Below are 288,358 nucleotides of genomic sequence, written 5' to 3' on the forward strand. Positions count from 1 at the left end.
ATGTGACCAGAACGGCTAGAATCAGGAAGACTGAAGCTTTGTTCGTTCTGTATGCGGCCAACAAGGTTGGCGCTCCTGCTTCAAAGCAGACTATTGCTCGCTGGATCTGTAACACGATTCAGCAGGCACATTCTACGGCAGGATTGCCGTTACCGAAATCGGTTAAGGCCCACTCCACTAGGAAAGTGGACTCTTCTTGGGCGGCTGCCCGAGGGGTCTCGGCATTACAGTTGTGCCGAGCAGCTACTTGGTCGGGGACAAACACCTTTGCAAAGTTCTATAAGTTTGATACCCTGGCTGAGGAGGACCTCCTGTTTGCTCAATCGGTGCTGCAGAGTCATCCGCACTCTCCCGCCCGTTTGGGAGCTTTGGTATAATCCCCATGGTCCTTACGGAGTCCCAGCATCCTCAAGGACGTTAGAGAAAATAAGATTTTACTTACCGGTAAATATATTTCTCGTAGTCCGTAGAGGATGCTAGGCGCCCGTCCCAAGTGTGGACTTTTTCTGCAAGACTTGTATATAGTTATTGCTTACATAAGGGTTATGTTATAGTTTTCGGTGGTACCGTGGCTATGTTGTTGTTCATACTGTTAACTGGGTAAGTTTATCACAAGTTATACGGTGTGATTGGTGTGGCTGGTATGAATCTCGCCCTTAGATTTACAAAAATCCTTCCTCGTACTGTCCATCTTCTCTGGGCACAGTTTCCCTAACTGAGGTCTGGAGAAGGGGCATAGAGGGAGGAGCCAGTGCACACCCAGAGTCCAAAGCTTTCTTAAAGTGCCCTATCTCCTGCAGAGCCAGTCTATCCCCATGGTCCTTACGGAGTCCCAGCATCCTCTACGGACTACGAGAAATAGATTTACCGGTAAGTAAAATCTTATTTTTGCGTAATCTCTCCCTGACGACTTCTTCACTTTAACAAGTATCTAACCACGCATCCTTACTGTCACTATCGCTATGCACTACTCCCACCGTCAGTTCTTCTCTGGTGAATACTGATGAAAAAAATTTGTTCAGCATTTCTGCTTTTGATTCATCATCATTTAACAATACTCCAAATTCATCTTTTATTGGACCTATGTTCTCCTTTTATAACCTTTTACGGTTTATGTATTTTAGAATTTTTTTTAGGATTGGTTTAACTCTCTATAGCAATTTGCTTTTTTGTTTTCAATTTTAGCTGCTCTTATTGCATTATTGCATCTTTTATTGCATTCTTTGTAGTACTGGAATGAATCCTCCTTTCTCCTACAGGGTCCACAGGTTATCCACAGGATAAAAATGGGATATGATGGAGCGACAGCGGATTGGCACCAAACGATCAAAAGCTTTCAGGCCTCCCAGGATGCAACGGGCCCATCCATATATCCCCGCCCACTGGCTCGGGCAAATCAGTTTTTTGTTTGGTGCAGCTGGAGCTGGACCATGGTCAGAGGGCTGCTGTTCCTTTTAGCAGCCCTAAGCTTTCTTATGTTATTTTTTAGTCTTACTAATTTTTTGAGTGATCTTTTCTAAACAGCGTCTTATACGCTTAGAAAGAGTCGCTCCAACAACTCTCCGCCGGGCCGTGACAATGCTTACCCACGAGTACAGTGCTGTTTCGGCGGGCATCTGTGTCGGATATACTAGCAGGTCCAGCAGACGTTACCAGGCTGTGGCTGGAGCATGGATAGAAGGTAAGGCATCGATTAGTAGATGGAATACGGACACAGCCGCACTGAATTGGGAGAATACCAAACAGTAGCTGACATGGCTGCCACCGCGGGTGCACCAGCGCTAGGCCTTAGGGATCTTAGGCACCAGGAATAGTATGAGGCCGCGATCCCTAGGGTTGATGTCAGCAGGGGGAGTTAGACGCTCTCCTGGTCACCCCTCCTCCCAGGTTCATGACCAGTTTCCGCTGAATCTCCCGCCATGAACGGTTTCCTCGCTTCCGTCCCAGATGCTACCATGAGGGAACTCGGTCACAGCATAGGCCACTGCGTCTGTGTTCACTAAACGCTCCCGTGAGGAGACCCGGTCGCAGCATTGGGCTGTGTGACCGGTGCGTCTGTGTTCAATGAGTGTCTGTGTTCACTATAAGTTCATGGAGCGGCAGTGTACACTAGTAGCATCTGGATCCACTCAGCGTTCGCTAACGTATTGATCGATCCTACTGAGTACGGGCTATACAGCACTAAATTTCTATCTACTTGTTCAGTATGAATAGTTAAGTGCCTATTGTATATGAGTCTGTGTACATTTACTGTGGAAATCTTCGCAATGCGTCTGAATACGTTAGATCTGTGTAAAACAGGATTCGGTAATATATACTCATACATACTTTAAAATGTGTTTGTAGTTGATAATGTGCTCATATGACTAAAATATAACGTGACTGACTGCTAGTGTGATTGCGGACTTTAATATAGGTTTGTCAATTGTTTCTTCTGATCCTCAATGCCTATGCATGGGTAAGGTCAGATTGATATCACTTTAGAAGGTTAAAGTGATTACAGTCACAAATTGTGTAGTACACTGTGGATTATTTATCATGCATAAGAGCGGCAAAAGTGACGAAGGTACACTTACACCAACACTCATATCACGTTTGTCTTGCAAAACTGTATTATCCTCTCAGGATCTGGTTCAGGATGGTTTATGTGCAAATTGTTTTGCTTTTCAGCAAAATACAAGGCAGATCCCTGTGCAACGTCAGGTACAGATGGATCCACCTTGGGCTATGTTTGCACAGACCTTGTCCAGTGTAGCTGAACGGGAAATTCCTACAGCTTACTTACCAGGAATGGGGTACATTATTAACCCATACATGCAGCTCCCTACGTACAGTATATCATTACCCCCAGCAGCTTCTCATATGAAACAAGGTAATAAACCGATGGTAAGTAAACCTTCACCTTCACAGGCTACACAAGATGATTCGTCGGAAGATGAGAATTCAATTTGCTCTTTGGCATACGAAGAGGAGGAAGAGGGTCTCAGCTCAGTGGATATAGCTGAATTAATTAGAGCTATGAAGGCCATTCTATCCTTAGAGCAGGCATTCCCAACCACGGTCCTCAAGGCACACCAACAGTGCAGGTTTTAGTGATATCCAGGCAGCAGCATATATGGTTAAATCAAAATAACTGAGCTACTAATTAAGTCACCTGTGCTGAAGCCTGGATATCACTAAAACATGCACTGTTAGTGTGCCTTGAGGACCGTGGTTGGGAATGCCTGCCTTAGAGGATTCAGCAGCGCCTGTGTTAAAAACCAAGGCACCTCTATTTAAACGTCCCAAAACAGTTAAGACTGAGTTTCCAGGGTCAGACCAGCTGACAGAAATCATGGAAGAGGCTTGGGCTACACCCAATAAAAAATATAGAATTCCCAAAAAAATGGGATTCCAATTATCCTTTTCCAGCAGGGGACTGTTTAAAAAGGGAGGTGGCTACTGAAGTAGATACGCATGTAATTCAATTAGTGCGAAAATCTATATTGCCTTTACCGTCAACATCATTAAATGATGTCACGGATAGGAGAGTGGATGGTTTTCTGAAAACCATATTTTTAATACCTACCGGTAAATCCTTTTCTCTTAGTCCGTAGGGGATGCTGGGGTCACCATTAGAACCATGAGGTATAGATAGGAGCCGCAGGAGACATGGGCACTTTAAGACTTTCAAAGGGTGTGAACTGGCTCCTCCCTCTATGCCCCTCATCCAGACTCCAGTTATAGGAACTGTGCCCAGGGAGACAGACATTTCGAGGAAAGGATTTATTGTTAAACTAAGGTGAGATTCATACCAGCTCACACCTCAAGCAAGCCGCACAACGTGGCATTCAACAGCACACAAGCCAACGGCATGAATGATTTCAGCAACAGGCTGACAATAAACGTAACACAACATGTGGGTAACCACAATTAATAACTGCAGATACAGTACGCACAGGGACGGGTGCCCAGCATCCTCTACGGACTAAGAGAAAAGGATTTACCGGTAGGTATTAAAATCCTATTTTCTCATACGTCCTAGAGGATGCTGGGGTCACCATTAGAACCATGGGGTTATACCAAAGCTATTGAACGGACAGGAGAGTGCGGATGACTCTGCAGCACCGATTGACCAAACTTGAGGTCATCATCAGCCAGGGTATCAAACTTGTAAAACTTTGCAAAAGTGTTTGAACCCGACCAAGTAGCTGCTCGGCAAAGTTGTAATGCCGAGACCCCCCGGGCAGCCGCCCAAGACGAGCCCACCTTTCTAGTAGAATGGGCCTTCACCGTTTTTGGTAACAGCAATCCAGCCGTGGAATGAGCATGCTGAATCGTATTACAGATCCAGCATGCAATGGTCTGCTTGGAAGCAGGACACCCAATCTTGTTGGGAGCATACAGGACAAACAGAGCCTCCGTTTTCCTAACCTGAGCCGTTCTGGCGACATAAATTTTCAAAGCTCTGACCACATCCAGAAACTTTGACTCAACTAACGCGTCAGTAGCCACTGGCACCACAATAGGTTGGTTCATGTGGAAAGATGAAACCACCTTCGGCAGAAATTGCTGACAAGTCCTCAACTCTGCTCTATCTTCATGGAAGATCAAATAAGGGCTCTTGTGAGACAAGGTCGCTAACTTAGACATCCTCCTTGCGGATGCCAAGGCCAACAGAATGATCACTTTGCAAGTGATGAATTTCAACTCCACCTTCTGTAAAGGTTCAAACCAATGTGATTGAAGGAACTGCAACACCACATTAAGATCCCATGGTGCCACTGGGGGCACAAATGGAGGTTGGATGTGCAACACACCTTTCACGAAAGTCTGAACTTCTGGAAGGGAGGCCAATTGTTTTTGAAAGAAAACCGATAAGGCCGAAATCTGTACCTTAATTGAGCCCAACTTTAGGCCTGCATCCACACCTGCTTGTAGAAAATGGAGAAAACGTCCTAGCTGAAATTCTTCCGTAGTAAGTCTTGATACAAGCACGGCCCCTGCTGTAACAGGTCCTCGCGTAGAGGAAGAGGCCAGGGATCTCCTATGAGTAATTCCTGAAGATCTGGATACCAAGCCCTCCTTGGCCAGTCTGGGACAATGAGGATCGCTTGAATCTTTGTTCATCCTATGATCTTTAGAACTTTTGGAATGAGAGGAAGTGGAGGAAATACATACACCGACTGAAACACCCATGGTGTCACCAGTGCATCCACTGCTATTGTTTGAGGGTCCCTCGACCTGGAACAATATCTCTGAAGCTTCTTGTTGAGACGAGATGCCATCATGTCTATTTGAGGAATTCCCCAATGACTTGTCACTTCTGTGAAGACCTCTTGATGGAGGCCCCTCTCTCCTGGATGGAGATCGTGTCTGCTGAGGAAGTCTGCTTCCCAGTTGTCCACTCCCGGAATGAAGATCGCTGACAGAGCGCTTGTATGCTTTTCCGCCCAGCGGAGATCCTTTGTGGCTTCTGCCATTGCCGCTCTGCTTTTTGTTCCGCCCTGGCGGTTTATGTACGCTACTGCTGTTACATTGTCCGACTGGATCAGTACGGGCAGATTGCGAAGATATTCCGCTTGTAGAAGGAAGTTGTAAATGGCCCTTAACTCCAGAACGTTTATGTGGAGACAAGTTTCCTGGCTTGACCATCTTCCTTGGAAGTTTTCCCCCTGTGTGATTGCTCCCCAGCCTCGGAGACTTGCATCCGTGGTTACTAGGATCCAGTCCTGGATCCCGAACCTGCGCCCCTCTAGGAGGTGAGAGCTGTGTAGCCACCACAGGAGTGAGATTCTGGTCTTGGAAGACAGGATTATCCTTCGGTGCAAGTGCAAGTGGGATCCGGACCACTTGTCCAACAGGTCCCACTGAAACACTCTGGCATGGAATCTGCCAAACTGAATGGCGTCGTAGGCCGCAACCATCTTCCCCAGCAATCGAGTGCATTGATGGATTGACACTCTCGGTGGTTTCAGAATTTGTTTGACCAGACTCTGAAGTTCCTGAGCCTTTTCCACCGGAAGAAAAACTCTCTGTAGTTCTGTGTCCAGTATCATTCCTAAAAATGACAACCTCGTTGTCGGAATCAACTGTGATTTTGGCAAGTTTAGGAGCCAACCATGTTGTTGAAGAACTGCCAGTGACAGTGCAACGTTCTTCACCAACTGGTCCCTGGATCTCGCCTTTATCAGGAGATCGTCCAAGTACGGGATAATTGTGACTCCTTGCTTGCGAAGAAGAACCATCATTTCCGCCATTACTTTGGTGAACACCCTCGGAGCCGTGGACAAACCAAACGGCAACGTCTGAAACTGGTAATGACAATCCTGAATTGCAAACCTCAGGTAAGCCTGATGCGGAGGATAAATGGGGACATGCAAGTAGGCATCCTTTATGTCCACCGACACCATAAAGTCCCCTTCCTCCAGACTGGAGATCACTGCTCGGAGAGACTCCATCTTGAATTTGAATTTTTTCAGGTAGAAATTGAGGGATTTCAGGTTTAGGATTGGCTTTACCGAGCCATCCAGCTTCGGGACCACAAACAGGCTTGAATAAAAGCCTTCTCCCTGTTGTGACTGGGGAACCCTGCCGATGACCTGATTTTGACACAACTTTTGTATTGCGTCGCAAACTTCCTCCCTGTCCGGAAGGGAAGCCGGAAAGGCCAATTTGAAAAACCGGCGAGGGGGAACGTCTTGAAACTCCAGTTTGTACCCTTGGGATACTATTTGTAAAGCCCATGGGTCCAGGTCCGATCGAACCCAGAACGGACTGAAGAGTTTGAGACGTGCATCCACCGATGCGGACTCCCGGACAGGAGCCCCAGCGTCATGCGCTGGATTTGGCAGAAGTCCGGGAGGACTTCTGCTTCTGGGAACCCGCCACGGCTGGTGATCTTGTACCCCTTCCCCTTCCTCTAGTAGCAAGGAAGGAAGAACCTTGCCCTTTCTTGTATTTATTGGGTCGAAAGGACTGCATTTGATAGTGGTGTTTTCTTTTGTTGCGAAGGCACATTAGGCAAAAATGAGGACTTACCCGCGGTAGCTGTAGATACCAATCAGCGAGGCCGTCACCAAACAAGACACCACCTTTATATGGCAGGGATTCCATATTCTTCTTAGAGTCAGCATCAGCATTCCATTGATGAATCCACAATGCTCGCCTAGCTGAGACTGCCATGGCATTGGCCTTTGATCCCAAAAGGCCAATATACCTCGCAGTTTCCCTTAGGTAAGCTGCAGCGTCCTTGATATAACCCAGCGTCAAGAGAATGCTATCCCTATCTAGGGTATTTATATCAAATGACAAGTTATCTGCCCATTTTTCAATAGCACTACTCACCCACGCAGAGGCAATGACCGGTCTGAGTAGTGTACCTGTGGTCGTATAAATGGATTTTAACGTAGTTTCCTGCTTACGATCTGCAGGGTCTTTAAGGGCTGCCGTGCCAGGTGACGGAAGAGCCACCTTTTTAGACAACCGCGATAGGGCCTTGTCTACAATTGGGGGTGACTCCCACTTATCCCTATCCCCAGAGGGAAACGGATCAGCCACCGGAATCCTTTAGGGAATCTGAAACTTTCTGTCAGGGCTTTCCCAGACTTTTTCAAATAGAGTGTTCAGTTCATGAGAGGGAGGAAACGTTATCTCAGGTTTCTTCTCCTTATATATACAGACCCTTTTATCTGGAACAGTAGGGTCCTCAGTGATATGTAGTACCTCTTTAACTGCCACAATCATGTACTGAATGCTCTTTGCCAATTTTGGATCTAATCTGGAATCTCTATAGTCGACACTGGAATCAGTGTCCGTGTCGGTATCAGTGTCTGCCAACTGGGCAAACGTACGTTTCTGTGACCCCGGGGGGACCTGGACTTGTAATAACATATCCTCCACAGATTCCTTCCATGCCTGGGTCTGAGACTCAGACTTGTCTAATCTCTTACTAATACGAGCCACGTTAGCATTCAAAGCATTCAACACATTTACCCAATCAGGAGTCGGCGGTGCCGACACGGTCACCCCCACCGCCTTTTGTGTCTCTAATACAGCCTCCTCCTGTGAAGAGCACTCAGCCTCAGACATGCCGACACACGTGTAATAAACACCCACAGACACACTGGGCTTATAGGGGACAGACCCACAGGAAAGCCTGTCAGAGAGACACAGAGGGAATTTGCCAGCTCACACCCCAGCGCTCAAGCAGCGGTTCTGAAGTGCCTAATGCCCCAGACCTGCAGCGCTTTTAATATAAAGTATATTGCACCAAATTAGCCAGTGCCCCCCCTCGTTTTGCACCGATACTTGTCAGTGTGAAGGAAGGACCAGCGTCTCTGCAGCCTGTGGAGGAAATGGCGCCGAGTGAGCTGTGAGGACGAAGCCCCGCCCCCTTAATGGCAAGCTTCTTTTCCTTTATGATTATACTGGCGGGGGTTAGGACAGTGCCTCGGCACTAATGTCCCCTCTTTGCCAGTGTCCACTGAGGATTTTTAGCTGCCCAGGGCCCCCGTTCACCCTGTAGTGCTGTGTGTATGTGGGAGCCTGGCGCGTAGCGTCCGTTTGCTGCGCGGTACCTCAGAAAATGCCGTCACTGGAGTCTTCTTTGCTTCTGCTACTCACCTGTCTTCTGGCTCTGTAAGGGGGTGACGGCCGGCTGCGGGAGTGAGCATCTAGGCGTACCCAGCGATCAGCACCCTCAGGAGCTAATGGTGTCCTGTAGCCAGAAGCAGAGCCATTTAATTCACTGGAAGTTGGTCATACTTCTCTCCCCTAAGTCCCACGACGCAGGGAGACTGTTGCCAGCAGCCTCCCTGAACATAAAAGACCTAACAATAAGTCTTTTTCAGAGAAACTCAGTAGAGCTCCCCTGTAGTGCGTTCAGTCTCACTGGGCACAATTCTACAACTGGAGTCTGGAGGAGGGGCATAGAGGGAGGAGCCAGATCACACCCTTTGAAAGTCTTAAAGTGCCCATGTCTCCTGCGGATCCAGTCTATACACCATGGTTCTAATGGTGACCCCAGCATCCTCTAGGACGTATGAGAAATCCTATATAGCTCATCTTAAACAGGCTGCAGTATTCTTGGAAGAAGCGGCAATTGATATGGGTACTATTGCTTCTAGGGCATCAGCCTCAACAATAGCTGCTCGCAGAGCACTTTAGTTACGTACGTGGAAAGCGGATTCAGAATCTAAAAAGGTTTTGGAATCTTTGCCTTTTGCTGGAAATATTCTTTTTGGTAAAGAATTGACAGATATTCTGGGGCAGAAGCAGACTCTAAGAAGGTCAAGTTTCCTTGCACATATAATCCTAAACCTAAAAGGTCCAGTTTTTTGTCCCTTTCGGTCGCAAGGAAAAGCGAAGGGAAAAGGTGATCGTAAGCAGCCCCAATACAGTAAGTTGGGTAAGTCAAAGAAGTATTGGGCTACCAGAGGGCCAGCTTCCAAACCAGAAGATAAGCCATCAGCCTGATGTTGCGGGCCTCCCCCTGGGGGGGACCGGCTTTTTCAGTTTGCACAGATCTGGCAGCAGTCTACAACAGAGGCCTGGGTGCAGGAAGCGGTATCTCTAGGTTATGTTTTCCCCTTCAAGAAGCATCCACCTCGAAGGTTCTTCTGCACCAGCCCGTCTCGGGTGGAGGCGAAGGCAAGGGCCTTGCAAGAAGCAGTTCAGAAATTGCTTCAGTCAGGAGTAGTCATTCCAGTACCCCCTGCACAACAGGGACAGGGTTTTTAGTCCAACCTGGTTTTGATTCAGAAGCTAAATGGGTCTTTTCGACCCATTCTCAATCTCAAAATGCTAAACAAATACATTTGGGTACCACGGTTTCACTTGGAGATGTTACGCTCCATAGTTTTGGCCTTGGAACCAGGGGATTATATGGTATCCCTGGATATTCAGGATGCATACCTACATGTTCCTATAGCACTGTCCCATCAGTGTTATCTCAGGTTCGCCATCCTCCAGCAGCATTTTCAGCTCCAGGCCCTACCCTTTGGGCTAGCCACAGCCCCCAGAGTTTTTACCAAGATCATGGTGGTGATGGCAGCTTATCTCCGCAAGCAGGGGATAAGAATTTTTCCATACTTCGACGACCTTTTAATCCTGGCGCAATCACAGGAATTGCTCCTGTGCCCTCTCCAACAGACAATAACATGTCTGCAGAGGCACAGGTGGCTCATAAATTGGGCAAAGTCGTCTCTGGTTCCGCCATAACGTATGACTCACTTGGGGGCTGTACTGGATTCAAGTCTGCAGAAAGTATTTTTACCTCGGAACAAGATATCTAAGGTACAGTCAAGGATTCAGGAGTTGTTACACAGTCAAACAGTATCAATTCACACAGCAATGAGAGTGATGGTTTTGATGTTGTCAACTTTCGTCTGATTCTGGCCAGATGGAATGGAGTATATCAGACAATAAAGAAACAGACGATGGTACTTCCAGTAAAGGTAAGGAAGTCATTAGCCTGGTGGCTACAGACATCCCATCTAGACAAAGGGAGACCGTTTTGGATATCAGATTGGGAGATCCTGACAACAGGTGCCAGTCTTCAGGGCTGCGGAGCAGTGTCCGGAAAATTATGGTTCCAGGGACAATGGACCACAGAAGAAAGTTGCCTGCCAATAACCCTGTTAGAACTTCGGGCCATATACATGGCACTGATTCAGGCAAAAGACACTCTTCAAGGAAAACCAGTCCAGATCCACTCGGACAATGCAACGGCAGTAGCGTACCTCAACCATCAGGGAGGAACCCGCAGCCAAACAGCAATGAAGGATGCAAGTCACATTCTCAAGTGGGCAGAACTCCATCTCCCAGCCTCGTCCGCAGTATTCATTCCGGGAGTCCTAAACTGGGAAGCGGACTTTCTCAGTCGACACGCCATTCAGGCAAGCGAATCGGCTCTAGAACCGGAGGTCTTTCAGACTCTAGTAGACAAGTGGGGATTGCCAGAGATAGATCTCATGACGTCCTGTCTGAACAACAAATTGCCCGCATACATGTCAAGAACAAAGGATCCCAAAGCGATCTTTGTGGGTGCCTTGTCAGTGAATTGGGACTTTCATCTGGTGTCTGTTTCCTACCCTGTTACCCCGGGTGGTGAGGAAAATAAAGCAAGCAAAGGGTGCCGTGATTCTAATAGCTCCGGCCTGGCCCAGAAGGCATTGGTACACAGATCTGCAAAGAATGTCGATGGATGCTCCACTTCTGCTCCCTCAACGTCCAGATCTACTAATGCAGGGTCTTTGTTATCACAGACATCTGGATCGACTGTCTTTGACGGCGTGGCTCTCGAAACCTCTATCCTGAAGTCAAGAGGATTCTCACAACAGGTAATTCAAACAATGCTCAGAGCAAGGAAACCCTCCTCAGCTCGCATTTATCACAGAATATGGCAGGCCTATATTCATTGGTGCAGTGAGAGAAGTATGGACCCGATATCTTTCAGAGTTTCCAGGGTCTTAGCTTTCCTTCAGGCGGGAATGGATAAAGGTTTGAAGGTGGCTTCCTTGAGAGTTCAAGTATCAGCATTAACTGTGTGGTTCCAAAAGAAAATTGCCAACTTACAGGATGTGCATACTTTTTTCCAGGGAATGCTGCGCATTCAACCTCCTTTTGTTCCTCCTACAGCATCTTGGGACTTAAGTCTAGTCCTCGAAGCTCTGCAAGATGCTCCGTTTGAACCACTTAATAAAGTGGATCTTAAATGGTTGACAGCTAAAGTTCTCTTTCTACTGACTATGGCATCAGCTAGAAGTGTGTCAGATTTAGGAGCGCTGTCATGTCGTTCCCCTTTTCTGATTTTTTATCCAGATAAAGCAGTTCTTAGAACTAGGTCTGGGTATCTTCCTAAGGTGGTGTCTAAATTCCACCTTAATGAAGAAATTGTAGTCCCGGCTTTTCAGGTATCGGGACTTTCTGCGGGAGATGCGTCGCTGGACGTGGTCCGGGCATTAAGGATCTACATGGATCGTACCAGTGCCATCAGAAAGACAGATTCTCTCTTCATTCTCTACGGATTTCACAAGAGAGGTTGGCCTGCTACTAAACAGACGCTGGCAAGATGGCTTCGAATGACTATTTCAGAAGCATACTGTTAAGCTGATCTCACTGTTCCGGCTAATGTCTCTGCTCACTGTACTCGTAAGGTAGGTCCTTCATGGGCAGCACAACATGGTGCTTCAGCAGAACAGATACGTAAGGCAGCCACATGGTCTTCCATTAACACATTCATTAGACATTATGCCTTGGATACTTTTGCCTCTCATGACGCTGAATTCGGGCGTAAGGTTCTCCTGTCCAATCAGGAGCGTCCCCACCACTAAATTGCTTTGGGAAATCCCATTGTTATCCTGTGGACCCTGCCGGAGTATACCTTATGGTAAGAACTTACCGTTGATAACGGTATTTCTCCTAAGTCCACAGGGATCCCACCCTGACGCACCTGATTTGAGGATCCTTCTACTCACTAACCTCTTCCTTCTTGTACGGAAGGGTGTACATGTGTGTTCTTCTTACCTGATTAGGGCTCTACATGATGCTCCTGCCTAGTGCTTTGGAATACAACTGATTTGCCTGAGCCAGTGGGCGGGGGATATATGGACGGGCCCGTTACATCCTGGGAGGCCTGAAAGCTTTTGATCGTTTGGTGCCAATCCGCTGTCGCTCCATCATATCCCATTGTTATCCTGTGGAACCTGTGGACTTAGGAGAAAATAAGAATTTACTCACCGGTAATTCTATTTCTCGTAGTCCGTAGTGGATGCTGGGAACTCCGTAAGGACCATGGGGAATAGCGGGCTCCGAAGGAGGCTGGGCACTCTAGAAAGATCTTAGACTACCTGGTGTGCACTGGCTCCTCCCACTATGACCCTCCTCCAAGCCTCAGTTAGGTACTGTGCCCGGACGAGCGTACACAATAAGGAAGGATTTTGAATCCCGGGTAAGACTCATACCAGCCACACCAATCACACCGTACAACTCGTGATATGAAACACAGTTAACAGTATGAAACAATAGAGCCTCTCAACAGATGGCTCAACAATAACCCGATTTAGTTAACCATAACTATGTACAAGTATTGCAGATAAACCGCACTTGGGATGGGCGCCCAGCATCCACTACGGACTACGAGAAATAGAATTACCGGTGAGTAAATTCTTATTTTCTCTAACGTCCTAGTGGATGCTGGGAACTCCGTAAGGACCATGGGGATTATACCAAAGCTCCCAAACGGGCGGGAGAGTGCGGATGACTCTGCAGCACTGAATGAGAGAACTCCAGGTCCTCCTCAGCCAGGGTATCAAATTTGTAGAATTTTTGCAAACGTGTTTGCCCCTGACCAAGTAGCTGCTCGGCAAAGTTGTAAAGCCGAGACCTCTCGGGCAGCCGCCCAAGATGAGCCCACCTTCCTTGTGGAATGGGCATTGACAGATTTTGGCTGTGGCAGGCCTGCCACAGTATGTGCAAGCTGAATTGTACTACAAATCCAACGAGCAATAGTCTGCTTAGAAGCAGGAGCACCCAGCTTGTTAGGTGCATATAGGATAAACAGCGAGTCAGATTTTCTGACTCTAGCCGTTCTGGAAACATATATTTTCAGTGCCCTGACAACGTCTAGCAACTTGGAGTCCTCCAAGTCCCTAGTAGCCTAGGCACCACAATAGGCTGGTTCAGGTGAAACGCTGACACCACCTTTGGGAGAAACTGGGGACGAGTCCTCAATTCTGCCCTATCCATATGGAAAATCAAATAAGGGCTTTTACAAGACAAAGCCGCCAACTTTGATACTCGCCTGGCAGAAGCCAAGGCCAATAACATAACCACCTTCCACGTGAGATATTTCAGACCCACGGTTTTTAGTGGTTCAAACCAATGTGATTTTAAGAAACTCAACACCACGTTGAGATCCCAAGGTGCCACAGGAGGCACAAACGGGGGCTGACTCTGCAGCACTCCTTTTATAAATGTCTGAACTTCAGGTACTGAAGCTAGTTCTTTTTGAAAGAAAATCGACAGAGCCGAGATCTGTACCTTAATGGAACCCAATTTAAGGCCCATAGTCACTCCTGCTTGCAGGAAATGCAGAAATCGACCTAGTTGAAATTCCTCTGTTGGGGCCCTTTCGGCCTCACACCATGCAACATATTTTCGCCATATGCGGTGATAATGAGTTGCTGTAACCTCTTTCCTGGCTTTAGTAAGCGTAGGAATGACTTCCTCCGGAATGCCCTTTTCCTTCAGGATCCGGCGTTCAACCGCCATGCCGACAAACGCAGCTGCGGTAAGTCTTGGAACAGACAGGGCCCCTGCTGCCGCAGGTCCTGTCTGAGTGGCAGAGGCCATGGGTCCTCTGATATAAATTCATGAAGTTCTGGGTACCAAGCTCTTCTTGGCCATCCACAAGTATCGTTCTTACTCCTCGCCTTCTTATTATTCTCAGTACCTTTGGTATGAGAGGCAGAGGGGAGAACACATAAACCGACTGGTACACCCACGGTGTTACCAGAGCGTCCATAGCTATCGCCTGAGGGTCCCTTGACCCGGTGCAATATCTTTTATAGCTTTTTGTTGAGGCGGGACGCCGTCATGTCCACCTGTGGCCTTTCCCAATGGTGTACAATCCTATTGGAAGACTTCTGGAGGAAGTCCCCTTTCTCCCGGGTGGAGGTCGTGTCTGTTGAGAAGATCTGCTTCCCAGTTGTCCACTCCGGGAATGAACACTGCTGACAGTGCTAACACATGATTTTCCGCCTATCGGAGAATCCTTGTGGCTTCTGCCATCGCCATCCTGCTTCTTGTGCCGCCCTGTTGGTTTACATGGGCGACTGCCGTGATGTTGTCTGATTGGATCAGTACCGGCTGGTTTTGAAGCAGAGGCCTTGCCGGCCTCAGGGCATTGTAAATGGCCCTCAGGTCCAGAATATTTATGTGTAGGGAAATAACCTGACTTGACCAAAGTCCCTGGAAATGTCTTCCCTGTGTGACTGCCTCCCAGCCTCAAAGGCTGGAATCCATGGTCACTAGGACCTAGTCCTGTATGCCGAACCTGCGGCCCTCTTGAAGATGGGCACTCTGCAGCCACCACAGTAGAGATACCCTGGTCCTTGGAGACAGGGTTATCAGCCTATGCATCGGAAGATGCGATCCGGACCACTTGTCCAACAGGTCCCTCTGAAAAGTTCTTGTATGGAACCTGCCTAATGGGATTGCTTCGTAGGAAGCTACCATTTTTTCCCAGGACTCGCGTGCAATGATGCACCGCTACCTATTTTGGCTTCAGGAGGTCTCTGACTAGAGATGACAACTCCTTGGCTTTCTCCTCCGGGAGAAACACTATTTCTGGTTTATGTCCAGAACTATCCCCAGGAACAGTAGACGTGTCATAGGAACCAGCTGTGACTTTGGACTGTTTAGAATCCAACCATGCTGTTGTAGCACTTTCCAAAATAGTGCTACCCCGACTACCAACTGCTCCTTGGACTTCGCCCTTATAACGAGATTGTCCAAGTACGGGATAATTACAACTCCCTTTTTTTGAAGGAGTATCAACATTTCGGCCATTACCTTGATAAAACACCCTCGGTGCCATGTACAGTCCAAACGGCAGTGTCTGGACTTGGTAATGGTAATCCTGTACCACAAATCTGAGGTACTCCTGGCGAGGATGGTAAATGGGGACATGCAGGTAAGCATCCTTGATGTCCCAGGATACCATGTAATCCCCCTCGTCCAGGCTTGGAATAACCGCCCTGAGCGATTCCCTCTTGAACTTGAATTTTTGTGTTCAAGGATTTTAAATATAAAATGGGTGACACCGAACCATGCGGTTTCGGTACCCCAACCCGTGTGGAATAGTAACCCCGTCCTTGTTGAAGTAGGGGCACCTTGAGTATTACCTGCTGGGAATACCGCTTATTAATTGCCTCTAGCACAGCCTCCCTGCCTGAGGGAGTTGTCAGCAAGGCATATTTTAGGAAACGGCTGGGGGGAGACATCTCGAATTCCAGCTTGTACCCCTGAAATACTACTTGAAAGAAACAGGGATCCACCTGTGAGCGAGCCCACTAATTGCTGAAATTTTTGAGACGGCCCCCCACCGTACCTGGCTACACCTGTGGAGCACCCGCGTCATGGTGTGGCCTCACAGGAGGCGGGGGAAGAATCTTGATTCTGGGAACAGGCTGACTGGTGCAGCTTTTTTCCCTCTACCCTTGTCTCTGTACAGAAAGGAAGCGCCATTTGACCCGATTGCTTTTCTGAAGCCGAAAGGACTGTACCTTTGTCTGTGAGGAAACCTGAGGTAAAATTATTTCTTCCCAGCAGTTGCTGTGGATACGAGGTCCCAGAGACCATCCCCAAATAATTCCTCACCCTTATAAGGCTCTCTATGCGCTTTTTAAGTCAGCATCACCTGTCCAGTGACAGGTCTCTAATACCCTCCTGACAGAATGGACATTACATTTATTTTGGATGCCAGCCGGCAAAATATCCCTCTGTGCATCCCCCATATATAAGACGACGTCTTTAATATGTTTTTATGTTTGCCAACTAGTATCCCTGTTTGACAGGGTCACCGACCACGCTGCAGCAGCACTATCTGCAGGTCTCAGTCTAGTACCTGAGTGTGTAAATACAGACTTCAGGATAGCCTCCTGTTTTTTATCAACAGGTACCTATTAAAGTGGCCGTATCCTAAGACGGCAGTGCCACCTTTTTTGACAAACGTGTGAGCGCCTTATCCACCCTAGGGGATATCTCCCAGCGTAACTTATCCACCTGGCGGGAAAGGGTACGCCATCAGTAACTTTTTATAAATTACCAGTTTCTTAACGGGGGAAACCACGCTTTCACACACTTCATTTATTCATCTGATGGGGGAACAAAACACTGCCTGTTTTTTCTCCCCAAACCTAAAACCCATTTTTAGAGGTGCTTGGGTTAAAGTCAGAAATGTATAACACATTTTTTATTGCCGGGATCACGTCACGGATGTTCCTAGTGGATTGTGTATATGTCTCCACCTTGTCGACACTGGAGTCAGACTCCGTGTCGACATCTGTGTCTGCCATCTGAGAGAGCGGGCGTTTTTGAGCCCCTGATGGCCTTTGAGACGCCTGGGCAGGCGCGGGCTGCGAAGCCGGCTGTCCCACAGCTGTTACGTCATCCACCCTTTTATGTAAGGAGTTGACACTGTCGGTTAATACCTTTCACCTATCCATCCACTCTGGTGTCGGCCCCACAGGGGGCGACATCACATATATCGGCCTCTGTTCTGTCACCATATAAGCCTCCTCATTCAACATGTCGACACAGCCGTACCGACACACCGCAGACACACAGGGAATGCTCTAAACGAGGACAGGACCCACAAAAGCCCTTTGGGGGGACAGAGTAAGAGTATGCCAGCACACACCAGAGCGCTATATATATACAGGGACTAACTGAGTTATGTCCCTAATAGCTTTTATATACAGTATACAGTGCCAATTTTAATGCCCCCCCTCTCTTTTCCCTCTTACTGTGCAGGGAAGAGCCAGGGAGCTTCCCTCCAGCCGAGCTGTGAGGGAAAAAATGGCGCCAGTGTGCTGAGGAGATAGGCTCCGCCCCTTTTTCGCGGCCTATTCTCCCGTTTTTTATGGAATTCTGGCAGGGGTATTTACCTCATATATAGCCCCTGGGGCCATATATTGAGGTATTTTAGCCAGCCAAGGTGTTTTTATTGCTGCCTCAGGGCGCCCCCCCCAGCGCCCTGCACCCTCAGTGACCGGAGTGTGAAGTGTGTGAGAGGAGCAATGGCGCACAGCTGCAGTGCTGTGCGCTACCTTGGTGAAGACAGAGTCTTCATGCCGCCGATTTTCCGGACCATCTTCTTGCTTCTGGCTCTGTAAGGGGGACGGCGGCGCGGCTCCGGGACCGAACATCAAGGCTGGGCCTGCGGTCGATCCCTCTGGAGCTAATGGTGTCCAGTAGCCTAAGAAGCCCAATCCGGCTGCAAGCAGGCGAGTTCGCTTCTTCTCCCCTTAGTCCCTCGCTGCAGTGAGCCTGTTGCCAGCAGGTCTCACTGAAAATAACAAATTCTAAGACTATAACTTTCTAAGAGCTCAGGAGAGCCCCTAGTGTGCATCCAACCTCGGCCGGGCACGAAATCTAACTGAGGCTTGGAGGAGGGTCATAGTGGGAGGAGCCAGTGCACACCAGGTAGTCTAAGATCTTTCTAGAGTGCCCAGCCTCCTTCGGAGCCCGCTATTCCCCATGGTCCTTACGGAGTTCCCAGCATCCACTAGGACGTTAGAGAAATACCGTTATCAACGGTAAGTTCTTACCATAACGTATATTTCCATTAAAGTTAAATGCTTTGAAAACACGCTTATTTTTATCGATTTCGGCCTTGACTTTCTTGTTAAGCCACATTGCTTTGAGTTTGGTACTCCTGCCCTTACTGCCCATGGGAATAAATTTGTGAATATTGCTATCTAGCAACCCTTTTAAAGCATCCCTCATTTCTGAAGTGTTCTTACCATGAAACAAAACTTCCCACTCAATGTCGTTTAATGCACATCTCAGCATACTGAAGTTACCATTCCTAAAGTTAAATGTTTTTGTTGAACCCTTATAGCTATGTTTCCTGTAACTGACGTCGAATGTGATCATATAGTGATCACTGTTACCCAAAGTATTCCTAACTTTAGTATTCGATAGGTCTACATTATTAGTAATTACTAGATCCAGAGTAGTTTTACCCGTAGTTGGGTCCTCTACTAATTGAGACAAGTAGTGATCTTTTAACATATTTAAGAACCTGGTGCACCTAGCTTTAACACATGACTTGTTACTCCAATTAATATCAGGATAGTTAAAATCCCCATTCACTAGGATGCCCCCCAATCCCGCAGCCCTTTCGATTTGCTACAAGAGTTGTTCTTCCTCATGTATGCTAATATCTGGCTGTTTGTAGCAGGTGCCTATAACTATTTTTTTTTTTTCATCAATACCCCACTTGAGATTTCAACCCATAGTGACTCCATATTACCGCCAGTCCCCTCATAAATAACCTCCTTTAAGTGTGGTTTAAGAGATGGTTTAACATAAATACACCTCCTCTTTTGCTTGCCCTGTCCCTCCTGAAAAGAGAATACCCCTCCAAGTGTGCAACCCAGTCGCGAGAGTCGTCCCACCATGTTTCCGTAATACCTATAATATCATACTGAGCCTTTGATGCTAACAATTCCAATTCCCCCATTTTACCTGCTAGACTTCTTGCGTTTGCAAGCATACATTTTAGTTTAGTGGTTCCCTTATCCGCTTGTTTTTTTAAAGGTATCCTATCATGGTTTACTAGAGCCTCCCTAGAGTTATTCTTACGAACTGTCCTTCTCGCTCCCTTTCCACCCCCACCATACTTAATACTGCCCACCTTACTCTTCGCTTTGATCAACCCAGTGTTTTGGCATAAATTCTCTGTCCTGACGTAAGTATTTTCCCATTATTTTCTATATGCTGTAATGATGACACATAAATGTTGTTAATGTTTTGGCAATACCTTTGTTAATCCCCTTTTTAGAACTCATGCAAATACCCTTGCCGGCTGCTCTTTCCCTCCCCCCTTCTCCACCCCCATTTAGCTCACTACCACCATTCTTTACTATTCTCGCTGCATGACCCATAGTTTCTAACTAAACCCTCCCCCCAGGCTCCTAGTTTAAAAGCTCCTCCAACCTACTAACCATCCTTCCCCCCCAGCACCACAGCTCCCTCCTCATTCAGGTGCAGTACATCGCATGAAGTCAAAGGAATTGTCTGTAGACATTGGAGACAGGAATGTCTCGAGGCACAATCTGGGAAACGGTACATAAAAATATCTGCTGCTTTGAAGGTCCCAATGAGCACAGTGGCCTCCATCATCCGTAAATGGAAGAAGTTCGGAACCACCAGGACTCTTCCTAGAGCTGGCCGGCCGTCTAAACTGAGCGATCGCGGTAGAAGGGCCCTAGTCAGGGAGGGGACCAAGAACCCGATGGTCACTCTGTCAGAGCTACAGCATTCCTCTGTGGAGAGAGGAGAACCTTCCAGAAGGACAACCATCTCTGCAGCAATCCACCAATCAGGCCTGTATGGTAGAGTGGACAGACGGAAGCCACTCCTTAGTAAAAAAGCACATGGCAACCCGCCTGGAGTTTGCCAAAATGCACCTGAAGGACTCTCAGACCATGAGAAACAAAATTCTCTGGTCTGATGAGAAAGATTGAACTCTTTGGCGTGAATGCCAGGCGTCACGTTTGGAGGAAACCAGGCACCGCTCATCACCAAGCCAATACCATCCCTTCAGTGAAGCATGGTGGTGGCAGCATCATGCTGTGGGGATGTTTTTCAGTGACAGGAACTGGGAGCCTAGTCAGGATAGAGGGAAAGAAGGATGCCGCAATGTACAGAGACATCCTGGATGAAAACCTGCTCCAGAGCGCTCTTGACCTCAGACTGGGGCCACGGTTCATCTTTCAGCAGGACATCGACCTTAAGCACACAGCCAAGATATCAAAGGAGTGGCTTTGGTACAACTCTGTGAATGTCCTTGAGTGGCCCAGCCAAAACCCAGACTTGAATCCGATTGAACATCTCTGGAGAGATCTGAAAATGGCTGTGCACCGAAGCTTACTATCCAACCTGATGGAGCTTGAGAGGTGCTGCAAAAGAGGAATGGGCGAAATTGCCCAAAGATAGGTGTGCCAAGCTTGTGGCATCATATTCAAAAAAACTTGAGACTGTAATTGCTGTCACAGGTGCATAAACAAAGTATTGAGCAAAGGCTGTGAACACTTATGTACATGTGATTTCTTCATTTTTTATTTGTAATAAATTTGCAAAAATCTAAAAACAAAACAAAAAACTTTTCACGTTGTCGTTATGGGGTATTGTGTGTAGAATGCTGAGGGAAAAAAATAAAATAACTGTATTCCATTTTGGAATAAGGCTGCAACATAACAAAATGTGGAAAAAGTGAAGCGCTGTGAATACTTTCCGGATGCACTTTAAGTAATGAAGTGGCCATTGAGTTAGTGTGTGTAAAATATAAATAAATATATAATTAAACATACACAAAAAACCCTGGGGGTAATTCCAAGTTGATCGCAGCAGGATATTTTTTAGCAGTTGGGCAAAACCATGTGCACTGCAGGGGGGGCAGATATAACATTTGCAGAGAGAGTTAGATTTGGGGGGGTTATTTGGTTTCTGTGCAGGGTAAATACTGGCTGCTTTATTTTTACACTGCAATTTAGATTGCAAATTGAACTCACCACACCCAAATCTATCTCTCTCTGAAAATGTTATATCTGCCCCCCCCCTGCAGTGCACATGGTTTTGCCCAACTGCTAAAAAATTTCCTGCTGCGATCAACTTGGAATTAACCCCCATGTGCACTGCAGGGGGGGCAGATATAACATTTGCAGAGAGAGTTAGATTTGGGTGGGTTATTTTGTTTCTGTGCAGGGTAAATACTGGCTGCTTTATTTTTACACTGCAATTTAGATTGCAGATTGAACTCACCACACCCAAATCTAACTCTCTCTGCACATGTTATATCTGCCTCCCCTGCAGTGCACATGGTTTTGCCCAACTGCTACAAAATTTCCTGCTGCGATCAACTTGGAATTACCCCCAAAATGCACAAGTATATGCAGAATCAAAATAAATGGATGAAGAAGATTATCTAAGCTAAGTCACACAGCGGACATGCTATACATGTGTTAATTTCGGTATTTTTGGGGTAATTTCTAATTCGTTTTTTGAGTTTTGAACAGAAAAAGGATAGTGCGGCTCGAGCAGCTCCTGGCCATCGCTGTTCCAAGCCCGAGACGCACGCCTCTCCGGCGGCGGTGTCTCTCTTCATACGGCGCCGGCCCGTGAGCCAATCAGCGCTCGCGGACCGCCAGCTAATGCTCCTGATTGGCTCACGGACCGGTGCCTAATTCAGGAGAGACGCCGCCGAAAAGTGAGCAGAGCACTGAGCAGCAGCAGCGCTGTGAGCGGGGCGGGGGCTGGTGAGCACTGTGGGGATGTGTATCTGCACTGGGGGCAAAGCAGGCAATGTGGGGACATGTGTATCTGGCACTGTGGGGACATGTGTATCTGGCACTGTGGGGGCATAACTGGCACTGTGGGGACATCTATATCTGCACTGGGGGCATATCTGGCACTAGGGGGGAAGTGTAGCTGGCACTGTGGGGACATATGTATCTGCACTGGGGGGACATGTGTAGCTGGCACTGGGGACATCGCTGGCACTGGGGGCATAGCTGGCACTGTGGGGACATATGTATCTGGAACTGGGGGCATAGCTGGCACTGTGGAGACGTTTATCTAGCACTGGGGGCATAGCAGGCACTGTGGGGACATATGTATCTATCTGGCACTGTGGAGGCACCCATTTTTTGGCGTTTTTATATGTACTGTACTGGGGCATTATATGTATGTGGCACTGTACAACATGACGAAAAAACGGGGTTATGATATGTGGTCATTCTCCTACAAACGTCATACCGATAGGTGTGCGCACAAAAATGGGGTGTGGCTTTGTGACAACTATGCCACGCCCCCATTTTTGCACAGTGGCTCTTGACTACAGATCTTTTCTGGCTCTTCGCTTCTGACTGGTTGGCCCCCCTTGGGATAGAGGGAAGGAACCTATGGCTGATAAGTGTAAAAACCATTGCAGATCTGTGTGCTCAAAATGTGGGCAGCGCGGATGTACAAGACATACTTCACCCACAGGCAGGAACAGCCTGGGCCAAAACCAAGTACTGGGACTTGCTATTATATATAGAGAAACATGTTACTGAAAAGCTCTCTACAGCTGCTCAACTTGTATCTTTCCCAGCCCTTTCCTATCTATACTGTTACAGTCACAATGTCCCTAAACCCTAACAGCAAACAGATGTTAACCGGCCTTCTAATTCCTGCCGGCCAGTTAGGTCCATAGATTACTTGCAGAGAAACCTGTTCTGTCTGTAATAGAGAAAGTAGTCATTAGGTCTACATTAACACGTCAACATTCATAATGTCGACACTATCGACAGTTCAGATGTCAAAATTGTTACTGTCGACATGAAATGTCCACATTAGAGTAATAGTAGGAGGTTAGGGGTATGGCTTAGGTTTAGGGCAATAATACTTACCGCAGCGCTGGAGCAGGTAAGTCACCGTTGGCCTACTCTAAAGTGTTTACATTTCATCACTGTCTACATGAATGTCAACATTGTGACTGTGTCAATATTACGACTGTCTATATATATATATCATACCCTGTAATAGACATGGGGGTTGTAACACACTTCCTGCATTGACACTATTCTAATACCTTTAAAAAAAAAAAAAAAAAACACCTGCCATGATCTATCATCCACCAGCCCAGGCTACCGCCTAAGGACATGCCTGTTCTGTATACTAGTATGCACTATGGATTGCGTACCATGATGTTCCTCAGGAAATGAACAGAGAGCTCTAGCTGTACTACACAAGATGGACAGTCCATTATTAAGCCAAGAGCATAGATCCCCAGAAAGATATTCCAAGTACCTCCAAACTTAGGATCCTAATTTTCCAATGAGATCTAAGGCACAAAATGGAACAGGACAAGCAATAGGACTTTTAAAAAAACACTTGTTACACCAATCCAAAGTAGATGTAATACAGTTACACAAACTGACTATATTTAACACAGAAATGATTTGGTAAAACACATTGTTTCCATATTACCCTATTATCAAGCATGTCAAAATAACTTCTGTGCATTGCTAATTTATATTTGTAGGAGGATTCCATTATAGCTATCCCATGGATACTTGCTTTGTGTTTTTGTGAGTCAAAAGGCTTTTGGAACAGATTTTATTACAAAAAGGGACAGAAGTATTACAAAACATCGTTTGCGATCTTCACGCTGTAAACAGATTTTCCATTCTCAACAAGTGTTATCATTACTTATGACATGTATTTAAAAGCTTAAAACAGCTAGCAGAGCTACTGTATGCCCATTGGCTCCTAACAGTAGTTGTGAGGGAGCCATCCTGTAGGCGGAAGCAATCATTCTCAGAACACAGTGTATCCCTCCACCAGGAACTAGTGACGGAAGATTCATAAAAGTGACTCATTCCCCATTGGTACTGGTTCTTAATAAATTCAGAATCTACCTTCTCATGAGTATTGGTTTAGTACACTTAAGAAAAAGGAAATGTGGGATTTCAGTATTCTAACTCCTGCAAGTGCATCATTCAGGTACTGTATACAATCATACCCCTTTTACACAGAGCTTTTGACTCAGGTTATTGCTGGGTCTACCCAGGTCACAGCTTGGTGTAAAAGGGTCCTTGAAAAATAACCCAGGTTGAGTGAACAGGGAATCTGACCCTGGTAGCTACCAGGGTTGGACCCAGGTAACGATGCAGTGTAAACAGCTCGACCTGGGTTATGCTTCAAAGCTGCTGACTGGCTGTGCATGCAGAGGTCAGCCTTAAGGGCGGGTCTGTGAGTGACATGCCGGGTAGCCCCGTGTTCAGTGTAAAACAGGGTCTGACCCAGGTTGAGACTGTGTCCGGAAACCTGGGATTTTGGTGTAAAAGTAATACAAGTGAAAGGTTTCATTTGGATGGGGCGTCATACCTTACATATGCCATCAGGTGTCACTGTTGCTGTCTGCATGCAGTTTGGTTGCACTTAACTTTTTTACCATTGGGACCAGGTATTTTTTGTTTACTATATTTTATACAAATATACTTTAAACATTAAAGGAAAAAGTTATGACAAGTCCTAATAGTACAAGTGGCAGGGTTGGCATGTGGTTATGAGCCACATCTTCCAATATTTCCAAAAGCAAAATCAGGAGAGAAACAAGCTCATGCCTCTTTCAGGACCTGTGTATTGGGACAGTTCCACCTTCATAACTAGGTAGAAGAAAAGGACTGTACTGAACTTCTGTTTCCTACCAAGCTGACCATATTAACATACTGAAGTACAGATGTGTCCTCCATCATCACTGCTGAAGTCACGTTAAATAGCCCTTCAAGTCTCGCCTTGTCATGAGCGAGTTCACTAACACAGGGTGTCTCTTTGTGCATTTTTTTTCACAGAAAATGCCTTATTTGTATCACTATGTGAATAAGACTCACAAGCAGAGTCTGCAGATTAAAATGATATGCAGCATGTGCATATTTTGTGTGCGGCAGTATCTGCATGGCGTATTGAGGCTAAATGTACGAGGCCACATCTGTACCTTCATTCTCACCTAGCGATGACAATGCAGGCCCAGCAGCGTACAGTGAGGGCGATTCAGAGTTGATCGCTCGCTGGCTAGTTTTAGCAGCCATGCAAACACTATGCCGCCGCCCTCTGGGGAGTGTATTTTAGCTTAGCAGAAGTGCGAACGCATGTGCAGCCGAGCTCTACAAAAACAGTTTGTGCAGTTTCTGAGTAGCTCTGAACCTACTCAGCGCTTGCGATCACTTCAGCCTATTCGTGTCCGGATTTGACGTCATACACCCGCCCAGCCAAGCCTGCGTTTTTTCAGACACGCCTGCATTTTTGCAAACACTCCCTGAAAACGGTCACTTGACACCCAGAAATGCCCCCTTCCTGTCAATCTTCTTGCGGCCGCCAGTGCGAAGGAAAACTTTGCTAGAACCTGAGCACAACCACAAAGAGCTTTGTACCCGTACGTTGTGCGTGCGCATTGCGGGGCATGCGCAGAAATGCAGTTTTTTTCACCTCATCGCTGCGAAAATCAGCAGCCAGCGATCAACTCGGAATGACCCCCAATGTCTGAGAAACAGCCAATAGCAGGGCCAGGTGTGGGCTGATGTTTTTTTTTTGTCCATGTAAGGTCTGAGCTGCAGTAGTGGACATTAGAAGTCATTTTATCAGAATAACCAACCCACTCCTACATGTATCCTAGGCAGAAGTAGCAGTGTAAACCATTGGGTGAATTCATAACATATCTAAGGGGCTTCTATAATGTGTATATGATACTGTTAAAGGTCCATACACACTGTTTTCACCCAGTGTGTATGCTGGGCGATGATGTGAACATCACTGGCAGGAAAATAGCTCAGTGCTTACACACCGAGCGATGTTCAGAGGGGGGAGAACCACTTTCCACAGTAGGAGAGCATGCATCAGCGCTTACTGCTCATCACCCGGCCATATACACTGGCAGAGTTTGAGCTCAAACGACAGAAGTGTGCTACTTTGAGCTCAGCTAGTGTGTATGGGCCTTTAGTCAGATTCAGAGACCAATCATTTCACTTTGCTGTAGACTCCCTTACTAAAAGAGACCTCCCTACAAGGAGAAAACTGGAGAGGCAGGTCTGGGGGCACCAGGCATTTTAGCCGTGAATGATCGCCCAGCTTTGACATACCACGGCATAGTAAATATACCCCTTGCTGCGCCAATTTACACACTGAAAAACTGAGAACCATTAGGCCGGTACAGATTACAACAGCATGGATTGTTGCGGATGGGATGACCGATGTAAAGATACAACAGTTGCCCGTACACACAGAACGATATAGCAGGCAACCATTCAATATATCGTTCAGTGCCGCATCCAGGTGTGTGCCGTCATCCATTGGGCTGTCACATCTGGTGTGCAGAACAACTACGTCGCTGATGACCCGCTGATAAATGTCTGGTGCCTTTATACTGGCAGCAAGGCTACATCTGCTATATGTTGTGTAGCTACAGACCTCACCATAGGTTTTATCCTCTCCCGCGGTAATGTCAATGGAAGATATGGCAGAAGATTCAGCCTCTCAGATCACCACAAGAGGATTTTAAAAAGTACATTAAGTAAATACATTCAATGTTTGTCATCCCAGCATCTAGAAGATTTACGATCACAAGGTCATAAATGGATATATATCCCAAGTGGCACAGTGGTAAGCAGTGCAGTTTTCTTCCCTTTTGGATGAGGGGGATGTCTGAGCTGCATACAGTCATAGAGCCTGTCCAATGGATCTTGTTAGGCGCATGTGCACGAACACTGGCTTCTGTGGACTGCATTGGCTGCCTAGAAGCCGGGAAGGGCTGACTGTAAGGCAGGCAATTGCTTTCTAGTGGTAGCGCTCTCTCCGTTAATAGCGGCCCAGACGAGCAGTCCTAGGAGGTGAAAACACCGCCCCCTGGGACTGCCAGTCCGGCGTTTGATTAGCAGGCAGTATTTCCAATGGGAGGCCACTATCAGTGAAGCCAGTGCACGGTGTCCATGTAATTACATGATCTAATGCAGGGACATCCATAGGGACTAAGGGTTGGGGGCACTGTAAAGTTTAATATTGCTTAAAAAAATAATAATTATAACCACTGTGTCTGTTTTTTTCCCATGGCTGTAACGGTCATAAAAGTATTATCCTTATGAGAAGAAAGGATTGAATATTCAGCAGAAAAGCACACAAAAATTGATGCTATTTGGACGGAACACGTGCTCGTTTCTCCCCCAATAAATTTATATATTGATCCCCTTAAAGTGGAGTGTCACCCCCTGACTCTGCTGAACAGTCCTAGAAGAGATTAGTCCACATGTGATTTGTAACAGCCCCATATCTTCCTGTATTCTCAGCATCTTACTCGTAGATCCAGCTCTCAGCATTACTCTGCCAGCAGATAAGCTCGTCAGGCTGGAACCAGAGAGAAATCTCACGCTCGGCGCTCTCTCTAGAGTCGCTGCCATGTATCACGTTCCTGGGGGAAGAAGAGAGAAACTGTGCAGTGGATGGAAGATGAAATGTTCTCCCATGCAGTACGTGGTGGAAAGCACTATAGAGAAACAGCTACTTACTCTGCGCTCTTACTAATGCCACAATCCCATTGGTTGTCTCTGATGCCTTAACTATCTTAATGTAGCATAATTTAGGGACAACCACACAAACCTTAGTTTAGATTTTAGGGAGAGTCACTCCCCTGAGATCTAGTGAAAGTATTTTTCAATAAGGGTAGAAAAGGGTAGGAGGGGAGATGTCTCAATACTTGGAGAGAGATAAAGTAGAGAAAAATCAAGATGGAGTTAGCAACTCTAATTCCATGATATATACAGTAAATTCATACTTACATAGAGTATTAATAATAAGATTTTACTCACCGGTAAATCTATTTCTCGTAGTCCGTAGTGGATGCTGGGAACTCCGTAAGGACCATGGGGAATAGCGGCTCCGCAGGAGACTGGGCACAACTAAAGAAAGCTTTAGGACTACCTGGTGTGCACTGGGTCCTCCCACTATGACCCTCCTCCAGACCTCAGTTAGGATACTGTGCCCGGAAGAGCTGACACAATAAGGAAAGGATTTTGAATCCCGGGTAAGACTCATACCAGCCACACCAATCACACCGTATAACTCGTGATACTATACCCAGTTAACAGTATGAAATATAACTGAGCCTCTCAACAGATAGCTCAACAATAACCCTTTAGTTAGGCAATAACTATAAACAAGTATTGCAGACAATCCGCACTTGGGACGGGCGCCCAGCATCCACTACGGACTACGAGAAATAGATTTACCGGTGAGTAAAATCTTATTTTCTCTGACGTCCTAGTGGATGCTGGGAACTCCGTAAGGACCATGGGGATTATACCAAAGCTCCCAAACGGGCGGGAGAGTGTGGATGACTCTGCAGCACCGAATGAGCGAACTCTAGGTCCTCCTCAGCCAGGGTATCAAATTTGTAGAATTTTGCAAACGTGTTTGACCCCGACCAAGTAGCTGCTCGGCAAAGTTGTAAAGCCGAGACCCCTCGGGCAGCCGCCCAAGAAGAGCCCACCTTCCTCGTGGAATGGGCTTTTACAGATTTAGGATGCGGCAGTCCAGCCGCCGAATGTGCAAGTTGAATCGTGCTACAGATCCAGCGAGCAATAGTCTGCTTTGAAGCAGGCGAACCCAACTTGTTAGGCGCATGCAGGATAAATAGCGAGTAAGTCTTTCTGACTCCAGCTGTCCTGGAAACATAGATTTTTAGGGCCCGGACTACGTCCAGCAACTTGGAGTCCTCCAAGTCACGAGTAGCCGCAGGCACCACAATAGGCTGGTTCAAATGAAACGCTGAAACCACCTTTGGGAGAAATTGGGAACGAGTCCTCAATTCCGCCCTATCCATATGGAAAATCAGATAAGGGCTTTTACATGACAAAGCCGCCAATTCTGACACACGCCTGGCCGAAGCCAAGGCCAACAGCATGACCACTTTCCACGTGAGATATTTTAGTTCCACGGTTTTAAGTGGTTCAAACCAATGCGACTTTAGGAAATCCAACACCACGTTGAGATCCCAAGGTGCCACTGGGGGCACAAAAGGGGGCTGAATATGCAGCACTCCCTTAACAAATGTCTGAACTTCAGGTAGTGAAGCCAGTTCTTTTTGGAAGAAAATCTATAGAGCCGAAATCTGGACCTTAATGGAACCCAATTTTAGGCCCATAGTCACCCCTGATTGTAGGAAGTGCAGAAATCGACCTAGCTGAAATTCCTCCGTTGGGGCCTTCCTGGCCTCACACCACGCAACATATTTCCGCCATATGCGGTGATAATGGTTTGCGGTCACTTCTTTCCTAGCTTTAATAAACGTAGGGATAACTTCCTCAGGAATGCCCTTTTCCTTCAGGATCCGGCGTTCAACCGCCATGCCGTCAAACGCAGCCGCGGTAAGTCTTGGAACAGACAGGGCCCCTGCTGCAGCAGGTCCTGTCTGAGCGGCAGAGGCCATGGGTCCTCTCAGATCATTTCTTGAAGTTCTGGGTACCAAGCTCTTCTTGGCCAATCCGGAACAATGAGTATAGTTCTTACTCCTCTCCTTCTTATTAGTCTCAGTACCTTGGGTATGAGAGGCAGAGAAGGGAACACATACACCGACCGGTACACCCACGGTGTTACCAGAGCGTCCACAGCTATCGCCTGAGGGTCCCTTGACCTGGCGCAATATCTTTTTAGCTTTTTGTTGAGGCGGGACGCCATCATGTCCACCTGTGGCCTTTCCCACCGGTGTACAATCATTTGGAAGACTTCTGGATGAAGTCCCCACTCTCCCGGGTGGAGGTCGTGTCTGCTGAGAAAGTCTGCTTCCCAGTTGTCCACTCCGGGAATGAACACTGCTGACAGTGCTAACACATGATTTTCCGCCCATCGGAGAATCCTTGTGGCTTCTGCCATTGCCATCCTGCTTCTTGTGCCGCCCTGTCGGTTTACATGGGCGACCGCCATGATGTTGTTTGACTGGATCAGCACCGGCTGGTGTTGAAGCAGGGGTCTTGCCTGACTTAGGGCATTGTAAATGGCCCTTAGCTCCAGAATATTTATGTGTAGGGAAGTCTCCTGACATGTCCATAGTCCCTGGAAGTTTCTTCCCTGTGTGACTGCCCCCCAACCTCGAAGGCTGGCATCCGTGGTCACCAGGACCCAGTCCTGTATGCCGAATCTGCGGCCCTCTAGAAGATGAGCACTCTGCAGCCACCACAACAGCGACACCCTGGTCCTTGGAGACAGGGTTATCAGCCGATGCATCTGAAGATGCGATCCGGACCACTTGTCCAACAGATCCCACTGAAAGATCCTTGCATGGAACCTTCCGAATGGAATTGCTTCGTAAGAAGCCACCATCTTTCCCAGGACTCGCGTGCAGTGGTGCACCGTCACCTGTTTTGGTTTTAGGAGGTCTCTGACTAGAGATGACAACTCCTTGGCCTTCTCCTCCGGGAGAAATACTTTTTTCTGTTCTGTGTCCAGAACCATCCCCAGGAACAGTAGACGCGTTGTAGGAACCAGCTGCGACTTTGGAATATTCAGGATCCAGCCGTGCTGTTGAAGCACTTCCCGAGCTAGTGCTACACCGATCAACAACTGTTCCCTGGACCTCGCCTTTATAAGGAGATCGTCCAAGTACGGGATAATTAGAACTCCCTTTCTCCGAAGGAGTATCATCATTTCGGCCATTACCTTGGTAAATACCCTCGGTGCCGTGGACAGACCAAACGGCAACGTCTGGAATTGGTAATGACAGTCCTGTATCACAAATCTGAGGTACTCCTGGTGAGGAGGGTAAATGGGGACATGCAGGTAAGCATCCTTGATGTCCAGTGATAACATGGAATCCCCCTCGTCCAGGCTTGCAATCACCGCCCTGAGCGATTCCATCTTGAACTTGAACCTTCTTATATAAGTGTTCAAGGATTTTAAATTTAAAATGGGTCTCACCGAACCGTCCGGTTTCGGTACCACAAACATTGTGGAATAGTAACCCCGTCCTTGTTGAAGGAGGGGTACCTTGATTATCACCTGCTGAGAATACAGCTTGTGAATCGCCTCCAGCACTGCCTCACTGTCCGGGGGAGCTGTCGGCAAGGCAGATTTGAGGAAACGGCGAGGGGGAGACGTCTCGAATTCCAGCTTGTACCCCTGAGATACTACTTGTAGAATCCAGGGATCCACCCGTGAGCGAGCCCACTGGTCGCTGAAGTTCTTGAGACGGGCCCCCACCGTACCTGGCTCCGCCTGTGGAGCCCCAGCGTCATGCGGTGGACTTAGAGGAAGCGGGGGAGGACTTTTGTTCCTGGGAACTGGCTGTATGTTGCAGCTTTTTCCCTCTACCTCTGCCTCTGGGCAGAAAGGACGCAACTCTAACCCGCTTGCCTTTCTGGGGCCGAAAGGACTGTACCTGATAATACGGTGCTTTCTTTGTGAGGGAACATGGGGTAAAAATGCTGACTTCCCAGCTGTCGCTGTGGAAACGAGGTCCGAGAGACCATCCCCAAACAACTCCTCACCCTTGTAAGGCAATACTTCCATGTGCCTTTTAGAATCTGCATCTCCTGTCCACTGCCGAGTCCACAATCCTCTCCTGGCAGTAATGGACATTGCGTTTATTTTAGATGCCAGCCGGCAAATATCCCTCTGTGCATCTCTCATGTACAAGACAGCGTCTTTAATATGCTCTACGGTTAGCAATATAGTGTCCCTGTCTAGGGTATCAATGTTTTCCGACAGGGAATCTGACCACGCAGCTGCAGCACTGCACATCCATGCTGAAGCAATAGCCGGTCTCAGTATAATACCTGAGTGTGTATATACAGACTTCAGGATAGCCTCCTGCTTTCTATCTGCAGGCTCCTTTAGGGCGGCCGTGTCCGGAGACGGTAGTGCCACCTTTTTTGACGTGTGAGCGCTTTATCCACCCTAGGGGATGTCTCCCAACGTGACCTGTACTCTGGCGGGAAAGGGTACGCCATTAGTAACCTTTTAGAAATGACCAGTTTCTTATCGGGGGAAGCCAACGTTTCTTCACACACTTCATTTAATTCATCAGATGGGGGAAAAACCACTGGTAGTTTTTTCTCCCCAAACATAATACCCTTTTTTGTGGTACCTGGGGTAATATCAGAAATATGCAACACATTTTTCATTGCCGTAATCATATAACGGGTGGCTCTATTGGAATGTACACTAGTCTCATCATCGTCGACACTGGAGTCAGTATCCGTGTCGACATCTGTGTCTGCCATCTGAGGTAGCGGGCGTTTTAGAGCCCCCGATGGCTTTAGAGACGTCTGGGCAGGCACAGGCTGAGAAGCCGGCTGTCCCACATCTGCTATGTCGTCAAACCTTTTATGTAAGGAGTCGACACTGTCGCGTAATTCCTTCCACATAACCATCCACTCAGGGGGTGACATCACATTTATCGGCACCTGCTCCGCCTCCACATAAGCCTCCTCATCAAACATGTCGACACAGCCGTACCGACACACCGCACACACACAGGGAATGCTCTGACTGAGGACAGGACCCCACAAAGCCCTTTGGGGAGACAGAGAGAGAGTATACCAGCACACACCAACAGAGCTATATAACACAGGGATTAACACTATAACTGAGGTATTTTCCCAATAGCTGCTTGTATACACAATATTTCGCCTAAATTTAGTCCCCCCCCCCTCTCTTTTTTACCCTATGTAGTCTGGAAACTGCAGGGGAGAGCCTGGAAGCGATCCTTCCAGCGGAGCTGTGAGGGAAAATGGCGCCAGTGTGCTGAGGGAGATAGCCCCGCCCCTTTTTCGGCGGACTTCTCCCGCTTTTTTCTATGTATATCTGGCAGGGGTATTTTACACATATATAGTCTCTATGACTATATTATGTGTTATTTGCCAGCCAAGGTACTCAATATTGCAGCCCAGGGCGCCCCCCCCCAGCGCCCTGCACCCATCAGTGACCGGAGTGTGAGGTGTGCATGGGAAGCAATGGCGCACAGCTGCAGTGCTGTGCGCTACCTTGATGAAGACCGAAGTCTTCTGCCGCCGATTTCCAGGACCCTCTTCTTGCTTCTGGCTCTGTAAGGGGGACGGCGGCGCGGCTCTGGGACCGGACGACCGAGGCTGGGCCTGTGTTCGATCCCTCTGGAGCTAATGGTGTCCAGAAGCCTAGAAGCCCAAGCTAGCTGCAAGCAGGTAGGTTCGCTTCTCTCCCCTTAGTCCCTCGTAGCAGTGAGTCTGTTGCCAGCAGATCTCACTGAAAATAAAAAACCTAGTGTGCATCCAGCTCAGCCGGGCACAAAAGTCTAACTGAGGTCTGGAGGAGGGTCTTAGTGGGAGGAGCCAGTGCACACCAGGTAGTCCTAAAGCTTTCTTTAGTTGTGCCCAGTCTCCTGCGGAGCCGCTACTCCCCATGGTCCTTACGGAGTTCCCAGCATCCACTAGGACGTCAGAGAAATATTGCTGATCTCTTTATTCTTTCTAGAACAAGGATTGTGGGGCATTTGAATCAAAGCTGAGAGATAAAGGGGTATATTTACTAAGTCTTGGGAGAGATAAAGTACCAGACAATCAGCTCCTAACTGCCATGCTACAGGCTGTGTTTGAAAAAAATGACATGAGCTGGTTGGCTGGTACTTTCTCTCTCTACAAGGCTTAGTACATAGATCCCAAAATACCAACCAATCAGCTCCTGACTGTCATAAAAAAAAACCAGACTAACATACTAGTACTTTATCTCTGTCCACTTTATCTCTCGCCAAAGCTTAGTACATCTCCCCCATCTCTCTCCAAGCTTTGATACATATGCCCCTGTGTCACAGAAATGCACCTGCCACCTAAACAGTGTAGCTTGCCTTTCTGTGGAGCCAACAGCAGGAGAACGCAGCCTATTCATTCGTTCGGAACAGGCAACGCTGAGAAAATACGATTTTAATACCTATCGGTAAATCCTTTTCTCTTAGTCCGTAGAGGATGCTGGGGACTCCGTAAGGACCATGGGGTATAGACGGGATCTGCAGGAGACATGGGCACACTAAGACTTTGAATGGGTGTGAACTGGTTCCCCCCTCTATGCTCCTCCTCCAGACTCCAGTTAGAGAACTGTGCCCAGGGAGACGGACATTTCGAGGAAAGAATTTATTGTTTAAACTCGGTGAGTGTCATACCAGCTCACACCACGAAAATACCGCAGAACGTGGCATTCAATAGAATACCAGCCAACAGCATGAACAAAACACAGCCACATGCTGAGAGAATATGTAACACAACCTGTGTGTCAATACAACCAATTATAAGACACCGCATGCCATGGCATGAACAACGTCAGCAACAGCCTGACAGAAAAGAAACACCACAGGAGTGTAACCATAACCAATAACTGCAGACACAGTATGCACTGGGACGGGCGCCCAGCATCCTCTACGGACTAAGAGAAAAGGATTTACCGGTAGGTATTAAAATCCTATTTTCTCATACGTCCTAGAGGATGCTGGGGACTCCGTAAGGACCATGGGGTTTATACCAAAGCTCCAGACCGGGCGGGAGAGTGCGGAAGACTCTGCAGCACCGATTGAGCAAACATGAGGTCCCCATCAGCCAGGGTATCAAACTTGTAGAGCTTAGCAAAAGTGTTTGAACCCGACCAAGTAGCCGCTCGGCAAAGCTGAACTGCCGAGACTCCTCGGGCATCCGCCCAAGAAGAGCCCATCTTCCTAGTAGAATGGGTCTCCACCGACTTCGGCAACGGCAATCCAGCCGTAGAACGAGCACGCCGAATAGTATCACATATCTAGCGTGTAACAGACTGCAGAGATGCAGGCGCCCCAATCACGCTGGGAGCAAACCGGACAAACAGAACCTCTGTTTCCCCAATCTGAGCCAAAATGGCGACATAAATATTCAAAGCCCTGACTACATCGAGAGACCTTGAATCAGCCAATGCTTAGGTAACCACAGGCATCAAATAGGCTGGTTTCTGCGAAACACCGAAACCACTTTTGGCAGAACTATTATCAGAGTTCTCAATTCCGCTCTATCCACCTGGAAGATCAAACAGGGGCTCTTGTGAGACCAAGCCGCTACTTCCGACATCCGCCTTGCGGACGCCAAAGCCAAAAGCATGACCACTCTCCAAGAGAGAAATTTTAACACAACCTTTCATAAATGTTCCAAGCAGTGTGACACAAGAAAACGCAACACCATGTCAAGGTCCCACGGTGCCAATGGGGGCACAAATGGAGGTTGGCTGTGCAGTACTCCTTTCACGAAGGTCCGAGCTTCCGGAAAGGTTGCCAATTCTTTCTTGAAAGAAAATTTACAAGGCCAAAACCGCACTTAAATGGAGCCTAACTTTAGGCCTGCACCCACACCTGCTTGCAAAGAATGGAGAAGAACGACCCAGCTGAAAGTCTTCCGTAGTAGCCTTCTTGGATTCACACCAAGACACACATTTTCTCCAAACACGGTGGTAAGGCTTTGCCGTTACTTCTTTTCTAGCCTGAAGAAGTGTGGAAATGACTTCACTGGGAATATCCTTTCTGGCTAGGATATGGCATTCAACTGCCACGCCGTCAAACGCAGCCGCGGTAAGTCTTGATACACGCCCGGATCTTGCTGTAACAATTCCTCACGTAGAGGAAGAAGCCAGGGATCTTCTATGAGTAAATCTTGAAGAACTGGATACCAAGCCCTCCTTGGTTAGACCGGAACAATGAGGATTGCCTGAACCTTTGTTCTTCTTACATTTATCACCATCAGAAAAGTGAAAACGGAGGGGACACATAGACCGACTGAAAACACCCAAGGTGTCCCGAGGACGACCACTGCTTTAGCTTGAGTGTCCCCTGACCTGGAACAATATCCCTGAGATCTTTCGTTGAGGCGAGACGCCAACATGTCCAATTGAGGCACTCCTCCAAGACTTGTCACTTCAGTGAAAACTTCTCGATGACGACTGTATTTCTCCCGTATGGAGATCGCGTCTGCAGAGGAATCTATTTCTCAATCGTTCACATCCGGAACGAAGACTGCTACTATAGCGTTTACCAGTCTTTCCACCCAGCGGAAAACGTTTTTGGCTACTGCCAGTACCGCTTTTCTCCTTGTACCGCCCTAGCGGCTTACTTACACCACTGCTGTCAAGTCGTCCGACAGAATTAACACGGGCAGATCACAAAGCATATGTTCTTTGAAAATAGCTCTTAATTCAAGAAAGCTTATTGCAGACAAGCTTCCCAGCTTGACCTTTTCCTCTGGAAATACTTCCCTTGCAAGGACTGCTCCCCAGTCTCGGAGATCTGCATGCATGGACACCAGGATCTCATCCTGGATTCCGAACCTTCGTCCTTCTAGGAGGTGAGAACTGAGCAGATACCACAGGAGCTATATCCTGGCCATTAGGATTATATTCCGGCGCATGTGCAGGCGAGACCCGGACCACATTTCCAACTGGCCCCGTGAAAACCACTCTGGCATTTGACCTGCTCACCGAAAAGGTCTCTTAGGCTGCATCCATCTTCTTCATCAACGGAACATATTGATGGATTGTCACTGCAAATCTGATCCGACTCCGGATCCTCAGACCTCTTTCCACAGGAACACACAGAACCTCAACCGTTCAGTATCTACTCTGATATCCACCTCCGACGTCTGCGTCGTTGGGAACAACAGCCTTCCCCTGTGTTGAAGAACAGTCAGAGAGAAACAATGATTTGCACCACTTGTGTCTTGACCTCGCCTTAATCAGGAGAGTGTCTCAGTACAGAATAACAATGGCTCTTACTATTGAAAGAATACCATCCTACTGCCAGCACTCCGGTGAAATGGTAAAAACAATCCTGGATATTAACCCAGGTAAGCTGAATGCGGAGATAACCGCATTTAAACCCCATTCTACCTTTACGTGCTGCAGCTCCCTGGCCTGAGAGATTCCATCCTGTAGTTCCACTTCGTAAGGCCAGTAGGACAATGCCCTGAACCTGACGCAACTCTGGTATGGCGTTGCGTACTACCTCCCCTACCAGAGGGGAAACGGCAAGATCTATTAAAAAAATCAGTGAGGGGAAACATCTGTAAACGCCAGTATGTCCCCCTTTGGATTCTATAATTAACTCACAGGTCCAAGTCCATTCCCGGACTGACTGAAGAGTAGTATACGGGTTCCCACCGGAATGGGCTCCAGCCAGATAGACCCAGAGACATGCGGTGGATGCGGTAGAAACAGAAAATGACATCCGCTTCTGCGAAACTAACAAGGCTGCAGAACTCTTACGTTTTCACCTTCCACTATCTGCACAGAAAAGGTAAAAATAAGATTTTACTTACCGATAAATCTATTTCTCGTAGTCCGTAGTGGATGCTGGGACTCCGTCAGGACCATGGGGATTAGCGGCTCCGCAGGAGACAGGGCACAAAAATAAAAGCTTTAGGACTAGGTGGTGTGCACTGGCTCCTCCCCCTATGACCCTCCTCCAAGCCTCAGTTAGGATACTGTGCCCGGACGAGCGTACACAATAAGGAAGGATTTTGAATCCCGGGTAAGACTCATACCAGCCACACCAATCACACCGTACAACTTGTGATCTGAACCCAGTTAACAGTATGACAAACGTAGGAGCCTCTGAATAGACGGCTCACAACAATAACAACCCGATTTTTTTGTAACAATAACTATGTACAAGTATTGCAGACAATCCGCACTTGGGATGGGCGCCCAGCATGCACTACGGACTACGAGAAATAGATTTATCGGTAAGTAAAATCTTATTTTCTCTGACGTCCTAGTGGATGCTGGGACTCCGTCAGGACCATGGGGATTATACCAAAGCTCCCAAACGGGCGGGAGAGTGCGGATGACTCTGCAGCACCGAATGAGAGAACTCCAGGTCCTCTTTAGCCAGGGTATCAAATTTGTAGAATTTTACAAACGTGTTCTCCCCCGACCACGTAGCTGCTCGGCAGAGTTGTAATGCCGAGACCCCTCGGGCAGCCGCCCAAGATGAGCCCACCTTCCTTGTGGAATGGGCCTTGATAGATTTAGGCTGTGGCAGGCCTGCCACAGAATGTGCAAGTTGAATTGTGCTACAAATCCAACGAGCAATCGTCTGCTTAGAAGCAGGAGCACCCAGCTTGTTGGGTGCATACAGTATAAACAGCGAGTCAGATTTTCTGACTCCAGCCGTACTTGAAATATATATTTTCAATGCCCTGACAACGTCCAGCAACTTGGAATCCTCCAAATCGCTAGTAGCCGCAGGCACCACAATAGGCTGGTTCAGGTGAAACGCTGAAACCACCTTAGGCAGAAACTGAGGACGCGTCCGCAGTTCTGCCCTGTCCGAATGGAAAATCAGATATGGGCTTTTATACGATAAAGCCGCCAATTCTGACACTCTCCTGGCTGAAGCCAGGGCCAGTAGCATGGTTACTTTCCATGTAAGATATTTCAAATCCACCGATTTGAGTGGCTCAAACCAATGGGATTTGAGAAAATCCAAAACTACATTAAGATCCCACGGAGCCACTGGGGGCACAACCGGGGGCTGTATATGTAGTACTCCTTTTACAAAAGTCTGGACTTCAGGAACTGAAGCCAATTCTTTCTGGAAGAAAATCGACAGGGCCGAAATTTGAACCTTAATGGACCCTAATTTGAGGCCCATAGACAATCCTGTTTGCAGGAAATGTAGGAATCGACCCAGTTGAAATTCCTCCGTCGGGGCCTTCCTGGCCTCACACCACGCAACATATTTTCTCCAAATGCGGTGATAATGTTGTGCAGTCACCTCCTTCCTGGCTTTTACCAGGGTAGGGATGACCTCTTCCGGAATGCCTTTTTCCCTTAGAATTCGGCGTTCAACCGCCATGCCGTCAAACGCAGCCGCGGTAAGTCTTGGAATAGACACGGTCCCTGCTGAAGCAGGTCCCGTCTTAGAGGTAGAGGCCACGGATCTTCCGTGAGCATCTCCTGAAGTTCCGGGTACCAAGTTCTTCTTGGCCAATCCGGAGCCACGAGTATCGTTCTTACTCCCCTTTGCCGTATAATTCTCAGTACTTTTGGTATGAGAGGCAGAGGAGGAAACACATACACTGACTGGAACACCCACGGTGTTACCAGAGCGTCCACAGCTATTGCCTGAGGGTCTCTTGACCTGGCGCAATACCTGTCCAGTTTTTTGTTGAGGCGGGACGCCATCATATCCACCTTTGGTTTTTCCCAACGGTTCACAATCATGTGGAAGACTTCTGGATGAAGTCCCCACTCTCCCGGGTGTAGATCGTGTCTGCTGAGGAAGTCCGCTTCCCAGTTGTCCACTCCCGGAATGAACACTGCTGACAGTGCTATCACATTATCTTCCGCCCAGCGAAGAATCCTTGCAGCTTCTGCCATTGCCCTCCTGCTTCTTGTGCCGCCCTGTCTGTTTACGTGGGCGACTGCCGTGATGTTGTCCGACTGGATCAACACCGGCTGACCCTGAAGCAGGGGTTTTGCCAGGCTTAGAGCATTGTAAATCGCTCTTAGCTCCAGTATATTTATGTGAAGAGACATCTCCAGGCTTGACCACACTCCCTGGAAGTTTCTTCCCTGTGTGACCGCTCCCCAGCCTCTCAGACTGGCATCCGTGGTCACCAGGACCCAGTCCTGTATGCCGAATCTGCGGCCCTCTAACAGATGAGCACTCTGCAACCACCACAGAAGAGACACCCTTGTCCGTGGAGACAAAGTTATCCGCTGATGCATCTGCAGATGCGATCCGGACCATTTGTCCAGCAGATCCCACTGAAAAGTTCGTGCGTGGAATCTGCCGAATGGAATCGCTTCGTAAGAAGCCACCATTTTTCCCAGGACTCTTGTGCATTGATGCACAGACACTTTTCCTGGTTTTAGGAGGTTCCTGACAAGTTCGGATAACTCCCTGGCTTTCTCCTCCGGAAGAAACACCTTTTTCTGAACCGTGTCCAGAATCATTCCCAGGAACAGCAGACGTGTCGTCGGGGTCAATTGAGATTTTGGAAAATTCAGAATCCACCCGTGCTGTTGCAGCACTACTTGGGTTAGTGCTACTACGTCCCCCAGCTGTTCTCTGGACCTTGCCCTTATCAGGAGATCGTCCAAGTAAGGGATAATTAATACGCCTTTTCTTCGCAGAAGAAACATCATTTCGGCCATTACCTTGGTAAAGACCCGAGGTGCCGTGGACAATCCAAACGGCAGCGTCTGAAACGGATAATGACAGTTTTGCACCACGAACCTGAGGTACCCTTGATGTGAAGGGCAAATTGGGACATGCAGGTAAGCATCCTTGATGTCCAGGGACACCATAAAGTCACCTTCTTCCAGATTCGCTATCACTGCTCTGAGTGACTCCATCTTGAACTTGAATTTTTGTATGTACAGGTTCAAAGATTTCAGATTTAGAATAGGTCTTACCGAGCCGTCCGGCTTCGGTACCACAAATAGTGTGGAATAATACCCCTTTCCCTGTTGTAGGAGGGGTACCTTGACTATCACCTGCTGAGAATACAGCTTATGAATGGCTTCCAATACCGTTGCCCTGTCTGAGGGAGACGTTGGCAGAGCAGACTTTAGGAACCGGCGAGCGGGAGACTTCTCGAATTCCAACCTGTAACCCTGAGATACTACCTGCAGGATCCAGGGGTCCACCTGTGAGTGAGCCCACTGTGCGCTGAAATTCTTGAGTCGACCCCCCACCGCCCCTGAGTCCGCTTGTAAAGCCCCAACGTCATGCTGAGGGCTTTGCAGAAGCCGGGGAGGGCTTCTGCTCCTGGGAGGGAGCTGCTTGGTGCACTCTCTTACCCTTTCCTTTGCCTCGGGGCAGATATGACTGTCCTTTTGCCCGCTTGTTCTTATAGGAACGAAAGGACTGCGGCTGAAAAGACGGTGTCTTTTCCTGTTGGGAGGGGACCTGAGGTAAAAAGGTGGATTTCCCGGCTGTTGCCGTGGCCACCAAATCCGATAGACCGACCCCAAATAATTCCTCCCCTTTATACGGCAATACTTCCATATGCCGTTTGGAATCCGCATCACCTGACCACTGTCGCGTCCATAAACTTCTTCTGGCAGATATGGACATCGCACTTACTCTCGATGCCAGAGTGCAAATATCCCTCTGAGCATCTCGCATATAAAGAAAAGCATCCTTTAATTGCTCTATAGTCAATAAAATACTGTCCCTATCCAGGGTATCAATATTTTCAGTCAGGGAATCCGACCAAACCACCCCAGCACTGCACATCCATGCAGAGGCGATGGCTGGTCGCAGTAGAACACCAGTATGAGTGTATATACTTTTCAGGGTAGTTTCCAGCCTCCTATCAGCTGGATCCTTGAGGGCGGCCGTTTCAGGAGACGGTAACGCCACTTGTTTTGATAAGCGTGTGAGTGCCTTATCCACCCTAGGGGGTGTTTCCCAGCGCGCCCTAACCTCTGGCGGGAAAGGATATAATGCCAATAACTTCTTTGAAATTAGCAGTTTTCTATCGGGTTAACCCACGCTTCATCACACACTTCATTCAATTCCTCTGATTCAGGAAAAACTACAGGTAGTTTTTTTCAGACCCCACATAATACCCCTTTTTGTGGTACTTGCAGTATCAGAGATATGCAAAGCCTCCTTCATTGCCGTGATCATATAACGTGTGGCCCTACTGGAAAATACGTTTGTTTCTTCACCGTCGACACTAGATTCGGTGTCCGTGTCTGGGTCTGTGTCGACCGACTGAGGTAAAGGGCGTTTTACAGCCCCTGACGGTGTCTGAGACGCCTGGACAGGTACTAACTGGTTTGCCGGCCGTCTCATGTCGTCAACTGATTTTTGTAACGTGCTGACATTATCACGTAATTCCATAAACAAAGCCATCCATTCCGGTGTCGACTCCCTAGGGGGTGACATCACCATTACCGGCAATTGCTCCGCCTCCACACCAGCATCGTCCTCTTACATGTCGACACACACGTACCGACACACAGCAGACACACAGGGAATGCTCTTATCGAAGACAGGACCCCACTAGCCCTTTGGGGAGACAGAGGGAGAGTTTGCCAGCACACACCCAAGCGCTATAAATATATAGGAACAACCCTACAGAAGTGTTGTTTCCTTTATAGCAGCTTAATATATCAATATCGCCAAAAAAGTGCCCCCCCTCTCTGTTTTTTTACCCTGTTTCTGTAGTGCAGTGCAGGGGAGAGTCCTGGGAGCCTTCCTCGCAGCGGAGCTGTGCAGGAAAATGGCGCTGTGTGCTGAGGAGATAGGCCCCGCCCCCTATTTCGGCGGGCTCTTCTCCCGGTGTTTGTGAGACCTGGCAGGGGTTAAATACATCCATATAGCCCCAGGGGCTATATGTGATGTATTTTTAGCCAGAACAAGGTATTATCATTGCTGCCCAGGGCGCCCCCCCCCAGCACCCTGCACCCTCAGTGACCGCTGGTGTGAAGTGTGCTGACAACAATGGCGCACAGCTGCAGTGCTGTGCGCTACCTCATGAAGACTGAAAAGTCTTCTGCCGCCGGTTTCTGGACCTCTTCACTTTTCCGCATCTGCAAGGGGGTCGGCGGCGCGGCTCCGGGACCGGACTCCATGGCTGGGCCTGTGTTCGATCCCTCTGGAGCTAATGGTGTCCAGTAGCCTAAGAAGCCAATCCATCCTGCACGCAGGTGAGTTCACTTCTTCTCCCCTAAGTCCCTCGTTGCAGTGAGCCTGTTGCCAGCAGGACTCACTGAAAATAAAAAACCTAATAACTTTTTCTAAGCAGCTCTTTAGGAGAGCCACCTAGATTGCACCCTGCTCGGACGGGCACAAAAACCTAACTGGGGCTTGGAGGAGGGTCATAGGGGGAGGAGCCAGTGCACACCACCTAGTCCTAAAGCTTTTATTTTTGTGCCCTGTCTCCTGCGGAGCCGCTAATCCCCATGGTCCTGACGGAGTCCCAGCATCCACTAGGACGTCAGAGAAAAAATAAGATTTTACTTACCGATAAATCTATTTCTCGTAGTCCGTAGTGGATGCTGGGACTCCATCAGGACCATGGGGATTAGCGGCTCCGCAGGAGACAGGGCACAAAAATAAAGCTTTAGGATCAGGTGGTGTGCACTGGCTCCTCCCCCTATGACCCTCCTCCAAGCCTCAGTTAGGATACTGTGCCCGGACGAGCGTACACAATAAGGAAGGATTTTGAATCCCGGGTAAGACTCATACCAGCCACACCAATCACACCGTACAACTTGTGATCTGAACCCAGTTAACAGTATGACAAACGTAGGAGCCTCTGAACAGACGGCTCACAACAATAACAACCCGATTTTTTTGTAACAATAACTATGTACAAGTATTGCAGACAATCCGCACTTGGGATGGGCGCCCAGCATCCACTACGGACTACGAGAAATAGATTTATCTGTAAGTAAAATCTTATTTTCTCTGACGTCCTAGTGGATGCTGGGACTCCGTCAGGACCATGGGGATTATACCAAAGCTCCCAAACGGGCGGGAGAGTGCGGATGACTCTGCAGCACCGAATGAGAGAACTCCAGGTCCTCTTTAGCCAGGGTATCAAATTTGTAGAATTTTACAAACGTGTTCTCCCCCGACCACGTAGCTGCTCGGCAGAGTTGTAATGCCGAGACCCCTCGGGCAGCCGCCCGGGATGAGCCCACCTTCCTTGTGGAATGGGCCTTGACAGATTTAGGCTGTGGCAGGCCTGCCACAGAATGTGCAAGTTGAATTGTGCTACAAATCCAACGAGCAATCGTCTGCTTAGAAGCAGAAGCACCCAGCTTGTTGGGTGCATACAGTATAAACAGCGAGTCAGATTTTCTGACTCCAGCCGTCCTTGAAATATATATTTTCAATGCCCGGACAACGTCCAGCAACCTGGAATCCTCCAAATCGCTAGTAGCCGCAGGCACCACAATAGGCTGGTTCAGGTGAAACGCTGACACCACCTTAGGCAGAAACTGAGGACGCGTCCGCAGTTCTGCCCTGTCCGAATGGAAAATCAGATATGGGCTTTTATACGATAAAGCCGCCAATTCTGATACTCTCCTGGCTGAAGCCAGGGCCAGTAGCATGGTTACTTTCCACGTAAGATATTTCAAATCCACCGATTTGAGTGGCTCAAACCAATGGGATTTGAGAAAATCCAAAACTACATTAAGGTCCCACGGAGCCACTGGGGGCACAACCGGGGGCTGTATATGTAGTACTCCTTTTACAAAAGTCTGGACTTCAGGAACTGAAGCCAATTCTTTCTGGAAGAAAATCGACAGGGCCGAAATTTGAACCTTAATGGACCCCAATTTGAGGCCCATAGACAATCCTGTTTGCAGGAAATGTAGGAATCGACCCAGTTGAAATTCCTCCGTGGGGGCCTTCCTGGCCTCACACCACGCAACATATTTTCTCCAAATGCGGTGATAATGTTGTGCAGTCACCTCCTTCCTGGCTTTTACCAGTGTAGGAATGACCTCTTCCGGAATGCCTTTTTCCCTTAGAATTCGGCGTTCAACCGCCATGCCGTCAAACGCAGCCGCGGTAAGTCTTGGAATAGACACGGTCCCTGCTGAAGCAGGTCCCGTCTTAGAGGTAGAGGCCACGGATCTTCCGTGAGCATCTCCTGAAGTTCCGGGTACCAAGTTCTTCTTGGCCAATCCGGAGCCACGAGTATCGTTCTTACTCCCCTTTGCCGTATAATTCTCAGTACTTTTGGTATGAGAGGCAGAGGAGGAAACACATACACTGACTGGAACACCCACGGTGTTACCAGAGCGTCCACAGCTATTGCCTGAGGGTCTCTTGACCTGGCGCAATACCTGTCCAGTTTTTTGTTGAGGCGAGACGCCATCATATCCACCTTTGGTTTTTCCCAACGGTTCACAATCATGTGGAAGACTTCTGGATGAAGTCCCCACTCTCCCGGGTGTAGATCGTGTCTGCTGAGGAAGTCTGCTTCCCAGTTGTCCACTCCCGGAATGAACACTGCTGACAGTGCTATCACATGATCTTCCGCCCAGCGAAGAATCCTTGCAGCTTCTGCCATTGCTCTCCTGCTTCTTGTGCCGCCCTGTCTGTTTACGTGGGCGACTGCCGTGATGTTGTCCGACTGGATCAACACCGGCTGACCCTGAAGCAGGGGTTTTGCCAGGCTTAGAGCATTGTAAATCGCTCTTAGCTCCAGTATATTTATGTGAAGAGACATCTCCAGGCTTGACCATACTCCCTGGAAGTTTCTTCCCTGTGTGACCGCTCCCCAGCCTCTCAGACTGGCATCCGTGGTCACCAGGACCCAGTCCTGTATGCCGAATCTGCGGCCCTCTAACAGATGAGCACTCTGCAACCACCACAGAAGAGACACCCTTGTCCGTGGCGATAAGGTTATCCGCTGATGCATCTGCAGATGCGATCCGGACCATTTGTCCAGCAGATCCCACTGAAAAGTTTGTGCGTGGAATCTGCCGAATGGAATCGCTTCGTAAGAAGCCACCATCTTTCCCAGGACTCTTGTGCATTGATGCACAGACACTTTTCCTGGTTTTAGGAGGTTCCTGACAAGTTCGGATAACTCCCTGGCTTTCTCCTCCGGAAGAAACACCTTTTTCTGAACCGTGTCCAGAATCATTCCCAGGAACAGCAGACGTGTCGTCGGGTTCAATTGAGATTTTGGAAAATTCAGAATCCACCCGTGCTGTTGCAGCACTACTTGGGTTAGTGCTACTACGTCTTCCAGCTGTTCTCTGGACCTTGCCCTTATCAGGAGATCGTCCAAGTAAGGGATAATTAATACGCCTTTTCTTCGCAGAAGAAACATCATCTCGGCCATTACCTTGGTAAAGACCCGAGGTGCCGTGGACAATCCAAACGGCAGCGTCTGAAACTGATAATGACAGTTTTGCACCACGAACCTGAGGTACCCTTGGTGTGAAGGGCAAATTGGGACATGCAGGTAAGCATCCTTGATGTCCAGGGACACCATAAAGTCCCCTTCTTCCAGATTCGCTATCACTGCTCTGAGTGACTCCATCTTGAACTTGAATTTTTGTATGTACAGGTTCAAAGATTTCAGATTTAGAATAGGTCTTACCGAGCCGTCCGGCTTCGGTACCACAAATAGCGTGGAGTAATACCCCTTTCCCTGTTGTAGGAGGGGTACCTTGACTATCACCTGCTGAGAAAACAGCTTGTGAATGGCTTCCAATACAGTCGCCCTGTCTGAGGGAGACGTTGGCAAAGCAGACTTTAGGAACCGGCGAGGGGGAGACTTCTCGAATTCCAACCTGTAACCCTGAGATACTACCTGCAGGATCCAGGGGTCCACCTGTGAGCAAGCCCACTGCGCGCTGAAATTCTTGAGTCGACCCCCCACCGCTCCTGAGTCCGCTTGTAAAGCCCCAGCGTCATGCTGAGGGCTTTGCAGAACCCGGGGAGGGCTTCTGTTCCTGGGAAGGAGCTGCTTGCTGCCCTCTCCTACCCTTTCCTCTGCCTCGGGGCAGATATGACTGTCCTTTTGCCCGCTTGTTCTTATAGGACCGAAAGGACTGCGGCTGAAAAGACGGTGTCTTTTTCTGTTGGGAGGGGGTCTGAGGTAAAAAGGTGGATTTCCCGGCAGTTGCCGTGGCCACCAGATCCGATAGACCCACGCCAAATAATTCCTCCCCTTTATACGGCAATACTTCCATATGCCGTTTGGAATCCGCATCACCTGACCACTGTCGCGTCCATAAACTTCTTCTGGCAGATATGGACATCGCACTTACTCTCGATGCCAGAGTGCAAATATCCCTCTGAGCATCTCGCATATAAAGAAAAGCATCCTTTAATTGCTCTAAAGTCAATAAAATACTGTCCCTATCCAGGGTATCAATATTTTCAGTCAGGGAATCCGACCAGACCACCCCAGCACTGCACATCCAGGCTGAGGCGATGGCTGGTCGCAGTATAACACCAGTATGTGTGTATATACTTTTTAGGGTAGTTTCCAGCCTCCTATCAGCTGGATCCTTGAGGGCGGCCGTATCAGGAGACGGTAACGCCACTTGTTTTGATAAGCGTGTGAGCGCCTTATCCACCCTAGGGGGTGTTTCCCAGCGCGCCCTAACCTCTGGCGGGAAAGGGTATAATGCCAATAACTTTTTTGAAATTAGCACTTTTCTATCTGGGTTAACCCACGCTTCATCACATACATCATTCAATTCCTCTGATTCAGGAAAAACTACAGGTAGTTTTTTCACACCCCACATAATACCCCTTTTTGTGGTACTTGCAGTATCAGAGATATGTAAAGCCTCCTTCATTGCCGTGATCATATAACGTGTGGCCCTACTGGAAAATACGTTCGTTTCTTCACCGTCGACACTAGATTCAGTGTCCGTGTCTGTGTCGACCGACTGAGGTAAAGGGCGTTTTACAGCCCCTGACGGTGTCTGAGACGCCTGGGCAGGTACTAACTGGTTTGCCGGCCGTCTCATGTCGTCAACTGATTTTTGTAATGTGCTGACATTATCACGTAATTCCATAAACAAAGCCATCCATTCCGGTGTCGACTCCCTGGGGGGTGACATCACCATTACCGGCAATTGCTCTGCCTCCACACCAACATCGTCCTCATACATGTCGACACACACGTACCGACACACAGCAGACACACAGGGAATGCTCTATTGAAGACAGGACCCCACTAGCCCTTTGGGGAGACAGAGGGAGAGTTTGCCAGCACACACCCAAGCGCTATAATATATATGGGAACAACCCTATATAAGTGTTGTATCCTTATAGCAGCTTAAATATAGTAATATCGCCAAAAAAAGTGCCCCCCCCTCTCTGTTTTACCCTGTTTCTGTAGTGCAGTGCAGGGGAGAGTCCTGGGAGCCTTCCTCACAGCGGAGCTGAGCAGGAAAATGGCGCTGTGTGCTGAGGAGAATAAGCCCCGCCCCCTATTTCGACGGGCTCTTCTCCCGGAGTTTGTGAGATCTGGCAGGGGTTAAATACATCCATATAGCCTCAAGGGCTATATGTGATGTATTTTTAGCCATAAGAAAGGTATTATACATTGCTGCCCAGGGCGCCCCCCCCAGCGCCCTGCACCCTCAGTGACCGCTGTGTGAAGTGTGCTGACAACAATGGCGCACAGCTGCAGTGCTGTGCGCTGCCTCATGAAGACTGAAAAGTCTTCTGCCGCCTGTTTCTGGACCTCTTCAATCTTCGGCATCTGCAAGGGGGGTCGGCGGCGCGGCTCCGGGACCGGACTCCATGGCTGGGCCTGTGTTCGATCCCTCTGGAGCTAATGGTGTCCAGTAGCCTAAGAAGCCAATCCATCCTGCACGCAGGTGAGTTCACTTCTCTCCCCTAAGTCCCTCGATGCAGTGAGCCTGTTGCCAGCAGGACTCACTGAAAATAAAAAACCTAAAAACTTTTTCTAAGCAGCTCTTTAGGAGAGCCACCTAGATTGCACCCTGCTCGGACGAGCACAAAAACCTAACTGAGGCTTGGAGGAGGGTCATAGGGGGAGGAGCCAGTGCACACCACCTGATCCTAAAGCTTTATTTTTGTGCCCTGTCTCCTGCGGAGCCGCTAATCCCCATGGTCCTGACGGAGTCCCAGCATCCACTAGGACGTCAGAGAAATAAAATAAGATTTTACTCACCGGTAAATCTATTTCTCGTAGTCCGTAGTGGATGCTGGGGACTCCGTAAGGACCATGGGGAATAGACGGGCTCCGCAGGAGACTGGGCACTCTAAGAAAGATTTAGTACTACTGGTGTGCACTGGCTCCTCCCTCTATGCCCCTCCTCCAGACCTCAGTTAAGGAAACTGTGCCCGGAAGAGCTGACATTACAAGGAAAGGATTTTGGAATCCAGGGTAAGACTCATACCAGCCACACCAATCACACCGTATAACTCGTAATAATATACCCAGTTAACAGTATGAACAACAAAGCATCAAACAATGGATGCCAACATAACATAACCCTTTATTAAGCAATAACTATATACACGTATTGCAGAAAGTCCGCACTTGGGACGGGCGCCCAGCATCCACTACGGACTACGAGAAATAGATTTACCGGTGAGTAAAATCTTATTTTCTCTAACGTCCTAGTGGATGCTGGGGACTCCGTAAGGACCATGGGGATTATACCAAAGCTCCCAAACGGGCGGGATAGTGCGGATGACTCTGCAGCACCGAATAGGCAAACACAAGGTCCTCCTCAGCCAGGGTATCAAACTTGTAGAATTTTGCAAAAGTGTTTGAACCCGACCAAGTAGCTGCTCGGCAAAGCTGTAATGCCGAGACCCCTCGGGCAGCCGCCCAAGAAGAGCCCACTTTCCTTGTGGAATGGGCTTTTATCGATTTTGGATGCGGCAATCCCGCCGCAGAATGAGCCTGCTGAATCGTGTTACAGATCCAGCGAGCAATAGTTTGCTTTGAAGCAGGAGCACCCAGCTTGTTGGATGCATACAGGATAAACAGCGAGTCAGTTTTCATGACTCCAGCCGTTCTGGCCACATAAATCTTCAAAGCTCTGACTACATCAAGCAACTTGGAATCCTCCAAGTCACGAGTAGCCGTAGGCACCACAATAGGTTGGTTCAAATGAAAAGATGACGCCACCTTCGGCAGAAATTGTGGACGAGTCCGTAATTCTGCCCTGTCCACATGGAAAACCAGATAGGGGCTTTTACATGACAAAGCCGCCAATTCTGACACACGCCTAGCCGAAGCTAAGGCCAATAGCATGACCACCTTCCACGTGAGATACTTTAGCTCCACGGTCTTAAGTGGCTCAAACCAGTGGGATTTCAGGAAACCCAACACCACGTTGAGATCCCAAGGTGCCACTGGTGGCACAAAAGGGGGCTGAATATGCAGCACTCCCTTAACAAACGTCTGAACCTCAGGAAGAGAAGCCAGTTCTTTTTGAAAGAAAATGGATAGGGCTGAAATCTGGACCTTTATGGACCCCAACTTCAAGCCCATAGTCACTCCAGACTGTAGGAAGTGCAGGAACCGGCCCAGCTGGAATTCCTCTGTAGGGGGCCTTCCTGGCCTCACACCAAGCAACATATTTTTGCCATATACGGTGATAGTGTTTTGCTGTCACGTCCTTCCTAGCCTTTATTAGCGTAGGAATAACTTCATCCGGAATGCCTTTTTCTGCTAGGATCCGGCGTTCAACCGCCATGCCGTCAAACGCAGCCGCGGTAAGTCTTGGAACAGACAGGGCCCCTGTTGCAACAGGTCCTGTCTGAGAGACAGAGGCCATGGGTCCTCTGTGAGCATTTCTTGCAGTTCCGGGTACCAAGTCCTTCTTGGCCAATCCGGAACAATGAGTATTGTTCTCACTCCTCTTTTTCTTACGATTCTCAGCACCTTGGGTATGAGAGGAAGAGGAGGAAATACATAGACAGACAGGAACACCCACGGTGTCACTAGTGCATCCACAGCTATCGCCTGAGGGTCCCTTGACCTGGCGCAATACCTTTTTAGCTTTTTGTTGAGGCGGGATGCCATCATGTCCACCTGTGGCAGTTCCCATCGATTTGAAATCTGCGTGAAGACTTCTTGATGAAGTCCCCACTCTCCCGGGTGGAGATCATGCCTGCTGAGGAAGTCTGCTTCCCAGTTGTCCACTCCCGGAATGAACACTGCTGACAGTGCTTCACGTGATTCTCCGCCCAACGAAGAATCCTGGTGGCTTCCGCCATCGCCACCCTGCTTCTTGTGCCGCCCTGGCTGTTTACATGAGCCACTGCGGTGATGTCTGACTGAATCAGCACCGGTTGGTTGCAAAGCAGAGGCTCCGCTTGACTCAGGGCGTTGTATATGGCCCTTAGTTCCAGGATATTTATGTGCAGACAAGCCTCCTGACTTGACCACAACCCTTGGAAGTTTCTTCCCTGAGTGACTGCCCCCCATCCTCGGAGGCTCGCATCCGTGGTCACCAGGACCCAGTCCTGTATGCCGAACCTGCGGGCCTCGAGAAGGTGAGCACTCTGCAGCCACCACAGAAGAGACACCCTGGCCCTGGGGGATAGGGTGATCAGCCGATGCATCTGAAGATGCGATCCGGACCACTTGTCCAACAGATCCCACTGAAAGATCCTCGCATGGAACCTGCCGAAGGGAATGGCTTTGTATGATGCCACCATCTTTCCCAGGACTCGCATGCAGTGATGCACCGACACCTGTTTCGGTTTTAAGAGGTCTCTGACTAGAGTCACGAGCTCCTGAGCCTTCTCCGCAGGAAGAAACACCTTCTTCTGGTCTGTGTCCAGAATCATGCCCAGAAAGGGCAGACGCGTCGTAGGAATCAGCTGCGACTTTGGGATATTCAGAATCCAGCAGTGCTGTTGCAACACTTCCTGAGAGTGTGCTACGCTGATCAGCAACTGCTCTCTGGACCTCGCCTTTATGAGGAGATCGTCCAAGTATGGGATAATTGTGACTCCTTGCTTTCGAAGGAGCACCATCATTTCCGCCATTACCTTGGTAAATATTCTCGGTGCCGTGGAGAGCCCAAACGGCAACGTCTGGAATTGGTAATGACAGTCCTGTACCACAAATCTGAGGTACTCCTGATGAGGTGGATAAATGGGGACATGCAAGTAAGCATCCTTGATGTCCAGGGACACCATAAAATCCCCCTCTTCCAGGCTTGCAATGACCGCTCTGAGCGATTCCATTTTGAACTTGAATCTTTTCAGATAAATGTTCAGGGACTTTAAATTCAATATGGGTCTGACCGAACCGTCCGGTTTCGGTACCACAAACATTGTGGAATAGTATCCCCTTCCCTGTTGAAGGAGGGGAACCTTTACCACCACCTGCTGGAGATATAACTTGTGAATTGCCGCTAACACTACCTCCCTTTCCATGGGGGAAGCTGGCAGGGCCGATTTGAGGTAACTGTGAGGGGGCATCACTTCGAATTCCAGCTTGTATCCCTGAGACACAATCTGTATAGCCCAGGGATCCACCTGTGAGCGAACCCACTGGTGGCTGAAATTTCGGAGACGCGCCCCCACCGCTCCTGGCTCCACCTGTGGAGCCCCAGCGTCATGCGGTGGATTTAGCGGAAGCCGGGGAGGACTTCTGTTCCTGGGAACTAGCTGTATGGTGCAGCTTCTTTCCTCTACCCCTGCCTCTGGCAAGAAAGGATGCACCTCTGACTTTCTTGCTTTTTTGTGATCGAAAGGACTGCATTTGGTAATACGGTGCTTTCTTAGGCTGTGAGGGAATACCGTATATACTCGAGTATAAGTCGACCCGAATATAAGCCGAGGCACCTAATTTTACCACAAAAAACTGGGAAAAATTACTGACTCTAGTATAAGCCTAGGGTGGGAAATGCACGGTGCCAGGGGTTTTCATGCTCAGGGTGTCATGCTCGTTGCCAGGGATTTTATGCGGTAGGTGTTATGCTTGTTGCCAGGGGGTAATGTTTGTTTCTAGGGTTGTGCCCCCAGTGCCACATATACCCCCAGTGACAGATAAAAACATGCCCCCGTTGCTTTGCCCCCAGTAGTTATGCCCCTTCTTTGCCCCCAGTATTTGTGCCCCCTCTTTCATTGCCCACAGTAGTTATGACCCCTCTTTCTTTGCCCCAGTAGTTGTGGTGCCCCCTTTCTTTGCCCCCAGTAGTTGTTGTGCCCCCTTTCTTTGCCCCCAGTAGTTGTTGTGCCCCCTTTCTTTGCCCCCAGTAGTTGTTGTGCCCCCTTTCTTTGCCCCCTTTCTTTGCCCCCAGTAGTTGTTGTGCCCCCTTTGTTTGCCCCCTGTTACTGTGCCCCCTTTGCAGCTTACAAACATAAACACACACTAAAACAATACTTACCACTGCCCCGCTCCTGCTTCCCGACCGCTTCTTCTGCTGCTGCGCTGCTCCGCTCCGTCTGGCCGCCGCTCCATCTGTTCATCCGCTCCGTCTGGCCGCCGCTCCATCTGGATCCCCGCTCCGTCTGGCCGCCGCTCCGTCTGGCCGCCCGCGCCGGCGCCCGCTTCCCGGCACCCGATCATCTCTATGGGAGAGACGTCATGACGTCTCTCCCATAGCAACGCCGCACAGACACTAGAGGTCAATAATGACCTCTAGTGTCTGTCCCTGGAGCCGGCTGCAGCGGACGCCCACACAGCCCACGGCGTCTGCTGCAGCCGTTGACTCGAGTATAAGCCGAGGGGGGCTTTTTCAGCATAGAAAACTGTGCTGAAAAAGTCGGCTTATACTCGAGTATATACGGTATATGGCAAAAAATTTGACTTCCCAGCCGTAGCTGTGGAAACTAGGTCCGAGAGACCGTCCCCAAACAATTCTTCACCCTTGTAAGGTAAAACCTCTATATGCTTTTTGGAGTCGGCATCACCTGTCCATTGCAGAGTCCACAGGACCCTTCTGGCAGAAATTGACATTGCATTTATTCTAGAGCCCAGTAGGCAAATGTCCCTCTGGGCATCCCTTATATAGGACAGCGTCTTTTATATGCCCCAGGGTCAGTAAAATAGTATCCTTGTCCAAGGTATCCAGTTCCTCAGACAGATTATCTGTCCATGCTGCTACAGCACTACGCATCCAGGCCGACGCAATTGCCGGCCTCAGTAGAGTACCTGAATGTGTATAAACAGACTTCAGGATACTTTCCTGCTTCCTATCCGCAGGATCCTTTAGGGAGGCCGTATCCTGTGACGGCAGGGCCACCTTCTTAGATAAGCGTGTCAGAGCTTTGTCTACCCTAGAGGAGGATTCCCAGAGCATCCTGTCCGTTGGCGGGAAAGGGTACGCCATAAGTAACCTTTTGGAAATCAGCACTTTCCTATCAGGGGAATCCCACGCTTTTTCACATAACTCATTTAACTCATGTGAAGGGGGAAAAGTCACCTCTTGCTTTTTCTCCCCAAACATATAAACCCTCTGGTCAGGGACAGGGTTTACCTCTGATATGTGCAATACATCCTTCATGGCTATAATCATGTAGCGGATGGCTTTAGCCATTTTAGGCTGCAATTTTGCATCATCGCCATCGACATTGGAGTCAGAATCCGTGTCGATATCTGTGTCAATAATTTGGGATAGTGGGCGCTTCTGAGACCCTGACGGCCTCTGCGCTGTAGGATCAGGCATGGGCTGAGACCCCGACTGTCCCAAGGTTTCAGCTTTAACCAACCTTTTATGCAAGGAGTTTACATTATCATTTAACACCTTCCACATATCCATCCAATCAGGTGTCGGCGCCGTCGGCGGAGACACGTCATTCGTCTGCACCTGCTCTGCCTCCACATAGCCCTCCTCGTCAAACATGTCGACACAAGCGTACCGACACACCACACACACAGGGGATGCTCTATATGAGGACAGGACCCCCACAAGGCCTTTTGGAGAGACAGAGAGAGAGTATGCCAGCACACACCCCAGCGCTATATAACCCAGGAATTACACAGTAACTTAGTGTTTACCCAGTAGCTGCTGTATATATGATTAATGCGCTAAATTTATGTGCCCCCCCTCTCTTTTTACCCTCTTTCTACCGTGAGTCTGCAGGGGAGAGCATGGGGAGCTTCCTCTCAGCGGAGCTGTGGAGAGAAAATGGCGCTGGTGAGTGCTGAGGAAGAAGCCCCGCCCCCTCAGCGGCGGGCTTCTGTCCCGCGATTTTGTATAAAAATAATGGCGGGGCTCATGCATATTACAGTGCCCAGCTGTATATATGCTGCTTTTTGCCAGGAGGTACTCAATTGCTGCCCAGGGCGCCCCCCCCCTGCGCCCTGCACCCTACAGTGACCGGAGTGTGTGGGTTAGTGTGGGAGCAACGGCGCACAGCTGCAGTGCTGTGCGCTACCTCATATGAAGACAGGAGTCTTCTGCCGCCGATTTTGACGTCTTCTTGCTTCAACCCGCCGGCTTCTGTCTTCTGGTTCTGCGAGGGGGACGGCGGCGCGGCTCCGGGAACGGACGACCAAGGTTAAGTTCCTGTGTTCGATCCCTCTGGAGCTAATGGTGTCCAGTAGCCTAAGAAGCGCAACCTAGCCGCAGTTAGTAGGTTTGCTTCTCTCCCCTCAGTCCCACGTAGCAGAGAGTCTGTTGCCAGCAGAAGCTCTATGAAAATAAAAACCTAACTAAAATACTTTAATAGCAAGCTCAGGAGAGCTCACTAAAATGCACACAGCTCCTTCCGGGCACAGATTCTAACTGAGGTCTGGAGGAGGGGCATAGAGGGAGGAGCCAGTGCACACCAGTAGTACTAAATCTTTCTTAGAGTGCCCAGTCTCCTGCGGAGCCCTTCTATTCCCCATGGTCCTTACGGAGTCCCCAGCATCCACTAGGACGTTAGAGAGAAAAAAAAACAAAACAAAAAAAAAAACGGTATCGAACCGGTTAAGATGACTGCATCCCACAACAGAATGCGTCACCAACCGTTGTGAGGGAATCTAACTCACAAAGTTATACTTACCAGTGGTATCCGCCGAGATTGACTGAACTGAGGCATCCCCTAACAGCGGTACACCGTCCCAGGGAAAAATAAGAATTTACTTACCGATAATTCTATTTCTCGGAGTCCGTAGTGGATGCTGGGGTTCCTGAAAGGACCATGGGGAATAGCGGCTCCGCAGGAGACAGGGCACAAAAAGTAAAGCTTTAGGATCAGGTGGTGTGCACTGGCTCCTCCCCCTATGACCCTCCTCCAAGCCTCAGTTAGGATACTGTGCCCGGACGAGCGTACACAATAAGGAAGGATTTATGAATCCCGGGTAAGACTCATACCAGCCACACCAATCACACTGTACAACCTGTGATCTGAACCCAGTTAACAGTATGATAACAGCGGAGCCTCTGAAAAGATGGCTCACAACAAATAATAACCCGATTTTTGTAACTATGTACAAGTAATGCAGATAATCCGCACTTGGGATGGGCGCCCAGCATCCACTACGGACTCCGAGAAATAGAATTATCGGTAAGTAAATTCTTATTTTCTCTATCGTCCTAGTGGATGCTGGGGTTCCTGAAAGGACCATGGGGATTATACCAAAGCTCCCAAACGGGCGGGAGAGTGCGGATGACTCTGCAGCACCGAATGAGAGAACTCCAGGTCCTCCTTAGCCAGGGTATCAAATTTGTAGGATTTTACAAACGTGTTTGCCCCTGACTAAATAGCCGCTCGGCAAAGTTGTAAAGCCGAGACCCCTCGGGCAGCCGCCCAAGATGAACCCACCTTCCTTGTGGAATGGGCATTTACATATTTTGGCTGTGGCAGGCCTGCCACAGAATGTGCAAGCTGAATTGTATTACACATCCAACTAGCAAAAGTCTGCTTAGAAGCAAGAGCACCCAGTTTGTTGGGTGCATACAGGATAACAGCAAGTCAGTTTTCCTGACTCCAGCCGTCCTGGAACCTATATTTTCAGGGCCCTGACCACATCTAGCAACTTGGAGTCCTCCAAGTCCCTAGTAGGCGCAAGACACCACAATAAGCTGGTTCAGGTGAAACACTGACACCACCTTAGGGAGAGAACTGGGGACGAGTCCGCAGCTCTGCCCTGTCCGAATGGACAAACAGATATGGGCTTTTTTGAGAAAAAAACCACCAATTTGACACTCGCCTGGTCCAGGCCAGGTCCAAGAGCATGTTCACTTTTCATGTGAGATGCTTCAAATCCACAGATTTGACTGGTTTTAAACCAATGTGTTTTGAGGAATCCCAGAACTACGTTGAGATCCCACAGTGCCACTGGAGGCACAAAAGGGGGTTGTATATGCAATACTCCCTTGACAAACTTCTGGACTTCAGGAACTGAAGCCAATTCTTTCTGGAAGAAAAATCGACAGGGCCGAAATTTGAACCTTAATGGACCCCAATTTGAGGCCCATAGACACTCCTGTTTGCAGGAAATGCAGGAATCGACCGAGTTGAAATTTCTTCGTGGGGCCTTCCTGGCCTCACACCACGCAACATATTTTCGCCACATGTGGTGATAATGTTGTGCGGTCACCTCCTTTCTGGCTTTGACCAGGGTAGGAATGACCTCTTCCTGAATGCCTTTTCCCTTAGGATCCGGCGTTCCACCGCCATGCCGTCAAACGCAGCTGCGGTAAGTCTTGGAACAGACATGGTACTTGCTGAAACAAGTCCCTTCTTAGCGGCAGAGGCCATAAGTCCTCTGTGAGCATCTCTTGAAGTTCCGGGTACCAAGTCCTTCTTGGCCAATCCGGAGCCATGAGTATAGTTCTTACTCCTCTACGTCTTATAATTCTCAGTACCTTAGGTATGAAAAGCAGAGGATGGAACACATACACCGACTGGTACACCCACGGTGTTACCAGAACGTCCACAGCTATTGCCTGAGGGTCTCTTAACCTGGCGCAATACCTGTCCCGTTTTTTGTTCAGACGGGACGCCATCATGTCCACCTTTGGTAATTCCCAACGGTTTACAATCATGTGGAAAACTTCCCCATGAAGTTCCCACTCTGCCGGGTGGAGGTCGTGCCTACTGAGGAAGTCTGCTTCCCAGTTTCCATTCCCGGAATGAAACACTGCTGACAGTGCTATCACATGATTTTCCGCCCAGCGAAAAGTCCTTGCAGTTTTTGCCACTGCCCTCCTGCTTCTTGTGCCGCCCTGTCTATTTACGTGGGCGACTGCCGTGATGTTTTATCCCACTGGATCAATACCGGCTGACCTTGAAGCAGAGGTCTTGCTAAGCTTAGAGCATTATAAATTTACCCTTAGCTATATTTATGTGGAGAAAAGTCTCCAGACTTGATCACACTCCCTGGAAATTTTTTCCTTGTGTGACTGCTCCCCAGCCTCTCGGGCTGGCCTCCGTGGTCACCAACATCCAAAACTGAATGCCGAATCTGCGGCCCTCTAGAAGATGAGCACTCTGTAACCACCACAGGAGAGACACCCTTGTCCTTGGATATAGGGTTATCCGCTGATGCATCTGAAGATGCGATCCGGACCATTTGTCCAGCAGATCCCACTGAAAAGTTCTTGCATGAAATCTGCCGACTGGAATTGCTTCGAAGGAAGTCACCATTTTTTTACCATGGCCCTTGTGCAATGATGCACTGATTTTAGGAGGTTCCTGACTAGCTCGGATAACTCCCTGGCTTTCTCTTCCGGGAGAAACACCTTTTTCTGGACTGTGTCCAGAATCATCCCTAAGCACAGGAGACTTGTTGTCGGGATCAGCTGCGATTTTGGAATATTTAAAATCCACCCCTGCTGTTGTAACAGTATCCGAGATAGTGCTACTCCGACCTCCAACTGTTCCCTGGACTTTGCCCTTATCAGGAGATCGTCCAAGTAAGGGATAATTAAGACGCCTTTTCTTCGAAGAAGAACCATCATTTCGGCCATTACCTTGGTAAAGACCCGGGGTGCCGTGGACAATCCAAACGGCAGCGTCTGAAACTGATAGTGACAGTTCTGTACCACGAACCTGAGGTACTCTTAGTGATAAGGGCAAATTTGGGACATGGAGGTAAGCATCCCTGATGTCTCGGGACACCATATAGTCCCCTTCTTCCCGGTTCGTTATCACTGCTCTGAGTGACTCCATCTTGATTTGAACCTTTGTAAGTGTTCAAATTTTTTTAGATTTAGAATAGGTCTCACCTAGCCTTCTGGCTTCAGTACCACAATATAGTGTTGAATAATACCCCTTTTCTTGTTGTAGGAGGGGTAATTTAATCACCTGCTGGAAATACAGCTCGTGAATTGTTTCCCATACTGCCTCCTTGTCGGAGGGAGACCTTGGTAAAGCAGACTTCAGGAGCCTGCGCAGGGGAAACGTCTCGACATTCCAATCTGTACCCCTGGGATACTACTTGTAGGATCCAGGGGTCCTGTACGGTCTCAGCGTCATGCTGAGAGCTTGTCAGAAGCGGTGGAACGCTTCTGTTCCTGGGAATGGGCTGCCTGCTGCAGTCTTCTTCCCTTTCCTCTATCCCTGGGCAGATATGACTCTTATAGGGACGAAAGGACTGAAGCTGAAAAGACGGTGTCTTTTTCTGCAGAGATGTGACTTAGGGTAAAAACGGTGGATTTTCCAGCAGTTGCCGTGGCCACCAGGTCCGATGGACCGACCCCAAATAACTCCTCTTCCTTTATACGGCAATACACCTTTGTGCCGTTTGGAATCTGCATCACCTGACCACTGTCGTGTCCATAAACATCTTCTGGCAGATATGGACATCGCACTTACTCTTGATGCCAGAGTGCAAATATCCCTCTGTGCATCTCGCATATATAGAAATGCATCCTTTAAATGCTCTATAGTCAATAAAATACTGTCCCTGTCAAGGGTATCAATATTTTTAGTCAGGGAATCCGACCAAGCCACCCCAGCTCTGCACATCCAGGCTGAGGCGATCGCTGGTCGCAGTATAACACCAGTATGTGTGTATATACTTTTTATGATATTTTCCAGCCTCCTGTCAGCTGGCTCCTTGAGGACGGCCCTATCTATAGACGGTACCGCCACTTGTTCTGATAAGCGTGTGAGCGCCTTATCCACCCTAAGGGGTGTTTCCCAACGCGCCCTAACTTCTGGCGGGAAAGGGTATACCGCCCATATTTTCTATCGGGGGGAACCCACGCATCATCACACACTTCATTTAATTTATCTGATTCAGGAAAAACTACGGTAGTTTTTTCACATCCCACATAATACCCTCTTTTGTGGTACTTGTAGTATCAGAAATATGTAACACCTCCTTCATTGCCCTTAACGTGTGGCCCTAATAAGGAATACGTTTGTTTATTCACCGTCGACACTGGATTCAGTGTCCCTGTCTGTGTCTGTGTCGACCGACTAAAGTAAACGGGCGTTTTAAAACCCCTGACGGTGTTTTTGAGACGTCTGGACCGGTACTAATTGTTTGTCGGCCGTCTCATGTCGTCAACCGACCTTGCCGCGTGTTGACATTATCACGTAATTCCCTAAATAAGCCATCCATTCCGGTGTCGACTCCCTAGAGAGTGACATCACCATTACAGGCAATTGCTCCGCCTCCTCACCAACATCGTCCTCATACATGTCGACACACACGTACCGACACACAGCACACACACAGGGAATGCTCTGATAGAGGACAGGACCTACTAGCCCTTTGGAGAGACAGAGGGAGAGTTTGCCAGCACACACCAAAAACGCTATAATTATATAGGGACAACCTTATATAAGTGTTTTCCCTTATAGCATCTTTTTTATATATTTTTAACGCCAAATTAGTGCCCCCCCTCTCTGTTTTAACCCTGTTTCTGTAGTGCAGTGCAGGGGAGAGCCTGGGAGCCTTCCCTCCAGCCTTTCTGTGAGGGAAAATGGCGCTGTGTGCTGAGGAGATAGGCCCCGCCCCTTTTTCGGCGGCCTCGTCTCCCGCTCTTAACGGATTCTGGCAGGGGTTAAATATCTCCATATAGCCCCCGGAGGCTATATGTGAGGTATTTTTAGCCAAAAATAGGTTTTCATTGCCTCCCAGGGCGCCCCCCTCCCAGCGCCCTGCACCCTCAGTGACTGCCGTGTGAAGTGTGCTGAGAGGAAATGGCGCACAGCTGCAGTGCTGTGCGCTACCTTAAGAAGACTGAGGAGTCTTCATGCCGCCGATTCTGGACCTTCTTCTTGTTTCAGCATCTGCAAGGGGGCCGGCGGCGAGGCTCCGGTGACCATCCAGGCTGTACCTGTGATCGTCCCTCTGGAGCTAATGTCCAGTAGCCAAAGAAGCCAATCCATCCTGCACGCAGGTGAGTTCACTTCTTCTCCCCTAAGTCCCTCGTTGCAGTGATCCTGTTGCCAGCAGGACTCACTGTAAAATAAAAAACCTAAGCTAAACTTTTCTAAGCAGCTCTTTAGGAGAGCCACCTAGATTGCACCCTTCTCGGCCGGGCACAAAAATCTAACTGAGGCTTGGAGGAGGGTCATAGGGGGAGGAGCCAGTGCACACCACCTGATCCTAAAGCTTTACTTTTTGTGCCCTGTCTCCTGCGGAGCCGCTATTCCCCATGGTCCTTTCAGGAACCCCAGCATCCACTAGGACGATAGAGAAAACTCCAGTATCTCTCGGAGTCAGCCTCAGCATTCCCCCGGCCACACCTCCTGCAGACGCACGGCAGCCTGCCGCAATGTTATAGAGAAGAATCAACATAAGAAACATCCCCTCTCTCTTTAGGGTAATTCTATTGGATGCCTTTCCGAATACAAACACTCTCCCATGTGCATGTAATGCAAATAACTCCAAAGCATAGAAATAAAATGTCACTTAGCTTCCTGTGTACGATCCTTTGTGACAGGGCCCCGTGTCGACCAGGAGTTGACTTTCATAGGATTCTATCCGCGGCGGGAAAAGAATAAACATTCGGACTCCTTGTGAGGATCTGAGACCAACTCGCCACGGCCGACCTAGAGCTTTATCAACAGAGCGACCAGCACATGAGAAGGTAAACTTTTACTTCAGCATTCATTAGAATTTGTAATATGAATATACATAATGTAATAATAAGAATTTACTTACCGATAATTCTATTTCTCGGAGTCCGTAGTGGATGCTGGGGTTCCTGAAAGGACCATGGGGAATAGCGGCTCCGCAGGAGACAGGGCACAAAAAGTAAAGCTTTAGGATCAGGTGGTGTGCACTGGCTCCTCCCCCTATGACCCTCCTCCAAGCCTCAGTTAGGTACTGTGCCCGGACGAGCGTACACAATAAGGAAGGATTTATGAATCCCGGGTAAGACTCATACCAGCCACACCAATCACACTGTACAACCTGTGATCTGAACCCAGTTAACAGTATGATAACAGCGGAGCCTCTGAAAAGATGGCTCACAACAATAATAACCCGATTTTTGTAACTATGTACAAGTAATGCAGATAATCCGCACTTGGGATGGGCGCCCAGCATCCACTACGGACTCCGAGAAATAGAATTATCGGTAAGTAAATTCTTATTTTCTCTATCGTCCTAGTGGATGCTGGGGTTCCTGAAAGGACCATGGGGATTATACCAAAGCTCCCAAACGGGCGGGAGAGTGCGGATGACTCTGCAGCACCGAATGAGAGAACTCCAGGTCCTCCTTAGCCAGGGTATCAAATTTGTAGGATTTTACAAACGTGTTTGCCCCTGACTAAATAGCCGCTCGGCAAAGTTGTAAAGCCGAGACCCCTCGGGCAGCCGCCCAAGATGAGCCCACCTTCCTTGTGGAATGGGCATTTACATATTTTGGCTGTGGCAGGCCTGCCACAGAATGTGCAAGCTGAATTGTATTACACATCCAACTAGCAAAAGTCTGCTTAAAAGCAAGAGCACCCAGTTTGTTGGGTGCATACAGGATAACAGCAAGTCAGTGTTCCTGACTCCAGCCGTCCTGGAACCTATATTTTCAGGGCCCTGACCACATCTAGCAACTTGGAGTCCTCCAAGTCCCTAGTAGGCGCAAGACACCACAATAAGCTGGTTCAGGTGAAACACTGACACCACCTTAGGGAGAGAACTGGGGACGAGTCCGCAGCTCTGCCCTGTCCGAATGGACAAACAGATATGGGCTTTTTTGAGAAAAAAACCACCAATTTGACACTCGCCTGGTCCAGGCCAGGTCAAAGAGCATGTTCACTTTTCATGTGAGATGCTTCAAATCCACAGATTTGACTGGTTTTAAACCAATGTGTTTTGAGGAATCCCAGAACTACGTTGAGATCCCACAGTGCCACTGGAGGCACAAAAGGGGGTTGTATATGCAATACTCCCTTGACAAACTTCTGGACTTCAGGAACTGAAGCCACTTCTTTCTGGAAGAAAAATCGACAGGGCCGAAATTTGAACCTTAATGGACCCCAATTTGAGGCCCATAGACACTCCTGTTTGCAAGAAATGCAGGAATCGACCGAGTTGAAATTTCTTCGTGGGGCCTTCCTGGCCTCACACCACGCAACATATTTTCGCCACATGTGGTGATAATGTTGTGCGGTCACCTCCTTTCTGGCTTTGACCAGGGTAGGAATGACCTCTTCCTGAATGCCTTTTCCCTTAGGATCCGGCGTTCCACCGCCATGCCGTCAAACGCAGCTGCGGTAAGTCTTGGAACAGACATGGTACTTGCTGAAACAAGTCCCTTCTTAGCGGCAGAAGCCATAAGTCCTCTGTGAGCATCTCTTGAAGTTCCGGGTACCAAGTCCTTCTTGGCCAATCCGGAGCCATGAGTATAGTTCTTACTCCTCTACGTCTTATAATTCTCAGTACCTTGGGTATGAAAAGCAGAGGATGGAACACATACACCGACTGGTACACCCACGGTGTTACCAGAACGTCCACAGCTATTGCCTGAGGGTCTCTTAACCTGGCGCAATACCTGTCCCGTTTTTTGTTCAGACGGGACGCCATCATGTCCACCTTTGGTAATTCCCAACAGTTTACAATTATGTGGAAAACTTCCCCATGAAGTTCCCACTCTGCCGGGTGGAGGTCGTGCCTACTGAGGAAGTCTGCTTCCCAGTTTCCATTCCCGGAATGAAACACTGCTGACAGTGCTATCACATGATTTTCCGCCCAGCGAAAAGTCCTTGCAGTTTTTGCCACTGCCCTCCTGCTTCTTGTGCCGCCCTGTCTATTTACGTGGGCGACTGCCGTGATGTTTTATCCCACTGGATCAATACCGGCTGACCTTGAAGCAGAGATCTTGCTAAGCTTAGAGCATTATAAATTTACCCTTAGCTATATTTATGTGGAGAAAAGTCTCCAGACTTGATCACACTCCCTGGAAATTTTTTCCTTGTGTGACTGCTCCCCAGCCTCTCGGGCTGGCCTCCGTGGTCACCAACATCCAAAACTGAATGCCGAATCTGCGGCCCTCTAGAAGATGAGCACTCTGTAACCACCACAGGAGAGACACCCTTGTCCTTGGATATAGGGTTATCCGCTGATGCATCTGAAGATGCGATCCGGACCATTTGTCCAGCAGATCCCACTGAAAAGTTCTTGCATGAAATCTGCCGACTGGAATTGCTTCGAAGGAAGTCACCATTTTTTTTACCATGGCCCTTGTGCAATGATGCACTGATTTTAGGAGGTTCCTGACTAGCTCGGATAACTCCCTGGCTTTCTCTTCCGGGAGAAACACCTTTTTCTGGACTGTGTCCAGAATCATCCCTAGGCACAGGAGACTTGTTGTCGGGATCAGCTGCGATTTTGGAATCTTTAGAATCCACCCCTGCTGTTGTAACAGTATCCGAGATAGTGCTACTCCGACCTCCAACTGTTCCCTGGACTTTGCCCTTATCAGGAGATCGTCCAAGTAAGGGATAATTAAGACGCCTTTTCTTCGAAGAAGAACCATAATTTCGGCCATTACCTTGGTAAAGACCCTGGGTGCCGTAGACAATCCAAACGGCAGCGTCTGAAACTGATCGTGACAGTTCTGTACCACGAACCTGAGGTACCCTTAGTGATAAGGGCAAATTTGGGACATGGAGGTAAGCATCCCTGATGTCTCGGGACACCAGATAGTCCCCTTCTTCCCGGTTCGTTATCACTGCTCTGAGTGACTCCATCTTGATTTGAACCTTTGTAAGTGTTCAAATTTTTTTAGATTTAGAATAGGTCTCACCTAGCCTTCTGGCTTCAGTACCACAATATAGTGTGGAATAATACCCCTTTTCTTGTTGTAGGAGGGGTAATTTAATTATCACCTGCTGGGAATACAGCTCGTGAATTTTTTCCCATACTGCCTCCTTGTCGGAGGGAGACCTTGGTAAAGCAGCCTTCAGGAGCCTGCGCAGGGGAAACGTCTCGACATTCCAAACTGTACCCCTGGGATTCTACTTGTAGGATCCAGGGGTCCTGTACGGTCTCAGCGTCATGCTGAGAGCTTGTCAGAAGGGTTGGAACGCTTCTGTTCCTGGGAATGGGCTGCCTGCTGCAGTCTTCTTCCCTTTCCTCTATCCCTGGGCAGATATGACTCTTATAGGGACGAAAGGACTGAAGCTGAAAAGACGGTGTCTTTTTCTGCAGAGATGTGACTTAGGGTAAAAACGGTGGATTTTCCAGCAGTTGCCGTGGCCACCAGGTCCGATGGACCGACCCCAAATAACTCCTCTTCCTTTATACGGCAATACACCTTTGTGCCGTTTGGAATCTGCATCACCTGACCACTGTCGTGTCCATAAACATCTTCTGGCAGATATGGACATCGCACTTACTCTTGATGCCAGAGTGCAAATATCCCTCTGTGCATCTCGCATATATAGAAATACATCCTTTAAATGCTCTATAGTCAATAAAATACTGTCCCTGTCAAGGGTATCAATATTTTTAGTCAGGGAATCCGACCAAGCCACCCCAGCTCTGCACATCCAGGCTGAGGCGATCGCTGGTCGCAGTATAACACCAGTATGTGTGTATATACTTTTTATGATATTTTTCCAGCCTCCTGTCAGCTGGCTCCTTGAGGACGGCCCTATCTATAGACGGTACCGCCACTTGTTCTGATAAGCGTGTGAGCGCCTTATCCACCCTAAGGGGTGTTTCCCAACGCGCCCTAACTTCTGGCGGGAAAGGGTATACCGCCCATATTTTCTATCGGGGGGAACCCACGCATCATCACACACTTCATTTAATTTATCTGATTCAGGAAAAACTACGGTAGTTTTTTCACATCCCACATAATACCCTCTTTTGTGGTACTTGTAGTATCAGAAATATGTAACACCTCCTTCATTGCCCTTAACGTGTGGCCCTAATAAGGAATACGTTTGTTTATTCACCGTCGACACTGGATTCAGTGTCCCTGTCTGTGTCGACCGACTAAAGTAAACGGGCGTTTTAAAACCCCTGACGGTGTTTTTGAGACGTCTGGACCGGTACTAATTGTTTGTCGGCCGTCTCATGTCGTCAACCGACCTTGGCGCGTGTTGACATTATCACGTAATTCCCTAAATAAGCCATCCATTCCGGTGTCGACTCCCTAGAGAGTGACATCACCATTACAGGCAATTGCTCCGCCTCCTCACCAACATCGTCCTCATACATGTCGACACACACGTACCGACACACAGCACACACACAGGGAATGCTCTGATAGAGGACAGGACCTACTAGCCCTTTGGAGAGACAGAGGGAGAGTTTGCCAGCACACACCAAAAACGCTATAATTATATAGGGACAACCTTATATAAGTGTTTTCCCTTATAGCATCTTTTTTATATATTTCTAACGCCAAATTAGTGCCCCCCCTCTCTGTTTTAACCCTGTTTCTGTAGTGCAGTGCAGGGGAGAGCCTGGGAGCCTTCCCTCCAGCCTTTCTGTGAGGGAAAATGGCGCTGTGTGCTGAGGAGATAGGCCCCGCCCCTTTTTCGGCGGCCTCGTCTCCCGCTCTTAACGGATTCTGGCAGGGGTTAAATATCTCCATATAGCCCCCGGAGGCTATATGTGAGGTATTTTTAGCCAAAAAAGGTTTTCATTTGCCTCCCAGGGCGCCCCCCTCCCAGCGCCCTGCACCCTCAGTGACTGCCGTGTGAAGTGTGCTGAGAGGAAAATGGCGCACAGCTGCAGTGCTGTGCGCTACCTTAAGAAGACTGAGGAGTCTTCTGCCGCCGATTCTGGACCTCTTCTCGTTTCAGCATCTGCAAGGGGGCCGGCGGCGAGGCTCCGGTGACCATCCAGGCTGTACCTGTGATCGTCCCTCTGGAGCTAATGTCCAGTAGCCAAGAAGCCAATCCATCCTGCACGCAGGTGAGTTCACTTCTTCTCCCCTAAGTCCCTCGTTGCAGTGATCCTGTTGCCAGCAGGACTCACTGTAAAATAAAAAAAACCTAAGCTAAACTTTTCTAAGCAGCTCTTTAGGAGAGCCACCTAGATTGCACCCTTCTCGGCCGGGCACAAAAATCTAACTGAGGCTTGGAGGAGGGTCATAGGGGGAGGAGCCAGTGCACACCACCTGATCCTAAAGCTTTACTTTTTGTGCCCTGTCTCCTGCGGAGCCGCTATTCCCCATGGTCCTTTCAGGAACCCCAGCATCCACTAGGACGATAGAGAAACACACATTATATATATTTATATAATACATATAAGCAGATTGTCCGAAACCGTCGGGTCCCTAGTGACATTAATGATGTGTTCTGAATGTGTATGAACATGTACTGAAATGCCCCCGTTGTGGATCTAACCAGGAAACCTTATGGTCGACAGAAAACCTAGTATTCGTCGACAGCGGGGAGTAGTAACCAGGCAAAATAACATTCTAGAGACCCCGAGGGGTCCGAGGGAAGTATACATATATAAATTAATATCACTCCCCCACAAATACTACCATGTCTGTGCTCGAGCTACAGGCCCATGGAACCGTATCATACATATACATATAAATATATATACAGGTATAAGGCAGTTACAGCATGTTAATTTACACCCAGTAATAACAGTGGGTGCCGACAGGGTCACCCACATACTACTGTGTCTCCCATACAATGTTTCCTTTTGAAAAGCATACAACTACCGACATGCTGACACTGCATCTACTGAATCAAGTACCAACAGGCGTCGGCGATGCCGACAGGGATTCCCATAGCTGTTTTCGACAGAGCACTCACACATGTCGACACATGTGGACTAAAAAGCTATAGTGGGTATCTGACAGGGAACACACAGACATATATGCACAACACAATGATTACATGCCCATTATCTAAGATAGTGCTATATTTCCTTCTATATTGCACTAAAACACTGTGACCCCCCTCGTTTGCACTGTACACATTGCTTTGTTGGGGACATGGAGATAATGGCGCTGAATCATGTTGTGAGGGCTAAGCCCCACCCCTTCTTGGCGCGCTTAAGCCCCGCTATTAATATAGTTTTTTTATGCTGGTAGGGGTCGGTATACAGTGCCTATGCACTATATACATGTTTAGCCAGACACTATAGAGGTATATATTGCTGCCCAGGGCGCCCCCCCTGCTCCCTGCACCCTTGTAAAGCCGTTGTTGTGTGGGAGCAATGGCGCGCAGCGCGACCGCTGCGCGGTACCTCTGAAACTCGGAAGTCTTCTGCCGTCACTGAAGTCTTCTGTTCTTCTCATACTCACCCGGCTTCTTTCTTCTGGCTTCTGTGAGGGGGGTGACGGCGCGGCTCCGGAAACAAGCAGCTAGGCGCACCAAGTGATCGAACCCTCTGGAGCTAATGGTGTCCAGTAGCCTAAGAAGCAGAGCCTAACTCACAGAAGTAGGTCTGACTTCTCTCCCCTCAGTCCCACGAAGCAGGGAGCCTGTAGCCAGCAGTGCTCCCTGAAAATAAAAAACCTAACAAAGTCTTTTAGAGAAACTCAGTAGAGCTCCCCTAGTGTGTGTCCAGTCTCTGCTGGGGACAGAATCTAACTAGAGCCTGGAGGAGGGGCATAGAGGGAGGAGCCAGTACACACCCATTCAAAGTCTTATAGTGTGCCCATGTCTCCTGCGGATCCAGTCTATACCCCATGGTCCTTACAGAGTCCCCAGCATCCTCTAGGACGTATGAGAAATATAATGTTTGAAGGAATTTTGTGGTCTTGCCAATAGTTAAATATAGCCTACATCATCACTAGAAACCAGTGACATCACTAGCCATGTCATGTCGGAGTGATGTCAATGCTTCCTACTGGATTGACAAGCTACATTCTCATCAAGAATGGTCCACTGTGTTTAGGGGCACTTTAAGTATGTAGTCTCTTTTCTGTCGGCCTAGGTGGACACTGGGACTGTGGGGTATGGTGTAGGAGCCTCTTATTTACCCAGTGTAATGTGGCTTATGTTCCCCCTAGAGTTCATGGTGAACGTTTCACCGAAGTAACAATGACCCCCTCCCGATAAATAATTACATAGGATAATATACCTATACTATGCTGAAGATTTTTTTTTTAAGAAAACAAGCAAAACACTACTCATAGGGGTAAATATATTACCCTCTAATATGGGGGAGAAGCAGTATCAGCCCACCTTACGTGCGCTGATACCGTGTCTCCCCCATGTAAGACACTGGCGGAGTGTGCACAATGTGCGCCCCTGTCCATATTGGCGCTGCTATCTAACAGATAGCACGCCGATATGAGGTGGCAATGTATGAACAGTAATCATCGCTGACTGTTCCAACACCTGCAGGTATCAATTTCGACTGCTGCAGGTGGCAATGTCCATAGACTACAGCAGGGACAGAGCTGTCCCTGGCTGGGCAGGGAGACAGCTTGTCAGTACTAAGCTTTAGTGCTGACCTGCTGTGTGCTCAGAGGAACATCGTAAGAGTGGGAGGGGCATCACTTCTCCCGCTTCGGCAGACAAGATGTTTATACATCTTGTCGATGTCCCTTCCTGCTTCACCTCGGTAGTGAGGCGAAGCAGAAAGTGTTAGAACGGCACGATGCGTGCGGCTATAATCCATTTACCCCATAGAAAGACAATATTTTACTTTATGAGGGACAGAGTGGTCGTGAGAGATAATGCTGAATTCACAGTTTACCTGCTGACATCCACACAGAAATCTCCTCGGATAGTTCCCGGTAGGGAGTCAGCTGGGTTGGTCTCTCCCAGCATAACCCGCGCCGTCTTCACCACATCCAAACCCTGCCAGACCTGCAGGAAACATGGTCCAGAGTTAGATAAACGCACATGACAGGAATGCACTTCCAGACTAGGCCCCTGGTAAAATTAGGCTCATTTATATTGTAATGCATTTGGGAAGTAACTGAGAAGCTTGAAAGTAAGGGGTGGCAATGAGGTCATATCCAGCAATAATTACGTTTTTGAATATCAGAGTATTAGAGTAGGTAAGTAATCTCATGTGATATTCCAAAAGTTAAGTGTGCTCCAATAACCACGGCACCTGAATCTAAGCACACTGTATACCTTTCCCATAGAGTGGTACATATACCACAATTAAGTTACAAACAATATACTAAATAAAACGTAGGAATTTTTGATGTCTGTTCTGGCATCGTATAAAAAACTACTGGATGAACATGGATTGCGTTTTCACTATTGTATAGCTAAGTGACCTAGAAAGAAACTAAGGTATGTATGCTCTCGCTGTGACATCAGGGAGGGGCGCAATATAGGAAAAAACAGACGCTTGACACTCGGCGGGTGCAGTGTGCAGGTTCAAGTGACTCCACAAAAGTTACGCATCAGAACCTGACTTAAAGTGACTGCTCTGCAGAGGAACCTGAGGCAGATATTCTAATGAGATCTGGCGTAGGCGAGATAGTGTTTATAGCATGTACACCCTTATCACAAGCAATTTTCCTTTTCAATTCAAGCGTCTGCAGTTTCCTTTAAGCATCTGCTTCGCCATGACAAATAACAAGTCACAGGGGCAAACGCCCAGGGCTGCAGGCATAGATCTCAGGACCAGCTGCTTCTCCCATGGGCAGCTTTACGTGGCTTGCTCACGAGTTAGTAGCACCAAGCATTTTTTTTTGTGTTAATCCCTCAAGGAAAAACTGCAAATATTGTTTACAAAGAAATGTTGTGATCAATTTGTACTATATAAACTATGCATCACAAAATTAGATGGCACTACTGTCTTTGTAAAATTAGTTCTGCTGAGCAGTAACAGACATCCATGTGAGCAAAGCCGCGGGCAAAGGACAATTATCCATGAATCCGCACTCCAAGCTCCATCAGTTCACAATCCGGCGGTGCCAATGTGACCCATAATATAATAAACCAGAGTAACAGGCACTCACCAAACATAGCAGGTTTTCAATTTTATTTTGTTACTCACAAATACATTCCCCAGATGGTCTGTCAACGTTTCGTTTGACCTATTGACATATACAATAGTACTTTTAAGACACTTCCGGTCTACTGTGCCCACTAATTGCTGGTGGGAACCAATTATAGCTAGCCACTATAAAGAGGGGGCCTGTGGGACATAGGTGATAGGTGCACACTTGCTGCTGATCCCAGTGCCATTTTGTGATGTCTTGACAAAGGTCATTGTTTGACTGAAACGTTGACAGACCATCTGGGGAATGTATTTGTGAGTAACAAAATAAAACTGAAAAGGGACCTAATCTGCATCAGCTTCATGGACTAATATATATATATATATATATATATATATATATATATATATATATATATATATATATATATACACACACACACACACATACACACACACACACACACACACACACACACACTATAGGTGTGATTTAATGGTTAATATTGTTTTGCACTGATGGTATATGGGCAGCGCTCATGGAAAGGTATACAGTCACTAACATATGCACATTTAATCAGGGTGTACAGTGACACTATTATTTCTGTAGCAGCAGTAGAGAGGAGCGCCGATTTAACCACAACAGTTCCGAAACACTGTGCAAATTGGGGGAATAAAGCAACAGTATACAAGGGTTCTCAAAGTAGTTACACACAAGGACACACATTTACAGAAATACTAAATTAAAAATCTACAGATGACAGAGCGACTGAGGGTCCTGCTCGCAAGAGCTTACACTCTAGCGTGGTTGTTGTTGGACACAAGGGGTAGTGGGGAGCAGAGTGGGGTATTAGAGGGGCCAGAGAGTTGGGAGAAGGGGTGGTAGGTTTTAAGGGTACATTTGAAGGCAGGGAGGCTGGGTGAATGTCTGATGGAGCATGGGATGGAGGTGCTTCCTATGGTACACTATCAGAATATATTTTTTTAATCTATGGTCCTTATATCGAGGAACACTCATGCTCCAGAGCGTTGACAACAAACACTTAGAAATGTTGTTTACCAATGAGGCTGATCAGTGTTTTTTTGGAGAAATCAGCTGTCCCGCTCTTTGCCCATTTGTAAAACTGTCTGATGGGGGATGCCCTGGTGTTTATGTAGCAGCATTAGCAGGAAGGGCAAAGTAAGCGCAGCAAGTTCTCACCATAGCAATCACAGGTCCAGAAGTCATGTACTTCACCAGCCGATCATAGAATGGCCGATCTCGTAAAGCGATGTAATGTTCCTTTAAGAGCCCCTCTGACGCCTGCTGAGAGACAGAGTTATACAGTGTCATTTATGCTGCAAATCCACACAGCAACTCCACAGTAAGGGGGAGACACTCTGCTAGTTACTGTGATAACATTCTTGCTAAATTCATCATTGTGAACTTAAGCTGGCCATAGACAGGCAGAGTGACAGGATGATCATCAGAAAGCCTTGTCAAAGTCGAAAAATATTGTAATACATGCCCCATGCACATGCCCGCTGCTCGTGCACCCAGTCCTCCGTTTGTGCACATATCCGCAATTTGCGTAAGATCGCTCCGGCGATCATGCACATGATATGGGTATTTACGGCGGAGTTTGTGAGCGTGTAGCGTGTTATTAGAACATAGCATATTTAACCCAAATAGTGCACATTGTACACATAGCCCCCTGCACCACGTCAGAAAGAAATAGCTGTTTAAAATGATAACAGAACAAAGGGATTCACCTTTACAGGATAGGAGGGGACAGAACAAGGTTACAAGGTGGTGTTTGGTATCCAGCTGTAGGGTATTTTGAGGGTAACATTCCGGTGGTAGTTAGAGAAAGATCGCTTGCTCCTGCGTATAGTTATGTACAAAAGTAGATTATGAACATTAACTGTATTTACTGTCAATTACATATGCGGCGGGAATCCGGAGGATACCACCCACAAGAGAAGTTGGAAGGGACATCGCCCACCTTTTCAAATCCACCTATGACCTTTGCTGTAATGTGGAGACATATCTCTGTGTCCAATAGACAAAGGGATTACAGTGACCATTGTATTGTTTTGGATGAAGTGAATAAAGGGAGCTTGCAGCAGGCTTGGGGACACAAGACTCTAAATGCTATCTGTATGACCAGCGGAGGACCGAATTCGGGTTGCGCTTGCGAATATTCTCACGTACGTACATTCTCTGTAGCCATTACTCTGTTTAGATTTACTTGTTAGTCTGCAGTGTATAAATTGTAATGTTTTACCTTTTTGGAATCAATCCACGGAGGCCTTAGAACCCTGTGGTTTCAACTACAAATGGTGTTGCGTTTTCACTTTCCTGCCTGGGCTTTAAAGTAGATTAACCTGTTTAAGGTGTATAAGCATTGATAAGGTGTATGCACTGCGGATACTTTGTATCGCCAGCGCTACTTAAGGTTTAAAGGTATTAACATCGTGCAGTACATTGCTGCCAAAGGTTTAAAGTATAAGCATATCATTACATTGTATCATTAACAAGGTTTTAAGGTGCATTAATTGTGTGTGCGCACGCTGTGTGCGCTTTGTACCCACAGTGCGGCATTCGTACGCTGAGTGCGTATACGGTACGGGACTCTGTGCGCAAATAGCGTACGAAGTACGTAGCGTGAGCTAGCGACCGCAGCAGCTCCATGGTAAAGGTGTGTTTAAAGGTATAGCTTTATGGTTTAAGATAATATCAACATTATCAGCCTCTATATACTGCAACATGTATGGAGATCTCCATTCACAGCTTGTAGATGGGAGGATTGGCAACCAAGCCAAATGATAGACCAATTTTCAGGCTGTGATCAATTATTATTCAGTACAATATGCTAAACGATAATCGTTCAAACCAATCGTTTGTTCGCATGGTTTGCGTGATTATTGTGCAGCGTAAGGCCAGCCTTCATGTGCCCATACACTAGTGCGATTTTGCCCGATTTCATCCAATTCCAACGTTTCCGGCTGATAAATCGGGTGAAAACTGGAAAACCACACGTGCTTTACCTCCGATCTGACCCGAGGTCCCGTTTGCATCGGATTGGAGCCCCTAGATCGGAAGTACCTCACTATAGATATATCGTATCGGCAGCCTTGGCTGGGGTCGCATACGATACATTGTATAAGGACTGCATACGATGTATCATATGCGATCCTGCCACCGGGAAGCTGCCGGGTGATCGTATGCGACTTCTCCCCTCCGAGAAGTCGTATAAGTGTATGGCCGGCTTTACCGACATGTAACACATCACAAAGCCATTCATCTTAATGGCACGTAGTGCTTTAAATGTCAAAGTAACGTTTTTTTCCATCTGTAATATAAAATACAAAGTTATACTCCAACATCCTATTCTCATTTTAAAGCTTGTTTACAGTTTTACTTCCCATCTGTAATGATGACAAATTGTATCAGACAAAAATAATGACAAAATCTAAGTACAAATGTCATGTAGCCTGCCTCCTGGTATCTCTGATGCTATTTAGGTCTATACGTGTTTATTTGGTGACGCTCAAACATTCTTTAAAAGAACAAAGCAAATCCCAAAACATGTCACCAATTCTACCATTAACCATTTTAGCTTGAAAAACGTAAAAATAAAAAAAAAGTGTTTTTTTAGTATATCATATATATAAAAAATTCTTAAACCGTAACCCACCTGCATCATCTTCATAGCAACCAGCCGGAAGCCCTTCCTCTCGAAACGCCTGATAATCTCCCCAAGCAGACGTCGCTGACACCCATCAGGCTTGATGGCTAAAAAGGTGCGCTCATTAATCCCTGTCCACGCTGCAGAGAAAACAAGGACGGTAAGATAAAGGAAAGCAAGTGATGATCTACAGACAGTGGAGGGATAGGAGATCTCAGGATAAGGTGGCACAGAAAATGAGACGGGGTTAGGGCAATATGAAACCTATACAAGAACACGCAGTTACACATCTAACTCGGGGCACTCTGATAAGTAAATAGAGAACGTTTGCCTTGACTTTTTCCTTAAATCAAATATACAGGCATAAGGGAGGGCACATAAAATATTAACTGAGTGTTCACAGTAGCCCCCTGCCCCTATACTACTGATATATGCCATGCATAGACAGGGTTAGTGGCCGTGCAAATATTCCGAGTCCTGAAGCATCCACGGAGCTGGCTCATATATGGTCTCAGAAACCCAACATAATTCCATTCACAGGACGGTGTTAATTTATACATCAGCTTCATTAAAGAAGTACAATAGTTTCAGTGGGGTGGGGGGTGGAATAGTCACAGACCAGGTCATTCTGCCTAAATCCACGGCTAGTGGAGAAACTTCTTATAGGGACAAAAGCGCGTGAAGGCAGAGGGCAGAATAAGCCTTACTGGGAACAAGCGTCCTGAGCTAGGTTGGTGGTAGAGTGAACAAGCCAAACATGGCACAGGGGAAATCTAGAACAGACCTGTCACGTAGGATGGACTGCGGTGGTGGGGCACATCTGCCGTTGCTGGGCATAGAGGAGCCACCAGCAGGGCACATGCCATCTCTCCAGGGCAAAGCTGGGCATAGCACGTGGGGAGAAAAGCCCTCAGGGAATCATTTCTAATATGCGCAGTCAGGTATTGTGACGCTGCCAGATGCCAAAAGACAAAGCCAGCGCTGGGTATCAGCATGGGAGAGTCCGGTTACTACCTGTGATACACAAAGCACAGCAGGTGGGCAGGTACAGGCAGGCTGGCTCTCATCGCTCCCTCCTAACAATGTGTTGCCGTGTGAAGAACACAGCAGGGTATTCTAATATATAGCACAGCTGTGTATGCATCCTTTAGAGATAGATATATATATATATATATATATATATATATATATATATATATATATATAACCTCCTCCCTCAGGGATGCTGGGAGCAGTCACCCAATGCTACTCACTCCCGGGAACCACAATGCAGCCCCCATGATGACCCGAGACTAGGCTCCCCAGGCCTCCCCCCTCGCTGATCTGCCCCAGGGGCTCTCACCAGTAGGGAAAATGTGCGCAAAGATGGTCAGCACCAGACAAATCATGGCGAGAGCAGCGGCAAGAGAGGACGCACGGGATCGCGCACGTCACCAATGCCGGCACAGGCGGGGACGCGCACGCAGCAGCACGCCGCCTTCAGTATGGAGCCGCCCACTCCACGCAGTGACTGACGGGGAACCTTTACCGAGAGCCGGTGTACTTGGGGGAGAGTCCGGTGTAGCCCTGCGCTGGCAGTAGGTACCCTGATGGCGGCGCTGTCCTAGACGGTGCTTATGTCTAGCCTGGTCTACAGGAGATGGGATCAGTGTGCAGGCACTGCCAGGCTCAGGCGCCCTCTGTATACACAGTTGGTATAGAACCAAAAGTCCCAGCAGAGACTGACAACATACTTTGTGCTTTTATTAGACCCACATCTTTAATGGTCACCATAAGGCCCTATATGTTTAGCAATGATCTGATGCTACTATGTCTAGACAATGGTGTCATTGGTTTTGGATGTAAATATATATATATATATACATATATCTATATATATTTATGCTATAAAACAATAGTAATTGGACCTGATCTTTATTTATTGGGCTAAGCTCCCCAAAGCCATCCCTGAGTCTTAAAGGTGAAGGTTTGAACATGTACACAGTGATGCTTTTTAAGTAAGGCCATGTCTGTATTGATTTGGAAACCTGGCTTAATTGGATATTGCTTGGCATAGTGATTTGCATATGCTTACTTTGCACATTTATGTATGCTATATGCAAGTAGCAGTCCTTCTTGCTTATACTTGCTTGCTGTCACCACAGGCCGTTCCCCTACAATGGACTTCTCAAGGTTCCTAGCCGATGACTTTGAGGTGAAGGAGTGGGTGAATACTGCGTTTAAGTCCGTGCAGAAAGACACACCGGGGAAAGTAGATGCACATGCTGCCACCTTGGTTATGAAACTGCAGTTATTCATCCAGGAGGTGAACAACTCGGTGGAAGGTATGGCAGATTAGAGTCCTCCCTAAAGGAACTTCTTTCTTGTTTGGAAATGTGTCAGTGACCGCCATGTTTCCCCACAGAGACTAGTCACCAGGCCCTGCAGAACATGCCCCGTGTGCTGCGGGATGTGGAGGCTCTGAGGCAGGAAGCAACATTCTTGAAAGAGCAAATGATTCTGGTCAAGGAGGACATCAAGAAGTTTGAGCAGGACACAGCGCAGTCTATGCAGGTGAGCAGCCATATCCTAGATGCAGGCCCGGACATGAAATCTTTTGTGTTCCTCGTGACATGACTTTTCTCTGTCCAGGTTCTGGTGGAGATGGATAAAGTAAAGTCCCGCATGCAGCTGGCTTCAGAGTCCCTTCAGGAAGCTGATAAGTGGAGTACACTTAGTGCAGACATAGAGGAAACCCTCAAATCACAGGTAGGTTCATTGTCGAGGCAAGTCACAGCTTTGGAGCTTGCCTTATTGCTCCCACTTAAGATATACACACAAAACCCCTATGTGTCACATTGTTCATTTAGAACAGTGGTTCCGCAATTCTGTCCTCAAGGACCCCCAACAGTTCACGTTTTCCAGATCTCCACCTGTGGATTTTTTTAAATGTGTCGGTGCGTAATGAATACACCTGTTAGGTGACCTGGAAAATGCAAGTTCTTGAGGACCAAGTTTGGGAACCAATGACTTAGAATATGTTCTATGGTGGATCACCTATACACAAATCTAAATATTTAGTAAAGGGACCAACATATGAGGAGTCATTGTCTGCCTGCTACTCCGCCCCCTTGTTTGCCAGCAGCTCACACCCCTTTCACACCGCACAAATAACCCGGTAACGACCCGGCATATTGCCAGGTCGGCGTGCGGTGTGAAAGGGGCATAGCCGAAATCGCGGGTCGCCTGACCCGGCAATTCAACCCGGGAATAAAGCAGTGTTATACCCGGTTTGAATACCGGGTCAGTGGCTGCGTAAACGGGCTCCCGGGTCGATGCGTCCCGGGACCCGTTTACTACAGCAGGGAGAGGCGGCACGGAGATGATCTCATCTCCCAGCGCCGCCGCCAGCTCCGCCCCCCGCTGCTATGGCAACCCGCCCGGCATATTATCGGGTCGGGGAAGCCTGCAGCAGCTGCCAATGCCGGATCCCACCCGGGAAGGACCCGTTTTCAATTCCCGGGTGGGATCCGGCATTGGCAGTGTGAAAGGGGTATCAGTCTCACCCCACTCCCTCTGTCTGTTGCTGTCCCACCTCCTCTTTGCCTTCTGCTATGTCTCCCCGCCTCTATACTTACAGTGTTCCTGGCGGTGGCCCTGGTCCTACTCTTCCTCCTCTTCTGCTAGGAGGAGTAGGACCAGGGAACTGTGAAACATGGAGTGTAGTAGGCGGAGGCTTATTATATCTGCATAGGTTTGAAGAGAGTTGCTCTCTGTTACAGAACATCACTGTCATCTCTGAGAAGCTGACCAGTATGCAGGTGAGCCTTGCAATGCTGGTGGATACTCCGGATTACTCCGAGAAATGTGTCTACCTAGAGGCTCTGAAAAATCGCTTGGAAGCTATGTGCAGTCCCCAGATAGTTGCAGCTTTCAACAGCCAGTCTACAGGTAAGAAAATACATAGCTTACATAGTGTACAAACCATGTTGTGCCTAGGCGCAGCATAGAAGCCAAGATAATCGTGGCTCCATCTGTAGCTTGGCTTACATGTCTTTCTGCTAAAATAGCATATGTTACTGGATAAAGTGTATGGACCAGAAACGCATGTTTTTTTTTTCTTTTATATTAATTTAGATCAATGAAATGTTTTTGTGATTGTTTTTTATTGTTAGAATAGGCTATCTAGATCTCTGTATTAGCATTTATTCATAAGGAGCCACAGAGTAACCCAGTGCCGTAAAGAGCAATTCTAGAAAACAGTGTAAACAAAGTAACATATGTTACGTAATGACATGAGTAGGCGTAGTTACGTGCATATAGCTTAGTATTGGTTTAGATAGTGAGATTGAAGGGAAGGGATGACACTAGAAGACGGAGGGCTCTGATTGTGAGAGCTTACATTCTAAAAAGGAGGGGGAAGAGTGGGGAGACACAAGGGGGGTAATGAGGTAGGAGGGAAATATCAGGATAAGGTGTTACTTTAACGGCAACTTCTAGGAGCAGTCCATACGAGCGGTTCTAGGCAGTATGCAATTTTTGAAATCCACCAGATGAATATCACAAGAGAGAGATTAACTTGATCTCTGTGCCTCTTAGTAGTTATACACGGGTTCGGTATGGAATACTGGTGGTCGGGATGCCAGGGGTCACATGACTGACCCGTAGCATCCCAACACTGAAGATCGCAACATTGGAGGGGGTAAGTATTTTTACTTTACCCTACCCCTGTGGGGGTGGCGGCTACAGCTAACCACCTCCCCAGTGCCTAATCCTAACCCTCCCTCTCCTCTCCGGGCCCTTACCCGAACCCTGATACTTACCTTCGGCTGTCGGTCACATGACCGTCGGGATAACGAATGCATCCTGCTTAGAGGTTGCTGCATAAAATGAAATCTGCATCACTATGAGCAGTGTATCTCTATGTGATGCTATTTCTCCAGTTGTGCTCTTTTGTGGATGATTTCTAAAGTAGTGATCTCTGTTTAGTGGGTGGTCCTGCATTGCCTTATTGGATGATTTGTAGCATAAATGAGTAGGAGGAGGTTATGTATAGGTTAGAAAAGTGATCATTGGATGGTCGCTATTCTGACTGCCGGCATATCGATCCCAACCCCTGCATTCATCTTGCTATTTATAATTATAGTGCATATTAAAATGTTAATTAGCAATAAATCACAGTTGTTCTGTTAGTACTCAGAAAAGAATCAGATGCAGTCTACCATAAACACTTGTGTTATTTCAATAAAGGTTAATCCATCCGTTCATATCCAGAGTCATTTAAGGTTTGTGGTACAGTATATCAGCGGTTAGTACTTAAGTTAATAATCTGCAGATTCATTTCTTAGTTGGTTCTTAAAAGAGAAATGGGGAATTATTTCATGGCATTCCAATAAGAAATGTAACTGTACACATCAGCCAATACCACATGTATCTCCTTTATCAGAACAAATTGTATTATATAATCTCCCCTTGTTTAAAAAGGGCTTCAGTTTAACAGCGGGGATAGGTGCTTCCTGCAGCTTGAATTTATGGAAATATTTAGATCCCCGGAATCCTCTAAGAAGTGGTACTAGACACAAGGACAAGCTAGATACTTGGTCCGACTGGCAGGCGCCCTCTGGTGGTGAATGTGAAGTGGCTGTGTGCCGCCCGCCGCTGGCTCACTCTGCTGCTGAGCAGTGTCCACTAACACTCTGCTGCTGAGCAGTGTCCACTAACAAGGCTGTGTGCAAGCACTGGAGAGGCGCAGTGGAGTTCCTTGCTTCAATACGCTGCTGATGCCAGTTAGTCAGCGCACTATGGGCTGGTTCGCGTTGACTGGTGCTGTGTGGAGGCTCTTGCAGACCTCATCAAGAAAAGCGGACGGATCTTGGCGCCTTTCTCAGCCTGGTAAACTGGGCTGTTTCATCAGAATTAGCTCCCCTTGTTCACTGGGTCCTTTTTATTCCACAGTTGACCAATCAAAAGTTTTTAGGTAGTCTTCCTGGTTTGTTGACCGGTCATTGTCCTTCCAATTGTTAACTTTAGATGTGTTAAAACATCAACTTATAATCAAATAATAATGGTTAATAAATATTAAATGTCATTCTAAGTATAAATATGAATTTTCACAGAAGGGTAAGTATATTCACCAGGTCAGGTGTAGGAAAACAAGAATTATAAAACCAAATACTAACCATGTATAAAATTTATCTATGACTGATGAGAACAAAACTTTGCTTATCAAAATTCATCAGGCTAGATAAAAAGTTACACAAAAGTTACATAAAAAGTATAAAAATAAATATGAAAAATGTATAAGGATATATAAAAAAAACCTGAAAAAAGATATACCTATATAGATCTAAGCTAATACAGATGAAGCCACTATTACAATACTGACAAGGACTAAAATCTATTTAATATAACTACATATCGGAACATACTCTGTGTTACTAGCTATAACCAAGTTATAAAACCCAAATCCCACTGTCCAAGTATATTCAATATTGGACAGTGGAAATATAGAGGGTGGAGGGGGAGAAAACAACAACACAGCAGAGGGAAACATAAATATAATCTCTCAATGTGGGGTCCAGTAAAAGGATGGACAGTTACTCGTATGATCAACTGGGGAGGGGGGCTGGCACATTTAGGTGATACAAAAGGGAACTAGAGTGTTTGTTACACCCACAAATAATCACACTTAACCTCCATTATTATTCAGTTTTGGATGCGTTACACATGAAGTTCAATGGTGTTATTAAGCCCATTAGGAACCAACGTTCCTAACTTATAGATCCAAAACGCTTCTTTTTTGCATAACATTTTAAATCTGTTGCCTCCTCTGCTGGTTGCTCTCACATGTTCAATTGCTTTCACCCTCTTATCTTTCAATTTCCTTTTGGGGCAAGTGGAAACATGTCAAGGTAGGCTGTGTGTTCAGAAATCGGATATTTAATGTACATGGTGGCGGTCCGGTCCACATATTGAATCTCATAACCACATGTAATATTGAAGATGCCATAAGGTAATTGTCAGTTAAGAAAAGAGTCAATATTGTGTAAATTTTTATCAAATAATTATACTACACTATTGCTCTTGTTGTCAGTAGGTTCACATATAATGGCATTTTCCATGCCATTCTAAAAAAAAACCTTACACTCCTATTTCCCTTATTGAATTTATTTGTAGTTAAACTGGGTGATAATTTTTGCATAAGACTATTCGACTTTCTAGAGACCAGTCTACTACTTCCATCTAATTCTCTGGCCAAAATCCTATCTAGTTTCAACAAAGAGGAATTATTTTCAATGATTTTTCTTATTTTAAAGGCAGATGAGTTATATTGTGTTATAAAAGCTAGAAAGCTGTTGTTCTTGTTATGTTTTTATAGTAGCTTTTTTAGTTGGACCTAGTACATTCTCTGTTTTGGGAGTCAATAGAGTATCGACCTGGCTCACCTCCAATAATGCTTTATCCAACAAATTACTTGGATAACCCTTTTCTAAAAAGCCCCATACATGGCCCTTGATTGCTCCAAAAAGATATCATACAGTAACTAGAGCAATCCCTTCCTAACTGCAAGAATTGACCCTTCAGGATGTTTTTCCAGCTTATAGGGTGATAACGTTTTATAATTAAGATATTTGTTACAATCAACACTTTTAGTGTATGTGGAGGTACAAGGTTCTAGTGTGATATCCAAATAATTCATTTCTGTATCACTATGATTACTGAAGTATTTTAAACCAAACTCATTACAGATGGCTTAATGGTTAGAATTACTGCCTTACTGTACTGAGGTCATGAGTTTGATTCCCACCATGGCCCTAACTGGGTGGAGTTTGTATATTTTCCCCATGCTTGCTTGGGTTTCCTCCAGGTACACCAGTTTCCTCCCACAATCCAAAAATATGCAGGTAGGTTAATTGGTTCTCAACAAAAACAAATTAACCCTATTTTGTGTGTTTGTGTGTGTGTGTGTGTGTGTGTGTGTGTGTGTGTGTGTGTGTGTGTGTGTGTGTGTGTGTACATGGTTAGACTAGAAGGGCCAGGTGGTTATTACCTGCCATCAAATCCTATGTTTCTAATATAATCTACAAATTGGATAAATTGAGTGATCATCCCATTCCCAAATATAAAACAGATGATCTATAAATCTCCCAAACAGATCAAGGTTTGCCTCTAATCTGCCACCCTAAATGTAGCGTTCCTCAAAACTCCCCATATAAAGGTTGGCAAAACTCAGGGCGAACCTGGTTCCCATGGCTGTCCTGGGCATTTGTAAATAAAATTGTGACTCAAAAGAAAATTAATTGTTATGCAAAATCAACCCAATGGAAGATAATATAAAATTTCTTGATGTCTCTAACATAGATTGATTTTACTGTAAATAATAATCTGCGGATATCCCCATTTAATGTGTGACTCTTGGTATACTAAGCCTCTACATCACAGGTAAATCATTTATATGAATCATTCCATTCTATAGTACCAATTTTCTTAAAAACTGTTCATATCTTTGGTATATTACTCTAAAGACAAAATCATTTTGTAAGTGAGAGTCTACAGAATATGATAAATTTGTGGTCAGGGATGAAACACCTGAAAATATGTGATTGGAAAATTGTACCCTTAAGCGGGAACCTTTGTTTGTTCCGGCCTTAGCCTTGCCAAATTACATAAACCTGTTACACTGTTCTATCATAAAAGGTATAATTTTACTGTATGACCTAAGCCTGAGGAAAACCAAACCGTACCTATGTAATAGCTACTGCTATGCCAATAGAAGCATCGGCTAATGCCAGTGAGTCTGCACTCGCCAAAACACAACATCTTTGAGTCCTGAGGCTTAATATGAAAGCAGGGCACTCTCCCAACTCAGAGCCGTACAGTAGTTCACTGTCTGCTACTGAGAAGTGATAAAGGCATAAATGAGAGATTACAGCCTTTCACTGGTGATCTGCCTCAGCTCAGAACCTGTATCCGTTGACAGGCCTGGCTATTCTTCATGCACTCAGGCCCTTGAAATAGGGTCATTAGCTATTATTGTTATTAACCTTTATTTATAAGGCGCCCAACTATACTGTGACAACAGATTACAGAAATATTGCAAAACCATAAAGGCTATCTGTAACATAAATAAACCAAAGAAAGGGTTTGGAAAACAGAAAAGTAGGCAAGATGGGTCTCACACAGCAATCATTGAGTCTGTACTCTCTTAATGGATGGACTGATAAGATATGAGTCATCAGTGAGAATCCTGGTAATGGAGGAGTAACCAGGTGGGTGAACTGTGAGATAGGGTAAGTGGGCAGTCAGAGGTGATGAGTAGAAACGTATGATGGCTGATAGGCTTGTAATAGAATTATGATGACTGATTGGCTTGTACAAAGACATGAGGGCTCATTTGAAGGGATAAGAGCGAGGGAGTAAATTCCAGAGTAGATGGGCAACAGAAGAGAAACATGGACGTGAGAGAGGGTGATCAGAGTGAGGTGAGGCAGCGGTGAGTGGAGGAGCGGGGAGGGTAGAACTGGGAGGGAGTATTGTCAGATGTGTGGGGAGTGAGGGTTTTATATGTGAGGGTGCGGAGGTTACACTGTATTCTCTGATGAATGGGGAGCCTGTGAAGTAATTTTTAAAGGGGTTAGGAGACCGACACAAAATCGGCGAGAGAAGTCATGAGTTGGTTGGCAGCATTTCTAATAGGTTGAAGTGGGAGAGTCAAGTGAGTGGGAGCCAAGAGAGGAGGAGATTGTCGTAATCTAGAATGGGAAATTACAAGTGCATGGAGGAGAGTTTTGGTGGCGTCTATGGAGAGGAAGGGTTTGTTTCTAGAAATCTTGTGACGGTGGAAGCAGCAGAATTGTGAGATAGACTGTGGGGAGTGAAGGCGAGAGAGGAGTTGAGGGTGATGCCCAGGCAGCCAGTTGAGGGACAGAGGTGAGTATGGTGCTGTCAGCAGGTATTGTGAGAGGGTCCTAGATGGGAGAGAACATCAATAAGTTTGGTTTTAGTTATAAAGTAGTTATAAATATGAGCTGGTTCATACAGATAGACATAATAATGAATGTATGCTTATATATCAGGTAGGGATACTGCTCCAAAGAGACCAAAAGAGAAAGTTAGAGATGGTGGAGGGTACAAGGAGAATTAGTATAATTAATTGAAATGTTGAAATCCGTGATGGTGGTGATGTCTAAGGGTAAGAAACAAGGCAGGAAGGGGGGAAATTTACTAAAGGTCGATTTGCATTTTTTTTATTGCGAAAGACGCGATTTTGCGAATTTACTAAGGATTAATTCACGTGGACATGCGACTTCGCAGTCCAATTTGTGACAAATCACCATCGGTATAAACATCATCAAAATAACATTGATATCAGTGGAAATCACACATTTACTAAGAATTGGCTTTGCTAATGTATACAAAGTTGCACAAAAATTGCATAAGATTCGAAACTGCAATTGTTTTTTTTTGTTTTGTTTTTTTGAGGGGGGGGGGGGGGGGGGGCGTTGTGCAAATCATGACATGTGAAAACCATTTTTCCCTAAGTTCCATCAAAAGCCCCATCAAATTCACATAATAATCACACCTCAGTGCACCACTTCCAAAAAGCAACAGGTGAAAACCATTTTAATTATGGCTAAACCAATCAGAATGTTAATAAAAGCCACCGACTCACTGCAGCACTCACTTTCTCCTCTCTCAGCCACAGCAGAGGTAGGTTTTGGGGTAGCCTGGATGCAGGCAGTGATTTCGTGTGGGCTGCACCGGCTGACTGACAGGACCCAGGAGCAAGAATCAAAACAGAGGAACCAATCAGAATGTGTTTAGGGATTTCTTTTTCATCCACTAGGGGTTACTGGAGTACTCTTGGAATATGGACGGTGCGATAGCAGAGATAGGCACATTTAAATATTTAAATGTGTAAACCTCCTTCCCCTCCATACTCCCAAGATGCCTCAGTGTTTTTTGTTCCTTCACCAGGGAAGGGCACACGTTCAGGATCTCCAGACTTTATTTTTAATTTTTCTAAAGATTTTTTCTCTTTTCAATCACACTCCCTTCCCAGCTTATTAAGAAGCATGGGTCCGGGAGTGTGTGCTGCTGTTGTGCAGCGAAGGCTTGTCTGCGCTTAGGCAGAGAAGCCCCGCCATAGACCTTCATCAGCGTTAGCTGCAGGAGCTGGACGGAGCTTAGAGAGAAGCCCCGTCGGAACCTCCTCATTACACAAAGGTAAAGAGCGGGCTTCGTTGGGCCGGTGTGGTTGCTGTGGTTAGTGGGGTGGTCAGCTACTGCTGCCACCCCTCCATGTGTGGGGAACGTTTTTTTTTGGTAACTACAGGAAGGCTTTTCACTGAGAAATCTGCAGGGCATGATTGTCTCTGCACAGCATATAACCTGTACCCGGCTCCCAGCTGCGGTCAGGTTACTCTGCCGCCACTGGGCGCCATCACGCTGCACAGCTCTCCCGCTTCCTGGACCCCAATTGCGGCTCCCAGCTGCGCGACTCCCAGCTGACGTCGCTGGGCGCCATTATTATTATTATTAGCAGTTTCTTATATAGCGCAGCATATTCCGTTGCGCTTTACAATTAGAACAACAATTATAGAACAAAACTGGGCAAAGATAGACAGACAGAGGTAGGAAGGCCCTGCTCGCAAGCTTACAATCTATAGGGAAATAGGCATTGATACACAAGGATAGATGCTACCTGTTACATAATGGTTCCCCAGGTTGCTAGGTTCTTAATGGGTTGTATAGGATATGATCACTCAGCAATGTTGGAAGACAAAATGTGAGTTTATGTGGACGGTACAGAGGGGATGTAACTTGAGAGGGAAGCTGTGAAGGTTATGTGTGTGGGTCTGAAATTTGGTAGGCTTGTCTGAAGAGATGAGTTTTCAGAGAATGTTTAAAGGTTTGGAGACCAGAGGAGAGTCTTATTGTGCGTGGGAGTGCATTCCACAGAGTGGGTGAAGCCCGGGTAAAGTCCTGTAATTTTAAGTGGGAACAGGTAATACATGTGGATGAGAGACGCAGATCTTGTGCAGAGCGGAGAGGTCTGGTAGGGAGATATTTTGAGATGAGTGAGGAGATATATGATGGTGCAGTTTGGTTTATAGCCTTGTATGTAAGTAAAAGTATTTTTTATTTGGCACGGTAGAATACCGGTAACCAATGAAGGGACTGACAGAGCGGGTCAGCAGATGAAGAACGTCTGGCGAGGAAGATTAGCTTTGCAGCTGCATTTAAAATGGATTAAAGTGGTGATAGCCTATGTTTGGGAAGACCAGTAAGGAGACTATTACAATAATCAATGCGGGAGATGATGAGTGCATGGATTAGAGTTTTTGCAGTGTCTTGTGTAAGATAAGGGCGTATTTTGGATGTTTTTAAGGTGCATGTAACATGATTTAGAGACAGATTGAATGTGTGGAACAAAGGACAGTTCAGAGTCAAAGGTGACACCTAGGCAACGAGCTTGTGGGGTGGGGTGGATAGTTGCATTGTCAACAGTTTTTTATAGAGATATCAGGTTGGTAACTACTCTTAGCTGGTGGGAAAATAATTAATTCGGTTTTGGAAATGTTGAGTTTGAGGTGGCGAGATGACATCCAAGATGAAATGGCAGACAGGCATCCAGTGACACGAGCCAATACTGGTGGTGACAAATCTGGGGAGGATAGGTAGATTTGAGTATCATCAGCGTACAAATGATACTGAAATCCAAAGGAGCTGATTAGTTTACCAAGAGAGGAGGTATAGATTGAGAAAAGCAGAGGACCTAAGACTGAGCCTTGCGGTACTCCAACTGATAGAGGTAGAGAAGAGGAGGTAGAATCAGAGAAGTGAACACTGAAAGAGCGATTAGATAGGTAGGATGAGAACCAAGAAAGGGCTGTGTCCTGAAGACCTAGGGATTGTAGTGTTTGTATGAGAAGAGAGTGGTCAACAGTGTCAAAAGCAGCAGAGAGATCTAGAAGAATAAGTAGTGTGTAATGGCCTTTTGATCTAGCAGTGACTAGATCATTCACTACTTTGGTCAGTGCCGTCTCTGTGGAGTGTTGGGCACGAAAGCCTGACAGAAGTGGGTCCAATAAGTTGTGCGAGTTAAGAAAGTGTGTAAGGCGAGTGTAGGCAAGCCTCTCAAGTAGCTTGGAGGGACTGGGTAGCTGAGAAATGGGACGGTAATTAGAGAGTGTGTTTGGGTCAGAGTTGTGTTTTTTTAGAATGGGAGTAATGACTGCATGTTTAAACAGAGAGGGAAAGATACCAGTAGAGAGAGAGAGAGAGAGATTACAGATTTTAGTTAAGGTTGGGATAAGCACAGGAGACAAAGTTTTACTGACCTGTGAGGGTATAGGATCAAGAGGAGAGGTAGTGGAGTAGGAGGATGAAAAGAGTGTTGATACTTCATCTTCACTTGTGGGATCAAATGAAGAGAAAGTGCCAGAGGGTTCAGGTAGGGAATTGAGCAGGTCACTGGCTGAGTTAGAGCATACCATTTCATCTCGGATTTTATCAATCTTATCCTTGAAGTAGGAAGCAAGTTCTTGTGCACGGATAGTAGCTAGTGGGGGAGATGAGGGAGGGTAAAGAAGTGATTTAAATGTATTAAAAAGTCGCTTGGGGTTGTAGGCATGATAAAAGATGAGAGATTGGAAATATGTTTTTGTTTGGCAGTGTCCAATGCCTGACGATAGGAGTGGTAGGTAGTCTTATATGTGAGAAAGTCACTTGGATTCTGAGATTTCCGCCACTGACGTTCTACTTTACGTGACAGTTTTTGTAGGTTTCTTGTTGATTTAGAGTGCCATGGTTGGCATCTAAGCCTACGTGGAGTGTGATGGGTAGCTTTAGCCACTTCATCAAGGGCACTCTCTAGGGTCTGGTGCAGGTGTGATACAGCAGTGTCAGGTGTAGTAAATGTAGAGATTGGTGAGAGCAGTTGTTGCAGAGAGGTGGAAAGTTGTTGAAAATGTATATTGTTACTATTTCTGCGGGTTAGAGGAGGCTTGCTTGGTTTTAGTGTCCTAGAATTTAAAGTAATAGAAGAGATTGTGAAGGTGATCAGGTTGTGATCAGAGAGAGGGAAAGGAGTGTTAGTGAATTCGGAAACTGAGCAGAGCCTGGTGAACACAAGATCAAGGCAGTGGCCCTCCTTGTGAGTAGAGGAGTGGGGCCATTGGGTTAGGCCAAGAGAGGAGGTTAGAGAGAGGAGTTTGGATGCATGAACAGATTGTGGACTGTCAAGAGCTATATTTAAATCGCCCATAATGATGGTGGAGATGTCAGAGGATAAGAAGTGTGGGAGCCAGGCAGAAAAATCTTCTAGAAATTGTTGTTTAGGTTGCCCAGGAGGGCGATAGATAGTTGCAACACGCAGAGAGAAGGGGGTGAAAATCCTGATAGAGTGAACTTCAAATGAGGTGAATGCGAGTGATGGAACCTGAGGTAGAACAGTGTATGTGAAAAACTGTGACAGTAAGATTCCGACCCCACCACCTTTACTATTATTAGGCCTAGATGTGTGTGAGAAGTGGAAACCACCATGTGACAGTGCTGCAGGGGAGGCAGTGTCTGATTGTGTGAGCCAGGTTTCTGTTATAGCCAGCAGATTAAAGTTGTGAGATATGAAGAGGTCATGGATGGATGTTAATTTGTTACAAACAGAGCGTGCATTCAATAAGGCACATTTTAGTGATTTGGAGGGGGATGGGAGACACGTGATATTTATGAGGTTAGATGGATTTCTATGTTTTGAGACAGCAGAGTGTGAGAGGGAAAGGTGGTTGGGGCCTGGATTTGGTGATATGTCACCAGCTAATAAAAGCAGAAGAGTGAGATAAATATTGGTGGATGTTTGCGAGTGTTTGTACTGGTGGCCAATTGCGGTTGTCAAAGTACTTTCAGAGAGGAAAGTATAAATCTCATGAGTGTTTAGAAGAGGGGAGTAGAGAATAGAAGCTGTAATGTGTCCAGAGGGGTGAGTTTCAGGGTGAGTGTAGAATGTGTTTAATTTGGTGAGAATTCCATGATTTGATATTAAAAACAGTAGTTTGATGAACATGCTGAGGTTTTGTGTTTTATGGGTTAAGTGGAGTTAGAGTAAGTTGTTAAAGTAAGTTTCCTTTTCTTGATGTTGTTCAATGTTTGTTCAACTGTTTTTTTTAACTGTTCGGATAACACACTTAATAATTTCACACTTAATAAATTCCAGCAAGCTGACCCCTTAACCGACTCTAAAGAAATACTGTCTCTGATTAGGAACAGGCCTACCTCTGAACATTTGGTCACCTGATTGAAATGCTAATTGATCATAGAACAAATTGCACAGGGTGGGTCAACAGACTAAAACTACTCTAGCTATTCACAATAAATTCAATCACATACATAGGAAATTACAAGAAAAACATCACATACATTCAAATATAAGATGTGGTTTGCACGCAGCATGTGTGTCAGTCTGAGCCTGGTAGCATAGTAGCAATGATTTCTCTAACGTCCTACTGGATGCTGGGGACTCCGTAAGGACCATGGGGAATAGACGGGCTCCGCAGGAGACATGGGCACTTTAAGAAAGAATTTAGATTCTGGTGTGCTCTGGCTCCTCCCTCTATGTCCCTCCTCCAGACCTCAGTTTGAATCTGTGCCCGGACGAGCTGGGTGCTGTTCAGTGAGCTCTCCTGAGCTTGCTGTGAGAAAGTATTTTGCTAGGTTTTTTATTTTCAGGGAGCTCTGCTGGCAACAGACTCTCTGCATCTTAGGACAGAGGGGAGAGAAGCAGCCCTACTCTCTGAAGCTAGGTCCTGCTTCTTAGGCTACTGGACACCATTAGCTCCAGAGGGATCGTACACAGGATCTCACCCTCGTCGTCCGATCCCAGAGCAGCGCCGCCGCCCCCCTCGCAGAGCCGGAAGACAGAAGCCGGGTGAGTATGAGAAGCAAGAAGACTTCGAAATCGGCGGCAGAAGACTCCGGTCTTCACTGAGGTAACGCACAGCACTGCAGCTGTGCGCCATTGCTCCCACACACCTCACATACTCCAGTCACTGTAAGGGTGCAGGGCGCAGGGGGGGGGGGGGGCGCCCTGGGCAGCATATGGACCTCTTTTGGCAAAAGTACACATATATACAGTTGGGCACTGTATATATGTATGAGCCCCCGCCAAGAAAATGTATATTTAAGCGGGACAGAAGCCCGCCGTCGAGGGGGCGGGACTTCTTCCTCAGCACTCACCAGCGCCATGTTTTTTCTCCACAGCACCGCTGAGAGGAAGCTCCCCAGCCTCTCCCCTGCAGATACACGGTAGAAGAGGGTAAAAAGAGAGAGGGGGCACATAATTAGGCGCAAAAATCAATATAAACAGCAGCTACTGGGTTAACATTAAGTTACTGTGTTATTCCTGGGTTAATAGCGCTGGGGTGTATGCTGGCATACTCTCTCTGTCTCTCCAAAGGGCCTTGTGGGGGAATTGTCTTCAGATGAGCATTCCCTGAGTGTGTGGTGTGTCGGTACGTGTGTGTCGACATGTCTGAGGTAAAAGGCTCCCCTAAGGAGGAGATGGAGCAAATGTGTGTGTGAGTGGTGTCTCCGTCGACAACGCCGACACCTGTTTGGATATGTGTAATTAAGTGCTAAGGTGAATTTATTGCACAAAAGATTAGAGAACAGACAGGGAATCTACCCATGTCTGTCCCTATGTCGCAGGGATCTTCAGAGTCTCTCAATGCTCACTATCCAAAATAATAGACACTGATATCGACACGGAGTCTGACTCCAGTGTCGACTACAATAATGCAAAGTTACAGCCAAAATGGCAGGAAAGTATTCAATATATGATTATTGTAATAAAAAATGTTTTGCATATCACTGATGACTCATCTGTCCCTAACACAAGGGTACACATGTTTAAGGGGAAGAAAGCTGAGGTAAATTTCCCTCCTCTCATGATGAAAAAGAGTGGGAATCTCCAGACAAGAGACTGCAGTTTCCCACAAAGAATTCTCAGGGAGTATCCTTTCCCTACTAGGGCCAGGATACGATGGGAATCTTCCCCCAGGGTGTCACGTTTGCCCAAAAGGTAGCGCTGACTTAACAGCTATCCTGCAGATAGCGTGCACATTCTGGTACACTACTCAGACCGGCGATTGTGTCGGCATGGGTTTATAGCGCTGTAGCAGCGTGGACAGGTACCTTATCAGCAGAGATTGAGACCCTAGTATGTATATATATATATATATAGATATATATATTAAAGATGCTGTCTTAGATATATATATATATATATATATATATATATATATATATACAGGTTGAGTCTCCCTTATCCAAAATGCTTGGGACCAGAGGTATTTTGGATATGGGATTTTTCCGTATTTTGGAATAATTGCATACCATAATGACATATCATGGTAATGGGACCTAAATCTAAGCACAGAATGCATTTATGTTACATATATACCTTATACACACAGCCTGAAGGTAATTTTAGCCAATATTTTTTATAACTTTGTGCATTAAACAAAGTGTATCTACATTCACACAAATCATTTATGTTTCATATACACCTTATACACATAGCCTGAAGGTTATTTAATACAATATTTTTAATAACTGTGTGTATTAAACAAAGTTTGTGTACATTGAGCCATCAAAAAACAAAGGTTTCACTATCTCACTCAAAAAAGTCCGTATTTCGGAATATTCTGTATTTCGGAATATTTGGATATGGGATACTCAACCTGTATATATATACACACTACCTCACATCTTGACAAAGGGGTTTAACTCCCCGAAACGTTGATGTTCTTTTCATTGATGTCTTAATACAAATTGAGTACTTTACAAGACCCTGAGTGCCGCTGGTTTGTTTTCCTGTATATATATATATATATATATATATATATATATATATATATATATATTGTAACACTGTAGGGGTGCAAGGCGCCTCTTCCTGGGGAATATGGCAGCACGCAGCAGCTGAGGAACAACACAAGTCCAGTGTCTGGTACAACTGGCCCCGGCCAGTTTTATTGAAACAGAAAATAAAACAAACACCAAAAGAAAATACCTTGCCTGTCCGGCACTAACTAAACACAAGATGTTCCTAACTATCACTAAACAAAAACACAGAGTTCTCCAGTACCCTGTATAGCTCACTTGTATCAGGAAGCGTGTCTCTCTCACAGAGATCCTGCAGTTTTCCCAGGCAGTCTGCCCACCCTAATCAGGCCAGCAGCTCTATAACACTCTTACACAGCTGAAAGCCTGATTAGCCTTCTGTGAGGCCAAAGACCCGAACTGGGCCCAATGTCTAGAACTCGCCTTATCTCTCTCTCAGAGCCTTTACCCAGCTTTTACAGCAAACTGAAAAGGTTCTGACAAAACAAAAGCATTTTTCCTAGAAGTTTCCATTTTCTAAAACATGTAAGACAAGAACCTGGGACAAACATACCTGCCCTCAAATACTATCCCAGTGTTCTTGTCACATATCCCCCTCCCCTGTTTCGACCTAGGGGCCGGAACACTTGTAGCCCCCAAACAGAAGATGCGAGACAATGCATCTGCGTTGGCCAATTGTGTTCCCGGTCTATGTTCGACAGTAAACTTAAAATCCTGCAATGCTAGAAACCATCTAGTTACCCGAGCATTCTTGCCTCTATTTACATACATCCATTTTAAAGGGGCATGATCCGTCACTAGTCTGAATTGTCTACCCAAGAGGTAATATCTCAAGGTATCTAGTGCCCACTTAATGGCCAAAGCCTCCTTTTCCACAATGGCATACCTTTTTTCATGCTCATTGAGTTTCCTACTCAAATAAATGATAGGGTGTTCGTCCCCATCTCTGGTTTGGGACAGCACAGCACCTATCCCTACCTCTGAGGCATCTGTCTGTACCAGAAATTCTTTTGAAAAATCTGGTGTTATCAACACCGGTTGTGAACACAAAGCCACTTTTAACGCTTGGAACGCTTTTTCTGCATCAGGGTTCCATTTCACCATATTTGACTGCTTCCCTTTGGTAAGGTCTGACAACGGCACCGCTGTGGTCGCAAAATTGGGAATAAACGGTCTATAGTACCCAGTAATTCCCAAAAAAGCCCTTACCTGTTTTTATTCACTGGACGAGGCCAGTTTTGAATAGCATCAATTTTATTCAGCTGGGGCCTAATCAGACCTCTGCCTATGGTGAAGCCCAAGTATTTGACCTCCTCCATTGCGAGGCAGCACTTCTTTGGGTTAGCAGTTAACCCTGCCTCTCTGATTGAGTCCAGTACTGCTTGTACTTTAACCAAATGGGACCCCCAGTCTGTACTGTGAATTACCACATCATCCAAATAGGCAGCTGCATATTTTCTATGGGGCCTCAAAATTTTATCCATCGCCCGTTGGAAGGTTGCTGGAGCCCCATGCAACCCAAAGGGTAACATCTTATACTGGTACAGCCCCTCCGGAACCGAAAAGGCTGTTTTTTCTTTGGCGCTATCAGATAAAGGTATTTGCCAGTAACCTTTGGTCAGGTCCAACGTGGTGAGAAACCTGGCTGTTCCCAGCCTTTCTACAAGCTCATCAACACGGGGCATGGGGTATGCGTCAAACTTGGACACCTCATTTAACTTACGAAAGTCATTACAGAAGCGTATGCTACCGTCGGGCTTCGGGATGAGCACTATGGGACTGGACCACTCACTGTTAGACTCCTCTATGACTCCAAGTTCTAACATGGTTTTAACTTCTTTAGAAATAGCTTCTCGCTGAGCTTCAGGAATCCTATATGGCTTTAAATGAACCCTGACCCCTGGTTCTGTGACAATGTCATGTTTTATTATGGTCGTTCGGCCAGGCAGCTCTGAAAATATCTCCCTATTTTGGATGAGAAATTCTTTAACCTGATTGTTCTGATCAGCTGATAATGTCTCTGACACCTTCACTGCGGGAAGCAACCGGGGTGAAGACACCGAAGGGCAAGGCTCCGCTGACAGAGACAACCTATCTTTCCAGGGTTTGATTAAGTTCACATGGTAGATCTGCTCTGGTTTTCTTTTTCCCGGCTGGTATACTTTGTAATTTACCTCATTCACTTTTTCCCTAACCTCAAATGGACCCTGCCATTTAGCTAGGAATTTGCTTTCCACAGTGGGTACCAAAACAAGAACTCTATCTCCAGGAACAAATTCCCGTATCTTGGCACTCCGGTTATAGACCCTCTGTTGAGCACTTTGGGCCTGTTCCATGTGCTCTCTGACAACAGGTACCACGGCTGCAATCCTATCCTGCATTTGTGTTATATGTTCAATAACGCTCCTATAAGGAGTGGGCTGTCCTTCCCACGTCTCTTTGGCAATGTCCAACAGCCCTCTGGGGTGTCTACTATACAACAAATCAAATGGAGAAAACCCCGTAGAGGACTGAGGAACTTCTCTGATGGCCATTAACAAGTAGGGCAACAAACAATCCCAGTTTTTCCCATCTCTCTCAACAACCTTTTTTAACATACTTTTTAATGTTTTATTAAACCTTTCCACCAACCCGTCAGTTTGGGGATGGTAGATGGACGTCCTGAGGTGAGTGACCTTGAATAATTTGCACAACTCTTTCATGATCCTTTGGTCAGTCAAAATTCTTTCATGATCCTTTGGTCAGTCAAAATTTCTTTTGGTATTCCCACTCTACTAAATACCTGCACCAGCTCCCTAGCTATCGCCTTGGTTGTGATAGTGCGTAAAGGGACAGCCTCAGGATATCGAGTGGCATAGTCCATAATTACCAGGATATACTGATGGCCCCGAGCAGACTTTAACAAGGGCCCCACGAGATCCATGGCTATTCTGTCAAACGGGACCTCTATAAGAGGCATGGGAACTAGTGGGCTCCTAAAATGGGGTCTAGGGGCATGATACTGGCATTCAGGACAGGAAGAACAATATTCAGACACTTCTTTATAAACCCCTGGCCAAAAGAACCTTTGTAAAACTCTTTCAGTGGTTTTTTCTATCCCTAAATGTCCTGCGGTAACGTGACTATGAGCTAAATCTAGTACCGTTCTCCGATAAGGCTGGGGAACTACCAGCTGTTCCACCACATCCTCACCCCTTTTGACAATGTGGTACAAGAGCTCATTACAGATGGCCATGTGGGGATATGTAACCCTGTCACCTGGTACCACAGGTTCCCCATTAACAATCTTAACATTCTCTCTAGCCTTTATTAAGGTAGGATCCTTTAACTGTTCAGACGCAAACAGATCCTTCTTTACCTCCAGGTCAGGCACGCTTTCAGTTCTAACTACTATGATCCTGTTCCCAGCAAGAGGGTCCTCACTGGACTCCCCATCTGTCACTTCCCCAGCCAAACTAGCAAAAGGTAAAGGGTCAGAAAGTTCCGAAGACACACGTACATCCCTACAATCACCGGTATTATCAACTGGCTCTTTACTTCTCACATCTGTTGATAACCGTGCTTCCCACAGTTTCCAAAAATGAGGAAAATCCCTCCCTATTATGGCCTCATGCACCAAGGTGGGGACCAGTCCCACTTTAACCATTGCTGACCCACAACAAGTTTCTATATTCACTTCAGCAGTGACATAATGTTGGGTATCCCCATGTATGCAAGTTACCCCAATAGGTATTTGCTGGACCTTTAAGGGGTTCACTAACCCAGCTTTCACGAGGGTAACTAAACTTCCTGAATCCAGCAAGGCCTCTACCCGGTTACCCTCTAAGAACACATCACACATTTGTTTTTCCAGCTCAGGTGAAGGTACCACAGTACAGGCTAACCTAGCAAAGAAAGACATTCTGCGACATTCAAAGGCAGCATCACATTGCATGGGTTCTTGCATGACTGGGCAATTGGCAATAACATGACCTGGCATACCACATCTAAAACATTTAACCACACGATTATCAACCCGTTTGGGCAACATAGACCGTTCTAGCCCCATTGGCCTGTCTCCAGGGCCAGTGTTTACAGTCTCTCCAGCCTTGCGTTCTCTTAACCGCCCAGCAACATTTTCCCACGGAACAGTCTTACCAGTCTTTACTGAAGGGCGCTGTCGAGGATCTATGGGTTGCTGGGTGGTCATCAGTAGTTCCTCTGCTGCCAAATACCTCTCTACCATGTCCACTAATTGGTCAGCAGTACCCGGGTTTCCATGGCTCACCCACTTGCGCAGGACCATGGGCAAAGATCTCAAGTAGCGGTCCATGACGACTCTTTCAACCATCTGAGGACCAGTTAATGTCTCTGGCTGTAGCCATTTTTTTGTTAGCTGAATAAGGTTGTGCATCTGGGAGCGCGGAGGCTTCTCCATGGCGTACACCCAACGGTGCACCCGTTGTGCTCGTACTGACAGCGTGACTCCCAGGCGGGTCAGGACCTCAGTCTTTAGTTTATCATAGTCCCGAGCCTCAGCAGGGCTTAAATCAAAGTAAGCTTTTTGGGGCTCACCTGACAAGAAAGGTGCCAGCAGACTGGCCCACTGTGCTTTCGGCCAGTTCTCACGCTCGGCAGTCCTTTCAAACGTGGTCAGATAGGCCTCCACATCATCAGCCTCTGTCATTTTCTGCAGGAAGTGACTGGCCCGTATAGAACTAGAGCTGGTCGGAGCACTGACGGCCACATCTCCAACCCGAGCTGCAAGTCTCTGCACCACTTCTGCTAAGGCCTCTCTATCCTGACGTTGTTGCCTGTAAAGTTCGTCAACAGCTGTCTGCTGTTGTCTCCTATTTTCCTCCATTGCCACCTGCTGCTGTCTGTTGGCCTCCTGCTGTAGTCTCCAATTTTCCTCCATTGCCACCTGCTGCTGTCTCCTATTTTCCTCCATTGCCACCTGCTGCTGTCTGTTGGCCTCCTGCTGAGCCGCTGTAGCTTGCAGCAAGGCTTTAAGCAGATCCTCCATGTCGACAGATTTTCCAGGCGGCTTTGTAGCTGCTTTCACCCAGGACATATATCAAACCCTCAGGGGTGAGTCTCAGTAACTTCCCACTGGGCTGTATCTGCATAAACCACCGTTTTCTGCAGGCCTCACAAAGCTGCTGCTTTCACTTATGCGCAGAACGGCATGCTCGCATTCTCCACCAAGTTGTAACACTGTAGGTGTGCAAGGCGCCTCTTCCTGGGGAATATGGCAGCACGCAGCAGCTGAGGAACAACACAAGTCCAGTGTCTGGTACAACTGGCCCCGGCCAGTTTTATTGAAACAGAAAATAAAACAAACACCAAAAGAAAATACCTTGCCTGTCCGGCACTAACTAAACACAAGATGTTCCTAACTATCACTAAACAAAAACACAGAGTTCTCCAGTACCCTGTATAGCTCACTTGTATCAGGAAGCGTGTCTCTCACACAGAGATCCTGCAGTTTTCCCAGGCAGTCTGCCCACCCTAATCAGGCCAGCAGCTCTATAACACTCTTACACAGCTGAAAGCCTGATTAGCCTTCTGTGAGGCCAAAGACCCGAACTGGGCCCAATGTCTAGAACTCGCCTTATCTCTCTCTCAGAGCCTTTACCCAGCTTTTACAGCAAACTGAAAAGGTTCTGACAAAACAAAAGCATTTTTCCTAGAAGTTTACATTTTCTAAAACATGTAAGACAAGAACCTGGGACAAACATACCTGCCCTCAAATACTATCCCAGTGTTCTTGTCACAATATATATATATATATATATATATATATATATATATAAAATATGCCCAAAGAGACATTAGTCTACTGGGTTCTAGAGTCAACGCTATGTCGATTTCTGCTTGACGTGTCCTGTAGAATATGCAATGGACAGGTGATGCCGACTTAAGAGGCATATGGAAGGCTGAGGATTGTGTGGAGAAGGGATCTCGGACCTGGTCTCCACAGCTATAGCTGGTAATTCTGATCTTTTGCCTTATTTTCCCGCACAGCCTAGGAAAGCACGACATTATCAAATGCAGCCTTTCGATCACAAAGAAACAAAGTCCGAGGTGCGTCCTTTCTTGCCAGAGGCAGGGGCAGAGGAAAGAAGCTGCACAACACAGCTGGTTCCCAGGAACAGAAGTCCTCCCCGGCCTCTACAAAATCCACTGCATGTCGCTGGGGCTCCACAGGCGGAGCTAGGCCCGGTGGGGGCACGTCTTCGAAATTTCAGCCACAAGTGGGTTCATTCCCTGGGGGTAATTCCAAGTCGATCGCAGCACGATTTTTGATAGCAACTGGGCAAAACCATGTGCACTGCAGGGGAGGCAGATATAACATGTGCAGAGAGAGTTAGATTTGTGTGTGGTGTGTCCAATCTGCAATCTAATTTGCAGTGTAAAAATAAAGCAGCCAGTATTTACCCTGCACAGAAACAATATAACCCACCCAAATCTAACTCTTTCTGCACATGTTATATCTGCCTCCCCTGCAGTGCACATGGTTTTGCCCATTTGCTATCAAAAATCCTGCTGCGATCAACTTGGAATTACCCCCCCTGTTGGATCCCTGGGCAATAGATATTGTGTCTCAGGGATACAAGCTGGACTTCGAGGAGATGCCCCCTCACCGACGGCCCTGCCGGCTTCCCCCCACGAGAGGGAAATAGTGTTAACTGCAATTCACAAATTGTATCTTCAACAGGTGGTGGTCAAGGTTCTCCTCCTTCAACAATGAGGGAGTTATTATTCGACCATGTTGTAGTCCCGAAACCGGACGGTTCGGTCAGACCCATATTGAATTTAAAATCCCTGAACAGATACCTGAAAAGGTTCAAGTTCAAGATGGAATCGCTGAGAGCGGTCGTCGCAAACCTGGAAGGGGGGGATTTTATGGTGTCTCTGGACATAAAGGAGGCATACCTTCATGTCCCCATTTATCCACCTCATTAGGCGTACCTCAGATTTGTGGTACAGGATTGTCATTGCCAATTTCAGACGTTGCCGTTTGGTCTCTCCACGGCACCGAGACTATTTACCAAGGTAATTGCGGAAATGATGGTACTCCTGCGGAAGCAAGGGGTCGCAATTATCCCATACTTGGACGATCTCCTCATAAAAGCGGGATCAAGAGAGCAGTTGCTGATCAGCGTAGCACTTTCTCTGGAAGTGTAACGGCAACACGGCTGGATTCTAAATATTCCAAAGTCGCAGTTGGTTCCTAGGGCTCGTCTGCCTTTCCTAAGCATGATTCTAGACACAGACCAGAAAAGGGTTTATCTCCCGATAGAGAGAGCTCAGGAGCTCATGACACTAGTCAGGAACCTATTAAAACCAAAACAGGTGTCAGTGCATCACTGCACTCGAGTCCTGGGAAGGATGGTGACATCATACGAGGCCATTCCCTTCGGCAGGTTCCATGCGAGGACCTTTCAATGGGACTTACTGGACAAGTGGTCCGAATCACATCTTCAGATGCATCGGTTAATCACCCTATCCCCCAGGGCAAGGGTGTCTCTCCTGTGGTGGCTGCAGAGTGCTCACCTTCTCGAGGGCCGCAGATTCGGCATTCAGGACTGGGTCCTGGTGACCACGGATGCGATCCGAGGGTGGGGAGCAGTCACACAGGGAAGAAATTTCCAAGGTCTGTGGTCAAGTCAGGAGACTTGCCTTCACATCAACATCCTGGAACTAAGGGCCGTATACAACGCCCTACGTCAAGCGGAGACCCGGCTTCGCGACCAACCAGTTCTGATTCAGTCAGAAAGCACCAGAATTCTTCGCTGGGCGGAGAATCACGTAAGCGCACTGTCAGCAGTGTTCATCCCGGGAGTGGACAACTGGGAAGCAGACTTCCTCAGCAGGCACGACCTCCACCCGGGAGAGTGGGGACTTCATCAAGAAGTCTTCACGCAGATTGCAAGTCTGTGGGAACTGCCACAGGTGGACATGATGGCATCCCGCCTCAACAAAAAGCTACAGGGGTATTGCGCCAAGTCAAGAGACCCTCAGGCGATAGCTGTGGACGCACTGGTGACACCGTGGGTGTTCCAGTCGGTCTATGTATTTCCTCCTCTTCCTCTCATACCCAAGGTGCTGAGAATCATAAGAAAAAGAGGAGTGAGAACAATACTCATTGTTCCGGATTGGCCAAGAAGGACTTGGTATCCAGATCTGCAAGATATGCTCACAGAGGACCCGTGGCCTCTTCCTCAAAGACAGGACTTGTTGCAACAGGGGCCCTGTCTGTTCCAAGACTTACCGCGGCTGCGTTTGACGGCATGGCGGTTGAACGCCGGATCCTAGCAGAGAAAGGCATTCCGGATGAGGTTATTCCTACGCTGATAATGGCTAGGAAGGACGTGACAGCTCAACATTTTCACCGTATATGGCGAAAATATGTTGCTTGGTGGGAGGCCACGAATGCCCCTACGGAGGAATTCCAGCTGGGTCGTTTCCTTCACTTCCTACAGTCAGGAGTGACTTTGGGCCTAAAATTGGGTTCCATTAAGGCCCAGATTTCGGCCCTATCCATTTTCTTTCAAAAAGAGCTGGCTTCTCTACCTGAAGTTCAGACGTTTGTAAAGGGAGTGCTGCATATTCAGCCCCCTTTTGTGCCTCCAGTGGCACCTTGGGATCTTAACGTGGTGTTGAGTTTCCTGAAATCACACTGGTTTGAACCACTCAAAACGGTGGAATTGAAATATCTCACGTGGAAGGTGGCCATGCTACTAGCCTTGGCTTCGGCTAGGCGTGTGTCAGAATTGGCGGCTTTGTCACATAAAAGCCCCTATCTGGTTTTCCATGCGGATAGAGCAGAATTGAGGACCCGTCCACAATTTCTGCCGAAAGTGGTATCATCTTTTCATATAAACCAACCTATTGTGGTGCCTGTGGCTACTACTGACTTGGAGGATTCCGAGTTGCTTGATGTGGTCAGGGCTTTGAAGGTTTATGTAGCCAGAACGGCTAGGGGTCAGGAAAACAGAGTCTTTGTTATCCTGTATGCTTCCAACAGGCTTGGTGCTCCTGCTTCAAAGCAAACTATTGCTCGCTGGATCTGTAACACGATTCAGCAGGCTCATTCTGCGGCTGGATTGCCGCTGCCAAAATCAGTTAAGGCCCATTCCACTAGGAAGGTGGGCTCTTCTTGGGCGGCTGCCCGAGGGGTCTCGGCATTACAGCTGTGCCGAGCGGCTACTTGGTCAGGTTCAAACACTTTTGCAAAGTTCTATAAGTCTGATACCCTGGCTGAGGAGGACCTTGTGTTTGCTCAATCGGTGCTGCAGTCATCCGCACTCTCCCGCCCGTTTGGGAGCTTTGGTATAATCCCCATGGTCCTTACGGAGTCCCCAGCATCCACTAGGACGTTAGAGAAAATAAGATTTTACTTACCGGTAAATCTATTTCTCGTAGTCTGTAGTGGATGCTGGGCGCCCGTCCCAAGTGCGGACTTCTTCTGCAATACTTGTATATAGTTATTGCTGCAATAAGGGTTATGTTATAGTTGCATCAGGGTTGAACTGATGTTCTGTTGTTGTTCATACTGTTGACTGGGTAAGTTTATCACAAGTTATACGGTGTGATTGGTGTGGCTGGTATGAGTCTTGCCCTGGATTTCCAAAATCCTTTCCTTGTACTGTCAGCTCTTCCGGGCACAGTTTCTCTAACGGAGGTCTGGAGGAGGGACATAGAGGGAGGAGCCAGAGCACACCAGAATCTAAATTCTTTCTTAAAGTGCCCATGTCTCCTGCGGAGCCCGTCTATTCCCCATGGTCCTTACGGAGTCCCCAGCATCCACTACGGACTACGAGAAATAGATTTACCGGTAAGAAAAATCTTATTTTCACATACCTGAGAGATGAGAAGAAAAAAATCACGCTGCACATCTCCCCCGCTTCCTGGACGTGGCTCCCAGCAGCGGTCAATCTCTGCCTCTCAGCATCAGTCAGGTCCCGGCTCCCAGCAGCAGTCAGATCACACTGCTGCCGCTGGGCGCCGTCATGATGCACATCTTCCCCGCTCAGTGGCTTCCAGCAGCGGTAAGATCACAAGAAGCTGCCGCCGCTGGGCGCCTGTCACAGACGCTGGCTGTACAGCGGGGAGGGGGGGAACAAGAGCTAGCTGGGGCTTCCTGCAGGATGGGGCCATAGCTCAAATGCACTGTTTTCATAGATGGGGGAGAGGTCATGGCAGTCCCTAGTCCAGCGATTCCCTAGATATAAGGGGTGGGGGACATGGCTATAAGGGGCATTCCAGGTTATTAAGCCTAGGTTATGAGTGCTTTCTGGGGTACATATAGTCTAATATGTAAAAAACAAAAAAAACACATGCTGGGACGCCATTTCAACTCTATTTGCTGCTTCTTTCTACAGAAATAGAGTGTCGGTCCTACAACACAGGGCCACTGGAGGGGGCAGGGGTGTTAGTAGGAATTTCAGTGCAACACATATAGGGGGTAATTCAGACCTGATCGTAGCAGCAAATTTGTTAGCAGTTGGGCAATGCCATGTGCACTGCAGGTGTGGCAGATATAACATGTGCAGAGAGAGTTAGATTTGGGTGGGTTATTTTGTTTCTGGGCAGGGTAAATACTGGCTGCTTTATTTTTACACTGCAATTTAGATTTCATTTTGAACACACCCCACCCAAATCTAACTCTCTCTGCACATGTTATATCTGCCCTCCCTGCAGTGCACATGGTTTTACATGGTTTTGCCCAACTGCTAACAAATTTGCTGCTACGATCAGGTCTGAATTAGGCCCATAGTGTGTACCAAGGTGCATTTCTAGCTTATTCACAAGGACTTGTGTTTCACTGTATTGCTGTCTGTGGTATGATGACTGGAAAAGCTACTGCATATAGCAGCTTGTCTCCGATAACTGTGATAATGTGTTACGTGACAGTGTGTTTTACAAATATGTGTCCAATAAGTACCCCTGGCCTGCTCCTCATTGACTGATGATGGCATATGTAAGGTCTACTTTGCTGTCAGAGTTGTCTGCTCAATGGTCAGAACCAGGGCCGTTTCTAGCCAATTTGGCGTCCAGTGCGAGATTTAAAAATGCGCCCCCCCCCCCCCCCCATTCACATAAGAAAAAAATGCGCGCCCCCCCCCCCCCCCATCCTAGATATAAAGAGGAAAAGCAGGCGCGCGCGCTCCCGGCAAGGGGGCGTGTCCTCGTTAAAATGAGCGTGGCTTTGTTAAGATGGGCATGGCCTCATCTGATCTCATCATCACGGCCACCACAGGATAAAAAAAAAAAAAAAGTCCTCATTTTACACATTGCGGCAGGCAAGTGTCCCCATTTTACACAGCACGGTAGGCAAGTGTCCCCATTTTACACATTGCGGCAGGCACGTGCCCCCATTTTACACATTGCGGCAGGAAAGTGTCCCTATTTTACACATTGCGGCAGGCACGTGCCCCCATTTTACACATTGCGGCAGGAAAGTGTCCCTATTTTACACATTCCGGCAGGCACGTGCCCCCCATTTTACACATTGCGGCAGGAAAGTGTCCCTATTTTACACATTCCGGCAGGCAAGTGTCCCCATTTTACACAGTACGGCAGGTGGGGGGGGGGGGGGGGAGAGAGGGAGAGGGGCTGACTTACATTTGAAGCGGTTCTTCCCGCTCCTCAGCCGCCTCGCCCTCGTCTGCGCAGCGCTGGCCGGCTTGGCTCCCCCTTCTCCCTCCTCCCGAGTGCCCAGCTCGGGGCGCGGGGTTTCGCGGAATGACGCGATTGCGTCGTGGCGTCACGACGCAAACGCGTCATTCCGCGAAACCCCGCCCCCCGAGCTGGGCACTCGGGAGGAGAGGGAAGGGGGATTTGAAAGTGCTCAGGAAGTGCCGCTGCGTGCGCCCCGTGCGGTTGCACGGCTCGCTCGCAGCAAGAAACGGCACTGGTCAGAACATGAAGCGGCTAGGTCTGATTTCAGGTTAATGCCGTCTGGGCAGCCATATCTGCCGTTTCAGTGCCAGACCTAATATTTCACAAAGTGAAGTTTAATTTGATAAGGGCAAAAGGGTGTTTTTTTCTTCCTCACGACACAGATAAATGCTTTTACTGTGCCTAGGCCATTTCTGTCTACCTACCCTTTCCCACAGTTTATGACAAAAATGGAAAATACCACAGGGATTCTTCAGCTGCAACGATGCTTAGAGCTGTCGGAGCGTAAGCTGGAGGACTTGATAAAATCCATTTATACGGCAGCAGAATGTTGTTTAGTCCTGCTTTAGTTGGAGGTTGGGTTAACATAGCGGTAGTTGCATAGTCCATACAGTTCAGGTTAGACCCACATCAGGGTCTTTCCTCAGACCAGCTTATACTGCTAACCAATCACATTTGTGAATCGCCAGAGTATTTGCGTATGGCATCTCTGAATGTCGAATGAGTGAGTTCTCTCATTTTCTGCTTCTGTAGTTGTGGCCAGCCATGCGCTTTGGTTGTGGTCTTGGCAATGAATACAGGCATTGCCTTACACTGGCGTTATGTTAACTGGTCCTTAATTGGACACATCGATTTCTCAGGCCACTGGGCGACAATCTGAATTCCTACTATTGCCACACCAGTTCCTAAAAGGAAGTACCCTGGACCAGCGTTCAGATCTTTTTAGACCTCGGTCCTTTTCGAGGCTGTGCTCCAGACACAACCGTACAGAGTAGACGTGGTTGATGATGTGGTTTTCAACTACCCTCTAACCGTTGTCATAAAACTAAGTCAGCTGACATCAGTGGCATGACGGGCTGCAAGCCCATCTAGGATCTTGCGTTGTGGGAACACGCCTTCAATCTTGTCACTTGGCGTGGACATCCACAGATAGGTGGATCTGCATTTTAGTGTTCAAAAGGTTACAAAATAGAGTTCGGTGTCTCACACTGATGCGGTTTTTCAAGACTAGTCTGCCTGTGTCAGCAGACAAGAAGGCAATTCTACAGACCGTTTTTCAGTCTCTCGTAGATTCAGCAGGTACCAGTATACCAACAAGGTCCAGGTTTTTTTCTTCACATCTTTTTATAAGTACCAAAGCCAGATGGCTTGGTTATACCGATATTGAACCTGAAGAGGCTCAATCAGCACGTCACTTACTACAGATTTGAGATGGAATCCCTGCGAGTCAATGTGGTCAGTGATTGCAGGGAATTCATCATTTCACTGGATCTCACAAATGCATACTTACACATTCCAATTTGGACACCGAATCATGCGGACTTGTTGCAGTACAACAAACCCGTTGTTGGTTTCAGACACTACCGTTTGGCCTCTCATCAGTGTCTCGGCTATTCACAAAGGTGATGTCTGTGATGATTGCTCAGATCAGGTCTCTGGCAGTGGTAAAGTTCAGTATTTAGATGGCCTTCTCTTCAAGGCTTCGGCTCAACAAATACTCCTTCAAAATGCTTTTCTACATACAGGGTGCTAGTTCAGCACGGTTGGATTGTCGACTTCAGTAAATCAAGCCTGGTTCCATCTCAACAGATTCAATTTCTAGAAATGCTTCTGCATACGATAGATTAACAAATTTACCTGCCAGAGGAGAAAGCACTAAGTATTCGTCATCTGGCACAGTAAGTGCTCAGACCATGGACAGTCTCGATGTACTTGTGCATTCAACTGTTTGGAAGAATGTGGACGTCTTTCCAAGCACTCCAGTTAGGAAGATTTCACTCACGTCCTTTTCAGCTTGATCTTCTCACATGGTGGTCAGGCTCTGTTCTACTACTTCATCATGGTAAGGTTGTATTCAAGGGCCAGAGTATCGCTACTCTGGTGGCCCAACATACATATTCTCACCAAGGGAATAAGGTTCGGAATCTGAAATTGGATTATTCTAACGACGGATGCAAGTCTCAGAGGTTAATGAGCTGTAGGCCTACATTATCAGCTTCAGGGTCTGTCATCAAACCGAGAAAGATTACTGTCAATAAGTGTCCTGGAACTCATGGCAATTTACAACGCGCTGCGACAGGCACTTCACAACTCCAGTGTCAGACTGTTCTTGTTCAGTCACACAACTCGACGACAGTCGCATACATCAACAAACAAGTAGGGACTCGTAGTTGCGTGGCCATGCTTGAATCCTGAATTGGGCTGAGCATCACCATGTGATATTATCGGCAGTGTTCATTCCAGGTGTGGACGACTGGGAAGCAATGCTCTGGTTTCTCTTCAGAACTAACAAATCTTTCGCCTTTTACTAGAGGTTTCTGTGAAGAGGAGAAAAACGAAGTTTTGTCTCAATTATTCATTCCCCAGCTTAATGGGGTTACGTTATCTCAGTCGTCAGAATTTTAATCCAGGAGAGTTGGTCTTAGAGCCAGAAGTGTTCCAGATGTTAGTCCAGCGGTGGGGTTACCCACAGGTGGATCTAATGGCATCTCGCCAAATCATCAGACACCCAGATATGTGTCCAAAACGAGATCCAAAGGCAGTGGATGCTCTTACAATAGCGTAGCCGTACAGACTCTTGTATCTGTTTCCACCATTTTCGCTGCTTTCTCGGCTGCTAAAGCGGATCAAAAGAGAGTCCACAACCAACATACTAGTGGCGCCTCATTGGCCTTGGACAGCGTGGTTCTCGGATTTCCACGGTCTACTCGCAGATGATCCATGGCCGCTTCCGCTACGTCCAGACCTTCTGCAACAGATGGAGGACTACGTTTAGCGACCCTAAAGGTCCAAGTCTCTGCCTTGGCTCTTTTGACAATAGTTCACACTTTCCTGCAAGGTGTCTTTAGAGTTCAACCTCCGTTTATACCACCTACAGCTCCATGGGACTTGAATCTAGTTTTAGATTTTCTCTAACGTCCTAGTGGATACTGGGGAATAGTAGATTACCATGGGGTATAGATTGGGTCCACTGGAGCCTGGCACTTTAAGAAATGAATAGTGTGTGCTGGCTCCTCCCCTCTTTGCCCCTCCTAGCAGACTCAGTGTAGAAAATGTGCCCAAGGAGCTGGGTGCATTCTTTTGCTCTCCAGAGAGTTTTTTCTTCAGAAATTTATTTTAGTTTATTATTTTCAGGCAGACTGGTTGCCTGTGTCGTGGGACTTAAGGGGGATACCTAACCAACTTCCTAAGAGTTAATGGTTCGTAATCCCAGATGACAGGACACTGAGCTCCTGAGGTGATGTTTCTCACACTCCCAGAGTGTGAGCCCACGCTGGCAGCATGCCACCACCCCATAACAGATGCCGAAGACAGACGCGGTGCGGTGAGTGTTACACCAGGGACCCGGTTAGCGGGTCCCCGGTGCAAGATGGCGGCATGAAGGGACGGTGACCACCCGGCTACGGGCTGCGGTGCCCACCGGAAACCCAGACTGGCAACATGGTAAACGGGGGCTGTGGGCTCTTGTTTTACATTTTTAATGGAGAAAGCCAGCATAAACAAAGTACAGGGACTGCGCACCATTAAGGGGGTGGGGCTTCCCGGAGAGCGGGACTAGAGGCTAAACAGCGCCATTTCCTGCTGCTGCTGGCTGCACGCAGAGTTCTGCTCCTCCACAGGACCCACTGAATCACCACTGTAACTGGTACCATAGGGTTATAGAGAAGGGGGGCGATTATACTGCTGTGGGAAAAATTACACATATATAAGACACCCACGCTGCTAGGTCTGTGGTGTAGTGTGATGGTTCCAATTTTCTCTGTGTCACTCCATTCAGGGTAGTCTGGGATAACTGTGCATAGCTCACTAATACTACACTGTGTTATCATACTGTGTGTTTTTTCTGCTCAGCATGTCTGCAAATAAGTCTGTGTGTACTTTATGCAAGGCTAGGTTTACACCTTCCTCACAGAGGTCCCTCATGTGTACCCAATGCTCAATTCCTTTACAAGGTAGTAATGTGCAGGAACCTGAGTGGATGGAATCATTTAAAACTATGGTTTCCAGTATTAATTCAGAGTTAGCTACGGCTAAGCAAGAAAGGCAAGCCCTGAAACAAACAATGAACATGTTTATGGTTGCTGCTGCAGACCACAGATAGGCTCTTCAGCCTGTTGGTCTCTCACAAACGCACGCTCTCTCAGTTGTTACAATCTGACCCTAATACTGAACTACCAGAGTTTGATGAAGGAGAGGCTGAGGTGGACGAGGATAATTCCCTATCCCCAAGTGTTGAAGCCCTCATTTATGCCATTAGGGAGGTGCTCAATATCCCTGATAAGGAGGAAGAACAGGCAGAGGAATTGTGTTTTAATGTGAAACCAAAGTCCTCTGCAACCTTCCTGGTTTCTAAAGAATTAGATTCCCTGGCTAAGGCAACATGGATAAACCCTGACAAAAAATTCATTACACCTAAACGGGTGTTAAATTCTTTCCCTTTCTCTGCAGAGGATAGGAAAGTCGGGGAAACCCCACCGGCAGTCGATACGTCTGTATACAGGCTGTCACATAAAATTGTTTTACCTGTTCCTGGGGCAGTTTCCGTTAAAGACCCAGCTGATCGCAAAATTTAAACCACTCTTAAATCAATTTATACTGCGGCATGTGTAGCCCAACGCCCTACCATAGTATGTGGCTGGATTTCTAGAGCCATGGTAAAATGGTCTGATGATTTTTTGAAAGGGTTGCTCACACTACCTCAAGAAGAGATAGTTACGTTACTGCTACAACACATCCAAGATGCTGCAAACTTTGAGTGAGGCTGTTAAAGAACTTAGAATCATTAATGGCCGTACCACTGCTATGGCAGTATCGGTTAGTATAGCCCTGTGCTGCGTCAATGGTCTGCAGATGCTGATTCCAAAAAAGGAGTTGAAAACCTTCCTTTTGCAGGTGATGCCTTGTTTGGGCAAGAACTGAACAAGTGGATATCTCGGGCAACTGCAGGTAAATCTACATATCTGCCGTCTGCTCCGCCACCTACGAGGCATCCCTATCCTGGACCCTCCCTGCAGTCCTTTCGGGTGGCCAGATTCAGGGGCAGGACCAGAGGTTCCTCCAATGCTGCTAGAGGATCTCTCGCGGTAAGTCCCGTAAACCAGCAGCTGCTGGACCTGCTGACCAGGCCACAAGATCCTCTTCCACGACGCACTCCGCGTGACGGTTGACCCCAGCAGCAAGGCGACTTTCAGGAAGATGCTCACCTTCAACACTTTGCCCACATATAGGCAGAGTCCTGCCGGGATCCTTGTGTGAGGGACCTCATATCCCAAGGATACCGGCTGGAATTCCAGGAACTCCCTCCTCTCAGATTCTTCAGGTCAGGCTTACCAGCTTCACAGAAGGCAAGGGTTTCCTTACAGCAGGCAGTGCAAAAACTGCTTTCTACAGGAGTTACTGTTCCAGTGCCTCCTCAGCTGCACACAAAGGGGTTTTACTCAAGTCTCTTTGTGGTTCCGAAGCCGGGCGGATCGGTACGGCCGATCTTGAACCTCCAGTCCCTGAACCCGTATTTTTGGGTGTTCAGATTCAAGATGGAATCCCTAAGAGCAGTGATAGCGAATCTGGAGGAGGGGGAGTTTCTGATGTCCGTGGTTATAAAAGACGAATACCTACATATCCCAATTTGGCCCCCTCACCAAGGTTCGCGATTCTGGACCAACATTTCCAGTTTCAGGCCTTACCCTTCGGTCTCTCCACAGCCCCAAGGGTATTCACAAAGGTAATGGCGGAAATGATTCTACAACTGCGAATGAGGAGTGTCCAAATAATTTCGTACCCGGACGATCTCCTAATAAAGGTGGTGTCCAGGGAACAGCTACTGCACAGTATCGACTTGACTACTCGTTTGCTTACAGATCACGGATGGATACTCAATTTCCAGAAATCTCACTTGGAACCGTCTTAGAGAATTCAGTTCCTGGGGATGATCCTGGATATGGTGTCTAAGAAGGTTTACTTTCCCATGGACAAGGCCTTGACTTCAGTCTATGGTCCGGTCAGTACTGAAACCTCGTGTGGTCTCGATTTATCTTTGTATCCGCTTGCTAGGCAAGATGGTGGCCTCCTACGAGGCGATACAGTACGGCAGGTTCCATGCGCAACCATTTCAACTGGATATGTTGGACAAATGGTCGGGATCTCACCTGCACATGCATCATCATATAACCCTGTCACCGAAAGCACAGATATCCCTACTATGGTGGCTACAAGTTTCCCATCTGATGGAGGGTCAGAGTTTCAACACCCTGTCCTGGACGCTGTTGACAACAGATGCCAGCCTCCGGGGTTGGTGGTGCTGTGACTTAAGGAGCGCTGTTCCAGGGGACGTAGTCCTTTCAGGAATCTGCTGTTCCAATCAACATCCTGGAACTCAGGGCAACTTACAACGCTCTCATACAGTCCTCATTCCTCCTTCGGAATCAGGTCATCCAGGTGCAGTCGGACAACGCCATGGCAGTAGTGTACATCAACTGTCAGGGAGGAACCAGAAGCCGGGCGCAATGCGAGAGGTGTCAAGAATACTCCTCTGGGCCGAAGCCAACGCTAGGGCCATCTCAACCGTTTACATTCCAGGAGTTGACAATTGGGAAGCAGACTTCCTAAGCAGGCACAACCTTAATCCGGGGGACTGGGGCCTCCACCCACAGTTGTTTCAACAACTCGTTCACAGGTGGGGTTGTCCACAGATAGACCTGATGGCTTCTCGTCTCAACAAGAAGCTCTGTTGTTACTGCTCCAGAACGAGGGACCCGCAGGGGTTGCTCTAGACGCTTTGACGACGCCATGGAATCACCAGTTAATTTACCTGTTTCCTCCGATTCCTTTAATCCCAAGAGTTCTAAAAAGACTCAAAAAGGAAAGGGTTCAGGCAGTTCTCATTGCCCCGGATTGGCCTTGACGGGCCTGGTATGCGGACCTCCTGACCCTGTCGTTGGAGGAACCCTGGCCTCTGCCACTTCTCAAGGACCTTCATCAACAAGGATCCTTCGTCTATCCAGACTTACAGCGGCTACGTTTCACGGCCTGGAGGTTGAGAGGGAAATTTTAACAAGGAAGGGTCTTCCATCCAAGGTGGTTTCCACTATGGTTCAGGCCCGTAAGGTGGTTACCTCCAAACATTACCACCGTATTTGGAAGAAGTAAGTTTCTTGGTGTGAGGGTCGAAAATGTTCTCCTGTGGAATTTCGTCTGGGCCGGTTTCTACTATTCCTGCAAGCAGGAGTGGATAAGGGCCTACGATTAGGCGCCATCAAGGATCAGATCTCGGCTCTCTCTATCTTCTTCCAGAAACAACTGGCGGTACTTCCTAAAGTACAGACCTTAAGGGGGTGTTGCACATTCAGCCACCCTTTGTTCCTCCCGCTGCTCCATGGAACCTCAATATGGTGTTGGCCTTTCTCAAGTCAGATTGGTTTGAACCCTTGCATAAGGTTGACTAAAAAATACCTGACGTGGAAGACTGTTCTGTTACTGGCCTTGGCTTTGGCTCGGCGTGTGTTGGAATTGTGGGCCTTGTCCTGCAAGAGCCCACACTTGGTGTTTCATGAGGATAGGGCGGAGCTCAGAACTCGCCCACAGTTTTTGCCGAAAGTGGGCTTTTCATGTAAATCAACCAATCGTGGTTCCCGCCTTATCCGACACTTCAGTTGCTTCAAAGTCCCTGGATGTTGTGAGGGCTTTGAGGATTTACATCAAAAGGACTGCTCGTCACAGAAAGTCTGACTCTCTTTTCGTCCTTTATGATGCAACGAAAATTGGTCGCAGTTCATTGCTCGTTGGCTCAAATTGATTATCCAACAAGCCTATGTGTCGGCTGCTCTGCGAGTTTGGTTCAGGCCCACTCCACACGGTGGGTGGGTTCTTCCTGGGCGGCTGCCCGGGGTGTCTCGGCCTTACAGTTGTGCCGTGCAGTAATTTGGTCTGGTGTGAACACCTTTGTTAAGTTCTACAGGTTTTGCTAGGACGTTAGAGAAAATAGAAATTTAATTCCTACCGGTAATTCCTTTTCTCGTAGTCGTAGTGGATACTGGGCGCCCGCCTCTGTGCTTCGTTTTCATGCTTACCTGGTTGTGTTATTGGATGGGTTTGCTGTTGCTTCCTTGTTCCATGTTTGGTTTGCGTTGCTATCCTTATATTGTTTGCGTTGCTTTCCGCTGTTCTGGTTAGCTCTGCTTTCTTATTGTTTGTGTGTTGGTTCGTTACCTCACCGCTTTATGTGTTATATCCTCAAAGTATGTCTGTCTCCTCGGGCACAGTTCCTAGACTGATTCTGCTAGGAGGGGCATAGAGAGGAGGAGCCAGCACACACTATTTATTTCTTAAAGTGCCAAGCTCCAGTGGACCCGATCTATACCCCATGGTAATCTACTATTCCCCAGTATCCACTATGGACTACGAGAAAAGATATTACTGGTAGGTGTTAAATTCCTATTTTTTGCTGTCTTCAATTTTTGAACCCTTACAACAAGGTAATGTTAAGCTTCTAACTTGGAAAACAGTGTTTCTCCTAGCCTTAGCTTCGGCAAGGCGTGGTTCAGAGTTAGGTGCGTTGTCATGCAAACCACCGTACCTGTTTTTTTTCATGATGACAGAGCGGAACTTTGGACGAATCCCGCTCTTCTACCAAAGGTAGTATCTTCTTTTCACATCAATCAACCAATCATAGTTCCTGTTTTTTTTTTCAGATGGTTCAGGAACTCCAGCTACTTTGGATGTGGTGCGCGCACTTTGCGTTTATGTAGCCCGAACATCAGCAGTACGTAAAACGGATACATTGTTTGTTCTCTGTGATGCAGTCAAGACAGTTTGGCCAGCTTCCAAAAGTCCTTGGCTAACTGAATTAAGCTGACCATTCGTTAGGCTTACTTTCATGCTAGTCTACAACTGCCTGCATCCATTTCAGCACATTCCACGCGTTCTGTTGGAACGTCATGGGCAGCAGGTCATGGAGCTTCTACGACGCAACTTTGCCGTGCAGCCACTTCCTCATCAGTGCACACGTTTGTGCGCTTTTACAAGTTTGATACTTTTGCGGCATCAGCATCTGGCAGTGGCCGTCTAGTGTTACAGGTGCCAACCAGCTCTCCCACCCAAGGGGGAAACTTTGGTACGTCCTAAGAGTACTCCAGTGACCCCTAGTGGACGAAAAAGAAAAAAGTATTTTGGTACTTACCAGGTAAATCCTTTTCTTTGAATCCATAGGGGTCACTGGACGCCCACCCAGAGCATTTTCACCTGGCTTGTGGTAAGTTCAGTAGATCTTATGGTAACACATTCTCGCCGACTTGTTCAAATGTTGAGGTGATTGTTATCACTTGTTGTGTCAACTTTCTAGTTGTCCATTATGGGTCAACTTTATAGTTGTCTGTTATGTTATAATGGCCCTCATTCCGAGTTGTTCGCTCGCAAGCTGCTTTTAGCATCATTGCACACGCTAAGCCGCCGCCTACTGGGAGTGAATCTTAGCTTAGCAAAATTGCGAACGAAAGATTCTCAAAATTGCGAATAGACAGTTCTTAGCAGTTTCTGAGTAGCTCGAGACTTACTCTGCCACTGCGATCAGTTCAGTCAGTTTCGTTCCTGGTTTGACGTCACAAACACACCCAGCGTTCGCCCAGACACTCCCCCGTTTCTTCAGACACACCCGCGTTTTTCCCAGAAACGGCAGCGTTTTTTCGCACACACCCATAAAACGGCCAGTTTCCGCCCAGAAACACCCACTTCCTGTCAATCACATTACGATCACCAGAACGAAGAAAAAAACTCGTAATGCCGTGAGTAAAATACCTAAGTTAATAGCAAATTTACTTGGCGCAGTCGCACTGCGGACATTGCGCATGCGCATTAGCGACTAATCGCTCCATTGCGAAAAAAATAAAATAACGAGCGAACAACTCGGAATGACCACCAATGTTATATGTAATTCTCCATTGTTCATCCTCTCTTTTGCTCCTGTTCGGCTCAACAAAAATACACTGAGGCATCTTGGGAGTATGGAGGGGAAGGAGGGTAATACATTTAAATATTTAAATGTGCCTGTCCCTGCTATCGCACCGTCCATATTCCACGAGTATGGGGAAGGAGGGTTACACATTTAAATATTTAAATGTGCCCATCCATATCCCAAGAGTTCTCCAGTGACCCTTCTGGATTCAAATAAAAGTATTTACCTGGTAAATTTAAAAATCCTCTTTTTGCTGCTTTACGCAACTTGTGGTGCAAATTGACGCGAGATTAGTTCCGTGTTGTCATGCATCTTCTGAGGTATTCTACTACAAATTATAGTGCATTCAAATGCAACTTTTGCAGAGACTTCCCAGGCGAAAGCATAAATCGCACATGCCACAAAGCGACAGCATACACCATTGAAAGACAAAGACGCAAATGAAAATGCCTGTTCAGAAATTTGCTATTTTTGTTCCGGCAGTTAATGGCAATTTGTAATCTTACCCAAAATCAGTTCTTAGTAATTTTCCCCTATTAGTCTACTTGGCTTATAGATCACAGCAACACACAGAGAGAAGGGGTTGAAAATCCAGATATACCAAAACAGCATCTGCAGGGTAATACTACAGATAACTTATAGCTATAATTAAAATTAAATTACAAACTAACAAACACTAAAAAAACTACCTAACCTAACTTGAAAAGTTTCCATTGTCCATATTTATATCAATTTAACTTGTCTTTTATACACTTAGTGGCCTGCACCGTGGCTCCATAAACGTCTTTCCCAAATGGTCTATTGCATATAGGCCCTCATTCCGAGTTGTTCGCTCGCAAGCTGCTTTTAGCAGCATTGCACACGCTAAGCCGCCGCCTACTGGGAGTGAATCTTAGCATAGTAGATTTGCGAACGAAAGATTAGCAGATTTGCGAATAGACAGTTCTTAGCAGTTTCTGAGTAGCTCGACACTTACTCTGCCACTGCGATCAGTTCAGTCAGTTTCGTTCCTGGTTTGACGTCACAAACACACCCAGCGTTCACCCAGACACTCCCCCGTTTCTTCAGACACTCCCGCGTTTTTCCCAGAAACGGCAGCGTTTTTTCGCACACACCCATAAAACGGACAGTTTCCGCCCAGAAACACCCACTTCCTGTCAATCACACTACGATCACCAGAATGAAGAAAAAACCTTGTAATGCCGTGAGTAAAATACCTAAGTTAATAGCAAATTTACTTGGCGCAGTCGCACTGCGGACATTGCGCATGCGCATTAGCGACTAATCGCTCCATTGCGAAAAAAAAATAACGAGCGATCAACTCGGAATGACCACCATAATTATAGTAGCTGGACAATACTAGCTGATGCCATGGTCTGTGCAGAAGAGGGCGCTGTTGTACTTTATAAATTTGCTGAACACTTTTCATCATGTATAGAAGTGAGTTTGTCCAAAGAGCTTTTGTTTTCTACTCTAAACACATGAATTTCTTTTTATTTTATACACTAGGTGCTTCTTCGCGACCTACGGGCGCTCTTCACACCTTCATAATGGGCTATGCCCCCTTAACCCCTGTACGCCGTTCAATATATGTATTATATGCAGTATTACCTGCATTCCTAGTTTTGTGAGTGGTTAAATATTGCGGAGGCTCTGCAGGTGGGGAAGGGGGGAGTGCGCCGCGGGTGGGGTAGGGGGTCCGGAAGCAAAGCGCGTGAGGGAGGGGTAGGTGTGGGGGTGCGGCAGATGGGGGAGGGGGTGGGGAGGCGCAGCGGGTGGTGGAGAGGCGGGTGCAGTGGGGCCACACGGGTGGGGTAGGGGGTCAGGAGGTGCTGCAGGTGGGGAAAGGGCGAGTGCACTGCGGGTGGGGTAGGGGGTCCGGAAGCGATGCGCGTGGGGTAAGGGCAGGTGCGGGGGTGCGGCAGATGGGGGAGGGGGTCCGGTGGCGGTGCGGGTGGTTGAGGGGCGGGTGAAGTAGGTGGGATAGGGGGTCAGGATGTGCTGCGGGTGAGGGAGGGGCGGTTTCGGGGGTTGACCGCTGATGGGGGAGGGTGAGGTAGAGGCTGTGGGTGGAACGGGGCGGATGCGGGGGGGGGGCAGTGGTTGGGAGGGTCTGTGGTTGAGGGAGGGCAGGGGGAATGGCCGTGGCTGGTGTAGGGGGTCTGGAGGGGCCGCATGTGAGGGAGGGGGGTGGTGGTGCTGGCAGATGGTGGAAGGGTCGAAAGCGCGCTGCAGGTGGTGGATGGGCGGGTGCAGGGGTGCCGCGGGTAGGGAAGGGGCAGGTACGGGAATCTGGTGGATGGGGAGGGGTTCCAGAGGCGCTGCAGGTGGAGAAGGGGGCGAGTGTGCCGCGGGGTGGGGTAAGGGGTTTGGAAGCGACGTGCATGGGGGTGGGGCAGGTGCAGGGGTGCGGCAGATGGAGGAGGGGGTTGGGAGGCGGTGCAGGTGGTGGAGGGGCGGGTGTAGTGGGCAGGGTGTCAGGAGGTGCTGAAGGTGGGAAGGCGCGAGTGCGCTGCGGGTGAGGTAGGGGGTCGCGACGCGTGTGGGGGAGGGGTGAGTGTGCTGCGGGTGGGGGTAGGGGGTCTGGAAGCGATGCGTGTTGGGGAGGGGGCAGGTGCGACAAATGGAGGAGGGGGTTCGGAGGTGCTGCGGGTGGTTGAGGGGTGGGTGCAGTAGGGCCGCGGGTGGGGTAGGGGGTCAGGAGGTGCTGTGGGTTGGGGGAGGGGCGGTTGCGGGGGATGACTGTGGGGTGGGGGAGGGTGTCTGTAGATGCTGTGGGTGGAGCGGGGTCTGCGGTTGGGAGGTTCTGTGGATGAGGGAGGGGCAGCGGACGTGGGTGGTGTAGAGGGCCTGGAGGTGCCGCATGTGGGGGGAGGGTTGGCGTGTGGTGGGGCGGTTGGTGGAAGGGTCCGAAGGCACTGCAGGTGGTAGATGGGCGGGTGCATGGGTACTGCAGGTGGGGTATGGGGTGAGGAGCCGCTGTGGGTGGGGGAGGGGCGGCTGCGGGGGTTGACGGCGGATGGGGGAGGTTGTCTGTAGAGGCTGTGGGTGGAGGGGGGGCGGATGCGGGGTGGGGGGCTGTGGTTGGGAGGGTCTGGGGTTGAGGGAGGGGCAGAGGAGTGGGGGCCGTGGGTGGTGTAGGGGGTCTGGAGGCGCCGCATGTGGGGGAGGGGTGGTGGTGTGTGGGGATGGTGGAAGGGTCGGAAGGCACTGCAGGTGGTGGATGGGGGGTTGCGGGGGTGGGGTAGGGGGTCGGGAGGCGCTGGGGGTGGTTGTGGGGGATGTCAGCGGATGGGGAGAGGTGTCTGTGGATGCTGTGGGTGGAGGGGTGGTGGATACGGGGGGGCTGTGGTAGGGGGTTGGGAGGTGCTGCGGTGGTGGGAGGAGCAGGGGAGTGGGGGCTGCGGGTGGGGTAGGAGTTCCGGAGGTACCGCGTATGGGGGATGGTCAGGGCAGGTACGGCGGACGGTGGATGCGCTGCGGGTACTGTACCTGGCAGCACGGTAGTTGGAGGGTAATCATTAGCAGCTATCAGTGACACTGCTAATCTCTCTGCCCCAAGGATCCCATCTCTCATTAGCTGCAGCAGGGCCGCAGGCCACCCAGGCTCAGTGTCAGGGTAACTGTGTGGCGGGCAGCCAGGGAGCACAGCACAGCCGCTCTGCCTCCTCACATCTCCCCCCCCCCCCCCCCCCCCCCCCAGGCACATCCCCCCCCCCCCCGCCAGGCACATCTCCTCGACCCCCCCACCCCCCCCCCCCCCCCCCTCATCTCCCCACGCACATATCCCCCCCCCCCCCTGCCGGGCACATCCCCCCCCCGCACATCTCCCCCCCCACCAGGCTGCCGGGGAGCACAGCAGTGTGTGGTGTCCCCGCTGCCGCGTGAGCCGCTCTGCCTCCTCACATCCCCCCACCCCCCCGCACATTCCCCACCCCGCACATCTCCCCCGCACATTCCCCCCCCGCCAGGCACATCTCCTCCCGCCCATCTCCCCCCCCCCGCACATCTCCCCACGCACATATCCACCCCCTGCCAGGCACATCTCCCCCCTGCCAGGCAGCCGGGGAGCACAGCAGTGTGCGGTATCCCCGCTACCACGTGAGCCGCTCTGCCTGACCTCTCTCCCCACCAGCGGCCCGACATGCAGCGGGCCGTACTGGGCACATCAGGCAGTCATCATGTCCAGAGCGGGGACCCGCTGTACCGTGAGGACCGAACGGAGGGCTGTGTCGGCGGTGCAGAGCACTGTGACAGGCGGCAGGGGACAGGCGCCAGGACTCAGGCGGGGAGCGGGAGTGAGAGCCGCTCGGATTCAGGTGAGGAGTCGCCTCCCGCCACGATGCTGAAGTTAGCTTCTTATTCACTTCTAATTCACTTCTTATTCGAGCTCCAGCTTCTTATTCAAAAAAATTAGTTTTGCAAGGGTTAACTAGTCTTGGGCCACAAATTTGACACCTGAAATCAACAGAGGGTGGTCACTTACATATCACCCACTTGTATTTTGTTTGGCCCAACGCTGTTTTGGGCATGAAATACACTGGCAAAGTGGACACACACCATATTTTACCATTTTGAATAAGTAGCTGTAGTTTTGCAAGGGTTAACTAGTCTTGGGCCACAAATTTGACACCTGAAATCAACAGAGGGTGGTGACTTACATATCACCCACTTGTATTTTGTTTGGCCCAACGCTGTTTTGGGCATGAAATACACTGGCAAAGTGGGCACAAACACCATTTTATAAATTGCCATTTTGAATAAGTAGCTGTAGTTTTGCAAGGGTTAACTAGTCTTGGGCCACAAATTTGACACCTGAAATCAACAGAGGCTGGTCACTTACATATCACCCACTTGTATTTTGTTTGGCCCAACTCTGTTTTGGGCATGAAATACACTGGCAAAGTGGGCACACACACCATATTTTGCCATTTTGAATAAGTAGCTGTAGTTTTGCAAGGGTTAACTAGTCTTGGGCCACAAATTTGACACCTGAAATCAACAGAGAGTGGTCACTTGCATGTGACCCACTTGTATTTTGCCTGGCCCAACACTGTTTTGGGCATGAAATACACTGGCAAAGTGGGCACAAACACCATATTTTGCCATTTTGAATAAGTAGCTGTAGTTTTGCAAGGGTTAACTAGTCTTGGGCCACAAATTTGACACCTGAAATCAACAGAGGGTGGTCACTTACATATCACCCACTTGTATTTTGTTTGGCCCAACGCTGTTTTGAGCATGAAATACACTGGCAAAGTGTGCACACACACCATATTTTGCCATTTTGAATAAGTAGCTGTAGTTTTGCAAGGGTTAACTAGTCTTGAGCCACAAATTTGACACCTGAAATCAACAGAGGGTGGTCACTTACATATCACCCACTTGTATTTTGTTTGGCCCAACGCTGTTTTGGGCATGAAATACACTGGCAAAGTGGGCACACACACCATATTTTACCATTTTGAATAAGTAGCTGTAGTTTTGCAAGGGTTAACTAGTCTTGGGCCTCAAATTTGACCCCTGAAATCAACAGATGGTGTTCACTTACATATCACCCACTTGTATTTTGTTTGGCCCAACGCTGTTTTGGGCATGAAATACACTGGCAAAGTGGGCACACACACCATATTTTGCATTTCTGTAGTTTTGCAAGGGTTAACTAGTCTTGGGCCACAAATTTGACCCCTGAAATCAACAGAGGGTGGTCACTTGCATGTGACCCACTTGTATTTTGACTGGCCCAACACTGTTTTGGGCATGAAATACACTGGCAAAGTGGGCACAAACACAATATTTTACCATTTTGAATAAGTAGCTGTAGTTTTGCAAGGGTTAACTAGTCTTGGGCCACAAATTTGACACCTGAAATCAACAGAGGGTGGTCACTTACATATCACCCACTTGTATTTTGTTTGGCCCAACGCTGTTTTGGGCATGAAATACACTGGCAAAGTGGGCACACACACCATATTTTACCATTTTGAATAAGTAGCTGTAGTTTTGCAAGGGTTAACTAGTCTTGGGCCACAAATTTGACCCCTGAAATCAACAGAGAGTGGTCACTTGCATGTGACCCACTTGTATTTTGCCTTGCCCAACGCTGTTTTGGGCATGAAATACACTGGCAAAGTGGGCACACACCATATTTTGCCATTTTGAATAAGTAGCTGTAGTTTTGCAAGGGTTAACTAGTCTTGGGCCACAAATTTGACACCTGAAATCAACTGAGGGTGGTCACTTACATATCACCCACTTGTATTTTGTTTGGCCCAACGCTGTTTTGGGCATGAAATACACTGGTAACGTGGGCACACACACCATATTTTACCATTTTGAATAAGTAGCTGTAGTTTTGCAAGGGTTAACTAGTCTTGGGCCACAAATTTAACACCTGAAATCAACAGAGAGTGGTCACTTGCATGTGACCCACTTGTATTTTGCCTGGCCCAACACTGTTTTGGGCATGAAATACACTGGCAAAGTGGGCACACACCATATTTTGCCATTTTGAATAAGTAGCTGTAGTTTTGCAAGGGTTAACTAGTCTTGGGCCACAAATTTGACACCTGAAATCAACAGAGAGTGGTCACTTGCATGTGACCCACTTGTATTTTGCCTGGCCCAACACTGTTTTGGGCATGAAATACACTGGCAAAGTGGGCACACACCATATTTTGCCATTTTGAATAAGTAGCTGTAGTTTTGCAAGGGTTAACTAGTCTTGGGCCACAAATTTGACACCTGAAATCAACAGAGGGTGGTCACTTGCATGTGAACCACTTGTATTTTGCCTGGCCCAACGCTGGTTTGGGCATGAAATACACTGGCAAAGTGGGCACACACTCCATATTTTGCCATTTTGAATAAGTAGCTGTAGTTTTGCAAGGGTTAACCAGTGTTGGGCCACAAATTTGACACCTGAAATCAGGATCCTGCAATACAGGCTCTGCGCATAAAGCTTTTCTTAAATTCTGCAAAGTAGTCTCTGCGGCCTAGGGGGTAATTCTGAGATTGCATCACTGCAGCGGCAGCGATCGCAGTCTGAATTACTTTGTGGAGTGCGTCCTGTGCTTGCACACTCCGGGACCCCATTGAGATTCTATCAGCATCTCAGGGCTTCGATCGCCTCTGCCTGATTGACAGGCAGAGGCGGTCACGTGGTGGGAAGGGGCATGCCACCGGCTTTAGAACCATGGTCTGGACAACAGAGGCCTGTCCGGACCGTTGGGGGGTGGCCCGAGGCAGCTGCGTGGTGTTACACACAGCCTCTGCGACCCGGGATGTGGCGAGTAGCGGACTGCCAGCGTGCAGGAGCTTCGTTTGCAGGGAGTTACTCATCAGGTACAAAATCATCGACACCGTGCAATGGTTTTGTACCTGTGCCAGGGGGGGGCTAGGGCCAGTCATGCGGGGCGGACTAGCCCTGTGCTGGGCATCCACCCGCATGTCAGAGTACATGATTGTAGATGTGCTACATTTAGCACATCTGTGATTAGATCTTGTCTGGGGACTGTTTCCTCAGACATTCAGTGAATGATGCTGCCCTGTGGCAAATTCGCGCATGAACCTATGCAGTGGCGGAACAAGACCATGGTGGGCCCAGGTGCAACAAAATGCGTTGCCCCAGCCCCCCCAAGATCCAAAACATGTGTGTCAAAAATAGGGCATGGTCTCATTGAAAAGGGGTGTGGGCACACAATAGTACCACCAATTATAATTATGCCACACAGTAGTGCAACCTTATTACATTACACTGATTTACATTATTTTACACTGAACAGTAGTACTCCTTATATACGTTACGCTACACAGTAGTGCTCCTGAAACACTTTATGCCACACAGTACTGCTTCTTATACGCATTACGCCACATAGTAGAGCTCCTTCTACACGTTACGCCACACAGTAGTTCTCCTTATACACATTACAACACACAGTAGTACCTCTTATACATGTTACGCCACACAGTAGTATTCTTAGTATACGTTATACCACACAGTAGTGCTCCTGATACACGTTACTCCACCCAGTACTGCTCCTTATACATGTTACGCAACACAGTAGAGCTCCTTATGCACGTTACAACACACAGTAATGGTCCTTATACACTTTACGCCACACAATAGTGCTCCTTATACACATTACGCCACACAGTGGTGCTTCTTATAGACGTTACACCACACAGTAATACCCCTTATACAGGTTACGCCACACAGTAGAGCTCCTTATACACATTACGCCACACAGTAGAGCTCCTTTTACACGTAACGCCAATATAGTAGGCACTACGGTAAAGTTTTAGGGTTAGGCTGCTGGGGGGGGGGCACTGGGGTGGTGGCTAGGGTTAGGCTGTGGGGAGGGGAAAAGGTTAAGGTTAGCTACTAGGGAAAGGTTTAGGGATTAGGGATAATGTGGAAAATACTCACCAGAACACTGCTGAGACATCGCCACTGCAATGTGATCCAGAAAAAGGCACTGCTGTCACCGGTATAAAGTACGAAACTGCTATATCACAAGGGACTGTTTGTTCACAGTTCTTCATGTCGACATAATGAATATCAATATGATAACTGTCGGCCAATTGTATCCAACTCCCACAAAAACTCAGGAGACTTCTCACTGTATAAAGATGGGACAATTCCTTTGTACAAGGATACACAAGGCCCATGGAGACAGATGCCCACACTATGCATCATGCAGCAGCACACGCACCCTGGGTGACAACACATGACCCTGTGCCTGGTAGCCTTAGTGGGGTCACTCTATGCTGTGCTGTATGTTATATGTCACTGCACAGTCACCATTACTATTTGCAGAGAGACCAGCTTACTGTAACAACCCCGCCCACCACCTCCCAATCTCCGCCCCCTCAATGTAGGTTCCACCTCTTCGAGGTCCGCGATTCTGAGTTTGCAGGATGAAATGTACAATTAGAAAAATGTATAATAAAATAAAAATAAATAAACACACAGCTGCCTGACCGCCTTACAAGGAATGCTGCTGCACTACCTCAGATACTCTACAGTTTAGCCGCATGGTCACGTGATGCTACGGCTCCGGTAGCAAAAAGAAACAGCTGGGCTGCCCGTGAATGAGAGGGGAAGATGGCCCCTTCTCCTTCTACAGACTCCTCCACTGCATCCTCCTCCCCCTCTGGCCAGACTGCAGCTCTGCACACCAGCTCAGCCTCATTCTGTTAAGGGGAACCGGCGGCTTGCAGCGCGCCGGCAGGTGGCATGTAATGAGTCAGTCTGACTCATTGTAGTGCCTCCGGCTGTGGGCCCCTTCATCGTGGAGGGGCCCTGGTGCATTGCACCGGTTGCACCGCTGCAAGTTCCACCCGTGAACCTACGATAATAGCCCACCAGACCAAAGAATATCCTGAGTTGCGACATACATTTTAGCTTAGGCCATGTGAAGATTGCTTCCACCTTGCTGGGTTGAGGTTTAACTTACCCTTGGCATACAATATACCCCAGATACTTTGCCTCCACAGTTATGATGGCACACTTCTCCAGGTTAGCTATGAACCCTTGTGCCTGTAGAGACTGTAACACTGCATCCACCTTTGGAAGGTGCGACTGGAACAAACCCACTGTGGTAGAGAAGGCTGTTGTTGCTTTGGCAGCTACCATCAGAGGAATTTGCCAGTACCCCTTCAGTAAATCTAGCGTAGTTAGATACTGGCTTATTGCTAAGTTTTGTACTAGTTCATCAACCCAGGGCATAGGATAGGAATCAAACCGAGGAACTTTAATTAACTTTCTGAAGTCATTACAGAATCTCAAAGCTCCAAAAGGCTTGGGCTCTAAAAAAAAAAAATGGGATTATTCCATTCACTGTTTGACTACTCTATGACCCCCAAACGCTGCATCACTTCCAGTTCACATTTTACTGCTGCCTGTTGGGCCTCAGATATACAATATGGCCTTTGTTTTATCACCAACCCCCCCCCCCCCCCCCCCCCCCGGGTGGAGTAACATTGTCATGCTGTATGATTTGAGTTTTCCCCAGGAGGGCAGAGAACACAACCTAGTACTGTGCTACTAAGTTTACCACTTCTTGTTTCTGGCCAGGACTCAAAGTTACTTCAGTAGGCACCTGACATTCTGGGGTTTTCATGGCCACTAAAGAGGGAAGACTGGCACTTTCCAAGGCTTCAACAAATTCACATGGTAGACTTTTACCTCTTTCCTTCTACCTTCCTGCCGTACCTAGACACAAGTATCAGTACCTTGTTGCCCCTATTGAGAGTCCGGTTGACAGCAGTAACGCCTCGACTGCGTTTTTGATCCTGTTGAGCTCTTACCATATGCTTGGTCAGAAGTGGCGCAATTTGCCTTAGACAGCCATACAATTGGGACACAAACTGAACGATGTTACGCTCTTGGGGCGGGATCAGTACTAAATCCCGCTGGACGGGATCCCGGCGGTCGAAATACCGACGCCGGAATTTCGACCACACAATCCCGACAGGGGTGGCGAGCAGAACGCAGCCACTTGCGGGCTCGCTTCGCTCGCCACGCTGTAGGCACGGTGCCTTGCTATGCTCGGCACACTTTTATATTCTCCCTCTATGGGTACGACACCCACGGAGGCAGAATATGTCGGGATTGTGCCAGTCGGGGTTCCGGCGTCGGTATTTAGACCGCCGGGATTCCGTCCGGCGGGATCTTGACCGCATCCCCTTGGGACAATTGCTGCTCCCACCCATCTTTTAATAGATCTAGTATCCCTCTGCATTGTCTACCATAGAGGAGTTTGAAGGGTCTAAACCCCATACAGTCTCTATATAAAGTCTCTATATAAATAAAGGATAATAATAATAATCAAAGAGGCTTGGGGTACCTCTCAAACTGCCAACATTAGCTAAGGTAAGAGTAGGTCCTAATCTCGCTTCTCCTGTGACACTGCCCTTTTCATCATCTGCATAAGGGTTCTGTTAAAGCATTCAACCAAGCCGTTTGTCTGCGGGTGGTAAACCGAAATGGTAATTCTATCCACCTTTAACAGGCGACACAGGTACTTCATTAATTTAGACAAAAAAGAGGTACCTTAGTCGGTCAGGACCTCTATTGGTATTCCTAGACGGGTATACAGCATCAAGAACTCCCGGACAATAGTGCTAGATTTCATGTTACACAGTGGTATGGCCTCCGGGTACCCGGTGGAGTAGTCCACCGTCACCAATATATACTGATGCCCATGATCCGATTTTTCTACTGGCCTTATCAGATCTATAAAAATTGGCTCAATAGGCATGGAAATTATAGTCAGGAAAACCAAGGTCGCCCTAAATTCTGTCTGGGGTGCATTCTTTTGGTACACTGGGCATTCCTGACAATATTTTTTTACTGCAGCATGAATGCCTGGCCAGGAGAACCATAGCTGGATACGCTGGAGAGTTTTCCTCTCTCCTAAATGGCCACCCCATAAATGCATGTGAGCATCAGCAACTGGTCTACCCTTTTACCTTGCAAATAAGTTACAAGGTAAAACAAATTGTTTTTCACATAAAGTAAGGTACACCTTCAGGTGGTAAAGCAGAGTTTACCTTACCATTTACCACTACCACATTTTAAAAAGTATTGGACAAGTTGCCATCGTTATGTTGATCTCGCCTAAAGTCCTGCAAAGACACTCTTTCGCAAATGGGGGACTAATGTGTCTCAATCTCACTGGCAAGAGAGGGCTTTACAGTCATACAACCTTGGCTTCCAGTAGATCTTGGCCCCTGCGACAGCTTAACCTTTGTCTGTCTGCCAATGTCATGCCAGGTAACAAACTCCTGCAACAGTGGGAAGTCCTGGCCCAGGATTAGTGGATAAGGAGGTTTGGAAGCTACTGCGACTACCATTTTTACTGGTCTTACTTTAATCACCACCGGCAGGTGCACTCATGGGCATTCTTCTATGTCACCAAGTATACATAGCATCTTTACCAGAAGCACAACCTGGCCAGACCCGGGAAGAACCAGGTTAGCAGAGATGATAGACAATTCATTGCCAGTATCAGCCAAGGCCCAGATATCCCAGCCTTCAATCTGTACCATCAGGTGAAACGGTAGTTTCAGCTGGGGAAATAATTCCAAGCGCCATACTGAATACAGGTTGTGCTGTTTTCCCTGAGCTGCAATCCACTAGCTCACCCTGCTTTAGGAAGTACCGCTGTGCATGACTGGGCTCTCTGCACTCAAAACATATGACTGGAGACGGGCTGTTTGGTTTAACAATGGGGATCTGGGTATTGGGCTTAGGTACTGGCTGTAACCCTTGCTTGGCTTTATTAAAATTTCCCAGGGTTAGGTACCTCTCAATCACCACTGCTAGCTCCTCAATTGTCTGGGGGTCAGCCTGCAAAGGCCCAGTGTTTTACACCACGGTCTAATACCCGTATAGCCTGGTCTAGAGCCATCACTTCCACTACCCACTGAGAAGAATTTTTATCTCTCTGTAACCAGGTTTTACTCAGTTTGGCCAATTATGCCAGTTTGACCACTGGAGGCTCAGATGGGTTCAGCTGCAACTCATAATATTCTTGGGCTTTGCTGGGACCCGTCACCCCAATCCTGCTGAGTATAGCTTCCTTCAAGCAAGGATAGGAGCTGACTTCAGACAACTTTAACTCAACATAGGCTCTCTATGACTCCCCTGTGCGATAAGGAGCTAATCTAGCCCTTGATTTCTGGTATCAAATTTGTCGCCCAAGACTAGTTAACCCTTGCAAAACTACAGCTACATATTCAAAATGGTAAATTATAATATGGTGGTTGTGCCCACTTTCCCAGCGTATTTCATTCACAAATCAATGTTGGGCCAGGCAGAATACAAGTGGGTGATATGTAAGTGACCACATTCGGTTGATTGCAGGTCTCACAATTGTGTCCCGAGACTAGTTAACTCTTGCAAAACTACAGCTACTTATTCAAAATGGTAAAATATGGTGTGTGCCCACTTTGCCAGTGTATTTCATGCCCAAAACAGCGTTGGTCCAAACAAAATACAAGTGGGTGATATGTAAGTGACCACCCTCTGTTGATTTCAGGTGTCAAATTTGTGGCCCAAGACTAGTTAACCCTTGCAAAACTACAGCTACTTATTCAAAATGGCAGTTTATAAAATGGTGTTTGTTCCCACTTTGCCAGTGTATTTCATGCCCAAAACAGCGTTGGGCCAAGCAAAATACAAGTGGGTCATATGTAAGTGACCACCCTCTGTTGATTTCAGGTGTCAAATTTGTGGCCCAAGACTAGTTAACCTTTGCAAAACTACAGCTACTTATTCAAAATGGCAATTTATAAAATGATGTTTGTGCCCACTTTGCCAGTGTATTTCATGCCGAAACCAGCATTGGGCCAGGCAAAATACAAGTGGGTCATATGTAAGTGACCACCCTCAGTTGATTTCAGGTGTCAAATTTGTGGCCCAAGACTGGTTAACCCTTGCAAAACTACAGCTACTTATTCAAAATGGTAAAATATGGTGTATGTGCCCACTTTGCCAGTGTATTTCATGCCCAAAACAGCGTTGGGCCAGGCAAAATACAAGTGGGTCATTTGTAAGTGAACACCCTCTGTTGCTTTCAGGTGTCAAATTTGTTGCCCAAGACTGGTTAACCCTTGCAAAACTACAGCTACTTATTCAAAATGGTAAAATATGGTGTGTGCCCACTTTGCCAGTGTATGTCATGCCCAAAACAGCGTTGGGTCAAACAAAATACAAGTGGGTGATATGTAAGTGACCACCCTCTGTTGATTTCAGGTGTCAAATTTGTGGCCCAAGACTAGTTAACCCTTGCAAAACTACAGCTACTTATTCAAAATGGCAATTTATAAAATGGTGTTTGTTCCCACTTTGCCAGTGTATTTCATGCCCAAAACAGCGTTGGGCCAAGCAAAATACAAGGGGGTCATATGTAAGTGACCACGCTTTGTTGATTTCAGGTGTCAAATTTGTGGCCCAAGACTAGTTAACCCTTGCAAAACTACAGCTACTTATTCAAAATGGCAATTTATAAAATGGTGTTTGTGCCCACTTTGCCAGTGTATTTCATGCCCAAAACAGCATTAGGCCAGTCAAAATACAAGTGGGTCATATGTAAGTGACCACCCTCTGTTGATTTCAGGTGTCAAATTTGTGGCCCAAGGCTAGTTAACCTTTGCAAAACTACAGCTACTTATTCAAAATGGCAATTTATAAAATGATGTTTGTGCCCACTTTGCCAGTGTATTTCATGCTCAAACCAGCGTTGGGCCAGGCAAAATACAAGTGGGTCATATGTAAGTGACCACCCTCAGTTGATTTCAGGTGTCAAATTTGTGGCCCAAGACTGGTTAACCCTTGCAAAACTACAGCTACTTATTCAAAATGGTAAAATATGGTGTATGTGCCCACTTTGCCAGTGTATTTCATGCCCAAAACAGCGTTGGGCCAGGCAAAATACAAGTGGGTCATATGTAAGTGACCACCCTCAGTTGATTTCAGGTGTCAAATTTATGGCCCAAGACTGGTTAACCCTTGCAAAACTACAGCTACTTATTCAAAATGGTAAAATATGGTGTGTGCCCACTTTGCCAGTGTATTTCATGCCCAAAACAGTGTTGGGCCAGGCAAAATACAAGTGGGTCATATGCAAGGGACCCTACTCTGTTGATTTCAGGTGTAAAATTTGTGACCCAAGACTCATTAACTCTTGCAAAACTGAATGATCTGAATAAGAAGCTGGAGTTCGAATAAGAAGTGAATAAGAAGCTAGAGCTTGAATTAGAAGTGAATAAGAAGCTGGCCGAATAAGAAGCTAACTTCAGCCTCGTCCTCCCGCCCTCACATCTTCGGCGCGGGACCAGGGGACGATGGATGCCTCTACACTGGACTTTGGTCGGAAGACTGGGGACATGTGCGCCGAGAAGGTGTGTGGCAGAGCTTCTCCTCATTGGCAGCCGTCACTGATTAGCCCACATCTGTGAGTCCGCCCAGTGTTAGAACGCCAGGCACAGAGTCACAGGGCTATTATATAGGAGATGTTAAGCTTTTTACCAGGTACACAGTAAGGTGGCCAATCCCGGGGCATCTTTTTAATCCCGGGTATCGGGATTGAAAAATGGTCAACCCCGGTATACCAGTGATTGGTTTTTCCCTATGTGTCCTCCCCGCCCCGCACACCTAACTCGCCATGCGACAGGAGCGGAAGGGTGGGTCACATCCTTCGGGGTCGGCGGTGGGTGACCGCGGACGGCTGACTGCGCAGCGTGACCCGTGACTGCACGTCACGCTGCACAGGGGGAGGAAACTGGGCAGCGTCTGAGCGTCCTGGACCTTCCAATCCCGGGATTGAATCCCGGAGGTTTTTTCGCATAAATCCCGGGATCCCGCCGATCCCAGGATTGGCCACCCTAGTACACAGTTACTGTTAAGTCAAATAGCAAGTTCTGGGACCCTTGAGTTGTCAGTCTTAGCCAGGTACACATTAGAGTGTTATCGACACAATTTGCTGTATTGAAAGGACAAATTGTGCATCTAATGTGTATGCTGGATTGCGCACTCCCATGGGACGCATTTGACATCTTCTGGTTGGACGTTCTACAGGCCAATCAGAAGATTCTGTGTGTGACCCAGTACAGTGTAATAAAGGACGGAACAAGATGTATTTCATTACATTGTGTAATGTGTACCGGCAATCTGCTATGGTCTGGGGCAAAGTGACCATAAGCGTGTGCAGGTGTGTGTACCTGGTCTTAGTTTGTAGCCTATGCGCTATGTGTAGACCACTGGAATTTTAAGGATTTGAAGATTTAGCTAGTTAGAATGACAGATTAACCCACTTTCTGCCTGGATAATTTAAATGTACTGGTCTTGTAAATTGGGAACCGTAAGATCAGAGGTAGAAGTACCTTGCTGTTCTGCCTGTCAGTGAGCTACGAAGAGGTTTCCTCTAACCTAATTCCTGGGAGTTATAGTTTGAATAGTGTAGACCAGGCATGTCCAAACTGCGGCCCTCCAGCTGTTGAGAAACTACACATCCCAGCATGCCCTGACACAGCTTTAGCATTCTCTGACAGCAAAACTGTGTCAGGGCATGCTGGGATATGTAGTTTCACAACAGCTAGAGGGCCGCAGTTTGGACATACCTGGTGTAGACGGACAGTCTTTCTGCATCAGAGAGCCATGTTGTTCAGTAACGTGAGCCTGATCAACAATCCTCACAAGATGTTCCATCAAGAGGCTGTTAACTGTATTTTTCATATATTAAAAATAATTAAATGTTTTGTTTACCCCATATTTTCAAATGTTCTGTTAAAAAAAAATATATATATTAAGTTTATTTGCTGTAATTCCATAAAATATAACAACAGTTTGTAAGTATGTTTGATATTATGACAATAAAAAATAGCACTTTAAAAAAAAAAAAAATTAAATCTCTTAATTTAGAAGTCGTAGACAAATAAATGACCTTTACAAAGAAAGGGCTAAACAGTGCGGAAAAGGAGGCGGTAAAAGAAAAATGTTAAATGACCGAAGCATGGTACAGTATAATTAGCAAAAAATGACATTACCCAAGGTGACATAATATAACATAAATATTAGCAGAACAAAAAGTTCTGTCAGTCATAATATAATTTGTCTATTTGAATGTAATTATATATTATATAAGTAAGAACTAAAAAAAAGATAGTGAAAAGAGGATGAGGTGGGCATACGTTAAGAGGGAGGGAGGGTAGCGGCAACAGCTAAACATGCACGTTATGAGTATAAAAATAAGAATTTACTTACCGATAATTCTATTTCTCGGAGTCCGTAGTGGATGCTGGGGTTCCTGAAAGGACCATGGGGAATAGCGGCTCCGCAGGAGACAGGGCACAAAAAGTAAAGCTTTAGGATCAGGTGGTGTGCACTGGCTCCTCCCCCTATGACCCTCCTCCAAGCCTCAGTTAGGATACTGTGCCCGGACGAGCGTACACAATAAGGAAGGATTTATGAATTCCGGGTAAGACTCATACCAGCCACACCAATCACACTGTACAACCTGTGATCTGAACCCAGTTAACAGTATGATAACAGCGGAGCCTCTGAAAGATGGCTCACAACAATAATAACCCGATTTTTGTAACTATGTACAAGTATTGCAGATAATCCGCACTTGGGATGGGCGCCCAGCATCCACTACGGACTCCGAGAAATAGAATTATCGGTAAGTAAATTCTTATTTTCTCTATCGTCCTAGTGGATGCTGGGGTTCCTGAAAGGACCATGGGGATTATACCAAAGCTCCCAAACGGGCGGGAGAGTGCGGATGACTCTGCAGCACCGAATGAGAGAACTCCAGGTCCTCCTTAGCCAGGTTATCAAATTTGTAGGATTTTACAAACGTGTTTGCCCCTGACTAAATAGCCGCTCGGCAAAGTTGTAAAGCCGAGACCCCTCGGGCAGCCGCCCAAGATGAGCCCACCTTCCTTGTGGAATGGGCATTTACATATTTTGGCTGTGGCAGGCCTGCCACAGAATGTGCAAGCTGAATTGTATTACACATCCAACTAGCAAAAGTCTGCTTAGAAGCAAGAGCACCCAGTTTGTTGGGTGCATACAGGATAACAGCAAGTCAGTTTTCCTGACTCCAGCCGTCCTGGAACCTATATTTTCAGGGCCCTGACCACATCTAGCAACTTGGAGTCCTCCAAGTCCCTAGTAGGCGCAAGACACCACAATAAGCTGGTTCAGGTGAAACACTGACACCACCTTAGGGAGAGAACTGGGGACGAGTCCGCAGCTCTGCCCTGTCCGAATGGACAAACAGATATGGGCTTTTTTGAGAAAAAAACCACCAATTTGACACTCGCCTGGTCCAGGCCAGGTCCAAGAGCATGTTCACTTTTCATGTGAGATGCTTCAAATCCACAGATTTGACTGGTTTTAAACCAATGTGTTTTGAGGAATCCCAGAACTACGTTGAGATCCCACAGTGCCACTGGAGGCACAAAAGGGGGTTGTATATGCAATACTCCCTTGACAAACTTCTGGACTTCAGGAACTGAAGCCAATTCTTTCTGGAAGAAAAATCGACAGGGCCGAAATTTGAACCTTAATGGACCCCAATTTGAGGCCCATAGACACTCCTGTTTGCAGGAAATGCAGGAATCGACCGAGTTGAAATTTCTTCGTGGGGCCTTCCTGGCCTCACACCACGCAACATATTTTCGCCACATGTGGTGATAATGTTGTGCGGTCACCTCCTTTCTGGCTTTGACCAGGGTAGGAATGACCTCTTCCTGAATGCCTTTTCCCTTAGGATCCGGCGTTCCACCGCCATGCCGTCAAACGCAGCTGCGGTAAGTCTTGGAACAGACATGGTACTTGCTGAAACAAGTCCCTTCTTAGCGGCAGAGGCCATAAGTCCTCTGTGAGCATCTCTTGAAGTTCCGGGTACCAAGTCCTTCTTGGCCAATCCGGAGCCATGAGTATAGTTCTTACTCCTCTACGTCTTATAATTCTCAGTACCTTAGGTATGAAAAGCAGAGGATGGAACACATACACCGACTGGTACACCCACGGTATTACCAGAACGTCCACAGCTATTGCCTGAGGGTCTCTTAACCTGGCGCAATACCTGTCCGTTTTTTGTTCAGACGGGACGCCATCATGTCCACCTTTGGTAATTCCCAACGGTTTACAATCATGTGGAAAACTTCCCCATGAAGTTCCCACTCTGCCGGGTGGAGGTCGTGCCTACTGAGGAAGTCTGCTTCCCAGTTTCCATTCCCGGAATGAAACACTGCTGACAGCGCTATCACATGATTTTCCGCCCAGCGAAAAGTCCTTGCAGTTTTTGCCACTGCCCTCCTGCTTCTTGTGCCGCCCTGTCTATTTACGTGGGCGACTGCCGTGATGTTTTATCCCACTGGATCAATACCGGCTGACCTTGAAGCAGAGGTCTTGCTAAGCTTAGAGCATTATAAATTTACCCTTAGCTATATTTATGTGGAGAAAAGTCTCCAGACTTGATCACACTCCCTGGAAATTTTTTCCTTGTGTGACTGCTCCCCAGCCTCTCGGGCTGGCCTCCGTGGTCACCAACATCCAAAACTGAATGCCGAATCTGCGGCCCTCTAGAAGATGAGCACTCTGTAACCACCACAGGAGAGACACCCTTGTCCTTGGATATAGGGTTATCCGCTGATGCATCTGAAGATGCGATCCGGACCATTTGTCCAGCAGATCCCACTGAAAAGTTCTTGCATGAAATCTGCCGACTGGAATTGCTTCGAAGGAAGTCACCATTTTTTTACCATGGCCCTTGTGCAATGATGCACTGATTTTAGGAGGTTCCTGACTAGCTCGGATAACTCCCTGGCTTTCTCTTCCGGGAGAAACACCTTTTTTTGGACTGTGTCCAGAATCATCCCTAAGCACAGGAGACTTGTTGTCGGGATCAGCTGCGATTTTGGAATATTTAGAATCCACCCCTGCTGTTGTAACAGTATCCGAGATAGTGCTACTCCGACCTCCAACTGTTCCCTGGACTTTGCCCTTATCAGGAGATCGTCCAAGTAAGGGATAATTAAGACGCCTTTTCTTCGAAGAAGAACCATCATTTCGGCCATTACCTTGGTAAAGACCCGGGGTGCCGTGGACAATCCAAACGGCAGCGTCTGAAACTGATAGTGACAGTTCTGTACCACGAACCTGAGGTACCCTTAGTGATAAGGGCAAATTTGGGACATGGAGGTAAGCATCCCTGATGTCTCGGGACACCATATAGTCCCCTTCTTCCCGGTTCGTTATCACTGCTCTGAGTGACTCCATCTTGATTTGAACCTTTGTAAGTGTTCAAATTTTTTTAGATTTAGAATAGGTCTCACCTAGCCTTCTGGCTTCAGTACCACAATATAGTGTGGAATAATACCCCTTTTCTTGTTGTAGGAGGGGTAATTTAATTATCACCTGCTGGGAATACAGCTCGTGAATTTTGTTTCCCATACTGCCTCCTTGTCGGAGGGAGACCTTGGTAAAGCAGACTTCAGGAGCCTGCGCAGGGGAAACGTCTCGACATTCCAATCTGTACCCCTGGGATACTACTTGTAGGATCCAGGGGTCCTGTACGGTCTCAGCGTCATGCTGAGAGCTTGTCAGAAGCGGTGGAACGCTTCTGTTCCTGGGAATGGGCTGCCTGCTGCAGTCTTCTTCCCTTTCCTCTATCCCTGGGCAGATATGACTCTTATAGGGACGAAAGGACTGAAGCTGAAAAGACGGTGTCTTTTTCTGCAGAGATGTGACTTAGGGTAAAAACTGTGGATTTTCCAGCAGTTGCCGTGGCCACCAGGTCCGATGGACCGACCCCAAATAACTCCTCTTCCTTTATACGGCAATACACCTTTGTGCCGTTTGGAATCTGCATCACCTGACCACTGTCGTGTCCATAAACATCTTCTGGCAGATATGGACATCGCACTTACTCTTGATGCCAGAGTGCAAATATCCCTCTGTGCATCTCGCATATATAGAAATGCATCCTTTAAATGCTCTATAGTCAATAAAATACTGTCCCTGTCAAGGGTATCAATATTTTTAGTCAGGGAATCCGACCAAGCCACCCCAGCTCTGCACATCCAGGCTGAGGCGATCGCTGGTCGCAGTATAACACCAGTATGTGTGTATATACTTTTTATGATATTTTCCAGCCTCCTGTCAGCTGGCTCCTTGAGGACGGCCCTATCTATAGACGGTACCGCCACTTGTTCTGATAAGCGTGTGAGCGCCTTATCCACCCTAAGGGGTGTTTCCCAACGCGCCCTAACTTCTGGCGGGAAAGGGTATACCGCCCATATTTTCTATCGGGGGGAACCCACGCATCATCACACACTTCATTTAATTTATCTGATTCAGGAAAAACTACGGTAGTTTTTTCACATCCCACATAATACCCTCTTTTGTGGTACTTGTAGTATCAGAAATATGTAACACCTCCTTCATTGCCCTTAACGTGTGGCCCTAATAAGGAATACGTTTGTTTATTCACCGTCGACACTGGATTCAGTGTCCCTGTCTGTGTCTGTGTCGACCGACTAAAGTAAACGGGCGTTTTAAAACCCCTGACGGTGTTTTTGAGACGTCTGGACCGGTACTAATTGTTTGTCGGCCGTCTCATGTCGTCAACCGACCTTGCCGCGTGTTGACATTATCACGTAATTCCCTAAATAAGCCATCCATTCCGGTGTCGACTCCCTAGAGAGTGACATCACCATTACAGGCAATTGCTCCGCCTCCTCACCAACATCGTCCTCATACATGTCGACACACACGTACCGACACACAGCACACACACAGGGAATGCTCTGATAGAGGACAGGACCTACTAGCCCTTTGGAGAGACAGAGGGAGAGTTTGCCAGCACACACCAAAAACGCTATAATTATATAGGGACAACCTTATATAAGTGTTTTCCCTTATAGCATCTTTTTTATATATTTCTAACGCCAAATTAGTGCCCCCCCTCTCTGTTTTAACCCTGTTTCTGTAGTGCAGTGCAGGGGAGAGCCTGGGAGCCTTCCCTCCAGCCTTTCTGTGAGGGAAAATGGCGCTGTGTGCTGAGGAGATAGGCCCCGCCCCTTTTTCGGCGGCCTCGTCTCCCGCTCTTAACGGATTCTGGCAGGGGTTAAATATATCCATATAGCCCCCGGAGGCTATATGTGAGGTATTTTTAGCCAAAAATAGGTTTTCATTGCCTCCCAGGGCGCCCCCCTCCCAGCGCCCTGCACCCTCAGTGACTGCCGTGTGAAGTGTGCTGAGAGGAAATGGCGCACAGCTGCAGTGCTGTGCGCTACCTTAAGAAGACTGAGGAGTCTTCATGCCGCCGATTCTGGACCTTCTTCTTGTTTCAGCATCTGCAAGGGGGCCGGCGGCGAGGCTCCGGTGACCATCCAGGCTGTACCTGTGATCGTCCCTCTGGAGCTAATGTCCAGTAGCCAAAGAAGCCAATCCATCCTGCACGCAGGTGAGTTCACTTCTTCTCCCCTAAGTCCCTCGTTGCAGTGATCCTGTTGCCAGCAGGACTCACTGTAAAATAAAAAACCTAAGCTAAACTTTTCTAAGCAGCTCTTTAGGAGAGCCACCTAGATTGCACCCTTCTCGGCCGGGCACAAAAATCTAACTGAGGCTTGGAGGAGGGTCATAGGGGGAGGAGCCAGTGCACACCACCTGATCCTAAAGCTTTACTTTTTGTGCCCTGTCTCCTGCGGAGCCGCTATTCCCCATGGTCCTTTCAGGAACCCCAGCATCCACTAGGACGATAGAGAAAGGAGAAAAACGTTCCAGGAACTTACTTTTCCAGTTTAATGACCCTCTTACTGATACTTAAGGGATAATTTTAGAATTACATGCGTGATGGGTAATAGCGACAGAAAATGCGTACAGATCGTAATCACAATGTAGCCGCTGTTTAACTGACAGGAAGTCAGCATTTCTGGGCGGAAACCTGCCGTTTTCTGGGTGTGTCAGAAAAAACGCAGGCGTGCCCACGTGTTTTGGGGGAGGTTCTCTGATGTTGGCGCAGACCACTTCCAGGCCATCTCGGTCGCAGATTAGTGGCAGCCTCAGACCTACTTACATTTGCTCAGATGGCAAATAATCTTTGATGTTTTCTAAATTGCATATGCATCTGCGTATGAATAGCGATCTGTGATGCATTCGTAAACTTGTATGGGGCGTTTTTTCTTCCTGTCGGGGCGGCGCCTTTCTTGCAGACAACTGCAATTTCTCAGATTAACGATCCATGCTGAATTAGGCCCAAGGTACGTAGGATTACTGTTTTTGTAGCAAAGGAATTGGTGTAATGTTGTAGATTAAGCATAACTATGCGTCTCACTCTTTTCTGCCCTGTCTTTTGCCTTTTTACCCTAAATTGTGTATTTTTTGCTCCATTGTGCTATTTTTTCCCTCAGTTTTTTGTTCTTATCTGTTTATAGGTATTTAGGATTAGTGTTTTGGCTAGACCGGGTACACACTAGAGGGTATATCGTCCAATATATCGGTCATATCATCGAGTGTTTACGGCTGATTGCTGCATCTCGTGGGTCGGCCGCCCGACAGGACGATCCTGACAAAGACGGCATACATTCTAAATGTGGCCATGAACGATGTATCACGCAGTAGTGTACATTATGGACGTTATGTCGGTATTGCAGTCAGCTAGGGTACACATAGTCTAATGTGTTCCCAGCTTTAAGTTGCTGGCGCCCTAAGTGGAGCTATTTGGGGTGATTTGTGGATAGGTGGATGTGAACACATCTGTAGCTCCAGAAAGAAAGACCAATGGTCGGCCAACAAGAAGGTCGCCTGCCATCACAGACCATGTCCAGGTGGCTCATTAAGGTAAAAAGGAATAGAGTCGGGCAGTATGTGAGGTGAGAATGGCTCCATACATTGTTATTTCGGTGTTCCACCCACCTACTGTCGATGTTACTCACTTCCTATTCACAATGACTTGCTCTGCAAGCGACAGCCTTCCTATATGTGGATATTGACTGTACCCTTGTTTCTCCTCTTTTGTTTTCGCAGACCAGGGTAAAATGTTTGTGAAGGTCTTCAGCGAGATTGACAGGATGCCCCAGTTGCTGGCGTACTATTACAAATGTCACAAGGTATAAACCTGGTCAGGTGATTTACTTTCTGCTTCCGTCTACGGCTGGATTTCTCCTTCGCCATGTGTCGGTGTTACGTACTGTACATGTGTAATCATACAGAATCATTGAGTCACCCACTACAATAATACACATTATGGCAGGTAACCAACCTCCTCACTGTTGGTGCCTTCCATGTGTCACTCTTATATTTCTTCACATAAATCATTTGCAGCAAAAATCTAAAATGATTTCCTAGCCTTTACTGACCCCCTTGGTCATTGTGCCTGCCCCTTCACGCCATGTTAGATGTTTTCTTTTTACCAATGTTCACCTTACTGTTTAATGGTCGATCATTGTTTCGTAGGAATACATACTAAATCCCGGTGGATGGGCTGTCATATGACAGACACCGGCATCCCATTGCACAGAATCTAGACACGGGTCGGGTAAATATTTTAACCAACCCCCCCAACCTCCCTAACCTTCCCTTCCCGCAGCCTAACCCCCCCCCGCAGCCTAACCCTAACCCCTCACCCTCCCCGCGCAGCCTAACCCTAACCCCCCCACCCTCCCCGCGCAGCCTTACCCTAACCCTCATCAGTGGTGCCTAATGCTAACCCCCCCCTCCCTGCAGCCTAAAAGTAACCATCCCTTCCCCGCAGCCTAACATTAACTCTTCCCTGGGGTGCCTAACTCCCACTCCCAGCAGCCTAACCCTCTTCACGCGTACTAAAACTATCCTCACCCGCGGATGAAAGCTAGAATTTCCTGGTATACTTATGATCAGGATGTCGGCGGTTGGGATCTGGCGTTGCATTTCGTTCCTTGTCGGAGCTCCGGCGTCGGATTTTTGCCAGTTTGTCAGGATTCTGGCGTCGGGATTTTGAACGCCGGCATCCTGACCACTTCCCACTTTATATAGGCTTTGCTATACCTTTTTTAAGGCACCAACACTACAGTACGCAGACTATCTGATTTGTGGCTCAGCTCCACAAGTTACACACATTGCGCCTGTTCCTGGGCCAGCCCGCTTTGTTTTTTGCTATGTTTTACATAGTAGTATTTATATATTTTCATTTTTGGGTGTGGTATAATAGATCTACATAAAATAGATAGTCAATGGGTCGAAAAGGTCGACTGTGTCAAAGGTCGACAGAGTGTAAAGGTCGACATGAAAATGGTCGACACAAGAAAAGGCTGACACAAGGTTTTTTCATTGTCCAAATTTTGTTAATTTGACAGTGTGGGGCCACGATTAGTGAAAACATAGATACTCTCCACCCTCTGGGCAAGGTTACTATTCCAAATCATAGGGGTAAATTTATTAAAGCTTTTAAAACAGAGAATTGGTGATCTTGCCCATAGCAACCAATTGGATGCTGTCTATCATTTTTCTATTGTCGATTAGAAAATATTAAGACCGTATGTTTTGTGTTTTAGAAGCTTTAGTAAATTTACGTCATAGTCCTCATGGATGGTAAATGAAGCAAAAGTTGAAAAAAAAAATTGTCAACCATTGTATGTTGACCTTTTGTACAGTTGACCTTTCACCTGCCAATCTTTAGACCATTTCGACCTTTTGACCACGTTGACCTATTGCATGTCGACCGTATGGGGTTGACCTATAGGCTGTCTATCTAGATACTGTGTATCCATTGACAGGAACTCTTCATTTTCATCATATAGTACAGTATTAGCATGTTGGATGTCTGGCAGATCACAGTATATGGAGTAAATGTAATCTAGTCTGTGAGTTGCAGGCAGCTGTGAAATTTCGGCAGTTTAACCATTAGATTTAAAGCAACGATAGTTTAAAAGGCAAAACCAACCTGTTTTGCCATTTAAAATATTGCAGCTTTAAATCTAGCAGCTGTATTTCTGGAGACACTCCAACCCTATACAATATGTCTGACTAACCCTACACAGTATGTCTGACTACTGTTTCATATAGTAGCAATACAGCAGTCTTCATTAGTAAAGCGGTTACAATACCGCTAGTCGTGACCCCGGAGGTCACAGTGCTGACGCCGGATTCCTGAGTAGCAGTGAAATGCCGGCACCGGAATACTGGCGCCACAGGCTTTTCTCCCTCTGTGGGTGTCCACGACACCCATAGAGGGAGAATATAACCTGCAGCATGGCGAGCACAGCAAGTCCGCACTCACCCTGCTGCCGGCATACTGGTGACCGGGATCCGGCTGTAGGTATACTGACGCCCGGGTTCTCGGCTGCCGTTATTTCATACTGAAACCGTTCGTTATGGTTAGGCTTAATTGTTGGTCTTAGGGTGTGTACACATGGTGAGATACTTTCTTTCGATTTTGGCTATATAGTCAAAATCGCAAGAAAAGTTAGTGCAGATCGCAAGGTGAAAGTCACCTTGCGATCCCGTTTCGATCATGATGTGCGGTCCCGCCAGGTCGGCATCGCAAGAAAAGATAGACTTTGCAGGCAAGTCAATCCTTGCTAGATCTGTGTACTATCTAGTTCATCTCACATGTCAATGACATCTCACATAAGCCAAAGTCTCACATAAGCCAAAATCTCACATAAGCCAAAATGGTAAGCACACATAGTCCATATCTCAAGAAAAGTTAGTCAAAATCGGTGGTGCTGGGCTCCGGGGAGTTCAGGGGAAATCGCAAGTGAAAATCGGCCATAGCAAGGATCTCACCGTGTGTACACAGCCTTACCCCTATTGAGGAACACTGCAGAATATTTGGGTCTGAAACAGATGACAGCAGAGGACTATGGTTTGCTTCAGCTACATAACAAATATAAATATACTGTCATACATGTCATCCAGCAATATGGCTGTGCATGGGGAGTGTACACGGCAGGGGCACGTTATATAGAACTGAGGCCACTGTTGCTTTGTGTTCCTGACCAAAACTTTTATAATCATCTCTTAAACATAGATGTGCCCTAGTTTTATACTAAAGTCATTAAAGCCACTTGTTAGTACTGTGCCCATTCTTTAATCATGGCTGCATTGCTTTGTAGCAACAAAAGTTAGACAGCATTGTGTCACCTATTACTAACCATTGCATCATAATCTAGCACCACCCAGCAAAGCATGATCGTCAGCTCCTTTACAGCGCGGGGTAACTGGCTGGTGCGAGTGACCCTTATCAGCGATGACTTGCAATGTTCTGTTGTCTGACTAGTCCCAGTTTTAGTAGGTGTGTTGTGTCCTTGCTCAGTACAGTACCTGCAGTCCCATAGAGGAGTGAGCTGAGTGACGCATCGCTCCTCAGTGCCAGCTGTAGAGGTGCGTGCTGTAACTGTGACCTCTTCACTGCTAAGGTGAACATGAGAGGCTCCCTACATTCCCTGTAACACTGACATCTCTTATCTATGCTTCACAAGCCAAGATTCCATATAAATCACTGGGCACATTTCCTTCCCTGTGTGGTAAGGACATGACCAATCCTACTTGAATATTGTCCAATACAGTACAAAATGCTGCTGCAGCCAAGACCTCAGGGCGTTCCAATATAAATCACTATAGGTAATAGTATAGCCTCGCAGACACCTGCTGAGAGGTAACAGTCTGCATTATGGGAGCTGGTCAGGTTCTGCTGTGTTTTAAAATGTAACTACAAAGTCTCAAATCTCCTGGTTTTCAGAATTGTGTTCCCTTGCCTGTGAAGCTCTGGTTTACAGCCAACACATGTGATGAACTGGAGGAATATGTTCCGCTTTTTTATGCCACTTAAACTGAATTAATTATAATTTGATTTATTGCTTTTAAAAGAAATCATGTTTTATTATAAAACTAGAATAATGTACATTGATTCAAATTGCCATTCAAAAGCATCCAAAAACATTGATTGGTTGTGGTTTTGGTTGTGGCATCTGCCTTTTATATATGATTCTTGAATAGTGGCCAGTCTGCATACTGGGGGTCATTCCGAGTTGATCGCTCGCTAGCTACTTTTAGCAGCCGTGCAAACGCATTGTCGCCGCCCACCGGGGAGTGTATTTTCGCTTTGCAGAAGTGCGAACGCTTGTGCAGCAGAGCACCTGCAAAAACTTTTTGTGCAAAACAAGACCAGCCCTGAACTTACTCTTCGTGTGCGTTGATTCTAACGACGGAGGGACGGCTTTTGACATCACACACCCGCTCAGCCACGCCTGCGTTTTACCAAACACTCCCTGAAAACGGTCAGTTGTCACCCAGAAACGCCCACTTCATGTCAATCTGCTTGCGATCGGCTGTGCATTTGAAATCGTCGCTAGAACCAGTGCAAAACCACAATGGACTTTGTACCCGTATGACGCACGCTCACATTGCGGTATCTACGCATGCGCAGATTAGCCGTTTTTTACACTGATTTCTGCGCAGCGAACAACGGCAGCTAGCGATCAACTCGGAATGACTCCCATAGTGTGTATCCACCTAACATGCATAGGCCATTATAGGGAAATACTTCTTTCTGAAATTTCCCCGTCCCGCCCCCACCCAAAAAAATAATAATAGTGTGTGTTAAGTTGAATATTCACCTGCTGTAATAAAACGTGTTGCCAGACACAGCCAAATGTGTGCTGTATATGTTTCATGAGGAATCCTGTCACAAGTGATAATGTAAATGAATTGAGTTGAGCAATTTGTATTATGGGCCTAACTCAGGTTGGATCGTAGTGTGCGATCCAACCGCAATTTTTGAGAAAAGATGCGGGCGGGAAGGGGGGTGCAGAAAATGCAATCGCCACTCCCTGTCAATCAGGGGGGGACGGCAACGCTCCGTTTCCAGGGAGGAGACGGAGCATTGCGGGGGCGGAGCCGGATGAACGGGGCGCTAAAAGGGGTGTGTCGGGGGGGTGATCACAGCGGCTGCGTGACGTCACACGCGGCCGCCGTGATCGTGAAGATGGCCGCGGGTCTCCTGTTGGCGTAGCTAACCTGCGCCTGCAGGAGGCTTCCTCTATTTCTGCTAACAAGCAAAAATTGCGATGCGATCGCAATTTCTGTTTGTTGAAGGGGGGGAGGCCGCCTTGCCCTGCGATGGGCGGCCCCCATCATGCGATCCAAAGGATATCAAATTCTGCTAATTAGCAGAATTTGCTATCCTAACTGAATTAGGCCCTATTTCTGCTTTGTTTGTTACTATGATTGATATCACAATCATCCTATCATCATGACACTGCCTCTGTCACATGTATTCCTGTCTCCCTGCCCTTACTGACACATTGCTCATCTCCTGTGCTGCTGGGGGACCCTAAGCCTTCAACTATATAACTCTCTGTCTGCTGTCTCCATTCCCCTCCTCAAATCATGCCACTGCCTCTGTCACATGCAGCCCTGTCCTCATTGACACATGAATCATCTCCTGATATACTCTGTGCTACTGGGTGACCCTACTCTTCCACTACTTTATATATAACTCATTCTGTGGCTTCCTGCTGCCTCAATTTCCCCCCTCAAGTCATGTCACTGCCCCTGTCATCTGCAACCCTGCCCTCAGTAATTCATCACCGTTTTCCTGAAATACTCTGTGATGTTGAGTAGCCCTTCTCCAAAACTCAAAATCGCTCATTTTTGGGTCCCCTCTGAGGTAGATAGATAGATAGACAGATATTATTTTTTTAATAAATAAAAATAAGATTTTACTTACCGGTAAATCTATTTCTCGTAGTCCGTAGAGGATGCTGGGACTCCGTAAGGACCATGGGGATAGACGGGCTCCGCAGGAGATAGGGCACTTTAAGAAAGCTTTGGACTCTGGGTGTGCACTGGCTCCTCCCTCTATGCCCCTCCTCCAGACCTCAGTTAGGGAAACTGTGCCCAGAGGAGATGGACATCTAAGGGCGAGATCCATACCAGCCACACCAATCACACCGTATAACTTGTGATACACTACCCAGTCAACAGTATGAACAACAACATAGCCTCGGTTAAACCGATAAACTATAACGTAACCCTTATGTAAGCAACAACTATATACAAGTCTTGCAGAAGAAGTCCGCACTTGGGACGGGCGCCCAGCATCCTCTACGGACTACGAGAAGTAGATTTACCGGTAAGTAAAATCTTATTTTCTCTAACGTCCTTGAGGATGCTGGGACTCCGTAAGGACCATGGGGATTATACCAAAGCTCCCAAACGGGCGGGAGAGTGCGGATGACTCTGCAGTACCGATTGAGCAAACATGAGGTCCTCCTCAGCCAGGGTATCAAACTTGTAGAACTTTTCAAAGGTGTTTGAACCCGACCAAGTAGCAGCTCGGCACAATTGCAATGCCGAGACCCATCGGGCAGCCACCCAAGAGGAGCCCACTTTCCTAGTGGAATGGGCCTTAACCGATTTAGGCAATGGCAAACCTGCCGTAGAATGCGCCTGCTGAATCGTATTACAGATCCAGCGAGCAATAGTCTGCTTTGAAGCAGGAGCGCCAACCTTGTTGGCCGCAGACAGAACAAACAGAGCTTCAGTCTTCCTGATTCTAGCCGTTCTGGTCAGATAAATCTTCAAAGCCCTGACCACATCCAGGGACTCGGAATCCTCCAAGTCCCGTGTAGCCACAGGCACGACAATAGGTTGGTTCACATGAAAAGATGAGACCACTTTTGGCAGAAAGTGAGGACGAGTCCTCAACTCTGCCCTGTCCACGTGAAAAACCAAGTATGGGCTTTTATGTGATAAAGCCACCAATTCTGAAACACGTCTTGCCGAAGCCAATGCCAACAACATGTCCACTTTCCACGTGAGGTATTTCAACTCCACAGTTTTGAGTGGTTCAAACCAAGGTGACTTGAGGAAACGTAACACCACGTTAAGATCCCAAGGCGCCACCGGAGGCACAAAGGGAGGCTGAATATGCAGCACACCCTTCACAAAAGTCTGTACTTCAGGAAGAGAGGCTAATTCTCTTTGAAAGAAATGGATAAGGCCAAAATTTGGACCTTTATGGATCCTAATTTTAGGCCCAAAGTCACTCCTGTTTGTAGGAAGTGAAGTAGACCGCCCAAATGGAACTCCTCCGTAGGAGCAGCTCTGGCCTCACACCAAGAAACATATTTTGGCCATATACGGTGGTAATGTTTTAACGTTGCGTCTTTCCTAGCCTTGATCAGGGTAGGAATGACCTCCGGAGGAATCCCTTTTTCCGCTAGGATCCGGCGTTCAACCGCCATGCCGTCAAACGCAGCCGCGGTAAGTCTTGGAACAGACAGGGCCCCTGCCGCAGCAGGTCCTGCCTTAGAGGAAGAGGCCACGGATCTTCTGTGAGCAACTCTTGCAGCTCCAGATACCAAGTCCTCCGTGGCCAATCTGGAACAATGAGGATTGTTTTGACCCTGCTTATTCTTATTATTCTCAACACTTTGGGTATGAGAGGAAGAGGAGGAAACACATAGACCGATCTGAACACCCAAGGTGTCACCAGAGCGTCTACCGCTACCGCCTGAGGGTCCCTTGACCTGGCGCAATACCGCTTTAGCTTTTTGTTGAGACGGGATGCCATCATGTCTATTTGAGGCAGTCCCCACCGACCCGTGATCTGTGCGAAGACTTCTTGATGAAGTCCCCAGTCTCCCGGATGCAGGTCGTGCCTGCTGAAGAAGTCCGCCTCCCAGTTGTCCACCCCCGGGATGAATACTGCTGATAGCGCGCTTACATGGCCTTCCGCCCAGCGTAGAATCCTGGTCGCTTCTGCCATGGCCACTCTGCTCCTCGTTCCGCCTTGGCGGTTTATATGAGCCACTGCCGTGACATTGTCTGACTGAATCAGAACCGGTTTTTCCCGAAGCAATTCCTCCGCTTGACGCAGGGCGTTGTATATGGCCCTCAACTCCAGGACGTTGATGTGGAGACTAGTCTCTACATTTGATCAGAGACCTTGGAAATTTCTTCCCAGTGTGACTGCTCCCCAGCCTCGGAGGCTTGCGTCCGTGGTCACCAGGACCCAGTCCTGAATGCCGAACCTGCGACCCTCTAGTACAGGCATTCCCAACCACGGTCCTCAAGGCACACTAACAGTGCAGGTTTTAGTGATATCCAGGCTTCAGCACAGGTGACTTAATTAGTAGCTCAGTTATTTTTATTTAACCATCTGTGCTGCAGCCTGGATATCACTAAAACCTGCACTGTTGGTGTGCCTTGAGGACCGTGGTTGGGAATGCCTGCTCTAGTAGGTGAGCAATGTGCAGCCACCACAGGAGAGATACCCTGGTCCTGGGAGACAGGGTGATCCTTCGATGCATTTGTAAATGGGACCCGGACCACTTGTCCAAGAGGTCCCATTGAAAAGTCCTTGCATGGAACCTGCCGAAAGGGATGGCCTCATATGAAGCCACCATCTTCCCCAGGACCCGCGTGCAATGATGCACTGAAACCTGTTTTGGTTTTAATAGGTTCCTGACCAGGGCTATGAGCTCCTGAACCTTTTGGACCGGAAGAAAAACCTTTTTCTGGTCTGTGTCTAGAATCAGGCCCAAAAAAGTTAGACGCGTTGTAGGGACTAGCTGGGACTTCGGTATATTGAGAATCCAGCCGTGTAACTGCAACGTCTTCATGGACAGAGACACGCTGTCCAGCAACTTCTCCCGAGATCTCGCTTTTATGAGGAGATCGTCCAAGTATGGGATAATTGTGACCCCCTGCCTGCGCAGGAGCACCATCATTTCCCCCATTACCTTGGTGAAAATTCTCGGGGCCGTGGAAAGCCCAAACGGCAACGTCTGAAATTGGTAGTGACAGTCCTGCACTGTAAATCTCAGGAACGCCTGATGAGGGGGGAATACCGGAACATGAAGGTAAGCATTTTTTATGTCCAGGGACACCATCCAATCCCTCCCCTCCAGGCTGGCGATGACCGCCCTGAGTGATTCCATTTTGAACTTGAACCTCTTCAAGTACAGGTTCAGGGATTTTAGGTTAAATATGGGTCTGACCGAACCGTCCGGTTTCGGGACCACAAACAGGGTTGAGTAATATCCCTCTCCTTGCTGGAGATGAGGAACTGTGACAATCACCTGTTGAATATACAATTTTTGGATTGCTGCCAACACTAGCTCCCTCTCTGACGGGGAAGCCGGCAGAGCCGACTTGAAAAACCGGCGAGGAGGCAAGTCTTCGAATTCCAGCCTGTATCCTTGAGAAACAATCTCCAATGCCCAGGGATCCACCTGCGAGTGAACCCAGACGTGGCTGAAAAACCGAAGACGAGCCCCCACTAGATCTGCCTCCCCCCGGGAAGCCCCAGCGTCATGCGGTGTACTTCGCAGGGGAGGACTTCTGCTCTTGGGAGCTAGCTGTGTGCAGCTTCTTTCCCCTGCCTTTCCCTCTGGCAACAAAGGACGATCCCCGTACCTTTTTGTTTTTATTGGAACGAAAGGACTGCATTTGATAATGAGGTGCTTTTTTTGTATGCTGCGGGGGGACATAAGGTAAGAAATTCGACTTACCAGCCGTAGCAGTAGAGACAAGGTCCGAGAGGCCGTCTCCAAACAACTCCTCCTTTTTGTAAGGCAAGGACTCCATATGCCGCTTTGAATCGGCGTCTCCCGTCCACTGTCGGGTCCACAAGAGCCGCCTAGCAGAAATAGACATAGCATTTATTCTGGAGCTTAATAAACAAATGTCTCTCTGAGCATCTCTCATATACAAGGCAGCATCTCTGATATGCTCTATGGTCATTTGAATGGCATCCCTATCTAAGGTGTCAATCTCCGTAGATAAGGAATCTGCCCATGCCACAACCGCACTACAAACCCAGGCCGACGCCATAGCCGGTCTTACAATAGTACCTGAATGAGTGTAAATGTGCTTCATGGTAATTTCCTGCCTGCGATCAGTAGGATCCGTGAGGGAAGCCGTATCCTGAGAAGGCAGTGCCACCTTTTTGGACAAGCGTGTCAGCGCCTTGTCTACTTTAGGCGAAGATTCCCATCGTATCCTATCCGTTTGTGGAAAAGGATACGCCATAAGAATCCTTTTGGGAACTTGTGGTCTCCTATCCGGAGATTCCCAAGCCTTTTCGCACAATTCACTCAGTTCAAATGAGGACAGAAAGGTGACTTCAGGCTTTTTCCCTATATACATGTGTACCCTCGTGTCAGGGACAGGGGGTTCCTCAGTAATATGCAAAACCTCTTTGATGGCAATAATCATGTACCGAATACCTTTTGCCACCCTCTGCTGTAATTTTGCATCTTCATAGTCGATACTAGAGTCAGTATCTGTGTCGGTATCTGTGTCATCGATCTGGGATATGGTGCGCTTCTGAGACCCCGAAGGCCCTGGCGCCACAGGGACAGGCATGGACTGGCTACCTGACTGATCCCTAACTTCAGCCTTGTCTAACCTTTTATGCAATAGATTGCCATTTGCATTCAAGACATTCACCATATCCACCCATTCTGGTGTCGGTGTTGCCGACGGCGACATGGCATTCAAGCACTCCCCCTCCACATTAAGCGAGCCTTCCTCGTCAAACATGTCGACACACGCTTACCGACACACTTCACACACACAGGGAACCTCTTTTCTGAAGACAGTATCCCCTTCAAGGCCCTTTGGAGAGACAGAGAGAGAGTATGCCAGCACACACCCCAGCGCAATGACCCTGGAGACCAACACAAAATGTTTTCCCCCCAGCCGCGCTGTATAATATGTGATCCGCCAACTATGTGCCCCCCCCCCCTCTCTTTTAAACACCCCTTTACCGTGTGTAAGCAGGGGAGAGTCCGGGGAGCTTCCTCTCAGCGGTGCTGTGGAGAGAAAATGGCGCTGGTGAGTGCTGAGGGAGAAGCCCCGCCCCCTCGGCGGCGGGCTTCTGTCCCGCTCAAACTTACTAAAATATGGCGGGGGCTCTTTTATATACATGTACAGTGCCCACCTGTACATGTATATTGTCTTTTGCCATAATAGAGGTGTTATATTGCTGCCCAGGGCGCTGCGCCCTGCACCTTTACAGTGACCGGAGTATGTGAGGTGTTGGGAGCAATGACGCACAGCTGCAGTGCTGTGCGTTACCTCAGTGAAGCTGAAGGCTCCTGACGTCTTCTGACTTCTGTTCTTCTGGCTCTGTGAGGAGAACGGCGGCGCGGCTCTGGGGGTGGACGCCCAGTAAGAATCTGTGTTCACCCCCTCTGGAGCTAATGGTGTCCAGTAGCCGAGGAAACAGAGCCTATCTTCGACAAGAAGGTCTGCCCCTCTCTCCTCAGTCCCTCGATGCAGGGAGCCTGTTGCCAGCAGTGCTCCCTGTAAAAAAGTAGAAAAAAATCCAAACAAAAATGCTTCTAGGCAGAGAACTCAAGAGAGCTCTCTGCAGTGCACCCATCCTGCTCTGGGCACAGTGTAAAACTGAGGTCTGGAGGAGGGGCATAGAGGGAGAAGCCAGTGCACACCCAGAGTCCAAAGCTTTCTTAAAGTGCCCTATCTCCTGCGGAGCCAGTCTATCCCCATGGTCCTTACGGAGTCCCAGCATCCTCAAGGACGTTAGAGAAATGTGTTATTATACAGTAGGGGACCCAAAAATGTGAGATTTTGGATAAGGGGTACTCAGCGTATATTTGTCACTGTATAACTCTCAGTGTGTGACTTCCTGCTGCCTCCATTCCCCTCATCACATCCTATCATTAACCCCCTGTCATATGCAGCCTGATTCTCACTAACGTATCACTCCTCTCCTGATTTACTCTGTACTGCTGGGAGCCCTGCTCTTTCCACTATATAACTCTCAATCTGTGACATCCTGCTTGGCCTTGGGACCTCAGTATTTCTACATTTGGGTGAAGTGAGGGGGTTGTTGTTGGGGGAACATGTCCCTAGGGTGTAATAGCTCCATTATAAATCTTTCTTCATAACTTTGTAATTTCTGCCGTTACCATTAGGTGCAGCTGGTGTCCGTGTGGCAGGAGCTTTGCCAGAGCGAGATGTCCCTTGACCGGCAGCTGACGGAGTTCTATGACACCTTACTGAGCGCGTGGCACACACAGCTGCAGTGGGTCTCCCAGGTACAGTGTTAGACCTTATTGCAAGCATCCACACGCCCGTGCGCTAGCATTTATGCCATAGAACCAGGATGATAGCAGCACCAGTAGCGGATCCAGCAGGGGGCTGCTGAAAGTTCAGCTCATAGAGCTGCAGTTCGCATAGTTGAACATGTAATGGCAGCAGCAGGACTGATCCTGTTCCCTCTCAGTCTCTCCCTGGTCAAACTACATCCTCTTTAGCCTGTACACCAGTCATAATGTTCTCCCTGCCCTGCCTTACCCAGGTAAGTGGCTGCAGATCTGAGCACAGGCAGTGGCCATGGGTGACTTCCAGTGCTTACTTTAAGTAGGGTCTGGTGCTGTGTGCCCCAGGAATTGTGCAGGGGGAACTGTCTGCATGTTTCTGGAGGGGAAATGTCAAGGACTGGGTTCCCTGCAGCGTGCCAGGCAGCTCTGGTCTCATCATATCTCTGCGTGTAGCCTGTGAGTTTGCATAAATGCATTTAGCACACTTTGCATGGTACATTGAACACACACATATAGGACGGGATGTAATAATGCTAAAATGCAGTTTTTGGAGTTTTGACAGCACTTCCCATATGCACATAGCGTTGCCTACAGAAGCCTTCTTTCCACAGAAATCTCAAATAGGAATCCTCCTTTTCTTGGAATACACTAGACGACATTAACCTGCTAATAATAACTTGGCATGGGACTACTCTTATCGTCAGAGCTGTCACGTGCATAACTAATCACGCATAAGGCATTAAAAAATGCTCGGATGCATCCGAGAAGGGGTGGAATGCACATAATACATCCGTGATGCAATACTTTCCACCACTTATCGGGGGTACCTAGAAATGCAATCAGAATCGCATCCTATCCTAAGAGCGATCACAGGACTTCTGGGTTCATGACCCAAGAGTCCTATTGCGCTTGCTCAGACTGACACGGGCATCGCAGGGAACACTGGGAAAGATCCATCCCTCTCAGATGCAAATGCAATAAGAAGCCCATAGGCTTATATTAGGCAATGCCGTCTAAAGATGACATTACCCTACGGGTCCAAGCTCCGGAATGTATTGCATTCTGATGCATGGTGCATATGGAAATGCAGCCTATACACGCATTTTTGCCCTTAGTACATCCCACCGTAAGGCATAGAAATATTGGAATAGTCAATGTGATTAACAAATTACATAACAAACACCTGTAGAGGGAAGGAGTCGGGACCAGAAATAGGAGGAGTCCGTGTAAATCTTTAAAGCCCCCCCCCCCCCCCCCCCCCCCCCCAATTAAAATCTAAATCTGCCCCTGAGCAGCACCATCACCGATCCAGCTAGAAAGGAGCCTACTGCAAACCAGACACATTGTATTTGTAAATAGGGCTTAAGTTTAAGTAAAATACAAAGAACCTAGTTTCTCTGCGTAGCCACCTTCATTATGCACTTGCTGGCTAATATTTTTTCCAAAAAACACTCAGAAATGTACAGATTTTTTTATGATTGAATTGGGTCCAGAACATCTATTTCTCTATCGTCCTAAGTGGATGCTGGGGTTCCTGAAAGGACCATGGGGAATAGCGGCTCCGCAGGAGACAGGGCACAAAAAAGTAAAGCTTTTACCAGATCAGGTGGTGTGCACTGGCTCCTCCCCCTATGACCCTCCTCCAGACTCCAGTTAGATTTTGTGCCCGAACGAGAAGGGTGCAATCTAGGTGGCTCTCCTAAAGAGCTGCTTAGAGAAAGTTTAGCTTAGGTTTTTTACTTTACAGTGAGTCCTGCTGGCAACAGGATCACTGCAACGAGGGACTTAGGGGAGAAGTAGTGAACTCACCTGCGTGCAGAATGGATTTGCTGCTTGGCTACTGGACACTAGCTCCAGAGGGACGATCACAGGTACAGCCTGGATGGTCACCGGAGCCGCGCCGCCGGCCCCCTTGCAGACGCTGAAGAGAGAAGAGGTCCAAAATCGGCGGCTGAAGACTCCTGAGTCTTCATAAAGGTAGCGCACAGCACTGCAGCTGTGCGCCATTTTCCTCTCAGCACACTTCACACAACAGTCACTGAGGGTGCAGAGCGCTGGGGGGGGCGCTCTGAGAGGCAAATAAAAACCTTATTAGAGGCAAAAAATACCTCACATATAGCCCACAGAGGCTATATGGAGATATTTAACCCCTGCCTAACTTCAAAAATAGCGGGAGACGAGCCCGCCGAAAAAGGGGCGGGGCCTATCTCCTCAGCACACAGCGCCATTTTCTCTCACAGAAAAGCTGGAGAGAAGGCTCCCAGGCTCTCCCCTGCACTGCACTACAGAAACAGGGTTAAAACAGAGAGGGGGGGCACTGATTTTGGCGATATTGTATATATATAAAAGATGCTATAAGGGAGAAACACTTATATAAGGTTGTCCCTATATAATTATAGCGTTTTTGGTGTGTGCTGGCAGACTCTCCCTCTGTCTCCCCAAAGGGCTAGTGGGTCCTGTCCTCTGTCAGAGCATTCCCGGTGTGTGTGCTGTGTGTCGGTACGTGTGTGTCGACATGTATGAGGACGATGTTGGTGAGGAGGCGGAGAAATTGCCTGTAATGGTGATGTCACTCTCTAGGGAGTCGACACCGGAATGGATGGCTTATTTAGAGAATTACGTGAGAATGTCAACACGCTGCAAGGTCGGTTGACGACATGAGACGGCCGACAATCTATTAGGACCGGTCCAGGCGTCTCAGAAACACCGTCAGGGGTTTTAAAAACGCCCATTTACCTCAGTCGGTCGACACAGACACAGACACGGACACTGAATACAGTGTCGACGGTGAATAAACAAACGTATTTCTCATTAGGGCCACACGTTAAGGGCAATGAAGGAGGTGTTACGTGTTTCTGATACTACAAGTACCACAAGAAAGGGTATTATGTGGGAGTGAAAAAACTACCTGTAGTTTTTCCTGAATCAGATAAAATAAAATGAAGTGTGTGATGATACGTAGGGTTACCCCGATAGCAAATATTGGCGTTATACCCTTTCCCGCCAGAAATTAGGGTACGTTGGGAAACACCCCTTAGGGTGATAAGGCGCTCACACGCTTATCAAGTGGCGTTACCGTCTCCAGATACGGCCGCCCTCAAGGAGCCAGCTGATAGGAAGCTGGAAAAATATCCTAAAAAGTATATACACACATACGGTGGTTATACTGCGACCAGCGATCGCCATCAGCCTGGAGATGCAGTGCTGGGTTGGCTTGGTCGGATTCCCTGACTGAAAATATTTTATTCATGTAGAGCATTTAATAGGATGCATTCTATATATATGTATGTGAGATGCACAGAGGGATATTTGCTCTCTGGCATCAAGATAAGTGCGTTGTCCATATCTCCCAGAAGATGTCAGGGACACGACAGTGGTCAGGTGATACAGATCCCATACGGCAGATGGAAGTATTGCTGTATAAAGGGAAGGAGTTATTTGGGGGTCGGTCCATCGGACCTGGGGACCACAGCAACAGCTGGGAAATCCAACCTTTTTTACCCCAAGTTACATCTCAGCTAAAAAAGACACCGTCTTTTCAGCCTCAATCTTTCCTTTCCCATGAGGGCATGCAGGCAAAAGGCCAGTCATATCTGCCCAGACATAGAGGTAAGGGAAGTAGACTGCAGCAGGCAGCCCTTTCCCAGGAAAAGAAGCCCTCCACCGCGTCTGCCAAGTCCTCAGCATGACGCTGGGGCCGTGCAAGCGGACTCAAGGTGGGGGGGTAGTCTCAAGAGTCTCAGGGCGCAGTGGGATCACTCGCAAGTTGACCCCTAGATCGTACGAGTATTATCCCAGGGGTAAAGATTGGAGAGTCGAGACATCTTCTCCTCGCAGGTTCCTGAAGTCTGCTTTACCAACGGCTCCCTCCGACAGGGAGGCAGCATTGGAAACAATTCACAAGCTGTATATCCAGCAGGTGATAATCAAAGTACCCCTCCTACGACAAGGAAAAGGGTATTATTTTTCCACACTATATTGTGGTACTGAAGCCAGACGGCTTGGTGACACATAGTCTAAATCTAAAATGTTTTGAACACTTACATAAAAGGTTCAAATCGAGATAAAGTCACTCAGAGCAGTGATAGCGAACCGGAAAAAAGGGGACTATATGGTGTCCCTGGACATCAAGGATTACCTCCATGTCCAAATTTTGTCCTTCTCATCAAGGGTACCTCTGGTTCGTGGTACAGAACTGTCAATATCAGTTTCAGACGATGCCGTTTGAATTATCCACGGCACCCCGGGCCTTTTTACCAAGGTAATGGCCGAAAAGATGTTTCTTCAAAGAAAAAAGGCATCTAAATTATCCCTTACTTGCACGACCTAAAAAGGGCAAGTTCCAGAGAACAGTTGGAGGTCGGAAGAGCACTATCTAAAGTAGTTCTTCGACGGCACGACTGGATTCTAAATATTCCAAGAATCGCAGCTGTTTTCCGACGATACGTCTGCTGTTCCTAGGGATGATTCTGGACACGGTTCAGAAAAAGGTTTTTCTTCCCGAGGAAAAAGCCAAGGAGTTATCCGACCTGTCAGGAACCTCCTAAAACCAGGAAAGGTGTCTGTACATCAATGCACAAGAGTCCTGGGAAAAATGGTGGCTTTTTACGAAGCAATTCCATTCGGCAGATTCCATGCAAGAATTTTCCAAAGGGATCTGTTGGACAAATGGTCAGGGTCGCATCCTCAGATGCACCTGCGAATAACCCTGTCGCCAAGGACAAGGGTATATCTTCTGTGGTGGTTGCAAAAGGCTCATCTATTGGAGGGCCGCAGATTCGGCATACAGGATTTGATCCTGGTGACCACGGACGCCAGCCTGAGAGGTTGGGGAGCAGTCACACAAGGAAGAAACTTCCAGGGGGTATGGACGAACCTGGAAAAGTCTCTTCACATAAACATTCTGGTACTAAGAGCAATCTAAAATGCTCTAAGCCAGGCGGAACCACTCCTGCAAGGAAAACCGGTGTTGATTCAGTCGGACAACATCACGGCGGTCGCCCATGTAAACAGACAGGGCGGCACAAGAAGCAGGAGTGCAATGGCAGAAGCTGCCAAGATTCTTCGCTGGGCGGAGAATCACGTAATAGCACTGTCAGCAGTGTTCTTCCCGGGCGTGGACAACTGGGAAGCAGACTTCCTCAGCAGACACGATATTCACCCGGGAGAGGGGGGTCTTCATCCAGAAGTCTTCCACATGCTAATAAACTGTTGGGAAAGACCAATGGTAGACATGATGGCGTCTCGCCTCAACAAGAAACTGGACAAGTATTGCGCCAGGTCAAGAGATCCACAGGCAATAGCTGTGGACGCACTGGTAACACCTTGGGTGTACAAATCAGTATATGTGTTTCCTCCTCTGCCTCTCATACCAAAGGTATTGAAGATTATACGGTGAGGAGGAGTAAGAACAATACTAGTGGCTCCGGATTGGCCAAGAAGGACTTGGTACCCGGAACTTCAAGAGTTGGTCACGGACGACCCGTGCCCTCTACTTCTGAGAAGGGACCTGCTACAACAGGGTCCCTGTCTCTTTCAAGACTTACCGCGGCTGCGTTTGACGGCATGGCGGTTGAACGCCAGATCCTAAAAGGGAAAGGCATTCCAGAAGAAGTCATTCCTACCTTGATTAAGGCAAGGAAGGAAGTCACCGCGAAACATTATCACCGCATTTGGCGAAAATATGTCGCGTGGTGCGAGGATCGGAGTGTTCCGACGGAGGAATTTCAACTGGGTCGTTTCCTACTTTTCCTACAATCAGGATTGTCTATGGGTCTCAAATTGAGATCTATTAAGGTTCAAATTTCGGCCCTGTCAATATTCTTCCAAAAAGAATTGGCCTCAGTTCCTGAGGTACAGACTTTTGTTAAAGGAGTACTGCATATACAGCCTCCTGTGGTGCCTCCGGTGGCACCGTGGGATCTAAATGTAGTTTTAGATTTCCTCAAATCCCATTGGTTTGAACCATTGAAAAAGGTGGATTTTAAATATCTCACATGGAAAGTGACTATGTTACTGGCCCTGGCTTCCGCCAGGAGAGTATCTGAATTGGCGGCTTTATCTTATAAAAGCCCTTATCTAATCTTCCATTCGGATAGGGCAGAACTGAGGACTCGTCCGCATTTTCTCCCTAAGGTGGTATCAGCGTTTCACCTGAACCAACCTATTGTGGTGCCTGCGGCCACTGGCGACTTGGAGGACTCCAAGTTGTTGGACGTTGTCAGAGCCTTAAAAATATACATTTCAAGGACGGCTGAAGTCAGAAAATCTGACTCGCTGTTGATACTATATGCACCCAACAAGTTGGGTGCCCCTGCTTCTAAGCAGACGATTGCTCGTTGGATTTGTAACACAATTCAACTTGCTCATTCTGTGGCAGGCCTGCCACAGCCTAAATCTGTTAAGGCCCATTCCACAAGGAAGGTGGGCTCATCTTGGGCGGCTGCCCGAGGGGTCTCGGCATTACAATTCTGCCGAGCAGCTACGTGGTCGGGGGAAAACACGTTTGTAAAATTCTACAAATTTGATACCCTGGCAAAAGAGGACTTGGAATTCTCTCATTCGGTGCTGCAGAGTCATCCGCACTCTCCCGCCCGTTTGGGAGCTTTGGTATAATCCCCATGGTCCTTTCAGGAACCCCAGCATCCACTTAGGACGATAGAGAAAATAAGAATTTACTTACCGATAATTCTATTTCTCGGAGTCCGTAGTGGATGCTGGGCGCCCATCCCAAGTGCGGATTATCTGCAATACTGTACATAGTTATTGTTAACAAATTCGGGTTATATTGTTAAGGAGCCATCTTTAAGAGGCTCTTTCTGTTATCATACTGTTAACTGGGTTTAGATCACAAGTTGTACGGTGTGATTGGTGTGGCTGGTATGAGTCTTACCCGGGATTCAAATTGCCTCCCTTATTGTGTACGCTCGTCCGGGCACAGTACCTAACTGGAGTCTGGAGGAGGGTCATAGGGGGAGGAGCCAGTGCACACCACCTGATCTGGTAAAAGCTTTACTTTTTTGTGCCCTGTCTCCTGCGGAGCCGCTATTCCCCATGGTCCTTTCAGGAACCCCAGCATCCACTACGGACTCCGAGAAATAGAATTATCGGTAAGTAAATTCTTATTTTAAAACGTATCTAACATAATTTTATTGAAATTTTTTTAATTTTTTTTATTTTTAAACTATACCATAAAATGGTAATTTTTATAGTATACTGTAGTGATGACCATTGACCTCTGTACCATCAATGGTTATAAACGATCGTTAGAAAACATTGAGGGTTTAGCCAACAATGGTTTGGTACTGCGCAGACACAACCGCAGTGGTCAGGCCGGCACCACTAATGTTTCTCTGATATTGGGACTGCCATCGATGGCAAAAGCAAACAAACTTGTTATCAGCCATAGACCAAAGATGGTCTCAAACTATCAACGGCCATCCACGGTATACTGTGCATAATTGGACATCCCATATCAATAGTCTTCATCGGTATGTGATTGCTATAATCAAAATAATCTTCCACAATAATACTGAAACAAACAAAAAGATTCTCCATTACTTTGGACAATCGATAGACTATTGACAATCGATACTGTATTAGCTGGTGGAAAGAGGAGCTGCTGTGCTTATATTTCCTAATTCCCTGTTGGCTGCTTCCTCTACAGTCGCTGGGTATCAACAGAGGGGCAGCACCGGATTGCCCTGGCGGATGCTCCTCTCTGCAGCCCCCAGGTATGCACACCAGGGCAACGCTGGATTTAGTGGTGGCTGCAGTCGCTGGGTGGAGGGTGCCACTGGCTGCTCAATCACTTCTGGTCACAGTGATCGGGACACACTGGTTGGAGGATCCAAGGGTGCAGAGGGGCCTGGAGATACCTCTGAGGTAATCTTCCACCAGCCGTCGGTGGGCGTTTCTGACTGGTTGCATCCGATAAGCCAGAGTTGGCATATTATCTGATTGGGCGAGCAACAAATGTGTCCTCAGTCACGCCAAACAGACCCTATTGGCGCTTCAAGTCTCGACCACCAGGCGGAGGAAGTAGCCCGCTTAGATGACCCAGAGGCACGGGAGTGACCGGGGGTGGATTTCTGTCTAACCAAGGGCTGATTTAATTTTTGCAGATGGTTAGATAAATTTTCCGCCCAAGGCAGATTAACCATAGGGACATGTGGCTGTTGTGGCACAGGTGGTCCCAGTAGGTTAGTGAACACAGCCCAGGGTGGCTCCTGATTGCATTGGCTGCTAGCGCAGGACGGGACCTGCGCGTGCGCACTAGTGATCGATTAGCGATGCGATCTGAATAACCCCCTTTCTCTAACGTCCTAGAGGATGCTGGGACTCCGTAAGGACCATGGGGATAGACGGGCTCCGCAGGAGACATGGGCACTTTAAGAAAGACTTTGGATCTGGGTGTGCACTGGCTCCTCCCTCTATGCCCCTCCTCCAGACCTCAGTTTGATACTGTGCCCAGAGGAGATGGGTGCACTTCAGGGAGCTCTCCTGAGCTTCCTGACAGAAAGTATATTTGTTAGGTTTTTTATTTTCAGGAAGCCTGCTGGCAACAGACTCCCTGCATCGAGGGACTGAGGGGAGAGAAGCAGACCTACTTCCGTGAGTTTCAAGGCTCTGCTTCTTAGGCTACTGGACACCATTAGCTCCAGAGGGAGTCAGAACACAGGTCTCACCCTGGAGTTCGTCCCGGAGCCGCGCCGCCGTCCTCCTCACAGAGCCGGAAGATAGAAGCCGGGTGAGTATGAGAAGAAAAAGAAGACTTCAGAGGCGGCAGAAGACTTCATGATCTTCACTGAGGTAACGCACAGCAGTGCAGCTGTGCGCCATTGCTCCCACACACCTCACACACGGCAGTCACTGTAAGGGTGCAGGGGGCGGGGGCGCCCTGGGCAGCAATATAAACCTCATTTCTGTCAAAAGAGATATATATACAGCTAGGCACTGTATATATAATGAGCCCCCGCCAGTTTTTATTATATTTAAGCGGGACAGAAGCCCGCCGCCGAGGGGGCGGGGCTTCTCCCTCAGCACTCACCAGCGCCATTTTCTCCACAGCACAGCTGAGAGGAAGCTCCCTGGACTCTCCCCTGCTTATCCACGGTGAAAGGGGGTTTCAGAGAAGAGGGGGGGGGGGCACATAATTGGCAGCAAATAATAGTATTACAGCGCTACTGGGTAAACACATTGTGTGTTTTTCCTGGGGTATTAGCGCTGGGTGTGTGCTGGCATACTCTCTCTCTGTCTCTCCAAAGGGCCTTGTGGGGGAACTGTCTTCAGATAAGAGGATTCCCTGAGTGTGTGGTGTGTCGACATGTCTGAGGTAAAAGGCTCTTCTAATGAGGAGATGGAGCAAATGTGTGTGTGTGGTGTCTCCGTCGACAACACCGACACCTGACTGGATATGTGGAATTAAGTGCTGAGGTAAATTTATTGCACAAAAGATTAGAGAACAGACAGGGAATCTACCCATGTCTGTCCCTATGTCGCAGGGACCTTCAGAGTCTCAAAACGCCCACTATCCAAAATAATAGACACTGATACCGACACGGAGTCTAACTCCAGTGTCGACTACGATGATGCAAAATTACAGCCAAAACTGTCAGAAAAGTATCCAATATATGATTATTGTAATAAAAGATGTTTTGCATATTACTGATGACCCATCTGTCCCTGACACGAGGGTACACATGTTTAAGGGGAAGAAAGCTGAGATAACATTTCCCCCCTCTCATGAACCAAATGAATTGTGTGAAAAAGAGCGGGAATCTCCAGACAAGAAACTGCAGTTTCCCAAAGGAATTCTCATGGCGTATCCTTTCCCTGCTAGGGCCAGGATACGATGGAAATCCTCCCCTAAAGTGGACAAGGCGTTGACACGTTTACCCAAAAGGTAGCGCTGACATACCAAGATACAGCTACCCTCAGGGATCCTGCAGATAGCATGCAGAAAAGTACTTTGAAGTCCATTTACACACATTCTGGTACACTACTCAGACCGGCAATTGTGTCGGCAGGGGTTTATAGCGCTGTAGCAGCGTGGACAGATACCTTATCAGCGGAGATTGAAACCCTAGATAAGGATACCATGTTATTGACCCTAGGATATATAAAAGAATCTGTCTTATATATGAGACATGCTCAAAGAGACATTGGTCTACTGGGTTCTAGAGTCAACGCTATGTCGATTTCTGCTAGACGTGTCCTGTGGAACATGCAATGGACAGGTGATGCCGACTAAAAGAGGCATATGGCGGTTTTACCTTACAAGGGTGAGGAATTGGGTGGAGAAGGGCTCTCGGACCTGGTCTCCACAGCTATAGCTGGTAAATCTGATCTTTTGCCTTATATTCCCTCACAGCCTAAGAAAGCACGACATTATCAAATGCTGTCCTTTCGGTCGCAGAAAAACAAGAAAGTACGAGGAGCGTCCTTTCTTACCAGAGGTAAGGGCGCAGAGCACAGCTAGTTCCCAGGAACAGAAGTCCTCCCCGGCCTCTACTAAATCCACCACATGACGCTGGGGCTCCGCTAAGGGAGTCCGCCCCAGTGGGAGCACGTCTTTGACTCTTCAGCCACATCTGAGTTCACTCACAGGTGGATCCCTGGGCAATAGAAATTGTTTCTCAGGGTTACAAGCTGGAATTCGAAGAGGTGCCTCCTCGCCGGTTTTCCTTATCGGCCCTACCGGCTTCTCCCACAGAAAGGGAGATAATATTAAATACAATTCACACATTGTATCTCCAACAGCTGGTGCTCAAGGTTCCCCTCCTTCAACAAGGAAGGGGATATTACTCAACCTTGGCTGTAGTCCCGAAACCGGAACCTATCTCTGAACCTATACTTGAAAAGGTTCAAATTCAAGGTGGAATCGCTCAGAGCGATCATCGCCAGCCTGGAAGGGGGGGATTTTATGGTGTATCTAGACATAAAGGCTGCATACCTTCATGTTCCCATTTATCCACCCCATCAGGCGTACCTGAGAATTACGGTACGGTATTGTCATTACCAATTTCGGGGTAATTGGCGGAAATGATGGTGCTCCTACGCAAGCAAGGAGTCACAATTATCCCATACTTGGACGATCTCCTAATAAGGGCGAGATCAAAAGAGCAGTTGTTGAACAGCGTGTCACTTTCACTGAAGGTGTTACAGAAACACGGCTGGATTCTCAATATCCCGAAGTCACAGTTGGTTCCTACGACTCGTCTGACCTTCTTGGGCATGATTCTGGATACAGACCCGAAAAGGGTTTTTCTTCCGATAGAAAAATCTCAGGAACTCATGACTCTAGTCAAGAACCTGTTGAAGCCAAAACAGGTGGCAGTGCATCATTGCACTCAAGTCCTGGGAAAAATGGTGGCGACGTACGAAGCCATTCCCTTCGGCAGGTTCCATGCAAGGACTTTCCAATGGGACCTATTGGACAAATGGTCCGGGTCACATCTGCAAATGCATCAGCGGATCACCCTGTCCCCCAGGGCCAGGGTATCTCTCCTGTGGTGGCTGCAGAGTGCTCACCTTCTAGAGGGCCGCAGGTTCGGCATTCAGGATCGGATCATGGTGACCACGGACGCGAGCCTCCGAGGTTGGGGAGCAGTCACACAGGGAAGAAATTTCCAAGGCCTTTGGTCAAGTCAGGAGACTTGTCTTCACATCATCATCCTGGAACTAAGGGCCATATACAACGCCCTACGTCAAGCGGAGACCTTACTTCGCGACCGACCAGTTCTGATCCAGTCAGACGTCACCGCAGTAGCTCATGTAAACCGCCAGGGCGGCACAAGGAGCTGAGTGGCGATGGCGGAAGCCACCAGAATTCTTCGCTGGGCAGAGAATCATGTAAGCGCACTGTCAGCAGTGTTCATTCCGGGAGTGGACAACTGGGAAGCAGACTTCCTCAGCAGACACGACCTGCATCCGGGAGAGTGGGGACTTCATCAGGAAGTCTTCGCACAGATTGCAAGTCGGTGGGGACTGCCCCAAATAAACATGATGGCGTCCCGTCTCAACAAAAAGCTACAAAGGTATTGCGCCAGGTCAAGAGATCCTCAGGCGGTAGCTGTGGACGCCCTAGTGACACCGTGGGTGTTCCAGTCGGTCTGTGTATTCCCTCCTCTTCCTCTCATACCCAAGGTGTTGAGAATAATAAGAAAAAGAGGAGTGAGAACAATAATCATTGTTCCGGATTGGCCACGAAGGGCCTGGTATCTGGATCTGCAGGAAATGCTCACAGAAGATCCGTGGCCTCTTCCTCTAAGACAGAACCTGTTGCAACAGGGTCCCTGTCTGTTCCAAGACTTACCGCGGCTGCGTTTGACGGCATGGCGGTTGAACGTTGGATCCTAGCCGAAAAAGGTATTCCGGATGAGGTCATTCCTACGCTAATAATGGCTAGGAAGGACGTGACATCTAAACATTATCACCGAATATGGCGAAAATATGTTTCTTGGTGTGAGGCCAGGAATGCTCCTACGGAAGAATTCCATCTAGGCCGTTTTCTTCACTTCCTACAAACTGGAGTGCATTTGGGCCTAAAATTAGGCTCCATCAAAGTTCAGATTTCGGCCTTATCCATTTTCTTTCAAAAGGAATTGGCCTCTCTACCTGAAGTACAGACTTTTGTGAAGGGAGTACTGCATATTCAGCCTCCTTTTGTACCTCCTGTGGCGCCTTGGGACCTTAACGTGGTGTGAAGTTTCCTTAAGTCACATTGGTTTGAACCACTTAGAACAGTGGAGTTGAAATATCTCACTTGGAAGGTGGTCATGTTGTTAGCCTTGGCTTCGGCTAGGCGAGTTTCGGAATTAGCGGCTTTATCACATAAAAGCCCCTATCTGGTTTTCCATATGGATAGAGCGGAATTGCGGACCCGTCCTCAATTCCTACCTAAGGTGGTCTCATCCTTTCATATGAACCAACCTATTGTCGTGCCTGTGGCTACACGTGACTTGGAGGATTCCGAGTCCCTTGATGTGGGCTTTGAAAATTGACGTGGCCAGAACGGCTAGGATCGGAAAAACAGAAGCACTGTTTGTCCTGTATGCAGCCAACAAAGTCGGCGGCCCTGCTTCAAAGCAGAGTATTGCTCGCTGGATCTGTAACACGATTCAGCAGGCGCATTCTACGGCAGGATTGCCGTTACCAAAATCGGTTAAGGCCCATTCTACTAGGAAGGTGGGCTCATCTTGGGCGGCTGCCCGAGGGGTCTCGGCACTACAGCTGTGCCGAGCTGCTACTTGGTCGGGGTCAAACACCTTTGCAAAGTTCTATAAGTTTGATACCCTGGCTGAGGAGGACCTCGTGTTTGCTCAATCGGTGCTGCAGAGTCATCCGCACTCTCCCGCCCGTTTGGGAGCTTTGGTATAATCCCCATGGTCCTTACGGAGTCCCAGCATACTCTAGGACGTTAGAGAAAATAAGATTTTAAACCTACCGGTAAATCTTTTTCTCGTAGTCCGTAGAGGATGCTGGGCGCACATCCCAAGTGCGGACTTCTTCTGCAAGACTTGTATATAGTTTTGCTTACATAAGGGTTATGTTATAGTTTTCATCGGTCTTGGACTGATGCTATGTTGTTTTCATACTGTTAACTGGTTAGTATATCACAAGTTATACGGTGTGATTGGTGTGGCTGGTATGAATCTTGCCCTTGGATTAACAAAAATCCTTTCCCCGTACTGTCCGTCTCCTCTGGGCACAGTTTCTCTAACTGAGGTCTGGAGGAGGGGCATAGAGGGAGGAGCCAGTGCACACCCAGATCCAAAGTCTTTCTTAAAGTGCCCATGTCTCCTGCGGAGCCCGTCTCTCTCCATGGTCCGTACGGAGTCCCAGCATCCTCTACGGACTACGAGAAAAAGATTTACCGGTAGGTTTAAAATCTTATTATGACACTGCTGTATTTAGTAAAGAATAGACCCATTTAGCATAGGATTAATGAGAAAACAAAGATAAAGGAAGTGCTAATTGTTTTTTTTTTTTTAAATTATACACAGTTGTGCTGGTTTATTTAAAATGGTGGTTCAGTACAACTCAGGGTCAGATTGATTTATGAATGGAAATTATGGAGCTCGGTATCCAGTATTTTGTCAACATTCAAAATGTCTGCATGGGAATATGAACATACATTCGGTTGTTCTGGCGGCTCCATCAGTGACTTCCGGCTGATCATGCAGCAGTTCTGGCAGTGAGTCTCACACACCCCTAACACACCCCTAGTGCCTTACCCTAATCCACCTTTCCCACCAGTGCTGTAGAGAGAGAGCAATATTGGTGCCTGAGTGATCGGGGAGGCGAGGCCAAATCCTGGAGATCTGGCCATGTTGCCAGGAAAAAATAAAATAAAATTAAACTATGTGTGACAACACCCAGCAATGGGTCATGCCGAAAAGGGGGGTATTTTTCCCTCTGCACAGTTGGACTGTGCCCCATAAATAAACATAGGCCAAGGTAAATAGTACCCCCCCTTCCCCCACCCAGCCTCCCGCAGCATAACCCTCTTCTTAGTGCCTAACCCTAACCTCCTCTCTCGCATCCATCCTTTACAAAGATTGCATTTAGGTGCATCATTGACCCTAATGTATAGCGGTTAATAAGATGTGTGCTGTCCCTGGACGTCATTTCGTGTGCTGAAAGCAAACTGACAAATACATCTCCCCCTGAATTGGATCACAGGGTCAACATTTCTAAAGGTGTGTACACACTAATAGATATATCTGCAGATCAATTGATCTGCAGATATATCTATGGACGGATCGGGCAGTGTGCTGTGCATACACACTGCCCGATCCGTCGGGGACTGACGTCATGAACTGGGCGGGCGTGTACACACGCCCGTCCACTTCAGCTGTCAATCACCGCCGGCCGCCGCAGCATGTGTACGGGCGGTCGGCCGACCGCCCCGTACACACACAGCGACGCGCCAATATATCAGTAGATATATTGGCCGTCGGCTGTGCTGCGCGGCCGACGCGATACGTCTGTGAACGACAGAGTTCACAGAAGTATCGGCCGTACACACTGGTCGACGGACCCGCGATATATCGGCCGTTCAAGAGAACGGCCGATATATCGACCAGTGTGTACGGGCCTTAAGTGTTCCTACTTTTACTTTCTCTCTACATGAAAATACACCGAAGGTGGTGGTGGTGGGTAACATGTTTGCCAGCCAAAAAGCCACAGAATGCTGTTACAGCAACTAAACTGTAAATTAAATAAAATGTCACTAATCCGAGAGGTTAAGATTAGTCCTGGGAGACGTTCATTGTGATGTAAATGTTCCTGCTCCCGTCATCAGTCTCCCTTCACTGCGCAACATATTCAACTCCATATCGATGTCACCAGATGATAAGCTTTATGACCCGTCCTCTAGGCATCTACTGTTTTGAGCCAACTTTTTTAATGGAGTCTTATGTTAACTTCATGTTCCTGTGACCTACTTACTCTGCATCTCAATACTTTGTCCAGGCACTTAAAGGATAAAAGTCTATGTAAACCTCATACCCTATGTTTTAGAACCACTACAAAGTGTTTAATGTTTTGTTTTTTTATGATACATCTCTGTCAGACAGGACCTTCAGGTTTATGGCCGTAGTCTTTTGTATGAAAAAGTGCTTTCTCCTCTGTTTTATTTTTATGGGGCCTAACGTAAAAGATTGCTATCAGTATTACAGCAATGTAAAGCAGATATACATCTCCTTAGTCCTTCAGCCACCTTGTAAGAAACAGTTGGCCTCCATCTTAAGAGACTAGGGGGGTCATTCCGAGTTGATTACACGTAGCAACTTTTTGCTGCCGGTGAGATCAACTAGACGCCATCTATGGGGGACTGTATTTCTGCATAGCAGGGCTGCGATCGCTTGTGCAGCCCTGCTATACAAAAAAAGTTTCCTGTAAAAGAAGACCAGGGTAAGAGTTAGGGTGTGTACACACTGTGAGATATTTTCTTTCGATTTCGACTATATAGTCAAAATCGCAAGAAAAGTTAGTGCAGATCGCAAGGTGAAAGTCACCTTGTGATCCCGATTCGATCCCGATGCGCGGTCCCGCCAGGTCGGCATTTCAAGAAAAGATAGACTGTGCAGGCAAGTCAATCCTTGCTAGATCTGTGTACTATCTAGTTCATCTCACATGTCAATGACATCTCACATAAGCCAAAATCGTAAGCACACATAGTCCATATCTCAAGAAAACTTAGTCAAAATCGGTGATGCGGGGCTCCGGGGAGTTCAGGGGAAATCGCAAAGTGAAAATCAGGCATAGCGAGGATCTCACCGTGTGTACACACCCTTACTTACCCTGTGCGATCGTTCCAGCGATGCAGGTCCCGGGATTGACGTCAGACATCCGCCCTCCAAACGCCTGGACACGCCTGCGTTGGACTCACCACTCCCCAAAAACGGTGAGTTGCCGCCCGGATCCGCCTTCCTCCTGTCAATCTTCTTGCGGTCACCACTGCGACCGCTTCCTTCGTGTCGCCGGGCAACAACGCGCCTGCGCAATGCAGGCGCCGCGCATGCGCAGTTCCGACCTGATCGCATGGCTGCGAAGAAGCGTTCAGTATGGGGTTCAGTATTCATGACCGCCTGGCGGGATTCCGGCGGTCACAATAACGACGCCAAAATCCTGACAGGGGCGAGGTAAGTACTGTATGCTTCCCCCTCTCTCCTAACCTCCCTCCCAACACCCTAACTTCCCCCTTTAGTGCCTAAACCTAAACTACCCACACAGGCTAAATCTTACCCACCCAGGTGGCACCTAAACCTAACCACCCCAGCCCTAACCTGCCTGCTATACTTACAGTCAGATGCTGGCTGTTGGGATTGCAGCGTCGGTCTCCTGACCCCATTGGGATCCTGTTGTCGGTATTTTGACGGATGTCGGGTTTCCAACTGCCGGGATCCTGACAGCTGGCTCCTTAAACGCATCCCCTGATAAGTTCTGATTCACACACAAGAAATGTCAATCAGGACACAGCACTGAGATTTGTCCATTTAACCTAATTAGAAGAGGATTCCGCTTTCTCTTACGTCCTAGAGGATGCTGGGGACTCCGTAAGGACCATGGGGTATAGACGGGCTCCGCAGGAGACATGGGCACTTTAAGACTTTAAATGGGCGTGAACTGGCTCCTCCCTCTATGCCCCTCCTCCAGACTCCAGTTAGATCCTGTGCCCAGAGGAGACTGGTCACACACTAGGGGAGCTCTACTGAGTTTCTCTAGAAAATAGACTTTGTTAGGTTTTTTATTTTCGGGGAGCACTGCTGGTAACAGGCTCCCTGCTTCGTGGGACTGAGGGGAGAGAAGCAGCCCCACTTTCCTAGACTGATGGGCTCTGCTTCTTAGGCTACTGGACGCCATTAGCTCTAGAGGGTCTGAACACTGGTGTCGTATAGCTGTTCGTTCCCAGAGCCGCGCCGCCGTCCTCCTCACAGAGCCGGAAGATAGAAGCCGGGTGAGTATAGGAAGCAAGAAGACTTCAGAGGCGGCAGAAGACGTCAGATCTTCGAGAGGTACCGCGCAGCGGTCGCGCTGCGCGCCATTGCTCCCACACACACACGGCACTACAAGGGTGCAAGGCGCAGGGGGGGGGGCGCCCTGGGCAGCAAAATTTACCTCAGATACTAGACTGGCATAGTATATACACTGCATAGGCAGGGTATACAAATTCCCGCCAGTATAAATAATAGCGGGACCGAAGCCCACCATCAAGGGGGCGGGGCTTCTTCCCTCAGCTCTAACCAGCACCATTTTCTCCACAGCTTGCTGCAGAGACGCTGCTCCCGGACCCTGCCCTGCTATACACAAGTAACAGGGTGCAAAACGAGGGGGGGGCACAATAATTTGGTGCTGATCTGATATATATTTATATATAAAAGCGCTTACAGGTCTGAGGTATTGTTAATATTTCAGACTGTGGCGGCGCTGGGTGTGAGCTGGCAAATTCCCTCTCTGTCTCTCCAAAGGACCTCATTGTGGGTCTGTCCCCTATAATTCAGTGTGTTTGGGGGTGTCAGTACTTGTGTGTCGACATGTCTGAGGCGGAAGGCTCGTCGAGGGAGGAAGCGGAGCAGAATGTGGTAATGACTCCGTCGGCACCACCGACTGCTGATTGGGTAGACATGTGGAATGTTTTGAATGCAAGTGTGGCTTTATTACATAAAAGGTTGGACAAATCTGAGTCTCAGTACCAAGCATGGAGTCAATCCATGGATATTACTGTGTCACAGAACCCATCAGGGTCCCAGAAACGTCCCTTTACCCAGATAACAGACACTGATACCGACACGGATTCCGACTCCAGTGTCGACTATGATGATGCGAAGTTACACCCAAGGGTGGCCAAGAGTATTCAGTACATGATTATAGCTATAAAAGATGTATTACATATCACAGAGGACCCCTCTGTCCCTGACACAAGGGTCTGTATGTTTAAGGAGAAGAACAGGAGGTACCGTTTTCTCCATCTCATGAACTGAACGCTCTATTTGAAAAGGCTTTGGAAACTCCAGACAAGAGGCTGCAGATTCCCAAGAGAATTATTATGGCGTATCCTTTCCCCTCACAGGACAGGTTACGGTGGGAATCATCACCCACGGTGGATTAAGCTTTCACGCGGTTATCCAAAAAAGTGGCCCTACCGTCCCCGGACACAGCGACCCTAAAGGATCCTGCGGACCGCAAGCAGGAAACCACTTTAAAATAAATTTATGCGACTACGGGAGCCCTGCTTAGACCGGCGGTTGCGTCGGCATGGGTGAGTAGCGCAATTGCAGTTTGGGCAGATAACTTGTCATCTGACATGGACACACTCGACAGGGATACTGTTCTGTTAACTTTGGGTCACATCAAGGACGCAACGTTATACCTAAGGGAGGCTGCGAGAGATATTGGCCTCTTGGGATCAAGGGCCAATCCCATGGCAATTTCAGCTAGGAGGTCCCTGTGGACTGGTGATGCTAACTCCAAGAGACTTATGGAGGCTTTGCCTTACAAGGGTGAAGTTTTGTTTGGGGATGGCCTCGCGGACCTGGTTTCCACAGCTACCGCGGGTAAGTCTTCTTTTTTGCCTTTTGTTCCCCCATAGCAAAAGAAAATGCCTCAATACCAGATGCAGTCCTTTCGGTCTCATAAATTCAGAAAGGGGCATGGATCATCTTTCCTCGCCAGAGGAAGAGGGAAAAGAACACCAGCTACGGCTAGTTCCCAGGAGCAGAAGTCCTCTCCGGCTTCTGCCAAATCCACTGCATGAAGCTGGGGCTCCCCTGCGGGAGTCAGCACCGGTAGGGGCATGTCTGCAGCTCTTCAGCCAGGTCTGGGTTCAGTCGGACCTGGATCCTTGGGTGCTAGAAATTGTGACCCAAGGGTACAAACTGGAGTTCGAAGACGTGCCTCCACACCGATTTTTCAAATCGGCCTTACCAGCTTCTCTCCCAGAGAGAACAATAGTTTCAGCAGCTATACAAAAGCTGTATTAACAGCAAGTGATTATCATGATTCCCCGGTTACAACAGGGAAAGGGTTTTTATTCAACTCTATTCGTGGTCCCGAAGCCAGACGGCTCGGTCAGACCGATTCTGAACCTAAAATCCCTAAATCTGTATTTGAAGAGATTCAAATTCAAGATGGAATCTCTCCGAGCAGTGATCTCCAGTCTGGACGGGGGGGATTTTATGGTGTCACTAGACATAAAGGATGTATACCTTCATGTCCCCATATACCCTCCTCATTAGGCGTTCCTGAGATTCTCTGTGCAGGATTGTCATTACCAATTTCAGACGTTGCCGTTTGGGCTTTCCACGGCCCGAGGATTTTCACCAAGGTAATGGCAGAAATGATGGTGCTCCTGCGCAAGCAGGGTATCACAATTATCCCGTACTTGGACGATCTCCTGATAAAAGCGAGATCAAGAGAACAATTACTGAAAAACGTGGATCTCTCTCTGAAGGTGCTACAACAACACGGCTGGCTTCTAAATTTGCCAAAGTCGCAGTTGGTTCCGACAACTCGGCTGTCGTTTTTGGGCATGATTCTGGATACGGAAAGACAGAGGGTTTTTCTTCCAGTGGAAAAAGCTCAGGAAATCCAGAACATGGTCAAAGATCTGCTGAAAGCAAAACGAGTGTCGATTCATCAATGCACTCGAGTGTTGGGAAAGATGGTGGCGGCCTACGAGGCCATTCCGTTTGGCAGGTTCCATGCAAGAACTTTTCAGTGGGACCTATTGAACAAGTGGTCAGGGTCCCATCTCCAAATGCATCGGATGATAAGCCTGTCCCCCAGGGCCAGGATCTCTCTCCTGTGGTGGCTCCAGAGTGCTCACCTTCTAGAGGGTCGCAGGTTCGGAATTCAGGATTGGGTTCTCGTGACCACGGACGCGAGCCTCCGAGGATGGGGAGCGGTCACACAGGGAAAAAACTTTCAGGGAATATGGTCAAGCCAGGAGGCTTGTCTGCACATAAATGTGCTGGAATTAAGGGCCATATACAACGGCCTCAGACAGGCGGAGCATCTTCTTCGCAACCTACCCGTTCTGATCCAGTCAGACAACATCACAGCCGTGGCGCATGTAAACCGACAGGGCAGAACAAGGAGCAGAGCAGCAATGGCGGAAGCCACCAGGATTCTTCGCTGGGCGGAAAATCATGTGAGCGCTCTGTCAGCAGTCTTCATTCCAGGAGTGGACAACTGGAAAGCAGACTTCCTCAGCAGGCACGATCTCCATCCAGGAGAGTGGGGACTTCATCAAGAGGTCTTTGCAGAAGTGACAAGTTGCTGGGGGCTCCCTCAAATAGACATGATGGCGTCACGTCTCAACAAGAAGCTTCGGAATTATTGTTCCAGGTCGAGGGACCCTCAGGCGATAGCAGTGGACGCGCTAGTAATGCCATGGGTGTATCAGGCGGTCTATGTGTTCCCTCCGCTTCCACTCATCTCAAAAATATTGAGAATCATAAGAAGAACAAAGGTTCAAACAATACTCATTGTTCCAGATTGACCTCGAAGGGCCTGGTATCCAGATCTTCAGGAAATGCTCACGGAAGATCCTTGGCCTCTTCCTCTCAGAGAGGACCTGTTACAACAGGGGCCGTGTGTGTTCCAGGACTAACCGCGATTACGTTTGATGGCATGGCGGTTGAACACCAGATCCTAGCTAGGAAAGGTATTCCAGGGGAAGTCATCCCTACTCTACTTAAAGCTAGGAAGGAGGTAACGGCGAAGCACTATCACCATATCTGGAGGAAGTATGTGTCTTGGTGTGACTCCAAGAATGCTCCTACGGAGGATTTCCAGCTGAGTCGTTTTCTCCATTTTCTACAGACGGGAGTGGATATGGGCCTAAAGTTAGGCTCCATTAAGGTGCAGATTTCGGCCTTATCAATATTCTTTCAGAAGGAATTGGCCTCTCTTCCAGAAGTGCAGACTTTTGTGAAGGGAGTACTGCACATCCAACCTCCTTTTGTGCCCCCAGTGGCACCGTGGAACCTTAACGTGGTGTTACAGTTCCTTAAATCACATTGGTTTGAACCTCTTCAAACTGTTGACTTGAAATTTCTCACTTGGAAAGTGGTCATGTTATTGGCCTTGGCATCTGCAAGGCGGGTGTCCGAATTGGCGGCCTTGTCTCACAAGAGCCCCTATCTGATTTTCCATGAAGATAGAGCGGAATTGAGAACTCGTCCTCAATTTCTACCCAAGGTGGTTTCGTCGTTTCACATGAACCAACCTATTGTGGTGCCTGTGGCTACGGATGTCTTGGTGGATTCCAAGTCCCTTGATGTGGTCAGGGCTTTGAAGATCTATGTAGCCAGAACGGCTCGCATTAGGAAAACAGAGGCACTGTTTGTCCTATATGCGGCCAACAAGATTGGCGCGCCTGCTTCCAAGCAGACTATTGCACACTGGATCTGTAACACGATTCAGCAGGCTCATTCTACGGCTGGATTGCCGTTACCAAAGTCGGTAAAGGCCCATTCCAATAGGAAGGTGGGTTCTTCTTGGGCGGCTGCCCGAGGTGTCTCGGCGTTACTGCTTTGCCGAGCAGCTACTTGGTCAGGTTCAAACACTTTTACAAAATTCTATAAGTTTGATACCCTGGCTGATGAGGACCTCATGTTTGCTCAATCGGTGCTGCAGAGTCATCTGCACTCTCCCGCCCGGTCTGGAGCTTTGGTATAAACCCCATGGTCCTTACGGAGTCCCCAGCATCCTCTAGGACGTAAGAGAAAATAAGATTTTAAACCTACCGGTAAATCTTTTTCTCCTAGTCCGTAGAGGATGCTGGGCGCCCGTCCCAGTGCGGACTGAAATCTGCAATGATTGTACATAGTTATTGATAAGGTTACACAAGGGTTGTGTTACGGTTGAGATCAGGCTGTTGCTGATTTTTGTTGTTCATACTGTTAACTGGTTTACTTATATACCATGTTATATGGTGTGTTTGTGGTGTGAGCTGGTATGTGTCTCACCCTTAATTAACAAAATCCTTTTCCTCGTAATGTCCGTCTCCTCTGGGCACAGTTCCTATAACTGGAGTCTGGAGGAGGGGCATAGAGGGAGGAGCCAGGTCACGGCCATTTAAAGTCTTAAAGTGCCCATGTCTCCTGCGGAGCCCGTCTATACCCCATGGTCCTTACGGAGTCCCCAGCATCCTCTACGGACTAGGAGAAAAGGATTTACCGGTAGGTTTAAAATCTTATTTTTTCACTCCTCAACACAGTATGTATCCAAATTTAAATGGACACAGGGGGTTATTCCGACCCGATCGCACGCTGCAGTTGTTCGCAGCGGTGCGTTCGGGTCAGAACTGCGCCGCGACCGCAATGTGAGGGGCGCGGCACTGCCCGGCGACGGGAAACACCGGGCAGCGTAGGACCTAACGAAGAAAGTGATTGCAGCGGCGATCACAAGGTGATTGACAGCAGGAAGGCGTTTCTGGGTGGCAACTGACCGGTTCCTGGGAGTGTCGTGGAAAACGCAGGCGTGTCCAGGCGTTTGCAGGGCGGGTGTCTGACGTCAATTCCGGGACCTGACAGGCTGAAGTGATCGCAGTGGCTGAGTAAGTTCAGAGCTACTCAGAAACTGCACAAAAACTTTTTGTACAGCTCCCCTGCCCAATACAGATTAGATTTGAGTATTACACACCTCACATATTATACTCACACAAAGTGGTGGGAATAGAGAACATACGTTCAATATTCCAAACGGGCTTAGTAATATCCTGATTCACAGACAGCCGCTTCCATCCTTTCCACCATCTATCCAGAAGCATGCAGTAGTATGTGTTCTATCCCCCACACAGACTTCCTCCACCAGTAATTCCTCATGTATACAATGTGGGGGAAAAGGAGACACTTAGCACTTCTAGTGCATTACCACAAAACTTTTTTTGTGTGTCACATTAATGCAATCCCAGCATATAAAAACACATAAAAAATTAAAAAAGAGGACTCCCCAGTGCAAGTTCGCCTACAGGAACGGAACACTCATAACAGGATGAGCATACAGTTCATACGATGTTCAAGCCCGGGCATGCAGCTACACCTCTCCATACGGCGGCTCCCTTTAGTGGTGGACGTGCAGCACGAGGTCCGATCTCCTCTCATTCAGCCCACAAAATAATAAAGACTGCTACTTGTTAATCAATGAAAATGTAGTTGAGCTTACAATTGGATGGAAGAATGCTGTCCTACAAGTAGTCGCTTTCATTACTGTATTTTCATGGACTATTGGTAATATTCCAACATATATACTGTATATTGTATAAGTTTTTAGAAGTGATCAGATCTAAATATGATTGAAAGAGAGAGATTTTGTTCAGAGATTACGCTTTACATTTCCCTAAAGGTTATAGGGGGAGGGGCTCTAGACTGCACACCCTAGGTGCTTATAATAAGAGGTACTACCTTGCTGAGGTTTATAGTACTACATATAGAAAAAAAAGGGGTGCATGTGCACAATGCAATCTTTATTACTCAAAGTTTAAATAAATATTACAATTAAATATCATAAGAGGTTGTTAGCATAAATGTGGCCAAAGATATAGTCCTGTCTACCAACGACCAGGTCACCTCTTTTTCGGGAAAGTCCCTAAAGGCCCGTACACACTGGTCGATATATCGGCCGTTCTCTTGAACGGCCGATATATCGCGGGTCCGTCGGCCAGTGTGTACGGCCGATACGTCTGTGAACTCCGTCGTTCACAGACGTATCGCGTCGGCCGCGCAGCACAGCCGACGGTCAATATATCTACCGATATATTGGCGCGTCGCTGTGTGTGTACGGGGCGGTCGGCCGACGGTGATTGACAGCTGAACTGGGTGGGCGTGTGTACGCACCCGCCCAGTTCATGACGTCAGTCCCCGACGGATCGGGCAGTGTGTTCAGCATACACACTGTCCGATCCGTCGGGGACTGACGTCATGAACTGGGCGGGCGCGTACACACCGTCCATAGATATATCTGCAGGTCAGTTGATCTGCAGATATATCAACTAGTGCGTACCCACCTTAAGATTCTAGGAGTTCACATCTGAGGTGAACAACAAACAAAAACGGCACCACATGACTGAAAGATAGCAGTGAAGTGTTATAAAGTATCAGATATGTAAAAGCAGCTACTCAGTGTTAAAAGTGTTATAAGGTGACCTTGGTGCCCCCACATTATATACACTGTACATGGATTTATTGGTTTTACAGGTATTTAAGAAGCCGCATGAGGTGGTTACTGTCCTGCTGATCCAAACTCTGGCTGCCATGGTCCCTTCTATTCCGGTGTGTCTGAGCATTGCCATGGAGCGGGCCAACCCTGAGCACAAGCTGAGCACGTTGCTGGAGCTCTACCAGACCACCAGTCACTTTGCTAAGGCTCTAGAAGCTGCTATCACGCCCAATATTGGTAAGACAGGCCACTGGCTTCACCTTTAAATATCGTCTACAACTTTTGTGTTTTATTTTTTTTATTTCACTTATCGGACACTTGAAATATCGAACACCTAAAATCATAGTTTGCCATAGACTATCGTAGACTAGGGATTCCGAACTACGGTCCTCAAGGCACATTAACAGTCCATGTTTTAAGGATAGCCATGCTTAACCACAGGTGATTTAATTAGTACTTTAGCTATTTTGATATAAAGATATGTGCACAAGCATGGATATCCTTAAAACCTGGACTGTTAGTGTGACCTGAGGACCAAGATTGGGAAATACTGTCATTGACCATATGCATTGATCCATCGTAGAAAGATGATCGATTGGTCCAGTATAGACCATATTCCTTCCTAGGCTAGTGCTGTGATCTGTGATAGGCAGCAGACTAATTCCTACACTGAGAATAGTCATGCAAAGGCTGGCACTGTCGCATTGGGGATCCGTTCAATTTGCCGGCTGACGGGATCCCGGCGGTCAGGATGCCGACACCGGAATCCCACCAGCCGGCAATGCCGCCAGCCGGAATACCAGCGCACAGGGACTATTTTCACTCATGGGTGTCCACGACACCTATAAAGTGGGAATAGAACCTGTGGCAAGTGCAGCGCGGCGAGCCCGCAAGGGAACTTACACCACTCGCCTCACTGCCGGCATTCTGCTGGGCAAGATGCCGCTGTCGGGATACTAACAGTCAGGAATTACGGATGTAATCCGTCGCATTGTCCTGGTTAATATGGCTAATTGGTAAACCTTTCATGAGTAAATGTCTATAGAATGTATATGTAATGATTTGTAGGATCATTCCACTAGGGCAGAACTTTCCATATGTGGTCCTCAAGGCAACCTAACGGTCTAGGTTTTAAGAATATCCATGCTTGGGCACAGGCGACTAAATCAAATTGACTGAAGTACTTATTAAGTCACCTGTATTCAAGCATGGTTATCCTTTAAAACCCGGACCGTTAGTGAGTATTGCAGAAAACAGGGTATGTTGGCCCCGTATTTTGGGTGTGGTGAAGCTGGTGGCGGCTTCACCACCTGGCAGCATGATTTCAATGGACATCCTGAGTAATGGCACGGCCTGCCCGGGGGGAGGGACACGTCCCAAATTCATCACACTTTGGGGCATCCCCAGCACTAATGGGGGTGCTGGGCCTCCCCCAAGCTCTCTCCATAATGTGAATTGATGCTGTGTGCAGCAATCTGGCACTGCAGATTTTTACAACCGTGGAACGCTGCAGCCGGTGGGCATGGCAACGGGCAGGCTATCTTAGCAGGGCTCATTTTGCAACTTTCAAATTGGGCAGGGCGTGGCGCCCTGCTAAAACAGCCTTACGTGAGCATTACAATTGATCCGATGGCTGTGTATTCGGAAGCATCATCGGATCAGAGAAGCCGGCAGTGGGCATCTTTTCACATAAGATGCCTCCTGCAGCTTTTGCATATTTTAGCACAGCAGCTGCATACAAAGATACAGCCACTGTGCTATAGCCTACATATCTGAATCAGGCCCACTCTCACATAGTTTGGACTATAAAGACAAAGTACACATAAAATATACACTGTATATAATAACCCCATACATTGCTGGTGGCAAGTAGTGATTATGTACATATATTCAATTAATGTCTGATCCATTCCGACAGGAAGGATCTGACATGAGTGTATTCAATGGCCGGCCAAACCCGACAGGTTTGGCCCGATCCCGACAATGGCAAAAAAAAATTAAAGTTGGATTGACATTGTCGGAAACGGGGCTAAAACCTATCTGGTTTGGCCGCGCTTCCGACAATACACGTGGATCCGCGTGCATTCCAACAGGCTTCTGACAAGTCAGATTTCCCGACTTGTCTGAAAAAAAGGGGTCACATTGAGTAGGTTGGAACCCAAAGATGGCAGTTTCAGACAATAATTGAATACACCCCATAATGTACATAGCCTGGGAAGCAGCTGATACAGTATGTACATAATGGAAAACCCTTTCCGGGTTTCTTTTCATGTTCCCAGACAGATTTCCTTTATTGTAGCAGTGCCGTTGGGTCTTGTACAGTTGGCTTCATGCTCTGTTTCTCCTTAATGTTTCTTGTTCTTGTCTATCAGACATTAGCATAGGAAGCAGTTCTGTAGAACTGGCTGTAATTACTCTACTGCACTCCGCTCCAGTCCCTTGTGTGTCAGGAGTTAACTCCGCAGCTGCTGCACTCTCCCAAGCAATACATTACTGATTTGTGCAAAGGCAAAGGCAGAGACTGATGGCAGGAAAGGTGCTCTTGGCCTGTTCACAGTTCAGCTACAAAAAGGCACTGGGAACTTAAAGTGATCCAAGAACTAATAATTTCTTATTTAACCCTTTCATGCATAGAGGCCACTACAGAGGACAGCTGTTTTAAGTCATTAGCTTTTATAGAAACTCGTGCATGGTGTCCTCTTCTTTGGACCTCTACAAAACTGAAGGCATAATTCAGCATGGATTGCAATTGTAAAGTTGCTTGCAGCAGCTTTGCAAATGCAGTCCTTAGCAGTGCAAATTGCGGAGGAGGTGCATAGCACCTCCTTCCTGCACTTGCAGTAGCAATACTGTGATTACATCACAGTGCGGTATGATCATTGTGACCATCGGTTGTGATGTTGATCTGCGATGACAGGCTGAGTTTGCCTTACTCAGGCTGGCTGCCGCATGGCGGCTTGTGAGGCCAAGGAAACTGTGCCTAGCAATGCAGTCCTTGGCCTTGCCACTACCGGAAAACGAGGACTGACCCAACCCTCCTCCCGAATGCGGCAGAGGTGTTCGCAATACAGCGATGCGATTGCAGGACCCCTTCTGCACATACATAGAATGGGTCCCGCGCATGCGCAGTTTCCCGGCTATAGGGAAACTGCACTTAGGATCATTGAAGGCATTTTTGCTTTTTTGAGGACTAGGGGGTAATTCCAAGTTGATCGCAGCAGGATTTTTGATAGCAACTGGGCAAAACCATGTGCACTGCAGGGGAGGCAGATATAACATGTGCAGAAAGAGTTAGATTTGGGTGGGTTATATTGTTTCTGTGCAGGGTAAATACTGGCTGCTTTATTTCTCTGACGTCCTAGTGGATGCTGGGAACTCCGTAAGGACCATGGGGAATAGACGGGCTCCGCAGGAGACTGGGCACTCTATAAGAAAGATTTGGTACTATCTGGTGTGCACTGGCTCCTCCCTCTATGCCCCTCCTCCAGACCTCAGTTACATTTCTGTGCCCGACCCGAGCTGGTTGCACACTAGGAGCTCTCCTGAGCTTCTAGAAAGAAAGTTTAAATTAGGTTTTTTATTTTACAGTGAGACCTGCTGGCAACAGGCTCACTGCATCGAGGGACTAAGGGGAGAAGAAGCGAACCTACCTGCTTGCAGCTAGCTTGGGCTTCTTAGGCTACTGGACACCATTAGCTCCAGAGGGATCGACCGCAGGACCCGTCCTTGGTGTTCGTTCCCGGAGCCGCGCCGCCGTCCCCCTTACAGAGCCAGAAGCATGAAGATGGTCCGGAAAATCGCGGCAGAAGACTTCAGTCTTCACCAAGGTAACGCACAGCACTGCAGCTGTGCGCCATTGCTCCTCATACACACTTCACACTCCGGTCACTGAGGGTGCAGGGCGCTGGGGGGGGGGCGCCCTGAGAAGCAATAATATCACCTTGGCTGGCAAAATAACCACAATATATAGCCCCAGAGGCTATATATGTGGTAATTACCCCTGCCAGAATACAGAAAAATGCGGGAGAAAAGTCCGCCGAAAAAGGGGCGGAGCCATCTCCCTCAGCACACCGGCGCCATTTTCTCTTCACAGTGTAGCTGGAAGACAGCTCCCCAGGCTCTCCCCTGTAGTTTTCAGGCTCAAAGGGTTAAAAAGAGAGGGGGGGGGCACAAAATTTAGGCGCAATATTGTTTATTCAAGCAGCTATTGGGGATAATTCACTCAGTGATAGTGTTTATCCCTACATTATATAGCGCTCCGGTGTGTGCTGGCATACTCTCTCTCTGTCTCCCCAAAGGGCTGTGTGGGGTCCTGTCCTCAGTCAGAGCATTCCCTGTGTGTGTGCGGTGTGTCGGTACGGCTGTGTCGACATGTTTGATGAGGAGGCTTATGTGGAGGTGGAGCAGATGCCGATAAATGAGATGTCGCCCCCTGTGGGCCGACACCAGAGTGGATGGATAGGTGGAAGGTATTAACCGACAGTGTCAACTCCTTACATAAAAGGCTGGATGACGTAACAGCTATGGGACAGCCGGCTTCTCAGCCCGCGCCTGCCCAGGCGTCTCAAAGGCCATCAACGCTCCCTCAGATGGCAGACACAGATGTCGACACGGAGTCTGACTCCAGTGTCGACGAGGTTGAGACATATACACAATCCACTAGGAACATCCGTTACATGATCCCGGCAATAAAAAATGTGTTATACATTTCTGACATTAACCCAAGTACCACTAAAAACAAAAAAGGGTTTTATGTGTGGGGAGAAAAAGCAGGCAGTGTTTTGTTCCCCCATCAAATGAGTGAATGAAGTGTGAAAAAGCGTGGGTTCCCCCGATAAAGAACTGGTAATTTCTAACAAGTTACTGATGGCGTACCCTTTCCCGCCAGAGGATAAGTTACGCTGGGAGATATCCCCTAGGGTGGATAAGGCGCTCACACGTTTGTCAAAAAAGGTGGCACTGCCGTCTTAGGATACGGCCACTTTGAAGGTACCTGCTGATAAATAGCAGGAGGCTATCCTGAAGTCTGTATTTACACACTCAGGTACTAGACTGAGACCTGCAGACTGCTGCAGCGTGGTCTGTACCTCTTTCAAACAGGGATACTATTTTGCGAACATAAGACGTCGTCTTATATATGAGGGATGCACAGAGGGATATTTTGCCGGCTGGCATCCAGAATTATTGCAATGTCCATTCTGTCAGGAGGGTATTAGAGACCCGACACTGGACAGGTGATGCTGACTTTAAAAGGCACATAGAGCCTTATAAGGGTGAGGAATTGTTTGGGGATGGTCTCTGGGACCTCGTATCCACAGCAACAGCTGGGATGAAAATTTTTTACCTCAGGTTTCCTCACAGCCTAAGAAAAGCACTGTATTATCAGGTACAGTCCTTTCGGCTTCAGAAAAGCAGGCGGGTCAAAGGCGCTTCCTTTCTGCACAGAGACGAGGGAAGAGGGAAAAAGCTGCACCAGCAGCCAGTTCCCAGAATCAAAATTCTTCCCCTGCTTCCTCTGAGTCCACCGCATGACGCGGGGGCTCCACAGGCGTAGCCAGGTACGGTGGGGGGCCGCCTCAAAAATTTCAGCGATCAGTGGGCTCGCTCACAGGTGGATCCCTGGATCCTTCAAGTAGTACCTCAGGGGTACAAGCTGGAAGTCGAGGCGTCTCCCCCCCGCCGTTTCCTCAAATCTGCCTTGCCGACAACTCCCTCAGGCAGGGAGGCTGTGCTAGAGGCAATTCACAAGCTGTATTCCCAGCAGGTGATAGTCAAGGTGCCCCTACTTCAACAAGGACGGGGTTACTATTCCACACTGTTTGTGGTACCGAAACCAGACGGTTCGGTGAGACCCATTTTAAATTTGAAATCCTTGAACACTTACATAACAAAATTCAAGTTCAAGATGGAATCGCTCAGGGCGGTTATTGCAAGCCTGGACGAGGGGGATTACATGGTATCCCTGGACATCAAGGATGCTTACCTGCATGTCCCCATTTACCTTCCTCACCAGGAGTACCTCAGATTTGTGGTACAGGATTGCCATTACCAATTCCAGACACTACCGTTTGGACTGTCCACGGCACCGAGGGTGTTTACCAAAGTAATGGCAGAAATGATGATACTCCTTCGAAAAAAGGGAGTTTTAATTATCCCGTACTTGGACGATCTCCTTATAAAGGCGAGGTCCAGGGAGCAGTTTCTGGTCGGAGTAGCACTATCTCGGGAAGTGCTACAACAGCATGGCTGGATTCTAAACATTCCAAAGTCATCATCTCTAGTCAGAGACCTCCTAAAACCAAAACGGGTATCGGTGCATCACTGCACACGAGTCCTAGGAAAAATGGTGGCTTCATACGAAGCAATTCCATTCGGCAGGTTCCATGCAAGGACCTTCCAGTGGGACCTCTTGGACAAGTGGTCGGGATCGCATCTTCAGATGCATCAACTGATAACCCTGTCTCCAAGGACCAGGGTGTCTCTACTGTGGTGGCTGCAGAGTGCTCATCATCTAGAGGGCCGCAGTTTCGGCATACAGGACTGGGTCCTGGTGACCACGGATGCCAGCCTTCGAGGCTGGGGAGCAGTCACACAGGGAAGAAACTTCCAAGGACTATGGTTAAGTCAGGAGACTTCCCTGCACATAAATATTCTGGAACTGAGGGCCATTTACAATGCCCTAAGTCAGGCAAAACCCCTGCTTCGAAACCAGCCGGTACTGATCCAGTCAGACAACATCACGGCAGTCGCCCATGTGAACCGACAGGGCGGCACAAGAAGCAGGATGGCGATGGCAGAAGCCACAAGGATTCTCCGATGGGCGGAAAATCACGTCTTAGCACTGTCAGCAGTGTTCATTCCGGGAGTGGACAACTGGGAAGCAGACTTCCTCAGCAGACACGACCTACACCCGGGAGAGTGGGGACTTCATCCAGAAGTCTTCCTACTGTTGGTAAACCGTTGGGAAAGGCCACAGGTGGACATGATGGCGTCCCGCCTCAACAAAAGAGATATTGCGCCAGGTCAAGGGACCCTCAGGCGATAGCTGTGGACGCTCTAGTGACACCGTGGGTGTACCAGTCGGTTTATGTGTTCCCTCCTCTGCCTCTCATACCAAAGGTACTGAGAATAATAAGAAAACGAGGAGGAAGAACGATACTCGTGGTTCCGGATGGGCCAAGAAGAGCTTGGTACCCAGAACTTACGGAAATAATATCAGAGGACCCATGGCCTCTACCGCTCAGACAGGATCTACTACAGCGGGGGCCCTGTCTGTTCCAAGACTTACCGCGGCTGCGTTGGACGGCATGGCGGTTGAATTCCGGATCCTAAAGCATAAGGGCATTCCGGAGGAAGTCATTCCTACGCTGATAAAAGCCAGGAAAGTAGTAACCGCAAACCATTATCACCGTATTTGGCGAAAATTGGTTGCGTGGTGTGAGGCCAGGAAGGCCCCAACAGAGGAATTTCAGCTGGGTCGTTTTCTGCACTTCCTACAGTCGGGAGTGACTATGGGCCTAAAATTGGGTTCCATTAAAGTCCAGATTTCGGCTCTGTCGATTTTCTTCCAGAAAGAACTGGCTTCACTGCCTGAAGTTCAGACTTTTGTAAAGGGAGTGCTACATATTCAGCCTCCCTTTGTGCCTCCTGTGGCACCGTGGGATCTCAACGTGGTGTTGAGTTTCCTGAAATCACATTGGTTTGAGCCACTTAAAACTGTGGATCTGAAATATCTCACGTGGAAAGTGGTCATGTTATTGGCCTTGGCTTCGGCCAGGCGTGTGTCAGAATTGGCAGCTTTGTCATGTAAAAGCCCTTATCTGATTTTCCATATGGATAGGGCAGAATTGAGGACTCGTCCCCAGTTTCTCCCTAAGGTGGTATCAGCTTTTCACTTGAACCAACCTATTGTAGTGCCTGCGGCTACTAGGGACTTGGAAGATTCCAAGTTACTGGACGTAGTCAGGGCCTTAAAATTATATTTCCAGGACGGCTGGAGTCAGGAAAACTGACTCGCTTCTTATCCTGTAGGCACCCAACAAAATAGGTGCTCCTGCTTCTAAGCAGACTATTGCTCGCTGAATTTGTAGCACAATTCAGCTGGAGCATTCTGCGGCTGGATTGCCGCATCCTAAATCAGTAAAAGCCCATTCCACGAGGAAGGTGGGCTCATCTTGGGCAGCTGCCCGAGGGGTCTCGGCTTTACAACTTTGCCGAGCTACAACTTGGTCAGGGGCAAACACGTTTGCTAAATTCTACAAATTTGATACCCTGGCTGAGGAGGACCTTGAGTTCTCTCATTCGGTGCTGCAGAGTCATCCGCACTCTCCCGCCCGTTTGGGAGCTTTGGTATAATCCCCATGGTCCTTACGGAGTTCCCAGCATCCACTAGGACGTCAGAGAAAATAAGATTTTACTCACCGGTAAATCTATTTCTCGTAGTCCGTAGTGGATGCTGGGCGCCCATCCCAAGTGCGGATTGTCTGCAATACTTGTTTATAGTTATTGCCTAACTAAAGGGTTATTGTTGAGCCATCTGTTGAGAGGCTCAGTTATATTTCATACTGTTAACTGGGTATAGTATCACGAGTTATACGGTGTGATTGGTGTGGCTGGTATGAGTCTTACCCGGGATTCAAAATCCTTCCTTATTGTGTCAGCTCTTCTGGGCACAGTATCCTAACTGAGGTCTGGAGGAGGGGCATAGAGGGAGGAGCCAGTGCACACCAGATAGTACCAAATCTTTCTTATAGAGTGCCCAGTCTCCTGCGGAGCCCGTCTATTCCCCATGGTCCTTACGGAGTTCCCAACATCCACTACGGACTACGAGAAATAGATTTACCGGTGAGTAAAATCTTATTTTTTACACTGCAAATTAGATTGCAGATTGAACACACCACACCCAAATCTAACTCTCTCTGCACATGTTATATCTGCCTCCCCTGCAGTGCACATGGTTTTGCCCAGTTGCTATCAAAAATCCTGCTGCGATCAACTTGGAATTACCCCCTATATCCATAAATAGGCGTAAAAAAGTATTGTTTTCAACTTAAAGGAATTTTATTTTTCTGGATAATAAAAATACAGTAAGCAAAATCAGAACACATTGGAACCAAACCAGACATTTGTTTTTACATTTTACCTTACTTTTGTGCAAGAAAAAAATAAAGAAAAGTGTTAAACTACTGATCCATGATAACAGGGCTATTTTTTATGTTGCAGATGCATGATGTCCACTCAAGTGCACAACTGTGTATAACTTCTTTAGTTTTATAGTTTAAAAAACAACAACTTTGTGTTCTATAAGCCCTAAATACTAATAAAAGTAATTTAAATACAATCTTCCATTAGGTTATCATAATTCATGGATGAAAGGGTTAAAGCAGTGGTTCTCAAACTGTGTGTCGTGGCACCCTAGGGTGCATCAGGACACTTGCAGGGGTGCCTTGGATTGGTGGTCCAGGACCAATTCGTATTATTTATGGTCAGTGTAATAGGCAAAACCAGTGTTTGTGGCTTCCAATCATAAAATATGTGGGCAAACAGAAGCAAATCCTGTTCCTCACCACAAAATTGAACCTAAGGATGACCTACAGTATAAACACAATTTAAATTTTTTAATATTTCTTTCTAAATTTCTTGATAAGAATCTTTTGGCCTAGTGGTGGCGTGAAAAAAATACTGATACTCTATGGCGCCGTTGATTTAAAAAAGTGCAAGAACCGTTGGGTTAAAGCTCAGCTGGATTGATTTCTCATGGGATGCAATCCATTAGAGCTGAATAGTAATTTCTGGTGGAGATAGCACCTGACCATAAAGTACAGCCTTCTTTAGATGGTCATAACCTGAAGAATATTTCTGACATCTAATAGTGGAGTGTGATCGGTCAGAAAGTGAGTCACTTCCTACTGCCATATTTGTGTAAAACTCTTCCACATTCCACATAACTGACTTTTTACATGTTTGCATATCACACCTATTAAGTGGGGGAAAAAAGCAAAGTATTTTTACTGCACGAAATGTCATTTGCCGCAGCACAGTAACGGGAAGAACACAAGGGAATAAACAGAAAAAGACACCAGTCCTTATCTGATATTCTTCCGGCGCTGATACCAATTAGTAATTAATTACACAAAGTGCATCAATAGCTGCTGAGTAGGACAACTAGCTAGGTTGCCAAATAATTGAAAAACAAGAAAAGGATAATAAACTCTGCGCTATATAACCACTATATCAAATTAAACTATGGTGTGCAGTCTGTCATACAGAATAATTGACTCAGTAGAACTTTGTACGTATAATAATAAATTCTTTATCTAATATTAAAAGGCAATATACATTTTGTACAGAATAAGCAGCATGTGTTAAACAACAATTAATCTATAAGCACAATTAATATAACATATAATGAAATAAAATATTACTAAAAAGTAATGAATGAAAGTACACTGGCGTCCCAGTGACTAGTATAATGTCTCGTAAAGGAATATATATTTATAGCTTTGACTGATGTTAAACTTTTGTATATATTGAGGTATATTTACCCATGTGCAAATTTCTGAGTATGGATAAACCGGATCCGTTATTATAAATGTGCACATCAATGGGTATACAGTTTAATGTAACTGGTTAAAGCTGATTTTGAACAGGCCGTAAATTTTTCTCTCGGCTTTATTCCGGATAGATATAGTTCTTAATAAACTGTATAAAGATCTCCAATAAACCCACCTCCTCAAACCGGGTGTTTAGACCTCACTGCGGAGGTCAGTGGCAGTCACTCGGTACGGGAGAGCGGAAAGCTGCACGTCTGTAGTGATGGTAATCTCCTCAAGCCGGGTGTTAGACCTTAGTGCAGCGGCCAATATCACTCACTCGGTGCAGGTAAGAAGAGAACCTGACGTCTGCAGCACAGCACTTGGACGGATGTCAGCGCACTCGCCGAGAGCCGCTGGCCGGAGCGCCCGGCGTGTATCCAAGCCGTGATGGGATGTAGCTGTGGAGATCGTTGGCTGTGGGACAGTTTGGCAAGATAAGTCAGCAGGTAGTGCCGAACAGCTGAACTTCGGAAAGTGGGCGCCCACTTTCCGAAGTTCAGCTGTTCGGCACTACCTGCTGACTTATCTTGCCAAACTGTCCCACAGCCAACGATCTCCACAGCTACATCCCATCACGGCTTGGATACACGCCGGGCGCTCCGGCCAGCGGCTCTCGGCGAGTGCGCTGACATCCGTCCAAGTGCTGTGCTGCAGACGTCAGGTTCTCTTCTTACCTGCACCGAGTGAGTGATATTGGCCGCTGCACTAAGGTCTAACACCCGGCTTGAGGAGATTACCATCACTACAGACGTGCAGCTTTCCGCTCTCCCGTACCGAGTGACTGCCACTGACCTCCGCAGTGAGGTCTAAACACCCGGTTTGAGGAGGTGGGTTTATTGGAGATCTTTATACAGTTTATTAAGAACTATATCTATCCGGAATAAAGCCGAGAGAAAAATTTACGGCCTGTTCAAAATCAGCTTTAACCAGTTACATTAAACTGTATACCCATTGATGTGCACATTTATAATAACGGATCCGGTTTATCCATACTCAGAAATTTGCACATGGGTAAATATACCTCAATATATACAAAAGTTTAACATCAGTCAAAGCTATAAATATATATTCCTTTACGAGACATTATACTAGTCACTGGGACGCCAGTGTACTTTCATTCATTACTTTTTAGTAATATTTTATTTCATTATATGTTATATTAATTGTGCTTATAGATTAATTGTTGTTTAACACATGCTGCTTATTCTGTACAAAATGTATATTGCCTTTTAATATTAGATAAAGAATTTATTATTATACGTACAAAGTTCTACTGAGTCAATTATTCTGTATGACAGACTGCACACCATAGTTTAATTTGATATAGTGGTTATATAGCGCAGAGTTTATTATCCTTTTCTTGCAGCACAGTAACACCCACTCGGCCAAAGCTGAGGCTCATCACTTGATGTTTTACTATATATAACCTGTTGCTTACTGTAACATGTATCAATAGATGACTGACTGAGCATGTGTTCATTTCCACTGTAAGCAAATAGACCATGAAACTATAAATTCTTTTGTGATACAGTTTAAAGGGACACTGTACAGGCAACTGACTGACCTTCAGATGCACACTGTCTCCCGCTTTCTGTCCCTCTCTGTGTCTGCTGGTCTGTCTATCCATCGCTCATAAATTGTCTACTTATTAAACAAACAATAGGCTTGAAACTATAGACTCTGCTTTAATTCCTGCATTATGGCCGTTGTGTATCCCCTATCCTGCTCCATTCATCAGAATTTGCACAAACATATTTCTGTATTCATGGTCGGTGATGAAAATATAGGTTACAGATACATAATTGTCTAAAGTCACATTTGAGAACAATTGTCATGTTCTTTTCTGTTTAATTTTAAACATTTGTTTTATATATTTATTCAGGAAGTTTTCTTGCCGGTGGTGAATCGTATATGTATTCTCATGTACACGACTGTACACACACTGAAACATTTGCAGTGTTGGTTCTTCCCTTATTGTTGTATGTGTATTAACATCCCAGGGAGTGCAAATACTGACATCAGAATCCTCTGTATTGCAGAGGAACCTATGGGACCCCAATTCCAAATCCCTTGTGTGCACTAACTCTAATAAGGTATCCGTTTGGATGGTCAACCATGTTATGGTCGACAGTCATTAGGTCGACCACTATTGGTCGACATTGACACATGGTCGACACATGGAAATGGTCGACACATGAAATGTCGACACATGAAAAGGTTGACATGATTTAAAAAAAAAAAAAAATCTTTTGTGGAACTTTTCCATACTTTACGATCCACGTGGACTACGATTGTGAACGGTAATCTGGGCCGAGCGCAGCGGTAGCGGAGCGAGGCACCTTGCCCGAAGCATGGCGAGCGAACGCGGTGCACTAATTGGGGTACCCATCACTTTACGCAAAAAACAACACCAAAAAAGTAAAAAAAACTTATGTTGACCTTTTCATGGGTCGACCTTTCATGTGTCGACATTTTGTCCATGTCGACCATGCCAATGTCGACCAATAGTGGTTGACCTACTGATTGTCGACCATAACATGGTCGACCATTCATACCGGAACCCTCTAATGATACCCCTTTCACATCGCTATAGTGGGTCACACCCAGGACTTGGTGCACAGCTCCTTCCCGTGGCGACGCGCTTGAGACCCCTTTCAGACTGGCGACACCAACCCGGCATATTTCCGGGTTGGTGACCTCATCGGTTATGTGTGCGGAGACGGCGCCTGGAGATCAGATCATCTCAAAGCTCCGCCTCTCGCCATACTGTGCGCTGGTCCCCAGTCGCATTGACCTGGCAATCTGTTCACACTGCACTTAAACCTGGGAATAACCCTGCTTTATGCCCAGATTGAAATACCAGGTTAGTCAAGCTGGGAAATTATAACACACCCCTTTCACACCGCACCTCGACCCGGGTCGACCCGACAATATACCGGGTTATTTTGGAGATGTGAAAGGGTATAACTTTTACGTCATGTAGCTGAATTGTTTAATAATGAAAACTTGGGCCATGTTCCTTATCCAAGCTATAATGTATGATGGTTTCCATGTCAGGGGAGCACAATTTGGTGAAGGTGACGGAGCTGGTGGAAGCAGTATACGGTGCATATAAACCTTTCCAGCTGCAGTATGGGGACTTGGAGGAATCTCACCTTCTAATACAGATCAGTACTATACCTCTGGTAAGATCTTGGTACATTGTGTTGCTTGACAGGGGGGACACACGGACGGGGGGACTGGTATGTCTGTCTGGTGAGTGGTAGCTGCAGGCATGGAAGGCCTCAGTGGTGTCACTGGTTCCTAGACAATTATGAATTCTGGAGAATATTGGTTCAGTCTGCAGAATGGCTGTTTCCAAACTGTACAGGTGACAGGCGATCAGTTGTATTTTCTATACTGTGACAGAAGGCACTAGGACAGCAGCTGGGTGGGCCTGGCTCTGAGCCATGTATTTTTTCCTGTTTGTATTTGTTTTTTTAATCTTTCTTGAATGGGAACTGCTCTTATGCTGGGAAGTAGCTGTGGGTGCAAAATCAAAGCCATAGCTAAAGCTGGGTACACACCTATACAATCAGTGGTCCGATTACCCAGTGTCATTAGTATAGGTGTGTATGCAGGAGTGTTAGCCGATAAACAGGTTTAAAACGCTCCTGTAAAGCTGCTGCAGCTGTCGGATAGGGACGTGGCATCTTATGTGCTAGTTAATATTTTAGATGTCGACCTCCTGATCCCATTGAAGCCCGTACACACTGAGCAGTTTCCAGCGCAGTGTATACCGGGGTCACAGGGGGTAAATCTGGGTATACAGTACTTGGCTGATCAAGAACGATTAACCTGATCAGCCGAGTGATCACAAAAGTGTGTACCCAGCTTAAGAGAAGAAGGCAGCAAGCAAATGCGGTGTCCATGCTTATATCGCTATGCGGAAAGAGAACACTTTAGCCCTTAGACCTTATTTCTGCAATCAGTCTCTGTCTAGGTCCAGTCTTGGAGATGACATCTAAGGGGCTGATGGATCTCACAAATAGCAAGTTGTATCATAATGCACATACGCCAAAGACAATTTCCGCATTTTTGTGTATCTCCATCCGATTCTTAGTCGGGTGGATCTTTGCTGGGTTTGTCTTTGCATGACATGGGCTTTTTGGGGCAGGACCTGGTCAGGGACTGTGTAATTGCACAGAACTGGTCTGAGGTGAGTCACACATATAAGTAAGGCAAGCCTGTTTCAGGCAGAGCTCTGGAACCTAGCATGGGGCTGGTCAAGTGCCGATACTAATTATTGATGGTTGCGGCTGTAAATGGAAAGACAGTGGGTGGAGCGGCTTACCACTTGGAGCCACGCTGATCCTCCCATTTGCCCTACAGAAACTCAACGTTAGGATAAGTTATTAAATCAGGCTATCTGGGTATCACGAAACTACAACTTTGTGTCCAACCCAAAATCAGACTGTAGGGGGGAAATTTACTAAAGTTTCTAAAATTGAAAAGTGGTGATGTTGCCCATAACAATCAATCAGATTCAGAGTCTCAGGTCCCTTTATCTGTAATACCCCTTTCAGACATACGACCCAGGTATTTCCCTGCTCAGACTCAGGTTTTGCTGGCTACACCACTTTCACACTCCACAGACATGTCATACACAAACACACACACACGCACACGTCACATTCATACACACTCAAGCACTCACACACCCCCTTCTTCAGCCACTAGACCTCACAACAGACCTAACTGACTTTTCAAATATCTGCTCCATCTGCAAATCCCTGATGGCTGTCTACAATTCTTTATTCACTTCGTTGCCCCCGTGCGCATGCTCCTTCCCAGTCCATTATTTTTCCATGCAACTCGCCCACATTCTCCTCAGTAACCCTCACTACATTCGGTGCACCTGTTGCTACTACACACTGCAGCATGGACCGCAGAAGGACGCCCTGCCCCCTCCAAGCAGCCCCAATTGGCCTATCAGAGGCTTCTAAGTGTGACCTGGGAGTAAAATCCTGGGAGGCACCATTCAGACTTAACCCCGGTTGTCTACGTCCCGGGAAAAATCCTGGTCAACAGCACGGGGGGCTGACCTGGTAAAGTGTTCCCAGGTTGATGTCATTCAGACATAAGTGAGACCTGGGTAGTTTGGGCTGAGCCCCAGCAAAAACCTCTATTCTTGCTATGTCTGAAAGGGGCTTTATTTAGCTGGTTAATTAGTTTTTGACCAGAATTTCATTGTAAAAGTGAGTTACATCTCACCAGGTCAAATTTCTCTTACGTCCTAGAGGATGCTGGGGACTCCAAAAGGACCATGGGGTATAGACGTGCTCCGCAGGAGACATGGGCACACTAAAAGACTTTTACTGGGTGTGAACTGCCCCTCCTCCAGACCTCAGTTAGTTTCTGTGCCCAGGAGAGACTGGACACACACTAGGGGAGCTCTACTGAGTTTCTCTGGAAAGACTTTGTTAGGCTTTTTTATTTTCAGGGAGACCTGCTGGCTACAGGCTCCCTGCTTCGTGGGACTGAGGGGAGAAAAGTCAGACCTACTTCTTCTGAGTTAAGGGCACTGCTTCTTAGGCTACTGGACACCATTAGCTCCAGAGGGTTCGATCACTTGGTTCGCCTAGCTGCTTGTTCCCGGAGCCGCGCCGTCACCCCCCTCACAGAAGCCAGAAGAAAGAAGCCGGGTGAGTATTAGAAGAACAGAAGACTTCAGTAACGGAGGTACAACGCAGCGCTCCATGCTCCCACACACCAATGGCACTCACAGGGTGCAGGGCGCTGGGGGGGAGCGCCCTGGGCAGCAAGTTACTGAGGGTCTTTTGACTGGCAAGAGAGGCATATTCGGTGCCCGGGCACCGTGTACGATACCCCCGCCAGTATAAAAAATTTCAAATTTAAGCGGGACTACAGCACGCCGGGAAGGGGAGGGGCTTAGCCGCACAGCTTACCAGCGCCATTTTATCTCTTCACATCCGCTGCAGAGACGCTGGCCCGGACCTCCACTCTCCTTACAAGTAAAAGGGAGCAAAACGGGGGGGGGGCACAGGCAATTTGGTGCTATATATGTATTTACAGCGCAGCCATCATATATTTTCTCTAACGTCCTAGTGGATGCTGGGGACTCCGAAAGGACCATGGGGAATAGCGGCTCCGCAGGAGACTGGGCACAAAAGTAAAAAGCTTTAGGACTACCTGGTGTGCACTGGCTCCTCCCCCTATGACCCTCCTCCAAGCCCCAGTTAGATTTTTGTGCCCGAACGAGACGGGTGCAGGCTAAGGGGCTCTCCTGAGCTGCTTAGTGTAAAAGTTTAAATTAGGTTTTTTATTTTCAGTGAGACCTGCTGGCAACAGGCTCACTGCACCGAGGGACTAAGGGGAGAAGAAGCGAACTCACCTGCGTGCAGAGTGGATTGGGCTTCTTAGGCTACTGGACATTAGCTCCAGAGGGACGATCACAGGCCCAGCCATGGATGGGTCCCAGAGCCGCGCCGCCGGCCCCCTTACAGAGCCAGAAGAATGAAGAGGTCCGGAAAATCGGCGGCAGAAGACGTCCTGTCTTCAATAAGGTAGCGCACAGCACTGCAGCTGTGCGCCATTGCTCTCAGCACACTTCACACTCCGGTCACTGAGGGTGCAGGGCGCTGGGGGGGGCGCCCTGAGACGCAATAAAAACACCTTTTTTGGCAAAAAAATACATCACATATAGCTCCTGGGCTATATGGATGCATTTAACCCCTGCCAATTTTTACATAAAAAAGCGGGAGAAAGGCCGCCGATAAGGGGGCGGAGCCTATCTCCTCAGCACACTGGCGCCATTTTTCCTCACAGCTCCGTTGGAGGAAGGCTCCCTGACTCTCCCCTGCAGTCCTGCACTACAGAAACAGGGTAAAACAAGAGAGGGGGGGCACTAAATTGGCATATAAATATATACAGCAGCTATATTAGGGAAAAACACTTATATAAGGTTATCCCTGTATATATATAGCGCTCTGGTGTGTGCTGGCAAACTCTCCCTCTGTCTCCCCAAAGGGCTAGTGGGGTCCTGTCCTCTATCAGAGCATTCCCTGTGTGTGTGCTGTGTGTCGGTACGTTGTGTCGACATGTATGAGGAGGAAAATGGTGTGGAGGCGGAGCAATTGCCTGTGTTAGTGATGTCACCCCCTAGGGAGTCGACACCTGACTGGATGGTCTTATGGAAAGAATTACGTGATAGTGTCAGCACTTTACAAAAGAATGTTGACGACATGAGACAGCCGGCAAATCAGTTAATACCTGTACAGGCGTCTCAAACACCGTCAGGGGCTCTAAAGCGCCCGTTACCTCATAGTAACATAGTAACATAGTATCTGAGGTTGAAAAAAGACAATTGTCCATCGAGTTCAACCTATTTGTGGTGTCCTATGCATGATGATTTGACTAAAATTTCTGACTGATGCTGCTGTCAGCCATTGCATTTAATCCCTATTTATAGTAACTATAATGCATGACTATGCACCATACCCCTGGATATCCTTTTCCAATAGGAATTTATCTAACCCATTCTTAAAGGTGTTGACAGATTCCGCCATTACAACTCCCTCGGGCAGGGAATTCCAAACACGTATTGTCCTTACCGTGAAAAAGCCTTTACGCCGTATTGTGCGGAATCTCCTCTCCTCTAACCTGAGCGAGTGTCCACGAGTCCTCTGTGTTGATCTAACCAAAAACAGGTCCCGCGCAAGTTCTGTGTATTGTCCCTTTATATATTTGTAGATGTTGATCATATCCCCTCTTAGTCTCCGCTTTTCCAATGTAAACATGCCTAGTCTTTCAAGCCTTTCCTTGTATTCCATCGTCTCCATGCCCTTAATTAGTTTGGTCGCCCTCCTCTGTACCTTTTCAAGCTCCAGGATATCCTTTTTGTAGTACGGTGCCCAGAACTGTACACAGTATTCAAGGTGTGGCCTCACTAGTGATTTATATAACGGGAGTATAATACTCTCGTCCCTAGCATCAATACCCCGTTTTCTCTAACGTCCTAGTGGATGCTGGGAACTCCGTAAGGACCATGGGGAATAGCGGGCTCCGAAGGAGGCTGGGCACTCTAGAAAGATCTTAGACTACCTGGTGTGCACTGGCTCCTCCCACTATGACCCTCCTCCAAGCCTCAGTTAGATTTCGTGCCCGGCCGAGGTTGGATGCACACTAGGGGCTCTCCTGAGCTCTTAGAAAGTAATAGTCTTAGATTTTTTTTATTTTCAGTGAGACCTGCTGGCAACAGGCTCACTGCAGCGAGGGACTAAGGGGAGAAGAAGCGAACTCGCCTGCTTGCAGCCGGATTGGGCTTCTTAGGCTACTGGACACCATTAGCTCCAGAGGGATCGACCGCAGGCCCAGCCTTGATGTTCGGTCCCGGAGCCGCGCCGCCGTCCCCCTTACAGAGCCAGAAGCAAGAAGATGGTCCGGAAAATCGGCGGCATGAAGACTCTGTCTTCACCAAGGTAGCGCACAGCACTGCAGCTGTGCGCCATTGCTCCTCTCACACACTTCACACTTCGGTCACTGAGGGTGCAGGGCGCTGGGGGGGGCGCCCTGAGGCAGCAATAAAAACACCTTGGCTGGCTAAAATACCTCAATATATGGCCCCAGGGGCTATATATGAGGTAAATACCCCTGCCAGAATTCCATAAAAAACGGGAGAATAGGCCGCGAAAAAGGGGCGGAGCCTATCTCCTCAGCACACTGGCGCCATTTTCCCTCACAGCTCCGCTGGAAGGAAGCTCCCTAGCTCTCCCCTGCAGTCTACAAAGGGTTAATAAAGAGAGGGGGGGGCACTAAATTTAGGCGCAGTATACATTATATATAAAAACAGCAGCTATAGGGGACATAACTCAGTTAGTCCCTGCATTATATAGCGCTCTGGTGTGTGCTGGCATACTCTCACTCTGTCCCCCCAAAGGGCTTTTGTGGGTCCTGTCCTCATTTAGAGCATTCCCTGTGTGTCTGCGGTGTGTCGGTACGGCTGTGTCGACATGTTGAATGAGGAGGCTTATATGGTGACGGAACAGAGGCCGATATATGTGATGTCGCCCCCTGTGGGGCCGACACCAGAGTGGATAGATAGGTAAAAGGTATTAACCGACAGTGTCAACTCCTTACATAAAAGGGTGGATGACGTAACAGCTGTGGGACAGCCGGCTTCGCAGCCCGCGCCTGCCCAGGCGTCTCAAAGGCCATCAGGGGCTCAAAAACGCCCGCTCTCTCAGATGGCAGACACAGATGTCGACACGGAGTCTGACTCCAGTGTCGACAAGGTGGAGACATATACACAATCCACTAGGAACATCCGTGACTTGATCCCGGCAATAAAAAATGTGTTATACATTTCTGACTTTAACCCAAGCACCTCTATAAATGGGTTTTAGGTTTGGGGAGAAAAAACAGGCAGTGTTTTGTTCCCCCATCAGATGAATAAATGAAGTGTGTGAAAACTGGTAATTTATAAAAAGTTACTGATGGCGTACCCTTTCCCGCCAGGAGGATAAGTTACGCTGGGAGATATCCCCTAGGGTGGATAAGGCGCTCACACGTTTGTCAAAAAAGGTGGCACTGCCGTCTTAGGATACGGCCACTTTAATAGGTACCTGTTGATAAAAAACAGGAGGCTATCCTGAAGTCTGTATTTACACACTCAGGTACTAGACTGAGACCTGCAGATAGTGCTGCTGCAGCGTGGTCGGTGACCCTGTCAAACAGGGATACTAGTTGGCAAACATAAAAACATATTAAAGACGTCGTCTTATATATGGGGGATGCACAGAGGGATATTTTGCCGGCTGGCATCCAAAATAAATGTAATGTCCATTCTGTCAGGAGGGTATTAGAGACCTGTCACTGGACAGGTGATGCTGACTTAAAAAGCGCATAGAGAGCCTTATAAGGGTGAGGAATTATTTGGGGATGGTCTCTGGGACCTCGTATCCACAGCAACTGCTGGGAAGAAATAATTTTACCTCAGGTTTCCTCACAGACAAAGGTACAGTCCTTTCGGCTTCAGAAAAGCAATCGGGTCAAATGGCGCTTCCTTTCTGTACAGAGACAAGGGTAGAGGGAAAAAGCTGCACCAGTCAGCCTGTTCCCAGAATCAAGATTCTTCCCCCGCCTCCTGTGAGTTCACACCATGACGCGGGTGCTCCACAGGTGTAGCCAGGTACGGTGGGGGGCCGTCTCAAAAATTTCAGCAATTAGTGGGCTCGCTCACAGGTGGATCCCTGTTTCTTTCAAGTAGTATTTCAGGGGTACAAGCTGGACTTCGAGATGTCTCCCCCCAGCCGTTTCCTAAAATATGCCTTGCTGACAACTCCCTCAGGCAGGGAGGCTGTGCTAGAGGCAATTAATAAGCGGTATTCCCAGCAGGTAATACTCAAGGTGCCCCTACTTCAACAAGGACGGGGTTACTATTCCACACGGGTTGGGGTACCGAAACCGCATGGTTCGGTGTGACCCATTTTATATTTAAAATCCTTGAACACATACATAAAAAAATTCAAGTTCAAGATGGAATCGCTCAGGGCGTTTATTGCAAGCCTGGGCGAGGGAGATTACATGGTATCCCGGGACATCAAGGATTCTTACCTGCATGTCCCCATTTACCATCCTCACCAGGAGTACCTCAGATTTGTGGTACAGGATTACCATTACCAAGTCCAGACACTGCCGTTTGGACTGTACATGGCACCGAGGGTGTTTTATCAAGGTAATGGCCGAAATGATGATACTCCTTCGAAAAAAGGGAGTTGTAATTATCCCGTACTTGGACAATCTCGTTATAAGGGCGAGGTCCAAGGAGCAGTTGGTAGTCGGGGTAGCACTATTTTGGAAAGTGCTACAACAGCATGGTTGGATTCTAAACAGTCCAAAAGTCACAGCTGGTTCCTATGACACGTCTACTGTTCCTGGGGATGGTTCTGGACATAAACCAGAAATAGTGTTTCTCCCGGAGGAGAAAGCCAAGGAGTTGTCATCTCTAGTCAGAGACCTCCTGAAGCCAAAATAGGTAGCGGTGCATCATTGCACGCGAGTCCTGGGAAAAATGGTAGCTTCCTACGAAGCAATCCCATTAGGCAGGTTCCATACAAGAACTTTTTAGAGGGACCTGTTGGACAAGTGGTCCGGATCGCATCTTCCGATGCATAGGCTGATAACCCTGTCTCCAAGGACCAGGGTATCTCTACTGTGGTGGCTGCAGAGTGCCCATCTTCAAGAGGGCCACAGGTTCGGCATACAGGACTAGGTCTTAGTGACCATGGATTCCAGCCTTTGAGGCTGGGGGGCAGTCACACAGGGAAGAAACTTCCAGGGACTTTGGTCAAGTCAGGTTATTTCCCTACACATAAATATTATGGACCTGAGGGCCATTTACAATGCCCTGAGGCCGGCAAGGCCTCTGCTTCAAAACCAGCCGGTACTGATCTAATCAGACAACATCACGGCAGTCGCCCATGTAAACCAACAGGGCGGCACAAGAAACAGGATGGCGATGGCAGAAGCCACAAGGATTCTCCGATAGGCGGAAAATCATGTGTTAGCACTGTCGGCAGTGTTCATTCCCGGAGTGGACAACTGGGAAGCAGATCTTCTCAACAGACACGACCTCCACCCGGGAGAATGGGGACTTCCTCCAGAAGTCTTCCAATAGGATTGTACACCATTGGGAAAGGCCACAGGTGGACATGATGGCGTCCCGCCTCAACAAAAAGCTATAAAAGATATTGCACCAGGTCAAGGGACCCTCAGGCGATAGCTATGGACGCTCTGGTAACACCGTGGGTGTACCAGTCGGTTTATGTGTTCTCCCCTCTGCCTCTCATACCAAAGGTACTGAGAATAATAAGAAGGCGAGGAGTAAGAACGATACTCGTGGATGGCCAAGAAGAGCTTGGTACCCAGAACTTCAAGAATTTATATCAGAGGACCCATGGCCTCTGCCACTCAGACAGGACCTGCGGCAGCAGGGGCCCTGTCTGTTCCAAGACTTACCGCGGCTGCGTTTGACGGCATGGCGGTTGAACGCCGGATCCTGAAGGAAAAGGGCATTCCGGAGGAAGTCATTCCTACGCTTACTAAAGCCAGGAAAGAGGTTACAGCAACTCATTATCACCGCATATGGCGAAAATATGTTGCATGATGTGAGGCCGAAAGGGCCCCAACAGAGGAATTTCAACTAGGTCGATTTCTGCATTTCCTGCAAGCAGGAGTGAATATGGGCCTAAAACTGGGCTCCATTAAGGTACAGATCTCGGCTCTGTCGATTTTCTTTCAAAAAGAACTAGCTTCAGTACCTGAAGTTCAGACATTTGTGAAAGGAGTGCTGCATATTCAGCCCCCATTTGTGCCTCCTGTGGCACCTTGGGATCTCAACGTGATGTTGAGTTTCTTAAAATCACATTGGTTTGAGCCACTAAAAACCGTGGATCTAAAATATCTCACGTGGAAAGTGGTCATGTTATTGGCCTTGGCTTCAGCCAGGCGAGTGTCAGAGTTGGCGGCTTTATCATGTAAAAGCGCTTATCTGATTTTCCATATGGATAGGGCAGAATTGAGGACTCGTCCCCAGTTTCTCCCTAAGGTGGTGTCAGCGTTTCACCTGAACCAGCCTATTGTGGTGCCTGCGGCTACTAAGGATTTGGAGGACTCCAAGTTGCTAGACGTTGTCAGGGCCCTGAAAATATATGTTTCCAGGACGACTGGAGTCAGAAAATCTGACTCGCTGTTTATCCTGTATGCACCCAACAAGCTGGGTGCTCCTGCTTCTAAGCAGACTATTGCTCGTTGGATTTGTAGTACAATTCAGCTTGCACATACTGTGGCAGGCCTGCCACAGCCAAAATCTGTCAATGCCCATTCCACAAGGAAGGTGGGCTCATCTTGGGCGGCTGCCCGAGGGGTCTCGGCTTTACAACTTTGCCGAGCAGCTACTTGGTCAGGGGCAAACACGTTTGCAAAATTCTACAAATTTGATACCCTGGCTGAGGAGGACCTGGAGTTCTCTCATTCGGTGCTGCAGAGTCATCCGCACTCTCCCGCCCGTTTGGGAGCTTTGGTATAATCCCCATGGTCCTTACGGAGTTCCCAGCATCCACTAGGACGTTAGAGAAAATAAGAATTTACTCACCGGTAATTCTATTTCTCGTAGTCCGTAGTGGATGCTGGGCGCCCATCCCAAGTGCGGTTTATCTGCAATACTTGTACATAGTTATTGTTAACTAAATCGGGTTATTGTTGAGCCATCTGTTGAGAGGCTCTATTGTTTCATACTGTTAACTGTGTTTCATATCACGAGTTGTACGGTGTGATTGGTGTGGCTGGTATGAGTCTTACCCGGGATTCAAAATCCTTCCTTATTGTGTGCGCTCGTCCGGGCACGGTACCTAACTGAGGCTTGGAGGAGGGTCATAGTGGGAGGAGCCAGTGCACACCAGGTAGTCTAAGATCTTTCTAGAGTGCCCAGCCTCCTTCGGAGCCCGCTATTCCCCATGGTCCTTACGGAGTTCCCAGCATCCACTACGGACTACGAGAAATAGAATTACCGGTGAGTAAATTCTTATTTTATGCATGCTAATATCTTATTAGCCTTCTTTGCTGCAGTCCTACTTTGGGTACTACTGCTTAGCTTGCTATCTATGAGGACACCTAAGTCCTTTTCCAGTACAGAATCCCCTAATTTTACCCCATTTAGTAGGTAGGTGTAATTTTTGTTCTTGTTACCACAGTGCATTACCTTACACTTGTCTGTGTTGAAGCGCATTCTCCATTTGGCTGCCCATGCTTCTAATTTAACTAAGTCGTTCTGAAGAGACTCAGCATCCTCCTCTGTATTTATAGCCTTACACAATTTGGTATCATCTGCAAAAATTGACACCATGCTCTCTAGACCTTCTGTTAGGTCGTTAATGAAAATATTGAACAATAGCGGTCCTAATACTGAGCCTTGCGGCACACCACTTAGCACTTCAGTCCAAGTTGAAAAAGATCCATTAACCACAACGCGCTGCTTCCTATTATCTAACCAGTTTTTGACCCAAGTGCATATTGTGCTTCCTAGCCCTGATTCTTGTAGCTTGTATATAAGTCTCATGTGTGGTACAGTATCGAACGCTTTGGCAAAGTCTAAAAAGATTACATCCACGTCTTTACCCTGATCTAGGTTTGCGCTTACTGTTTCATAAAAGCCAAGTAAGTTGGTTTGACAGGATCTGTCCTTCATAAACCCATGTTGATTCCTTTTAATGACCTTATTGGTTTCAAGGAACTTCTGAATACTATCTCTTAGAATACCTTCCAATACTTTCCCCACTATAGATGTAAGACTAACTGGTCTATAATTACCTGGTTCAGCTTTACTTCCCTTTTTGAATATAGGCACTACTTCCGCTATACGCCAGTCTTTGGGAACCATACCTGATATAACTGAATCCTCAAAGATCAAAGATAGTGGTTTTGCCAGTTCAGAGTGAAGCTCCATTAGAACCCTTGGATGAATACCATCGGGCCCTGGTGATTTATTAATCTTTAAATGTTTTAATCGGTCACAGACTACTTCCTCGCTTAAATAAGTACCTATCAGTGTGATATTGTCATTATTGAGATTGTGTGTCAGTCCCTGAATTGGGTCCTCTCTAGTGAATACTGTTGAAAAAAACTCATTTAGTGTGTCCGCTATGTCATTATCATTTTTGCTTAAGACTCCCAACTTGTCTTTCAAAGGGCCTATACTCTCCTTTTTTAATCTCTTGCTATTAATGTATTTAAAGAATTTTTTGGGATTCGCTTTGCTTTCCTTTGCTACTAGTTTTTCAGTTTCTACTTTAGCCGCTCTTATTTCCTTTTTGCAATTTTTGTTACATTCCTTATATTGCTGAAATGACTGCATCCCCGTCAGATTTGTATTTTTTAAATGCTCGCCTTTTCTTGCCCATAAGTTCCTCAGGTCGATACAAACACAGACACGGACACTGACTCCAGTGTCGACGGTGAGGAAACAAACGTATTTTCCAGTAGGGCCACACGTTACATGATCACGGCAATGAAGGAGGTTTTGAACATTTCTGATACTACAAGTACCACAAAAAAGGGTATTATGTGGGGTGTGAAAAAACTACCCGTAGTTTTTCCCGAATCAGATGAATTAAATGAGGTGTGTGATGAAGCGTGGGTTTCCCCCGATAAAAAACTGCTAATTTCTAAAAAGTTATTGGCATTATACCCTTTCCCGCCAGAGGTTAGGGCGCGTTGGGAAACACCCCCTAGGGTAGATAAGGCGCTCACACGCTTATCAAAACAAGTGGCGTTACCGTCTCCTGATACGGCCGCCCTCAAGGAACCAGCTGATAGGAAGCTGGAAAATATCCTTAAAAGTATATACACACATACTGGTATTATACTGCGACCAGCAATCGCCTCAGCCTGGATGTGCAGTGCTGGGGTGGCTTGGTCGGATTCCCTGACTGAAAATATTGATACCCTGGACAGGGACAATATATTATTGACTATAGAGCATTTAAAGGATGCATTTCTATATATGCGAGATGCACAGAGGGATATTTGCACTCTGGCATCAAGAGTAAGTGCGATGTCCATTTCTCCCAGAAGAGGATTATGGACACGACAGTGGTCAGGGGATGCGGATTCCAAACGGCATATGGAAGTATTGCCGTATAAAGGGGAGGAGTTATTTGGGGTCGGTCTATCGGACCTGGTGGCCACGGCAACGGCTGGGAAATCCACCTTTTTACCCCAAGTCACCTCGCAGCAGAAAAAGATACCGTCTTTTCAGGCTCAGTCCTTTCGTCCCCATAAGGGCAAGCGGGCAAAAGACCACTCATATCTGCCCCGGGGCAGAGGAAGGGGAAAAAGACTGCAGCAGACAGCCTCTTCCCACGAACAGAAGCCCTCCACCGCTTCTGCCAAGTCCTCAGCATGACGCTGGGGCCTTACAAGCGGACTCAGGCACGGTGGGGGCCCGTCTCAAGAATTTCAGCGCGCAGTGGGCTCACTCGCAAGTGGACCCCTGGATCCTGCAGGTAGTATCTCAGGGGTACAAATTGGAATTCGAGACGTCTCCCCCTCGCCGGTTCCTGAAGTCTGCTTTACCAACGTCTCCCCCCGACAGGGAGGCGGTATTGGAAGCCATTCACAAGCTGTATTCCCAGCAGGTGATAATCCTACAACAGGGAAAGGGGTATTATTCCACGCTGTTTGTGGTACCGAAGCCGGACGGCTCGGTGAGACCCATTTTAAATCTGAAATCCTTGAACACTTACATAAAAAGGTTCAAGTTCAAGATGGAGTCACTCAGAGCAGTGATAGCGAACCTGGAAGAAGGGGACTATATGGTGTCGCTGAACATCAAAGATGCTTACGTCCATGTCCCAATTTGCCCTTCTCACCAAGGGTACCTCAGGTATGTGGTACAGAACTGTCACTATCAGTTTCAGACGCTGCCGTTTGGATTGTCCACGGCACCCCGGGTCTTTACCAAGGTAATGGCCGAAATGATGATTCTTCTTCGAAGAAAAGGCGTCTTAATTATCCCTTACTTGGACGATCTCCTGATAAGGGCAAGGTCCAGAGAACAGTTAGAGGTCGGAGTAGCACTATCTCAAGTAGTACTACGACAGCACGGACTAAATATTCCAAAATCGCAGCTGATTCCGACGACACGTCTGCTGTTCCTAGGGATGATTCTGGACACAGTACAGAAAAAGGTGTTTCTCCCGGAAGAGAAAGCCAGGGAGTTATCCGACCTAGCCAGGAACCTCCTAAGACCAGGCCAAGTGTCAGTACATCAATGCACAAGGGTCCTGGGAAAGATGGTGGCTTCTTACGAAGCGATTCCATTCGGCAGATTCCACGCAAGAACTTTTCAGTGGGATCTGCTGGACAAATGGTCCGGATCGCATCTTCAAATGCATCAGCGGATAACCCTGTCTCCAAGGACAAGGGTGTCTCTCCTGTGGTGGTTACAGAGTGCTCATCTCCTAGAGGGCCGCAGATTCGGCATTCAGGATTGGGTCCTGGTGACCACGGATGCCAGCCTGAGAGGCTGGGGAGCAGTCACACAGGGAAGAAATTTCCAGGGCTTGTGGTCAAGCATGGAAACGTCACTTCACATAAATATCCTGGAACTAAGGGCCATTTACAATGCCCTAAGTCAGGCAAGACCTCTGCTTCAGGGTCAGCCGGTGTTGATCCAGTCGGACAACATCACGGCAGTCGCCCACGTAAACAGACAGGGCGGCACAAGAAGCAAGAGGGCAATGATGGAAGTGGCAAGGATTCTTCGCTGGGCGGAAAATCATGTGATAGCACTGTCAGCAGTGTTCATTCCGGGAGTGGACAACTGGGAAGCAGACTTCCTCAGCAGACACGATCTTCACCCGGGGGAGTGGGGACTTCACCCAGAAGTCTTCCACATGATTGTGAACCGTTGGGAAAAACCAAAGGTGGACATGATGGCGTCCCGCCTCAACAAAAAACTGGACAGATATTGCGCCAGGTCAAGGGACCCTCAGGCAATAGCTGTGGACGCTCTGGTAACACCGTGGGTGTACCAGTCAGTGTATGTGTTCCCTCCTCTTCCTCTCATACCAAAAGTACTGAGAATCATAAGAAGGAGAGGAGTAAAGACTATACTAGTGGCTCCGGATTGGCCAAGAAGGACTTGGTAACCGGAAATTCAAGAGATGCTCACGGAAGACCCGTGGCCTCTACCTCTAAGAAAGGACCTGCTCCAGCAGGGACCATGTCTGTTCCAAGACTTACCGCGGCTGCGTTTGACGGCATGGCGGTTGAACGCCGGATCCTGAAGGAAAAAGGCATTCCGGATGAAGTCATCCCTACCCTGATCAAAGCCAGGAAGGATGTAACCGTACAACATTATCGCCGTATTTGGCGTAAATATGTTGCGTGGTGCGAGGCCAGGAAGGCCCCTACAGAGGAATTTCAACTGGGTCGATTCCTACATTTCCAGCAAACAGGACTGTCTATGGGCCTCAAATTAGGGTCCATTAAGGTTCAAATTTCGGCCCTGTCAATATTCTTCCAAAAAGAACTAGCTTCTGTTCCTGAAGTTCAGACGTTTGTCAAGGGAGTACTGCATGTACAGCCTCCTTTTGTGCCTCCAGTGGCACCTTGGGATCTCAATGTAGTTTTGGGATTCCTAAAATCACATTGGTTTGAACCACTCACCACTGTGGACTTAAAATATCTCACATGGAAAGTGGTAATGCTGTTAGCCCTGGCTTCAGCCAGGCGTGTCTCAGAATTGGCGGCTTTATCCTATAAAAGCCCTTACCTAATTTTTCATACGGACAGGGCAGAATTGAGGACTCGTCCTCAATTTCTCCCTAAGGTGGTTTCAGCATTTCACTTAAACCAGCCTATTGTGGTGCCTGCGGCTACTAGGGACTTGGAGGATTCCAAGTTGCTGGACGTAGTCAGGGCCCTGAAAATATATGTTTCCAGGACGGCTGGAGTCAGAAAATCTGATTCGCTGTTTTTCCTGTATGCACCCAACAAGCTGGGTGCTCCTGCTTCTAAGCAGACGATTGCTCGTTGGATTTGTAGTACAATTCAGCTTGCACATTCTGTGGCAGGCCTGCCACAGCCAAAATCTGTAAAAGCCCATTCCACACGGAAAGTGGGCCCGAGGGGTCTCGGCTTTACAACTTTGCTACTTGGTCAGGGGCAAACACGTTTGCTAAATTCTACAAATTTGATACCCTGGCTGAGGAGGACCTGGAGTTCTCTCATTCGGTGCTGCAGAGTCATCCGCACTCTCCCGCCCGTTTGGGAGCTTTGGTATAATCCCCATGGTCCTTTCGGAGTCCCCAGCATCCACTAGGACGTTAGAGAAAATAAGAATTTACTTACCGATAATTCTATTTCTCATAGTCCGTAGTGGATGCTGGGCGCCCATCCCAAGTGCGGATTGTCTGCATTACTTGTACATAGTTATTGTTACAAAAATCGGGTTATTGTTGTTGTGAGCCATCTATTCAGAGGCTCCATTGTTATCATACTGTTAACTGGGTTTAGATCACAGGTTGTACGGTGTGATTGGTGTGGCTGGTATGAGTCTTACCCGGGATTCAAAATCCTTCCTTATTGTGTACGCTCGTCCGGGCACAGTATCCTAACTGCGGCTTGGAGGAGGGTCATAGGGGGAGGAGCCAGTGCACACCAGGTAGTCCTAAAGCTTTTTACTTTTGTGCCCAGTCTCCTGCGGAGCCGCTATTCCCCATGGTCCTTTCGGAGTCCCCAGCATCCACTACGGACTATGAGAAATAGAATTATCGGTAAGTAAATTCTTATTATTTCTTTGGTAGTATATGGGCGCTGGGGTGTGAGCTGGCATACTCCCTCTGTGTTCTCTCTGCAGGCTTCCCTGTGGGTCTGTCCCCTTTTGGCCGGTGTGAGTGTGGGTGTGTCGGTACTACGTGTCGACATGTCTGAGGCTGAGTGTTCCTCCCCGGAGGAGGTGACTGGGGGCGCGGAGAAAGATTTGGGAATGACTCTGTCGGCACAATCGACTGCTGATTGGGTAAATATGCTGAGTACATTGAATGCGAACGTGGCATTGTTGTCTAAGAGGCTAGATAAATCGGATTCTCAGACACAGACATGGAGAAAATCCATGGAGGATGCTTTGTCTCAGGTGCAGACCCCCTCAGGGTCACAAAAACGTTAATTTACCCAGATGGCAGATACAGATACCGACACAGACTCTGATTCCAATGTCGACTTCAATGAGGGCAGTTTACATCCGAAAGTGGTAAAGAGTGTTCAGTACGTGATTGTGGATATTAAAGATGTTTTACATATTTCTGAGGAACCCCCTGTTCCAGATACGAGGGTTTGTTTGTTTAAAGGGAAAAAAACTGAGGTGAAGTTTCCCCCCTCTCATGAACTGAACGCTCTTTGTGAGAAGGCTTGGGAGTCGCCTGACAAAAGGTGGCAGATTCCCAAGAGAATTTTTATAGCATGTCCTTTCCCCTCTGACGACAGGGAGAAATGGGAGTTGTCTCCCAATGTGGACAAGGCTCTGTCCCGACTGTCCAAAAAGGTGGCGCTTCCGTCTCGTGACACGGCTGCCCTCAAGGATCCGGCAGATCGCAAGCAGGAGACGACATTGAAGGCCATTTTCGTTACTACTGGTGCACTACTCAGGCCTGCTGTGGCGTCGGCGTGGGTGAGTAGTGCTATTGCTAAGTGGGCTGATAATTTAGCTTCTGATATGGATACCCTTGATAAGGATAACATTCTTTTGACTCTTGGTTATATCAAGGACGCTGCAGATTACCTACAGGATGCGGCGAGGGATATTGGCCTCTTGATATCAAGGGCCAATGCCATGGCGGTCTCGGCCAGGAGGGCGCTGTGGATTCATCAATGGAATGCTGATGCCAACTCCAAGAAAGCTATGGAAGCTCTCCCTTTTAAAGGTAGTGTCTTGTTTGGTGATGGCCTTGCTGACCTGGTGTCTACCGCTACTGCGGTTAAGTCATCTTTACTTCCTTATGTTCCCACACAACAGAAAAAGGCGCCCCATTATCAGATGCAGTCCTTTCGGCCTAATAAATACAAAAAAGGAAAGGGCTCGTCCTTCCTTGCTTCAAAGGGTAGAGGAAGGGGAAAAAGGTCGCCTGCTGTGTCTGGCGCCCAGGACCAAAAGTCCTCCCCCGCCTCTACCAAGTCCACCGCATGACGCTGGGGCTCCCCTGCGGGAGTCGGTGCCAGTGGGGGGGCTGTCTCCGAAACTTCAGTCAGGTCTGGTTTCAATAGGCACTGGATCCTTGGGTCTTAGACATAGTGTCCCAAGGGTACAAGCTGGAGTTTCAGGAGATCCCCCCCCCCCCCGCCGCTTTTTCAAATCGGCCTGGCCAGTTTCTCTTCCAGAAAGATAAGTGGTAAATGCTGCGATACAAAAGCTGTGTCAACAGAGGGTCATTGTCCCGGTTCCCCCGTCCCTATTCGAGCCTCTTTGTCGTGCCGAAGCCGGACGGCTCGGTCAGACCGATTCTGAACCTAAAATCCCTCAATCCATGCTTGAACACTTTCAAGTTCAAGATAGAATCTCTTCGAGCTGTGATCTCCAGCCTAGAAGGGGGGGATTTTATGGCGTCAGTCGACATAAAGGATGCCTACTTACACGTCCCGATATATCCTCCTCATCAGGCCTTCCTAAGATTTGCGGTACAGGATTGTGATTACCAATTTCAGACGTTACTGTTTGGGCTTTCCACGGCCCCGAGGGTCTTCACCAAGGTGATGGCGGAAATGATGGTACTCCAACGCAAGCAGGGGGTTACAATTATCCCGTACTTGGACGATCTCCTGATAAAGGCGAGATCAAAAGAGCAGTTGCTACGAAATGTGGAACTCTCCCTGACTGTTCTGCAACATCATGGTTGGATTCTAAATTTGCCAAAGTCTCACTTGATTCCGACAACTCGGCTGCCCTTCTTGGGCATGATTCTAGACACGGAACTACGGAGGGTGTTTCTTCCAGTGGAAAAAGCTCTGGAAATCCAGACCATGGTCAAGGAAATTCTGAGACCGGTAAGAGTATCGATTCATCAATGCACTCGAGTGCTAGGGAAGATGGTTGCGGCTTACGAAGCCATTCCGTTTGGCAGGTTTCATGCCCGGGTGTTTCAGTGGGATCTGCTGAACAAATGGTCCGGGTCTCACCTGCACATGCACCGGAAAATAAGTCTTATCTTCCAGGACCAGAATTTCTCTACTGTGGTGGCTGCAAGGTTCTCACCTTCTAGAGGGACGCCGATTCGGAATCCAGGATTGGGTCCTACTAACCACAGATGCAAGTCTCTGAGGCTGGGGTGCAGTCACACAAGGAAGAAGTTTCCAGGGGAAATGGTCAAGCCAGGAATCTTGTCTCCACATAAATGTTCTGGAGTTAAGAGCCATTTACAACGGCCTCCTGCAAGCGAAGAACCTTCTTCAAGGTCTCCCCGTCCTGATCCAGTCGGACAACATAACAGCGGTGGCGTACGTAAACCGCAAGGGCGGAGCAAAGAGCAGGGCGGCAATGGCGGAGGCCACAAGAGTTCTCCGCTGGGCGGAACAGCACGTGAGCGCTCTGTCGGCAGTCTTCCTTCCGGGAGTGGACAACTGGGAAGCAGACTTCCTCAGCAGACACGATCTCCATCCAGGAGAGTGGGCCCTTCATCGAGAGGTATTTGCAGAAGTGACAAGGCGTTGGGGAATTCCTCTGATAGACATGATGGCGTCTCGCCTCAACAAAAAGCTTCCGAGGTATTGTTCCAGGTCGAGGGACCCACAAGCCAGTGCAGTGGACGCCCTGGTAACTCCGTGGGTGTTTCAGTCGGTATATGTGTTCCCTCCACTTCCTCTCATTCCAAGAGTGTTGTGGATTATAAAGCGAACAAGGGTTCAGGCAATTCTCGTCATTCCAGATTGGCCACGGAGGGCCTGGTATCCGGATCTTCAGGAATTACTCGTAGAAGATCCTTGGCCGCTTCTTCTAAGAGAGGACCTGTTACTGCCCTGGCCATGCGTGTTTCCGGACTTACCGCAGCCGGCGGCTGCGTTTGACGGCGTGGAGGTTGAACGCCAAATCCTAACTCGAAAAGTTATTCCCGGGGAAGTCATCCCCACTCTCCTTAAGGCTAGAAAGGAGGTCACGGCAAAACATTATCACCGTATTTGGAGGAAATATGTGTCGTGGTGTGAAACCAAAGCAGCCCCTGCGGAGGAGTTTCACTTGGCTCGTTTCCTCCAATTTTTTGCAGGCAGGCGTGGATGCAGGCCTGAAATTGGTTTCCATCAAAGTGCAGATTTCGGCTTTATCTATTTTCTTTCAAAAAGAATTGGCCGCCCTTCCTGAGGTTCAGACTTTCGTGAAGGGAGTGCTGCATATCCATCCCCCGTTTGTGCCGCCCGTGGCCCTGTGGGCTCTTGAAGTGGTGTTAACATTTCTTATGTCTCACTGGGTTTGAACCTTTGCGAAAGGTTGAGTTAAAGTTTCTCACTTTCTCCTTGGCGTCTGCCAGACGGGTGTCAGAATTGGCGGCTTTGTCTCACAAGATTTTTCATGTGGATAGAGCGGAATTGAGGACTCGTCAACAATTTCTGCCGAAGGTGGTTTCTTCGTTTCACATAAATCAACCTATTGTGGTACCTGTGGCTACGGAAGCTGTTGTGGTTCCAAAGTCTCTTGATGTCGTAAGAGCTTTAAAGATTTATGTCGCCAGAATGGCTCTTGTTAGGAAAACGGAAACACTGTTTGTCCTGTATGCTTCCAACAAGATTGGTAATCCTGCTTCCAAGCAGACTATTGCACGCTGGATTTGTAATACGATTCAGCATGCTCACTCTTCGGCTGGGTTGCCATTGCCGAAGTCAGTAAAGGCCCATTCTACCAGGAAGGTGGGCTCGTCTTGGGCGGCTGCCCGAGGGGTCTCGACACTTCAACTTTGCCGAACAGCTACGTGGTCGGGTTCAAACACTTTTGCCAAGTTCTATAAGTTTGATACCCTGGCTGAGGAGGACCTCATGTTTGCTCAATCGGTGTTGCAGAGTCGTCCGCACTCTCCCGCCCGGTCTGGAGCTTTGGTATAGACCCTATGGTCCTTTTGGAGTCCCCAGCATCCTCTAGGACGTAAGAGAAAATAGGATTTTAATACCTACCGGTAAATCCTTTTCTCCTAGTCCGTAGAGGATGCTGGGCGCCCATCCCAGTGCGTACTGCTACTTGCAGTTGTATTGTTGGTTGTTGGTTTCGGTTACGCGAAGGTTGTGTATCGGTTATGTTCAGCTTGTTGCTGTTTTTAGTTCATACTGTTATCTGGTATTCCTGCTAATCCAGTTGTACGGTGTGTTTGTGGTGTGAGCTGGTATATATCTCACCCTTAGTTTAACACAAATCCTTTTCCTCGAAATGTCCGTCTCCCCTGGGCACAGTTCCTATAACTGAGGTCTGGAGGAGGGGCATAGAGGGAGGAGCCAGTTCACACCCAGTAAAAGTCTTTTAGTGTGCCCATGTTTCCTGCGGAGCCCGTCTATACCCCATGGTCCTTTTGGAGTCCCCAGCATCCTCTACAGACTAGGAGAAAAGGATTTACCGGTAGGTATTAAAATCCTATTTTAGACCAGTATTGTGTACGGTTGTACATCACCTTACAGTACTCCTATTGAATCACTTAACCTAGCAGCAGACATGAGACTTTAGCCATAGAGCAGCACAAATTGTAGGAATATGTTTGTTCTCACATGAAGCTCTGTAGGAAATTGATCCCTTATTCTGTCACTGCCTTTCAGGAACACGGTGAGGTTCTAGATTGTGTCCAGGAGCTCTCACAGTCCGTGTCTCGGCTCTTCAGCCTGGCTTCTGGTGCAGTGGAGCGATGTATGAAGTTAACGGATGGGCTGGGGGTGTGCGGTCTGCTACAGGCTCTACAAGCTCTGTTTAAAAAGTAAGTAAGGTTAATCCAGGCTATTAAGGAATGTTACAGATGTGTCCTCATACACCTAGCCTCGAATACACCATGAGGCGCGTGATGTGTGGCGCGAGTGAGCTGCGTCTTTTTACAAGAATGTGTGTTTTAATTGCAATGCTGTGTGACCAAACCGCTTCACAAGTCCGCACTGATTGATGTGATATGTGATGCTTGTATATCTGTGTGCGACTGAGTCTGACTCTGTATACGAAGCACAATGGAACTTGGCCTGGGAAATGTAGCTGCATTGTAGCACTTTGTATACAGCTTCAGACTCTGCCGCACACAGATATACAAATGTTGCATATCAAATTATTCAGTGCAGTCTCGAGAACATTGCGATTAAGATGCACATTATTACAAGAAAGACACTTGGTCCAAGCCAAGTAGCACAGGACCTGGCGCACCGAAAAGGGATATTTGGCGAGACTGCAGCAATAGTGTATAAGAACACATCTGCAGTTGTGACTTTACCAGTGGCAGATTACAGGGGTTAATTACGATTTCCCGATGGACGGGATGCCAACAGTCAGAATCCCGACAGAAGAATCCCGACAGGCCCCTCTAAAGTACCCTAACCCTCCCCTGCCCCCTACCCTAACTCTCCCTTGTGGGTGCCTAACCCTCCCGGGTGGGGCCTGACCCTAACCTTCTCTTCCCTGCTGCCTAAACCTAACCCTCCGCGTTTGATGCCTAACCCTAACCTCCCCTTCTGTGTGCCTAACTCTAAGTCTTCCTTGCCGGTCCCTAACCTTCCCAGCCCTGCACTCTAACCCTAACCCCCCTTCTCCTGCCTAAACCTAAAATTAAGTTAAGCAGCTATTCCAGTGACACCATGCTGTGGCGTGACTTGATAGCACCGAGCGTCTTTACCTGCGACTTTTTACATTAAAAAGCATCTTATTCACAAAACGATAGGGCTAAGAAGCAGCATATGCTGATTAAAATGATATGTGGCATGCCTTTATTCTGTGTGTGACTGCGTCTGTATCTGCATACGAAATGCACTATGCACTATACAATATGTTACAGTGTCAGTGGCTGTTTCCTACAAAACACTGTAATGTAGCATTTCGCATGCAGATACAGCCGTGGTTATAGGCATAATGCATATCATTTTTATCAGCAGAGTCTGCTTGTGCGTCTTATTCCCATTGTGGTGCCTATAAGACATATTTACGTAAAAAAAACAAAAACAAAAAAAAACTCCTAACTGTAATAGAGTTGCACAGGGCCTGTCAGCAAGCTCACACCAGGCATCTTCCGCTGTGTGGCGTATTGAGGCAAGATGTATGAGGACATCTGTATTTCAGTGACTGGCAGGAGTAGTTCTGGCTATTTATTGCAAAAACTTCTCTCATACAGTAATTATAGAGACCTATATGTCTTCTAAGTAAGGATGCAGGAAAAAGTATGCAGAGCTGTGTGCCTCATGCACCACGGTTGGTTTAATCTGCTCCTAAGGTCTGTGTCGGGTGCTGTAGGCCACACTGCGGCTGTATGCATGGTTATGAGATCGGAGGACCAGTAGTACATAGGAGCCAGGCAGCAGAGTGATGCATGATTGGCAGGTCACTGGGTCAGACCAGAAGTCACTGATTATGCTGCAACATGAGATGTGTGATTGTCAGATGTCGATATTTTGAATATTTAGATTTTTGCGTCTGTTTACATGTGGGCGTTGGAAGTGCATTTAACCATAATGGGTCTGATTCTTAGGGGTCTGTTTATTAAGCCTTGGAGAAAGATAAAGTACCAGCCAATCCGCTCCCAACTGCCATGTTACAGGCGGTGTTTGAAGAATGACAGGAGCTGGTTGGTTGGTACTTTATCTCTCTCCAAGGCTTAGTCCGTAGACCCCTTAGTCTGGGTACACACTAGAACTATATCTGGACAATTTGCCATATTGGAATGACAAGTCATCTAGTGTGTACTCACTATTGCACACTCCTGGGGGTCACATACAACATCATCTGGTTGGCCGTGCTGCACATCCAATCAGAAGATATTGTGTGCGACACAATGCAGTGTAAAGAAGGCGTCCATCATTCATTACATCGTGTAGTGTGTACCAGCAAACTCTGTTGGTACGGGACAAAGGGAAATCACCCAGGCCATCGGTAAGATTGCCGGTCGTTCTAGAGTGTACCCAGCCTTAGTTACATGCAGCGGCACCTAGTGAATATTAGCATATTGCGCATGCGCATCTTTCTGTATCTCCATGTGACTCCATGTTGGGCGATTCTCGTCCGTTTCTCTTCATATGTGAGATGGGCATTTTAGAAGGGAACCATATAATTGGAGCATCCTGTTATGAGTTGTGCGTATGCCAAGAGCATGAATATGTCAGACTCATCTTATATTTAGCTTGGGAAAGGTGTAAGTGGCAAAACTGATGACGGTAGCACTTGCGGACAGGAGAAGTGTGGCAGCATGGAAAGTGTAGCCATTAAGACGCATGTAAATTTGCATTAGGATATCGCATTCCGAATACGGCCTCATACGGCGCTGCGTGTGAATCAGGGCCTTTGTTCCAATTGCTGTCAGACCACCACACTATCCACACACCTAATAGACTAAAGTTAGGAAATATCGCTTCTGTCCAAACTCATTCGCCTTTCACTGTGCCAGTCAGTGCGTTAAACACAGAGCAGAGTCCTCTTTTCATTGCATTTACCATTAGCACAGTACAGAATGTGAGTGAACAGGGGAGTCTTCCATAGGGACCAGTATTCCTTCTGGCTGCTCCTTCGCCTCCAGAAACCGAGTACAGTGATCTGTGTATTCTATAAGAACATATGTGACGTTTGTCCAGACATTTAATTGTCATTGTTGTTGTATCAGCACCATGTCCCAGCCATTGTAGGAATTGGCCCATTTACAGTATGGGCCTGGAGCCAGGAACATTCATCTACAGCTGATTTATCGGGGGAATGTTTGTGGGTATCATTAGCATTTACTGGCATGGTGGTTGTTGTCAAACAAAGGCAAAGCCCATCATTGCTTGCTTAACGCTCGCTGGTTGGCAGCCTCAGTGCCGCTTGCCATACAGGTGTGAAAGATCTGTCACGCTGTGCTCTGCTCCAACACCTCCTGCTTGTTGTACTTTTATTTCACAGATATGTGTCAGATTTCACAAACACGCTACAGTCAATAAGGAAGAAGTACAAGTTGGACAGTGTCCCTACTGATTCCCTATTCCTGGAAGATTGGACGGCGTTCCAGAACTCAGTCAGGTAAATGTCCCATAGGCCCTGGGCACTTGTAATATCTCCATCTATGCTGCAATTGCATGGGACTTGGCAAGTGATTTCCCCCCTAAAGCATACCTCCCAACATGACCCTCTCCAGGAGGGACAAAATGCTCTGCTTCTGGATTTTCTCTTAATTCATGATTGCCGACACCTGTGATGAACAGGCTAATAGATAAGAAAGGTATTTCAGCCCAGGTGATGGCAATTATAACTTAAGAGGGAAGTCCAGAAGCAGAGCATTCTGTCCCTCCTGGAGAGGGTCATAGTGGGAGGTATGCCCTAAATTGACCCCTCCTACTGGTCTAGATGCTGACACTTTATATATTAGGAAGGAATTAAATCATTTCTGTAATCAGGGCACTCTTGGAAATACCACTCCACTTAACTATAGTATGATGTATGACAGGCCTTATACATGTATCATACTTGCCTACCTGACCCTCTCCATGAGGGAGAAAATGCTCTGTTCCTGGACTTTCCTGGTAATGTATGATTGCCATCACCTGTGGTGAGCTAGTTAATTGATAAGAAAGGTGTTTCACCACAGGCGATGGCAATCATACATTACCAGCAAAGTCCAGGAACAGAGCATTTTTTACCTCATGGAGAGGGTCAGGTAGGCAAGTATAACATGTATACACCAGTCAGGATCAGCTGAAGTATCTCCTAGACCTCTCCTTTAATGGAACATGGGCATCGTGTCCCAGCACTTCCACATATTAATCTTCTCTATTATAACAAGCTGTAAATGGCTATTCTAAAAAAAATAAAAATGTGCCGTCTATGGTAACCTGCTCTCTTTTAGACACATTATTACTTTTTTGGGCGGAGGTTTAAATAGATTCTGTGTGGAGGCTGAGGTAGTTGCTGGAGTTTTTAAGTATATCCATGCTTGAGCACAGGTGACGCAATTAGTACCTCAGAGCAGGGGAATCGGAACAATATATCCATACACCTGACTAATATGATGTGGTTTCCAGTATTAGTCTGCTGCTGTGGGCTTAAGTATATGAGGATGATTGGTGTAAATGTCGCTGGTTCCCAGTATTACTACAGGTACACCACCGATTTTCCGGCATCCTCGGTTCCAGTGCCTTGCCGGATTATCGATTTTGCCGGATTAACGGTGGAAACTAATTTTGCACCTTCAGAACATTTCTAAAGCAATAAATAGTAAAATATATGCTACAGTATAATATTAATTAATGAATAAACACAATAGTGTATGCAAAACTGTTTATAGGCAAAACAGGTTTCAGGCTCAGGCTGTGTGTTCCGCCCATGTGCGGTACTTGCTGTGACCTTGGACGCCATAACAGCCCCACTGATGCTTGCTGTGTCACCTGCAGTGTCCGTGGAAGCTGTACCCACTGACACTTGCGCGTATTGCGTGTTACGCCCATGCGCTGAAAATGTTCCGGATTAAAGGATGTCCCTAACCCCCTTTAATCCGGACAAATCAAAATTGTTTGGATTAAAAGAGGTTCCGGATCATCGGTTGCCGGAAAATCGGTGGTGTACCTGTATCTAGTAGATATTCGTATTAATACAGAAATTCACCCTGCTATTGATTCCTAATGATCCCGCACAGGTTATTTTACTCACAAACAAGTGAACATGCAGGTTTTCTCATTCTCATTGGAACCATGTATATAAAATAGGGTTACATGAGCTATGTAGCCATGCGATTTGTTAAAAAGGGAATTGGAGCATTCAGTGTAATAGCCATTACTCAGTGGCTGTGTAACTAGTCATGACTAACAGCCTAATTTAGACCTGATCACTCCTCTGCAAATTTGCAGAGGTTTGCGATCGGATAGTCGCCGCCCAGCAGAGTGAAAATTCTCCCCGTGCAAGTCTGCGTACGCTGTGTGAAAAGCTTTGTAAACGCCGGCCAGCTGTAAATCCGTTTGCAAATCACTCACCATCAAATAATTTTTCCGTTCTGTGCAGTCTGTGCGTAGCCCAGGACCTACTCCTACAGTGCGAAAAGAAACAGGCTGATCGGGGCCGGAGCTGACGTCACACACCCTCCCTGAAAATGCTTTGGAACGCCTGCGTTTTTCCTGACACTCCCAGAAAATGGCCGTTTACCTCCCTCAAACGTCTGCTTTCTGTCAAATCAATCTGCGTTTGCCTAACGGTCAAAAAATACGCTGATTTCTTTCACAGTGTGGCTTCACGCTTGCGCATTACAATCCGTACACATGCGCAGTCAATCGATAATTGTCCGCCTTGCTAATTAGCGCAACAACGATCAGGACTGAATTAGACCCTAAGTTTTGTCAGCAGTATTCAGAGATCTTTTCCCCGCATCACTATACTCATATTCCTGTCTATTGTCTCTAGGATCATTGCCACTTGCGGGGAGCTGTTACGGCAGTGCGGAGACTTTGAACAACAGCTGGCAAGCTGGTAAGCAGTGTGTTCATTACTAGGGTTGATGTCTAATCTAAGCAAAGTGTTGGAAAACTGTGTATTTAACAGAATAAACCACTGTCTCGTGCACAAGTGCAGAAGTCCCTGCAGGAAAAGCACCTACACCGGTAGTGACAGAGATGGTGTTTGAACTTTGCATAAGACCATCTGACACTTCCAAGGGTAGACATGAAAGCACCAGGGAGGCAGAAGTGGTGATTATTATACCTGATGTGCAGTCTCACAATCTCCATTTGGCCTCTTTGATTTACTTCTCACTGAGACATCCACTGTGTTGGTATAATAATTAGCTGTCCTGTTCCAGTTCCAAAATAATTTCATGATTTTACGGGGTTATTGAGTACAGGAAAAAGTGTTAAAAATATATATTTTATATTTTAAAATCTATTTTTATTTTTTCATAAGAGATTATTAATGTAGCATTTTGGGGTTTTTCCCAATAATACCTGCTACATTTCCCCTCTCTTATCCCCCTGCTATCCATCTTCACCCCCCTCCTCCCTGTAATACTTCTCCTCCAAGCATTCTACCTGCTATCCATCTCCTCCCCTATCATCCTCCCTGCTATAATACTATAACCCCCTGTCCTCCCTGCTATCCTTCTTCACCCCCCCCCCCCCCCGCTATCCATCTCCTCCCCCATCATCCTCCCTGCTATAATACTATAACCCCCTGTCCTCCCTGCTATCCTTCTTCACCCCCCCCCCCCCCCCGCTATCCATCTCCTCCCCCATCATCCTCCCTGCTATAATACTATAACCCCCTGTCCTCCCTGCTATCCTTCTTCACCCCCCCCCCCCCCGCTATCCATCTCCTCCCCCATCATCCTCCCTGCTATAATACTATAACCCCCTGTCCTCCCTGCTATCCTTCTTCACCCCCCCCCCCGCTATCCATCTCCTCCCCCATCATCCTCCCTGCTATAATACTATAACCCCCTGTCCTCCCTGCTATCCTTCTTCACCCCCCCCGCTATCCATCTCTTCCCCCAGCATCCTCCCTGCTATAATACTGTGCCCCCGTCCTCCCTGCTATCCTTCTGCACCCCCCTCCTCCCTGTAATACTTCTCCTCCAAGCATTCTACCTGCTATCCCTCTCCTCCCCCATCATCCTCCCTGCTATAATACTATAACCCCCTGTCCTCCCTGCTATCCTTCTTCACACCCCCCGCTATCCATCTCTTCCCCCAGCATCCTCCCTGCTATAATACTACAACCCCCTGTCCTCCCTGCTATCCATCTCCTACCCCAGCATCCTCAGTGTGATTCATACCCTACCCTATGCACCTGCACCCCCCCCACCTACTATTTAACGTCCCCCCTCTACTGTCCAGCTTCTGCTTCCTTTACACCCTACTGTCCAGCGCCTGCCTCCTTCCACCCTGCTGTCCAGCTTCTGCTTCCTTTACACCGTACTGTCCAGCGCCTGCCTCCTTCCACCCTGCTGTCCAGCTTCTGCTTCCTTTACACCCTACTGTCCAGCGCCTGCCTCCTTCCACCCTGCTGTCCAGCTTCTGCTTCCTTTACACCCTACTGTCCAGCGCCTGCCTCCTTCCACCCTGCTGTCCAGCTTCTCCCTCCTTTCCTCCCTACTTACCAACTCCCCTCTCCTTAGAATCACTACTCCTGGATAACACAAATACATCTTTGGAGAGCTGTGGATAAATGTGATAGTTTTGTACAAGTCTGGCCAATTCCAGCACCTCCAGAACTCGGAGGCTATTACATGAAGCCACTGGTGTGAACTGCTGATCATTTTATACTGATCATCAGTACCGCTATGAACTATGTGGTTTGGTAATGTGATTACTCTGTTCATGGTTTTATTTCTGTATTATTATTTATTTTTTATTTCATATATATTTCAGTTTTTACATTGGTTCTGTGAGTTTGTTCTGAATGCCAGTGTATTATATTTTACTGAATTGTGTTCAAATTCATTCCTTATTGTCAGTTAAGTCAGTGCCTAAAGATCCAGTGTAATCAAGTTTAAAATAAAAGGGAATTTAAAAAAAAATATTGATCTAAGACAAAAAAAATCTTTTATTTAATAAATCGTTTTTTCTATGTATCAAATCTGCTTTACCGATAGCATAGGAGGACAGCCAGGGAGCGGTACAGGTGCTGCCTCTGTCACTGACAAATGTGGTTTTCTTGGGGAAGCGATCTCATGATAGCTTCTGCCATAGCCACCGCCAGGAATACCCAGCCGTAGCCACCGCCAGAAATACCCAGCCGTAGCCACCGCCAGAAATACCCAGCCGTAGCCACCGCCAGAAATACCCAGCCGTAGCCACCGCCAGAAATACCCAGCCGTAGCCACCGCCAGAAATATCCAGCCGTAGCCAAAGCCAGAAATATCCAGCCGTAGCCACCGCCAGAAATACCCAGCCGTAGCCACCGCCAGAAATACCCAGCCGTAGCCACCGCCAGAAATACCCAGCCGTAGCCACCGCCAGAAATACCCAGCCGTAGCCACCGCCAGAAATACCCAGCCGTAGCCAAAGCCAGAAATATCCAGCCGTAGCCACCGCCAGAAATACCCAGCCGTAGCCACCGCCAGAAATACCCAGCCGTAGCCACCGCCAGAAATACCCAGCCGTAGCCACCGCCAGAAATACCCAGCCGTAGCCACCGCCAGAAATACCCACCCATAGCCACTGCCAGAAATACCCACCCATAGCCACCGCCAGAAATACCCACCCATAGCCACCGCTAGAAATACCCGGCCACGGCCACTGCCAGAAATACCCAGTCATGGCCACTGCCAGAAATACCCAGCCATGGCCACCGCCAGAAATACCCAGCCATAGCCACCGCATCCTGCTGGGATTAATAAATAGGGTAAATACCAGCATCCAGGGTAAAACTGACCTTATCAGGGTTTAGGGTTCTTTTCTCTATGATGAATAACGTTGAAGAGCTGAAACTTCATTCACTGTCAAAAGAAATTCCTGCCATACATTCTATGGTATTATGGTGAATTTGCCAGTACAGAAATATTGTGGCATCTAGTAACGCGTAGCAGAGCTGTGACAGATCATCTGGTCACTAAGAAAAATATCCCTGGTTGTGAAGGGGTTAAGACATCAATATCGTATTGAAAACAGTTTTATATTTCTGTAATGTACTGTGACTGCAGATTGCTTTCATCATATCGGTGTTTCCAGTAATATCAATGTCACCGTGTGGTTTAGTTATGTCAATATTTTCTCTACACAATCTAGTGCTATTCTACTAGTGTTTTGTGTAGCTGTACTATTTGTCTTTTGAGGGTTTTTTGTTTTGTTTTTTTCTTGCCAGACACCATTGTGCAGTATAATCCATCACTCTGGAAGGGATGCAGTTAAAATGTGGGCTGTCAGGATCCCGGCATTCAGGATACCGACGCCAGAATCCCAACAGCCACTGAAATACCGACACACGCAATCCCGCCCAGCGCCCGGTATACCCACTCGGTTGGTGGGTCCATGTCACCAACCGAGTGGGAATACAGTAGATCCTGTGGTGAGCAAAGCGAGCCACCGGGCCCGAAGTGTGGCGATCGCCATACTCCAGGCAGATGGGATACCGAGGTCTGTATACTGACAGCCGGCATTCCGTGTGCCGGTAAATCATACCAGACCCTCTGGAAGGCTGTATAGTGGTTTGCTGTATGCCTTCGTCTTTTATACTGTATAGGTAACTCGTATTTTAATGTAAACACCAGAAAAGAGGCGCGTTTAAAGATATGTAGAAATATGATCAGGTTGCTACTCCCTATCCAATATGGGTTGCTAAGCCCAAGAAGAGTATACAGATAGACAAAAAAAGGGGGAGAGAAGGGGGAGTACAGAGGATTGTATATTCACAGATTCTAATTAGTGAAAAACATATACCGGTGTATACAATAATGACGGCAAGATACATAAAAAATAAAAAGTTAAAAGAAGATACTCTGTCTTTAAAAATAATGAGACACCAGGGATCCTATAGAGTATTGGATTAAGCCACACATCGGGATGCAGTGAATTTACCGGCGGTCAGGAGACGGATGCCAGATTCCCGACAGCCGGTGAAATGGTTCCGACTTGGGTGTTGGTCCGCGGCAACACCCGTGAGGGAATATATTCGCTCGCCACTGGGCCCGAAGCATGGCGAGCGTAGCGAGCCCGCCACGGGACTTGCTGCGCTTGCCGCCAAGATTCCGGTTGTCGGAATTCTGGCGTAGGTCTCCTTGCATACCGGACCCCACACAGCATATGAAATGTTTTTTTCAAATAGTAGGGATGACGTGTGAAATAGTTTTCAAGGGCCTTAACGCGTTTCTTGGCCCTTTGTGTCCAGCCGTTTCCTCAGAAGGAATGAATCGTGACACGGGTGGGAGGCACATATAGAAACCGTTGTAATTCCTACACCGTTCACCTGATTTGGATGTAAATACCCTCAAATTAAAGCGGAAAGTCTACAGTTAAAGCACATCTTGTTTGTTTCATTTCAATTCCATTGTGGTGGTGTACAGAGCCGAAAATATGAGAATTGTGTCGATGTCCCAATATTTATGGACCTGACTGTATATATATATATATATATATATATATATATATATATATATATATACTGTATAGATACACAAACCGAAAACCCAGCACTCACCATAGCAAGCTCACTTATCCTCAACAGCAAGTGCTGTGGTTTTATATGTGTGTGTGTGTGTGTGTGTGTGTGTGTGTGTATGGATATAGATATATATATATTTTTTATTTATATATATATATATATATATATATATATACACACACATATATTAACAATTAACAAAATGCGAAGTGAATGAACAGAAGAGAAGTCTCAATCACATCAGTATTTGGTGTGACCACCCTTTGCTTTGAAAACGCCATCACTTCTTCTAGGTACACATGCACAGTTTTTGAAGGAACTCGGCAGGGAGGTTGTTCCAGGAATCATTGAGAACTAACCACAGGGGATCGGTATGAGATCCAGCCGCCCAGGATGTCAGGACCCCGACTTCGGCATCCCGAGCGGTGGAATGCTGGCAGGGGGGCGAGCGCAACTAACCCCTTTGCGGGCTCGGTGGCAATTCTCCCTCAATGGGTGATTCCCAGGGGGAATCACCTATCTCGCCACTATACCGGCGGTGGTATGGTGGCCCTGTCGGGATCCCGGTGGCGGTATTGTGACAGCCGGGATCCTGACTATCGGTATGCTGACTGCATACCAACCACAGATCTTCTGTGGATGTAGGCTTGTTTAAATCCTTCTATCTTCATGTAATCCCAGTACTCTGTGTGTGTGTATGTGTTCGTGTGTACGTGTGTGTATGTATATATATAGAGAGAGAGAGAGCATTTGAGAGAGAGATCTTATTTTGTTTCTTCTTTTTTTTAACATAGGTCAATAGACTGGCCGTGAATAGATGATGTTATTTATAGAAATAACAACAGTCTTTGTTGCCATATTTTGGGTTCTGAAAACCTATTGTGTTTCTCACCTGTTCTAGGATCCTGTCCACAGCTGGGAAACACCTGTCTGAGTCTTACAGCCCACGCAGCCTTACCGGCATGCAGGAATCCAGTGCCACTGAGCGCAAGAGCAGCAGAAACCCTTGGCAGGAGTACAACTATCTGCAGAAGGGCGACCCAGCAGAGTATGGCAGCCTGATGGAGACATTGTACATGCTGAAGGTGATGTATGCACTGAGCTTTCTACTCACCCATTTGCTGTTTAGTCACCATCAGTGTAAAAAGCCAAAACCTACCTAGGACAATGGTTCCCTGATCATAGTGAGCGATCAGTAATGTGTGTTACACAATGTTTACTATTATAGCAGGCTTCATTCCTCCATTATTTGTTACTCAGATTTCTCTTCTTTCATTAAACATTAGATGCACTTTCCATTATACAGTACCCTTATCCTGCACTGAAATGGTAAGCAGAACCTCACAGCGGAACCAATATTAGAAGGAACCAAGATAATACATGAACAGAAAAGAATTTCCAGAGGGTGCTAGTCAATTACAGAATTATATCCTGTTTTCAATAAATTGTCCATATATGGAGAGGAAGAGATGATGATTGGTTGAAGATAGCAGCTAGTTTTCTTATGTCAACGTCTCTTCACTATAATTATCAGTATAGTCCAAAAATGGAGGTCGAGAGAATCCTGTGGAGATACCTTTTCACTAAAGAATCACCCAAAATAGGTTAAATGGACAATCATTAAAAGATCCAAATGTTTATTCTTAATTAAAAAGTTTTTTACATTTAAAAAAAAAAAAAACGTGTAGATTACGTACATATAAAATTAGAATGAAGTCAGTAGGCCATGGCCAATACAGGAGAGATGACACCAAATCCCACCTCCACATTGTTCAGTTGCGAGCTCAAGGTAGAATCCTTACAGGAAGGACTATGGGCATTGAGCTGATACAGCCCTACACGTTTGGTCCCGATAAGGACTTCTTCAGGGGTAGGTATCTTAAGAAATGGGTGAATATATCAATTAAAATGGAGGAATGACAGATCTTCTATGGATTACATAAATTTGAAAGGTACATACATATACAGAAGTCAAGACAACCCTTTTGTGGTCTTGACCAATATTCAGGAGAGCACAGGCTATCATTTCTATAGGAACTATTACCTCACCCCTCATTGTTATCATTGGCTCCTTGTATATGCCTAGGCTATTTTTTTGCATGAATGTTCAATCAGTCCTCCAGATGGCGACACCAGTATGTATAGTGGATAATAGTGAGATAATTGCTCGTCATGGTCCTGTGACAGATTACCTTTCTGCATGTTCTGAGCCTCAGAATTCCTTGTCCAGAGAGCTTATTGATCTCCAATGCTTTGTATACACCTCTTTCAGGAGAAGGGAGCAGTCAACACCAGTCTTCTATCCACCGCCCGCTCTGCTCTCACGCGCCAGAACCAGGTAGCCCACCAACTGGCGTTTGATTCCGTCTTCCTGAAGATAAAGCAGCAACTTCTGCTGGTGCCCAAGATGGAGGTAAGTGCTAAGTTCTACATTCCCCTGGGGACAGTTGCTGTATTTTGGAGGTCTGGGTTTGTGGGTAAGGTGGCTGCGCACATCCACACCAGATTTTTTCCGACAAACAGGTCCAGTGTCCAGTTTATACACACATAAGGGAAGATGTATCAAACCTTCAACAGAGATAAAGTTGAGAAGATGCCCAGTTGCTCAGATTCTAGCAATCATCTAACACAGTTTATAACATGACAGCTGAGAGTATTAGATGCCACCACACATTGCCCTCTATAGTAGTGCCACCACACACTGCCCCTCCATAGTAATTCCACACATTGACCCCCACAGCAATTAAGTTTATTAAAAATACACTGGCTCCTACCAGTGAGTCAGAAGATGTGAAGTTCAGCTTTTCCTCCACCTGCCTCAGCGGCAGGAGTTTATGCAGCTGGAGTGTCAACAGCACTTATCAGTGAGGAGCAGGGAGCTGCACTAGGTGAGCAAGCTGACGGGAAGGCAACGTGGTATGTGTGTGTGACCTATGAGTCATATAGCATTTGCATAGGTCCCTGCTATAAATGACCATGGATAGCAGAGGTTGGTTGGGATATGTGGGGCCTGTATCGAAAGCACTATGCGTTTATACTGTTTAATTCCTGTAAATAATGCGACAACCTCACACTTCCGGTGCTCTATGCATTTTCTCACCAGAGCTGGGGCTATGAGGAATCCGGGGAAACGCTGACAGAAGATCTGCCCACATTTAGTCTCACTCCCCTGGAATACATCAGTAACGTAAGTGTGTAACGGAAGCAGCTAGTTGTATTCTATAGGGACAGTCATTGCGGAGGCAGCCACTGTCTCACCAGTTACATACCCTCTGTGTACAATGCCACTACAATTATCACCATACCCACCATGAAGGTCTGTTTCCAGATGTCTGTACAAGGTGGTTAATGTCGCCCATGTTTTTTAGATTGGCCAGTACCTCATGTCCCTGCCTCTACATCTGGAGCCTTTTGTGACCCCAGAAGACTCCACTCTGGAACTGGCATTGCATGCTGGGAAACTGCCCTATCCTCCTGAACAAGGTGAGTGCACAGTAACTGGCACCTAAGCCGGTGAGATTGGTCATTTAGCTGGATGATTTATAAGTAAATTACACCTGCACCTATTCACTTCTTAATGTCTTTCAGCTGCCAAGTTGTCTGTAATAATGTCAACCAAATAAACATACTGTACAGTCTCCCGCAGCGCATGCACCCAGAGAACATGCAAAACCTAGCCAAACATTCACACGTTACAGAGTAATCAGAATCTCCCTGCTCTGCAATGTTATCTAGGTGCATTAACCGGTATCTGGTCTATAGCTCTACATTCAATAGGTCGACCACTAATGGTCGACATGCATTAGGTCAACAGGGTCAAAGGTCACAGGGTTTTTACATTTTATACAACTTTTGCAGCACTTACTATCCGTGTCACAAACTATTACCTTTAGTAACCTTGTGGCAAGCGTAGTGAGCCATCGAGCCCGAAGCGTGGCGAGCAAAGCGAGCCTGCGAGGGGCCGCATTTCATAAAATTGACTATCCATGTCACAAACTATCACCGTTAGTAGTAACCTTGTGGCGAGCGAAGCGGAGCAAGCCACCGCGCCCGAAGTGGAGCGAGCGAAGCAAGCCTGCAAGGGGACACATTTCAAAAAAATTGGGGTTTAAAAAATATTTAAAAACACAAAACACCAAAAACATTTTCTGTGTCGACCTTTTGACCCTGTTGACCTAATGACTGTCGACCTAAAGACGGTCTATCTTTTTAATGTCTATCTTCTGTATCAGAACCACATTAACCAGTTACGTTATAGCTGTCTCCCTAATCTGATTACTTAGATAAAGTGCATAGATATGAGGAGTGTGCAATAAGTTTCTGGATGTAGAGTACATAGGTAGAGTAGACGCAATCTGACTGTCTGGCTGTGAACCGTAATTTCTGTCGAAAAGTTCTTGTGAAATGTCAGGGCATAGAGCCTTATTTAAGCAGCACTGCACACAGAAGAAGTCACCATGTTCACAAACTTGTTATGGAGCTCAACAGAAGACATTGGAGAGCCACGATCTTCTAGGACAGTGATTTTCAACCTTTTTTTACTCGCGGCACACCAAACAATATTTTAAAATTGCCAAGGCACACCATCAGTTCCCCACAGAAAAAAACAAAACACACACATTGTTCCTCTACAGTAAAAAAAAAAAAAATCCACACATACATTGGCCTACACAGAAAAAACAAATCACATTGCGCCCCACATAAATCTTGTTGCTCCCCACATAAATCCTATTGCTCCCCACATAAATTATTCACATTGTTCCCCCCATAAATCCTTATTCTCCCCACATAAATTCTATTGAAATCCTGTTGTACCCCACAGGAGAAATAAAATAACAAATATTATCAGCTGTCCTCCTCCCTGTCCCTCAGTGGCGGGAGTGGTTCATAGTTCTGCGAATACTGAGCAGTGGGCGGTCGGGCAGGTGTGGATGTGGGGTAGGCAAGGAAAGCTGTGTAAGCAGGTGGGAACTGGAAGATGTGTATGCAGGCGGGTGGGCTGGCTGGGTGGTGAGACGCGGCGGCCGTGACCTATGATATCACATCGTTTTCAAGGCATAGGTCATGGCCGGAGCACGACTGATCCTCTAAGAAGAGCCTAGGCCAACAGTTCACTCTGAAGGTGCAGGAAGCTGCTCTGGCTCCGCGGCACACCTTGCAACTTGTCGCGGCACACTAGTGTGCCATGGCACACTGGTTGAAAAAGCCTGTTCTAGGACTACAAGAAAGGTCTGTGACAGCAGGAAAGCTTTGACTTATTGCGAGATGCTTTTGGGGATGAAGCACCTCCCTGAACCACTGTGATTGAGTAGTTGGCTGAATTTCGGCACGGGAGACGGTCCCTGGAAGACGAGGAGTGGTGAAGCCAACCTGTGGCAGCCATCATCAAGGACAACATTGCTGCCGTGCGGGTCAGAGTTGAGGTGGACGCCAGGGTGAACGTGGCCCACTTAGAGAACGAGATAAGCATTTAACTGGAATCCATCCATTTGATACTCCATGAAAAGTTTGGCCTGAGCAAGGTTTCTGCACGCTGGGTGCCCATCAGTTGTCTTGAGAGCAGAAGAAGACTAGGGTAATTTGGTACAGCAACATGCTGGCCAGGTTGGATGGCAGATGGTCAAACTCTGGGAGATCATCAGTGGTGATGAATCCTGGATCTACAGTTTTCAACTCCGAGATTAAACAAAACAGTCGGACCAGTCTACCTCATTTGGAGGTGCGCCTTCATAGAAGTTCCGACATGAGTGCAGAGTAGCCAAGCTGATGATGGCAATTTTTGTGGCCAAGACTAGTCATGTAGCTACCTTATCACTCGAGCATAAGCTCACCATCACTGGGGACTGGTATGCCAACCAATGTCTGCCGTAAGTGCTGGAAGCCATTTCCAGGTGCTGTCCGAGAACTTACACTCATGGTGCCCTTCTCCATAACAGTAATTCCCCTGCGCACAAGTCCAGGAATGTGGTGGATTTTGTGGCCCCTGAACGCATAAAGGAACTGGTCACCTTGCCCCCTACGACGACTTCTTGTTCCCACAAATCAAGTGCAAGATGCGTGGGATTTGTTTTAGTCACTGGACGCTGCAGTGGAGACCTTCATCCAGCATGTAAAAGACATACCTGCTTCAAACTGGTCAAGCTGCTTTGCCAAGTGGTTTGAGCACATGCAACTTTGCATAGACTCCTCTGGCGAATACTTTGAAAAAATGTAATGTTCACTTTGTAAATATAATACTTTTCTATACATCTGGAAACTTATTGCACACCCCTCATACATACAGAAAAAGTACAAAAAAGTACTTCGGGATCATCGGTTTAACTTTGACCAGATTATGGTATGTGTAGAGTTTGTGTGTTCTCATGTTTGTGTGGGATTCCTCTGGATGTTTCTTCCCCAGTCCAGAAACAGCCACAATATGTGTGTATGTGCTTGTAATAGGGGACATAGATTGTAAGCTGCACTGGTACAGGCAGTGGTGGATCTAGAGAGGGGAGGGCCCGTGTGAGCCTCCATACTGCCCCACCCCCCTCTCTTACCGGCGGACTTCCTCAGTAAATTCTGGTACTGTGTCTACTGTGCGTGATCTCTGAGAACATGGCACCATTTTAACTTTGATTTCTGTAGTGTGCGTGTAGGTAAGTATTGTGAATGGGTGCAGGGTGTGCGATCTGGACTCTTACTGGACGAGGGACCAGTGTGCACCGCACACCCTGCACCCAATACAGATGCACACATGGGTCAGGGACTGTTGTAAATGATTCCATATTCTATGTAAAGCGCTGTGTAATATGTAGGCACTATATAAATAAAGGTGATAAAATATAGAGTGCAGTGGCAATGATTTGTGTACATTCCAGGGGAAGAGACCCCAGAACTGGACAACATGGCCGATTACTGGCTGGGATCCCTGGCGAGAGCCACCATGCAGACGTACTGTGATGTCATCCTGCAGATCCCGATCCTGACACCACATTCCAGCAAGCAGCTTGCCACCGATATAGGTGAGACTGTGCTATTTCTATGTTACACTGGACTCACACAGATCCTTGTATATCTCTATGGAACTTCCCTTTTTTTCTGTACTAACCTTCTCCCATGGTACATTTCTAGATTATCTGATTAACGTCATGGATGCCCTGGGCTTGCAGCCCACACGCACTTTGCAGAACATTGTCACTCTGGTGAAGACCAAACCTGAAGAATACCGACAAGCTGCGAAGGCCATACCCAGGAAATTTTCCTCCTCCGTTGCAGCAATGAGAAGCATCGAGTACTGACCGGACGTTGCCCCACAGTCACCAGATAACAATCGGTTCACACACACTCTGTTGGAATACACACGTCATGGATTGGTCATGCCTGGTCACGTGGTGTCCACCCTACAACCTGACACTCAAAGGACTGCGGTGGTCGGAGATGTAACTTCTCTATCAGACAAGGCAAAGTACTGTAAACTTTACTGCCAATCAGCAATAAATATTTTATTAGTGACTTTTTCTTGTTGTATAGAAAACTTTATGCTTTTGAGGATATTTTTTAAAAGGAATTAAAGTCCATCTCTACTTTTGTGCCTCATTACCAGACTACAACACTTCTGTACATGGATTTACCCTACATAACAAATCCACTCTCCTAATATCCTGTGTTGATTACCCCCTTCCACATCATACACCACCAAACCTTCAGTCTGTATTTCTCCTCATGTCTCTCTCTCCATGGTCCACTAGATGGTGCCCGATGGAGCAATTCAAGTGTTGCTGGTGCTGACATTACTGTTACGTTATGTCACAATGATGATGAATTAAGTAGGTAAGTAATCAGCTGGAGGGGTTACAACACAGTCAGCCAATAAGAATTAGTGACACATAATCAGAAATGCACACATTTTTTCTTCAGGGTCCATAGTCTCCACAGGGTTAACCTTGGGGTATGTTGGTGGAGACCAGGACAGGCACCAAACAGCGACCCCTCTCTCCTCATACTCCGCCCACGGTGTAGGAAAAAACAATGGTTCCCTAATGCACACCGAGTGAAAATTATTACTACATAATACAGGTTGAGTATCCCTTATCCAAAATGCTTGGGACCAGAGGTATTTTGGATATGGGATTTTTCCGTATTTTGGAATAATTGCATACCATAATGAGATATCATGGTGATGGGACCCAAGTCTAAGCACAAAATACATTTATGTTACATATACACCTTATACACACAGCCGGAAGGTAATTTTAGCCAATATTTTTTGTAACTTTGTGCATTGAACAAAGTGTATCTACATTCACACAATTCATTTATGTTTCATATACACCTTATACACACAGCCTGAAGGTCATTTAATACAATATTATTAATAACTTTGTGTATTAAACAAAGTTTGTGTACATTGAGCCTTCAGAAAACAAAGGTTTCACTATTTCACTCTCACTCAAAAAAGTCCGTATTTCGGAATATTCCGTATTTCGGAATATTTGGATATGGGATACTCAACCTGTAGTCAGATAATACGGAGATCTTGGTTGCGTATATCTGCAGATATAGGGTTAAGCCCCCAGGCCGATCGACAAGGCCTCTCCGTCACTGGGGGGTCCCTAATACTAGGTATGGGTCCGGGGTGCAGGACCCCATAACGTCGGCACAGGTCGGCTACCCCAGGTCAGCACACAGGTGAGAGTTAATAAGGGTTAATAAGAAGCACATAAGTGCTATGTAAGTGGTGTGATTAAAATAATACAAAAATATATACAAAGTGATAGGGAAATTCAGAAGTGTTAATAAAGTGTTAGGGTGTGCCGACCTGAAGCAGCCCAGCCATACCGACACAGGGGCCACCATACCCCACCCCCACCCCATAAATAATTACAAATATGTCTGGGTTGAATTCCCAGTGTAAGGCCACATGGTAATGGTTCCTACAGCATCTGAGAGCCAGCTTACCTGGAGACACCCCTGGCTTCTCCTGTGGCAGTCTGAAGTCAGCAATCCCTCCTAATGCTGACCCATCCATGCCTCTCAATACAATACAAAAAATGGTGAGCTGCTCAATCAGATAGTGATGTCACTCAGGTGCTAAAAGGGAGGGGTAATTCTGTGTAGGAAAAAACAATAGTTCCCTAATGCACACCGAGTGAAAATTATTACTACATAATAGTCAGATAATACGGAGATCTTGGTTGCGTATATCTGCAGATATAGGGTTAAGCCCCCAGGCCGATCGACAAGGCCTCTCCGTCACTGGGGGGTCCCTAATACTAGGTATGGGTCCGGGGTGCAGGACCCCATAACGTCGGCTACCCCAGGTCAGCACACAGGTGAGAGTTAATAAGGGTTAATAAGAAGCACAGAAGTGCTATGTAGGTGGTGTGATTAAAATAATACAAAAATATATACAAAGTGATAGGGAAAATCATAAGTGTTAATAAAGTGTTAGGGTGTGCCGACCTGAAGCAGCCCAGCCATACCGACACAGGGGCCACCCCACCCCACCCCCACCCCATAAATAATTACAAATATGTCTGGGTTGAATTCCTAGTGTAAGGCCACATGGTAATGGCTCCTACAGCATCTGAGAGCCAGCTTACCTGGAGATACCCCTGGCTTCTCCTGTGGCAGTCTGAAGTCAGCAATCCCTCCTAATGCTGACCCATCCATGCCTCTCAATACAATACAAAAAATGGTGAGCTGCTCAATCAGATAGTGATGTTACTCAGGTGCTAAAAGGGAGGGGTAATTCTGTGTAGGAAAAAACAATGGTTCCCTAATGCACACCGAGTGAAAATTATTACTACATAATAGTCAGATAATACAGAGATCTTGGTTGCGTATATCTGCAGATATAGGGTTAAGCCCCCAGGCCGATCGACAAGGCCTCTCCGTCACTGGGGTCCCTAATACTAGGTATGGGTCCGGGGTGCAGGACCCCATAACGTCGGCACAGGTCGGCTACCCCAGGTCAGCACACAGGTGGAGACCAGGACAGGCACCAAACAGCGACCCCTCTCTCCTCATACTCCGCCCACAGCTCAGGCTCCTCAGTTTTTGTTTTGTGCCAGCAGGAGCTGGTCATCGTTTTACAGTGGGGCTGCATTCTGCAGTCCGAGCTTTTCTATTTTTTTTCTTTTTACAATTTTTTTTACAAGTTTATCCTTTTTTTTTTTTTTTTTTTACTGAGCAAGCAATGCTAGGCAGTCCTTTGGATGACAGCACTGCTGCCCCATCAAGGGTATCCTGGACTGCAACCGGACACTCGGGGACAGGTCAGATTGCGGCAGTCCATACCGAAGGACCGGTGGTTGCTGATGTAGACCTAGACCATTGCGCGAGCCTTGGACTTCACTAGACCACCAGGGCGCACATAATAGGATTTTGGTTACCTACCGGTAAATCCTTTTCTCGTAGTCCGTAGAGGATGCTGGGGTCCACATTAGTACCATGGGGTATAGACGGGTCCACTAGAAGCCATTGGCACTTTTAAGAGTTTGAGAGTGTGAGCTGGCTCCTCCGTCTATGCCCCTCCTACCAGACTCAGTCTAGAAACTGTGCCTGAGGAGACGGACATCTTCGAGAGAGGATTTAACACAGATAGTGGCGAGATTCATACCAGCTCACACATACAAGTCACATCAAGCTAGCTTAGCTTGAAAACTCAGCAACTGCTGAAACATTACTTACCAAGTAATAATGCAGTACATAACTAAACAAAGTCGTACTGAACTAGATAACGATTGCAGGAAAATAAAGCGCTGGGCGGGCGCCCAGCATCCTCTATGGACTACGAGAAAAGGATTTACCGGTAGGTAACCAAAATCCTATTTTCTCTTACGTCCTAGAGGATGCTGGGGTCCACATTAGTACCATGGGGATGTACCAAAGCTCCCAGAACGGGAGGGAGAGCGCGGAGGCTCCTGCAGAACTGATTGACTGAACTTCATATCATCAGAGGCCAAAGTATCGAACTTGTAAAACTTTGCAAACGTGTTCGACCCAGGCCAAGTTGCAGCTTGGCAAAGTTGCAATGCCGAGATACCCCGGGCAGCTGCCCAGGAAGACCCCACCTTATGAGTAGAGTGGGCCTTAACAGATTTTGGACACGGCAGTCCTGCCATAGAATAAGCGTGCTGGATAGTGAACCGAATCCAGCGAGAAATAGTCTGCTTAGAAGCAGGACACCCAATCTTCTTGGAATCATATAGGACAAACAGAGAGTCCGACTTTCTGTGACGAGAAGTTCTCTTCACATATATCTTGAGAGCCCTTACAACATCCAAGGACTTTGATGTAATTGAGGAGTCAGTAGCTACTGGCACCACAATAGGTTGGTTGATATGAAATGCCGACACAGCCTTCGGAAGAAACTGCTGACGTGTCCAGAGTTCAGCTCTATCTTCGTAGAAGATCAAGTAAGGACTTTTACAGGACAAAGCCCCTAATTCCGACACACGTCTAGCAGAAGCTAAGGCCAACAACGTGACCGCCTTCCAAGTAAGAAGTTTGACCTCAACCTCCTGTAGAGGTTCAAACCAATCCGACTGGAGAAACTGCAACACCACGTTAAGGTCCCAAGGCGCCGTAGGCGGTACAAAGGGAGGTTGGATGTGCAGAACTCCCTTCAAAAAAGTCTGAACCTCAGGGAGGGCAGCCAATTGTTTCTGGAAGAAGATGGAGAGGGACGAAATCTGGACCTTCACAGATCCCTACCTCAGGCCCATATCCACACCTGCTTGCAGGAAGAGGAGAAACCGTCCGAGTTGAAACTCCACCGTAGGAAGCTTCTTGGATTCACACCAAGAAACATATTTCTTCCAAATGCAATGGTAATGTTTAGACGGTACCCCTTTCCTAGCCTGTATCAGGGTAGGAATGACCTTCTTCGGAATGCCCTTCCGAGCTAGTATCAGGCGTTCAACCTCCATGCCGTCAAACGTAGCCACGGTAACTCTTCATAGGCGAACGGTCCCTGCAGCAGCAGATCCTCCCAAAGAGGAAGAGGCCTCGGCTCTTCCTGCAAGAGATTCAGAAGGTCCGCGTACCAAGCCCGCCTTGGCCAGTCCGGAGCAATGAGGATCGCCTGAACCCTTGATCTCCTTACAAGCTTTAGAACTCTTGGAATGAGTGGAAGAGGTGTAAACACATACACCGACCGGAACACCCACGGAGACACCAGGGCATCCACTTCCACTGCTTGTGGATCCCTCGACCTGGTACAGTAGCGTCAAAGCTTCATGTTGAGACGAGAGGCCATCATGTCTATTTGGGGTAACCCCCAAAGGTCTGTAATTTCCTTGAACACCTCCGGATGGAGACCCCATTCCCCTGGATGGAGATCGTGTCTGCTGAGGAAGTCTGCTTCCCAGTTGTCTACTCCGGGAATGAAGATTGCTGAGAGCGCCAACGCGTGTCTTTCTGCCCAGAGGATGATTCTTGTCACCTCTGACATTGCAGCTCTACTCTTCGTTCCACCCTGTCGGATTATGTTGGCCACTGTCGTTACATTGTCCGACCGCACTTGAATGGCCCAATTTCTTAGAAGATGGGCCGCCTTAAGAAGACGGCTGAAGACGGCTGAAGACGTTGTAGACGGCTCTTAGTTCCAGGATGTTGATGGGCAGGCCGGCTTCCAGACTTGACCACCTGCCCTTGAATGTTTCCCCCTGAGTGACTGTGCCCCAGCCCCGAAGGCTCACATCCGTGGTTAGAAGGGCCCAGTCCTGAATCCCGAACCTGCGGCCTTCCAGAAAGTGAGGCAATTGGAGCCACCAGAAGAGTGAAATCCTGGCCTTTGGCGACAGACGAATCCTCTGGTGCATGTGGAGATGAGATCCTGACCACTTGTCCAGGAGATCCAGTTGGAAGGCCCGAGCATGAAACCTCCCGTATTGGAGAGCCTCGTAAGAGGCCACCATCTTTCCCAAAAGGCGAATGCAGTGATGAACTGACACCCGGGCTGGCTTCAGGACATCCCGGACCATTGTTTGTATCACCAAAACACCTTTTCCTGTGACTTTGGGAGATTCAGAATCCAACCGTGGACTCTGAGTAGTTGTGTTGTGAAAACAATGGACTGCAACAGCTTCTCCTTGGACGAAGCCTTTATCAGCAGATCGTCCAGATATGGAATGATGTTCACCCCTTGTTTGCGGAGGAGAACCATCATCTCTGCCATCACCTTGGTGAACACCCTCGGTGCTGTTGAGAGGCCGAATGGCAGGGCCTAGAACTGGAAATGACAGTCCAATAATGCGAAACGGAGATAAGCCTGATGCGGCAGCCAAATCGGAATATGGAGGTATGCATCCTTGATATCCAGGGATACCAGGAATTCCCCCTCTTCCAGAACTGATATCACCGCCCTGAGAGACTCCATCTTGAACTTGAACTCCTTTAGAAAGGGGTTCAGTGATTTTAGGTTCAGAATGGGCCTGACCGAACCATCCGGTTTCGGTACCACGAAAAGGTTCGAATAGTAACCTGTGGTTTGTAAATGAGGAGGAACTGGTACAATGACCTGTGCCTCCACCAACTTCTGGACAGCTTCCTGTAGTACAGTTCTGTCTGCCAGTAGAACTGGCAAGCCTGATTTGAAAAATCGGTGAGGAGGAAGATTTTTAAATTCCAGCCTGTGTCCCTGGGTCACAATATCTATCACCCAGGGATCCAGGCCGGACGATACCCAGACGTGACTGAACTGTCTGAGTCTTGCCCCCACCGGCCCCACCTCCAGGCCGCGCGGTCCAACCTCATGCGGAGTACTTTGGAGTACCTGAAGCAGGCTTTGTTCCTGGGAACAGCCTTTCTAGGCTTGTTAGGCCGAAAGGACTGAGATACTGATGAAGAGAAGTATTTCTTCGGAGCAGGAGTAGCTGAGGGAAGAAACTGAGAATTACCCGCTGTAAGCGTGAATATCCACGCATCCAAAGCTTCCCCAAAGAGAGCCTGACCTGTGTAGGATAGTGACTCCACACTTTTCATGGATTCCGTGTCGGCAGTCCACTGGCGCAGCCACAGTCCCCGACCAGACAGAGTTCCCCCCCAAGAATGGCAAGAGAGAGACAGAGATTGGAGCCAACCTACAAACAGCGCTTTTACCAAAGGGAGACCCCTTGTCAGCGCTGACTGTGCCCCTTAATAGGATGCACAGTCGTATTGCAACCTCCCCCCTTCTACAACCCCCTGGTACTATTTACAGATAGCTGGAGTTGCTGTGGAGGGACATTCTTTCCTGGTCAGCGCTGTGCAGGCAGGAAAATGGCGCTGAAACACTGCTGGGTCCGCTCTGAGGAGAAGCTCCGCCCCCAAAATGGCGCTGTCTTCCCGCTCTACTTCTGCTTATTCTGGCCTGAGGATTTAGTGCTGGCTGAGATCCTGGGACCCCGACAGGCTTCTGGACCAGTGTAGGGTGTAGCTCTGGCTCAGGGCGCCCCTCACAGCGCCGCACCATGTACCGCTGAGCCATTGCCGCCATCTTCACACCGACCCCCCTCTTGCTAGGGGGGTCGGTGTCTCACTCGCCACCGATTCTTCAGCTCTGCAAGGGGGTGGTGGCATGCTGCTGGGGCAAGCGGTCCCCTGTGGCGGAGAACGATCAGACCCCTGTCCAGTCAGCGGAGACAGTGGCTCAGACCCCGCAGGGCGGACACTGCTCCCCCCTCCTCAGTCCCTTGCTGCAGGGAGGCTGTTGCCAGCAGCCTCCCTATAAAACAAAAAACTCTAAAACAACATTTTACTAGGAAAACTCAGGAGAGCTCCCCTAGCTGTGACCGGCTCCTCCAGGCACATTTTCTAAACTGAGTCTGGTAGGAGTGGCATAGAGGGAGGAGCCAGCCCACACACTCAAACTCTTAAAGTGCCAATGGCTCCTAGTGGACCCATCTATACCCCATGGTACTATTGTGGACCCCAGCATTCTCTAGGACGTAAGAGAAATTACTGGCGCTGAGAGACATTTTTATAAAGCCAGGGAACCATTGGTGGATGTCAGCAAGGGGAGGCAGCATTTCCTTAGCGGCCCCTCCCACCAGCCCAGGGCGCCATTCCGCTGAGGTCTTCCTACCTTGGGCTGCTTCTCCTCCACCCTCCTTCCTCAGAGAGCTGCTCGGCAGCCATTAGAGGAGCTCTGCAGGTCACCAGGAACGCTGGGTTAGGTCTCCCTGTATACACAGCGCTGATACCAGTTTTAATAGCTGAGTAGTTGAATTTAGTGCCCACTGCAGTTACCGTGTGATTTCTGCATTGTATGTAACTTAGACTAGATCTGCTGTCTGTTGTTTTCTAACTGTACATTTATATCGCTTTCCCTTTCCAGTAACCCTTAGATACTTATGTGTACAGGGTTTACTATTGCCCATATTACAATTTATTTCCCTGATAGACAATTAGACACATCTCTAGTCTTTTTATATTCACTTACAGGTGCCACTGCCAGACCTGCCACGGCCTGGGTGGCTAAAGCTATTGAAAACTGGGCTGATTCCCTTCCAAGGGTACCAAGGAACAACTGTCATTAATTGCCAACATCAGGGATGCCACCTATTATATTGGCGAGGCTGCTATGAATACAGCCCTTCTGCCATCTAAGGCTTCGGCTGCTTCCGTGGTAGCCTGACGCATTGTTTGGCTACGTTTCTTGAAGGCGGACTCTGACTCTAAGAAGGCACTGAAAGCATTTCCATTTACAGGTAAATTTCTTTTTGGACTGGAATTGGACAAAATAGTCACTAACCTGGCAGCCTCTAAAACGGCTTGTCTACCCTTGGCATCCTCTACGTAGCCTCGGACTTCGTCCTTTCGCCCTCAAGGCAAGGCCAGAGGTCAGACCTTCCTAAGACTGTCATGTCCCACAAAGGCTTCTAAGCCCAAGGCAAGGCCAGAGGTCAGACCTTCCCTAGACTGTCACATCCCACAAAAGCTTCTAAGCCCACACCCAAACAGGTCTGGGTGGCTAGGTGCCCAACTACCAAGCAAGAGGATAAACCTTCAGTTTGATGGGGCGGGCCTCCCCTTGGGGCACCCCAGGGTGGGAGGCTGACTACTTCATTTCGCTCATGCTATGCGTCAGATCACCACAGACGCCTGGGTTCCCAGACAATATTTTCCTACCAGTCCACCAGCATACCTCAGCAAAGCCAAGGCACTGAAGACTGTTATTCACTCCTTACTACAATCAGGCATGATTATTCCTGCCCAGTGTTTCAATGGGGCCAGGGCTTCTATTCCATGCTCTTTTTGGTTCAGAAACTCAATGGGTCTTATCAACCCATTCCAAATTTACTGAACCAATCTCTCAGGATGCCAGGTTTGTTTGGAATCTCCGTTCCATTGTCCTGGATATGCGACCTGGAGATTATATGGTCTTCCTGGATGTACAAGATGCTTACCTACATGTCCCTGTAGCACCCTGTCATCAACAGTACCTTCAGAGGCAGGGAATTCGGATACTTCCTTACCTGTATGACCTCCTCCTTTTTGTACATCCTCAACAATCATCTCTAAGTGACCATGTCCTTCCTTCAGAATCACGGTTGGCTGATCAGTTGGGCCAAGTCCTCACTCATCCTGGCTCCATCTTGGGACTCTGCTGGATGCTCAAGTACAACTCATCTTCCTTACTCCGGACAAGATTACAGCGCTACAATTGCGCGTCCACAACTTACTCTGCAGTCGCAGTCTCGATACACTCCGCAATGCAGACCCTGGGCTCCATGGTATCTGCCTTTGACATGGTGGAATACGCCTAATTCCACTTCAGGCCTCTACAACGCCTGATACTCACCAGGTGGAATGGTTAGCCAGGCATATCAAATCTCACTCGTCCTCCTGCTGGATGTTCGGACATCCCTCTCCTATTGGTTCCACGTCCCCAACCTAGACAAGGGTCGGCCATTCTTGAGACCACACTGGGTACTTCTCACCACGGACACCAGCCTCCGAGGGCGGGGAGTAGTCACGGGCAGTCACTCCTTCCAGGGCCATTGGACCCCAAGAGAGAGAGACATTTCAATCAACATCCCGGAACTTTGGGTGGTTTATAGAGCCCTCACACTGGCTCGTGACCTTCTTCACGGCTTTCCCATATAAGTCAGATGCCACGGCAGCAGGGGGGCACTCGCAGTGCCTCCACAATGATGGAAGTAGCTCAGATTCTCGCATGGGCAAAGTGCAATCTTCCAGCAATCTCCGTAGTCTTCATTTCGGGGGACCTCAACTGGGAAGCAGACTTCTCAGTCGTCAAGATGTGCAGCATTTAGCTTCACTCTCCTTCAAAGCCAGCCCCCAGACTCCTGTGAAACCTAGCCAATGGGAGTCAGGGGGTGGGCTTACAAGGAGAGAGATGAGTTATGCGGAGTCCTGGGTGCTGCACAGTGCCTGTGACAGACACAACGCTACCGATTCCCGGGGACCTGCAACCAGTACATATGTTACATACATCTCTGCTTGTATGTTTATATGTGCTAAGTGGTACCCACCCTGCCCAGGGGTTGCAGCCGCTGGTGATAATACCACATCAATGTGTAGCAGTAGCTAGTTTATGTCCTCTCATAGCACTATACAGTCCGCTCGCCTCTATATAATAACACCACATATCACTGTCCCCAGAGCCGGATCAAGGAATAGGGGGGGGGGCACCTTTCTAAAAGGGTACCCCCCCCATCACAGATCAGAGCTCTCCTACAGATCTGCGGGGCTGCGCTGCGCTCCCAGCTCCTAACAGCTACAGCACCGCATAGCAGTACAGGACAGCTGAGCCATACCTCCCAACTTTTATAAAGGGGGATCGCGGTCTCAGAGAAAGGGGACGTGGCTTTGTGAGATGCAGCAATAGCAAGCTATTTCATCATTATGGGGGTGTGCCCTGCACTCTGTGAGCTGCTGGCATGCCCTCAGTCTCTCTGCTCATGCGCACAGCATCTATTCTCCACCGCGGTTGAGACTATGGGACAGTGCCCAATAAAAAATGGGACTGTCCTGCGAAAATCGGGACAGTTAGGAGGTATGGCTGAGTAATGGCTCAACTGTCCTATAGTGTGTGAAATGGCAGCCTGCAGCTCCGTCATTGACTGGGCGCACAGACTGCAGGGAAGAAAACAGATCCCTGGCAGTGTGTGGAGCGATGTGTGCTGCTTCGAGGAGACAGAGAGGAATGAGCTCTCACTCTCCTGTCTCCTGTGTCATAGCAGCCTGTTTGCCAGCAGCAGAGGAAAAACGTAAGGCTGGTTGTATTGGGTTTTTTCCTAACAGTTATAGATATATATATATATATATATATATATATAACACCACCCCCTTATTCATTACCCTCCTCACACCCCCCTCCTGACCAGCACCCTCCTCCTAGTTCATTTTATACCATATTACAATTAGCAGGACCGAATGCATACACAGATATATTGCAGGCCCCAAGGCTAAAGTTTGTTAGGGCCCCTTTGTCCCACCCAATGGTGACAAATATATATAGCACATGTATCTGGGACAGGGAAGGTGGGCCGCTCTCAGCTCTGGGCCCCATACTCCCTGTACCTTTGGTAGCTACTCCCTTGGATAGGAGACCGACACCATATCGGCAAGAGAAGTAAATGAGCCATGTGGCAGCGTTTATAATAGCTTGAAGTGGGGAGAAATGAGTGAGTGGGAGGCCAGAGAGGAGGAGATTGTGGTAATCTGGAATGGAAATAACAAGTGCATGAATTACAGTTTTGGTGGCGTCTTTGGAGAGGAAGGGTTTGTTTCTAGAAATGTTGTGAAGGTGGAAGCCGCAGGATTGTGGGGAGTGTAGGAGAGAGAGGAGTTGAGGGTGATGCCCAGGCAGCCAGTTGAGGGACAGAGGTGAGTGTGGTGCTGTCAACAGGTAGTGTGAGAGGCAGAGATTAGTGGGTCCTAGATGGGGGAACACAATAAGTTTTTGGTTTTAGTTATAATGTGGTTCATACAAGTAGAAAGAATAATTAAGGCATGCTTATACATCAGTTGAGGCACAATGCTCCATGGGACCAAGTCCACCTATACTTCCAGACCATGCAACTACATTCACTCTCAACACTCCACAGACATTAGGTGCAAATATTATATTATTGCTTATATAACACCAGCTTACACCACAGCATATTATAAATGGAACCAAATGTAGTAATAAAACAATACTCGCTATTCACGCAATCTTACAATTTCTATACAGCCTTTTGGTCCAGCCAATCACAATGGAAGAAGTGCTTAAGATAGCTATATGCAGCTGGGGTCATAAGGTTGTTTTAAGATAGAGAGAAAGTAAAAGTAATGTTGGACTGACCTGTGTAGAGGTGTTAGGTAAAGAACCCTAGGCTGATTACAGAAATACTGTAGTTTGGGAATTGCATAAGTGTTCCCAAAGAAGGGAGGGAATTCCTCAGAGAGGGTATATTTTATTTATTAACAGTTTCTTATATAGCGCAGCAAATCCCGTTGCTCTTTACAATTGGAAATAACGATGATATAACAAAACTGGGAAATAACAAACAGTCATAGAGGTAGGAAGGCCCTGCTCGCAAGCTTACAATCTATAGGGAAATAGGCATGTGTACACAAGGAAAGGTGCTATCTATTGCATAGTTGTCCGCCAGATTGCAAAGGTTCTTGGAGGGCTGTATGATATGGTCACACAGCAATGATGAACCGGGTTTGAGAGGAAGGGAAAGTAAAGAATAAGAAGACGTGAGGATATGTGTGGACTGTACAGAGTGGATGCAATTTGATGGGAAGGTTTATGAAAGTTATGTGGGCGGTTCTGGAATTTGATACGCTTGCCTAAAGAGGTGAGTTTTCAGGGAACGCTTGAAAGTTTGGAGACTAGAGGAGAGTCTTATTGTGCATGGTAGGGCATTCCACAGTGTGGGTGCAGCCCGATGAAAGTCCTGCAGTCGTGAGTGGGAGCGAGTAATGAGTGTGGATGACAGACGCAGGTCCTGTAAAGAGCGAAGAGGTCGAGTTGGGAGATATTTTGAGATAAGCGAAGTGATGTACATTGGTGTAGTTTGGTTAATGGCCTTGTGTGTGAGTAAAAGTATTTTATATTGAATGCGGTAGAATACAGGTAACCAATGGAGGGACTGACAGAGTGGATCAGCAGACGATGAACATCTAGCGAGGAAGATTAGCCTCGCAGCTGCATTCAGAATGCATTGTAGTGGTGAGAGTCTCGTTTTGGGAAGACCAGTTAGGAGACTATTGCAATAATCAATCCGGGAGATAATGAGAGCTTGGATTAGAGTTTTAGCAGTGTCTTGTGTAAGGTATGGTTGTATTTTGGATATGTTTTTTTAGATGCATGTAACATGATCTTGAGACAGATTGAATGTGGGGAACAAAGGACAGATCAGAGTCAAGGATGACACCTAGGCAGCGAGCTTGTGGGGTAGGGTAGATAGTCGGGTTTTCAACAGTGATAGAGATATCAGGTTGGAAACTACTATTGGCCGGTGGAAATATAATTAACTCTGTTTTTGAAATATTAAGTTTGAGGCGGCGAGATGTCATCCAGGATGAAATGGCAGAAAGGCATTCAGTGACACGGCCCAGTACAGATAGGGACAAGTCAGGGGAGGATAGGAAGATTTAAGTATCATCTGCGTACAGATGATACTGAAATCCAAAAGAGCTGATTAGTTTACCAAGAGATGAGGTATAGATAGAGAAAAGCAGAGGACCCAAGACTGAGCCTTGCGGTACTCCAACTGAAAGAGATAGCGAACAGGAGGTAGATTCAGAGAAGCATACACTGAAGGAGCGATTAGATAGGTAGGATATGAACCAAGAAAGTGCTGTGTCTTTAAGACCTAGGGATTGTAGTGTTTGTATGAGAAGAGAGGTCAACAGTGTCAAATGCAGCAGATAGATCTAGAAGAATAAGTAGTGAGTAATGGCCTTTAGACTTCGTAGTGACCAAATCATTGACCACTTTAGTCAGTGCTATCTCTGTGGAGTGTTGGGAACAGAAGCCTGACTGAAGTGGGTCCAATAAAGTGTGTGAGCTAAGAAAGTGTGTGAGTCGAGTGTAGGAACGTCTCTCAAGTAGCTTAGAGAGACAAGGGAGCTGAGAGAGAGGGCAGTAGTTAGCCCAAACATCCATGTAATGAGTGTGGATGAAAGGCGCAGAGTGGAAAGGTCAATTTGGGAAATGTATTGAGCCAATGGAAGAGCTGCTAGCAGAGTCTCATAGAACCTGGCACGCCGAGAGGGGCTGTTTGGCATGACTGCCGTAGTAATGTATGAGAACAGTCTGTATATAAATCAAAAGTACTGTATGTTTGTTGCTCAATCATGGCCAAACCTTTAAATCATTTGACTTGACATTTGGCATAACAATAGTTTAGAGCCCGGTCAGGTCATATGTAATACCCCGCTATGCATGCCTGACACCGTGGAGTAGTCTACAGTGCATGTGATTACACAGACGGGGGTGGTTCCCAGCAGTCAAAGTCAGGATCACGTCACATGACCAGTGTCAGGTGGTAAGGCGAGAGACAAGTGAAATCTAGTGACAGTTGGTCAGGACTGAGGGCTGTGGTGACTATTTTGAAAAACAGCTGAAGTGCTTGGCTGGCCAGACAGCTGTGTGTGACCACTGCACCATGATGGAGACCAGAAGATTTCTGAGGCATCAGTCGTGGCCCTGCAGCTGACAGCACATCAAGGCAGAACCAGGGAGGTGGCTGTGCAGGCGGAGATGAAGCTGAAATGACCCTCACTGTTTTAGTCTGCAGTAAGGTGGCCAATCCCAGCATCTGGATCAGTGGCATCCCGGGATTTTGGCCAAAAATTGGCCTAGATTCAATCCCGGGATTGGAGCTTCCAATCCCGGGGATTTCGGGATTAGACAGCCCCCTTAGTTTTTTCAATGCTGGGCAGCGTTGAGCATTCTCAGGAGGCTCAGACACTGCCCGGCATCCTTTGCCCCATTGCTGTGCGCACTGCGCAGCGTGATGTAAAGTCAGAGGTCACACTGCGCAGCCAGCCGCCTGGATCTCACTGCTCTGTAGGAAGTAGATCCACCCTCCCACCCATCCAGATGATGGTGAGTTGTGTGGGCGGGGGAACACATTGAAAACACACCAATCCCGGGATTGATCATATTTCAATCCCGTTTCCCATGATTAAAAAAAATGGCCCGCGATTGGCTACCCTAGTCTGCAGTAAACGACTATAGGAATGCGTGTTTCCCTTTTTAATCTGAACATTACTAGAGTCATGTTTAAGCTCCTGCATAGATAGTCAATAAACTGAGCCTATGAAGAGTAGGAAGAGACCTCTTAGAATTAGAGAATGAATTTATTGGACTGTGAAAGTGACTGAGAAAGAACATCTGCTTTATATATATATATATATATATATATATATATATATACACAGAGGTAGTGTCCACACTCACGTGTTGCATATAAACTTGCTGGGGTGACATCCAAAGGTCTACATATAGACCGAAACGTTGATTTAATCTTTACACTGATGGTCTGAATAAAAAAAACCTTTTTCTCTATCGTCCTAGTGGATGCTGGGGTTCCTGAAAGGACCATGGGGAATAGCGGCTCCGCAGGAGACAGGGCACAAAAAGTAAAGCTTTTCCAGATCAGGTGGTGTGCACTGGCTCCTCCCCCTATGACCCTCCTCCAGACTCCAGTTAGATTTTTGTGCCCGGCCGAGAAGGGTGCAATCTAGGTGGCTCTCCTAAAGAGCTGCTTAGAGAAAGTTTAGCTTAGGTTTTTTATTTTACAGTGAGTCCTGCTGGCAACAGGATCACTGCAACGAGGGACTGAGGGGAGAAGAAGTGAACTCACCTGCGTGCAGGATGGATTGGCTTCTTGGCTACTGGACATTAGCTCCAGAGGGACGATCACAGGTACAGCCTGGATGGTCACCGGAGCCGCGCCGCCGGCCCCCTTGCAGATGCTGAAGTTAGAAGAGGTCCAGAATCGGCGGCTAAAGACTCTGACAGTCTTCTAAAGGTAGCGCACAGCACTGCAGCTGTGCGCCATTTTCCTCTCAGCACACTTCACACGCTGTCACTGAGGGTGCAGGGCGCTGGGGGGGGGCGCCCTGGGAGGCAAATGTAAACCTATATACTGGCTAAAAATACCTCACATATAGCCCCCAGAGGCTATATGGAGATATTTAACCCCTGCCAAACTTCACTAAAGAGCGGGAGACGAGCCCGCCGTAAAAGGGGCGGGGCCTATCTCCTCAGCACACCGCCATTTTTTCTCTCACAGAAAGGCTGGAGAGAAGGCTCCCAGGCTCTCCCCTGCACTGCACTACAGAAACAGGGTTTAAACAGAGAGGGGGGGCACAAATTGGCGATATAAATATATATATAAAGATGCTATTAGGGAGAAACACTTATATAAGGTTGTCCCTATGTAATTATAGCGTTTTTTGGTGTGTGCTGGCAAACTCTCCCTCTGTCTCTCCAAAGGGCTAGTGGGGTCCTGTCCTCTGTCAGAGCATTCCAGGTGTGTGTGCTGTGTGTCGGTACGTGTGTGTCGACATGTATGAGGACGATGCTGGAGGAGGCGGAGAAATTGCCTGTAATGGTGATGTCACTCTCTAGGGAGTCGACACCGGAATGGATGGCTTATTTAGGGAATTACGTGAGAATGTCAACACGCTGCAAGGTCGGTTGACGACATGAGACGGCCGACAAACAATTAGTAACGGTCCAGGCGTCTCAGAAACACCGTCAGGGTTTTTTTTATAAAAAACGCCCATTTACCTCAGTCGGTCGACACAGACACGGACACTGAATCCAGTGTCGACGGTGAATAAACAAACGTATTCCTCATTAGGGCCACACGTTAAGGGCAATGAAGGAGCTGTTACATATTTCTGATACTACAAGTACCACAGAAAAGGGTATTATGTGGAAGTGAAAAAAAACTACCTGTAGTTTTTCCTGAATCAGATAAAATAAAATGAAGTGTGTGATGATGCGTGGGTTTACCCCGATAGCAAATATTGGCGTTATACCTTTTCCCGCCAGAAGTTAGGGCGCGTTGGGAAACACCCATTAGGGTGGATAAGGCGCTCACACACTTATCAAGTGGCGTTACCGTCTCCAAATACGGCCGCCCTCAAGGAGCCAGCTGATAGGCAGCTGGAAAAATATCCTAAAAAGTATATACACACAGACGGTGGTTATACTGCGACCAGCGATCGCCATCAGCCTGGAGATGCAGTGCTGGGTTGGCTTGGTCGAATTCCCTGACTAAAAATATTTTATTGATATAGAGCATTTAATAGGATGCATTCTATATATATGTATGCGAGATGCACAGAGGGATATTTGCACTCTGGCATCAAGATAAGTGCGTTGTCCATATCTCCCAGAAGATGTCATGGACACGACAGTGGTCAGGTGATACAGATCCCATACGGCACATGGAAGTATTGCCGTATAAGGGGAAGGAGTTATTTGGGGTCGGTCCGTCGGACCTGGGGGCCACGGCCACAGCTGGGAAATCCAACCTTTTTAGCCCAAGTTACATCTCAGCAGAAAAAGACACTGTCTTTTCAGCCTCAATCCTTCCGTTCCCATGTGGGCAAGCGGGCAAAAGGCCAGTCATATCTGCCCAGACATAGAGGAAAGGGAAGTAGACTGCAGCAGGCAGCCCCTTCCCAGGAAAAGAAGCCCTCCACCAGTGGGGGGGTAGTCTCAAGAGTCTCAGCGCGCAGTGGGATCACTCGCAAGTTGACCCCTAGATCATACAAGTATTATCCCAGGGGTACAGATTGGAGAGTCGAGACATTTTTTCCTCGCAGGTTCCTGAAGCCTGCTTTACCAACGGCTCCCTCCGACAAGGAGGCAGTATTGGGAAAAAATTCACAAGCTGTATTTCCAGCAGGTGATAATCAAAGTACCCCTCCTACAACAAGGAAAAGGGTATTAGTCCTCCACACTATATTGTGGTACTGAAGCCAGACGGCTTGGTGAGACATAGTCTAAATCTGAAATCTTTGAACACTTACATAAAAAGGTTCAAATCAAGATGGAGTCACTCAGAGCAGTGATAGAGAACCGGAAAAAAGGGGACTATATGGTGTCCCTGGACATCAAGGATTACCTCCATGTCCAAATTTGCCCTTCTCAACAAGGGTACCTCTGGTTCGTGATACAGAACTGTCAATATCAGTTTCAGACGCTGCCGTTGAATTATCCACGGCACCCCGGGCCTTTACCAAGGTAATGGCCGAAAAGATGATTCTTAAAAGAAGAAAGGCATCTAAATTATCCCTTACTTGGACGATATCCTGAAAGGGACAAGTTTCCAGAGAACAGTTGGAGGTCGGAAAAGAACTATCTAAAGTAGTTCTACGACAGCACGAGTGGATTCTAAATATTCCAAAAATCGCAGCTGTTTTCCGATGATACGTCTGCTGTTCCTAGGAATGATTCTGGGCATAGTCCAGAAAGAGGTATTTCTCCTGGAGGGGAAAGCCAGGGAGTTATCCGACCTAGTCAGAAACCTCCTAAATCCAGGCCAAGTATCAGTGCATCAATGCACAGGAGTCCTGGGAAAAATGGTGGCTTCTTACGAAGCGATTCCATTCGGCAGATCTCACGCAAAAACTTTTCAGGGGGATTTGCTGGACGAATGGTCCGGATCGCATCTTCAGATGCATCAGCGGATAACCCTGTCTCCAAGGACAAGGGTGTCTCTTCTGTGGGGGCTGCAGAGTGCTCATCTTCTAGAGGGCAGCACATTCAGCATTCAGGACTGTGTTCTGGTGACCACGGATGCCAGCCTGAGAGGCTGGGGAACAGTCACACAAGGAAGAAATTTCCAAGGAAGTGTGGTCAAGTCTGGAGATTTCTCTCCACATGAATATACTGGAGCTAAGGGAAATTTACGATGCTCTGAGCCTAGGAAGACCTCTGCTTCAAAGTCAACCGGTGCTGATCCAGTAGGACATCATCATGGCAGTCGCCCACGTAAACAGACGGGGCGGCACAAGAAGCAGGAGGGCAATGACAGCAAGGATTCTTCGCTGGGCGAAAGATCATGTGATAACACTGTCAGCAGTGTTCATTCCGGGAGTGGACAACTAGGAAGATTTCCTCAGCATAAATGAATTCCACCCGGAAAAGTGGGAACTTCATCTGGAAGTTTCCACATGTTTGTAAACCGTTGGGAAAGACCAAAGGTGGTTATGATGGCGTCCCACATGAAGCGCCAGGTCTAGAGACCCTCAGGCAATAGCTGGGACGCTCTGGTAACACCGTGGGTGTACCAGTCGGTGTATGTGTTCCCTCCTCTGCCTTTCATACCCAGTGTATGGAGAATGATAGGAAGGAGAGGAGTAAGAACTATACTCGGGGTTCCGGTTTGGGCCAAGAAGAACTTGGTACCCGGAACTTCAAGAGATACTAGAAAGGATCTTGATTCAGCAAGAATCATGTCTGTTCCATGACTTACCGCAGCTGCGTTGACACCAGGGCGGGTGAACGCCGGATCCTAAGGGAAAAAGGCATTCCGGAAGAGGTCATCCCTACCCTGGTCAGAGCCAGGAAGGAGGTGACCGCACAACATTATCACCGCTTAGGTGAAAATATGTTCCATGGTGTGAGGCCAGGAAGGCTCCACGGAAGAATTTCAACTAGGTTAATTCCTACATTTCCTGCAAGCAGGAGTGTATATGGGTCTCAAATTGGGGTCCATTAAGGTTCAAATTTCGACCGGTCGATTTTCTTCCAGAAAGAAATTGGCTTCAGTTCCTGAAGTCCAGAAGTTGTTAAGGGAGTACTGCATATACAACCCCTTTTTGATGTCTCCAGTGGCACTGGGCGATCTCAACGTAGTTTGGGATTCCTAAAATCACATTGTTTTAAACAACTCAAATCTGTGGATTTGATATATCTCACATGGAAAGTGACCATGCTGTTGGTCCTGGCCTCGGCCAGGCGAGTGTCAGAATTGGCGGCTTTATCTCACAAAGCCATATCTGATTGTCCATTCGGACAGAGCAAAGCTGTGGACTCGTCCCCAGTTTCTCCCTAAGGTGGTGTCAGCGTTTCACCTGAACCAGCTTATTGTGGTGCCTGCGGCTACTAGGGACTTGGAGGACTCCAAGTTGCTGGATGTTGTCAGGACCCTGAAAATATAGTTTCCAGGTCGGCTGGAGTCAGGAAATCTGACTTGCTGTTTATCCTGTATACACCCAACAAGCTGGGTGCTCCTGCTTCTAAGCAGACTATTGCTCGTTGGATTTGTAGTACAATTCAGCTTGCACATTCTGTGGCAGGCTTGCCACAGCAAAAAATATGTAAATGCCCATTCCACAAGGAAGGTGGGCTCATCTTGGGCGGCTGCCCGAGGGGTCTCGGCATTACAACTCTGCCGAGCAGCTACGTGGTCGGGGGAGAACACGTTTGTAAAATTTTACAAATTTGATACCCTGGCAAAAGAGGACCTGGAGTTCTCTCATTCGGTGCTGCAGAGTCATCCGCACTCTCCCGCCCGTTTGGGAGCTTTGGTATAATCCCCATGGTCCTTTCAGGAACCCCAGCATCCACTAGGACGATAGAGAAAATAAGAATTTACTTACCGATAATTCTATTTCTCGGAGTCCGTAGTGGATGCTGGGCGCCCATCCCAAGTGCGGATTATTCTGCAATACTTGTACATAGTTATTGTTACAAAAATCGGGTTATTATTGTAGGAAGCCGTCTTTCAGAGGCTCCTTTTGTTATCATACTGTTAACTGGGTTTAGATCACAAGTTGTACGGTGTGATTGGTGTGGCTGGTATGAGTCTTACCCGGGATTCAAAATCCTCCCTTATTGTGTACGCTCGTCCGGGCACAGTACCTAACTGGAGTCTGGAGGAGGGTCATAGGGGGAGGAGCCAGTGCACACCACCTGATCTGGAAAAGCTTTACTTTTTGTGCCCTGTCTCCTGCGGAGCCGCTATTCCCCATGGTCCTTTCAGGAACCCCAGCATCCACTACGGACTCCGAGAAATAGAATTATCGGTAAGTAAATTCTTATTATTTACTTGAAGACTGGTGAGTGCTCCTGCTTTTTCTTGGATTTATATATATATATATATACTGATGACAGTATTCACACACTTGTACAGCTTACAAGTCCACGCTTAAGGTCAGAAAATACAGGTTGAGTATCCCATATCCAAATATTCCGAAATACGGAATATTCCGAAATACGGACTTTTTTGAGTGAGATAGTGAAACCTTTGTTTTTTGATGGCTCAATGTACACAAACTTTGTTTAATACACAAAGTTATTTAAAATATTGTATTAAATGACCTTCAGGCTGTGTGTATAAGGTGTATATGAAACATAAAGGAATTGTGTGAATGTACACACACTTTGTTTAATGCACAAAGTTATAAAAAATATTGGCTAAAATTACCTTCAGGCTGTGTGTATAAGGTGTATATGAAACATAAATGTATTCTGTGCTTAGATTTAGGCCCCATCACCATGATATCTCATTATGGTATGCAATTATTCCAAAATACGGAAAAATCCCATATCCAAAATACCTCTGGTCCCAAACATTTTGGATAAGGGAGACTCAACCTGTACTGTATTGTTGGGGTGTTATACATAGGTTTTGTGTTTTCCAGTAACTCCCACTCACATTACCATGTTTTTATAGGTATTGAAATACCAACTCTAACGTGCATGCGCTATTTAGGACCTGCCATGTAGAACGGCACATAATACAAACAACTGTGGTGCAGTTGTTTGTAGCAGAGTGATAATAAGGGCAAGTAAAAGTATCAGAGAGATACTAAGCTCAAGTAAAAATGTTGGGATCTGTTTTAGAAAGCTGTTGACACAGTCCTGGTACTCTGAGCTCCTTAGCACTGCCTTCTGGCAGATTACTTGCAGCTGTAGGCAAACACTATTCTGCCATCCGGGATTGCTGTACACATTCACTTTTGGAGGTACTGGCATACCGGCTCGGAACCCTCCACGCAGAGCATATAATGAGAAGACCTGTAGTGCTGACAGTTGAGCAACCATTGACACGTGAGCATGCAGTGGTGGCGCCCTAAACATAGGCATAGTTCTTTTTACTTAGTTCAAATCTTCACAATAAATAGGTGACCTTCATTCTTATTGTTTTTGTTCTTCAGAATATTACTTTAAATGTCACTTACTGTAGATGTCCACATACAAAATCCCTTTTCAATTGAATTCTGACATTCAGTCACGAACTTGCCTGGGCATCGCTGAGTAGCGCAGCTATACAACTGGAAAAAAGAAGTTCCACCGACCAAGAGACTCTAATAACCACTTTGCAAAGAGTAGATGAAATAAAGTAATTCCCATTGCTGAGTTATGACTTTCCAAAGTCTAAGTAACAGCAGTTCTATGATTGAATGTCACTGGTATGTGTTACATTTCTGGATTTTATTATGATGATATTTTAATCACCATTAGAGGATTGTATCTAATAAATAAGTAACATTCATATAGATTTGATGTCCAGGAGAATTAGGAGTGAGAAGTGGCCTGTGGGTTTAGTTGGTACCACCAGTGCAGTCCTGGAGCAGTGTTGAGAATGAAAGTCTGATTAAAGAGGGGTCCCTAGATTGTGTGGAGCATGTGTAAGCTATGGCTTGAGTGGGGACAGGTTATAGATGTTCGTTACAGGGATTGTATGCACACAAGATACAGTGGTTTGTGAAGATAGAGAAGGTTCCAGGGGGCTCAGGAAGGCAATTGAGCAGGCTGTTGTTTGAGGGAGCTTATACAATTTCATATACAATCTTATCTGTTATCCATATATGCGTTCTAGGGCAGTGATAGTAGTTGGAGAGTTTGTGAGGATTGAGAAGAGATTTAAATATATGAAACAGAAGTTTGGAGTTAGATGCATGAGCGGGTTAGGGAAGGTATATTTGTGTAGAAGTGTGAAGAGCATTTTCGTAGGTAGCAGCGTATTCTAAGAAGTCATGAGATGTACAATACTTTCACCACTGCCGTTCTGTTTTGAGGGAGAGATTTTGGAGTGTATTTCTGTAGTGTCGCTGAGCCAGGGATGGAGCTGCTTGACCAAGGACTATTGCTAGGGTGTGATTTAGGATGTGGCATTCACAGGTTTAGACAGGAGATAGTTGCAGAGAGATGGAACTGAGGTTTCTGTCAGTTCAAGAAGGATTGCCGGGAGCAAAGAGGCTAAAGCGAGATGGAAGAGAGAAGGAATGGTAGTGTTAAATAATAAACTGAACAAAGGGCCTATTTCAGACCTGATCGCTAGCAGGCGATTTTTGCACTGCTGCGATCAGATAGTTGCAGCCTACAGGGGAGTGTATGTTAGCTGTGCAAGTGTGTGAACGCATGTGTAGCAGGTGTACAAACAGATCTTGTGCAGTCTCTGCGCAGCCCAGGACTTACTCAGCCACTGCGATCACATCAGCCTGTCCGGGACCGGAATTGACGTCAGACACCCTCCCTTCAAACGTATGGACACGCCTGCGTTTTTCCAGACACTCCCTGAAAATGGTCAGTTGACACCCACAAACGCCTTCTTCCTTCAATCTCCTTGCGATCACCCGTGCGAATGGATCCTTCGCACAAATCCATTGCTGAGCGACGATCCACTTTGTACCCGTGCGACGCGCCTGCGCATTGAGGTGCATACGCATGCGCAGTTTAGACCTGATTGCCCGCTGTATGAAAATGCAGCCTAGCAATCGGGTCTGAATTACCCCCTAAGTCTTAAGAATCCTAGATTGAGGAGTAGATTTACTAAAACTTCTAAAAAGGGAAAAGTAGCCTTCATTTTCTTGATTGTACTAGATAAGTGATGGCTAGAATCTGGTTGGTTGCTATGGGTAACACCTCCACTTTTTTAGACCTTTTCGTAAATCATCCTTCATTGCAGTTTGACATCATGATGAGTTAACTGGGAGAGACCAAAAAAGGAAGTTAGGGTAGGTGGAGGGTACAAGGAGAATTAGGATAATTAATTGGAATGGTGAAAATCCCAGAATGCGGATGTCTGAGGGTAAAAAACGATGGCAGGCATAGAAATGTTCAGTAGTCCTTTGTAGTAGTCTACTTGGCTTATAGATCACAGCAAAACACAGAGAGAAGAGGTTCAAAATCCAGATATACCAAAACAGCATCTGCAAGTATTACTACAGTTATAAATATGGTAAATGGAAACTTATCAAGATAGGTAGGCTCCTTTGCGCTCGCCCCGCTGTCGGTATGCCGGCGGTCGGGGTCCCGGCGCCGGTATGCTGGTCGCCGGGAGCCCGAGCGCCGGCATACCGTACTACACCCATATAGATTGTAAGCTCCACTGGGGCAGGGACTGATGTGAATGGCCAAATATTCTCTCTGTAATGCGCTGCGGAATATGCGTGCACTATATAAGTAAGTGGTAATAATAATAATTGTCTATTGCATAGAATTATGGTAGCTGGACAGTACTAGCTGATGCCACGGTCTGTGCAGAAGAGGGCGCTGTTGTACTTAATAAAATTGCTGAACACTTTTCATCATATATAGAAGTAACTTTGTCCAAAGATCTTTTGTTTTCTACTCTAAAAAAATTAACTTATTTTCCTTTCATATATATTAAGCTTTTTGCCAGGTACACAGTTACTGTTAATAAGTCAAATAACAAGTTCCGGGATTTTACCCTTTGGTGGTCACTGGTATGTCTTCACACTTAGGGGTAAATTTACTAAGATGGGAGTTCTATTTCAGATGTGATGTTGCCCATAGCAACCAATTAGATTCTACTTCTCATTTATCTAGCACCTTCTAGGAGAAAATACCTGAAATCTGATTTGTTGCTATGGGCAACATCAAATCTTAAACTCCCTTCTTAATAAATGTACCCCTCAGTTTGTAATCTATGCACTATGTGTAGACCACTTGAATTTGAAGGAGTCTATTTGGCTAGGTAATTAACCCACTGGATAATTTAAATGTACTGGGCTTGTAACTTGGGAACAGTGAGATCGGAGGTAGATGTTCCCCGCTGTTCTGCCTCTAACCTATTCCCCAGTGTTAATAGTTTGAATAGTATCGAAGGGCAGTCTTTCTACGTCAAAGAGCCATTTTGTCCAGTAATGCGAGTCTGAGGAACATCCACAAGTTGTGGAACATCAAGAGAGTTAACCGTATTTTTAATATATTAAAAAGAACTAAATGTTTTGTTTACACCATACAGTATTTTAAAAAGTTATTGTTAAAAAAAGTATATATTTTACGTTTACTTGCTGTAATTCCATAAAAATGTGAAAACAATTTGTAAGTATATTTGATATTACGACAATAAAAAAAATCACTTTGTAAGTTTAGTGACACTCTTACTGACATTGTCAACAGGAAAATTTAGACATCACCTCTGTGCTCATCACACGTAAATAGTTTATATAATAAATGTATTTCCAGAATGTAAATAGTATTTGTTATGTCTCTAGGAGTCCAAAGTCTTTCAATAAATATCAGGCTAAGCGTATAACAGATTTGTTCTGATGATGTTCTCCTTTTCTTAATTTCTCCTACATGAGAAATGTAACATCGAGGGAGACAATGGTATTCCTACCGTACTCATGTTGGAACGTGCGGTTTTACTCATATAAAGGTATCTTTTATTTTCGAGTTTCGTAATCCTCAATGTAATCTCCCACATCAAAAGGAAAATTCCCGTGAATCCTCAGAGACTGAGAAAAGGGGGGGGGGGGAGGAGACAAAAAGCAACCAATCGTGTAATATGTTCTATCCAAGAATGATTCCCTTATACAGAAAAGTTATTTCCCCCTTTAAATGGACGGTGTGCGTACCATACTCACATCCATCAAAGGGAGTAGACACATATAAAGGTATCTTTTAATCCAATTCTGTTATCCTTTATAAGGTGTTTCTAATCCCGTATGCACCAACAGAATTCAGCAGAAGTCAGTGGGACACTAATAAACATATGGGACGTACCCAACTCACAATTAAATGCATGGAGATGCGTCCATAAAGGTTTCTTTAGATGTTCTTACAACTTCTTCTCCCCAATCTGTAGCTTCCGTGCCTCATGCGAGGTGGGGGTTTAAAGAAAACAGTATCAGGAACACGATAATAGTGTATCCAAAAATGAATTTATTCCATAAAATGTCACACAAAAATAGTAAAAACAAAATAGGGTTGTTAAAAAAGTTCTAAAAGGCTATGAACACCGGTCATAATTTGGGGAGATGGAAATACAGAGACGGGGAAAGAATGTGAATGTCTGGACTCTCTCACCTCAAATCGTGCAACCCAAGTCAATTCCTAGTGAGAAAGACATCTGTCAAAACGCGTTGGTGTGAGGGCCGGGAGCAGAAAAAGACTACTGATAAAGGGAGGTGTACCAGCAAGGGATAGGACATAAGCCTATACAGTTAACTAGCAGTACAAAATGATCAAATATTTTATAAAACAAACATATGTGTTCTCATACTGTACATCTATTCTTTTCTCGCTATATAGTGTGGTTCCCATGCTCTGCGCTTTGGGGTTTATTCAGGGTTATTTGCAAACCAAAAATGTTAGCATTTGGGCAAAACCATGTTGTACTGCAGGTGGGGCAGATATAACGTGCAGAGCAATTTAGATTTGGGTGGGTTATATTGTTTCTGTGCATGGTAAATACTGGCTTCTTAATTTTTACACTGCAAATTTAGATTTAAGTCGGAACACACCCCACCCAAATCTAAATCTCTCATGATACATCTGCCCACCTGCAGTGCAACATGGTTTGCTAACAAGATTGAAAAAGGCCCTTTTAATCAATTTTGCTACTTTTTCCTCAATTTTCCATCTTACTTTGCTTATAGCATACTAGGGACCTTATTCAGGTTTGTTAACTGACCAAAAAACCACACAATTGGCAAAACCATGCTGCACTGCAGGTGGGACGGATGTAACGTGCAGAGAGTTAGATTTCTCCAGAGCTCCAGGAAGAAACAAAGACAAATGGACGGCCAACAAGAAGGTCGCCTGCCATCACAGACCATGTCCATGTGGCTCATTAAGGTAAAAAGGAATAGAGTCAGGGGCATTACTACTTCTGTGTTCCACCCACCTACTATCGATGTTACGGTCACAATGACTTGCTCTGCAAGCGACAGCCTTCTTATATGTGGATATTGACTGTACCCTTGTTTCCCCTCTTTTATTTTCACAGACCAATGTCTGATAAGGTCTTCAGCGAGATTGACAGGATGCCCCAGTTGCTGGCGTACTATTACAAATGTCACAAGGTATAAACCTGGTCAGGTAATTTACTTTCTGCTTCCGTCTACGGCTGGAATTCTCCTTCGCTATGTGTTGGTGTTAATCATTGAGTCACCCACTGCAATAATACACATTATGGCAGGTAACCAACCTCCTCCCTGTTGGTGCCTTCCATGTGTCACTCTTATATTTCTTCACATAAATCATTTGCAGCAACAATCTAAAATGATTTCCTAGCCTTTACTGACCCCCATTGTGCCTGCCTCTTCACGTTATGTTTGATGTTTTCTTTTTACCAATATTCACCATACAGTTTAATGGTTGAGCATTCTGTTTTATATAGAGACGAGAGAGTCCAGTCCTCCGGGAACTAGACCCACCCGAACTTCCCGATCCGGGTCGGGATCGGAGTACGGCTCGAGTTTCCCCGTTTAACTCGAATCCCAAAATGAGGCAAAACGTCATCCTCCCACTGTCGGATTCTCGTGGGTTTTGGATTCTATAAAGGTCCCCGGTGATCTGCACTATTTCACTCCAGCTGTGGAACTTGTACAGCGAAGACGTGTCTATGCTGTGTGCATGGGGCAGTGCTGTGTTGTCCATCCAGGGGGTGCTACTGTGTCCTCCAGGGGTGCTCCGTTCAGTGTTAAAAAATAAATAAAACGAATATATTCTAATTTAAACTAAAAAATATTGTGTTGTACCCCAGTATATATCCAGGGGCTGCTGTGTCTGTACAGGGGTACTCTGTCTATCCATAATTTTTATTAATTTGAAATATATACTGTATAGTTGTTGTTTTTTGTTCTATACCCCAGTATACATCTAGGGGCTACTGTGTCCATCCATCCAGGGGCTTCGCCTCAGTGTAAAATTAACATAATAAAAGCTAAAAAGCCTGAAATATAATTATAAATATATGTATTTTGTTTGTGCTGTACCCCAGTGTAATATACAATTTTTATTTTATTTTCATAAGTACTGTGACTCTGTGGGTCTAATATACGTATTGTGTGACACTGTTAGTGAAATTAAACCACAGTGTTAGATTACTATTTCTGACTCATATGCATATTGTGTGATACTGTGGGTTAAGTTGGTACCACAGTAATATATTTTATTTCTTACTCCTACACATATTGTGCTACACTGTTGGTGAATGTGGTACCACAGTAATATATTTTATTACGTACTCATACACGTATTGTGCGACACCGTGGGTGAAGATTGTGCCACAGTAATATATATTATTTCTTACTCATACACGTATTGTGTGACACTATGGGTGAAGATGGTACCACAGTAATATATTTTATTTCGTACTCATACACGTATTGTGCAACACTGTTTGTGAAATTAAACCACAGTGTTATATTACTATTACACTGTAGGTGAAAGTAAACAGTAGTGTTAGATTATCTCTGACTCATACACATATTGTGACACCAGGTAATACATTTTTTGCACAAATTGTGGTGTGTGCTGTACCCCACTTGGTTTATGTTTGTTGATAGATATGGAGAAGATCAGGAAGCATATACTATTGCTGCAGGTGCTACCACCAGTCATGATGATACAAGTCCTCCAACAATACCTACTTAGGCCGATGCCCGAGGGCATAGACTGCTTAAGTCAGGGCAGATAAAATCAAAGAAAAAGTTAACATTGGATTAGTAAAAGTCAGATTAGTGCAAAAAATAAATTTGTTGTCTATGCAATAAAGACCGTAACCCAGTGGTTCCCAAACTGTGTGCCATGGCACCCTGGGGTGCCTCGGGGCACTTGAAGGGGTGCCTTCGGTTTGTGGTCCAGGACCAAGTCAAATTATTTATGGTCATTATATTAGGCAAAACCAGTGATGGTGGCTGCTAATCATAAAATATGTAGCCAAGCAGCGAAAGCTGTCTCTCACCACATAACTAACCCTAAAGATGACATATTAACACAATAAGAAACTTTTGGCCTAGGGGTGCCGTGAAAAAAATTCTGATACTCTAGGATGCCGTGAGTCAAAAAAGTTTGGGAACCACTGCCGTAACCAATACCCCAATGATTAATTTACATTTTTAAATCCAACAAATTAAATTAAGTGACTGATCAATCCTTCTTTCCGCTACATATATGCTCTACCTCCCTTTAGCCCCTGATCTGGTTATTGATAAAGATCTGTGTTTTTGCTGACCATTTTTGCTGATTTATATATATATATATATATGGAAAACAAAAGGTGAGAATAGGCGCCTCCTAGTGTAATATTATATATATAGTGTGACCATCACCCTTGATATCACCCTGTAGAGTGGAACTGTACCGTGTGTGGTGGAATTCCAACCACCTTCAGAATAGCATGAAATCACAATTTGAACGGCGTCATCAGTGATCTCAGTGATCTCCTGTTAATCTTCCTTTATCTTATTCTCATTGTTGTCACGTTTTCAAATCAACTTTTTTCTTCTCTACGGTGTGTACTGTGTGGCCTATACTGTCAAAGGTTCTCAGTTGGATGTTTCAGTGTTACTGGTTGATCTTCAGGAGTGTCTTTGAGGTGGCATGTGATGAGTAACCATAATAACAAGTGTTTGAGGCTGCAGATGTGTCGTATGCTGGAACTCTTATATACCCCTCCTTGCTGCCAAACGAGTGCGCCAAAAAACTCCTCTCAGCTGAGCAATCAAAACATTAATTAGTCCGGGAGAACACCGCACATTAGCAGTTGCGCTGGGTTGCCTTGACAACCCGCCACTCCCCTGGCGCAGTCTGCTATGACGTGCACCATATATATATATATATTTATTTTTATTTATTTTATTCCAAAAAAACTAAAATCACATGTTTTGGCCTTTTTTTGTTCCTACAGTATTATTAACCCCAATAACATAAATTTCCAGGAGATTTTGACCAGAGTACAAACAATGAAAAATATATATTGTACAATATTTATTTTTAGATGCTGTTGGAGTAGTTTGGCAACAACGGGTGGAGTGCCTCAGCCAGCTTTACGCAAGGTATGTACCATCACCATGTAAATAAGTATGTATGTTTTTGATCAATATACAACTAATTTTTGTTTTAATTAAACATATTTCCACTTTATTGCAGACATCCTGGCAGAAAGGGAGTGAAATTGCGCCGAGTCCCGGCTGCTGCTCCCTTATGTTGAATCCAAAACTTGCAAGATCCAACGCTGGCCATACACTTACAGATTTATTGTCAGATCTGGCTGGTTGGAATGAAAATCTGGTAATGGATGAGCGCAAATGACAATTGACCCTTTGCTCCCAAACACTAGAAAACAGACAAAAATGGTCAATCAAACAAATTGGTTAAATTCACATCCGTTTTTGTCAGTTTTACGGCATTTAGAAGCAAATGGCCAACTGTCATTTCTCTTACGTTCTAGATGATGCTGGGGTCCACATAAGTACCATGGGGTATAGACGGGACCACTAGGAGCCACTGGCACTTCAAGAGTTTAATAGTATGGGCTGGCTCCTCCCTCTATGCCCCTCCCACCAGACTCGGTTTAGAAAATGTGCCCGGAGGAGCCGGTCACAGCTAGGGGAGCTCCATAGGAGTTTTTCTAGTTTTATTGTTTTTCTTAGAGTTAGGCACAGGGAGGCTGCTGGCAACAGCCTCCCTGCTTCGTGAGACTTAGGGGGGGGAGTAGTGTCCAACCCTGAGAGGTTAATGGCCACTATCTCCGCTGACAGAACACTGAGCTCCTGAGGGTGTGGATCGTTAGCCGCCCCAAGCGACCACTCACTCCCGCAGCATGCCGCCACCCCCTAACAGAGCCAAAAGATTCCGGTGTGAAGACGGCGGCAACAGGGTGGGAGCGCAGTACCAACTGCGCTCTGGAGGCTCAGCGGTACACAGTGCCGCGCTTTGAGGGGCGCCCTGAGCCAGCGCCTATACCCTACACTGGTCACCAAGGCTGTCAGGGACCTCGGTAATGCTGCCAGCACCATACCTCAGGACAGTATAAAGAAGTGAAGAGCGGGAAGCAGCGCCATGTTCAGAGGGCGGAGCTTCTCAGAGCGGACCCAGCAGCGTTCAGCGCCATTTTCCTGCCTGCAGATCCTGTACAGAGATGCTGACAGGGAGAGCTGTCCCTTCACACAACTCCAGCTATCCTGTGCGGTACCAGGGGGTTGTAGAAGGGGGGGGAGAGGCTGTGAATTTACTGTGTAGTCTGTTAAGGTACACAGTCAGCGCCAGGTAGTTATATTATATCTACCTAGGGAAGCGCTGTCTGTGTGCTGGCTCCAAGCTCTGTTTTTCTCTGTGGCATACTTGGGGGGAAACTGTGTCTGACATTTTCCTGTGTGTGTGTGTGTGTGGGGGGGGGGGTTGTTTTCTCACATAGTCATGTCTAGGGACTCTGTGTCTTATGCTGCTCAGGACATTTATTCTCCAGAGGAATCCATTCCGTGTACACAGGAATGTAATGTCTTGTCTCAGTTCCCTTTTAATGAGCCTGAGTGGTTGACCTCTATTAAGGGAATGATCTCTCAGATCTCTACTAGGGTAGCTCATACTGAGACTGAAACTCAGGTTTTAAAGAAGTCTATGGCAGTTTGGAAACGTGCACTTGCCCAGATTATGTAAGCCGACACGGATACCGACTCTGACACGGCAGACGGTGATGGGGATGTGCTGAGTGGGGAGGCTTCCCTTGCTAAGGGAGTGCAGCTCATGATTGAGGCCATTAGAGATGTGTTAAACATTACTGATACATCACAGACAATAAGAAAGCCTCGCTAACCTTCCCTGCATCTAAAGAATTAAATGCTTTATTTGAAAAATCCTGGGAAGCCCCGGAGAAGAAATTTCAGATCCCCAAAAGGGTTCTGGTTGCTTTTTCTTTCCCTGAGGAGGATAGAAAAAAAATGGAAAAACCCACCCATAGTTGACGCATCTGTTTCCAGACTGTGAAGTAAAGTGGTTTTATCTGCCCCTGGATCTACCGCGTTAAAAGAACCGGCTGATTGTAAGATTGACACTACGCTCAAATCCATATACACTGCTTCAGGAGTGGCGTTGAGGCCCACTATTGCCTGTGCATGGATTTCTAAAGCTATAGTAAAGTGGTCAGGCACGTTACTAGAGGTTTTGGATACAATGGATAGAAGTGACATTGAATTATTTTTACGTAACATACAGGATTCTGCGGGGTTCATGGTGGAATCCATGAAGGACCTGGGTACGCTGACTGTACAGATATCTTCCATGTCTGTCTCAGCTCGCAGGGGTCTCTGGCTACACCAATGGTCTGCAGACGCGGGATCCAGGAGAAGTGTGGAGAACCTAACCTACACAGGTCAGGCTTTATTTGGGGAAGCATTAAATGCGTGGATTTCCACGGCAACCGCGGGTAAGTCACCTTTTCTTCCCTCAGCTACTCCTTCTACGAAGAAACCCTATTCTTCATCTGCATCGCAGTCCTTTCGGACCACTAAGACAAAAAAGTCGAAGCCTCCTACCACCTTCTGTAGAGGTGGTCGTGCAAAATCCAAAAAGCCTGCACCTGCAGGCTCCCAGGACCAGAAACCTGCTTCTGGTTCCTCAAAATCCTCAGCATGACGGTGGACCGCAAAGCCTGGAAGACGGGCTGGTGGGTGCGAGGCTCAGACGTTTCAGCCACGTCTGGGTGTCGTCCGGCCTGGATCCCTGGGTACGGGATATTGTGTCCCAGGGGTACAGACTGGAGTTTCAAGAACTTCCGCTTCACCGATTCTTCAAATCAGGCTTGCCAGCTTTGCTGGCAGACAGGGCTATCCTACAGGACGCCATCCAAAAATTGGAAAAGTCACAGGTCATTGTCCCAGTTCCGCCTCATATGCAAGCCGAGGGTTATTATTCAAACCTTTTTGTGGTACCCAAACTAGATGGTTCGGTCAGACCGATTTTGAACCTGAAATCGTTAAACCCTTATCTGAGGGAGTTCAAATTCAAGTCTCTGAGAGCGGTGATCTCAGGTCTGGAGGAGGGAGAATTTCTGGTATCCCTGGATATCAAGGATGCGTACCTCCACATTCCGATTTGGCCGCCGCACCAGGCTTATCTCAGATTTGCACTGTTGGACTGTCACTATCTGTTCCAGGCACTGCCATTCGGCCTCTCCACGGCCCCGAGGGTGTTCACCAAGGTGATGGCAGAGATGATGGTTCTCCGCAGCAGACAGGGGGTGAACATAATCCCATATCTGGACGATCTGCTGATAAAGGCATCGACCAGGAAAAAGTTATTGCAGTCTATTGCTCTCACGACTCGTCTGCTCAGGGACCATGGTTGGATCCTGAACCTTCCAAAGTCACATTTGGAGCCGACAAGGAGATTGTCTTTCCTGGGGATGATCCTCGACACAGAAGTGCAGAGGGTGTTTCTACCGGTGGAGAACGCGTTGGTGATTCAAACAATGGTCCGGGATGTCCTGAAGCCAGCCCGGGTATCGGTTCATCAGTGCATTCGCCTTCTGGGGAAGATGGTTGCCTCCTACGGGGCTCTACAGTACGGAAGTTTTCATGCTCAATCTTTCCAGTTGGATCTCCTGGTGGTCGGGGTCTCATGTACATTTGTACCTGAGGATTCGTCTGTTGCCGAAAGCAAGGATTTCACTCCTCTGGTGGCTGCAAATGTCTCACCTTCTGGAGGGCCGCAGGTTCGGGATTCAGGACTGGATCCTTCTAACCACGGATGCAAGCCTCCGGGGATGGGGCGCAGTCACTCAAGGGGAAGCCTTCCAAGGAAGGTGCTCAAGTCTGGAATCCGGTCTTCCTATAAACATTCTGGAACTAAGAGCCATGTACAATGGTCTTCTCCAAGCGACACATTTTCTGCGAGATCGAGCCATTCAAGTGCAGTCGGACAATGTAATGTTGGTGGCCTACGTAAACCGACAGGGCGGAACGAAGAGCAGAGCTGCAATGTCAGAAGTGACGAGAATCATCCTCTGGGCAGAAAAACACGCGTTGGCGCTGTCCGCAATTTTCATTCCGGTCCAGAGGTGTTCACAGAGGTGACAAATCTTTGGGGGGTTCCTCAAATAGACATGATGGCCTCCCGCCTCAACAAGAAGCTTCGGAGGTAGTGTTCCAGGTCGAGAGATCCGTAAGCAGTGGCGGTGGATGCTCTGGTGTCTCCGTGGGTGTTCCAGTCGGTGTACGTGTTTCTTTCACTTCCACTCATCCCAAGGATTCTAAAGCTCATAAGGAGAACAAGAGTTCAGGCAATCCTCATTGTTCCGGACTGGCCAAGAAGGGCTTGGTACGCAGATCTTGTGGATCTACGGCTGGAAGATCCGAGGCCTCTTCCTCTTCGGGAGGACCTGTTACAACAGGGGCTGTTCGCTTATCAAGACTTACCGCGGCTACGTTTGACGGCATGGAGGTTGAACGCCAGATATTAGCATGGAAGGGCATTCCGAACAAAGTCATTCCTACCTTGATACAGGCTAGGAAAGGAGTAACGTCTAAATATTACCATCGCATTTGGAAAAAAATATGTATCTTGGTGTGAATCCAAGGTTTCCTATGGTGGAGTTTCAATTGGACAGTTTTTCCTCTTCCTGCAAGCAGGTGTGGATATGGGCCTGAGGTTGGGATCCGTAAAGGTCCAGATTTTGGTCTTATCCATTTTCTTCCAGAAACAATTGGCTGCCCTCCTGGAGGTTCAGACTTTTTTGAAAGAGGTTCTACACATCCAGCCTCCCTTAGTGCCGCCTACGGGGCCCTGGGATCTTAACATGGTGTTGCAGTTCCTCCAATCGAATTGGTTGAACCTCTACAGGAGGTTGAGGTCAAGTTTCTCACGTGGAAGGCTGTTACTTTGTTGTCCTTAGCTTCTGCTAGACGTGAGTTGGGGGCTTTGTCTTGCAAAAGTCCCTACTTGATCTTCCATGAAGATAGGGCTGAGCTCCGGACACGTCAGCAGTTCCTTCCAAAGGTTGTGTCGGCTTTTCATATCAACCAACCTATTCTGGTGCCAGTTGCTGCTGACTCCTCAATTCCGTCAAAGTCCTTGGATGTTGTAAGGGCTCTGAAAATCTATGTGAAGAGGACTGCTCATCACAGAAAATCGGACTCTGTTTGTCCTGTATGATCCCAAGAAAATTGGGTGTCCTGCTTCTAAGCAGACGATCTCTCGCTGGATCAGGTTCACTATCCAGCATGCGTATTCTACGGCAGGATTGCCATGTCCAAGATCTGTTAAGGCCTACTCTACTCGTAAGGTGGGTTCTTCGCGGGCGGCTGCCAGGGGTGTCTCGGCTTTACAGCTTTGCCGAGCGGCTACTTGGTCTGGGTCGAACACGTTTGCTAAGTTCTACAGGTTCGATACTTTGGCCTCTGAGGACCTAAAATTTGGTCAATCAGTTCTGCAGGAGCCTCCCCGCTCTCCCTCCCGTTCTGGGAGCTTTGGTCCAACCCCATGGTACTAATGTGGACCCCAGCATCCTCTAGGACGTAAGAGAAAATAAGATTTGAATTACCTACCGGTAAATCATTTTCTCGTAGTCCGTAGAGGATGCTGGGCACCTGCCCAGCGCTTCGTTATCCTGCAGTGGTTACTTGGTCAGTACTGCTTTGTTCTTAGTTAAGTACTGCGTTATTACTTGGTTCAGTAATGTTATTCAGCTGTTGCTGAGTTTTCAAGCTAGTTAGCTTGGTTTGCCTTATTTGTGTGAGCTGGTGTGAATCTCGCCACTATCTGTGTTAAATCCTTCTCTCGAAGTTGTCCGTCTCCCCGGGCACAGTTTCTGGACTGAGTCTGGTGGGAAGGGCATAGAGGGAGGAGCCAGTCCACACTAATAAACTCTTGAAGTGCCAGTGGCTCCTAGTGGACCCATTTATACCCCACGGTACTAATGCAGACCCCAGCATCCTCTACGGACTACGAGAAAAGGATTTACCGGTAGGTAATTAAAATCCTATTTTCCGCTCATCCATTACCAGGTTTTCATTCCAACCGTCCAGATCTGACAGTAAATATTTAGGTGCATGGGCAGCATTACGCATATGGCGCCTATTCCTGGATCTCCTTGTTTTATATAATAGTATTTGTATACTTAAATTTTTATGCTATAGTACAGTATTGGTGAGTGTCCAGCATGGTGAATGTCTAGCAGATCACATTATATGGAGACAATGTAATCTAGTCTGTTAACCATTAGATTTAAAGTGGTGATCATTTAAAAGCCAAAACCTACGTGTTTTTGCCCTATAAAATGGGATGCGGTCGGGATTCCAGCACTCAGAGTGCCGATCGTGGCATCCCAACTGTCAGATTCCTGACGGATCCTGAAAGTAAGTATTGGGGTTAGGTTTAGGGTAGTGTAGACACTAATGGGAGGGTTAGGGCTAGGCTGCTTGGGTGTCAGTTAGAGCTAAGCTGTGGGAGGGATGGGGTAGGGATTGTGTTAATACTCATCAGGATCCGTTGGGATTCTAAATGTCGGGATGCCGCTGTCGGTAAGATGTTGCTGCTTTAAATCTAGCGGCTGAATTGATGAAAACTCTAACCCTATACAGTATGTCTGACTACCAGAGCCGGTCCTATGCATAGGCAAACGAGGCAAATGCCTAGGACATTTGGTATGTCTAGGGACACAAGCAGCTTCTGCTGATTAAAATGATATGCGGCATGCTTATATTCTGTGTGGGACTACAGCTGTATCTGCATACAAAAGGCTACGTTACAGTGCATTCCTGGAAATCACTGTAACGTAGTATTTTGTATACAGATACAGCCACAGTTGCATACTGAATATAGACATGCTGCATATCATTTTAATCAGAAGCTGCTTGTGCATCGTAGCCACATGATAATGCAAATAAGATGCCCGCTGTTAGGAGAGCTGCCGGCTGACTCACACCAGGCATCTCCTGCTGCATGGCGCATTGATGCAAGATGTATGAGGTCATATCTGTATCCAAGCAGAGGCAGAGGTCACAGTATTAGTGGCCATGTAAGTGCTGTGTGCGGGTGGGTTGGTTGTGCATTAGTGTTCGGCATATGTGTAAGGGGTATTATGTGTATAAGAGCATTAATAAAGGTTGGCATAATGTGTAAGGTGCATTTTGTTTATTATGACATTAATAATGTGTGTCATATGTGTAAAAGGCATTACCGTGTGGCATTATGTGTAGAAATGTATTACTAAGGTGTGGCATTATGTGTATAAGGTGCTCAACTGTGTGACGTAACGTATAGAAAGGGCACTACTGTGTGGTCTAATGTGAATAAATAGCAATATGGTGTGATGTAATGTGAATAAGGGGCACTACTGTTAGGAATAACTTATACAAGGTAAAGTGTTATTACTGTGTGATGTAACATGAATAAGGGACACTATCGCATGATAAATTGTGAATAAAGTTGCACTACTGTGTGGCGTAATTTGAATTGGGGGTACTATTGTGTGGCCATGCCCCTTTCCAGCAAGAACACGACCCTTTTTGGCTGTGCGCCGAATGTGCGCACTGTTCCTATTTAAAATATAGGTGGTAGGAGCACCAAACTTAGGACTGCTATGGTCGAGGGGTGATGGGAAAGGGGTGCAGGGTCAGAGGCGGAACTAGCGGCGGTACTAGGGGGCACCAGGCAAAATTTTGCCTAGGGCATCATATTGGTTGCTGACTACTTTTTGATATAGCAGCTATACAGCAGTCTTCAGTTTTCTTAATTATTGGTCTTAAATGACTATTACCCCTATTGAGGAACATTGCAGAATATTTGGGTCTGAAACAGATGACAGCAGAGGACTATGGTTTGCTTCAGCTACATAACAAATATAAATATAATGTCATACATGTCATCCAGCAATATGGCTGTGCATGGGGAGTATACACGGCAAGGCCACGTTATATAGAACTGAGGCCACTGTTGCTTTGTGTTCCTGACCAAAACTTTTCTATTCATCTCTTAAACATAGATGTGCCCTAGTTTTATGCTAAAGTCATTAAAGCCGCTTGTTAGTACTGTGCCCATTCTTTAATCATGGCTGCATTGCTTTGTAGCAACAAAAGTTAGACAGCATTGTGTCACCTATTACTAACCATTGCATCATAATCTAGCACCACCCAGCAAAGCATGATCGTCTGCTCCTTTACAGCGCGGGGTAACTGGCTGGTGCGAGTGACCCTTATCAGCGATGACTTGCAATGTTCTGTTGTCTGCCTAGTCCCAGTTTTAGTAGGTGTGTTGTGTCCTTGCTCAGTACAGTACCTGCAGTCCCATAGAGGAGTGAGCTGAGTGACGCATCGCTCCTCAGTGCCAGCTGTAGAGGTGCGTGCTGTAACTGTGACCTCTTCACTGCTAAGGTGAACATGAGAGGTTCCCTACATTCCCTGTAACACTGACATCTCTTATCTGTGCTTCACAAGCCAAGATTCCATATAAATCACTGGGCACATTTCCTTCCCTGTGTGGTAAGGACATGACCAATCCTTCTTGAATATTGTCCAATACAGTACAAAATGCTGCTGCAGCCAAGACCTCATGGCGTTCCAATATAAATCACTATAGGTAATAGTATAGCCTCGCAGACACCTGCTGAGAGGTAACAGTCTGCATTATGGGAGCTGGTCAGGTTCTGCTGTGTTTTGAACATTTAAAAATTAAGTTATGAAGGAGGGAATTCAATTAGGTGCCGGCGAATCCTCCCAACACTGCCGCACTTTACGGCAGCAGGGATCTCACTTAAAACTGCTCACTGTTCCCTAGCCAGCCGCGTGAAACGCCACTGCAATGACTGATTCACCCCCTTCGCATGTCATTGAATTTCCCCCAAAGTCTCAAATCTCCTGTTTTTCAGAATTGTGTTCCCTTGTCTGTGAAGCTCTGGGAGGAATATGTGCCATGATTTCATGCCGCTTAAAATTAATTAATTATGATTTGATTTATTGCTTTTAATAGAAATCCTGTTTTATTATAAAAATAGTTTAATGTCACACGCAGCCGCCCGATCGGGAACATGGTGGCGGGCCTCCTGTGGCAGAAATTGTGATACAATCGCTATTTCTGCTTCATCGGGGGGGGGGGGGGGGGCGGGCGGCTTTCAGCATGCTGGGCGGCCTTGCCCTACAATGGGTGTCCCCAGCATGTGGTCCAAAGGATTGTAAATTCTGCTAATTAGCAGAGTTTGCAATACTTACTGAATCGGGCCCAATGTCTGTATCCACCTAACATGCGTAGGCCACTCTAGGGAAATACTTTTTTCTGACTCTTCCAAAAAAAAAAAAGTTTGTGTTAAGTTGAACAGTCACCTGCTGTAATAAAACGGTCACACAGCCAAAACATTATTATTGCAATGCAAATGTTCTCAGTGAACTACAAATGAGTGCTTTATACAGGTATGTTTCGTGAGGGATTGTGTCAAACGTGATAATGTAAATGAATTGAGTTGAGCAATATGTATTATATCCGCTTTGTTTCTTACTGTGATCGATATCACAATCATCCTATCATCAAGACACTGCCTCTGTCACAGTATTCCTGTCTCCCTGCCCTTACTGACACATTGCTCATCTCCTGTGCTGCTGGGGCACCCTACGCCTTCCACTATATGACTCTGTCTGCTGTCTCCATTCCCCTCCTCAGATCATGTTACTTCACCAGTCACATGCAGCCCTGTCCTCATTGACACATGAAATATCTCCTGATATACTCTGTGCTGCTGGGGAACCCTGCTCCTTCCACTACTGTATATAACTCTCAATCTGTGGCTTCCTGTTGCCTCCATTTCCCTCCTCACATCAGGTCTCTGCCCCTGTCACATGCAGCCCTGTCCTCTGTAATAAAAGACCCATCTCCTGATACTCTGTGCTGCTTTGGACCCTGCTCCTTCCACTTTCTAACTCTGGGGGTGATTCCGAGTTGTTCGCTCGCTAGCAGATTTTAGCAGCATTGCACACGCTAAGCCGCCGCCCTCTGGGAGTGTATCTTCGCTTAGCAGAATTGCGAACGAAAATTAGCAGATTTGCGAATAGAAAATTGTTAGCAGTTTCTGAGTAGCTCGACACTTACTCCTACACTGCGATCAGCTCAGCCCGTTTCGTTCCTGGTTTGACGTCACACACACGCCCAGCGTTCGGCCAGCCACTCCCCCGTTTCTCCAGACACTCCTGGGTTTTATCCAGGCACGCCTGCGTTTTTCCGCACACTCCCAGAAATCGGTCAGTTTCCGCCCCAGAAACACCCACTTCCTGTCAATCACACTCCGATCACTTCAACGATGAAAATTCTTCGTTCTGCCGTGAGTAAATCTACTAAGTTTTGAGCTAAAATACTTATCGCATGCGCACTGCGTACCATGCGCATGCGCATTTTCGCATTAATCGCTCCGTTGCGAAAATCGGCAACGAGCGAACAACTCGGAATGACCTCCTCTGTGTGTGCCTTTGTGTCTCCATTCCCTTCATCACATCATATCACTAACCCCCTGTCATATGCCGCCTGATTCTCACTAACACATCACTTATCTCCTGATATCCTCTGTACTGCTGGGAGCCCTGCTCCTTCCACTATATAACTCTCCGGTAATTTCTACTAGTGGGTGAAGTGAGGGGGTTGTTGTTGGGGGAACATGTCCCTATGGTGTAATAGCCTGTTTTAGATCTCTTTCTTCCTCTATTGCTTGTCATTTCTGCCCTTACCATTAGGTGTAGCTGGTGTCAGTGTGGCACACACAGCTGCAGGGTATCCTAATGACAGGTCGACAGTGGAAAGGTCGACACAAAATGGTCAACATGGTCAAAAGGTCCACGTGACAATGGTCAACACATGAAAATGTAGACATGAGTATTTGATAGAGATGTGCACTTGAAATTTTTCGGGTTTTGTGTTTTGGTTTTGGGTTCGGTTCCGCGGCCGTGTTTTGGGTTCGACCGCGTTTTGGCAAAACCTCACCGAATTTTTTTTGTCGGATTCGGGTGTGTTTTGGATTCGGGTGTTTTTTTCAAAAAACACTAAAAAACAGCTTAAATCATAGAATTTGGGGGTCATTTTGATCCCAAAGTATTATTAACCTCAAAAACCATAATTTCCACTCATTTTCAGTCTATTCTGAATACCTCACACCTCACAATATTATTTTTAGTCCTAAAATTTGCACCGAGGTCGCTGGATGACTAAGCTAAGCGACCCTAGTGGCCGACACAAACACCTGGCCCATCTAGGAGTGGCACTGCAGTGTCACGCAGGATGTCCCTTCCAAAAAACACTCCCCAAACAGCACATGACGCAAAGAAGAAAAAAAGAGGCGCAATGAGGTAGCTGTGTGAGTAAGCTAAGCGACCATAGTGGCCGACACAAACACCTGGCCCATCTAGGAGTGGCACTGCAGTGTCACGCAGGATGGCCCTTCCAAAAAACACTCCCCAAACAGCACATGACGCAAAGAAGAAAAAAAGAGGCGCAATGAGGTAGCTGTGTGAGTAAGCTAAGCGACCCTAGTGGCCGACACAAACACCTGGCCCATCTAGGAGTGGCACTGCAGTGTCACGCAGGATGTCCCTTCCAAAAAACCCTCCCCAAACAGCACATGACGCAAAGAAAAAAAGAGGCGCAATGAGGTAGCTGTGTGAGTAAGATAAGCGACCCTAGTGGCCGACACAAACACCGGGCCCATCTAGGAGTGGCACTGCAGTGTCTCACGCAGGATGTCCCTTCCAAAAAACCCTCCCCAAACAGCACATGACGCAAAGAAAAAAAGAGGCGCAATGAGGTAGCTGTGTGAGTAAGATAAGCGACCCTAGTGGCCGACACAAACACCTGGCCCATCTAGGAGTGGCACTGCAGTGTCACGCAGGATGTCCCTTCCAAAAAACCCTCCCCAAACAGCACATGACGCAAAGAAAAAAAGAGGCGCAATGAGGTAGCTGTGTGAGTAAGCTAAGCGACCCTAGTGGCCGACACAAACACCGGGCCCATCTAGGAGTGGCACTGCAGTGTCACGCAGGATGTCCCTTCCAAAAAACCCTCCCCAAACAGCACATGACGCAAAGAAAAAAAGAGGCGCAATGAGGTAGCTGTGTGACTAAGCTTAGCGACCCTAGTGGCCGACACAAACACCGGGCCCATCTAGGAGTGGCACTGCAGTGTCATGCAGGATGGCCCTTCCAAAAAACACTCCCCAAACAGCACATGACGCAAAGAAGAAAAAAAGAGGCGCAATGAGGTAGCTGTGTGAGTAAGCTAAGCGACCCTAGTGGCCGACACAAACACCTGGCCCATCTAGGAGTGGCACTGCAGTGTCACGCAGGATGTCCCTTCCAAAAAACCCTCCCCAAACAGCACATGACGCAAAGAAAAAAAGAGGCGCAATGAGGTAGCTGTGTGAGTAAGATAAGCGACCCTAGTGGCCGACACAAACACCGGGCCCATCTAGGAGTGGCACTGCAGTGTCACGCAGGATGTCCCTTCCAAAAAACCCTCCCCAAACAGCACATGACGCAAAGAAAAAAAGAGGCGCAATGAGGTAGCTGTGTGACTAAGCTTAGCGACCCTAGTGGCCGACACAAACACCGGGCCCATCTAGGAGTGGCACTGCAGTGTCACGCAGGATGGCCCTTCCAAAAAACACTCCCCAAACAGCACATGACGCAAATAAAAATGAAAGAAAAAAGAGGTGCAAGATGGAATTGTCCTTGGGCCCTCCCACCCACCCTTATGTTGTATAAACAGGACATGCACACTTTAACCAACCCATCATTTCAGTGACAGGGTCTGCCACACGACTGTGACTGAAATGACGGGTTGGTTTGGACCCCCACCTAAAAAGAAGCAATTAATCTCTCCTTGCACAAACTGGCTCTACAGAGGCAAGATGTCCACCTCATCATCATCCTCCGATATATCACCGTGTACATCCCCCTCCTCACAGATTATCAATTCGTCCCCACTGGAATCCACCATCTCAGCTCCCTGTGTACTTTGTGGAGGCAATTGCTGCTGGTCAATGTCTCCACGGAGGAATTGATTATAATTCATTTTAATGAACATCATCTTCTCCACATTTTCTGGATGTAACCTCGTACGCCGATTGCTGACAAGGTGAGCGGCGGCACTAAACACTCTTTCGGAGTACACACTTGTGGGAGGGCAACTTAGGTAGAATAAAGCCAGTTTGTGTAAGGGCCTCCAAATTGCCTCTTTTTCCTGCCAGTATAAGTACGGACTGTGTGACGTGCCTACTTGGATGCGGTCACTCATATAATCCTCCACCATTCTTTCAATGGTGAGAGAATCATATGCAGTGACAGTAGACGACATGTCCGTAATCGTTGTCAGGTCCTTCAGTCCGGACCAGATGTCAGCATCAGCAGGCACTTCAGACTGCCCTGCATCACCGCCAGCGGGTGGGTTTGGAATTCTGAGCCTTTTCCTCGCACCCCCAGTTGCGGGAGAATGTGAAGGAGGAGATGTTGACAGGTCGCGTTCCGCTTGACTTGACAATTTTCTCACCAGCAGGTCTTTGAACCCCAGCAGACTTGTGTCTGCCGGAAAGAGAGATCCAAGGTAGGCTTTAAATCTAGGATCGAGCATGGTGGCCAAAATGTAGTGCTCTGATTTCAACAGATTGACCTCCCGTGAATCCTTGTTAAGCGAATTAAGGGCTCCATCCACAAGTCCCACATGCCTAGCGGAATCGCTCTGTGTTAGCTCCTCCTTCAATGTCTCCAGCTTCTTCTGCAAAAGCCTGATGAGGGGAATGACCTGACTCAGGCTGGCAGTGTCTGAACTGACTTCACGTGTGGCAAGTTCAAAGGGCATCAGAACCTTGCACAACGTTGAAATCATTCTCCACTGCGCTTGAGGCAGGTGCATTCCACCTCCTATATCGTGCTGAATTGTATAGGCTTGAATGGCCTTTTGCTGCTCCTCCAACCTCTGAAGCATATAGAGGGTTGAATTCCACCTTGTTACCACTTCTTGCTTCAGATGATGGCAGGGCAGGTTCAGTTGTTTTTGGTGGTGCTCCAGTCTTCTGTACGTGGTGCCTGTACGCCGAAAGTGTCCCGCAATTCTTCTGGCCACCGACAGCATCTCTTGCACACCCCTGTCGTTTTTTTAAAAATTCTGCACCACCAAATTCAAGGTATGTGCAAAACATGGGACGTGCTGGAATTTGCCCATATTTAATGCACACACAATATTGCTGGCGTTGTCCGATGCCACAAATCCACAGGAGAGTCCAATTGGGGTAAGCCTTTCCGCGATGATCTTCCTCAGTTGCCGTAAGAGGTTTTCAGCTGTGCGTATTCTGGAAAGCGGTGATACAAAGCGTAGCCTGCCTAGGAAAGAGTTGGCGTTTGCGAGATGCTGCTACTGGTGCCGCTGCTGTTCTTGCGGCGGGAGTCCATACATCTACCCAGTGGGCTGTCACAGTCATATAGTCCTGACCCTGCCCTGCTCCACTTGTCCACATGTCCGTGGTTAAGTGGACATTGGGTACAACTGCATTTTTTAGGACACTGGTGAGTCTTTTTCTGACGTCCGTATACATTCTCGGTATCGCCTGCCTAGAGAAGTGGAACCTAGATGGTATTTGGTAACGGGGGCACACTGCCTCAATAAATTGTCTAGTTCCCTGTGAACTAACGGCGGATACCGGACGCACGTCTAACACCAACATAGTTGTCAAGGCCTCAGTTATCCGCTTTGCAGCAGGATGACTGCTGTGATATTTCATCTTCCTCGCAAAGGACTGTTGGACAGTCAATTGCTTACTGGAAGTAGTACAAGTGGTCTTCCGACTTCCCCTCTGGGATGACGATCGATTCCCAGCAGCAACAACAGCAGCGCCAGCAGCAGTAGGCATTACACTCAAGGATGCATCGGAGGAATCCCAGGCAGGAGAGGACTCGTCAGAATTGCCAGTGACATGGCCTGCAGGACTATTGGCATTCCTGGGTAAGGAGGAAATTGACACTGAGGGAGTTGGTGGGGTGGTTTGCGTGAGCTTGGTTACAAGAGGAAGGGATTTACTGGTCAGTGGACTGCTTCCGCTGTCACCCAAAGTTTTTGAACTTGTCACTGACTTATTATGAATGCGCTGCAGGTGACGTATAAGGGAGGATGTTCCGAGGTGGTTAACGTGCTTACCCCTACTTATTACAGCTTGACAAAGGCAACACACGGCTTGACACCTGTTGTCCGCATTTCTGTTGAAATACTTCCACACCGAAGAGCTGATTTTTTTGGTATTTTCACCAGGCATATCAATGGCCATATTCCTCCCACAGACAACAGGTGTCTCCCCGGGTGCCTGACTTAAACAAACCACCTCACCATCAGAATCCTCCTGGTCAATTTCCTCCCCAGCGCCAGCAACACCCACATCCTCCTCATCCTGGTGTACTTCAACACTGACATCTTCAATCTGACTATCAGGAACTGGACTGCGGGTGCTCCTTCCAGCACTTGCAGGGGGCGTGCAAATGGTGGAAGGCGAATGCTCTTCACGTCCAGTGTTGGGAAGGTCAGGCATCGCAACCGACACAATTGGACTCTCCTTGTGGATTTGGGATTTCGAAGAACGCACAGTTCTTTGCGGTGCTTTTGCCAGCTTGAGTCTTTTCATTTTTCTAGCGAGAGGCTGAGTGCTTCCATCCTCATGTGAAGCTGAACCACTAGCCATGAACATAGGACAGGGCCTCAGCCGTTCCTTGCCACTCCGTGTGGTAAATGGCATATTGGCAAGTTTACGCTTCTCCTCCGACAATTTTATTTTAGGTTTTGGAGTCCTTTTTTTACTGATATTTGGTGTTTTGGATTTTACATGCTCTGTACTATGACATTGGGCATCGGCCTTGGCAGACGACGTTGCTGGCATTTCATCGTCTCGGCCATGACTAGTGGCAGCAGCTTCAGCACGAGGTGGAAGTGGATCTTGATCTTTCCCTAATTTTGGAACCTCAACATTTTTGTTCTCCATATTTTAATAGGGACAACTAAAAGGCACCTCAGGTAAACAATGGAGATGGATGGATACTAGTATACTTATGGATGGACTGCCGAGTGCCGACACAGAGGTAGCTACAGCCGTGGACTACCGTACTGTGTCTGCTGCTAATATAGACTGGATGATAATGAGATGAAATCAATATATATGTATATATAATATCACTAGCACTGCAGCCGGACAGGTATATATTATATATTTATTATGTAATGACTGATGACGGACCTGCTGGACACTGTCAGCTCAGCAGCACCGCAGACTGCTACAGTAAGCTACTATAGTAGTATGTATAAAGAAGAAAGAAAAAAACAACAACCACGGGTAGGTGGTATACAATTATGGATGGACTGCCGAGTGCCGACACAGAGGTAGCTACAGCCGTGGACTACCGTACTGTGTCTGCTGCTAATATAGACTGGATGATAATGAGATGAAATCAATATATATGTATATATAATATCACTAGTACTGCAGCCGGACAGGTATATATTATATATTTATTATGTAATGACTGATGACGGACCTGCTGGACACTGTCAGCTCAGCAGCACCGCAGACTGCTACAGTAAGCTACTATAGTAGTATGTATAAAGAAGAAAGAAAAAAACAACAACCACGGGTAGGTGGTATACAATTATGGATGGACTGCCGAGTGCCGACACAGAGGTAGCTACAGCCGTGGACTACCGTACTGTGTCTGCTGCTAATATAGACTGGATGATAATGAGATGAAATCAATATATATGTATATATAATATCACTAGTACTGCAGCCGGACAGGTATATATTATATATTTATTATGTAATGACTGATGACGGACCTGCTGGACACTGTCAGCTCAGCAGCACCGCAGACTGCTACAGTAAGCTACTATAGTAGTATGTATAAAGAAGAAAGAAAAAAACAACAACCACGGGTAGGTGGTATACAATTATGGATGGACTGCCGAGTGCCGACACAGAGGTAGCTACAGCCGTGGACTACCGTACTGTGTCTGCTGCTAATATAGACTGGATGATAATGAGATGAAATCAATATATATGTATATATAATATCACTAGTACTGCAGCCGGACAGGTATATATTATATATTTATTATGTAATGACTGATGACGGACCTGCTGGACACTGTCAGCTCAGCAGCACCGCAGACTGCTACAGTAAGCTACTATAGTAGTATGTATAAAGAAGAAAGAAAAAAACAACAACCACGGGTAGGTGGTATACAATTATGGATGGACTGCCGAGTGCCGACACAGAGGTAGCTACAGCCGTGGACTACCGTACTGTGTCTGCTGCTAATATAGACTGGATGATAATCAGATGAAATCAATATATATGTATATATAATATCACTAGTACTGCAGCCGGACAGGTATATATTATATATTTATTATGTAATGACTGATGACGGACCTGCTGGACACTGTCAGCTCAGCAGCACCGCAGATTGCTACAGTAAGCTACTATAGTAGTATGTATAAAGAAGAAAGAAAAAAACAACAACCACGGGTAGGTGGTATACAATTATGGATGGACTGCCGAGTGCCGACACAGAGGTAGCTACAGCCGTGGACTAACGTACTGTGTCTGCTGCTAATATAAACTGGATGATAATGAGATGAAATCAATATATATGTATATATAATATCACTAGTACTGCAGCCGGACAGGTATATATTATATATTTATTATGTAATGACTGATGACGGACCTGCTGGACACTGTCAGCTCAGCAGCACCGCAGACTGCTACAGTAAGCTACTATAGTAGTATGTATAAAGAAGAAAGAAAAAAACAACAACCACGGGTAGGTGGTATACAATTATGGATGGACTGCCGAGTGCCGACACAGAGGTAGCTACAGCCGTGGACTAACGTACTGTGTCTGCTGCTAATATAGACTGGATGATAATGAGATGAAATCAATATATATGTATATATAATATCACTAGTACTGCAGCCGGACAGGTATATATTATATATTTATTATGTAATGACTGATGACGGACCTGCTGGACACTGTCAGCTCAGCAGCACCGCAGACTGCTACAGTAAGCTACTATAGTAGTATGTATAAAGAAGAAAGAAAAAGAAAAGAAAAAACACGGGTAGGTGCTAGGTGGTATACAATATTATATATATATTATATACAATTATATATATATATATATATATAATATATATTAAACTCATAAACTGGTGGTGATTTATTAAACTGGTGGTCAGGTCACTGGTCACACTATCAGCAACTTGCAGTACTCCTGAGTCCTAAGCAGACAATCACAATATATATTATACTGGTGGTCAGTGTGGTCACAAACAATGGCAGTGTGGCTGGCACTCTGGCAGCAAAAGTGTGCACTGTACGTTATATGTACTCCTGAGTCCTGCTCTCAGACTCTAACTGCTCCCCACTGTCAGTGTCTCCCCCACAAGTCAGATAATACAGTCACACTATCTCTCTCTATCACTTCAGCAAGTACTAGTAGTAGTAGTACTCCTCCTAATGCTCCCCAAATTACTACTGTGTCTCTCTCTGTCTCACTCTCTTCTCGAATCTCTATAAACGGAGAGGACGCCAGACACGTCCTCTCCCTATGAATCTCAATGCACGTGTGAAAAATGGTGGCGACGCGCGGCTCCTTATATAGAATCCGAGTCTCGCGATAGAATCCGAGCCTCGCGAGAATCCGACAGCGTGATGATGACGTTCGGGCACGCTCGGGTTAACCGAGCAAGGCGGGAAGATCCGAGTCGCTCGGACCCGTGTAAAAAAACATGAAGTTCGGGCGGGTTCGGATTCCGAGGAACCGAACCCGCTCATCTCTAGTATTTGAGGTTTTTTCTTTCCATTTGAAGACTTTTTCATACTTTACCATCCACGTGGACTACTATTGGGAATTGTAACCTGTGCCGAGCACAGCGGTACTAGCGTGGTGCACTAATTGGGGCTCCGCGTGCTGAAAGGAACATTTTGACATAAAAAAACACAAAAAAATCATGTTGACCTATTCAAGAGTCAACCATTTCCATGTCGACCTTGTGCAAGTCAACCATTTGGTGTCGACTCTTTGATCCATAACCCAGCTGCAGTGGGTTTCCCAGGTACAGTGTCAGACCTTGTTGCAAGCATCCACACCCTCATTGCTCTGTAGCATTCATGCCACAGAGACAGGATGATAGCAGCACCATTATTGATCCAGCTAGAAAGGAGCCTACTACAAAGCAGACATGTTCATGTTTGTAAGTAAAGCAAAAAAGCAAGCAACTGGGCAAAACCAGGTTGTACTGCAGGTGGTGCAGATGTAACGTGTGCAGAGAGAGTGATGGTTCCTACACACAGCGTGATCCCCCGCCGAGCTGCCTGACAGCGGATACGGCCGACGGGTGACCCGGCGGCGGGGGGGCAGTGATGAGGGGAATGAAGTTTCTTCACTCCCCCCGTCACCCAGCTCCATAGCAGTGCAGGCAAATATGGATGACATCGTCCATATTGGCCTGCATGCACAAGCGACAGGGCACCAGCGATGAACGAGCGCGGGTCCGTGCATCGTTCATCGCTGGTGCCTCCACACTGAAAGATATGAAAGGTATGTCGTTCATTAATGAACAAGATAGTTCATATCTTTCAGTATTATCGCCAAGTGTGTAGGGCCCATTAGATTTGGGTGGGGTGTGTTCAAACTGAAATCTAAATTACAGTGTAAAAATAAATCTGTGTAACATTTGTGGGCTACATGCAAAAGCAGCCAGTATTTATCCATGACAGAAATAATATAAATAGCTTTGTTCCCCTTGCATTGCAACATGGTTTGTTTCAGACGCAAAGTTACTTGCTTTTTTTTTTTTTTGTTTACGTACAAATCTGAATCCGGCCCATTGTATTTGTAACCAGGGCTCAATTTTATGTAAAATACAAAGAACCTAGGTGGTCATTCCGAGTTGTTCGCTTGCTGCTATTTTTAGCAGAATTGCTAATAGGCTAAAATCCGGCGGTTCTGTGCATGCGTATGCACCGCAGGGCACACGCGCTAAGCTATTTTACACAAAACTATGCTATTTTACTCACAGGCGAACAAAGCTTTTCAGTCGCTCTGTTGATCGGAGAATGATTGACAGGAAGTGGGTGTTTCTGGGTGGTAACTGAGCGTTTTCCGGGAGTGTGCTAAAAAACGCAGGCGTGCCAGCAGAAAACGCAGGAGTGGCTGGAGAAACGGGGGAGTGGCTGGCCGGACGCTGGGCGTGTTTGTGACGTCAAACCAGGAACTAAACGGACTGAGCTGATCGCAATCTAGGAGTAGGTCTGGAGCTACTCAGAAACTGCAAGGAAATATTTAATAGCAGAACTGCTAATCTTTCATTAGCAATTCTGCTATACTAAGATACACTCCCAGAGGGCGGTGGCATTGTGTTTGCATTTCTGCTAAAAGTAGCTAGCGAGCGAACAACTCGTAATGACCACCCTAGTTTCTCTGAATATCTACCTTATTAAGCACTTACTGGCTAATATTTATTTCCAAACAACGGTCAAAAATCGTTCAGATTATTTTTTATGACTGAATTGGGTCAAGAACATCTATTTAAACATATTCATCACAATTTTATTGAAAAAATATATTTTATTACGTTATTTCTAATTATTATTTTTTAAAAACAATATACAATAAAATTGGCAATTTTTATAGTATACTGTAGTGATGGGCGTCAACGGCTGTATCATTGGTTATAAACCATCGTTAGGAAACATTGGTTGGGTTCTGCGCAGGTACAGACAGTGTTTACATCAGGGCTGCCATTAATAAAAACACTTGTGATCAGCCATAGAGCAACGATGGTCGATGGCCATTCACAGTATACTGCACATGAACTTTAAACACTTTTACACAATGTAGTCTTGATCGATATGGGATTGCCATATTCAAAATTATCTTCCACAATAATACTGATTTAAAAAAAAAATATCTTTAATACATTGGAAAATTGATAGACTATTGCAAATCGATGTTAGCTGGGGGAAAGAGGAGCTGCTGTGCTTATATTTCCTATTTCCCTGGCAGCTGCTTCCTCTGCAGCCGCCGCGTATCAACAGTAAAGGCTAGCGGGCAGCACTGGATTACGCCGGTAGCTGCTCCCTGTGCAGTCGCCGCGTATCAACAGTGGCAGCGGGCAGGCAATGCTGGATTTCCCTGGCTGCTGCTCCTCTCTGCAACCCTTGGGTATGCACACTAGGGCAGTGCCGGATTTACTGGTGGCTGCTCTCTCTGCAGCTGCTGGGTGAGGGGTGCTGTTGACTGCTTGATCACTGTGTGTGTGTGTGTGTGTGTGTGTGTGTGTGTGTGTGTGTGTGTATATATATATATATAATATGTATATGTACTGTTTTCAAGGAACGCACTCACCAGACTTCTCCAAAGTGAAAAAAGTGTTCTTTATTTCTTTATTCCAACCTCACATAATTACAGTGTCACAGTCAACCTTTCGGTTCCTGTCAGAACCTTTCTCAAGACCAGAGCTTCAGGCTGAGTGTGTGTATATATATATATATATATATATATATATATATATATATATATATATATATGTATATAAAATGTTACAGCAAATAAGCTGTAAACAAGATAAAATGTCACTAATCCGAGAGGTTAAGATTAGATCTGGGGGACGTCCATTGTGATGCAAATGTTCCTTCTCCCGTCATCAGTCTCCCTTCACTGCGCAACATATTCAACTCCATATCGATGTCACCAGATGATAAGTTTTATGACCCGTCCTCTAGGCATCTACTGTTTGAGCCAACTTTTTTAATGGAGTCTTATTTCATTTATCTTCATGCTCCCGTGACCTTACTCTGCATCTCAATATTTTGTCCAGGCTCTTAAAGGATAAAAGTCTATGTAACCCTCATACCCTATGTTTTAGACCCACTGTAAAGTAGTTAATGTTTCTCTGACGTCCTAGTGGATGCTGGGAACTCCGTAAGGACCATGGGGAATAGCGGCTCCGCAGGAGACTGGGCACAACTAAAGAAAGCTTTAGGTCTACCTGGTGTGCACTGGCTCCTCCCACTATGACCCTCCTCCAGACCTCAGTTAGAATCTTGTGCCCGGCTGAGCTGGATGCACACTAGGGGCTCTCCTGAGCTCCTAGAAAGAAAGTATATTTAGGTTTTTTATTTTACAGTGAGATCTGCTGGCAACAGACTCACTGCAGCGAGGGACTAAGGGGAGAAGAAGCGAACCTACCTAACTGGTGGTAGCTTGGGCTTCTTAGGCTACTGGACACCATTAGCTCCAGAGGGATCGACCGCAGGAACCGGCCTTGATGTTCGGTCCCGGAGCCGCGCCGCCGGCCCCCTTACAGAGCAAGAAGCAAGAAGTGTTCCGGAAAATTGGCGGCAGAAGACTTCAGTCTTCACCAAGGTAGCGCACAGCACTACAGCTGTGCGCCATTGCTCCTCATGCACACCTCACACTCCGGTCACTGATGGGTGCAGGGCGCTGGGGGGGGGGGCGCCCTGAGCAGCAATATTAAGACCTTGGCTGACAAAATAATCACAATATATAGTCCCAGAGGCTATATATGTGATAAATACCCCTGCCAGAATCCATAAAAAAGCGGGAGAAAAGTCAGCCGAAAAAGGGGCGGGGCTATCTCCCTCAGCACACTGGCGCCATTTTCTCTTCACAGTGCAGCTGGAAGACAGCTCCCCAGGCTCTCCCCTGTAGTTTTCAGGCTCAAAGGGTTAAAAAGAGAGGGGGGGGCACTAAATTTAGGCGCAATATTGTTTATACAAGCAGCTATTGGGGAAAATTCACTCAGTTATAGTGTTAATCCCTACATTATATAGCGCTCTGGTGTGTGCTGGCATACTCTCTCTCTGTCTCCCCAAAGGGCTTTGTGGGGTCCTGTCCTCAGTAAGAGCATTCCCTGTGTGTGTGCGGTGTGTCGGTACGGCTGTGTCGACATGTTTGATGAGGAGGCTTATGTGGAGGCGGAGCAGATGCCGATAAATGTGATGTCGCCCCTGTGGGGCCGACATCAGAGTGGATGGATAGGTGGAAGGTATTAACCGACAGTGTCAACTCCTTACATAAAAGGCTGGATGACGTAACAGCTGTGGGACAGCCGGCTTCTCAGCCCGCGCCTGCCCAGGCGTCTCAAAGGCCATCAGGGGCTCAAAAAACGCCCGTTACCTCAGATGGCAGACACAGATGTCGACACGGAGTCTGACTCCAGTGTCGACGAGGTTGAGACATATACACAATCCACTAGGAACATCCGTTGCATGATCCCGGCAATAAAAAATGTGTTACACATTTCTGACATTAACCCAAGTACCACTAAAAAAGGGTTTTATGTTTGGGGAGGAAATGCAGGCAGTGTTTTGTTCCCCCATCAGATGAGTTAATGAAGTGTGTGAAAAAGCGTGGGTTCCCCCGATAAGAAACTGGTAATTTCGAAAAAGTTACTGATGGCATACCCTTTCCCGCCAGAGGATAGGTTACGCTGGGAGATATCCCCTAGGGTGGATAAGGCGCTCACACGTTTGTCAAAAAAGGTGGCACTGCCGTCTTAGGATACGGCCACTTTGAAGGTACCTGTTGATAAAAAGCAGGAGGCTATCCTGAAGTTTGTATTTACACACTCAGGTACTAGACTGAGACCTGCAATTGCCTCAGCATGGATAGTGCTGCTGCAGCGTGGTCTGTGACCCTGTCAGACAGGGATACTATTTACTAACATAAGAGCATATTAAAGACGTCGTCTTATATATGAGGGATGCACAGAGGGATATTTTGCCGGCTGGCATCCTGAATTAATGCAATGTCCATTCTGCCAGGAAGTTATTAGAGACCCGGCACTGGACAGGTGATGCTGACTTTAAAAGGCACATAGAGATTCTGCCTTATAAGAGTGAGGAATTGTTTGGGGATGGTCTCTGGGACCTCATATCCACAGCAACAGCTGGGAAGAAAAAAAATTTTACCTCAGGTTTTCCTCACAGCCTAAGAAAGCACTGTATTATCAGGTACAGTCCTTTCGGCTTCAGAAAAGCAAGCGGGTCAAAGGCGCTTCCTTTCTGCACAGAGACAAGGGAAGAGGGAAAAAGCTGCACCAGTCAGCCAGTTCCCAGGATCAAAATTCTTCCCCCGCTTCCTCTGAGTCCACCGCATGACGCGGGGGCTCCACAGGTGTAGCCAGGTGCGGTGGGGGGCGCGTCTCGAGAACTTCAGTGTCCAGTGGGCTCGCTCACAGGTGGATCCCTGGGTTCTGCATGTAGTATCACAGGGATACAAGCTGGAGTTCGAGGCGACTCCTTCTCGCCGTTACCTCAAATCAGCAAGCTGTACTTCCAGCAGGTGAAAATCAAGGTACCCCTCCTTCAACATGGCCGGGGTTACTATTCCACAATGTTGTGGTACCGAAACCAGACGGTTCGGTGAAACCCATTCTAAAACTGAAATCCTTGAACACTTATATACGAAGGTTCAAGTTAAAAATGAAATCGCTCAGGGCGGTTATTGCAAGCCTGGACGAGGGAGATTACATGGTATCTCTGGACATCAAGGATGCTTACCTGTATGTCCCCATTTACCATCCTCACCAGGAGTACCTCAGTTTTGTGGTACAGGATTGTCGTTACCAATTCCAGAGGTTGCCGTTCGGTCTGTCCATGGCACCGAGAGTATTTACCAAGGTAATGGACGAAATGATGATACCCCTTCAAAAAAAGGGAGTTTTTAATTATCCCGTACTTGGACGATCTCCTGATAAAGGCGTGGTCCAAGGAGCAGTTATTGGTCGGGGTAGCACTATCTCGGGAAGTGCTACAACAGCACAGCTGGTTCCTACGACACGTCTACTGTTCCTGGGGATGGTTCTGGACACAGACCAGAAAAAAAGGGTTTCTCCCGGAGGAGAAAGCCGAGGAGCTGTCATCTCTAGTCAGAGGCCTCCTGAAACCAAAACAGGTGTCGGTGCATCACTGCACGCGAGTCCTGGGAAAAATACGAAGCAATGCCATTCGGCAGGTTCCATGCAAGAGCTTTTCAGTGGGACCTGTTGGACAAGTGGTCCGGATCGCATCTTCAGATGCATCGGCTGATAACCCTGTCTCCAAGGACCAGGGTATCTCTGCCGTGGTGACTGCAGGGTGCTCATCTTCGAGAGGGCCGCAGATTCGGCATACAGGACTGGGTTCTGGTGACCACGGGTGCCAGCCTTCGAGGCTGGGGGGCAGTCACACAGGGAAAAAACTTCCAGGGACTATGGTTGAATCAGGAGATTTCCCTACACATAAACATTCTGGAACTGAGGGCCATTTACAATGCCCTAAGTCAAGCAAGACCCCTGCTTCAAAACCAGCCGGTACTGATTCAGTCAGACAACATCACGGCGGTCGCCCATGTAAACCAACAGGGCGGCACAAGAAGCAGTATGGCGATGGCAGAAGCCACAAGGATTCTCCGATGGGCGGAAAATCATGTGTTAGCACTGTCAGCAGTGTTCATTCCCGGAGTGGACAACTGGGAAGCAGATTTTCTCAGCAGACAAGACCTCCACCCGGGAGAGTGGGGACTTCATCCAGAAGTCTTCCAAATGATTGTACACCATTGGGAAAGGCCACAGGTGGACATGATGGCGTCCCGCCTCTACAAAAAGCTAAAAAGATATTGCGCCAGGTCAAGGGACCCTCAGGCGATAGCTGGGGACGCTCTGGTGACCCTGTGGGTGTACCAGTCGGTGTATGTGTTCCCTCCTCTGCCTCTCATACCTAAGGTACTGAGAATAATAAGAAGGAGAGGAGTAAGAACTATACTCGTGGTTCCGGATTGGCCAAGAAGAGCTTGGTACCCAGAACTTCAAGAAATGATCTCAGAGGACCCATGGTCTCTGCCGCTCAGACAGGACCTGCTGCAGCAGGGGCCCTGTCTGTTCCAAGACTTACCGCTGCTGCGTTTGGCGGCATGGCGGTTGAACACCGGATCCTAAAGGAAAAAGGCATTCCGGAGGAAGTCATTCCTACGCTGATTGGGGCTAGGAAAGATGTGACCGCACAACATTATCACCGCATATGGTGAAAATATGTTGCTTGGTGTGAGGCCAGGAAGGCCCCAACAGAAGAATTTCAACTGGGTCGATTTCTGCACTTCCTACAGTCAGGAGTGACTATGGGCCTAAAATTGGCTTCCATTAAGGTCCAGATTTCGGCTCTGTACATTTTCTTCCAAAAAGAACTGGCTTCACTGCCTGAAGTTCAGACTTTTGTTAAGGGAGTGCTGCATACTCAGCCTCTTTTTGTGTCTCCGGTGGCACCTTGGGATCTCACCGTGGTGTTGAGTTTCCTAAAGTCACATTGGTTCGTGCCACTTAAAACCGCGGATCTAAAATATCTCACGAGGAAAGTAGTAATGCTTTTGGCCTTGGCTTCGGCCAGGCGTGTGTCAGAATTAGCGGCTTTGTCATGTAAAAGCCCTTATCTGATTTTCCATATGGATAGGGCAGAATTGAGGACTCGTCCCCAGTTTCTCCCTAAGGTGGTATCAGCGTTTCACTAGAACCAACCTATCGTAGTGCCTGCGGCTACTAGGGACTTGGAGGATTCCAAGTTACTGGACGTAGTCAGGGCCTTGAAAATTTAAGGTTTCCAGGACGGCTGGAGTCAGGAAAACTGACTCGCTATTTATCCTGTATGCACCCAACAAGCTGGGTGCTCCTGCTTCGAAGCAGACGATTGCTCGCTGGATTTGTAGCACAATTCAGCTTGCGCATTCTGCGGCTGGACTGCCGCATCCTAAATCAGTGAAAGCCCATTCCACGAGGAAGGTGGGCTCTTCTTGGGCGGCTGCCCGAGGGGTCTCGGCTTTACAACTTTGCCGAGCTGCTACTTGGTCAGGGTCAAACACGTTTGCAAAAATCTACAAATTTGATACCCTGGCTGAGGAGGACCTTGAGTTCTCTCATTCGGTGCTGCAGAGTCATCCGCACTCTCCCGCCCGTTTGGGAGCTTTGGTATAATCCCCATGGTCCTTACGGAGTTCCCAGCATCCACTAGGACGTCAGAGAAAATAAAATTTTACTCACCGGTAAATCTATTTCTCGTAGTCCGTAGTGGATGCTGGGCGCCCATCCCAAGTGCGGATTGTCTGCAATACTTGTATATAGTTATTGCCTAACTAAAGGGTTATTGTTATGAGCCATCTGTTGAGAGGCTCAGTTATGTTTCATACTGTTAACTGGGTATAGTATCACGAGTTATACGGTGTGATTGGTGTGGCTGGTATGAGTCTTACCCGGGATTCAAAATCCTTCCTTATTGTGTCAGCTCTTCCGGGCACAGTATCCTAACTGAGGTCTGGAGGAGGGTCATAGTGGGAGGAGCCAGTGCACACCAGGTAGTCCTAAAGCTTTCTTTTGTTGTGCCCAGTCACCTGCGGAGCCGCTATTCCACATGGTCCTTACGGAGTTCCCAGCATCCACTACGGACTACGAGAAATAGATTTACCGGTGAGTAAAATCTTATTTTTATTTCTCTAACGTCCTAGAGGATGCTGGGGACTCCGTAAGGACCATGGGGGGAATAGACGGGCTCCTCAGGAGATAGGGCACTTTAAGAAAGACTTTAGGATTCTGGGTGTGCACTGGCTCCTCCCACTATGCCCCTCCTCCAGACCTCAGTTTTTAGACTGTGCCCAGAGGAGAATGGGTGCACTGCAGGGAGCTCTCCTGAGTTTCCTGCTTAGAAAGCATTTTTGTTAGGATTTTTTCTCTTTTTCAGGGAGCACTGCTGGCAACAGGCTCCCTGCATCAAGGGACTGAGGAGAGAGGAGCAGACCTACTTAAATGTTAGGCTCTGCTTCCTCGGCTACTGGACACCATTAGCTCCAGAGGGAATGAACACAGGTTTGTCCTGGGCATTCACCCCAGAGCCGCGCCGCCGTTCTCACAGAGCCAGAAGAAACGAAGACAGAGACGTCTCAGGCGGCAGAAGCCTTCGGTGCTTCACAGAGGTAACGCACAGCACTGCAGCTGTGCGTCATTGCTCCGCTACACCTCACACACTCCGGTCACTGTAAGGGTGCAGGGCGCAGGGGGGGCGCCCTGGGCAGCAATAAAACACCTCTCCTATGGCAAAAGTGTATATACATGTACAGGTGGGCACTGTACATGTATATAAAAGAGCCCCCGACATTTTTTAATAAGTTTGAGCGGGATAGAAGCCCGCCGCCGAGGGTGCCGGGCTTCACCCTCAGCACTCACCAGCGCCATTTTCTCTACACAGCACCGCTGAGAGGAAGCTCCCCGGACTCTCCCCTGCTTGACACACGGTGAAAGGGGGTTTTAAAGTAGTGGGGGGGGGCACATTATTGGCGTTTATACACTACAGCAGCGCTACTGGGTAAACATTCTGTGTTTTTCTCCAGGGACATATAGCGCTGGGGTGTGTGCTGGCATACTCTCTCTCTGTCTCTCCAAAGGGCCTCAGGGGGAACCTGTCTTCAGAAAAGAGATTCCCTGTGTGTGTGAAGTGTGTCGGTACACGTGTATCAACATGTTTGACGAGGAAGGCTCACCTAAGGAGGAGGGGGAGTGCATGATGGTCAGGTCGCCGTCAGCAACACCGACACCGGACTGGGTGGATATGTGGAATGTCTTGAATGCAAATGTAAATTTACTGCATAAACGATTAGACAAGGCTGAAGCTAGGGATCAGTCAGGTAGTCAGACCATGCCTGTCTCTGTGGCACCAGGACCTTCGGGGTCTCAAAAACGCACCATATCCCAGATCACTGACACAGATACCGACACAGAGACTGACTCTAGTGTCGACTATGAGGATGCAAAATTACAGCCAACGGTGGCGAAAGGTATTCGTTACATGATTATGGCCATTAAAGAGGCTTTGCATATCACTGAGGAACCCCCTGTCCCTGACACGAGGGTACACATGTATAAAGGGAAAAAGCCTGAGGTCACTTTTCCGTCCTCATTTGAACTAAACGACTTGTGCGAAAAGGCTTGGGAATCTCCAGATAGGAGACTACAAGTTCCCAAAAGGATTCTTATGGCGTATCCCTTTCCACAAAAGGACAGGATACGATGGGAATCTTCGCCGAAGGTAGACAAGGCGCTGACACGCTTATCCAAGAAGGTGGCACTGCCTTCTCAGGATACAGCTTCCCTCAAGGATCCTGCTGATCGTAAGCAGGAGGTTGCCATGAAGCACATTTACACACATTCCGGTACTATCGTTAGACTGGCTATGGCATCGGCCTGGGTGTGTAGTGCTATCGCAGCATGGACAGATTCCTTATCTACGGAACTTGAAACCCTAGATAAGGATTCCATTCTAATGACCCTAGAGCATATCAAAGATGCTGCTTTATATATGAGGGATGCTCAAAGAGACATTTGTTTACTAAGCTCCAGAATAAATGCTATGTCTATTTCTGCTAGGCGACTCCTGTGGACCTGACAGTGGACGGGGGATGCCGACTCAAAGCGGCATATGGAGTCGTTGCCTTACAAGGGGGAGGAGTTGTTTGGAGAAGGCCTCTCGGACCTGGTCTCTACTGCTACGGCCGGTAAATCGAATTTCTTACCTTATGTCCCCCGCAGCATACTAAAAAGGCACCTCATTATCAAATGCAGTCCTTTCATTCCAATAAAAGCAAGAAGGTACGGGGATCGTCCTTCCTTGCCAGAGGAAAAAGCAAGGGAAAAAAGCTGCATGCAGCTAGTTCCCAGGAGCAGAAGTCCTCCCCTACATCTGCAAAGTCCACCGCATGACGCTGGGGCTTCCCGGGGGGAGTCAGCTCAAGTGGGGGCGCGTCTTTGATTTTTCAGCCAGGTCTGGGTTCACTCACAGGTGGATCCCTGGGCTATAGAGATTGTTTCTCAGAGATACAGGCTGGAATTCGAAGATGTGCCTCCTCGCCGGTTTTTCAAATCGGCTCTGCCAGCTTCCCCGTCAGAGAGGGAGTTAGTGTTGACTGCAATTCAAAAATTGTATCTTCAACAGGTGATAGTCAAAGTTCCTCTTCTCCAGCAAGGAAAGGGGTATTACTCAACCCTGTTTGTGGTCCCGAAACCGGACGGTTCGGTCAGGCCCATTTTGAATCTAAAATCCCTGAACTTGTACTTGAAAAAGTTCAAGTTCAAGATGGAATCGCTCAGAGCGGTCATCGCGGCCCCGAGAATTTTCACCAAGGTAATGGCGGAAATGATGGTGCTCCTGCGCAAGCAGGGGGTCACAATTATCCCATACTTGGACGATCTCCTCATAAAGGCGAGATCTCGGGAGAAGTTGCTGGACAGCGTGTCGCTGTCGGTGAGGATGTTGCAGGGGCACGGCTGGATTCTCAATTTACCGAAGTCCCAGCTAGTCCCTACAACGCGCCTGCCTTTCTGGGTCTGATTCTAGACACAGACCAGAAAAAGGTTTTTCTTTCGATGGAAAAGGCTCAGGTGCTCATGGCCCTGGTCAGGAACCTATTAAAGCTAAAAACGGTTTCAGTGCATCATTGCACACGTGTCCTGGGGAAGATGGTGGCATCGTACGAGGCCATCCCCTTCGGCAGGTTCCATGCGAGGACCTTTCAATGGGATCTACTGGACAAATGGTCCGGGTCCCATTTACAAATGCATCAAAGGATCACCCTGTCTCCCAGAGCCAGGGTATCTCTCCTGTGGTGGCTGCACAGTGCTCACCTCCTAGAAGGCCGCAGGTTCGGAATTCAGGACTGGATCCTGGTGACCACGGACGCAAGCGTCCGAGGTTGGGGAGCGGTCACACTGGGAAGAAATTTCCAAAGTCTCTGGTCAAATCTGGAGACTGGTCTCCACATCAACGTCCTGGAGTTGAGGGCCATATACAACGCCCTACGCCAAGCGGAGGCATTGCTTCGGGACAAACCGGTTCTGATTCAGTCAGACAATGTCACGGCAGTGGTTCATGTAAACCGCCAAGGCGGCACAAGGAGCAGAGTGGCCATGGCAGAAGCGACCAGGATCTTCGCTGGGCGGAAGGCCATGTAAGCGCCCTATCAGCAGTACTCATCCCGGGGGTGGACAACTGGGAAGCGGACTTCCTCAGCAGACACGACCTGCATCCGGGAGAGTGGGGACTTCTTCCAGAAGTCTTCGCACAGATCGTGGGTCTGTGGGGACTGCCTCAGATAGAC

At 47.4% G+C, this 288,358-nt stretch overlaps 2 protein-coding genes and 1 non-coding gene across 6 annotated transcripts; 2 read left to right on the plus strand and 1 right to left on the minus strand.

Moving 5' to 3' along the window:
* Positions 1-23,857: 23,857 nt before the first annotated feature.
* On the minus strand, positions 23,858-76,106 carry NME3 (NME/NM23 nucleoside diphosphate kinase 3). 2 transcript variants are annotated; one of them, XM_063934652.1, is made up of 5 exons: positions 75,960-76,106; positions 74,627-74,757; positions 72,148-72,249; positions 69,741-69,853; positions 23,858-27,715 (listed from the first exon to the last, which is right to left on the minus strand). In XM_063934652.1, exons 1-5 carry the CDS (start codon positions 76,003-76,005, stop codon positions 27,598-27,600), a joined length of 510 nt encoding a protein of 169 aa, XP_063790722.1. In that variant the 5' UTR covers positions 76,006-76,106; the 3' UTR covers positions 23,858-27,597. The 2 variants fall into 2 exon arrangements, with proteins under 2 accessions (XP_063790722.1, XP_063790721.1); XM_063934651.1 differs by having other exon boundaries at positions 72,148-72,252; positions 75,960-76,101.
* Position 76,107: 1 nt separating this feature from the next.
* On the plus strand, positions 76,108-227,488 carry COG7 (component of oligomeric golgi complex 7). 3 transcript variants are annotated; one of them, XM_063934649.1, is made up of 18 exons: positions 76,108-76,194; positions 76,762-76,941; positions 77,022-77,170; positions 77,249-77,365; positions 78,379-78,547; positions 137,881-137,963; positions 149,784-149,906; positions 174,620-174,818; positions 188,234-188,361; positions 209,519-209,673; positions 212,817-212,933; positions 215,301-215,366; positions 220,891-221,074; positions 222,262-222,402; positions 223,093-223,176; positions 223,358-223,472; positions 226,850-226,993; positions 227,103-227,488. In XM_063934649.1, the coding sequence occupies exons 2-18, from the start codon at positions 76,776-76,778 to the stop codon at positions 227,267-227,269; spliced, it is 2,307 nt and encodes a 768-aa protein (XP_063790719.1). In that variant the 5' UTR covers positions 76,108-76,194; positions 76,762-76,775; the 3' UTR covers positions 227,270-227,488. The 3 variants fall into 3 exon arrangements, with proteins under 3 accessions (XP_063790719.1, XP_063790720.1, XP_063790718.1); XM_063934650.1 differs by having other exon boundaries at positions 76,114-76,198; XM_063934648.1 differs by lacking the exon at positions 76,108-76,194 and adding an exon at positions 76,235-76,311.
* LOC134946908 (U5 spliceosomal RNA) lies at positions 106,651-106,764 on the plus strand. Its single transcript, XR_010182473.1, has one exon. It is a non-coding gene; the product is annotated as a U5 spliceosomal RNA (small nuclear RNA).
* Positions 227,489-288,358: the final 60,870 nt, after the last annotated feature.

Source organism: Pseudophryne corroboree, chromosome 7, assembly GCF_028390025.1.
Source record: "Pseudophryne corroboree isolate aPseCor3 chromosome 7, aPseCor3.hap2, whole genome shotgun sequence".
NCBI lineage: Eukaryota > Metazoa > Chordata > Amphibia > Anura > Myobatrachidae > Pseudophryne > Pseudophryne corroboree.

What these genes read in the sequence shown, in the direction of transcription:
- NME3 (XM_063934651.1), bottom strand. Translation starts at nt 76,005, where the DNA reads ATGATTTGTCTGGTGCTGACCATCTTTGCGCACATTTTCCCTACTG. An exon ending in TGCGCACATTTTCCCTACTG is followed by an intron (nt 74,758 to 75,959) that starts GTGAGAGCCCCT and finishes TTTTCTCTGCAG; the next exon opens with CGTGGACAGGGATTAATGAG. An exon ending in CTGGACCTGTGATTGCTATG is followed by an intron (nt 69,854 to 72,147) that starts GTGAGAACTTGC and finishes TGTTTCCTGCAG; the next exon opens with GTCTGGCAGGGTTTGGATGT.
- COG7 (XM_063934648.1), top strand. Translation starts at nt 76,257, where the DNA reads ATGGGATCAGTGTGCAGGCACTGCCAGGCTCAGGCGCCCTCTGTATAC. An exon ending in CCCTGGAATACATCAGTAAC is followed by an intron (nt 223,177 to 223,357) that starts GTAAGTGTGTAA and finishes CATGTTTTTTAG; the next exon opens with ATTGGCCAGTACCTCATGTC. An exon ending in GCCCTATCCTCCTGAACAAG is followed by an intron (nt 223,473 to 226,849) that starts GTGAGTGCACAG and finishes TGTACATTCCAG; the next exon opens with GGGAAGAGACCCCAGAACTG.